This window comes from Cinclus cinclus, chromosome 11 (assembly GCF_963662255.1).
Source record: "Cinclus cinclus chromosome 11, bCinCin1.1, whole genome shotgun sequence".
Lineage (NCBI taxonomy): Eukaryota > Metazoa > Chordata > Aves > Passeriformes > Cinclidae > Cinclus > Cinclus cinclus.
This window is the reverse complement of record NC_085056.1, coordinates 12146813-12435170: the sequence shown is the minus strand read 5'-3', so window position 1 is coordinate 12435170 and position 288358 is coordinate 12146813. Positions and strand designations below refer to the sequence as shown.

General features: G+C 39.2%; 1 protein-coding gene across 1 annotated transcript; it reads left to right on the top strand.

Moving 5' to 3' along the window:
• Positions 1 to 135822: 135822 nt before the first annotated feature.
• Positions 135823 to 240180, top strand: NKD1 (NKD inhibitor of WNT signaling pathway 1). The gene is made up of 10 exons (XM_062499819.1): positions 135823 to 135847; positions 135989 to 136021; positions 136295 to 136452; positions 204859 to 204916; positions 222865 to 222971; positions 225472 to 225567; positions 233718 to 233865; positions 234898 to 234982; positions 238739 to 238869; positions 239606 to 240180. The coding sequence occupies exons 1-10, from the start codon at positions 135823 to 135825 to the stop codon at positions 240178 to 240180; spliced, it is 1416 nt and encodes a 471-aa protein (XP_062355803.1).
• The last annotated feature ends 48178 nt before the right edge of the window (positions 240181 to 288358 follow it).

Genomic DNA, 288358 nt, shown 5'->3' with positions numbered 1-288358 from the left:
TTGCAGCAATGGATAATTGTTACAGAAGCAGCTTCTTACCTGAAATAAATCCACCAAAAATGTGTTTAAATTCAACTGCATGGAAATCCATTTGAACAGATGGTAGGGATTCCCATAAATGCCTGGTTAGTTCTATTTCCAGTAAGGATGGACTTTTTTCCCACTTCAGAAGGGAACAAAAATCCCTGATGCCAAGACGTGCATTACTGGGGTCTTGCATTGGGTCTGCAGGATCCTGCTAAGGCAGCTCTATTGTCTTGGGAATCCAAGCTAACATATTTTTATGTGATAGTGCCATATAGTTACAACAAAGCATTAAGAGAAGCTTTGGGTTCTCTAGCGTGGGCTGTGTTCCTTGTTCAGGGGTTGATCTGCAGTAGGGTAGCCAACCATACTTTTTTGAAAAGCAGGTATAGGTGTCCCAGAAGTCTTTTTTTCTCTCACCTTTTCCTTTGTCCTTTGCTGTTCCAGGTCACCTCTAATAGACATGTGCTTTCCTGTTGAGTGTTGCAAGGAGCACTCTTCTAGCTCAGGGTTCTAATCAGAAACTGTGGACCCACATATGCTTACCTCTCTGGAGTGATGGCATTTAGGATGTTCCAGTGTTGGGATTTAAATGAAAAACATAGGAAAGATCCTACATCTCAAGAGAGGCTGGAGATGAAAATGACATAATAAAAATTTTTGCAGGATGATTTTTGGTCCTGTTTTCTCTAAATGAGAGCACCTGGTCTTGCTGTTTTAGAAGTCCTGGTTTGTGCTCGGGAGCACTCCTGCTGCAGAACAGATGTCAGAATTTGACTTCTGTGAATCACCCCTGACTACAGTGGTGATTTTGAGGCTGTGTTATCTGAGCTCCAAGTTGTGATAATCATGAAGCGAAGCTTGGACAAACTACTGAAATGTCTGTGGTGTACAGTAGAACGCAATGCAGAAATCCCAGCAAGTCTGAGCGAATTAGCCTTACTGAGCAAAGAGGTGTGTTAGTTTAATCATAATCCTGCATCAACAGCTCAGCAGCTTTTGGAATTGGAGCAGGCATCTCCACACAGAGCTGAGTTGTACCATGTGGATGTAGCAAATCCAGGCACTCTTCCCCCAAAAGTATTTTGCTTCACTCTGTTCCAAAGTACACAAAAATCACATAATATGTGAGTACTGAGGTCACTGAAATTAACTTTCATTATGGATAACACCCAAAGAGCTGCTGCTTTTGTCAGACACGTCCATTATAGTTTTTCCCAGCATCTCGATTCAGGCACTGTTAGTATTGTAAATATTGATTATGTGACTGGCTTCAGTAAGAGCTGACCAGCTCATGTGATTTAGTTATTGTCTCAGTTGTGTTTTTATTTGCTCACATTCTTGGCGGAGGTGAAATGAAATCTGCCCAGTCCAGCTGTTGGTCTGTCAGTTAGCTGTGTAAGGATGTACAATTCCCCTCATAGGATGTAAATATTAATTCAAAAACATTTCCAGACTCTGATTCATTCTGTAACATTCTCAGTAGCATTAGATATGTTGAAGATTTAAGAGTTTGACTATATAATATGTGAAAATCTTCTAAATCACATCTGTGGGACAACCGAGGGATTTTTCCTTTGTCAGTAGTACCAGATTTAGTGCAATGGTCTGGATTGTATGGCAGATTCCTAGTTGTTGGCCCACTTTTCCAAAAATTGCTGCTGATGTATTAATGAAGTCACTGTTTTAGGCACTGAAAATGAGACTGATAGAAAGTGCCATCTTAAAAACAAGCATTTGGCTTATCCCGGTATTTCTACTTTGATTTAAATCAGCTGCATCACCATTATTCTTACCCCTTCCTCATTGTCTCTTTTAACTCTGCTGTTCAAAAATTTTTTTGGTCTGCTTTGCTCTTGAGCAGCTTCTTGGGGTTGAATTTCCCCCCCACCCCCCCGGTGTTTTTGCCCATCAGGTGTCTCAAGATTGTTTTCTGATATATCTGCTCTGTGTTATGCTCACACCCTCATCACCAGTACAGTTCCTCTCTTTTCACTTGCTGGAGAAAAGAGAGGAATCAAGTGCAGGAAACTCAGAGGTGATTCTTTCCTGGAACAGCAGAGGTAGGTGCATCTACCTTTCCAACTTCTAGACAGGAAAAGGAGGCCCATGTTGTGCACAGGATACACTTAGGATATACAAACAGGGACACTGACTGAAAGTCAACCATCTTTCCTATTACTGATAAAAGGTTTCCAGTTACTGTTGCTTGCATGTTTTATTTCTATTCAGAGATGGTTCTTCTTCCTCCTAAATGCCGTTGACACCCCATTCCCTTGATCTCTTAGGTATTAATTGATCCTATCTTTTATGATTTTAGACAATTTCGTCAGATTTTGTTTTCACTTTTCTCTCTCTCAATGTATTTTGTGGTCTTACCTCTCTTTCTTGTCATGGAAGACAAACTAATGGGATTTTTGTTTATAAATATGCCTCAGAAACACCACCTTTGTTTAACCAGGGCTGTCTTCAAGACTCTACAATATTCTTGTCGTCTATATACTTCTTTTTTTGGTCAAATCTTTTTATCTGAAACAAAAATCTTTAATGTTTTCTAAGATACTGTTTTTGATGTTTTGCTGTGGAGTTGTAGAATTGCTATATTTAATATTTATAGGTTCATGAATTAATTAGTTGGGAAACGCTGTATAAGGATTAGTACACTTATTAGGAAGAGGAGAGACATGAGGTTCTGCCCTCCCAAGGATGTGCTTTGTTTAAGTGTGTACTTGCCATGGAACATGCTGGTTTGAGTTTGCCATTACGTATCGTGGCACATGGATTCTGGCTTCTCCTACAAAATGAACTTAGATTTTCTTTGAATTCTTATGCAGAAAGAGAAACATTTTCACCCTCAAAGTATGTGATCTTCACTGACAGCTATCGCTAATGATAGCTCTTGTCACACTTTTGGCCTTGACTCCACTATTGCCCACACAGAAAATATGTGACTTGGCTGAATTTGGGGGTAGCATACTCAGTGGGGTTCATGGTTTGGTTCCACATTAACTCAGGCTGTAAGCTGAGTTTCCATTTTAGTGTGAAAACTCCTTATCATTGAATTTGCAGTTCAGTAAATGCAACAAATTTTTAATCTAATACTATCACTTAAATCTCCCTTTACAATGAAGTAAACATATAATAGTTCCACACCTGCTCTGTCCTCTTTTAAAATGTGGGAGGAGAGCTGGACCATTATAGCTATTAGAAGTTTTGCTGAGGTCCAAAGATCTGACATGGGCTGCAAATAAAATGAGACAAGTTAGAAGGCATGTGAGGCACTAAGAACTTGCAGTTCCACTTACTTGGAGTTCAGGTTTTGGGTTTGTTTCTCTTGAATATCAGTGCCATATAATTTTGCATCTATACTGTAAAATGAATGTCTCCCACTGAGATCCAAGCACTCTGTGCATTCTTTTTCCACTTGAAATCAATCACTTTTCTCATCTGTAAGATGGGGCCAGTAAGCTTGTATACTTAAAAAGCGTGTTATGAACATTAATGTTTGTATGTTATGCAAATGTAAACTCCTCAGTTTGTTTTTGAATATGAATTTAACATGCATACTCTTCTGGGCATGATTTGTCTTTGTATCTTTTAAAGGGTTGAGGACAGAGTCGTAATGAATTTTAAATAGTAGAAAACACTCTTTCAAATCACCAAATCTGTCTTTTTGCAGATACTTTATTTTTCCTGTCCCTTTTGACTTTGTCCCTCTAATTGGTGTTATTAGTTGCAATAACCATTGGTTCAAAAGAGACTTTGATTACCATTTGTTCAATCTGCACTGCACAAGAGAAAATTTTGGTGTTTTCTGTGCACCCACTCATGTTCAAGTGCTGATAATACTTATCTCTAACTGCAGGATCTTCTCTGCATTATGTAGTACCTAGGCTTGATTTTGGCCATTAGCTCAGGCTGAGAGCTGGCTGTCTACCATCTATTTTAGGGGCTTAAGTGAATTATCTGCTTTTTTTTTTTTTTTTGTTTAATGGTCCAATTTTCCATGACAACAATGAAATTTCAGTTCATTTTACAATTATTTTTTTCCCAAGTTATAACCTACAAGAAATGAGCATCTCTAAGTTTCCCACAAAAATCCCCAAAGTAAGTCATACCTAATATCTTTTAGTCCCTTACTGACAAAGTTTCAAGCAAAAACAATAACTTGGCTTTGACCCTGCTCTCTTCAAAAAGGAAGTTACTTCTGAACAGAAACATCAAAAAGAATAAATAATTGTTTTTCTTTTTGTTGTTATGATATGGATCATCTGAGCAGTTAGTGGTAAGCAAGCCGTCTTTGATTTGTTTCAGACGCCCTAGTGCTTCGTCCTCTATTTATGTCAGCATGTTCCTGTTCCCACACCAGGAAAGTAGAATCCCTTGATTAAATTCATATTTGTTTTAATCTTTCCCTGTGTCTGATCTCAAGCTCAAAGATTCTAATGAAAAAAGTAGTGTATCCTGCTGGGAAGAGTGCTGATGTCAGACTTTAGTCTGTTTGTTCTGTTCTAACCTGATAATGCTGGAAATGCTCAGAACCCAAAAGCTCAACTCCAGCAGATTCTTAAGACAAAGATATTTTGATATTTCATAGAGGGTTATAAGCAAGACTTTTTATTTGTAGAGTTAAATAAAACCAAAACAAAAAAAAAACCAAACCAAACAAAAACAACCAAAAACAGGCAAGCAAAAAACCCAAAAAGCTTTTCAACAAATATTTATGACAAAGCAATTGGCCACAACAGTGAACTTAATTAATCTGACCTCTATTTTCTTTATGTAAAGCAGGATTTTCCAAGTCTAACACTAAATCAATGAGTAAGGAATACTAATAGGTGCTTAATTATGTTTATCTTTTATAAGCTATATTAAGAAAGATTTACAGTAATTTTCTCACTTATCCATTTTCATAAGCAGAAATAAGCCAAAATGCATTATGCCCCATGCAATGACTGAAGGATTGTTCTTTTTCTAAAACAATAAAACCTAAGGCATGGCCAGATGCTCTCTTCTAGCTGGAGAGATTGGAGACGTTCCTGTCATTTTCCCCTCCCCCCATCCTTCCCCATGCTTTCCCTCCAGCTGTCTCTCTGCTGGAGGTTTCTGCCCTAGAATTCCTGCAGGTGGAACAGAGCGTGTGTGGTCATCATCTGATCTCGTGTAAAGTCGGCAAACTTAGCTAACTTCTCCTCAGTGGTCAAAACTAACCTGACTTATCTAAGCAGCTGAAGAGGACATGCACGTCTCATTCTGCTGGCAGAGACATCCCAACAGTAACTTCTTATGATAATACACATTTGCAAATCGAGTTGGCATTGCAGAAAAACTTACACAGTTGATGGAAGGTGCCATGTGCCTTGGTTTATAAACTGACAGTGCTCAGCACCTTCAAGGAAACATTCAGTGCCTCAGGAGATGAGGCAAATGAATTGTACAAGTATATGTGGCAAAGCAGCCCTTGATTTTACCTATGAGCTGCAACGATAATTCCTTTTCTTCAGCAACTCATCTAGTAAGATCCTGGTATCTTGAAATTGGTGCGTGTAGGGAATGAAAACATGCACAAAGTTGTGGTGAAGTCTAATTCCCTCATCCAGAATGAGTTATTCTTAAGAAGTTAAAAGACATTTTCTGGACCATGAACTGGCATTTCAGTTTTTGTTTTATCCCAGTATGTCTAGCCTATATTGTTGTTTTGTGATGGACTGGGGTAGATGAAGGTGGAAGGGAGTAGTTTCTTTCTTTATAATACAACATCTGAATCAATATGAAATAAATAAATAACAAAAAATAGACAGAAGCACTTTCATGTGCTGACAGAAACATGCCCCAAGATATGAACTGCAGGATACAGCACTGCATGTGTTTCTTCTAATGGTCAAGTGCTTTATTGATGAAAATAGGAACATCTAGGTACTTAACTGTCTGAATTCCTTGTTATGTTTTTGAGCATCTCAGTGTGGGCTACAAAAATCCTGTTATAAACATCTATCTTTCAACTTGTGTCATGTTTTTATTGGCAAACCAAACGTGATGTGATAGTGCAAATCTGTTGAGTTTGTGGCTATTCAGTGTCCAGAGCCACACAACAGCAGTGACTGTAATTATAGATGGGAGGGAGGCCTTTCCCTTTCCTTGCTGTAGGACAGCTGGGGAATGTCCTGAAGGGCTGTGAGGAGCATGTGTGCAATACATTTATACATTTGTACTTGCAACCTCGTCTAGTTGATGACTAACAATTGTGCAGACTCTGGACTAGTCTTTCTGGTTTGGATCTTAGCCAAAATTTTCTTGGGCTAGCTACTTTTGGTTGTTTAGTTGAGTGGTTTTAAGTAGTTTTACCAAAGAGATTTTATATAAATAACCAGAAATATACATTTAGTTGCAAAGCCTACGAAAGCTATAGTGACCCCTCAAGACTAACAGAAATCTGAGTATAGGCCTACAGATGCCATTGTCAAAAGTTTCAAAGTACTGTTCAATGAGGAAATATTTAGAAAGGGTCCTTTACAAAACTATTACAAAAGTGGTTGCACAATTATAATTTTAAGGAAGTTTTTGGTATTGAATAATAATTTTCACAAATCACAGACATAAAATTAATGGTTGAGGACTTTTGAGATTTTGTATAGTGGATTAATTATTTTCTTTCTTTATTTTAGCTCAGTATGGAATGTTTTGTTTTTGTTTTGCTGCAATCTACCCAGATGGTTTTATGTCCTCGCTTGTCCCTGTTTTATTTTGGCAATGCTATAGACACTATATCCTCTGTAGAGAAACACCAACCTTGGCAATGTTCCTGACAGTCTTTTATCGCTCCCTATCCATATGGCACTATATTTATTGCCTAAAGTGTATTGTTTACTTCTAATGATTAAACAATAGAATGAACAAGTTGTAAAATATCTTCACATATTATTTACCTGTTCAGTGCTTATGTGCTGTTTTGCTGCATGCTCTGGGATCATTATAGGATGTATTGTGAGATTTACTTCATTTGAAAGAGACCAGTGATGAAAAACGCAACAGATTTCACCCTAACAAATATCCCAGTTTGATTATTGTTCCTGGACCAGGGTTTTACACGTGAGTGAAACGATAATTTAGTTCTTAACAAAATTGTTTTGAGACTTTACTGTTTAATGCTTTTCAGGACACCCCACCCTTAGTAGTGCTGGATGTTGTCATTGTCTATTTATAGGTGCAGTTTGGATTTTTTGACTGACTGATATATGCAAGAATGGTAAATCTATGCTCTTATTAGTTTTCAAATCTAAGGCCATAGCTATATTGATTTTTTAGCCTTTGTTCTTATAAATATATTTTCTAATAGTCTGCATATCATTCACAGAGCAAGCCTGGAGCTACTTGTGGTGGTATTCTGTCTTGAACAGTCTAGATTATGGATTGAATTCTGAATTTCGTGAGAACCAGATAGGAATCTGTGTATAAATATAGTTTTAATGTTGATAGATCTTCAATTTTTCTGCCACCAGTGAAGGAGACATATTCTTCCCTAAATGGTGGAGCTTACTGGAAAAAGTCTTGACATGAGCCTGTATACAGAATCATGGAATACAGACTTTTGTCAAAAATTCCATCATAGAAATGGGAAATCTCCCTTTAATTTTTTTTTTGTTAAAGTAAAATTATTTCTACAACAGGAGAGTTTTGTAAAACAATCAGTTTGCAATGAAATAAAAATATTTACCACAATTTTTTCAGCTATCTCTAATTTGGATGTTGTCTTGAATATTCAGTTTGCACAGATATTTGTCAAAGCAAAGATATAACAACTGTTACTAAATAATACATCATTACATTTTATTTGTATTTTGGAACATCTATATACGGGTATGGTGGGGTGACCTACGACTTTTTCAAGGCTGTCTCTTGAGGCAGCTGACTCTCACTATGACAGATAAAATTGCATTTGCTACAAGAGAGGAAAAAAAGGTCAAAGTGACACTACAACAGAAACATTACTTTTGCTGGATTCCCAACACAAAAATCTGAAATGCAATCACAAAAGCTGTTCAGCTTCTGCTTCTACTAACCATTATAAAATGAGGAATGATTCCTGCCACAATTTCTCATTGCAGTGCACTGAAAACAGAGAGCCTATTCCTGTAATGTCAGAGCGATTGAATTAATCCAGTTATGTGGCTTTGGTAAGCTTGCTATTTTTGTTTCACCAAGTTTTTAATCTATTTTTGTCTATTTCTTTATATGTGCCTTATGTAGAAAGAGAAGGAAGCTGCTCTCATTTTTAATTCCCAATGCTTCCTTTTGATTGAAAAACTATGTATTTGAGAATAATGAAACATTATATGAAACTGATTTTTTTTTTGTTTGTAAGTAGACATCATCGCACAATAACTTTGGTATGAGTGAAAGATTTGAAAAATTATCTCATTTCCTGTCCTCAGCCCCCTTCTGTGTACATAGTCTTGAAAAACAGAGCATGGAATGTAGATTCTGACAAGCATAAGTGCTATATGGGCCTGAATACAGTCCTCAGTTTAAAAAACATGGGAAAGAAAATGGAAAACTACTTGGAGTAATTGAAGTGATAGGAAGCGATGTTTTACATCCGTCATGTCTACACCTACAGGAGACACATTTCTCCAGTGGAGATTACAGGCTAAATTTCCAAAGGGGATAATGAAAAGTATGTGCAGAAACACTCTTAAGAAATAACAGAATTTATGCATGTACCTCCCACTTGCTGCTTTGAAAATCTGGCCTCACAAGTAGAAATGCTAAATTGTGTTAAAAATGTGTGCCTGGTAGGAATATGAGTGATCTCTGAAAAGGCCCACATTAGAGTCCAGGCATAGTTTATTTTCTTCTTTATTATCAAAATGCAGAAGATTTTGTGCAGTTATGGAAACCTGTAAAGCTTGAACAGTTTTCTGTTCTCAGTGTAGTGTACATTCATAAACCAGAGGATTTTACTGAATGGATTCTCTGAGCTGAAGCTTATCTTGTAGATAAACCTGTACCTTCATTTCTGCATGTGCATATACCTTAAATAATTTAGAGTTAATAGTGGCTTCAGCCACTGCTCGCCCTATAAAAGAATTTGGATTTCAATTCACCTGGCTCTAACCTCCCACCCTTTCCTTTGCAATCTGCTGAAGTAGCTACTATCATTCATTTCCCATTAGCTCATCACAGAATATAACAACCCTTTAACTTCTGTGATCACCCAGGTAGTTTGAATTCCACAATTATTTCCCCATGAGCCACCATTTAATCAATAGCTCTGGGCTGTTTGTGACTTTTCTGTGCTGTAGGTGCTCGTACTAGGCACAGAATTTCTGCAGGGTTCAGCAACATTCAATGTAAAGGTAACAAAATATACTTATTTTTACTCCATCAGTATGTGAATTTAATTTTCTGTGTGTTTTCATAAGTTGGTCAGTATCAGATGACTGTGCAGTCTAAATTCCTCAAAGACTTTTCTAGAAAACCCTTCTACTCTCTTCGGCCTGTAAACAAGGGCTGTTGCATCAGACTATGCAATTTTTCTTCAGACATTACTGGAGGCAATGTTATGGGGATTTTTTTGGTATTAGTATAATAAAAGGCGGAAAAAGTGGTGTGTCTTCATGAATATAAACAGCTTGTGGTTTGATTTAGGATTTATGTCAATGAGCTATAGGTAGTTAATGTAGCTCTGTGTGATAAATCTCTGTTTTAGCAAACCAGGTTCATTCTATGAAAACACTGACACTTTCTGTAATATTCAGACAGCCTACATGGCCTCACACATGTAGTATTCAACCATCGGTGTCAATTTGGATTTTTTTTTGTTATGGCTTTATCTCACTTTAAGTTGTAGTTTCACTTTTTCACTTGCAATTGTAGTTGAAGTTGATTTAGTGTAAACAGAAATACATCAAGGTTGCTCATGTGACCTAAGACTTATGTCTCATTGACAAATAACAGCTTTTTAAAATTTTCTAGTTTCATAATTTCTAGTTGTCTGACTAATATACCAGCACTTTAAAAGTTTTGCCTCTGTCCCTTGGCCCTCAGCTTGTTACGTGACTTGAGCAAGTTGCTGGCCTGCTCTGTGCATCTATTTCTCTTTCTTGGCTCTCTTGCATTCTGTTTAGATGAGAAGTTTTGTAAGGCAGGACTGTTTCACAGAGTGTACCTGTGAAGTGTTAAGGGGTGTCTTAAAAACCGCTCTAATGTAAATAATAATTTTTAGTTTTCAGTCCTGATTTTTGTGTGTTACCATAGCTCTTCAGACATAGGTTTTGTCTGATCAAACTGTCCTCTTCCAGCTGAGTAGGCCCTCTTAAGCTTTCAGGTTGCTGCAACATCCGCTAGCTTGGAGAATCAAAGGACCTCTATACTTGGGGGGCAGTCATGCACACAAATGCAGATACAAAGACACGGAAATATTTCTCTGTGTCTAGTCTAATTCACTTCCTAATTGCTCCAGCAAATTAGTTCCCTAGCTGAATGCAGTGTTTAGCAGAATTTCCCCTGGTACACTGTGTGGAGGTAGCCATCATCATTGCTGGATCAGGTCTTTAGAGTCGTTAGGGTGTCCATTATCTGGGGACAGTATCTGCAAAGAGGAGGAAGTGAAAGAATCTTATCAATTCAGATACCAGGAGGCATCAAACACAGGTGCTTCAGTTCATATATCATTGCAAACCGTAGTCCATTTTGAACTTCCTCTGTATGATTTACTGTCCCCCACCCACCCACCCCCCTCTAACCTTGCCAACATTCCACATTTCTCCTGATAATTCTTTTAAACTTTCTATAGTCCATCATTCTTTAATTTCCATGTGTTCTTTTGCTTTTATTTCTTTTAGCCACTGAAATTCACCTGCATTCCTTGCCCCACAGCAAAAGCCCCCAAACCCTTACTGAAAGGGCTCTGTGCTCAATACCAGGTATATTGTTATTCCCTCCCCATCCATTGATTGCCCTGCCCATTTCACTTGTAAGGTGTTTGAGGCAGCAGCTATTTTAATAGAAGATTTTGGCACAGAACCTGGAAGAACAGGACTTGTACTGGGCAGGTCCCTAGGCACTAAGCAGTGCAACCTTTTTCAACACAAATAAATTGGACACTGTAGTGGATCCTTCATCTTCCTAATCTACTAAATGAAGAGAGTACCCATTGTGTATTTTAAAAGCTTTTGAGGTCTACAGATAAAAAGGCTTTAGAAATACTAAATATTAATTATTGGTAGTCATTTGCATTCCTGTACTCTTATCAGTGATCTCATTTGCACAGTATAGCATACTCTTAATGGCTCCTTTACCTTTTTTATTCAATGGCCCTTCTGACAAACAATATTTAGGAATGGTAAGTGGATTTTTTTGAATTGGACTGAGATATATCTGCTTTTTCAGTTTAGCTCAGACATAATTATTTCCACATCACATGTATTCGGTATTTTGTATGGCTGACATAAAAATGCCCCTTAAAATAGGAGGTAATAATAGCAGACTGTGATTGTGAGAGGTCTTCTCCTGTGTAAGAGGCTCGTGAGCTGGGCTCAGCCCATAAAACTGAGTGAAAAAAGATGCAGGACTTAAGAATGAGCTGTCCAGTGCTATACTGGCAGTGCAATACATTTTGTCCTTCTGAAAAGAAAATTGAAATGTAGACATTTTCCATTATCATACAACAAGTATAGGCTAAATCTTGCACCTGGCCCTAATTTTTCTGTTTTTTGCTGGTGATCTAGCCACAGTATTTCATCAGTATCCATAGAATGCATGTTTCTCCAAAAGGAACTAAAAAACAAACCTTAAATGTATAGGTTTGAATGTATTGGTTTAAAGCCCTTAGCTACAGGAACTTGCTTGTAATTGTAGGCCCAGTAATTTGTTTAGGTAAATGTAGAATTACCACAGAAAAGCAGCTGCAGGCTCTCCTGTCTCTTGTTTCCACCTTCTGTTGTTAAGCTTGAGGTTGTTTCTTGAGATCAGCTGCTGGTGGTAGTGAATGGAAATTGAGGAATTAGGCAGCTGCTTACAGTGGAGACACAATTATTTGGCAAAGTTAATAGTTGCACGATAGTTGGCAGCCTAGATGGAAACTACGCATCTGAAAGATAAATGGACATTTCTAGATGAGTTTTTTCATTAGTATTTACGCACCCAAGCTTGTTACTAGTGCTAGTTCCTGCTGTTGGACCTATTCCTGCTGTTCTTCTGTGCAGGATGGATGGATGTGCACACATAGCTATTGTTGTATGACTCATCCAAGGATCATCTTCCATCAAGGGTTGTAGTGCAGTAGGCAGAAGTGCATTATTTGGTGAATAAACATGAGATAAATACTTTCAGTGTGGCTTCAGAACTTTCATAAACCTTTTCTGAAAGGTCAGTGGTAGATAAATGGTGCTTAGGAACTTCAATCACTTAAGCAATTTTATAGTGTCCTTGTTCATTTGTGTCAGTCTGGATGCATGGCTTTGGTGTGATATATCTCACTCAATATCAAGCATCTTGTGTTGCTAACCAGGAGGCGTTCATGGGGATTTATGTTGCCTGTATCAGTCTCAAATTTGTGCTGGAAAAGGTACCTAGAAAGCATTAGACTGCTTGCTTGGTTTTATACTTTCATATTGCAGTGCACCTCCTTTCCCCTGAAGTATGTGAATCTTCTCTATTATTTGAGATCAGCACAGAAATTTTTAATCTTTTTCAAAGTGTAAACTATCTTTCAAAGAGTCTTGAAAGTTCATTTTATAAAACCAGATCAAATAGTTCTGACATTTTCTAGCTAGACATTTAAAGGCATAGTACAGATGCAAAGCCATATTTCAGTCGGTGATTTGCTGTAGATAAAGGGCTAACCTGCATCTGTCATTATAAACACAAGGAGTCCAGCATGTGTCAGCAATGTCCTGGAGAGAAACATCATTTAAATGTTAATCCATTGCTTTCATGCCTTCTTATTTTTTTCATGGAAGTAGGACTTGACATCAACTGAATTTCTCAGTTACTTTTTAAAAAATTTGCCAAAACCTAAAACTGCTTATGTTAATTGGTGAGTTTAGCCTAAGAAGTCCTTGCAATAATCTTCCAAGTGCTTACTCAGCAAATATGCTGAACTCAAATTGGCAAATTCAAATCCAGGATTGAATCAAATTAAAAGTGAAAGTTTCGTCTACCTTTGTACATGGACTGTTCAAATGGATATATGTGCTGGTTGGGAATGGAAAAAAGAATACAAGAATCAAGGCTCATTGCCATGGTAGAGGTACATCTACTCCCCATCCCTATTTGGTTTCACTACATTTTATCTGAAAAAATTTAATTGATTTATGATCTGATAATATTAACCCAAATTTTTTAAACACATTTACTGAATCAATAGGTAAATCGGAGTTCTCCTTTCAATACTTGTAACAGGATATCTCATGGACTTATCACTGAAGAAAATATTTCAGTGCTTGTTTTTTCTTGCACACCAGTGTGTCAGAAAACTGGGCTGTTTGGACATTTTCAAAGGAGGTGAACTTGGGTGGTACTTCTTGGCTAAAACCAGGTATGCTGTGTTGTCAGGCCTGTAAAATTCTTAAGGCTGTGACTAGCAGGGATGCTATTCTGTAAGAAAGAGCTGTAAAGATTATCTGACAGCTTTTCATGTATAGATAATTGGATGCTAACTAATAATTTTTGCATGCCATCAGAAAAGAGAAGGGTAACTATTGGATGCCCTTATCTGGCTGGGTGCCAGGAGGCTGATGGATGTGTCTGCCAGAGCTGTACTGGATGTATTGTTTTGGGGTGCCACAGCATTGCTGTAACTGTGTTACCTCATGAGCTGTATAACTGAGTGTTCACATCCAGCTTTTGCTATCTACTGAGCCCTTGAACCCAGGCATAAGCTAAGAATTGCTTGACTAGTTAGTATTTTATGGTGTTACTTCCTAAAGATCTGTGAGCTTAATTATCACATTATGTCCTGAGAGATAACGACATATTCATTGCAGTCACACTACTGGTTAATTTGGTTGTGGCTCGCGGTTATCACATTGTTAAATCAGAATCTTTGTAACGTTCATGATCATGTGGCCTGAATATTTCAGTCCCTTAACTAGGCTAGATAAGTTGCTCTTTTATATAGTAGCCCAGATCTGTTTTTTACACACTGTTGTGTTGAAAATAGTTTCCAAACTGCATCATTTCTGCATCACAGTCTTAAATGCTAGAGGGAGATAAATATTATTATCCTGGGTTTACTGACAGGAAAAAGAACAGGGTGGTATTTTCCTAAAGGCTACGTCAGAAATTTGAGATGTATCAAAGGGCCTGTGTGCTGTAGTGACTGCTCTGCATGCAGGGATACCTGTGCTGGCTGTAAATGGGACAGGTCAGGTCCCACAGCCTATTGCAATGGGACTGTTGAATCTGCTCCAGTCCCTCTGTGGATAATGGCACTGCACTGTTCAGTGAGTGCTGCAAATCAGTTGTGTGCTGTTCTGTCAGAGTGTGCTGCACTAACAGGGATTAAATGATTATTTTTATTGCTGGCATCAATTAGCTAGTACAGGTGTTACTGATACCACTATTTCCCCAAGAACATGGAATGTTCTGTGAAGATTTTTTTTTTTTAAAGAAAAAAACTGGACACAGAACACTGGAAAGAAAAACAGCACTTCAGGGATCATACAAGAAATTAGCTTGCTGTCACACATACAGCCACAGTCTAACCTAAGTTTTGATAGGATAATGTCCATTAAATAAGGCAATGTTTTTGTGGAAAAAAGAGTAAATGTGAGCTTGTAATTAAATGCATTCAATTTGAAAATTGATATGCATAAAACAGTTGATTAAATTGAAACTGTGCTGAAATTAGCATTGTTTATATAGCTCTGTATCAGACTTAGAATTACCGTCATATACTTTTCTTTGTAGATAATAGCTGTAATTACATTAATCAATAAACAGATCTCACCACAGTATTTATCTGGTTTGTCCTTGGCAATAAAATGAAAAGAGTTCAGAGGAAGCTCATATCCTTCCATTTAGTAAATAAAAGCTTATGTGTATATTGTTCCTTTAGAAAAGACACACAACTGTGGAGCATTGGATTTCCAGGCATATGTGATGTAGCTAATGGACATTTAGATTTGATAGTATAACATACATGAAAATAGCTTTGTGGTTGCAAAAATATGTTCAATAGAATAGCAGTTGAGACTTTGAAAGCAAATAAAAATGTATTGATAGGATGGGTTAAGGAATGGAAATTAGGTATGTTGCTTTCCCACTTCAGATTATGAATTGAAACTAATGCAGGTTGGCTGCATTAGTGAGAATCTAGCTGTGGAGTAGATGAGCTTTTTTTGCCTGAACTGAAGAATAGACTTTCTAACTGTTGCTATTGTCAAAGAACTTTGGAAAATTTGAAAATGTCTTCCATTAAAAAATAATATAAAGTAGAAATTACCTTGAGGGTTACCCTGAGATTCTTAATTCTGTGATATATTTATAAGAAGAAAGAAAAACAAAATTTTGAACTGAACAGCATTCCTGTTCACAATTAATGTGGTAAAGACATAATTTAAACAGCAGCAAAAACAACTCATATCACCTGAAAACAAGAAAATAAGCTTAAACAAAAAATTCTGTTAAAAGACTTTTTTTTTTTTTTTTTTTTTTTTTTTTTTTTTTTTTTTTTTTTTCTTCTTCTTCTTCTGGTGCAGACCTGACAGATGCTGCTGGAGCAGTTACCATCTGTGTGGTCTGAGTGACAAGTAATGTAGTGAAATAAAGGCAAGGAGAGATGCCCAGACAGTGAGGTCTATTAAGCGTGTTGAATTGCTAAGGCACAAATATTTGATTTGTTTAAGACTGTCAGTGCCAGGCTTTGAGAAACACCCATGTGATATGCCTGGAAAAGTCTGATTGGTACCAGCAATTTATGGAAAAAGTAGAAAAAGGAAAAAGATGCAGAGTGGATTTCTGTCAGTATTTTGGTCTGGCTAGAGCAAACCTCACAGTCTGATTCCAGCCAGACCTGAGTTTGCAGGATTGCCTGATGCCCTGAGTGTGTCTGAGCGAGTGTGCAGCAAGCAGAGCACACTGTGCCATCCATCAGCTGCCTGGGGAAGGACAGAGCTGCTCAAGTGGTTTTCTGTTCTTCCCCACTCCCCTGCTTTTATGGACCTAGATGAATGTTACAAAGAGGAAACCAGATGTGAGACAGGGATAACTTGAAAGGACAGGTAATTAATATCATCTGCCTTAACCTTCTTATCTTGATGGGCTGATGTTTATGATGCTGACCCCAGGGTGGGGGAAAGCACGACCCCCTCAATCTGAAATGAGAACAGTGCAAAGGCTTTTAGGCCTGAGAGAGCTCTGCTCCTCCTGTAAAGTGCAAAGAGTTTGATTTTGTGTGTGTGGATGTGAACACTGTCAGGCAATAGTCTATTCCAACAGCAAACCCTTTTAACTTTCTTTCCACTTAGTAAAAGCATTAATCCTATTTTCATGTTGGATGTGTCTTTCTCTTTTTAGGCTTCTTTTGCTTTTTATTTGTTTTGCAATAAATTCATATTAAGTGACCAAGAATTGGGGGGGGGGGAGGAAGGGAAAGAGAACCCTGAAAAAACCAACAGCATTTCCAGTAGCTGGTATCTCTCAAGAAAAAAACCCACCTTTTGCACTTAATTATTTCTGACATTTTGTCCATCATATTGTAATGAGCTTCTTCAGAGGAAATAAAAACAGCTTGTCTCTTTGAAAGCAGAGATGCAACTATTTTTTATGTGTTTGTTATCAAAACACAAGCTGTTTTTTCTCCTTCCTCAAAGGACGCCTTGCCGTACAATGGAAGAAACATCAAGAATTAAATTAGACAGCATCAAGTTCACATGAAAGAAAATACATTTCTTTAAAAGTATTTTTTTATGGGAAAGAAAAGATGTAAGGGTTTAGCAATCTAACTCTTTTCCAGTTTGTGCTACTTTCTTGGCATAGATGTGATAGTAAGGAACTGAATGGCAGATTTCATGGTAAGAGTCTAATTGTGAACAAGGGGCTTGAATTAACTTAAGTCATTTGGGAGATCTTTGCTAATTCCATATATTAACAGGACCTGGTACATTTTTTGGTTCCCTACACATTTCAGAATGTGTATCTGACTTTGATCATTTTACGATGTTGCGCATAAATCACAGACTAATTTACTATTTGCTTTGAGTGGCTTTTTATGTCTTTGACAGTTTTCCAGAATCAGCAGTAGAGTTTATTTTCTAATCCAATGTACTTGAAAACAATACAATTTCAAGTAGGACCACTAAGAATGTGGGCTGGAGGCCTCTGATTGGCAGGGTATTCAGATTTCAGAATATCAAATCATTAGTCATGGGCCATAGATGTATATATTCAGATGCAATGATTGAGTGTATTTTTATAAATAGGCTGTAATAGTAATTTTTGTTTTATAAGCCACAAGTTTATGGGTGGTCTCCAAAATTTTCTAAGCCATAGGTTTAAAAAAACCCACTGTTATATTTCTTTATATGGTTTGCTTTCATTTTCTTTTTAGTCTAGATTCTAATATATTTTGATATACAAGAATTTTAGTTACAGATTTGTGTTTTGTTCTTCTAGTTTGTCTTAAATAAGTCTACTACATAGATGTGGTAAAACATCTCTGAAGGTGAAATGATGATACCACATCAGAACTGGAGTCCTGCATTGCTTTAATGCAGTGAGCCGTTTCACATCCTCTCAAGTACATTTCCATTTACATTGCCTTCACTCTGAACCACTATTTACTTATAGGTATTTTCATTAAATGATTCATGAATTGTTCAAAGTAAGAAGTAAAAAAAAAAAGAAAAAATGAATCCAAACAAAACTTCCCATACTGCTTTCTTCACCAGCATGTTAGCAAAAGGACCTAGTTATTATTGTATAAAACATTGGGTTGCCAAGAGAAGCTTTGTATTCCAAGCTTCTTTGCCTTATTTACTGTTGTCTTGATCCTTTATAATAATTTTCTTCTTTTTGCAGTTGGTAGATTTGCAGTACTTACCTTTAAGATTTCAGCAAAAGGATGATATAATAATTAAATGTGTCTTAATTAGTGTGATTATATTTCTGGAGTTGGTATGAAACAAGCAGACACAGAAGCATATCAAGATGGGCCCCTGGTGGAGGTGACCATGTTCACTTATTCAATCAGAATACAGTTCCTTCACTTAGGCTATCAGTGAACAGATATTAAAAGAAATGTAGAGGACTTAAGTGCTTAAATCCCAATCAAATTAAGAACTGCCTCAGACAATGTTCAACTCCTTTAGATTTTGAACAGCCCAGCCATGTTTTTCAGCTCTGTGAGTGAATCCTCATAGGCAGCACACTCCTGCACCCATCTGGCATGGAGCAGGTTGCGAGTGTAAAGAAGAGATGGAAAAGCCTGCTTTAGCTATGGAGAAAATGGGTTTTATTTCTGAAAGTTGCTGAAAATCAGTGGCGGTAATATTTTAGGTTTGAGCTTAATGCTGTATTCAATCATCTTGGTCTGAATAGTTACCTGAGCTTTGGATCACTTTTTTCGCTTTTGTGGAAGGCGTGGAAGATGGCAATGAGTAGGCAAAATCTCTATTTATAAAGGCAATGAGGACCCTATTTTCAAAGGTGTTGAGGTGTTTAAGGTTGTGAATGGAACTCCAATGAGCAGACCAGATTGAAGGTGGTTAGCTACCTAATTCATATGGAATTATTTGGGAATTAATGTAAATGGGAAAGAGTTTGATGGGCTACTTAATATCTGATGGAAACCTACTTAGAAATTTAGTGTGCTTTGAAAACAGTATGGACAACATTGACGTCTTCAGCAAGACACATGAGAAGGCAGCTGCCAAATATAGGTTTTGAGATGCATGATTTGTTTTTATTATAGAAGATATCACTATCTACGCATTTTATTTTACTTTCACACTGGTTACAAATTGTGGGAAAAGTAGGACAAAAAATTCATAATGGATAAAACACCTGCTGAGCCCCCATAAAGAAATGTTTAACTTTCAACATCTTTGATAATAATAATAATAATAATAAAATGTTTTCTTTTCCTCAAAAGTTGCTTTTGGGATGGTTTTCAACCCAACTGACATGTATTTGTAAGTACTTAATTGTCACTGATTAAGGGTTTTTCACAATAAAAAAATCTGCTGATAGTAAAAATTCCTATTTTACTTTCTACTTGCATGTTTTTCCACTGTAAATGTAGCTTATTAAGTAGTTTCATATACCTGGCAATTCATGCATATTGCTTACTTTTTCTCTTTGTAAATCATAACATCATAGATTTTGATGTTTCCTTAATGATTTCAGTTAATTAAAACTTCTGTTATTCAGATTATGTTCTTTAATTAAATACTAGGGAAAATACTTTAATGTATTTCTGTGTGAGAGAAATGCAAGTTTATGATGATGGCTTTGGTTAAGGATCTGAAATCTTCAAATATCTCATCTGCATTTTTATATTTATATGTAGTAATATGTAAGTAGTTTAGATTTGTTTCCTTTAGTAATATGAGCTGAGTTAGTGGAAAGTTATCAGATATTGTAAAAAGAAGGGGACAGGAGCTAAAAAGTGAACAGTGCTCCACATCTCTTAATATAATAGAATGGGGTACATGAATAATACCAGTTATGTATCCTGTTAAGTTTCTTGTTATTAATAGCTAACCACTGCATAGATTGTTTGGGGCTAGAGACCTGTACAGAGCACATAAATAATTCTTGCATGGAAGATGATTTTTGTTTGGTGTTGTTTTTGCAAAAACATTCACAGAACATGTATGCTAAAGGTATGCAACTTGAAATTAAAGCTGTCCATCAAAATGTTTTTTTCTGGAAGGTAAAATCAACCAGCATTACATAAACGTTTTCATTAGGAACTGTTTTCAACAAAATCAAGTTTTTACAGCTTCCAGACTTTTTTTCTTTCCTGAATTATACATATTGATACCTTAAACTGAGCCTCTGATTCTTCTCTTTGGAAATCACTGAGGCCTTACAGAGTATTTGACGTCTTTGTTATTTTACCGTAGACCAAGTTTGGCAGTGAGGATATGGTGATTTAGCTGTCCAGAAGTAAGACTTAAATCAGCACAGAATATTCCAAAATTAAACTTTGTTTTGCTGTAAGGCTCTTTTCCATTGATTTGTCAACATTGCAGTCTGTTTTCTGAACACACACATGGAGAAAATGTCTACTTGAATTTTGACTGAACATTACACTTTTTAACACAGATTGTCTCTGGGGTCCCAGAATTGCATGGGAAAAGCAACTTTCATGGCCAAATGTTAAGCAAAATAATCTTTGTTTTCTGTAAAAGCACCCCTGAGATCTGTAGTATGCTAACAGGAATGGAGAAGCTGGTAATAATGTTATCAGCATCTTAATTGCATGAGTGAAGTTTCAAAAAATGTAAATAAATAACACAAGTAATGAATATTATGAGACTGCTGACCTATATCTACAGCTGAACTTCAGAAGCAGAGAAAAATCCTGTAAATGGCAGCAGTTAAATGCTTTCCTAATTGGTCGTTTTAAAACACATGTGCTATCTGAAGTGAATGTTTAAGAGGTGGTATGTTTGCACGGGGACTCCCAGGTGCACAGCTCTTGTGTGCAGCAGTCTGATGCTCAGAAAACACAACTAGCTGTGTATCAGCACCGAATCCTGGTACAAACATTTTCTGACTCAGTTAAGAACGTGTAAGATTTCTTTCTTGGCAAAGAATTACTTTTCTTTTGCTCTTGCCTCCGTATGGCTCTTGATCTCTGTGAAGAGATTTGCCCCAAATTCTGAATACCTGGTTTTGGGGTGGACTTCAGCTCATGAATTTATTCTTCGTATTAGATTTTCCCTTCAAATTTTTGTTTGCCTCTTCGCTTAGGTAGCAGTTGATAAAGCTGGCCTAAAAGCAAAGAACAGTCGCTTCTGAGTTGTGAGTGTTCTCGAATGTTCCTCAGTTTATTTCACTGCTTCAGACACAGAGTGATTTCAGCTGATTTATCTATAGGTTTTAACATATTTACTGCTAAAGTGATTAAGTGATGAGCTGCTATTTGGGGTGTGTTTGTGTGTTCTCCCCTGTATTTCCTTGTAGCTATTTCTATCTAGTAGTTCTCCTCTTTATGTATGCTGATGGCACGTCTGCTGGATTTCAGGTTGTTGATATTAGACTTTCACTTTATCAATTTAAATTCTACCTCTTCTTTCCAAACATAAACTGACCTGGCATTTTCTGTAATTTTTTGCATGCCTTTTTATTTTTCTGTATTGCAAGTAGATTGAAAATAATCAGTAAAACAAAATAGGAAGGAGCTAGGCTTCATGGTAACCTTTAGATTGATAAGGTATTGATGATAACCAGCTTTTGGTCATGGTGTTCCTAGAGCAGCATGGGTCTGCAGCTTCTTCCTTTCTTTTAATGTTTCTTGGTTCAGCAGTGATTCTGTAGCCCTTGAGGTGTTTAGTCCTTGTAGGAATGAAAAAATACAGACGCAGTAGGTGAAATCCAAATCTGGTCATGGGCAGGGTTATGACAGGTAAATTAGGAACCAGCAGAACAGTCCTTCAGTTGAAACACTGTCCCTGAATCATTTGTTTGTCTGACATTTATTCTTCAAACGTGGCTGCTCTAAGAGATTTTTCTGGCAAATTTCTGACAACATCTGAGCTGTCACAGAAAGAACTCCTGTTTTAGTGCCAGCATCTTCTGTAACCCCACTGGTATGCTCCTAATGACTGTTTTCTTATCTTTAACAAGAAATAACAATTGCAGTATTGGGCTGTCCTTGTACTACTTATTACCTTGATACTCTTCTTTGAAGGGTACAAAGCAGATAATGTTGACTCCATTGTCAGTGGTAGTTCTGGTGAATAATTCATTCAGAAAATAGTGCACTTTCAAAGGAAAGGTCTCTTTATGGCCAAAGAGAGAGAGAATTCAAACTGCTCTGCTGCTGAGGCAGAGCATTTCTGTTGGCAGAGAGGGAGGTGAATACACTAAGAGAAAGTAGATTAAATCAGTGAGTGAAGACCTGGTGGGGACCTGGCAAACACCAAGTTCCACAGAGGAAGGGAACAAGCAGGCTCCACCTGCACAAGTGTCCTTTTTGCTGTGGAATTTTATGGGAACTTATTCAAATAACTCAAGTCTCAAGATCCCCTTAGTCTTGCAATCCTTTTATGCTACATTCTAATAACAAGCAATAAAGTGGTCTTGCTCTATTTTCCTTCCTCCGTGTTATTGTTTCCTGTCTTACTTTGTGTGTGTGTGTGAAACTATTCACTAGGGAATGATATTCACAGCCTTTCCTGAAGGAGTTCACACAGGGAGTGTTTATAAGAGTCTTTAGTCTAGTAACATTTTTTCATAATTAAACTAGAACTTTTTAGATTGAAATTCTTGAACTTGAAGATTTTCTGCACATGAAAAATTTTAAAATAAAACCAGACTTTCTTTGAGTTACTCTCACATGTGCAGACTCTCCTGTGCTTTCTCTGATGACTTTTAGCTGTAGTATTTATTCATGATATAGTGGAGTTCTGTAACATATTTTGAGTACGAAAGCCTGTGTTCAGCAAATTGCTTCAGCTAATGCCATATCCAGTTACCTGAGCGTTGGAGGTATATTTTGTTGCATTGCCAAAGAAAGCAACTAATAATACTTCTAAGAACTTTAACTGTAGGATATAAAATGTGCAGTGTGTGTCTGTTCTTGGCAATAACTTTAGAGGGAAAACCAGATATTAAGAAACTGGATATAATTTATTCTGTGTATGTGCCTGCTGGCTTTTTTCAGCACAGGTTTGCAGTTCTTTCATTACAGTAAAATTCTGTAATGGTCGTTATGAAGCATTAGTTGTTGCATAATCATTCAGAAAGTACCAAGGAATACTTGAAAGTTCTTGTGGTGTTTTAGATTGTTGCATATTGATACTGCATGTTTCAGTGTACAGAAATGTTATGTTTGGATTGACAATCAAATAAGTTAGAGGAACTGCAGAAAATACTTATGTAGTAAAACTAAGATTCTGTGTATTTGAGGAACTTTATATATAGCACAATATGACTTAATCTAATATTTATAATTAGTACTGTTTGTACAGGATCAACAGAGTCCCTTTAAGAATAGATAGGTGTTTCCACTTCAGTCACAACTTTTGCTTGTCCATGGATTCATCATGTAACTCTTTAGAATCAGCTTACTGGACTGCAAAATGTAGTACCTACCATGTGGGAATGCATCTATCCCGCAGCTGAGGTCTTAATTGAGGTTTACATGACAAATGCATTTAGAAAGAACTCAACTCAATATAACATGGGAAGTCCATCAACAGAGGGAAATAGAGATCACTTTGCAGAAACCATAATATGACCTTTCTGATTCTAAGGAAAGCTTAATGCCAGAAGTTCTTAATCCGTATCTACAGAATTGCACTTTAATTACAAACCAGCAAAATGTGCCACTTTCTAAGTGCGTCTATTTTCAGTTTTAAGACTCCACACCATAAGTAATAACAGGACTTTATACCACATGTATAACACTGTGGGACCCCAGTGTTTGGTTATAATAATAAACCTCCTAAAGCTTTTAGCCTGAGTCTTCTAGATAACCAATGGTCTTACATATTATTGAAAGGCAAGGTGAAGCAGCAGGCACTGTGATGGAGACAGATGCTCCCTATATCACTTAAGTACCATGAATACTTCCCAGTAACTTTTCCTCACTAGTAATTTTTAATAGCAAAGCTTCAGCAATGTTGCAAATACAGAATGGAATGATAAGACAGATAAGGAGCAGGCCATCCATAGGTCTGCATTTCAAGTTCAGCATTTTCTGCTTATAGAGTACTTGTTTTTTAACATAACAATTTTTAACACATTGATTTAATATGTATTGAATTAAAGAATATCTAAACGTTCCTGTGATAGTAAGTAAAAACTTCTTGAATTTGAGATGCTACAGAAACTAACTGTACCTTTACCCACTGTATTTCTTTTAAACATTAAGAAAGGGAAATGGAGTCTTCTATTGTCCTTTGTTTGGTTAAGGTGCTACCAAATAGTGTGGCTAAAATGAAGCATTTTCTATTTTATTTCTTAGATTGCAAATACCATGGTTTCATAAAGTAATTTTGAGACCAGTTATCCTGAAGATATTTTTACAATACATTGGGTATATCTTCTTGAGCCAAACAAGTTTGGAAGTGTTAACATTTATCTTTGTAATACAATACACTAACATAGTGTTTTATCCCCCCAGTGTCTATTTAATTTATTTTAGTGAAATTGTACATAGATCTATGCTGTAGCCAAAGAATATTGTATTCCTTGGCTGTCGTTTGTTATATTTCCAACAAAAACAAATTATATTCTGTCATTTGAATGAAATGACAAAATCTGTAGCCAACTTGTATTGTTTATTTGTTCTTTGTAATGTTAGCCCTAAATGGATAAAGAATATATGATTTCTGAAAAAATGTATGGTTTAGGAGGTAACCTTTTATCCTCTTGTTTGAGATACTTCTGTAGCTAGGGAAAACATTCTTGGCTTTTTGGTACTCAAACTTACATAGTAGGTCTTGCCTTTCTGTATCCATTGCTAAACTTTCTCATTTTCATTTTCCCCTCTTTTTCTCAGTTTCCTTCTACTTTTTCCCTCCTGTTCTTTTGAGATCCTGAGTAAATAGTGACAGCAAACATGCAGTGCAAAATTATGTTGTATAAACATCAAGTGTAATATGTGCCAAACAAAATCCAGCACAGAAAAAGCAGATCTGACATAGCTGTCTTCAGATCCACAGATTTTGGACCTGCTGGGTCTGGCAGGTTTGTTTTGGAGAAGTTAACCATTTTATAACTGAAGTAAGCAGCAAGGAAAGAAGCGGGGTGGGGGGGGGAGGGAAATGTCTAATTTGCAAAACCGAGCGAGTTTATTCCAACCTCAGTGTCTGAAATCTTACTAGTTGCACCTTTCAATTCAGTCATGTTGCACCGTTCTGATTTCACTTGTCCAGTTAGAGCACAGTGGCCATTCTCAGCTCAGTGACTGATTCAATCCTTATCTGGGCTAAATCTCTATCTTAGTCAGCCACTAACAGCTGTGGTGAGAACCTCTCCCTTAGTTATGAAGATCCATCCAAAGAAGGATCACACACAGAATTCTGACTTTATCTGTTCTTTGCACTTTACATTTCCTCCCTTGGAAAGGCTTTCATTTGCCTCTTTCCCCGACAGGTTTTTAAATGACTTTGATAAATCTCTCCTTAAATTTCTTCTGGCATAAATTTTCTTAATATTGTAAAAACTCTTAGAAGTTCTTGCTATGCTAGTTTTAAAATGGTTCTGTCCTGGTTGCTAAAGTACTATACAATATACTGAACAAAATTATTATATAATAGAAATGCACCAAAATGATAACTGATGCAGAAGCATTGAGGGATAAATAAGACATTGGTGTTCTTCTTCAGCCATTTTAATATTATGAGCAATCCTTAATTGGCAGTTGGAAAATCCCATGAGCTATTATATTAACCAAACACATGGGAGGACAGTTTGTGCAATTCCCATTCAATTATTCTATAGGCAACCATTTGTAGTAACAGAGCTAGAAGTTTGTGGTAAAGCTGCAGTCAAAACATTCATTTCCAATGTGACTAATCAGTACAGAGAAATTAGTAAGGCAAGCTACTGAATTCCTTTTTTAAATGTTGTGCTTTGTAGCTGGAAATTGTATAGCCTAATTGTCATGAATAAACAATTTTACATGTAGAGGGGATGATATTTTTAAAATGAAATTATACATAACTTCTAGTAATTCATAGCTAAATGAGTTCACCTCGGCTTTCAAAAGCATGTGTAATTTAATTTTGATTTATAATGAATATGTACAGTCCTTTAAAATGTGAAACTGTTTCTAAGTCATCCAGGAGTACACCCATCTCCAGCCACGTGCAAAATAACAGCTGGTGAGTGAATAAAATACAGCACCATCTTTGCTATCATAAAGTCACATTTTGGTGTATTGCAATTTGAAATGTTGGGAAGAAGAGAGGCAGCACCGTGCCTATTGGCAGTTGCCTGATGTCAGTGCTGTGTGGAGCAAAGTGTGCCTGAACCACTGACCAGGTTTCCATCTCCACATCCCAGCCATGTGCAGCACCCGAGGTGGAGGTCAGATGTGGGTTAATTTTCAGACCAATGGCAAGATGAGGGAATGAAGCATTAGAAGCACTTTATACATGTAGTACAAGGGCTGCCCTGTGTGCCACAAAAACTCATGAAGAAAATTAAAACGTATCAGTACAGCACCTTGTGTTTGTACTTCGGGTTCCCACTAGTGGGGCATAAGCAGAATAAAAAAAAGTGCAACGTTTAATCTTCTTTTACTTGTTACTTAATTTTGCATGCAAATGTACAATGCAATACAGCAAATATTAAATACATACACTAAACCACATGAATTCAAACCCCCATTTATTTTATCAATTGCTTAAGCTCATTTGATCATAAGGGACAGGGAGACCGAACAGCTATAAAAGAGCTCCATTTTCTATCAACTGAACCAAATCCTCCTTTGATCTGTTAATCCCAAGTTTATAAGGTTAGGAGATAAGCAAGCGTAACTAAATTCCTTTTTCTTTTTGTCCACCTAATAGTCTATGAAGCAAAGCAAACATAATAAGCTTCTTTGCTGCTTTTCAGCCTCCTCTTGCTGAATAATTCAAAAAGTGCATTACAGGTTTTATGAGTACAACTGTACACACAAGCAATGTTCCACGATTTTTTTGCATGCCTCAAATTTGCATAGATTATATTTTTATTTTGCATTTCTGACACAGAAGCTGACTGCCTACTCGTTCTTGGCTTTTTATTAGGTCTTTGATGCTTGCTGGAGGAGAAGGCCTCTTTTGTCTCTGATAGCCTTAAGGCAGATCTAGGTTAGCAAGAAAGCCAGAGGTTTCAGGCTTGTTAAATGTCACAGTAATGGCTGTCTTTACGCATTGAAATACCAGCCTTCTTCTTTATAGGAAAATGAATCACATTACCACCAAGGGAAGGAAAGCCTTTGTTGAAGGAGACTGCTAGTCTGCTGCTTAAGAAGGGGATTTAATTTTCCCCTCCAGGCTTTTTGGCCAGCCCACTACAGTTGCCCTTGTGGAACTCTGATATCATAGCATGTGAAGGATAGCAAACAAGAAAGAGCAATTAGCCATTAATCATACTCATTTTGCATTGGATGGATAGACTATTTTAAATACTGTGTGTATTCAGTACATGAGCAAGAATAGCCTGTGTGGACAAAGCATGAATGCATTGCGTTTTATTCCCGCATTTTGGAAAGCATTTCTTGTTTAATTCTTATTCGGTGTCACTGAGCTGGTGCATATTGGTTTTTATTAAACTCTTCTCATAAGAGTTTGAGTTTCAGTGCACAGAGAACTCAATTTAGGATTTACATTGCCTAAAAAGTGCTTGTTTTTAATTTTTCATAAATTGTGTGGATTACTTTAAATAAAAATGTAAGAACTGCATAATAATTCTGCAAACAGAAAAAAAAATGCTTAATTGTTTATAATGTTTTATATTTATGGGTTTATCTGTTTCATAAAATAAAGAATAATTGATTAAATTACTCTATTTTTGCATATGTAATTAAAAGTTTTTCTAGGTAAGCCCTATGTAATTACATTAGAATGAAGGGAATGGAACTTTATTGTACTAAATGAAAGTGCATGTGTATTGAGTATTATGTCAAACACTATTTTGAATTAAAGGAGGGGTTTATTCATTAAATAACAGCATTAGCATGTGTGCTGGGGATGTGTTAGAAAAGGTAATTCTGTCAAGACCTTTTGCATTCAAGACCAATTTGCTAAAAAAGGAAAATACTATTGGTAGGCTGTCAATTGACCTGATTGCTCCTAGTTCCCAGGGCCTTTGAGTTCCTTGGACTAGTAGGTCCTGTGCTTCTATTCAAAACTGTTATTATGAGAAATAAGGAAAGTAAGTTAGTTATTTTGCTTTTCCAGGCTAATACCTTTGGGTGAATTTGACATTCAAGTGGAGTAGTTACTTTATCTGAAAACAGAAAGAAATAAAGCATCTGTTGTTTATCTAGCAAAACAGCTTTATGTGAATACTGACCCAGGTACTTTGATCCATGCATGATCCTTTGCTTTCTCAGCTGCTGCAGGGGTGTTTGACTTTTTTGATTTGATTTATGAACTTTCCTGAGATTCACCCTGTAGAGCTGAGAAGAATTCTTGTAAGAGACAAAAAGTGTTAATACTTATATGTCCTAATCCTTATTAGTCTGCATGCTGCTGCTTTCCAAAAACTGTCCAGAGCCTCTCTGCCCCTTGGTCACTAAGAAGAAAGTGGTTTTCTCATCTTTGCACCTGTCCAGATGGATGCCTCTGCATGACTTTTGTGTGCACATTTTCTTGGTGAGGAAAGCCAGAGATCACAATAGTATTTTCAATTATTGGCAACACTATTCCATGACCTTTTCATACAAGAGGTGTGCAGTATATGTCTTAATTGTTATAGATTTGGTAGTCATGTTGTTAAGATTTTTGAGAATTAGTTCTTAGCTCTCCTGCTGTGCTCCTGGGTGATCTTTGGCAAGTCAATGTATTGGTTTCCTAATTTTAACAGAAAGGTTAATGACTTCCTAATCTCCTCGGTATCAAGTTTTCTAGATATATTATGAAATAAGTAGACTTAAGAAGAAATTTAAGTGAATTTAAGGGGAAACATTGTTTTCCGCCTGAAAACTTTTATACTCTTAAACCATGTTCTCCAGATACAATGGGTAGGGGTTTGGTAGAAAAGAAAGTATAAGTTTGGTCTATCTTAAAATGATTCCAAAAACCTAGATTTCAAGGAAAAGATCTACACTCACGAAACTCTGAGACACATTTGGCATTATTTTTATTATTTGTGTTCAGATTCCTTGTCCAAGAAAGCAAAAAAAGAGGCGAGTCGTCTCCCTTTAATACCTTGGCCCTGAGAGCCATTTCAGAGGGAATGATAATTCATTTTTATGTGGTGTGGTAATTCTACATTGTCTTGGCTGTCCTGAATGAACAGAATTCAATGTGTGTCTGCTGAGTTTTTGGCACAATATTGCTTGGTTTTCATTCATGTGTATGGCAGCACTTCCTATGGCATTGCAGAATGTCAAACCAAACCTGAACTGGAACAGGCTGGAGCATGTCCCTGGGACAGGGAGAGGTCATGGCAAGTTCTTCCTTTTCAACTTTTTTGTGGCTTTTAAGTACCCACATGTTTTTATAAACAGGGGAACCTGCACTTGGATGATCCTGCTGCTATTGACATGGCTCCTGGCAATCCTACTGCTAGAAATGGCAAGCCAACAGATTGCACACGTTATTGGGAAATGGAGAAATGCCATCTTGGCAGAATTGATTCTGTTAATTCATGGTAGTGCCATTTATTGTAGGTGTAACCCTTCTGTATGGCTAACACAAATTGATAGTTACGCTTTTGTTTCTTGTTAAAAGTTAAAATGGAACACAGGTCTTAAAATGTAGATCATCTGTATGTGGGTTTCCTGACCTTTGACAGCTACAGAATTTAGAACTGAGGAATGTTGCTGCTTCAGTAACTCAGGATTTTGGTTAATTGATGTGAATTTGAATGCCTAAGAGATTGTAATACAATTATCTAATTTTTTGTTAGATATGTTGGGCCTATATTATTGATTTTTTTTTTTTTAAAGACTTTTTAAAAAGTGCAACATTGTGTGTAGATTTAAGTGCCCCCTGATGGCACAGAAACATCTGGTGTCCAGTTATTTGTTGTGCAATGCTCCATTCGGTGGGTGTGTGGATATTTTCTCTTTTTGATGGCTTATTTCTTGTGTGTTAGGGAGAGAGGAAATTCTTAAAAATGTCAATTTGATCAGGAGATGTGCCTGCTAAAGTTCTTGTAGTGTAGGAAATTTTCCCTGCCATACTGTGAGACACTTATGCTATTTTAAATATTGCATGCCATTTATTTTAATTTTCTTACAGAGTTAGAAAGCACTACTTATTTTTCTCTAATTTCTTTTACCTAGTCTTACTCACCACATAGTTATATTTTCTACCTGTGCATAACATAATTCAAAATTAACAAGCATATTTCTTTCTCCCTTTGCCTGGTTATTTTTTAAAATCTATTTGTTTCCAATTCTACATGAGGACAGATTACTGGAGTTTCATTCAATATACTACTGGTGCATATTGTAAATAAAGTCAGTAAAAGCTTTAATTATTAGATTCTGCAGAATTTACTACTGTTACTTTGATTTGACCTTAACAGAATAGTATAAACTCTGGTGCAGATCATATTAGAAAACATGAGTGGTTTTCCAAGAAAGGCGTGCAAGACATATATCAAATATCTGTCTCTATTTCAGCTCGTGACTTTTAGTTCTGTGTAAACCTGGCCAAGGTGTGCGAGCTATCTGTAGCAAGTTACAGCTCTTTTTTTTCAAAAAAGTTGTCCCTCTAAAGATAGAATCTAGGAAATGGAATAGTGGGAAAAGTCAGGGTGAAAAGCTTATTTTAAAACAGTAATAGAGAAGACATGAGAAGATTGTTCTTGCCAGCTGGGCACAGTTACTATCTTAGTGCTAGAAAAAAACAGAGATAAAATATTGCAAAAGTAGAGCCAGAGCAAAAAAATCTCTCAATGATGCCTTTTTTCCCCAAAGAAATAATAGTGTGTTCACAGCAAACAGATGATTTAAAACAGATAAGCTTACAGGATTGCCCCTATGGGAAGGAAGTTTCTTGAAATCACTTGATGGTTTTGTTTGAGGGCTGATTTCTTTTTCCATTCAATGTTTTAAAATGGGATAAAAACTCATTACTCAATTTTAAATACGGAATGCACTGAAAGTGGCTTTATAAGATGGTGCTGATTATTTTTTTTTAGCTTTTAGCTTCATTTTTTGAAGTATTGGTGAAGGGAAAGTGTTGACCCAGATTTACAGACAATTTTGAAGAACACTCCAGCCTACCAAAAACAAATGCATGAAGTCTTTTCATGATTTCTGCTTGATAGTTACAGATCTGTTACAAAGCACTATTTTTGTATGAGGTTTGGAGAGTGAGATGGGAGGTGGATTATTTGAGCAAATGTTTTCCTGTGACTAAAAAGCACAGTACTAAGGGATTGCACATGTAGGAAAAATACTATTAGGTAATTAGGAGTTAATGGTGGTATCAGCCTCTAATCATGCAGCTACAAAAGGTGCAATATCAGCTCCCAAATACTCACATGAGGCAGTTCTTTTTTGGAACACTGAGCTTGTTAAATAAACCTGTCTTTCTTGCAAAAGTAGGCCTGACATAATGATGGTATTAACATGGTTCAAAATCTATTTAAGAAAACAAAGAAATTTCTAGATGTTTCAAAGCCTCCTGGACCCAGGATCATCAATCATAATGTACAAGTGAAACACAGTGAAATAATCTGTCCTTGTATGGAGTTTATTAAATTAAAAAAATCAAAAAAAAAACAAAGGGAAAACCAACATGTCATACTTGATCATTTTGAATATGGTAGAAAATGAAGACTAATGCTAAAAGGAACCACAATTAAAAATAAGTAGTGTTTATTTTATTTGCTTTCAATTCAAATTTAGGCAACAGCTATCTGACAGGGAAGTGAAATAATAAAAAATAATAATGTAAATAGGTATTGTGAATTATTTTTTTTGTAAGAGTTTTTTGCTGAGTATTAGCTGTTTACATGGCAGTGTACTGCCTGTTACCTACTCTGAAAAGTTGCACATCTAGAACAATTTCAGGTAGTTGAAGAATATGGGTGCTGAATAAGCTGCCATGTTATTTATTTTGGTCATTGAAAAAGATCCAAACATTTAGCTTTTAGAGTAGAGAATAAAGTAGCATAGCATAGTTGCTAGGAAACACTGTAGGGTGCATCATGTTTGGGGCTTGCTGCTTTTGACCATGTATTTCTTAATAATATATCCCTACATTCTCACATTGAAGAATAAGGAGTAATATTTGAAGCAGTGTTCAAATGGTTGACACTTGTAATATAGTATAAAATATCTGGTTAAATGAGCTTCAGATCTTGTATGGATCAAAAAAGCAGAAAATTTGATATCTGCAGTATGTCCTGCATACACAGAGACATACATGTCTCTCTAAATATCAGATGACCTATTTTAGGCATGTTTCAGTTCCACAGTTTTGATAAGTCTTGGGCTACTCTTATGTAGTTGGATTGTTGTGCTTAACCTAAGAATGCCAAAAAAGCTCTGTAAAAAATGTAAAGGCTTTGCAAATTGTATATATAGTACTTTCATATTTATTATTTATAATAATTTCAATTTTAAGGCTAAAATTTATATTAATGCCTAGAAAAACTGAATTTGGGGCCTTCAACACAATGAGTATTGTTGTTGTGCCTTTTTTTTTTCCAGTGGGCTGTTCCCTCCCACTTTCTGTGTACCTTTTCCAGCTTCTGCATAATTTGACTGATAAATGTGGACTGACTTTGGCTGTTGTGAATCTAATGTCTCCTTATGTTCCCAGAGAGCTCCCAGTCCCTCACTTTTACATTTATCACATTTACAGCTATATGAGATATGGTGAGTTGTACTTCTTGGAGGGAGTGAAGAAACAGTAAGACCTCAGTGCCAAAGACACACAGGGCATCTGTGACAGAATGGTGAAAGCTCTTCCAAAACACCATGAAAATATCCCTCTTCCCCTCTGTAAGAGGGCTTTCTACTCTTTCTAAATCAAGTAGTGAGGATCAAGTGGATATTACAGGGTATTCACCTGTAAAGAGTCAAGTTCAAGCTCAAGCCATGCCTTGTTCAGAAACTGGAGGAGATCCATCTTTGTCTCCCGGCAGTTCCCTGCAGTGAGGAGCTGTTGGGAGTTCAGTGTTTTGGGGCCCCTGTTGGCTGCCAGTACTGAGGTGAAGAGGGGAGCAGGGGAGGGTATTTTCATTCCTCTTCCTGCTAAAATGCTACAGGTAAAAGCAAGGTAGGAAATTCTCTGTGTCAAGAAAGGGAACCCCAGGAAATTCATTGATGAAACTAGTCAGGACTGTGAAGTATAAATACTGAGCCAAGCCCTTCCGGTGTACTTCCTACTGAATACAATCTGTTCAAATATGAGAAGGGCTTCCTGGAAAGAACTGTCCTTCAGCAGAACTGAAAGATATATTCCAATAGGAACATAACTCCTTTGTGTACCTCTCTGCCCCCCTGTCTTCTCCAGCAGTATGCAAATCTCTTTCTTCCCCTTTTTTCTTGCACAGCTTGATATGTGATTGGTTCTTTCTTTCAACGCAAATGAGTGTAGATAGATTTTTCTATTTATATTCTATATCTATGCCTTGGTTCTCAAACATAGGGGGGAAAACAATATAGTTCTGCCTGTAGGAGGTTGAATTTGTAAATATATATTACTTTGGAAATACAATGAGAGATAATAAAATATTCAAAAAAGCAGCCTGCGCTTGTGGGATATTATTCTGCACAGCCAGGGAGCAGATTAATGACACTACACAGGGAAAAAAAATATATGCACAATAAAATATGGATTGGAGTAGCAATTGGGAAACTAAAATTCCAGTCCTGGTAGTCTGTGAAACATATGTGTTTTTTACAAAGTTTATCAGCTTTAAATAGCAACACTTAAAAGCAGTCATTATTTAATTGGCAGATGTGGAGTTTTCTACCCCAGGCAGCTAACCACAAGTAAAAGAATTGAAAAGGTGTGAACAGGACCATCCTCCTGAATAAGAATTAAGGTTGGTGAGTCTGTCTTGGGTGAGTTTTGAAGGAGTATTTTTGGTTTTTTTCAGGCATGTTCTGCTAAGCATGCTTTCAAGAGGCTGTGCAGGTAGCAAAAATGTTATATTTATATTAATTTCTGTTTCATTTTATAATACAGAACCTAAGCTGTGATCTTTAAGGAAGAAGGAGATAGGAGAAAAGTGTCAGAAGTGGTGCTATTTTGCTGTCCCCGTGTCTGGGACATGGCACTACTCCGTGGTGAGCCTGTGGGTTCTGTTTGCCAGCTGGCCACTGACCCCTCCAGCTGGGGCCACCTGACCTTGGGTTCGTACAGGACAACTTCCAATGTATTTTAAACATGGGAGTGTGTTGTGTATCTTAAGTACTTGCGCAGCTTGGATGGAATTTGTCATAGAACTCTCCCTTCAGAGTCTTCAGCCCAATTTGAATTTTAACTCCACAGGTGACAAGAGGTAACATTTGCAAATGTGTGGGTTCTTTAGGCAGTTCTGCTAGCACTACTTCTTGCTGACATCTTACCCAAAATTCAGTGGCTTGGTTTGAAAACTCTCCTTCAAGACACTTAATTTTAGCTGAATTTTCCTACCTCAAATTTGTGAAAGCGGATGGGCTTTTTTTGGGATAAAAGGAGATATATATATATATATATATATATATATATATATATATATATATATCAGCACATAAAGAAAAAAATCACGATCCTGACATTGAAAAATGGATTGACTCCAGGATGCAAAATTCGTTGGGGAGAATAGCATTGGTGCTTTGTGTCAGTGGTGTGCTGTTTTATCTTGGCTGTGGACAGGCACTGAACTCTCTGGCAAAGTGAGCTGCCCTTGGTGGAACCTGCTTGTTTTGCAAAGCCAGGCAAAGGCTCCCATTTACTATTGCCTGGATCTGCTCTTCCCCGGCAAGTGCAGCTCTGGGCTGCTGGAGTTAGGCTGTCTGAGAACCTCTCAGGGAGCTTTCCTGTTTTCCTCCTGCCGTAAATAACACATCTGTTCAGCCCAGGCTGCAGGGGCAGGAGGCAGCACAACGCAAGGGTAATGGACTGGGATGCAGACTGGAGAGGTACAAAAGGAAAGAAAGATGATGAATATGTTCCAAAACTGTTTGAATTATGGTTGTGCACACAAATCTGTGTTTGATTGTTCCCCCTTAAAGAATGGTAGACCTTTCAGCTTTTTAATGTCAAACTTCCTAATGCTCACTCTCTCTATATATATGGATATACACAGATACACACAGAAATATGCACAAGTACACAAACATAATTGATTTAATAAAAGGGAGTGTTAGGACTAGGTAATAAGTTTTAATAGACTTTTTTCTTTTTCTAATAAATTTTGGTAAGTGAGCAGCTGTCTCTAATCATGAAACATTTAAGTTCACATTTTTCAAGGCATATGTAGATTTTGAAACCACGTATTGTTACTTTTTAACAGTTCCTAAAATGTTTTATTTGGGGAAAACTTTTTAATTATGAATAATTTTAGTCTTATGTTATCCTAGTCTTCTGAGTCTCACAAAGTAGTAACGTTTCAAAGTATAAACCCGAGGATTTCTTTTCTTTAATCCTTTTGAAATAGTTTCTTCTGTTCTCATAGTGACTTGCCTTCCTTCTTGTGAATGTATTTCCTCTGTGCTGCTGTATCAAAGAATTCTTTTTCTTTTTGCTGATTGTTTATATATTTGAAGATAGTGAAAGAGGAAGTAAGAACACCGTACGTATAATTAAAGGCCTTTCCATGGGCTTCTGGTTTTGAACTTCAGTTCCACTTTTTGAGTAGCTGTAAGCTGTTTCCTCCTGCCAAGTAACAACCATAGATCAAAATGAGATTGGCTTGATTACTAATAAGTATGCATGGGTTTAAAGCTTGAATTGTCTAGTGCATGGTTTCTGGGTAATCTCTGGGAGTTTGGAATATACACTTCCTTTAAACCGTGGTACAAGTATATTCCTTTTTTGAAGGAATATACTTTAGTGCAAACACCAATTTAATCAGAGAGTGCTAAATATTCTAGAGCTGCTCAAAAATTCTCTGTAGCATCAGGATGGGATTCTTATAAATGTCAATAGTCATTACATATCTAGCTCCCACTGAATAAGTGTTTTTAAAGGAGTTTGGTGATGGAATGACCCAAATCATTGGTGACTTTCACAGATCTTGAGTGGAGAATAAATTCATGAGCAGAAAAACAATTTACTAAAGGGAGTTGAAACAAAAATTAAACAGATGTTGGCAGAGCAATAAAATATCCCATGAGCTGTATAACTTCATACTGAGTTGCACAGATCTATAGCTGATATGAATTATTTTATCTTCATGGTAGTGTGCTCTAAATGAATAGAACTGTCTTGTATTAGCTGAAGGTTTGAAACAATTGTGATATTTTCAGTTTATTTTTTGTTAGTGTCATGCTTGTGGTTATCTCTGGATTTGGAGAAGACATTACTTGTGAAAATCAATACAGGACATTAAAATAACTAAATTAATAACCTTTATTTATTATACTTCTACAACATAATAAAGAAGAAATGCTGGTGTAATGCAATGGTAAATTTTGATAAGTGTCTTTTTAAACTACCAACAGTTGCACATATCTGTAACTGCTGGAAGTATTTAGAAACCTCTGTATGAAGAGATTTTTCTTGCTTGTAAACTAAATATCCATGTCTTCTTGTGGACAAAAACCTTCCACTACTAGAAGCTGATGTATCCGATTTTACCTTATCTGATGATATGAAGAAAAGTGTTAAAAATTACTATATGTTGTTGATGTTGATATATTCTGATACCTGCAGAGATTTAATATGTCCTCATCATGTACTTTTGCTGACATGTACATAGAATCATAGAAAAACCTGAGTTGGAAAGGACCCACAAAGATCATCGAAGTCCAACCCTCTGGTGCTTACAGTAAACTCATTATATTTGGTACTATTGCAAGGAGAAAAAATATTAGCAGTGCTGTTTGCTGGATGCATAAAAAGAAAGAGTCCTGTGAGCATATTTTTGAAGGCTAAAATGAGTTCTTGGAATTCAAGTAGTTAGAGTTCCAGTGTTCCTTGCAGTCTCTGTGACAGAACAGATTTGTTTGTTTTTTTCTTTTAAGTAATGCCATTTTTTTACATATATACTCTTATTTTCAGACCAGAACTAACTCCTCTTCTAGCAGACTGAAATCACATTTAATTCTGCTTAAACTATTACCTCTTTGTTGACAACAGCAGAACCTAGAGATTAGAATAGCAAGTATATTTTTGTATGAAAAACAGATTCCTGTTTTACTGGGGAGAGCTGATAATTGTTTTGTGAGTATTTCACAGACGTTAAATTGTCACACAAACCTCCTGCCATTTCTGTAACAGTTATGGTAGAAAAAGGAGAGGGGAAAAATGAGGATTCCAAGGGAAAGAACTTTCTTGGGAAATGGGTCTGCATGTTTAGAGCAGAATTCCTAACAGAATAGCAGAACTCATTCTGCAAATATTGATGCAAGAAACTCAAGAATTTAACTGGAGGAAAAGTGAGTAATTGTTTTCAGTTTGACAGACACTTACCTCTTTTGCAACTGTGTCAAAAATAAGAGTCACTGATAAATTGAATAAGTACTTTTTAAAAGCTAGTAGGATGCAAAGGGATGACTAAGTATAGATTAGTTATGTGAACAACCTGCTGAGCTGTTTGCAGAACTGAAGATAAGATCAATGTTAAACTAGTTTGCTCTTCTGTTGTACTGTGCCAGCGCTTACAGGAACCAATGTTTCTAAGATTCGGACAACAGCAAGTGATAATCAGCTGAGCAAAATTATTCCATGGAGCAACCTCTTTTGGAAAAAAAGAGGATAAACTTGGTAAATTAATGGAAAATTAGCTTCAGTTAGTACAGTAATGACATATTGATGGTAATAAAAGTAATAAATTAGAGATAAAATCAGAAAGAGAAGAAGGTGCCTGAGTTTCATTAAGACTATACTAATTTTTAAGCAAATAAGCAACACTATTTCTATATAGTATTTAGAAAATATCCTGCACAGTATTCAAGAGTTGACTGACCAAATTTTTACTATTAGCAAGCCTTAAAAGGTTTTTCTCTGACTATTTCTCTCAACATTTGAAAAATGTTCCAGATTTATCCATGTAGCTCTGACTTTTTGCTGTACAGGTACCAATACAGAGGGATCTGCCTTTGTGGGTTGCTGTTTGACATGGTTCAGCATTCTTTCTTCCCACCTGTTTCTTTATTTTGGACTCTTTGTTTTCCTTTTGTTCATATACCAACAGTGATCTGTGCTAGAAGGAGTACAGCTTGTATGAAATAAATAGAATGGTTTAGCCAGTTTTAGATTGAAAGGTGAGAATCTCAATTCCATAGCTTATAAAACGGGCCAAAATGGAAACCCTGCTGGGCAACATATGCATTTTTATGGCTTATTGTCGACCCCTTTATTCTTTACACAAATGGATAGAAGACGACGACAGGATTAAGAGATTAGTTATGTCAGTTCCTTTTGGTTCCACTATATTACTGCTGTTTTATTTAATCAGGCTACTGACCAAATGTCTAGTTTCCCATTCCTGTGAAGGGTGTTTCTTCATGCCTACAGTTGATTTTCACACTTTAATCAAGGACTATTCAAATTTTTCAACAGAAAACTCAGGTATGTTTCACAGACTTAAAAAAATAGAAAAAATGAAAAACATTTACATTCTAGTCATGCAACACAACTAACTTGTTGTTGAAGATACATGTCTCTGCATTGGAAAGGCCTTTTCCCCCACTGGTGTTTTGGGAGAACACTGCCAGATGTGATCTCTCCCTTCTCTGTGCCTGTGTGTCACATTTCTAGGAGTTGCTGCTTGTCTGTGGACACTTTGCTGTCATGGCATTTTTGGAGGTAAAATCATAGAATATCCTGATCTGGAAGGAACCCACAGGGGTCCTGGAGTCCAACTCAAACTAAACAAATGTGTAAATAAGCCTGTCCCATAGCAGGATACAGCAAAGCAAAATTACTGACAAAGTATAAAATCAAGCTGAGCAGGAACAGTGTATTGGCTGGGTCTTACTCAGCTTCAGTAATGGGAGCTCCCAGTGTCATGGCTACTGTAGAACATTCAGCAAATATGTCCTGAAATACATTTGGAGAGTAAGAAGTCCCTCATTTAAAATGGGATAGATGACATTAGTCCCATAGTATCTATGTTTTACCATCTGGTTTTAGCCTTAGCAACACTGATAACGCAATGGAAGACTCTATATCTATGCATGAGTGGGGGGGGAGTGTTTGTGGATGCAGATGGTACACAGAGGCTTATTTTTGAAATTATGAGATTGCTAAAAATATATCCCATTTCAGTTTTAATATTTTAAAAGTTTAGTAACTCGCATCATCTATTGTAAGGCTTTGATCTTGTAAGTACTGGCACTGTGCACAGCAGGAGCATTTGATTTAGGGTAAGTGCATGTGGTGACTGCCACAAAACTCAAGTGAAATTAAACAAGCAGCTGAGGGCTTTGTGTTACTAGAATTCTGGAGCTTCTTGTCTACCTCTCTTTCTCAGCAACATTAGGTAGGAAATGAATATGGAGTGTGAACAAGGAAAAGGCTAAATAATTATGTAAGCTCAGCTTTGCTGACAAAGGCGATGCCTGCTTATGTACCTCTGTTTGCAGTGCAGCCACCCCACTGTTCTTTTCTAAATGATGGAGTATTTTTTACCTTATCTCCTCTTCTTATCACCATTTAACTTAACTGTACATCCCACTGTCTATTCCTGCATGGTGGAAGAGTGATTTGTAGCTAGTAATTTAACTGCCTCCCTCCTCCCTTTCTGAACATTTGGCTTTCTTACCACTTACTGTGCCCTAGCCTTTACAAAGGCAAAGCAATTAATTCAAAGACCCAAGCCCATGCTAGACACTAGAAAAGCTGCTATTATTTGCAATCACTTCATTTGCTGAAACTAGAAATTCAAATCTCTACAAAGCTTTCCTGCAAATAGTATTCACAGACCTTTATGCTGAGATTATACTGTCATTTTAAATTGTATATCTGCATTCGGTGGACAAACCACCTTTTTGTGAATTCAGCAGCAGCACTTTGTCGTCCTAAAGAAAATTACTAAAGGACTATAGTATGATAGTAATTTATCAGTTGTGCTACTGTATGGGATTGTGGATAGTCTTCTATCTTCTTACCACAGAAGTGTCTGCTTTGCTTTCTCATTATTTTATCCTTTTGCTTATAGACATGGTAGGAAATTAGGATATTTTACTTATAGCTGGTGATTATTGTTATTTTTATTCACAAAAGACAAGGACGGGAAAGTTATTAAACTTATTCTCTTGAGTGAAAAAGATAATCATCGCTTCATTTTTTTGTGACTAAGATTCTCCATTTGCTTCACAGAATTACTGTAAGGGAGGACTGTGTTCTGAGGCTTAGATTAGCATGGCAATTAAGGAGATTCAGATCAACGGCTGCTGATATAGATATGATATGTTTAGTACTATTTTATCCTCATGGAAATGAGTTATTTTTCTGTACAGTACCCACATATAAGATAAACATAATTCCATACTGACATACAAATAGCTGTTCATTACTATAATGTTCTAAGGAAAAGTACTTTGTCTCTTTCTAGTGCCATATGGCTGGAGGTTTAGGATTCAAAAGTACAGCTCTTGAATAGCCTGTACTAAATGAGCTTTCTCAGCTGTTATTTGAAGTATTGTGAATAATTCTGTAGTGTGACTAGAACTGCAACTGTGTCATAGTTATCATTAGCTAATGCTTTTGAGATATTAACATTTACATAACAAAATTACATAAACATCTTTGTCTTAGGCACTCCATTAACTAATTTGTTTCCAGTTGCCATTCTGGGCAATTTGGCTTTCATTCAATCTTTACAAAAGATGAAGGGTCAGTAAATGCCAATCTGGTTTAATATGTCATATGAAGTACCCATTAAAGTACCAATACCAGCTTTATTTAAAACAAGAGTAACGTTGTGCACCAGATCCTCCCAATGGCACAGTGCATTTGACCATACACTACTTGAATTTTTAAACTCTCTTATTAGTAATTTATTTTCTCAGAAGTGGTAACTGCCAGCAAAATATGCACAGCAAAAAGCAACCCCTCGCAACCTTTAGCTGTTCAAAAATCATCCCTAAGTTATGCAACATGTTTGTATTTTGTTAAACTTTACAATAAAATGCTTTTATTTTTGTTCTTCTCTCATTTGATTTTCTTCTAGGTTATTAAATTTTTCAGTCTTAAAGTACTGTTTGTTGCTTCTTCTGTTCTGTTCACACATTTTTGAACTCTCCAGTGTATCATCCGAGAAGAGCAAGTTTTTGTTCTACTTTTCTTGCTGTCTTTTTGCTGTTTTAAAGCTTTCTTTTACTCTGGCACATAAAAAATTTAGAAAAACTAATACCATGTTTGAAATGGAGTCACAATTCAAGTGGAAATTCAGATAATGTCAAGTTATGGCACCTTACTGTAAACTGAAGAAATCTAGATGAAAATATTTAGAAATTTAGGGTCCAGTTAATCAAGGCCATTCAAATAAACCAGGAGGATTACTCCCATGATTAAATCCTTATCAACATGGATGAAGGATCAAAATGAATAAGGCATAACTGGACCACAAATGTGTTATGGCTGAAGTATTTTATGGAATGTACCCTCAACTGATGTTAAAATTAAAAAAAAAATTACCACAATGGCTGTCATCCTGTAAAAGGATATACAGTGGGGTTTTCTGAAGCATCATGAAATTTTAAGGCAGATTTTTGCTTTGGAATCCTGTAAAACTAGAACCACACAGAAATAACAAAACTGTAGGTGCAGCATAGAAGAAGATTTTATAATGACCACATGATTTTATAAGAAAAGGATTTGAAATCCTTGGATAAGTGTGTTTATGAATTAAGGAATGAGGCCAAATTAATTCTGCTCAGGGATGATCAAGAAATAGCCTTGGTTTCTCTGCCATCACAGAGCCTGTGTCTTGGTAAGGTTTTGACTCTATCCATTGCTATAGTAGGTTTTGTCTACATCATGTATTTCAAATGAATGCTCTGAATTTCTAATGATATTTTGCTTGTGTCATGCTTTTGCAAATTAAGAGCTTAATAAAATACCCATGAATCTTTACTTAACAATGACTGGCTTAGAGACCACATCCTTCCTTTGTCACATGAACTATTGGCTAGTAAAAGAATTCTAGGGTTCCAGTGGTCCATGACCATGGTTAGTTGGTAATTACACTTTCTAAGATAAAAGTCATTAGGACTTCAGTTCTGAGACTGTTGCTTATTTGACAAAGGATCAGCACCACTGACAGCCAGAGCTTAACCTTTTGTTTCCTATGCTGTTATGATATTTAAGAACACTGAAAGCCTGCACTAGGTAAATGCAAGTATTTATCTAGGTGGGGATAAATCATCAGACTATTTTGAGTGTTTTATCCAGCAGCATGTGATGGATTGAGGGTTATTGATGCTGCTTTGTAAGTTTGCTAGTGTGCTTTGTGCCTCAGGTGATCAGATAGCACCACTGTACATTGTGGGATGTTTCTCATCCAGAGATGATTTCTCATTGTACCAAGAACACTGTTGGGGGAAAATGTTTTTTTTTCATTCTTGCAAGATACAGTCGATCAAGCTGGAACACTAATCGTTACCTGGTTCTGGAAGAGCAGAATGTAGGAACTCCTAGGCTGTCAGGAGGAAAAGAGAAGATTTTGTTCTGTTATGGCACCTTGTCCCTCTCTTAGAGTCAACTTTCTTGCTGTTTGAAGCCTTTCAGTGGATGTTTGGACAAGAGACAAGAGCTGTTTCATTATACCATAAGTGGTGCAGAATGAAGGTAGAATGTTTATTGACAAGACTGATGGGTACATGGTAGTGCTTTGTGGCAAATCTGAGTGTTTCTCAACAAATGGATTTCCTCTTATTCCAGGAAGAGTTATATACTGTATGTGATAGGTTTCACTTTAAGAGAATATTGTCTATGGAAGCAGGAGGTGCAGGGTGAAAAAACAGCAATTACAATATAATACTTCTAATTACAAAATTCTCAAAATTTTACTGTGACACTTTAATTTGTGACTTTAAAAATTTAGAGGCACAATAACAATTTTATTTACTTGTCATCAATTTCCCTTGTTAGCAATGGAAGCTTCAGTTTTCTCTATTTTTCACTATCTCTTTTTACCTTGCTGAGCTGTTTTTACCATCCTGTTTTACATTCAAAAACTGTTTGAAAAAATTATTCAAATAAATTTTCTATAGCATGTAAATTTCAATATTTGTTTGGTTTGTTCTTCCTTGCATGCAAACTATGTAAACCAGATTCCAACAATGCTTTAAAAAAAAGCTGTTAGTCTAGTGAGGGAAGGTCAGAACCAGGATTTTATACTGCTTGTTGATTTATAGCACTGCATGGTTTGTAAAAAGGCAAAATGATAATTTAGACAAACAAGATACCAATGCATAAATCTGCCCATTCTAGGGCTGGAGTAGTTTATGTTTTTCTGCCTGCTTCATTTTGTCTTAGTGACAAAATAGTATAAACAGTTCTAGCCAGGGTTATAAACTGTGTAGAGTTTAATTGTTGTGCACAGTAGAGCTTTAAGTTCCAAGCCTTAAACAGCAAAGCAGATTTCAATTCCTAAGGGTTGGACCATATTTTTAGTTAGGACTAAAATATAACAGTTGCCTGAGGAAGAAGTTTTAGTCATAAAAATATTTGAAGTAGGCAAAAGCCTTATTTAAAATTTTAGTAGAAAATGAGAATTCTGTGCCGGTTGTCAGAAAATATAACATGCTAAGCCACAGGAAATCTGTCTAAATGGTGTTACTAGGTGGGCCAGTGAGAGTATTTACCAGAGCTTCTGGTACCTGTCAGTCAGAGCGTTTGGGTGGAAAATCTTCTGGCACACAGTGCAGCAGGCTGAATTTTTGCCACTACTTGTCTGTGACTCTAAGAGGAAAGGTGAATAAAACATCTTTAATCTGCTCTAGCAAAGCGCTAATGAAGAAAAAGGGTTTTTTGTGTTTGTCAGCTGTACAGTTCTTGTGGTTGATGCACCTGTCCACCAGGAGGACAGCTGACACAGTTTGGTTTGCACAGGCAGTTAGCTCTGAGACTGATCCTTCTTTCCACATCCATTGCAACTTCTGCTCTAAATCAACAGCCACCACTGAAGCCTGATGACTGTTGGCTGATGGAAGTGGAAAGCTCTGCATTTAGAACAATTTTGCTGATTCTAAATACTGTCACCTTTCCCTTGTCTAAACCATACTTTCTTCTACCAGCAAGAAAGTCTAAAAGTGATGGTCTCTCCAGAGAGACATTACAGCATTGGAGAAATGGTCTTTTGATGTCTCTTCTAGGCTGGGATGTTCTGTGATTCTTAAATGAGGTGCATTAGGGATGTTGAGAGGCCATGGCTTGGTGTCCCATGGAAGCAATCCTGTGCTTATGCTCCTAAATCAGAAGGGTGCAGCCCACTCAGCTGATTCTGTTGCTTCTTTATGGATAAAAAGAGGTTTTATACCATGTGCAGTCTAATTATGTGTTGAATAAGGAGCTCTCAGGTTTTAGTTTTTCTGTGGCTATTGTGAGGGATAGACATAGAATATTTTATAATGGACAAATAACTGCCTGCTTCAAGAAGCAGGGAAAATAGAAGCCAAATGTAAGCATGAGTAAGAGCATTTATACATGATTGTGATTCAAGGGATAGAGCCACAGAACAACTTCAAAGATTCCTGCTAGTCGACAGGACATTTGGAACAGACTGAGATGAGAAAAAAGCATTCCCTCTGCATTGCAAAACTCTGGCATTCTGTTTCAAACTGCTAATTAGGAAAATAGGTAGCAGCCACAGATGAAAGCACTGTATGCATCAATCTTAAAGACATGATCATGGAATTTTTGGTACCAAGCATCTAGACACTGGTCTCCCATAATCTTGTTTGTGCATCTGAGAAATAGAATTTAGAAGTGTAAACTTCTCTAAATCATAGTGCAGAGTGCATTTTTTTTCCCCCCCAGGTTTGAATTGCTTTCTGTTTAAAAGATTGATTTCCCCAAGCATTTTTCTGGGGTATTTCTACCTTATGCCATGAAAGTGAACCTTTCTTTTACAGTCAAATGATTTGCAGATTGGAGAATCACAAGACATTTTTGATAATGGCAAGCATTCTTTAAGGATACATGTTAAAGTTTGCAGACACATCAACTCTTGCTAAACTGAAACAGAGAAAAAGGCATGTGTTTGGTATATACAGAGTTTTCCATAGTCCTAAAACCAACATGAGGATGTTTCAGGCATACCCTGAATTAATTATTTGAAAAGTTTTATGGCTTCCTCCTATGGAGATGCTGTTCTGATTGGAACTGTGTGGGGCTCTAGGATGATGTTTATGGTAAGATGGCAAGACATGTGAGAAGATGTCTCCTAATTCTAGACTTGGTGTTGTTGTAATAAGGAGTTTGCCTCTTCCCAGAAATGGTAACAAATGGTAGATTGACCCTTCATTGCATATATGAATGGCGCATCTGAATTTTGTCATGCCTTTCAGGTCTTGCTGCAGTAATTATATTTGCTTAGTTGTCCTCTTGAAGGTTGTCACCATTTCCCTTCAGAGCTGAACTGAGGTCAATCATCTCAAGCCCATTACTATACAAAAAACCAAATCTTATATTTCATACAAATCAATATTAAGTATTGAACTATATATTAGTCTCCTGTATATTTTTTTTTTTGCTGAAGTTTGATTGTCAGTTTTCAAACAAATATGAAATATTCAGGTAGACATAGGGAAATTTTTCACACTGAGATTTTTATACTGCTTTACCTAATGAGAAAGTATCTTATTCTTCTGTGGGTTAATTATTCTCACATATCTTTTGCCACAGCAGCTGTGAAGGCATCTGATAATCCAAGAAGAGAGGGCCAAGACCCTCCTGAACAGAAGTTTCCTGTGTGATTATATTTGCAGGGAAATATAAGAAAGATGTTGAAATTTGATGGATTCTCCTCACATTTTGTCATCCCTAAGTAGTCAAGTGGGCTTACAGAAAGCCAGCATCCTTCTCTAAACTGGAGTTCTTTCCTGTGAATGGATGCTGACCAAATCCCTGATTGAGGTGGCGTGTAACCACCTGTGAACTTTACAGCTGGATGTAGAGAGGACAAGTTTTTTCTTTTCTAGTTAAGCATTATATATTTTCTCTCCTTCAGTGTGTCTTTGCAGTTTCTTAGTGGTGATGAGACTGAATTGCAAATGGTTGTTTTGTTTGTGAATAAGTAATTGCATTTAGTTTCATTTACTTTTGCTGGAGATAAATATAATTTCAGACTAAGCAGAATTACATTCTTGTAAGGATAGTGATCCTAAGAGGCATCGTATTCCTGCAAGGGCAATGATCCTTAAAATCTGAGCACCCTATCCTGATTTCCAAAGCATTTCTCTGTGGCATGTAAAGGATAGCTGAACCATACCAGATCTCCGTTGGACTGTTTGATTTAGGAAAGAATAACAGAGCTACGTGTGTGGAAAAAATGCCTTCTGATGACCTGTAATAGCCGCAAGAATTTGTTGGCATGTGGAAATGTAATTAGGAACACGTGGATCCCAAGAGCACAGGAGAGTTTGTGGCACAGGGGCTAAGCCCAGAAGTGCAATGTGCTGAAGTTGAGAGTAGAATGACCAGTGACAGTGGTGTTAATTACATGTATCAGTAGCATATAAAAATATGCCTGTCACAGTGCTGCTTTTCATGGTAATTGCTGAAAAAATGTATTGGGTTGAAAGTATGCAGCAAGAGTCATGGCCAGAATTAATTTAGGCTTTGATAACTTCTGCTATCTAAGTATGTACAGCTCATAGATTCTGTTAGAGCTGTTGTATCTTTGCTGCAGACTCCAGTTGGCTAGTAAGACTGAGCTTTTGTTCTTGTATTTTCATCTCGGACTGAAATATGTAATGCATCACTGAGGCCTTTTGGAAAAGTGTAAGGGAAAACAAGGCCGAAAGCAGTTTATTGAGACCCTGTTGAACGGTGTGTGTACACGCAGAGCTAATGGGATCTAATGCAGATGTTACTGCATAACCAGCTGACTTTGGGAGCTCTCCCAAAGATGTGTGGAGTCAGTTTGGTAACATAAGGGCTAGATCAAGCTAATGCAAAAGGACTGCTTTCCTATTGGGAGGTTCTGGAATACCAGTCTGGCAAAGTGAATGCAGTGTGGGAAGAGATCACACAATAGAGGAGTCAGGAGGTCACTTTTTCTGCAGTATTATGCACTCCATGGGGAGTTTACACCTGAACTTTGTTGGAAACACTGACATGCTCTACATGGACTACTGAAAACTTTAATTACACTGCATTTTGTTCCCTTTTCCAGGACCACTGCCCTGTCCACTCGCCATAGTGTGTATCAGTCAGCCACTTTAATTTATATCACAATGATACATGATTATTTATATCAACAAAAGTTGTTTCTGCATCTGTGGGCTGAGTGAATAGTGTAACATTTTTCCTTGAAGCGTTTCCTTGTGATTTAATAATGGAATTATTATGCATGAAATCTCAGGAATAAGAAGGCCACCTTTTATTAAAATTTTCTATTACAAAATTTATTGGGCCTATCAAAGTTACTATCTAAAGCAGATTTTTATGGAGATGATCTCTTTCAATTCCCTGCTCAGCAGTCTCAGGTGAACCACCCGTATAGGAAAGTAGCTGCTTAGAAGATGTTTTGCTCCAGACAGTTTGTGTTACAGGCAGATGAATGGAAGTCTGCATCAAAGAGCTTAATTTTTTTTATGGTTCAGTGTTCAGGTGGAATATAAGTGCGACCAAAGCAAATGCTGACAGCCTTACATTCATCTCGGGAACCTTTCCTTCCTTCCCTTGAGAGAGAGGGAGCCAAGAATAAGGAATCTGTAGAATTGCATCTAAAATTCACTAATTATATCATGTGATGTTTCTGTGGGGAATTAAAAAGTGTAAGGCTAAAACGAGGAAGACGTTTTTATTCTCTTTTTGTTGCTTGTATATGATTGTGCTTGCTATAAGGTATCTTCAAGACAATATGAATACATAATTTTGTAGTGAATAATTAGCCCATTTTTGGGCTACAATAACACTTTCAATGACCAGTATTTCAAAGTGTGAATTCCGTTATAATACTGGATATAGATGTATTTAATTTTTTTAATTGGGCACATCAATTAGATATGTGGACTGACATCTCCTAGCAGCTTAAGTTAGGTGAAGACTTAATTAAACACTACTTTATGCTTGCTCAGTTTTCTACATGGACATTGCTATTTCTGATTTTATGTTGCAAGTTGCATCATCTAAGTTCATCTAGCAGTTGCTGTAGAATACATTTACTTTCTAATGCATCTGCATTTGTGAATGGTGAGGTGCTGAGCCCCCCTCAAAAAATTACCCAGATTCAGGTTTCACACCATTAAGTTAGTAGTGGGGCTTGTAGCTGTAGAAAGTGCAGGTCCTAACTAGAGAGATTTTGCACGTGACTCCCACGTGTAAGTGGCACATGCTTCTGAGATACTTTACGAAAAGAAAATGTATATAGATGGTGCTCTTCACTAATTGTTTTTCTTGCACCATATTTTCTTGCAGACACATGAACTATACTACCATATGTTGTTGAGCTAAAATTCTTACTAATATTTATGTAAATTTTAAATGCTATTAGACTATTTTTTTCCAAAGCAGCTTGCTTAGAGAAAATTGTGATGCTTCTGAGAAGGACATCTTGAAGCCCTCTCTCCTACAGCTGCTGTTGCTGTGATGTGGTTCTTTTGAGGCAGTACTTGATCTGCTATCAAAACTGTGACAACACAAACTGCAAGTTATGAGGAAACACATCTGCAAATATACCTGTTAATGTGATTTATGTTTTAATGGAGATATTACATAGGAGTTGGCTCACTTGTATAGAGGCAGACACCTGGCTGGATTTTCTCTGTAAATGCAGTCTCATACATCACTGTGTCTTTCACTGGGGACAAATCTTAGTGAATAATCCCACAGAGGACCAGACACACCAGACGAGGAAGAACAATTTTTTGGTCCATCCTGGTCTGCTTTCAAGTAATGTATTTTTTATTACTCTAGAAAACAATACCTTTCATGAAGGAGAATTAAATACAGGCATGAGAGAGAATGCAAGGCAAGAAGAGCAGAAACATAATGTCACCACTTGAGCAAGTGGGTCTCTTGAGGGGCTGACAAGTACAGCCAGCATGGAAAGTCTGTGATGCTGGAAGGTAGGGAGAGACAAGGACATAATCTATTGGCAGGAATAGGCATGGCTTCGTGTAACAGGTTAAGAATATTACTAGCAAAGTAATGAGTGCCTTTGATGTTTTCTGGAATGTGTTGCATGCACCATCAAATGTAAACCGAGTTTGCTTTATAATTATGGATAAAGGAGCCATGAAACCATTAGTACCAGTAACTGGAAATTTATCATGCAGCTACTGTTCTGCCAAGTAGCATGAGGTTGGTGAATGGAAGGCAACAAACTGAGGGGGTTTATAAATAACAACCTTCATTGGGTTTTGCAACTGCATTCTTTTTGTATATTTCCAGATATTTCTGAGATAATGTGTATTTAGTTAATTATTCAATCTAATTTGTGTAGCATAGACAAGCATGTTTATCTTAAAGTTGTGATAAGACAAAGGAGGATGCACGTGGTCATACAGTAAATCTATGGCAGATAAATATAAGTTGGGGGAGAGGAGGATTACTTAGGATTTCTGATTTCTGCTCTGACATTGGAGCCCAGAGCAGTTTATAGGAAAGAAAAGTTAACTCTAGATTTTAGTGTCTATAGAGCTACACAGCAGCTGAAGTGTAGGCTTCATGGTCAGAATTTTGGCCATAGGTGTTCATGTTTGCCTCTCCTAGTCTGACATCTGCTTCTTGTTTGTTTGTTTATAAATCTGGCCTTGTATAATTAATTCTATCATCTGTCCTTAGTCTAAAATCCTTGAACATTTCTGCCTGGAAAGTGGTGGCAGAATTTGGCTGATGGTTAATGCTATACAAATATTGCAAACCTCTGCCACTGAATGGACCTTGCACTGTGAGGTTTTTCCAAACTTTAAAGAGAAAATTGGGATGGCGCCTAACATTCCCTTGGATCTCAAAGGACAAGAGAGTTAAAACTCAACTTAATGCTTACAAGTCAAAATCATGTTTTTCATGATACTGCATGCCCATTTTTTTCTAGTTATGGAATGAAGAATTTTTGGTGGTGGGTGGGATTTTTTTATGTGAGGAGAGTAAGTTGCTGGTTGAGACTGTTTCTACTTTGCAGTGTGGCTTATAGTACATTAATGTACCCCTTTAGAATGCTACGTGCTCAATCAAGAAGCTTCATCAGTCTGTGCCTTTTTACATGGGAATTACATTTATAATTTCTTGTATTGATTTTTTAAAAAAATAATTCTCCCTCACATCCTCAAATAAAGAACTTTAATTTAACTGAGTTGTTACCAGCCTAGGATCTGGCCTTTATCCTTATTCCTTAACATTAGCCTGAAGGTTTAATTCAAGTTGTATTTAGTGCAATACTTTTGTAGTCCTTCATTTACATGTATGCCAACAAGCTTAAATGCACTGCAACCTTGGAAGACTTTCAAAGGAAGTAATAATTCCTCTGAAATAGGTCTTTTGAAAGCTTTATCTTGTTCTTTCTCTTTTTGTTAATCTTGGAGCCCCTTAGTATGTCAAAGCAATTTTTCTAATGTCACATCTTCTAGACATTAGCATGAAAGCGCTTTAAAAGATGATTTGAGAAAGAATAAATGTTGAATGAGCATTTATTATAGAGCCGTTTATGCTGCATTTGCATTTTGACTATATTTTTGATGTGAAATGTTTGAAAAGCGGGCTAATTCAAAAGTCAATAGTCTCTAAACAATGTATACTACAAGTCTGTTTACCCTGAACTGTTTCCTTTGTATATTAATGTACAAAAATAAGATTTCATTAGGCTTAAGCTGATTTGTTTGTAGGGATGAGATTTAACTAGTCTCATTAGTCTTAACATTGAAGTCATATTCCCTTTAGAAATTTGGTAGTGATCAAAAGTTCTCTTTGAGTTATATGGAAGAGAATAGGTAAAAACTTATCAGTCAATTGATGTTGATTTTTTTTCTGAGTTCTGATTCCTTCCAATTCAAATGTTATGGAAATTAATTAGTGAAGAATGCCCAGGTCTGGGATAAGAAGAATAGTGTTTATTCATTAGAGTACTACAGAGGAATTTAAATAATTTAATTTCATTTTGAAAACATGGCACACTGAAATCATCTATGCATGTAGTAGTTAATACAGTGAAGTTGTACGTAATTTGGATGATTTATCTTTGAGCAGGGAGACTGGCTAAATAGCATTTGGAATATTGATACCAGTAATCGTATGCTACGAGGTTCATACATCATGTGTCATGCACCCTGATGTGTTATGTGAGATATTATGAAGAAAGTATGTAAAAAATTCAATTTTGAGGCCTCATCTTAGTAATAAGTCTAATTTTACAAGTCCAAACTATTGTGTGGTTTTTGGAAATACTGCTTTGCAAACAGCTTGCTAATCACCAAAATTTAAAGGAAGTAAGAAAAAAAGATTTTTCATTTTTACATTTTCAGTGAAATTTCATCTTTAGTAGAAGGACTGAAATATTAGAAAGAGGAAAAGAATAGGCAAGACAGGTATCTCTAATGGCCAATGCTTTTTAAAAAATATAGAAGGGTTTATCATAATGACAGGATTATTATTATTTCCTGAATGACATTTGTGTTGTGATTTCTGACATATTCCTGTCACTGAGTCCTCAGTACTGGAAAGACTCAGAATCTGTATTGGTACAATTCAACAAAAGAAGGCATACCATGGAGAAGGGAGCAAGCATTTCACCACAGCTTAAATTCCATAAGCAATAGTCTTGATTTAAGCAATACAGAAGTGAACCAACTTCTGCCTGATCTTTGCTATAGACTCAACTCTTTTGGCCATCCAGAGAGGAATTGCAATGTTCCCCGCATAGAAACCTTAAAATATTGCTAAGAACCTATTATTCTGATGTCAGAAAAGCCAAAATTGTTCTAAGTATGGCTAATGTGCAATTACACAAAAGCTGCCCTCCTTAAACAATCCTTTTTATGTTCTCACAGCACACAGAGGGCAAATCTTGTGGTGCCAAGCTGTAGAGATCAAAAGGCCCTTGTAGTAGCAAGGATGCTAAAGTGCCAATATTGTCAGAAAAAGGGGAATCCACAGAAATGAACAACTTCTTCATGGGTATTCTTTTTTTTTTTTTTTTAAGGCTATATTGAAATACTTATTTCCAGAGCAGCAACTCACTGAAGAAGACTCAGGATACAACTGAATAAAAGATAGTATCATATAGGTAGATACACATCTTCAGGGGTAGAAAAGTTGTCTGGAGTATTTGATTAGGTTTTCATATGTATTTACATGGAATATGTATGCATATGCAAGTGTGACATACGTGCACACAAACGTATGTGGTTTTTTTGTTGTATATTTAAAAATACATAGAGTGGTCTGTGCTGAGTATCTGATAACAATTATTCTAATTCTTGAAGCAACAATCTAAGTGAGAGGGGATATCAGGGGATGTTTTAGTCTGAAACATAACAGAGCTTAAATGGACTCCCCTGACTCTTCAGATGGTATTTGTAGTAAGGGAGTATATAAAGAGTAAGTGAAAGATTTACACTCTTGCTGTTATTCTCAGACACATAGAGGGAAAGAAAAAGAAACTATTTGTGAGCCTTCTGAATAAGGTAAGAGTGTTCTCATAAAACTAGGATTTTTTTAAAAGGGAATTGTTGGAAACGGCCTAAGAATAAAACTTTTGAACACTGTCTCCTTTTTTTTCCTTTATATGAGTAAAAGCTCTAAATGCTGTAGCCTTTAACCTTTTCAGGTCTTTCTATTCATTTCTTGAAGTGATTTACATGAGAGGTTCTTTTTTGTTTGAGTTGTTTTATATAGGTGATGATCATGTAAGTGCAAGGGCCTATCTTTCTCAGGATCTTAGACCCCAGCACCAAGGTAAAAGGTTGCTCTCAGCAGTGGCTACCAGATAAAAATGCTTCTGTCCTTCAAATGTTATTCCCCTGGAAGTTTTAGCATTTCAGGGCTAATGCTTTACTACCTGGGTGCTTCCAAACCTTGGCCTTCAGGTAAAACTGTAAGAGGTTGTACAGTACCCTGGGCAATCCTGAGAGGACATCTGCCAGTGTGAAGTAGTTGCCTGGGGGCTGAACTTCATCAGTCATTATATCTGTAGTACTGTCTGTCCCTTCTCTCTTTCTATATATGCCAGTGGCTTTTGCTCATGCACTTAAAGAATGTTTCTGTTCTCATCTCTAACTGGGAGATTTCTAGGGAAAGATGAATTCTGAAGTGAACAGTCCTATTGTCTGAGTAAATTCTTGCCCTGTGCATGCCTTTTGGAAACTCCCTCAGTGCTAAAGCATAGCAATTCAGGAAGCAGAATGCTTGTAGAGGGGCTTTAACATGGAGTCCCTATCACTTCTATATGTTAGAGAATGTGTAGCTTCTTTTATGTGAGTAAATAATAAACTAGGCAAATGCTGGTCTTTCTGAAGTTGGCTTACAAACCCAAACAAAAATCCCAAACAAACAAAACCATTCCATTTACTAGACCTAGGATTTAATTTATTTTTGCCATAATAGGCTTTTTTTCCCCCAGATTCCAGCTAAATTAGTTTTTCTGCTTGCTTCATACTTATCTTGCAGCTTGACTGTTCCCTTCTTTGCTGTCATTCAAGACTTGCTTTCTAAAATTTATTCCATATTATTTCCTTTTCAGCAGGAGGAGTTACTGAACTATTAGAGTAGTTCAGCAATTTCACTGTTTCACAGTGTGTTGCATAATGGCTGCATTACATTATATTACATTATATATTATATTATATTCTCTTTCCTCTCCAGCTCTCACTTAACAGGTCTGTGACTGAGGGCTCCCTTGTGCTGCCTTCTGAGTTAGGAGCAGCACTGACCACTGATCCAGGAGCAGCTACTGCTATGTTTTATCAAGCTTGCTTTGATGCTGTGATAAGAACAACTAATTTCTGAACCTGCTGGTGACAGGTGAGTAAAAATGGCCTTTTTTCCCCCTAGTTATGATAATCTGCTCTAATAAAAATATTTTCTAAGTAAACCTTGCTTCAGTAGAAATGTAGAAGGGACTAGAAGGCATGCAGAACTTATTGTTCAGGAAGACAGGAACTGGAGAGTGCAACAGATTCCTCCTCTGACAACTGCCTTGTGCTCCCTCTTGAGCAACCCCTGGCCATGCAAACAGGGTCAAAGCCCAGTGTTTAGCAGAACCTTGGATTGTTTTCATGTATTTAGACACAAGCCACAATATCCTATTTTATAAAGTAATGTCTGTGCACTTGGGGCACTTCCACCCTTTAAAAATTATTACTTTTTACTTTCTATTCTGAATGAGCTCTAGTGTTGGAGGTTAATTTAATCCAGTTCATCTACACAATAGCTTTATTCTTTGGTAATGTACTCTCTGAATCTTTCTTGACCTTCTCCCCATTATTGTTTTCCTCATGTAATCCTGCTTTCCTGACTTTAATTTTACCAGTTAATTCACTTTCTTTGGAATGATACCTTTGAATACATATTTTTTTTAGTAGCATGGTCCCATTCTATAAATAATTTTCTTTCTTCTATGCACCTCCTTCAGCTGATTATTTGAATAAAGAATCACAGATTTGCTGTACTTAACTATTGTGCTGATTCCTAAAAGTTACCACTGCTAATGAGTTCTTCTGCAAGCAAAAGTTGGTAGTTGAAACTGTAGTTTGTAATCAAAACTTCTGATGAGTTGTGCTTTTGGGAAGTGAGGGAATGTCAAGTTCCATGTAGGAAGGCTGTCTCTAACTGTATTCTTACCTAAAACACATTAAAAAAAACCACCAAGAGTTGCTTTGTCCATTTATCTGAAAAAAGAAAAGAAGGACTGAAAAAGAGAGATGCTCAAGAGAACTTGAAGATATCATTACCCTTTGAGGTACAGGTTAGGAGCTAAAAAAATGACAGAAGCCAGACTTCAGAATCACTGAACCCCCCTGGAAGAAAAGCAACTCACTGGTTTCTCATTGATTCAGGTTCCCTGTAGAGTCCATTAATCTTAGAACCAGAGCTCTAGAACATCCTGTTTTGATGTTCTTGAACATGTTAAGCTATTCAGATGGAGAATAATACCTGATGTTGAGTTGTTGATCAGCAATTGAACAGAATATGTAATTTGACTGAGTATTAATTAAATAAAATGTTCATTTACGATGAAGTTTTAGGGTGACATCAAATGTGATGTGCTACACAAAATTGCACTCTAGTAATCTTCTCTGCTGACTGCTTAGTCTTTTACTAATATCTCATCTCTCTTCACATCCCTGAGTCCTGGTTAGTCAACTGTTACTTTGATACTTTTGCTGGTCTAAAGAAAACTGTTGTGTTGAATGGCAGCTACTGGGCTGCCATGGAGGGAATGTAGATGATGCTGATGTTTATCCAGTCCCAATGGCTCCTACATGAGCTCATAAATAGGCACTAAAGCCCTGTTTATGCCTATTCATCCCTGTTCATTGACATGGAGCATGCTAATCTTGTGCGTGCTAGGAGTGTGCTGGTGCATAAGTGTGCTAGTCCTGCTATTTTTTCATGCTCTAACTACAGTGACCAACTCCAAGTCTGAACAGAGTGTGATGACAAGTTTATATGAGGCAGGGCTCCAGGGAAGCTGTTTTGGTGGCCAGGTGACACTGACCTGCAGACTTCTGAGGCAGGATACAGATGGGTTTCTTTGCAATGAGACTGGTTTACCCCTGCCTTGGGTCTGGCTGCTGCTTTCCTCTGCGTTCATTTTGGTACGCAGTGATTGAGCAAAACTCCAACAGACTTCAATTAAGAGGTTGTTCTGACTCCTCACTAGTATATTAAGTCCTTTTGAGGTGATAACATCACAAGTTTCATATGCATGTGGAGGTAAAAACAGTTTTCATATGGGACACTGGAATGAATCCATGACCTGTTCCCAGGCTATTTGGGTCAAAGGTCCCCCATAGCTCCCTACCACCCAAGATGAACATTGTTTGGGTCCTGGGGGAGCAGAATTCTGAAGTACCAATAACTGGGACTTGTCTGTCCAATTAATAATCAGAAAAAAAATGCAAATATAAAGGAGAACTCATAGTGATCCTACTATTAAAGCATTAAATGTTTTGTAGCATAAGAGCACTAAGTCAGACTTCACTAAAGCATTTGAAATTAGGACCTTTAAAAAAAATACAGCAGTTGGAAGGAAAAAAAGTTCAAAGCTGCTTTTTCTCCCCCTTGGAAACCTGCTGGTGTTAGGATAAAATGAATAGAGAAAAGAGAAAGGTTTGCCTTCTAATAAAGCATCTGTTGCCCACTTTGAACATTTCTTACTTCTTTGTGAGTGTGTCTCTTCAGTTATGGAGACTACTGACAATGAAGAACAGAGGTATAGAAAAAGACAATACCTGTTATATAGCCAATATTTCTGATTTCATGTCACTTTGAACAGAATCTTCATTTGACCACATGCTGTGTGCAAAAGGAATTTCTTTGTTGGTTAACCCAAAGATGCTGTAAGATGCTCAAAAAGGTAAACTGCGGGAATCTGTTCAATAAGAAAGATAAAAACAAACCTTACAATTCATTCAGTGCACTACTATCACTTTTATCTTTACCCTATTTTGGCATGCTGCATAAAAATTGAATTTAAATAACTCGTGCTTCCCCCACTTTTCTTAATTTTATTAATTCTGTGCATGAACTACATCTTTCCTTCATCTTCAAAATAAAAGATAATAAAAGAAACTTCTTCCCATAGATGCAAAATGTGAGAAAGAATAAGATAAGAGGCACACATGCATCCCTGGATTGCTGAAAAGCCTGTGGGCAGTTATTAATGCCACTGAATCTCAGCTGCATTAACCACACTTTGTGAGGGCCACACTCCACTAAAGATTTGTGGCCTTTTGTGGCAAGAGGTTCTCAGATTTGGCTGAGCTGCTCACCTGAGTGATTCAGCAAAATTTTGTCCAGACCTCAGACACTTTACTTTTTTGTCTTCCATGACTGCTTACAATTCAAGGTAAAAATGGGAGTTTTTTTTCTGAGGGTTACCTTCATCTCTTCCCAGTCAGCTCTTGTCCTGCTTGCAGTGCATGAAGTCAGCTTGTGACTGGCCATTGAAGCACTGAGCAAAGCAATGAAATATAATCTTAAAGTTTGACCGAATTCAACTGAGTTTAGTGAAGAAGAAAAAAAGGAACCAGACTTCTTTCATTTTAAATGGATATAGGAAAGAATTAAGTTTTTAACTGACAAATATTTGGAGCTTTGAATTGCTTAAGGTAGATAAGGTTGCAAAGATGACTTTGCTTGCAGTGCTTTGTTTTGGTACTCTTAAGCTCTGCAGACATTCCCCTCACATTCTTTCCTATGTTAGACTCAAGTTGATATTACCATCTGAAGAGCTCTTTGAGGTTGTGGCGGTGGGGGGTTTTGTGCTTGAAAATCTGTATTTTTTCTGGTGAAGCCCACTGCTCATGAACAGAAGGAACGCACCTGTGGGCCTGGGTGTAACTCAGTCAAGAGTTATAAAGCACTCTACTCAACAAGGACATTTTTAGTAACTCAGATTTAGTTAATGGCACTTATTTCCATGTGCCTGAATTGTAAAGATGCTCTGAGATGCTCATATAGTACAATAGTGAGAGTCTTTAGCACATGGGTGTAATTATTACAGTTGAATTTTGCTTTGGCTACAGCCAAGTACAATTAGTTGTGAAGTATTATATTGCATTTTTTAAAATATGGACTAGTTTTAATTTCTTATACAGATTTGTGTGTGGCATACAAGACAGGTGAATGAACCCTGCCCTTGGATAAACTTCTCTGGAAGAGAACCACTTTAGAACTTTAGGAACTTTAGCCTGGTATGGCTGGAGAAATCAGGTTCTGCTGTGAAGCTGAGCAGGCTTGCTCAGGGAAGGGTAAGGTGCCAGGATTTGAAAGACCACATTTCTAACCAGCTTTGAGCAGCAGATCCTTCCTTTCACTGCCATCTCCATTTCAAATGAAGCCAGAGGAGTTACTCCTGTTTGTTAGCAACCTACCTTTAGGCTGGTCACCCTCTGTCTCATTTGAATTCCTTGGGCCACAGCCACTGCCAGCTTTCCCAAGGGTTTTACTCTGAATTATGCATTCCTTCTGTCAAGTCATCAATAACATTACTCAGAGCAGATGTATTTCTGTAATTGATTAGTTATCTCTTCATGGCAAATAGTAGCATTTCTGATCGAGTAACAGGTTCATAGATTCCCTTGACCAAAGCATCAGAATCTGATTATACTTCCTGTAAAGAACAATCTTTGAAGTGGATCAGCACTCAAATAATTCAATTACCTGCTTTCTGGAAAATTCATCTTGAAAGGGAGGTCATTTGCTCAGGTACAAAGAGGTGGAAGATACTGTTTCCATTATGACCCATATGGTGGCTTGCTGTCAGCCTCAGAAAAAAGGAGTGCGTGAAGATTATTTACTCCATTGGAGAGGTAAAGATGTGACTTGTCTTTTTTTATTATTCTATATATTAAACAGATATGATTTTTTAAAATGAATTCCATATTATATTCATCTGCATCTGATCCCTAGTACGGCTCTAGGAAAAATGAACAGTTACCAAGTTTAAGCTCAAACATTCGTTTGCCAAACAATTTATTAGCTTTTATTCTCCTTGTAATTCTTGATGGAAGTCCCTTTTTCAAACCATGCCTCACTCTTCTTTTTTCTCTCCTTTTACATGTGGCTGAAAGCTTCTAAGGGATATCCAGTAATCCAGGAATTATTTTTACACACATTTTCTTTGCCAGGAGTGTGTCAACATTTCTTATTTCATTATTAAAATAGATCAATCATTCTTAATAGGTAACAAAAGTACTTTATTACACAGAAATTAAAAGTACTGTTGAATTTTTATTTAAAGCTGAGAACTCCCAAGAAAAGTAATGGAAAAAAGTGAAAGGCATTTCTAATTCAAGCACTTTTAAACTTATTAATTTCCTTCTTTAACATTAACTTATGGGTATTATTATACTATAGATACACATGAAGCACAGTTTTATAATGCTTCAGACAAGGCTTATACAAGATCCTGTTAGTACTAAAATCTTTCTTTACTTTCCAGTTAAGGAGACATGATGATGCATAAGTGCTCTGTAACATTGCTCTGATAGAATTGATCCTGACACCACCAGGAAGACTCCAAACGGATGGAAGAGATTTTTCCCTTAGATGTGGAGATAATATTAAAATGTGCTAAAACAAAATTTGTTCTTTTGAAAATCTACTCCAGGACAGCCCTGCTATAATCTTTGCTTTCTTCTCAATAGGTAGATTGGATACCAGAAGGACCTTTTTTATTTTTACCATGGGTGTGATAGCTGTAGGAGCTGACAAACAGTGCATGGTTAAAATCTAACATGAAGCTGAATGAGTAAAAAAAATCAGGTTCAGGAAATGGAAAACTCAGCATTTTAAAATAACTGTAAAAGTAACCATGTCCTTCTGTGGCATGTGGAATACTTAAGTGGAGGCAAAAAAAATAGTTAATTCTGTATTCTTTATTGCCTTTACGCTTCTTTGGATCTACTCAGATGAATTCCATGGCTGATACCATGCTCCAGTTCCCATCTCGGTAACAATGGCAAAATTACAGGATGGGATCCAGCAGCAGCTTCCAGTTAAGAGTGGTTATCTTTTCTGTCTTTCTTTAGCCATTGGGAACATGTCTCCCAAGGCAAGGGGAAAAAAAAAGTGTGGAGGTATCATAACATTTGTAAAAGCTCTCTTACACATTCTTTGTTATCACTGGACCTCAGGGACCATGTGACAACAATATTTCCTGCAGGGGAGAAGTGCATGGTAGATCTTTGAGTTAGCTTGAGTTACATGAGAGTTCACTTTAGTTCTCTTATCATCTATCCTCTGCTGTTGAGTTTCCAGTGTCCCTTGGTGAATCTTGTCCTTGATAAACCAGAGTAGAAGACAAGGTGGTTCCAAGACTCTGAGTTAGTAAGAATGGATAAATTGTGCCAAGTACATGTTCCTATCCAGAAGGCAGATAAAAATGGAAACAGCTGGAGGAAAATTAAAAATAGCCAGCCTTTGAGAGTTTTTGAAGGGGCAAACTCCTTAGGACCAGGTGGAATTTCTGAAAGAATTCTTTAAACCTCTCACTGTGAAGATATGCTTTTTTTTTTTGTGAAAAGGAAGGCAGAGCCACAAAAGTATATAAAGGATTTGAGATCTTTTCTTTCTTCTCTCTTCATCTGGTGTCACTTGTGTCTCCTCCTTGCTTTTTAGGCTCTTCCATGTTTGCCCACTTGTCGCCCCTGTGAGACACTTTCAGGTATAAGAAATGTTCTCTTTCTTTGTGATGGGATCTTTGGGCTCTTTAGCTGAGATTTTTTTATCAACTAGTTTTGTCTCTCTTGGATGACCTCTGAGACTAATCAAGTTAATTGAGACTTCCACAACCTTCCATACGATCAGTCTTCTGTGTACACATACCTACATACTTTCTGTGTTAAAAATATTTCTGAAACTGTGAGATCATGACATTGATGTGCAAAATATGGCTCTTCTGTACATCCCCGGGCTCTCTTCAACATCCATCTCACCTGCTCTACGTTTCTGATGTCCTGTGGACATACTTCTAACTATTTCAAAATGGTACATAAACCATTTTTTCTAACTGCTGTGAGGTTTTATTTTTCCTAGTGGAATATGGTTACAGCACTCAGTTTCCACATAGTAAGGTTGATTTAGGTATATTCTCAAGGAAAAAAAAAAGTCCTTTCAGCTCTCCAGGCAGTGATCTGCTCTTATGACTAAGGAATTAACTTGTTTGCTAACTCCTTAGTCTGGATGTTAAAACTCATAATAGTCTCTAAGAAACAATTGCCCTTCATTCTGTTTTGGCATGCCCTTTTTTCTTGGCTGTACCTGTATATGTAACAACAATAGTTTAATGGTAATGTAATCATTCCCTTAAAGTAGTGCAGTCTTTCCTTATTCTGAATCATATTGACCAAAACTACACTTTGTATGAAACATCAGAAAACAGACTTTTCTCCAGAAACACAGTCCTAATGACCTGAAAGATACTTTGGCCCAAAAGAAGAGTTCATGCACCCTTTAACAAAACAAACACAAATTTTTAGTCTACTTTTCCCCTTCCTACTTCAAGGAGTGCTGAAAGATGTCTTTGTTTGTAGCAAAGAAACTAAATTTTGTATTTACCTACTTTAAAGTCTGTGAGCAAGAAATTCACATCATCATTAAAATCCCTGAAGATATTCCTCGGGTTTGAAGCCTGAAGTTACATTTATTCCCAGGAATGGGTAGAAGTATTGACAGGAAATATTTTTTTGTCCTATTCCGTTGTGGTGGTCACTTTCCCTGGCTGAGCTCTGTGTTTCAACTGTGTGAACTTGAGCAGGAGGATCTAATTTCATTTGCCCAAGTCTGTCTAACTTGTAAACCAAGTCACACAAGGAACAGCTGCCTGTTCCAAGATGTTCCTAAAGCACAGCAGTAGGATCCAAGTCTTGGTTAAGCCTCCTAGATGCCAACAACTATTATTAATTACAAAAATGAATATAAGATATTCATAAGTAGTTTGTATTTTACTAACACAATGGAATGGGAAGCTCTGTCCTCGGAAGTGGTTGGATACTGCGAGAACTGCAGGATGAGACTTCATTTTTTTTTTTTGGCTGTATGTAGTACAGGCTAAATGCAGGTCAAGCTCTGTTAGGACTGTTGAGTCAATAACTCATCCTCCATTGCAAACATCCCCTATGAAGTAATAATATGTTGCTTTGACACAGTTGGCTTAAATTAATTATGATGGTTCTACTCAGCTGAATGTCAAAGTATTTTTCTCAAAATGCCCACACTGTGAGAATTCCTTATTCTTTGCTAAAGCAAAGATGCATAAACTGGACTATTTTATTTTTAAGTTCTATATGTGATTTGAACCAAGGTAAACTATTTTGAAGTGGAAAACTCTAATCCAAAATAAAGAAAATTTAACTGCTTCTTTGTTTTTATTGCTGCTGAAGACATAAAGTCCACTTAACATAATGCAGATAGTGTTACAGTACATGAGTGACCGTGGAGTTATTCCACTGAAAGCCACGGAACACTGATAAAATGTAGATGTGAATGCTGGAGTAGTAGCCAAGCAATGAGGAAGTTAAGTGGACGAGTTGGTTGGAATGGAAATGGAAATCATTAAAAGTGGGTGCCAGGGTTTTGACATGTGACTATGACTTTAGGCAGTTTTACAGCTGATATGCAAAAAAAAAAAAAAGACAAAAAAGAAATATCCTATTTAAAAAAAGTTTTCAAACTTTGCAGATGAAAAATATAAGCCATTCAAACAAAGCACTGAAAACCCTACTACATTTCCATATGTTGTACTTTTTTTTGTAGCTGCAGTTTATAGTGTCTTATTGATGGAGTGGTAAGAGAATATCTGCACTGACCAACTGGGGATGCCTGGAGCCCAGCAGGAATAATTCTGCCTCCCACTGCCCCAGCAGGGCTCGAGCCTGGGGGCTTGGGGGGCCTGTCTGATGGGTGAATGAGAAGGATGCTTAATTCTTTCTTCTTCTATTCTCTCTCCCCTTGCTCTGTGTATATACCTCTCTGTATCTTACACAAACTGTGTCATTAGTGGACTGCCTGCTGTAGACATCTCTGGGCTTTACACAACCTGGCAGTCTGTCACTGGAAAGGAGATCTAAATCAAATTGTGGAAGAGAAGAAGAAAAAGTTTTCTTGTGAGAGCTGTCATCTGGCTTTTAAAGATGGCTAGGATTTGAAGGGGGAAAAAGTATTCAGAAATAATGCATTTCCGTAATCCGGAAAACTTTTCCTAGTTTGAAATATTTTATCATTGTACAGGGAGTTTTCATTTGTCTCCTTGGTCTCTGTGACCTCATATGCACATTTGGTCCCTCACATCCCAGTGTGTACAGTAATCTCAATCCAGCCTGTCCATGGGAGACTGGAGCGCCTGACTCTAACTCTTAGGAATAACTTCTGGAACAAAATAATGCTACGTTCACATCAATTATAAATATTACAAATATGCACCTATTTCCAGTCAGTCCTGAGTTTTCTAGAATACATGGATTTGTGGCTCTGATAGCACCAGAGTGGTGGTATGTCTCTGCTCTGTAGGCCATTTAAATATAATTATTAAAAAAGGACTTAAAATTCTCACAAACTCAATACTGCAGCTGAATTGTAGTAAACGTTTGAATTATATCTCTAATGTGGTGAAATGCATTTGATTCTGTGTAAGAAATTTTGCTAATACTATGTCTACACTGGTTCATTGTGAGTGCACGATTCTTCTTGTGACTTTCTTTCACCACATTGAAATGACTGTAATTTCTTTTTTCCTTTGTCTATCTCCATGTGAAGGCAAAAAAGAGGACAAAGAAACCCCCAAGGCTCTGGTTCCAGGCTGTACTGCCAGAAGCCCCACTGGCACCAGAGTGAGCACCTAACTCAATTTCCTGCAGTTTAGGCAAATCAAATTTGATATTAACTGCAGTACATCCTTCTTGATATGAAAATGCTTTTAGCAGCTTGATTAGGACTTTGTCTTCCACAGTGCTGTGTTTACTGTCAAGTGACATCTGAAATAATTCCAGTCATTAATATTTTCTATGTAATAAATGCTCAACTTCCACAAATTTCACTTGTTTTCTAGAACTGCAAACTGAAAGACATTTCCAGTCTGAGATGCTTCATTGCAAAATTGAAATCTTGTCCTCCTTTGAACAAGCTGAGCTTTAAAAGGTGGAGGAAATGAAAACTTCAGTATGACAGCAATTCCACCCAAGCCATGATTAACGTGCTGGGATGGATTCTCAGCTGTGCTGAGTTTGGCCTTGGTGAAGCTGAGCAGAGCCAGGGGGAGCAGTGGCACAGAGCCACCTTTCCAGTCCTTTGATCCTGGGCCAGGCAGGGCAGGACTGGCTGGCTGCGTGCTTTAAAGCAGCCCAAGAGGTGTTTTACACTGTGCAGTCACAGAGGGGGCGTAGGGGCTGCAAAGCCCAGAGCTACCCAGCCCCTCCTCAGTGCTATCCTGGGCACTGCTCCCCTCTGCTCCCCAGCCTTGCTTGTGACCCTAGCACTTGTCCCCAGGAATCCTTTACAGTTGCTGCTTTTAGAAGTAAAAAAGAGTCAAAGTCAGAGAAAAAAATATTGCCTGTTGCATTTACACATAGAAAGAAATATCTCTTTAACCAACAGATTAATGTTATTTTGGAACAAACCCATATTTTATTTTCAGAATTTGTATTTATGATTATATATATTTGAGGAAATTTAAATTTTCATTTTTTAAGCATTTGCATATAGGAAAAACAGTTTCCTGGATTAGGGTGAAACCCTTCAATTTTGGTGCAAAAATGTTTTACTTTTTTCTTAAATCTTAAATTTTCTTTTACTTCCCTGCCATGACTTTATTTTGTGTTAATTTTTTAGTAACCTTAATTCTGAGAAAATAGTCTTCATTAGTCATGTTCATAGATTGCATACTCATTAACTGTTTTAGATTAATGTGTTTATCACAAAAAATATCCTATAGACCTATTCTACTGTTGTGATCCAATTTTCTAGGTTTGAAATTTACAAATTACTCCCTTAAAATTTATATTTCTAAAGGTAAGAGCTATTTAAAATGAAAGGCTTGCTACTGCTGCTACTGGTGTGCTCTTTGAACTCAGTTGTCTAAATTTTTCCCTTTGGATGAGACCTTTATGGAGGAAGGGACAGATGATCCTGTGTATCTGCCAGTGTGTGGTTTCTGAAACATCTGGTGCTGGCTCTGCTGGAGGCAGAGGAGAGGAGGACAGGGAAGAGGGGAGGAAGCATGCTTCTGGAAAAACTGCTTTTTTTCTGGTGTTTATTTTAAAATCTTATCCTGAACGTCTTCAGATTGCTCTAGTTTTGAAAGTTCTGGCTTTCTCTTCAGTTTACAACTGGGTTTTCCTGTCCTCATGAATGTCAAGTGTATAAACAGTAGAAGTGAGAGCTCTATGGTACACTCTTCCTGAAATAATGTTGTTCAGTCATCAAGCCAGCAAGGTCTGCATCTTAGTATTAATCTGTGCTTAACTTTCACTTTTGTGAATTCTAATTGTTTTACCTTTACCTGTGGCTTTGGTGTCCAGTTATTTAGGAGGGCTCATTAAAGGATAAATATATCTCAACTTTTTGAGAGTAAAAAAAAAATATTTTTAAAATATATAGACATTTGATTTAACTCTTCCTAAGTATTTGTTCAGCTTTAATTTTTGCTAATTGTTTTCAAGGTTTTGTAGGTTTTTTTTTTAATTTTAGACTAAGAGTAAGTACATTTTATAAAAAACTTTTATGGTACCAGAGGCCATCAGAACACCTTTGAAAACGTTTGAGAAGAGCCTGCTGTGTGTGCTGCAAGGCTGGTTCTGCCACACATCACAAGGTGTGACTGCCTGGCTGCTGTGGGCTCTGCCCCTGGGTGGGAATGCACAGCCCAATACTCTGCCCTAAGGGGGATATTTCTGTGCTCTCCCACCCCAGGCTGGATCAGAGGAAATAATGGCCTGGAACTGCTTCTCTTGGCTGAAAGCACTAGGGAACAGTGAGCATAGTTCATGTCTTTGAAATCTCTGTATCTTACTTCAGCTAGAAAAAGCTATGTGTTTCCTTAATTCTTTTTAACCTCTAGGTCTGAAAGGAAGAAGTTAATGAAAAAAAAGTTAAACGCCCCCTCCTCCCCCAAAGTCTCCAAATCTATGAAAAGTTGTGTGATACTAATAGTGCTTCAGTGCAGAGACATCAAATGTGTCAGGAACCAAGATCCATTCAGATAAAGCTTTAATATTTACTGGGGGAAAAATGTTTATAAATTAAATTCTCATCTTTCTTCCAAAATGGTCCAGTTTTAGGTGGGACGGTTTACAGCTGGAGGTTTGGAGAGGAAAAGGGTTGTGTGGATAAAAGCTGGACTGGACAGGTAGCTGACTGGGACAGGGAAATTTATAGAAGACTGTCACCCAGCAAGCAGCATTTTGGAGGGACAAGATGAACTTCAAAGGGAGAACAAAGGCTGGGGACAGGCAAGAGACACTTTTAACTGGACTTGAACTCCTCTAACCAATGTCACAAAAGCTCCATGCTAACCAGTCCTGACCCAGCTTTAGCTTGAGCCTTTTCCTGTCCTCTTCCTTAGAGAAAATAGCTTCTGTTCATTGTTAAGAAGAAAACATCAGAGTGTGTTCACAAGGGAGCAACATCCACTGCATGACTGGAAGCCCTTTCATGCTTTTCCTTCTTTATTTCCATCTCTGTTTTAGGAATATTTTCTCCTTTGTGACTCTTCACAATCTCCATTGATGGCGATGGACCAAAATTGCTCCTCTGACTCTTTTCTTTTTTTTTCTTTTTTTTTTTTTTTATCAGCTTCCAGTGGGAAACCATAAAGGGTCTAATTCTGATCTCACAATTTGAGGATACTTGGTACTTATATGTATCAAGACCTTAGAAAAATTACTTCTCATAGCAGTGGTAAGGCTGACCTAGAATATTTCCAAAGGAAAGTATTTTCTCTGAAATATTAAGTTAACAAGATGTGTTAAACTCATGTGTCACACTTTGAAAGCTGGAGAGTTTAGAAGTGGGAAGCTCTCTAAATTCACAAGAAAGATGAAAAAGTTGAGAAACAGAGGAACGAGAGGGGAAGGACAATGTAAGGCAGCTTTTCTTGGCCCTCTGTGACCAAGGCAGGCTCAGAAAGTTACAGCCTGTCAGATTGAAAGGATCAGTTGGCAGTTATTTCACTCAGGTGAGTAAGATTTCAAAAATGGGAAAGACAAGGGCTTCACATTAAAGGTTTCTGAAGCTTTCCGAGAGCTCCTCTTCTATCAGGTATATTCTTGCACATAAATCAAAATGGCCTGTAGTCTCTTAAAAGTTTTCTCTAGTACATCTTCTTGGAAATCTTTAACTCCAAATTGTAAATCTGTAGGTATCTTTAAAATGTAAATTTGATTCACAAACAAATAGTACTACACTACTTGGAATTTTTCATGTGTAATAAAAACAGAATTTATCTCTGAGCAAATTCCAAAGCCATGTGAATCTTGGACAGTAGCATAAATTTTGCTTCTGTGCCACTATTTGATTTGTTAATTATTGCACATGTAAGCATTTGGGTGAGTTCCTCAGAGAATAGGAAGAATAGGTATATTACAGTGGGAAATAAATACAGGTTCAAGTCACACTTGCTCATGAGCAGGGTGGCACTGCTCTTTCCTGCTCCAGCATAGCCACAAGCTGGTCAACAGTGTCCTTGCTCTGAGCATCCTCCCTGGCACAGGAAAATGCTCCTCCCCTGAGCAAACACCCTGTTGTCTGTCCATTATAGGAGTCAGGGCATCAGGGTCACACTGAGATGAGAGGATCAGCCAATGGTATTGTCATGCCTATGTACTGAAATTAATGATACTCTAAATCAATAAAATTACAACTTGATTTTCTGGTTTGTGGGCTTGTAGGGTATGTTTGAGTGACTTCTCAGAAACCACAAAGGCTAGAAACTTTCTTCCTTTTCTGATTCTCATGTTAGTAACTGGCTCCAGATGTTTTAACTGCAAGAAAATAAGTACTGGGAGAATTGTAACTATATCATTCATGTAGCAGCATTGGGAAGAGCAATCTGAAGAGTCTGGTAGTCATTCCTTCTCCAAGAAGCAACATTGAAGGCAATTAGGTGTAGCTGAGCAGTAAATATTTCAGAAGTAAAATGTGGCCATGGAGAATAATAAAAGATAGTTCAGGGTTTCTCTGGGGCCACTAGGTACATCAGGGCCATCAGATTAAACAGGGGCAAAAAGAAAGTAAGAATCTCATTTATTTTTCTGCTTCGGCCTCATATGCAAAGGTGTGTACAGAATGCATCTTTGAGTGGCCGAAGTTTAAAAGGGAGGAAATTGTTTCTGGAATAATTTGCACATATATAAAACAGATTCAAACTTTGCATACTCTTTACATGAGGTCTGAGGTGCTTTCTCTGTACAAAACCGCATGTGGTGGTCTACTACTGACTAATGCAGGCTCTACTAATTCATGTGAATAGACATGTAGCAAAATGTTTAAAACATAAAGGTTAAAAAAGATGTCATTAGAGTGATGGATTCTCCAGTAAATATTCCCTTTGAGAAAATGTGTCATATCAGATATTCTCCTCTATAAATTGTACTAGTTTGTGGTTTAGAAAAACTGTAAGGAAATTGGATGTTGGACTTGGGTTTGCTTCCCTGAGAAATCCTGGCTTAACAGCAAAATTCAAGAGAGTATGTGAAAAGTATGAAGAAATCAACATAGCAGGTCATGGTGGACATACTGTATTTATTCATTTATTGCTTCCTTTTGGACCATCTTATCAATGTCTGGCTTTTATCTGTCTGCCACGCAGATGTTTGAGAACGCGCACAGACTAACACACATTGAACTCTTGCTAAAGCATTAGGAAAAATAACAGGGTATCAATTATTCCATGCAAATGGCTGAAGCAAACTGTACTTCAAATGCAAATGCCTTCCAATGCTCAGGGAGCTGCAGATGTCACTGCACGTGAAGAGGTTGATGAGAAACAACAGAATTGTACTGAATTGAAGCAGTGTTATCAGATTGGGTTGGGCTTTAGATATTTTTTTGTGAGGGGAGCAAGCCTGCATTTCTTGTCAGAGAATTTAGAAATCTCCAAGCAGCCTGGTCAAGATTCCCAAGTGCTGTAACCTTCTTTGTGTGCAGAGGGGTCAAGGCAGCTCTGCAGGGTCTGTGTGGAGCACCAGGAGCTGCCCCCCAACTGGACACACTGGCTGCCACCTTCACTGCCCCAGAATCACTCACTGGGAAAATCAACTTCCACTTGACACTGCACTTACCCCACCGAGCTCACACTCACAGAATCTGGGGCACATTATGCACAGGTCTCTGAGATGAAAGGGCAGCCGTGGACCAGCCGTTCTCCCATGGAATCCTCAGTCAGTCTCTAATGAGAAACACTAAGGAACATGTTTCCAGCTCTTCTCTAGCTTTGGCCAGCCTCTAAAACCTCCCTAATTGTCTGCATGTGTGTTGTTCAGTTGAAACTCTGTCAGAAAACACTCTATCTAGCTTGGTTTAAAAGTCAGTTCTCCTCCTGTCAGCCACGGTACTCTAGTTGAGGCTGGAGGTTAAATATAATTGATAATTTAGGTGCATATTCTACTACAATGCACAAAGAAAAATGAAGCCATTTCATTCAGTTCAAGACCCCACTGGGTTAATGAAATGTTCTTAAAATAAACAGCTCACCTGTGTGTTTGCTAGCTGAAGAATCAATCTTATGATACTGTTTTGAGAATATAGCCTGCAAATAAGTGGGCAGAGTTGACAATTAATAGTTCTGTAGGTTAAATTATATCTGCATATTTGTATACTTTCAAAAAAAGGTAAAATGTTCATCATTGCTTTCAGAAGAGAAGAGGCATGTTTTATTCACATCAGTTTTTAAACTTTTCCCACATTTAGAAAAAAAGAGGCTTATTTATTGTCACAAATTAAAATGATGACTTGTTCTAGTTTTGATCAATGATTTTGCATTTTCCAAAGTGGATAAGTGTAATTGAAATTTATTTAGCTACAATTCAAGTTGGCTGCTAGCTAGTCTGTTTTTATTTGTTTGACAGTTTAAATGAGAAAAGCTAAACAGAAAAAAAGCTTTTGAGCCTTTTTTGTTGCCCATGATTTTCACATGCACTATATCTCTTTTTTGTCTAGTGGGCCTAAGGTTTTGGAGAGGAATAAACCACTCTATTCCTTGCTATTTACTTTAAAGAAGGAAGCTATATGGAGGCTCTGGATATTTTTGGTAGGCACATGTGGAACAAACATATGTAGTTGTATGACTGATCCAGCAGAATGTTTAGCTGTATATCATGGTGTGCTGTTTAGGGGAACAATCTAAAGTATGAAACAAACTCAAGTGTGAAAGCACTGTGGAGCAAAGGAAGTTTCATATATGAGAATGCCCTCCTAACAGAACCCACGTGCAATTATGCAGACTATTTCATGTATCTCTATATGGTGAAAATTTTACTTTTAATCTTATTCAAGCTGTTATGTCTGTAAAAATGTGGATACAGAAGTATATTGGTCATTTGCCAGATGTGTCAGGATGATGAAGTGGCTAATACAGTCCAAGCTGATGGAACATCAGGACTGGGTTGCATACAGCTGTAGCAATGTGGTGTGTTGTCTGTCTAGACACCTGCAGTTGTTCTTTCATTACAAGCTGCAAACTCTTGAGGTAAATTAAATACCCAAAAGCTGTATGGGATTTATGAAACATTTATTTTACTTTCAACTTTCTTAGCTTTTTGAAAAACAGTCCCACAAGGTAAAAGTACTTGTTGAAGATGCTGCAAGAAAGTGCCTTGTAGCTGTGTAACCAGTTCTACATGTTTATTTTTATTCAGACAGTGCATCATTACCTCAGGTGGCTTCTTTGTCTCTCAAAGCATCTCAACCCTCATTGCACCTTGAACCACCCTTGCAGTGACAAAGCATCATGGGCCACTGGGAAGCTGAAGCCTTACAAAATAGTAGCAACCATCCCTTGTGTTTCTGACCCCGGTGAACTGCTACAAGAAAGGGTAAGGGGAAACTAAACTGAGGGATGGAGAGTTTAACCAGCAAGTTCCTGGGCTTGTTTTTGTGCTGTGCAGCAGAGTTACGCTGTGATCTATCAACACAGATATAAAGGAGACATTAATGCTCTGAAGTGCTGTTGTAAGTTAACTCTTCATGTGTGGCATCACTCAAACTCTTACATTAACTTCAGTGGAGGTTACTCAGTGAGATAGCATTGCTGCACAGACTGGCATGGAAAACCAGGTTTGCTTTCTGCAGGGTGCAGCTTTAGCAGGTTTTTAAGGAAGGATGTGCTTGCTGGAGTCATGTGCTCTGAGTTGCTGGTTATATAGATTCTCTGTCAAGTCTCCTTTCTCCTGAAATATTCCATAATAGTGCAGCACTGTGATGCCCATTAATACTGGAATGGACATGTCATTAACAAGACTAGGGAAGGCTCAGTACAGTTTTACAAAGGAGGCAACTGAAGCACAAGCCAAATTTTGCCTGAAGTACTTTACTGGCAATTCTAGGAAGAGGAATGATAAGTCTTGACTGTGTCATCTCGACAAACTGCAAAAGTTGCTACTGTGCACCCCTTTTCCTTATACAGTTTGACTGCAACATAGACGTTGCTATAAAGCCTTGCCTAATCTATGGAGATTTGTAAGAAAAATTTGAAACTCCAACTAGCATGCCAAGGAAATGAATCAATAATGTCTTCTTACAATGATTGAAGAGATTTACTAAGTCAAAAATGGTTACATTTTGAGGACTAACTATGTAGTTCTTAATATTATCTAACACAGAAGAAGGCAAATAAATAGTTCTATATATTTATAGAATGTAATGTATATAAACTTGCTGTTTATATAATTCACATTATAAATTGAAAAAAAACTGCACCTAATATCAGGTAAAAAATACTCAGAAAAAGTCAGCAAGCTAATCCTTATTTTCCTAAGCCTTGAGAGCCTGATTCTGCAAAGCTAAAACCTCCTCAAGAGTACCAAAGAAATCTCAGCTTTTATGGCACTAAGAAAGTTGAATCTGCTCAGCAGCATTTCTCCAGGTTCAAATTCAGGCTACAAAAATAATCTGATAGATTACGAATTCCAACGAATTGAAAAGAAAGAGTAGACACTAGACAAAGTATGTGTACTCTTTGGTGAAATTCTTTATAGTTTTTATTTTGATAACATATTCAGTTTGGTTATTGTTCCATTCTGATCATAATGTGATGAATGGTCTAAAAAATGGCAGAACAGCCAAATGTTTGCATGTTCACATCAGGTGAGTAAAATGTTGAGAAAAATGAATTCTGACTGATATATAGATGGGAATTTAGTCATACTTGTACAGGATTTATAAAAATTTTGAAGTTAGGTCTTAATCTAAAATACTCAGTACATCTACAAATGTCCTAATTGTCTGTTCCTTCCGCTAGGTTTGTGTGTGGGCCCAAGGGATGAGAAATAATTACATCATAAATATACATGCTCTTAAGCACTGTTTTAAGATGCGCCAATTTTGGTGAAAAATGTTCCTTTTTGAGGAAAAAGCAGATTTTTTTTTTTGTGAAAAAGGGTATACAGATAACAGCTTAACTAAACAAAATTAATCTCTCAAAGGAATGCAGGAAATATTTGCAACTAAGTGTCCATTTACAAAATGGTCTAAATTCTTCCCTTTGAAAATTATTCCCAAAGTTCCAAGCAAGCATTCCCCCATTTTTGTGCTGAGTATAAACCACTGTGATTAGCAGTGCTGTTAATGGGGATAAGTGGAAATTAGCACGAACACAAATTTGCTTGCATCATTCAATGTAAAGCCATCTTCTTCTTGCTGTAATGTGCGAGACGTACAACTGGAGCCAATAGAGACCCCACCATCACTGCACCAACACAGCTCTGTGATTTCCAGAGGGTATTGGTTTCTTATTCATACTTCAAAGAAGCCAACCAGCCTGCTCGGTCCAACTTTAGGCTCAAGATATCTAAGCTTTTCTTTTAGGGCCAAGTTATGAACTGCTGAAACATAGGGGTTTATCACAGAACCCCCAGTGCAAGCTGAGCTCTGGCCATAGTGCAATTTAAATTATTTATGCACAGGGCTGTGCTCAGACTATGTGCACATTTGTCCTTGTCAGTCAACAAGTGTTCTATTAATCAAACAGGAACCCTGGCGCGTTCATTACAGAAGTAAGAACATTGAATTTGGGATGGTATTTTTAGTGCTTTTGACGGACAGGGATTATTAAGTTGTCACTCCCTCTTTTCTGCCAACTCCCCTATCTTCCTCCCCTTCTTCAATGCATTGTCATTTTATTAAGAGCACACTAATAGTTAAACGACAGGAACCCTAAACCCCTGACTAGTTCACTGACATGACAGGTTATTTTTTCCCTCTATTCCCTGTCCAAGAACCCCTGCTGATCTTCCCAGCATGCAGTGCTGTGTGACCCTTAACATCTGGCAGTGATTAATTGTCTTAGTGTCATAGTGATCGCCTTCCTCCCTCTGATCCTCACTTACTTTGTTCTCTCTTTTAAAGCCAGTGTGCTGGAACCTTTTCTTCCCACTTTTAAATCTGTCCAGTATCCAGGATACTGTGTGTGTGTCTACTGCGATACAACTTGAAAGAAACCGAAACAGTCAGTTATCTGGCCCTGAAAGTCTGGTCATGGATTCAGAGGGCTTTCTGTTCACTGAAGGGGTGTGCTTGAAAAACAGCACTAACTAGAATGACACAGATCTTGTTGAACTTGATCCGGATCTCGGGTCCCTTCTAAGCAAACAATGCAATTATGGGCAATGCCATTTTCAGTGGACACACGGGGTATTGTGCAGAAGGCTGTTGGCTGCAGCTTACACGTTACATAGATTAAGGAGCTGACACCTCCTGACAGTGGCTGCCCCTTTGTGCTCAGCTCACCCTGCTGTCCCACGCTGCCACAGAGGTCTGAGCCCCAGAGCTCTTCCTGCTCGACTCCCACCGAGTTAGGCAGGTTCCTGCAGCTGCAGTAAGGACTGCAGGGCTGTTGGCTTTGGCACCAGGACTGCCTGGGCTGGGAGCTAACACAGAGATGCTGTTTGCAAAGGGATTTTATTGGCCAAGGAATATTGGAGGGGGGGGGGGGGGGGTGTGCTCAGACCTGCTTTAGATCTCTGTACAAAAAAGAATACTGGTGGAAGAGGAGATGACTGTACCACTAAGATAAATGTCAGGTGTCCACACTCTGCTCTCAAATCCCAAGAGGCTTCCCATGTGATTTTCAAGAATCACTTTAATCTCTGCCTCAGTTTCTCACACTGGAAAATAAGGACAGTAGCTGCTTCAAAGTATGGAGGCTTGGAGCTTTTATAGACCTCTCTTTTTCCTGTATGAAGATTAAATATTGCTAGGCAATTATTTATAACTGTCTATTTAAGACCAGCTGCCAGGCATGGGGGGAGCTATGTAAGAGGGAGGAAGGAAGATAGGTTATGCAGAAGTTTGTTTTTTTAAAGTCTGCTTAGATTCAGGATGCCGGTGATGTAGTTATAGTTTGGCAACTTGTGTGGGTAAAGTACCAACTGCTCTAAACTTCCACTTCCTTGCATGCAAATGGAGGATGAGCTAATAGTATTCTTTGCAAAAAAAGAACCCTCTTAACATTTGAAGATGAAAGGTAAAAATAAACAATTGTTTTAAATCCTGGCTGAATAGCAGAATACATGCACTGAACTTAAACTACCATTACATTTACATTTTAAGGCAAAATATCTGAAAGGCAGTTTCTCCTTCACTTACCTATTGAATGTTGAGTTCAGAGTCTCTCTGTCTCCCATGACACACACTCCTCACAAATAGGTTTCTCCAGAGCAGTATTATGTTCTAGCTCTCCCTGTATTTCAAACAATTATAAGGCCATTTATTTTCTATTTCAAAACCAAAATAGTGAAATGGAGTGCATGGCCTTTTCTAGTTGCTAAGCAACCCTTTGTAACGTGCATCCTGCATTTTGCTGTGCCATTTGGCAATTCACACAAGATCTTGTTTGTTCATTTCCAGTCTAGTAAAATTGGTTGCTATATTTCAAGTGCCAGTATAGATCAAAGTATTTCCTAGAAGGATAAACATGTTAACTGGCAGAGAGCGAATGATTAACATCAAGCACAAGCCTTTTAGCATAAAGGACTTGGCATGTCATCCATTGGCAAAGCTACTCAGATGAATGCCATCTATACCTAACAGATGTGCCACTAAGGAGTTATCCTCTTCTTTCCAAAGTGCTGCTCACTGTGCTGGTGTGACTGAATGAGGATGATAGCCAGTGCTGAGCTTTGCAAGCAACTGAGCCAAATGCAGTTGTCAGCCATGGCATAGTATCTGGAGATCTCTGCTCATTTTACTTGAGCTTCTTCAGCTTTGCATCTGTATAACTAATGGTAGAATTGTGTTAAACTGTTAGTTTTTCCTCTTCTGTCCTTTATGAACGCTTATTAAAAAAACAGAGTCTAATATTTTATTATTTAATCTTACTTGTCTCTTATCAACTTGAAGTATAGGCCTTAAAAAGTTGCCTTTAAGTAGAGAGCATTAATTCCTCATAACAAGGCAGAACATGCTTGGGTTTTTGCTATAATCTCTGCATTTCCAAACTCCTGACTACAAGCTAGAGATGATCTGGATCTATGCAGATTGCAGGGGAGGGTTGAAATAGGGTTGGTCAATGAAAACTTTTAAAAATAGTTAAGTAAAAAAAATTTTGAAAATTTCATATACACGTCTGTTTTGTCATTGGTGTGATTTGTGTGACACATGCATTTGTGCGATGGGTCTGTAACCTGCAGTCTGTGCTAGAGTCTGAGTGGTACAATATACACGGGACCAAATGTCAGATACTGACTAACAGTCATTAAAAGTACTACGAAGTGACAAATGTTGAAGGCAATTTTAAATTTTGACACAGATGGCAACAATTTTGACATAGTTACAATATTCTTAATCCTATGGCAAAGCTGAGGAGAATTTTACAAAAAAACTGTGTTCCTGTTGTATAATGCTAAAGGATAGTTTCAAGAAGTGAAGTGTTCCATTACAGCCACTAAAAGGAGCTGATTATAAAAGGAGCAGTCATTCTTATAAAAACCTATTGGCTAAGTCAGTTGTGTGTCATTGGGAGTATATTTAATAGAGTTTCTCTGGACAAAAATTTACCTGCCAGCAGTATTGGTGAGACTGTATCTGCTAGAAGCGATTTGTTTATCGATAAGTGAGCACAGTACTCTCCTGTTTGTGCAGTGTCTGGTGTCTGACAGTATGGCCAAGGTCAGCCAGGCGATAAATCTGTTTGTACCTTTTTGCCTTGATCATATACCCAATCTCAGTCATGCTTGTGAAAAAGAGGATGAAGAGAGGTAAGGCAGATTTTCCTTGTGTGATCAGAGAGCAAAGGCAAGAGGCAGATTCTTTACACTGCCAGGAGTGTGTACAGCTGGGGTCAATCAGCCCTCTCATTTCACGGCAGATAATCAGTTTCGTATTTTCTGTGGCAACCATTAATAAACTACAGCCTTAGCTGTAGGCCTATAGGTAAAGCAGTTTGCTCTGTCTGCTTTTCTCTTTGTCCCCTGAGGGCTGAGGATTCTCCAGAAATCCATGGGGTGCAGAGAGATGTCCTGTCTTGTGAGACAGCAGTCAGAGCAGGCTTGGGCTCATTATCTTGTAGCTGTATTGGGAGACACTTCTAACTGATCTGGAAATACATGAAAGAGGCTCTTTCTCACGTACACGCAGCAGGAGTGCACATAAGCCACAAGATGGTCTTTCAAAATTGACAGGTACTACCTCTAAATCGTATTCCCTGTTGTTCATTTTTGTTAATATTGGAATCATTATACGGATTCTACTGAACTGACTATATCCTTTTGCCAAGAAATGATGCTGAAGTAGTATGAAATAAAAACAAAACCTCAGTAATACTCTGAATGTTGGTTGTTAAATAAGTTCTAATTTCTAAATTACTTGAATGTTGATTTGGGAGCATACCATATGCTTCCCAGAGTACACTATGTTTTTTTTTTGAGTAAGGCCATAATAATTGTGGTTGAAAATAAAATTAAATGCCGTAGCAGATAATACTCTAGAAGTGTTTGTAATAATGCAAAGAAAACTAATCTGTGTATTCTTGGCCCAGACCTATGAAACCAACACCTTATAAGCTTAAATGCCCATAATGTAATGTCAGCTTTTCAGTCCATCATTTGTTCTTGAAAGTAGCCAGCTCTGCAGTTTAAGCACTGCAGAGGTTGAAAAGAACAGGGCATAGGAAAGCAAACTGTTCCTTTGGTGTGTTGCGCTGCTTCAGGTCTCAAATTTAGGTGCTCTGAACTGCACACGCCCCCCTCTTCTCTGAGTAAGTAGCAAATTTATGCTCCTAATGTTTGCCCCTGTGACCCGTGCCTAGGTTGGATGCCTGAACCTGCCTTGCAGGGATGACGTGATGACAAGATGACATCTTTTTAGTGTCAGATGCTGCTTTCCATGGCAGATGGTCACTAGGGAGGAAGAGCAGGCTGCGCGTGGGAGCACGACAGCACTGCCGGCACCGCGTGTGTCTGGGGCTGGCACTGGGGGGTCCCTGCAGGGCAGGTCCCCAGGTGCTCACACACCTGAGCAGCCCCGGGGGGCTGTGAGTAGCACTGCCTGCACATCCTCTGCAATGTCACTGATGCCTTCTCCTGCTCTTAAAAAATTGAGAGCCAGACACGGTTAAGGGATAAAGGGTTTTTACCTTGATATTTTAATGAGAGTCCTTATCGTGCAGCACTTTGACAAGGTGGGATGCTCTGCTATGCACACCCCTGGTAGATCGTGTATCCAATTTATAGACATTACAAATCAGCATATCTAACAAGTATGCCCCAATGAGAGGCTTGGATGAATGGTGTGATATTCCCCCATCTGAGGAACTCCCTCCTGGATGGCCAAATCTCTGTTTTACAGGCTATGTTCTAGAGAGGACCTTGGTTTCCCAAGATAGCTTAGGGCTTTCTGGCCTCCAGCTGCGAGGCCTTTAGGATGTTTGGTCTCCTGGCTAAGAGAATACTAGGACTAGGCTAAGTTATCAGACTTGAGGAATTGCAAGAGTATGCATGCCAAGAGTACTGAAGATGCATAAAAGCTATATAAAAGAAAATGCAAGGAATCATCCTGGCATCATCAAAAGCTTCCAGAGGCTGCTGCTGCTCTGGTGACACCCGGGCACAGCAATCAGGGCGATTTGCCTGCAGGGAGGCACTGGCTAAGCCCAAGCCCGGCTGGAGGGTGATGTGTCCCTGTCCCAGCCGGGCCCTGCCCCGTGTGGGTGTCCCTTTGGCAGCAGAGGGGACAGGTCTGGGACAGCCCTGTCCCTGTCCCTATCCGGGGTGTGCCTGCACAGGCGCTCGGGCAGGGCTGTTTCGGAGGGCAGCACTCGGGACAGCCTCGGCTGGAGCACGGCAGCACCGACGCTCAGCTCTGCTTGTCATTTGAGCTGAGCATCGTGTAAATAAAATAGAGTGCCTGTTAAATTCAAGCATGAGAAAGTAATGCCTTCAGGTAATGCCCGCTGCAGCCAAGCCGCTGGATTTTAAAGAATTCTAGAATTTGTTTTTTCCTTATTTCTGTCCATGGGAGATAGAAATAAAGGCTCAGGAAAAACAACAACAACAACAAAACCCCAACTAATTATTGACTTCCCTGAGGAGACACCCTGACAGGTCCCCATACAAAGAATTTAACAGTACTGGGGCAGGGCAGCAGTGGTCACAGAGAAGAACAGCTTATCACAAACCCTTTCTCAAGGAAAATTAGACTCATTTTTACATCCTGTGGGAAATAAGTGACTTTTCAATAGGGCTTGCAATAGAGAAGAATTTTCTCAGAATGGAAAATCTGAAAAATCTTCTGTGTTCTGAAATCTCCATAGGCTGTATCTTGGATATTCATTTAAATACCAGTTCTGATATTTTATCTTAAAATCTCATTCAGAAAGAAACATGTAAATTTAAAATTATCTAATTATATTGATTTAGTGTCTATGTTAGCTTTGAATGTCACCTAATAAAATCTCACTCCAGAAAACTAAACCCCTTTGCTAAGATTAATCTATTCATTATATTCTTTTATCTAGAGCAATTACTAAAGTTTCTGATCCAAGGAAAAGGGAAGAAAGTTCTAGATTAGGACTACATCATAGTGGTATTTTCAATTAAAATATTTTAAATTAAAGGACAGATCTAAATTTGCAAAAATTTGTGGAAAAAAATTATTTTGCTTTAAAAAAACCCCACCTTGTTTTCTTTAAAAAGAAACCCTACCCAAACATTCCAACTATTGTTCAAGTACTGAGAAAACCCTTCAGTGTGTGCTGCACTGCTGCTGCTGCAATGCAAGGTGACATTGATGTTCTGAGCAGCTGATCAGCAGTATTGCTGGGCACACTATGATTGCCCTAACTCCAGAGAATTTTCAAGATTTAATATTTTTCCTAGATGAAAAGCTAATTTAAATATTATTCAAATGTAAAATCTCCCAGAAATTTGGACTGAGTCTATTGAGACATTCCAGTTTCATTTGAAGACTTTCAGTGTTATAAAGTCAGTTTAATCTCCCTTTTTGAAAATCTGAATGAAAAAGGGAATTTTCTCATTTGAAGATATATTCTTCTCATTTCCTTACCTGTCTTCTGCTTTTCCTTCCTTGTTTGACCAGATTTGATTTTTGGGCTTTTGAATTTTTAATGTAGGCATTTTCATCTGAAAATATATTGTAAAAATATTCCTGGGCATCTCTATTTAAACTCTAATTGTATCTAAAATAAAATTATCAGTAGTTTGAGGAAGCTTGGAATGACTTATCAAACTTATGCAGAAATGCAAATAGAATTCATATAAACATCCTTTCATCTGTTCCATTTTATAATACATGGTTTACATTTTTTTTTTTAATAAAAGTAGCATGCAGTGAGGATAAAATCACACTGGAAGAGAAATAATTCAGACAAAGGAGGAGATAGTTGTCTTCCCTACAGATTTTTACTGTTGGCTTTTTGTTGCCTTTTATGTGTTTGCATTTATATGTGTCTGAAAAATAGTACTTGGCTGGGTCATTCACAGGTTAGACAGTCACTAAAATAGTTCTAGGAGGCTTGGTGCTTATTGAAGACTTAATCTAGTCTTTTACTGTGCTGCATTGCAAATAGTCAGATTCTGATTTCATTTACATCAAAATAAATACAGTATAACTGCGTTCACTGTAGAGGAACGCCTCCAATATACATTGCTTAATTAAGAACAGAGTCTAATCCTCCCTCAGCCTCATCTACTGTTCTGCTGGCATACACGGACAGGGAAGCAGTTGGTGGTAGTTACATCCACGGTAGCTGAGAGGAGAGTTTGCATTCAAGTTCTTCTGGTCATTTGTGTTTTGATGAGTCCCCCTGGCACTCCCCCAGTTGTGGGGCTCTCCTGGGTGCTGGAAGCAGTGCAGCAGTCCTGCTTCAAGCATGGACACTCCCAGGGAATACCTGTGACTGTGCAGGGGTTCCACACCTGGAACCCCCACACATGAATTCTACGTTGCGGACTTGACCATGACCTCAAAGGGCAGCATATCCCTTAACTGTTTTTAGATATCTGGGCATTCTAGGTGCCTGTGTTGTACTGTCTAGGAAGCTGTGCTGTGCCAGTGTGGTGGGGACTGGTTCACCCTGTGCCCAGCATGTGAGCTGCAGACACTGGCTTAGGGAGGATGTGCAGTCTTGGTAGCCTGAGAGAGCAAAGCTCTGGTGTGGGCCCCCTTGATATCCTGAGCAATCACAATGATTCACACACAAACATGCAGTTTATATTCCCTCCATAACCTTACCAGCAAGGGAAGGAAAACTTCTATTCCTTGGCAAGAGTCCCCAGTGTAGTCAGAGCTTTGGCTGCACTTGTGTGTTTATGAATCCTAACAACTCCATCGCAAATGTTGTCACCAGATGCCAGGGCTCTAGCCACAATAATTTTCCAAATGTTTAAGCAAGGTTTGCTCTTAGGAACATGCTCTCAGCTGTATTATAGTTGCTATAAGCAGTAAGATGTAATGTAAATGTTTTTTTAAAATTTTATTTACTCCTTAGCTTTTCTTGTCAAGGATGAAATATGTGTGGTGCTACTTCCAGACTTCTTGTGTTTTCTGTGTTCTTGTGCTATAGGGATGGCTTTACTGTTTTTTTGTAAGACCTTATATCCTGAGATACAGAGCAGAGAGACACAGTAGAGGGACCACCACCACTGGAGTTAGTGCAAAATATACATGTGGCCTTTCAAAAACAATGTTTGGCCTCCTGGAGAGAGCCAGTGTAATTTTTAATCTGGAATGTATTTGAAGAGTATTTTCTGTGAAGGAAACTTTTATCTGTGTAATGTAGTTATGCAGACAAAGGTTGCAGAAACATTATCTAAACAAAACGGGGTTGTGGTATTAGGGGGGGAAGCAAGATGAGGAAAGGTAGTGCTTCACTGTTTTGTTGCAAAGGAAACAAAGTGTCTCTTCATATTCTCTTGGATTAAAAGCCATGTCCCAAAAGAGAGAACTCTGAGGGAAGAATAACCAGTTCAATAAAGAAAGAAAAAAATACCTTTTTGTGTACCATTGGGACAGAGTTCACCAGTCTGACTGATAAGGCAATTAAAACTCTCATTTTGATTTCCAAATACTTTGGGCTCTAAAAAAATCCACATTCTGTGAGGGTCAAATAATAATATCTTCTCCAAGCTGAAGGAAAGCCACAGAATAATAGGAACAGAACATTCCAAAGTGGCAACAGGGGAAGAAAACTACTTTCTCTAGATCACATTAAAATTTCCAGAACACTGTTGGCAACTAGGATTTTAGTGATGAGACCATATTTTGACCTAAGGGATTCTGTTAATATTGTACATAAGTAACAAAACCAATTTAAATTTTAAGTAGATGTTAAAAAAAAAGTAATTTTGAATAAGTACTGTGGAGCAGATGTATATAGTATTTTATTCCTTATCTATAACACTGCAAATCTCAGAGTCATGTTTCCTTTAATCATGGTAAATTCTCTATTCATCTCAGGGTAAACACCAGATTTCTGTATATCTCTGGAGACTTCCACTCCATAACAGCTCAGTTTCAGTGTGTTTATATCAGGGAGATAATGTGTGCATTGGGAGAATCACCAAACATCCACCCCTAAAGTCATCCAGAGGACCACCCCACTTCAGAGCCATTCATCAGCCCGGGGATGGACTGTCCCAGTACTCACTGCACCTGAAAACTTCCCTGTTCTGCAGACAGCCTTAAGCACTCTGAGTTTTTGTTTGACCTGCCCACTTCAGGTAACAGGTGGTTTTTGCATGCTGCAGGGTGTTTTTTACTTTTCTGTAAGGAATCACTGCTAAGTTTGCTGAATGCAGGAAAGGGACCTCAATTCCATTCCTGTAAGATCAGCTTTTTGGCAGCCATACAGCTTTCAGGAGGAAAAGAAGAGCCAGTTGGGAATGAGATGTCAGGATATTTTAAGTGCAGGAGCTGTTCTAACAGCAGGTCCTTGTTAGAAGTGTGTAATATTTGGACATATCCCTGGCCTAGACTTTGTGAAGCACAGTAGCATTTCTAGAAATGAGCTGTGGGTGGGGCTTTTATCACTAAATCACACAATTTAGGTCAGAATTTGTGTTTTAAAACCTCAACATCTTTGAGTGCATAAAGGGCACTATTTCAATGTGGATAATTTTATTACCCTATTATAAGCTTTAAAACAAAACCCAACAACAAAAAAACAAAGGAAAGGACTACCTCAAAAACCCAGTAGGTGTTTCTTCTTGAGTTTTGGAGGGAAAAAGTTGCTTCCAGCGTGAGATTTAGCATGCCAAGTCTCTGGCCAAAGCAAATTTTTAAAGCTGTATCATAAACCTCTGAAAATAGGAGTTTATAATAGAAATGCAGACATACAGTTAATTATATAATCATGAATGGCGCCACTATAATTAGCTAACTTCTATATTATGCCAAGTTTTAAACTATTTTGCTTTTATGGCACTGGATGTCAAAAGCTATTTATTTTAGTTTCTTTCATTTTTTCTTTTATTGTCTTACTGACCTGGCTCACCAGGTTAGGAAAATGGCTTGCAGATTTTCCTTCAGCCCTGAAGAATCCTTGCAGCCTCTATGGTTAGCAGATTCCTAGAACCTGGGATGTCAAAGGGAGTGGATTCCCTGCAAAGGCAGGCAGCAGGTTATCAGCAGAAGCAGATTTCTGTGGATAACATTTGACTTGTGGTTCTTACTGAAGGGCTTGTTCTGAGATGACTGACAATCTCAGCTGGACAGATATCTGCTAATATTTAGGTATTATATGTATTTTTAAGGTGACAGGTTTTTTTTTTGTTTTTTTTTTTAAGATGAAATACAGAGAATAAAAGGAACATAATCTGATTTAGAAATACAGTATTTCCTACAGGTTCAAAACCAGAGAAAAGTTCTAACAACAGACCCAAGGAGATCGCGAGATGAGAAAGTCTCCTCCCTTAAGTTTCTGTTTTCAAGTGACTGTAACCCTTTGTAGCTCATTGCTTTTTAGGTACTTTATAGTCCACACAGGAATTACTGTTTCACCCATCATTGAAATGCGGGTTCCTCAATAGGTGAATACTAAAAACTTTACAAAATTATGATCATTTACATTGCAGAACAAAGATTAACATGTTGTGCAGTTAAAGGGTAAGAAGAATCTGTGAATTAACTACACATGCTCAAATATTATTGATATTGATAATCAAAGCTTAACAGATCTCATAATTGAAAATAATCATTATAATTTGAATGCCCAGACAGTCTTGCCTGTTTTTTAAAATAGTAAGTAAAATTTTCAGGGTTTTTTTAAAGAGAATTTAAAATTTTATTTTATCAAACAATATCCATATGCATATAATAGTATTCTAAAGTTACTAATTATCCTTAATATTTAACACATCCATGTTTACATATGTTTTACATATGTATAAATTATAACTAATATTGATATGCTTGATACCAGTTTTCTCAATTATATTTGATAAGGATCTGAAGGTAAAACTTTAATTTAAGCATACTTCACCCTAAAGCCTGTTCCTCTTTAGAGATGGTCTAAATCATGCTGCCCTCCTTTTTGTCTGAGTGTGATGTATTAAGACAATCCTGTTTCTGGGGTTATTTTTGTATGACACTATGTCAGCTAGTGCTGTTCCAGGAGAGTTTGGGCAAGTGGATGTTAACAGGCACTACAATCTGATAGCCTGAAAATGGTTTTGTCCTGTTTTCTGCTGATCTGCCTTTCTTCAGATCTGCCATCTAAGTTGATTTCTTCAAATAAAATTTCTGATGGTAATTTTCAAAGTACTTTTCTATTCAGTAAATCAACAGTACAGTAGGAATTAGCATGGATTCTTCTGTCCATGTTTGGCCAATCTTTTTCTTCACTTGGCCACGTGCTTGTCACCTTTCCATGACAACTCTTCTTTTTGTGATCGTTGTTGGCTGGATGCAATTTTCTGGCTACAGGGAGTTCCACACATGCTATTACCCTGTACAGAGCTGACAATGCAAACTAATGACATGAGCTCAGTTACCACGTGCTCCCTTATTTCATGTTGCCTTATTAAAGGATCCTCAGGGGGGTCCTGCCAGCTCTGATGCATATGAGCAATGCTGCTGATTGCAGCAGAACTGCCCAAGTGTGTAAGGAATGAGGGACTGGCCACTGAGAGAAGAACAGCAATTGCTGCTCAGACAGGGCATGTCAAACCAGTGGCCACCAGCCAGTGTGATGGAATTAATGAGGGGAAACAGTAGCCAGCAGTGACGAGTTGGGATAAACTCACAGAGCAGCACATCTAATTACTGTATTTCATTGCTGTTCCCTGGAAGTGGGGAACACTCTGACAACCTCCATGAAAGCTGAACTGGAAATTCTGGGAATAGAAAAAGCCAGTGTGAGGAAAGTTTATGCTCATCCCCTTTAAAAAAGAACAAATGCTAATACAGAAAAAGCCTTGCCTTTACTTTCTGTCCTTGACTTTGCTACAAAGTCTGCACTTTGCTGCCTCACAGGAAGCATTAAAATAAATTGCTTTCAAATGAAAAGAAAAATAAAAGTTAAGAGAACGTTTTTTTGTCTAGGCCTAATTTTGTTCTGTTGGAAGAGATGCTCTTATGTTTTGATGCAAAGCATATTTTGATCTAAAATTCTTGTATAAAGCAAATTGGACTATCAATATTCCTGGGACTGCTTTAAAAAGTAAAACCTAAGGCATCTTTTTCCGTGCCTAATAAGGACATTTACTGGTAAAGGAACCAGAGAATTATTCCAAAGAGTGCAAAACCCATATTGATGCTAGTGATCTTTCACTCCATAGCATACTTCGTTCAACCATAGATTCTGTTACACATGAACAAAATAATAGCCTGGAGGAAGGATTCATGTGGAATTATTTAATTCTGCCCGGCAGAGTGCTACTTTTAGCTGGGAAAAATCTTCTCGCGGGCCGGCAGGCAGCAGAATCTGCAGCACAAAGCCAAATGACATCACTGGCTTCTCTGTGTAACAAAAGGCCAGTGGCATCCCCCCTTGCTGAGTGAAAATTAGCAGCAGGTCTTTGCACTGTGCACGTACTTTGAGAGGAGGGAATTGTGTCATTGTTATTTGCTATTTCCGCAAGCTGACACTTATCTTGTAAGCACATCAACTGTTTGCTTTAGCTCCACAAGTAATTTCCTATACATTATATCAGTTAGTCATGCTGCTCTCATTGTGTGCAAAAGAGGTTAAATTCCACATGTAGAGAAATAAAAGATGAAGGAGAACTATCTAAATAATTGTTTTAGAATGGGAGCAACTCTTCATTTCTTTAAAAAGTAACTGTGTCAGTAAACTGTTTCAGACTTTTGTGTCTACATTTGGAGCCAGATCAGTGAATCAAACCATTAAACTCCTTGAAGATAAAGTAGACCAGATCAACTCAAATTCTACCAGATTACTAAATTGGAATCATAACTTTCCTTGATTTTTACATCCCAAAAACGCATGGAGATCTATCTGGAGAAAAACCAGAGCTGACTAGAGATGCAAACAGAGGAAGATATCAGGGGGATTTTCCATATATTTAGCATATGTAAAGAAATAAATTTTTGTAGTTGTTGTTGTTTTCACAGCTATTGCCCAGTTTTATTTTTTATTGCCCAAACATTGGCAAATGTTTGTCTGCTGTATTGTTGCTGTGGGATTGCTGTATCATTGCTAGAGAATTGGAAGTAGTTTTTTTCCAGCTCTAATATCATTGAAACTTTGGTTTTGGTTCTGCCTTTCTACAGTAATGTTTTCTTACTCTTCACTTTTATTTAATTACTGTCATGTATCGTGCTGCACTGTACATATGAGAATATAACAAATAGAACTGTAACTCCTCAAGCACGAGGGGAAAGTAAGAGGGGGAAAAGAAAGCAGAACTCTGAGGGAATAAAACATTCTTTGGCAAATAATAATGAATATTTTATTTAGCGTGGTTTGAAACATAGCGCTGTAAGATTCTGTTATAGAGCTAGAATACAGACTTCTTTCAGTCTCTTGGCTCTATAGTAAGATCCTGAAAAATGTATTTCCTTAATCCATGATTGAATAAAAACTTATCAGTCAAGATTTTCACAGTCTATAGATTTCCACAATAGAAAGAGTTCAAATACTCAAGCGACAGAGTTCACTTTTTTTCTTGTTCTCACTCTCTCATTCCTGTGCAACTGTATTAACATCACTGTTCTTCATATTTTCTTTACTTTTAAATATCCCAGGATAATATTTTAAAGTCTTTGTGGAGAGAAAAGTAAAAAATTATGGTTTCAATTCTCCAGACACTTAAGCAAGTGCTTAATTTAAAGCATGTGGGTAATCCAAATTTGCTTCAGTCATTGGCTTCTGGGCCAGAGCCAGCACATTTGGAATGCATCCTGCATATTTATTCCACTGTATACATGATTCAATCACATGTGTGCAAAGTTGTTTGTGATTAAATTTGTCAATTAAAGCAACTGAATTGAAATTTAACTTGAGAAAAATTTACATTGAATGACACTCCTACAATAAGGCTAACATCAGAAGATAGAGAAGTCTTCAATTTTTAAAAAAAACCCAAGCATTTGAGGCCAAATATCTGTGTAAATTTGGTGGGTTTTTTTTCCTTTCTTGAAAAATAATTAAAAATATATAAATTGCTTTGATTTTTAAAATGAGAAAAGGTGATCAGTGTGTTGCCCTTCATAGTCTCTGGATATTTCTTTTGATGCTTAAGTGTGCCAGAAATATCTGGAGAAGGTGCAGACAATTTTCTCATCTGATTTCTTCATAACTTTCTGTTTGGTTTTCCAAATATTGTCCAGAAGAGATTCTGTGGAAAAAAACCTTCCACTTCAAAAGTTCATCTGCAAACTTTTTCTTCTTTTGTGGTTTGATTTGGATTGTGTGATGTGTTAAAATGCTGATGCTCCAGAGCCAGTCCTTTGCTCCTGTCTGCCCTGGTGGATGATTTCTGAAAAATATAGGGGATGGTTGGTACCTAAATGCTGATACTGAGATAATTTACATTTATTCAGACTCTCTGTGTTTGTATGTATATTTTTGTTTTCATATTTATATTATATCTGTATGACAGGGAGGAAGGAAGAGAATTCTTACTCCATTGGTAACAACTGGCTGGTAGTAAAGAGCAAATAAGGTGTTCTAAAGAGAAAGAAGTTTGTTTCTAGATGACCTGTCTGGAGTCCTATATTATGTACTTTTATTCTTAAAGAAGCTGTAATATCCAACAGCTGCTGTTCTGCTGTGTCATTTTCTGTTTACAGAACAAATATAACAAATGTGAGAATATATGATTCTTTTGCAGACAAGTTGAGTGGGCCTAACTGATAAACTCCATCTTTTGCCATCAACAGGAAGGAATTATTTTTTTATTGATATTCATATTATTCATTTCAGAAATGTTGTTGAGAGTGAAGGACTTCCAGGATGGCTGGAGTGACCCTACAAAATGTTTGATGTGCTACTCTAGGAAGCAGAAATTTCCTTTGGTGTCTTCTGATGAAAATGTAGACTCTTTGTTCCCTGGTTCTCTGATTCCTGGACTATTCTCTTCAAAAGAAATTGCAGCTTTTTGTGTTATTTTTAAAACAGGAAGAAACTTTTTTTTTTTTTCTCTGTTTTTAACTTTGTCACTGAAGACAAAACTTGAAAGAACTTTTTAACATAAGCATAAAAACACGAGCATCTGTTTTCCTGGCAAAGAGTGAAATGTCTCAAAGGAAGCTCCATGGCAGTGTGACTTGTTTCCATCCCCACCTAAGCCACCAGCATGTGCTGCAGCCAGCACTGGCACTGGGGGGTTGAGGCTGCTCAGACACATGAAGGAGTGGAAACCTCCCTTGCGGAAACTTCCTCATGGGAGTGGTGTACAAAGCTAACTATAAAGTGCTTTTAAAGGAGATGCTTGCACAAAAACCTTTGGTACTTGTACAGGGTCACAGATTATCTTCTACCTTACAAGGGTCAGATGCAAATCAACCAAAGCATGAGCACCAAAGATAATTTTCCTGCAGTGCCCTGACCTTCCTTTCGTTTGCATGGGATCTGGCATGCAGCTTGAAAACTAAGCTGAATTTTATGTCCTCACTATGGCCCCACTGGGGGTTTAATTTCTGAAAGTGAGACCATGAAGCCTGCTTGAAGAGGTTAAAAAAAATGTGTGACTATGCTGAACACTACTGGAGATAGAATGCTTTATCTGTGACACTGCTGGAGGCCACAGGTCTTTCATGAGACTCCAGTGTCTCCCAAATCTTCACTGGGTTCCTAAAAAGACATATTATTATTTTTGAATGTGCAAGTGCCATGAATATCAGAATTGTTGCCAGGACCTCTCTTAGAGATAGAGGAATACATGTGAGTGTTTCAAAAGGAGCAAATAGATAACATATGGAAGAATTAGAATGTCCAGAATCATGCTTCTCTACAGTAATGTCATTATTTGGGATGACTTTGATATGGTGTCCTACATTTTGGCCACCTTGCTTTCCTCCTCCTGTTCACCTTCAGAAGACCTCTAATGGACATAGTAAAAATTACCCTGGGCTGTTAGTTCTGCTTTCATCTTCAGAGCCATTTGGTTTATTGAATCCATGTGTATTGTTTTTTTTTTTTACCTGATGGTGAATAGAGATTATGAAATTACTAATGGTAGAATTTAGGTTCCTAACATCTCTCTGCTATTCTTTTTCTTCTTAATCATCGTTCTTTCCTTTTCCATATGAGTGTTTATGCAAACGTTTTAGGGGCCACGGATGATCTTTTCTTTATTTACCTGCTAATTAATGAATAAGAAAGTTCACTCAGATCCTGCTCAGTAAGTCAATATCTTAAATCTCATCACTAATTCCAACTTTTTATTTGATGATTTTGAGCACTCAGCTGAGGTTTGAGTTTTTCATTCTGAAGTCTGCAAGTCAAGACTCCTGTATTTAAGTGTTTTATGGCAGATACTGCTGTTTTTCACAATGCAGTGACAGATAGTCATTACATACATAGATCAGCTGGATGATAATATCTTCTTTTTTAGATCTGTGCAGTCAGTGCAGAAGTACAGAGTGGAAGGATATAAGACATGAAGTCTTTGGTGAACCTGGTAGTTACCTTTTGCTCTTGTTGTGAGACCCAAAGGTAATGATGACTTTCAATTAGCATGAATCACTGGAATGTTAATGACTGGAAAACAGAGGGAGGTGGGGCAGTGGAATTTTGAAATGGGACACTATAAACCCTGGATGAAGATTTGGGTTTGTGAAAATTAGCTCAACCAAGCTCTTTTTTTTTTTTAGCTTGTGTCACATTCCACTTACGTATTATGCCACCCTTTGTTTCCTTAGGCTAAGTTGCTATCGGGAAGTAAACACTGAATTACCCCCAGTGTAAAGTTTATTCTCCCACTTTCAAGCTGCACTGCTCCTGACATCAGAGGTGCCATAAAGTATACCCACTTGAAAGGATAGCACATGGCTAGTTTATGGGCATGCATTCCTGGTCTAGCTGCTGAAGAATGATGATTCTCCAGGCACACGGTTTTTCTGGGTGAATCTGAAATGGTTTTTGAACTGATTTGAAACATGCCTTTGGCTAAGGAATCACTAGTTCCTCTGAAGTAAACAAAGGGACTGTACTGGTCCCCAGCTATTGCTGTCACACCAGGAAATTTCCTTCTGAAAGGTATTCAGCAGTGGTGCAGGCAGAGGAACCTGCTAAATTCATGTGGCCAAAGGGGAGTTTCCAGAAACCTGGGTGCTGGCAGGCTGAAAGCACAAGGAGGACTGGATAGGCAAAGCAGGTGGTTTATGAGCAGTGTTTCATACACAGAAATGTGAGATCCAACCTTTGTTCTTTTAAGAGACATTGTTTCACTAGAGATAAGACTGCATTTCAAAGAATCCAGTGCTTACAAACCAATGGTGAAACAGAAACCTAACTTGGCTGCTTGAGTACTGAGAGCCTGACTGTGGTGGGAATGAATGTTTTATTAGCCTGGGTTTGGTACTACTGTGTTAGTTGTGTGGCTGTAAAAATTTAATGCATTTTCACTCAAATTCCCTTAAAACACTGTCCTTAAAAGCTTCAAGAAATTACCTTCATGCACGACTTCACTTATAATTGGTAGGAAAAAGTATATTACAGCATTTTTTTGCATTAGATTTTGAGAAGATATTTGTCCCCTAGCAGTTTGCTTGGGGAACAAGAGTCCCTCCAGACATTGGTGGAGGTGTTGATGAAGATACACTAAAATCCCATTATCTATCCACCCATCTACCCACAGTAGGCACCTTAGTAAGCTTTTATATTTAGGCATTATACCATAACAGTGCAATTTCTTTCAGGCAAAGTATTTTGAGTTTTATGGGTTAGAACAAGCACAGTGCTCATCTCTGGGAGTGATGGTGGTGGTGTCTTCTCTTACTTTTCACAGAGAAGCTTCTTTTGCTTTTCACGGAGAAGCAAAGAGGAAGTCTGAGCCACCCCATACATGTAACAGAAAAGTTCAGACATATCCTGTGAAACTGAACAAACTTACATCAAAGACATTGTATACGAAGATGTAAGAGGAATCCAAATATTTTAAATTGTATACTTACAAAGGTACAATTTATTTACTTCTTTTTCACTCAACCAAAAACTTAGCCATATAAAAAGTTCCATAACTTGTTGTGTGTTTTGAAGGCTGTTTACCTTCTAGTGGTGGTTGGTACTGGGTTGAGGGGATGAGGAGGAAAAGAGAAAGAATCAAGCAAACACTTGACTAAATTTAATCAGTGAAGTATAGGTATGAGATAACAGTTTGCCATTGACCCTGCTGACTGACTACATTCTTGAATCCTTTCTATAAAAGCTACTATTTACTGGAGAGGTGCTTTCTAGAGCAGTGCCCCAGCCTGCAGAAAGACCCACAGTACAGCACAGCAGCAGCAATATCAGGATGTTGTCACAAAACTTCTAAGGGTGCCCTGAACCCAGCACCTCAAAACAATTTCAGTGGGTGAATTGAAGGTTTGAATAAGGGGAAATTATGGGATGGAGCAGAAAACAATTATTTGGAGTTACCCAATATGTTAATTAATGGTGGAGAAAATGCAGTGAGGTTTACATGATATTTAAAAATAATTTTCGTGTTAGCTAGTTTAATTCAGTTATGCAAAGAGGGAAAACACTTAAATCCATCAAGCCACTGTGAGTTTTAGCTTGCAGACTTGCTGCATTTTCTCTGCTAAAATCAGACTGGAAGGATGGGTGAGGCCACATTTTGGAGTAAGATGCTAACAGCTGGCCAGATCTGTGATCTTTTACCTCTTGATCTTTCCTTAATCCTCCAAGTGTATGCTTAGAAGCAACAGCTTTCTATGCCAAAGTGTAACTGCTGATATTTTCCAAGCCCTGTTCTCCAGCCCTAATGGTTCTGGTACAGTTAAGCTATATGTTTGACAACATATGACTTTATCATCTGGGAAGGAGAACTGCATTTGGAATCCATGGGGAACAAAGTAGAATTTAATACTTTCTAAAGGAAATCTGAGAGTCTGGTTTTTAGGGCAAATATACCAAGTTACTATTAATTAAAAGGAGAGACTTTTGTAATAAATTCTTCAATTGTCTTGAAAATATTTTAAAATATGTGCTTTATTTCAACAAATTAAAAAGCAACAGTTATGTCACAATGTCACCTCATCAGAGATGCAGCCTATGCTTACAAATCTCATTAATTATTATGGGTAATTTCTGTTTTCTGGAGCATTTTATTTGTGCTGTTTACTTTTTAGGGTCTGTCATCAATTAAAAAAATCCGAGGGGATTTTCTGAAAACTTGCTAGAGTACAACTTCTCCATGCGCCCTTGTTCTGTTTGTCTGAAACTGCACCAAAGTTGGAACTAAAGTATGTGTGTGGGAAGGACATATGGCTAGGTAGAAGACAACATATGTCTTTAGTATGCACTTACCATGCAGTTAGTTTAGACAGCATCTGTTGTTTGTTTAAACAACTTTTTTTTCCTTTTGTAGGGGGAGGGTACAGTCTGTTTAAAGCAGACCTGCAAAAGAAGGGAGGGGAAGGGTTTATGTCTGTTTTCTTCATTTCTTTTCCCCATTCTGTTTAAGGAAGAATTGCTTTGGCTTGTCTTTTGTCTTAGAAACATCAGGACTTTGAAGAACTATCTTTCATGGTTTTGTTGCAGGCATTTTTGGATCACTGAGGCTCTGGGAGTTTTCGTCAGCTTTAAATGAAAGGGAGAGTAGGTGTGGATTGCTAACAAAGAGCATTTTTCCAATCCCTCCTAGTGAAATGCATTTTTATTTCTGTTACTATTGGAGCACTCCTGTATGGTTAGGACCCTGTGAGGCTGTTTGGTGCATAGAGCTTATTTAACATTTGCATTTGGTGTGCACTGTGGTGATCAGTTATTGCAGCCCAGGCTGCTGGTATTTACTTTGGGGGAGCAGATGTTCCTCCTCTTGCCCCTGGGAGCCCCCGTTCTGCAGGCAGCTGCTCCTGCAACCAGGTGCTGAAAAAGCAGGAGAGGTGCAAGGAGAGAGGTCCCTTCTGTATGTTTTATTCTAAGTGCTGGACTGACCCTTCACTGAGTGGGCACTACCTGAATCCATGAGCCTTAGCTGTCTCAAATTTGCCACCAAGGCTTCCCACCCCAAAATCCTGGCATACTCAGCAAGTTTTGAGCAGTTCCATGACCTCCCTCCTTTGCATCATGTTTTAATAGTCATGAGCCTGTAACCAAAATCAGCTATTAAAGAATTTACACAATACCTCACACATGAAGTAGGCCAGAACTTGGCAATTGCAGTGGTGTTTTGCTAAGCAAGTACAAATATAGAGGCAGACTCAATTTTGGCAGGAAAGAATTCCCAACTCAGTTAATAGGCTTTTTATATGTAAGATCTCTTAGATGTCTCAAATCAACTTGTTTGCCACTTGTCTTTTAATTTCCAAGGAAAAGCATAGCAGGCAGACCTGGATTTCTATGGTGCTTATTGTTTAAAGAATTCCCATACAGGAGAGAAAAAGAGGGGACAGAAGGAGAAGGGAGTGTCTTTTGTCATAAGAATTGCAATTACTCTACTGAATGCTTTCAGTATTTTAATTTGGATTTTAATTTGAATTTTTTAGGGCCTGTTGGTATCATGCAAAACGATGTGTTCACTTAGGAACTTCAGTTTTAAGTTGGCTCTAAAGTCTCACAGCTGGATAAAACCCCACAAGTGTGAGTGCAACCGACTCCATGAAGTCTGGCTCACAAGGACACCTCCAGGTTTCATACTGAGTGGGAGCACACCAGTCAATTAGCTAAAGGAAGATCCATTTTCAATATGTTTCACTGTTATCCTCATTTGCTGCTTATCCATGATTATTTTTATGTTAAAGTCCCACCCAGCAAGCAGAGTGAATATGTTTCATAACTAAATATGAGAACAATAAGCCTTGTCTTATTTTTAATAGGAATAAGTATCCCTGAAATTTAGCAATTAATGAGAAGGAGAAATGATTAATAACTTAATGGAGACAGATAGGTTACTCTAGGAAGCAGAAAACGTAAAAAAATTGATTACAAAGAGACGTTTGTTGTTCTTCCAAAACACTTTGTAGCAGTGGTGCAAGAACTATCACAGCTGCATCAAAGATGTCCTTTCCTTACAAGCTGCCTTTGCTACAGAAGTCACAGGAGGGAGCTCTAAGGTGAGTGCAAAATCACCTGGAAAATGATACATGAAGACTAATCACCAATAGTTCCTCTTAAAATGTCTGTTGGGATTCTGCAAATATCTACTAGACATCCACCAGGGTTCAGTGGTGTTATCAATGAGTATAGATGAAAAAACAAATATGTGTTTTGTCTATACAGTGCTGAGTGGCTGCAAGGAGGTGGGAATAGAGTGACAGAATCCAAAATGAGTTTGCAGACTGAAAAAATGTCTACATTTTCCTCTCTCAGAAAAAGTCAGATACTTTCTGACTCACCTTCTACCAGACTCACCCCAAATACTGTGCAAGTAATGGATAGGAACACTCAACTAGATAATACTTATTAGAGCTGTATGTGAAGGCTGCAGTAGCTCACAAAATGCAAAATATTCAGGAATGTGTTAATCTCACATAAGATTATATTGCATAAGAAATTCCTTGTTCTTTCTGCCCTTGTCATCATGCATTTGGCCTTGGCTGGAGGGTAGTACAGGTGTGAACAAATTGGAAAGAATCCAGAGGAAAGGGAGGTGAATAAGGAGAGGTGTTGCAAGCATGACTTTGGAGGAATGATTGAATGAAATAGGATTCTTTATTTAAAGAAAACTGATAGAAGACAAGTATACAAGTGTGCAAAAGCTGTGAAAAGAAGAATAGAATAATCTATCCTCCACATCTGTGAGGCACAGGAAAGGAAATAATGGGCTTATATTGTGTCAAATGACTTCTGGCTTAATGTTTTTTTTAAAAATGTCTGAAATAGTTAAGATTAAAAAAAATGCTAATGTGTGGGGAGGTGCTGAAGCTTCATTTTGGACATCTTTAGATAAACATCTGCCAGAAATAACAAGAGTATAATTGAGGGTGCTCTGGGAGTAAGGTTTAGTGCTCTGCACTAAATACATTTTGAAGTTTTTTCTGGCCTTATTTACCGTGATTCTCTGAGTGCTTCAGGCTCAGTACAAAGCTTGCTTATTCCTGTTTCTCTTCTGTGTCTCCTTCTGCACGGCCAGGGTACCCAGGTGGGGCCCTGGATACCTCCGTTCTGCTGCACCAATAACAGGCAGAGGGGATTTGCTTTGATAAACCCATTATAACTCTTAGACCTACATAACCTGAATTCAGTTTTTGGCAATTTTTCTCCCAGGGAAGACATCTAAATTCCATTACTGGACCAACTGTGCAGTAACCACCCTGCAAACCTGCCTGAGTGCTGATTCGTGTATTTAACTGTAAGAGAGGGATAACCTTTGAAGATGTGTGTGTTTGAACACTGGTTTGGCTGCATTGAAGGAAAAATGAAGACATGGTAATATATTAAGTAATGCTAAATGGTTACTAGAGATTTGGTTGAGGTGCTGTAAGGAACGAAAGCAAAATTTATTTTTGGGCAACACTTAACTATTGTATCTGAGTATTCTAAACTACCGATCCATGGAATATGGCTTATATTTTATTTTTTTTTCTTTGGCAGGAAGAATGCAGAAACAATTTTAATTTAAGCGATTTTATTTATACACACTCAAACCATATTTGTATACACAGGGAGTTTCAATTGCAGTGTAATTAGAGTAACATGAGAGCCTTAAGTTCAGGAGTTCAAATTCATATTTGTAAATATTTCACTAACTTCTAAAGCACTCTTCAAAGATGTTTATTATCTCAATTTTCTGATTGATGAGGTTGTCATACTTCCAAATGCAGAGACAGTTTCCTTCATATACAAGACCTTTATTACTTGAATGTTTGGATGATCATGACTATTAAGGTAGTTGAAGCAAGAAACTAAAAGATGTGGATTTGAGAAGAAAAGAGGTGAGGAGACTGCATGCATCTTTCCATTGCCTCTAGAAATAATCTACATTATTACTACTATTTTTACCAAGCACTAATAGCTGCTTATATATATTTAAAAAAGAGACATATGAGCAGTATGGCTGTGTATTTATTTTACAGGAAAGATTTGGGAACTTTGGAGATGGTGCAAATTTTCAGATCCTTTAAAAAACCCTTCATTTGTTTTATAAAGTATATAACAACATAAGTCCATCCATGCTGCCAAAGAAAATTTTGTTCTATGTGATCAAGTTTCTTATTGGCATGTAAAGCTGGAAGTGATGTGCATCAGATTCATCTATTGATTCCCATATTGCCAATGGGTTATGGCACAGTTTAGTCTGGATATTGTCTGTTCTGTTACTTTCAGGAAAAATCTTTTGGATTAGTTGCTATTTCTGGAAATAACCCTTCAAGAGAATGCTGGCAAATATCTATTGATTCCAGACAAATGTGGAAACACAAGGGGTTTTTGGCAAAAACAGATGAGAAGTAGCATTTCTTGAATGATATGATCTCAAAATCTGTTTGTACAGTCTTTACCTAAGTAAAGCACCATCAGCCTCCATCAGTCAGGGATTTCTGTAGCGATATCTAAGAGGAAGGGTTCCTATTTCTCTTTTTCATTCTTCAGTGGATTGTGGAGAATATTTCTTGATTAGCTGAGTACTGAGAATGGTTCAACTTTATACCAAATCAACCCTTGAAGATTACTCACTCTGGGATAACAGGTTGGGATTAGGGCTTGGAGACTGAAGACCTTCAGAATTCCACTAAATTCTGCTCAGCCCGAGAGCTCCGCCAGCAGTGTGAGTGTTCTGCTCAGGTGGGAGCAGGGGCTGGGGGACTGCCTGGGTTTCCTGTGCAGCCATGCCCAGCCTGGAGACCTGGAATGAGGGCAGGTTTGAAGATGGAGCTGTAGCTCAATGCATGTTTGGGCTCAGACAGACTGAGTTAACAACTTAAAGGGGAAGTTCCCATTTTTAATGAAGAAATACCTTATTCCAGTGTATTTTTAAGGCACTCTATTTGCAATTACTGTAGCAAGTCAGTGTTGTTGAGGTGCCTTGTAGCAGAAAATTCATAACATTGTTCTTCAGTGAATGATGGGCTGTACCTGGTATAATCCTTGGTAATTGCTGTCATTTGAAAAGAGCCTCAGTTGATCAAAGTTAGTTTTAACAGTAAGCAATGAGTGTAGTAAACTTAGCCTTGTTTTTTGGATGCTTTGCAGTTTGCTTCTTCTGATGTTTTAAGTAAAGAATTTTATTTTTGTAATCTACTGGAGAACAGATAAACTGAAATTATTTTATCATTTGGGAGATAGTCAATCCATCTGTTAATTTATTCTCCAATACAGACATATTGTCAATTGGCTAACCCTTTCATTAAGGAAAGAAAGAAGACGTAATAGTCTCTTTTGTTCCACGGAGACTTTCTGAAGCTGAAAAGAAGGTAAACAGTGTGTGTTTCATAACACCACTGATATCACATACATGAGGGATGAATTCTTCACAGAGCTGAGGAGCTGAATGAAACATCCTTGGAATAAATATGTTAGTCCTTGGAATAAATATGTAATCTCGACTGAAATGACTAAAATGGCGTGGGACAGAAATTATTTTACTAACATCTGAGATTAGGCTCGTGGTTTCTAGAAAAGATTAATTTCTTCTGAGGCTGCTTCCCTTCTATGGGAGAAATGAAGTTGAATCTGGGTGTGAAAGCAGCTGCAGTGGCTGCAGAGGCTGAGGGCTCTTCCCTTGTGTGCACAGTGGGAGGCTGGGCACCAGTCCAGCCCTGAGGATGTGAGGGATCACCACTTCCATTTCTCCCTCCACGCACTTCGATTGCTTGGGATCACTGAGGAGACAGAAAGGCTTTGCTGCAATGAGGTCCCAACAGAGACAGGATGAAGCTGCATCTTTAGAGCTGGGTCTTCACTTGCTCTGTGGAGCTGGTTTGTTTCTGTTTTGTTTTGTTTGGGTTTTTTTGTGTTTTTTTTTGTTTTGTTTTTTTTTTTTGGTATGGATTTCGCATTTCTAAAATCCTAGAAAATACTCAGATAGTCATTGGATCCATGATTATTTTTCCTATTCTGAGCCAAAAATATCTCTTTATTCTGAGACAGTAGTCCTTAACCATAAGTGCTTTTCTAGCAGTACTGCATAAAGTTGAATAAATGTTGGCACACCATGTTCCAAGGACAGGGCCATGGCTTCAAAAGGACCTGGGGATGCATTGCTGTAGCTCCTGTGATGTTGGTTTAGCAGTGAGAAACAAGTGACTGAATGTGAAACAGCACAGGCTACGGTTCTTGCAGTGTATAATCTAATGTGAAAATCCAAGGAACTGGGACTCACCCAGCACACAGAAAGGTTTAATGACACTTCAGGGAACAGTGGACTTGAAACAGTGCTGGTTATACTGAAATCTGAGTCTGTGCTGGGGGTGGGGTAGTAGCTGCTATACTACCACCACTAAATTGCTGTTTACTGCTTTATGGAATTCTCTGCAGTTCCTGCTTCTCCCCATGTTTTATTAATCAAAGTGAAGAACTGGGCTGCAAGTCACAGTGTTCCTCCTGTACCACTTGTTTGGGTGCGGAGGAGGGATCTGCTGTGTTCTCCAAAGGGCTGACAGAGTTTCTGTCCCTTTCTTGTTCCCTCCCCCAGCCTCCATTCATTTTATTGTGGGAAAAACCACCTGTGGGTAGATGGACTAGAAAGGGATTTAGTGTTTCATATGTCTTTGAGTCAGAGATGTGAGCACTATGTATTGCTCTTCCTGCTCTTGTCTGTCTGTCTTGTTTAATAAATTTGTCCTTCCTTATAAAGGAGGCTTTGATAAGAGGACATTATGTCCTCTGCTGATCACTTGCCATCAATGTCTATACAGAAGCTTTCTTCAGTTCACTCTGTATTAAATGGTGACTTCTAAGAAATTGTTACCTTGTTTCTTACTAGAAATGCTTCTTGAATCAGTCTATTTTTTTTCTCTCTTAAATGCAAATCTCCTACTGTGTTCTTAGCACTTTGCATTTATATGACACTTTTCATCTGAGGCTTTCAAATTGCAGCATGTTATAATTTTGTTGGAAGTATGAAAATTTTACCTGAGATACATGTCCTGAAAGGAGGTTGTAGTCAGCTGGATGTCAGTTTCTTTTCCCAATAACTAGGAATAGGACAAGGAAATTGTCTCAAATTGCACCAGGGGAAGTTTAGATTGGATACTGGGGAAAATTTATTTCCAAAAAGGGTTGTCAAGCACTGAACAGGCTGCCCAGGGAAGTGGTGGAGTCACCATCCCTAGAAGTATTTAAAAGACAGGTAGATGTGACACTCGGTGTATGGTTTAGAGTTGGACTCAGCAGTGCTGGATTTGCAGTTGGACTCAATGGTCTTAGAAGTTTCTTCCAACCTAAACGATTCTATGTTTTTAATTAGACTAAACAAACAGTAACAAAATCATGGCCCTGAGTCTGCAGGCTGATCCCACTGATTCAACCCAGCTCTCTCACAAATTCTTTGTGAAATAGAGTCTAACTTCAGATGCCTTTCTTCTGGAAATGAAGGAGCTCAGCTGCACCACATGATTAGTTTTCAAGCAAATAACTTTTTGGCTATCAATGGAAGGAGCCTGGGAGGAATGACCTGCAGGTGTGGAGGAAAATTTAACTTCCCAACCATGCACTACAAACTCTTTGTTCTGCTGATGCAGGATTAGAGCTCAATGGGAAAGAAAAAGATCAATGACATTTAAGGCTTTGTCTTTACTGGGGTAGGATTTTTATGTTCTCAGCATCCATAACTGGGACCAGATTTTTAAGTATGACTCCACTCGCACTAGATCCTGAAGTACATACTTGACATTAAAAACAGCTCAACACCAAATGTAGTGAATACCTGAAAATCCGTCCACTTATTTGTATAATTAAGTTCTCTTTCCAGAAATATAGCTTTGTATTTTTATCACAGTCTTAATAACCCAAAATAACACATAAAATGTGTGTGTGGGTGATACTTCTTTGAACCTAAAACAGTGGCAATTAACAGTGTCTGCTCACTGTTGTGGAAATTCCATTAGCAAAAATCCCAAAATAAACTCAACTGAGGTAAGCAAACTGGTTAGGACAGAATTAGGAATTGCTCAAAATGTTTTACAAGATGTTATAGAAACTTAAAGCACAAAAATCATTCTTCAATTATTACTTCATATTTCTGATTTCTGGGGTTTGGATAGATCTGAATATATGACCTTAAACATAAAGATTTTTTTTTCCTTAGTTTTCTATCTCCTAACAAACTTGCTAAACAAAGGCTGGAGTGTTTTTCTCTTTGGCCAAAAGAAAAAAACTGTCTTATGGCTGTCTTAGAAAAGATCTGTTAAAGTGCTTGCATTTGGTGAGTATATATATATAGATAATATTTGAAGGAGATTAATTTAATGGATCATGACTCATAATATGGTTAGCACCCTGAGGTTCCATTAATATAATTTTTATATTAAAAACATAATTATGCAAGCAAATTTGAACCCTTTCATAATAGTACAGTGCTTTCTGGTCCCCAGGGCTTTGAATTCTTCTGGACCCAAGTGAGTGCTGTAGAATTTTTCCCTCCAGCCTCTCTCTGAGTGCTGAAGAAGTGTGACTTCCCTGAAAGCATTGCTGACATAATACTTGATCTCCTGATGAAGCAAACCTCCTGCTTTGCAAATATCACTTGTTCCACCTGAGTAGGAGAGGTTGCAGCACTGTAATTACACCATTTATCTTAGCTCACAGAGCTGAGAGCCCTTGAAGAATACTTTGTCATGTTGATACACAAGCCCAGTGATCACCAATGATGTGGAAAACAGCCTGGTTGGATGCTGCAAATTCTGCAAACATGTCTCCAATGCTCATGTGATTCTTTATGTGATGAAGGACAGTTTATTTTGAGTTTTGTATTGCAATGAAAAAGTCCATTAGTTAATTTTCCATTTTGAGGGACTCAGAAGTTGTGGGGATTTTTGCTTTTTTTGCTTTGCCTTGTTTTGAAGATATAATGAGGTCTTTACACTGGAAGCCTGCAGCAAGCCTGTTATGCTATGATTAATGTCACTGTATAATTCTGACAAGCTGAAGCCTTCCCAGGGTGCTCATTCTTCATGGATCTCTCTCTATAGCTCTTATTTATTTATTGAACAACATGTAAGCACAGTTCCCTTTTTTGTTTAATGTATCAGCATTTCAGTGTATGTGGACTTCAAGGTTTCAGTTTTGTTGACAATAATGAGATCATCCAGACAATTATTGTTTGATTTTCACTTCACTAGTGAGGAAGATTAAAGAAGAGTTAAGGAGCTTTGTCTGTTTCCTGTTACCCATTTACTTAGGGGAAAGAAAAACTAACTGTTTAAAATGTATAAATTACAAGACTCACACTCAAACAGTACACGAGGAGACTGCACACCATTAGTTCATTGGAGTTGTGAATGGGTCAAGCTGGCTTCCTGCTTACCTAAACCATGATTTGGACCCCCACTTAAACAGCACATGTGAGCTTAAGGGCCAACCAGTTCCTACACTTGTACCGTGTTCAGCTCATGCACCATCAAGTTCTTCCAGTGCAGGAATTCCTTGCTTTCAGAAGAAGGATCTGTACCCAAGGGCATCCTGGTTCCTGCAGGCTCCCTGCACTATCTTTCATTTGGAGAGTAAAAGTGGATGAGAAACTGAACGTGAACTTGTAACAGGATGCCACACAAGGGTTCAAAATAAGGGACATGCAGTGTCATAGTCCAGGCTGAAAACAAGGACATCGGTCACGTTCTTTAGCGAGCTGGAAGCTGCTCAGATAGGTGATGTACAAGAGTCTGAAGAGAAGTTGATTCCCAGTACAGAATATTACCCCTCCAAGAGAAAGTACTGGTATGGACACTTTAAGATCAGACAAAAATACAAAGAAGTTGGAGGGAAATCAGAAAAGAGCCACAAACATGATTAAAGAGCATGGAAGCATGATGACAAGGAAAGATGAAAAGGACTAGATGTGTATAGCTATATGGTGATTAAGAAGGCACATAGTCTACAGCTAATTGAAGGGTATAAATGTAAAGGAAGGAGTGTAACTGTCTGGGGTGTTATGAGGGCTCGTAACTGGGAGTAGCTGGATGAAATTAATCAAACAAAAATTTAGGCAGGGAAATTTCCAAACAGCGGACCATATGTTCCCTTCTGGCAGAAAAACGTGTGAAGGGGAACAAAACACTCTGAAAGCCATGTGGCTTTTGAAGTGCAGCTGTTGTTCCACATTCTCTCCCCTGTTCTGTGAAACTAAGGGCCAGGGCCAGGTTTCTGAAGTGCACATACTATCAACACAAGTGTTAGAAAAACCAGGAAATCACTGGTTAAGCTTATCCACCCCTTGAAGTCCCAGTTACAAGTTTTACCCATGCCTTTCAACCTTGCCCATTTTTACTTCCCACAGATCTCCTCCCTCCACCCAAACCTTGACTCCCACTGAGACAGAGTGTTTAAAACTGTTTTTGCTTTCTTGGGAAAGCTGATTAAGGCTTTGAAGTATATGATTAATGTGGGGACAGTCTTTCAGTTCAGGATATGTTCAAGTATGCAATATTGAAGGTACTGAAGGCTGGAAAAGGAAAGGAGTTGGATGGTGTTTAATGGTGTAACAATATTTAATACTAGTCCTGATATGTAAGTTTAGTACCTCCTTGCCCTTCAACAGCTAATGTAAGTGGCTGAAATTACCACATTGTATGGAGGACAAAATTCTTCTTGGCTTTTGGTTAGCAGGTAGGAGTGCTGTAAAGAAAAGAAATGTATTTTTATACCTTTCCTAGGCTAAGAACTCAGGGTTATTCTGTCTTTCTGAATAATACAACTACAGGTTGTAGGTTTGTGGTTTTGTTGTTTCATTTGGGTTTTTTTTCCTGTGTGGTGTCAGCTTGTTGGTTTTATTCGTGGTGATGATGGTGGTGGTGGTGTTGTTTTACAATTTGAGGAAGACCACAAACATTTTGACAAACTTAAGAATAACTCTTGTGTTTTGATGTGATTCTCAACCTTATGTAACTCCCAATGCCCTCCAAATTGCCCCCAAATGCTTCCCAACTTACCCTTGTTCCACACTCCCACAGCTGCAGTCCAGATTGTCCAGTGAAGAATTGCTCTGCCGTGTTTGGGAACTAAATACAGTCACATAATTAAGCAAGACTGAAATCTATTTGTTTAAATGAATGTCTCAGTATTAATTATAAAGTCATTCTTGATTTCTTCTCAATTAAAGCCCACAAAACAGAGTATGTCATGGAGTGTTTTGATCTTTCTGTTTGCATTTTGTGAGGGTAAACTTTGTCCAAAACAGTTCTCCTGTTTCTAGATTTTGAAGAGATTAGTTAAGGGCAAGTGAGTAGGCCAAAGAGTTTGAAGGAGTTGAGTGTATTCCAACTTAGAGTCCTTTAAGAAAGATATGGAATTTACATCTTCCATTAAAAAAATATTTTAGATTAAATCTACTGCTGATATCAAGAGGTAATTTTTTCTTACTTGTAGGACCCATCAGTTTGGTTTACAGCTGTTCTGAGTAGTCTTCATACCTTCCATTAGACTGTGAAAGCTACAGGCTGTCTATGCATTGTTGGTGATAATTCCTGACAATGGTAATCACTCTGTTTTATAAACAGAAACAATCAGTAGCTTTGAGTTTTCTTTTATCAGTATATACATGTAAATAACAGCATATCAATGATAGCATAGCAACAGGTCTGGGGTTTTTTATATTCATTTTAATATTCTCAAACACCAAGCAGTAAAAGAAATAGACCTGCACCCAAACTGAATTAAAATTTCATCAAAAGCACAAAGGCAAGAGAATTCTGAATTAACTGAACCTTTGCCTCCTGCTGTGTATCTAGATGCTGCTGGAGTTGCCTAACCTTGATTAGTGTCGACACCAAAGGCTATATGTTATTGCAGATCAACTTGCACAATTACTGCTGACATCTTTAATCTAGCTTCTTAAGCAGAAAAAAGGTATTACAGTCCTGTGTTTAGAAGCAGGAGCTAGACAAATGCAGGATGAAGTGATGTGACCATTTTTAACAAGAACAGTAAATTAACCACTGTAAAATTTACCTAGTGACAGGGTGGTTTATCCTTCACTTGAAGTCTTTGTATTAAGACTAGGTATCTTTTTTAAAAAGACATGCTGTAGATCAAACAAAAAGAATGGGTTTGATACAGAAATTAATGGTACTTTTGCCTGTGTTACCCAGGAGATCAAATGCAGTAATCATAATAGCCTATTTTGGTTGCAACATCTAGTGATTCAGGGAGGGAATTATGTATTCTGCAAAATACCTACAGACAAATACTGTGATATTTGGCTGTAATTTATTTGCTATTTTTATAAGATATACTGTCTACAGCATTTTCTGTGGAGAGCAGCAGCATATAGATTTAAAAAAAAATAATTTAAGACATGCTGTTTCACCTACTTTATTTCAGTAAATGGAAAGATTTCATGATTATGTTACCATGTGAATTTTTCCAAACAAGAAATGATCTCACAATTGTAATAATTTCTATTACATTGTCAAGATTTTCTATACTTCTAAAAACAGCCTTAAAATGTGCTCACACTCATAGTGAGGTATTTAATTTCCCATTTTATCAGGACAGCTTAACAGAGAGGTTTGATTGCTCTCCAGACAGAGAATTTGCAGAGAGCATGAATACTGCATCTAAGGGCTTTTACTTCTAATTTATTTATTTATTTTTTTAAAGTAATAAATACAATGACTGAAGTCAATTTGCTTAACAAAGCAGGCTGGAACTTGGTGACTGGGACTCACCTTAATATGTTTCTGAGGTGACTTTTTAATTCATTGCAGTTCTTGAGCTATTGGAAAAAAAAAAAGAGACTTAATTATGTCTTTTAAAAACACTAACAAAAAACTCATGTCTAATGACTTCATGGAATGATTTCAAAGTAATATTGCCCCTGGTGGAAAAGTGGGAGCTGCCTGCTTTCCAAATGGGCTGCACCTGTGCAGCTCTCCTAGAGGTTAAAAACATATCAAAGAGTTTCATCTGTGCAGGGCCTTCTGGGACAGACTAAATGGATTCAGGGCTTGGAGGGGGATCAGCACTCTTGGCATCTTATTCTGTGTTACTGTTGGTCCTTGTTTCCTGTTAATTGTGATACTGCCAGGGAAAAACATATTTTTTCCCAGTCTCATATAAATAATTTAAAAAAAAGATTCTGCCTGCAGGCACGGGATCTGATGCCTTTTCTTGCTGCAGAGATGCAGTCATCTGGTTTTAGTGCTCTACATCTAATAGCTGGCACATGGACAGAGCACAGCGTTCTGTGCAGCTCCCCCAGTTCTCATAACCAGCCACTGAGATCCATTACCTCAGCAGGTGTACGAGTGTCTGCTCACCTCACTCTGAGGAACTGAAGATGTATAGCTGTGGCCTCCCACATAAATATTTTCATGAAATTATTATTGCACAAAACAGGTTACATTCCCATTCTACCAAATGGCCAGTGTCCTTGGGAAAACACATGGGCTGAGACTGTTTTGCAGTGCTGTAAAACTAACTGAAAAATGCCAAAATGAATGATAAACCTCAAATTATTTTAATCTTACATATGTGTATACTTTTAAGGATGTTTTTATTCAGGATTTTAGCTGTGTGCTGAATGCATGTGGCTTTTTCCTAGGTTTTTTCTTCCTGTCATTATTCTATGTGCTCAAATTAACTTAACTGGGAGAAACCAGATGCTAGCAAACTTATTATTGGCCAGCTTTGTTTGTATGTTTCTTAAAAAGCGCATTCAACAAAGGGAAGCTGATGTACATCTGCCATCATGTTCCACCTCTACCATTAATAGCAAGGTTTGGATAGGATGTGTCAGTAAGATGCTGACAGCAGCAGGGGGCTGGTAACATCCCCTGACAGAGCTATATGAAGAGCATGTATTTGTAGGTATGTGTTTAAATTTCAGAGTAGTTCCTCCCACTACAAACAAGAAATTCCAGTAGTGCATTTAGCACCATTGTCCTCACCAGTTGCTGTATTTTTAATAACAAAATCAGAAGAAGCATTTGTGTTGGTACATCTGTTTCTATGCCAGGTGATATCTAGGGAGGTGAAGTGAGTAACGCCTCTAGAAACTCTAATGTTTGTAATTGTATTTATTTATTTTTAGACTGGCCTACCCTTGTTGCATTCTTTGTAATCTGCTTCATTTCAGGAGGCAGAGCCTTTTAATTGTCTAGCTACAGGAGAATTACAAGTCTATTTTATGGAAATATTGGCATATAATATTCCTAGCTAGAAGAATGGTCTTGAGATCATTTATCCTCTGGAACTTGAGCACTATGTATATAAATAAGCCTCCACAGGAGAAAGCTCCAATCTTGCAAACTTAATGAGACTGGAGGGTGGAAGAAATGAAGAGCTGCCACCTAGTCAAGACTGTCTTTGAACAGAGATGTTTTCCTGCAGTGTTGCTTAAATCTGTAACATCTGAGTTGCCATGGCTGTGATGCATGGCCCAGAAAGACAAATATTTTGGCTCCAATATAGCTAAGGCTGAAAAATCCAACTGAAATTAAGGACCACTTAACATTCTACTCATTCTAAATGAATAATCTTGAGCTCAGGGTCAACATTGTATGTGTATAAAAAATTAGAGGTAGCAATAAGGTAGAAATCCTAACATTGCAGAAATCACAGTTATTGTCACTTTTTCCTAAGATTAGTGCTGACACACTATGATAGATGTTAGAGAATATCCACGACTTGTTCAGCTGAGCTACTGCCACAACACTGGGTGCTCAGAGATCACTGTGTATAGTTCCAGCTGCCTCTGAGCACGAGCTCTGAAATCACATGGGGTACTTGCAGAAATCATCAGATTTCACTATTACTTCTCCTCTGCCTTCTGTGATTTTTAGCTGTAAAGGAAACCTGTAAATTGACTAAATATCCCCCCCAGGATGCCTCTGGGTAGGGTGATTTCAGCTGGAATGTCCAGCATGGTTGCTGCATAAGGAAAGAGTCCCCAGTGCAATGTAGGTGTTATTGTCTATCTTTATTATGAAGCCTTTCACTGCCCCAGCTGTCTTTACTCACTGTTTGCATGCTCCTCTTTCACACCTATGTTGTAGCTAATTCTCTTCCCCTCTAAAAGTTTCAGTGTGAGAGGAGGCAGGATGAATTTTGTTGAAGCTTACAATACAGAAGTGTGGAGTTAGGTAGAGTGAGAGCAGCTGAGCGTCAAGCTGTTAAAGAAATGGTGAATTCTGTGTCATTATTGGAGGAAGAATATTTTTTGTGTGCAAGTGAAGACTATAAATGTCAAATTTTTGTCCTAAATCTACAGAGTTAAAAATTAGAGATGGCCATATCCTTTGTAAGTGGAAGAAGTGTCAAATTTATATCTGTCTCTATGAATACATTTTGAAGATCATTTTAGGTCATGAAATTTATAACTCAAGTGGTGAAAAGCTATTTGAGCTTTTGCAGTTTCTTTGGACCTCAGTGGATATCATTAAAGCTGGAAAAGACCTCCAAGATGATTGAGTTCAACCTTTAACCAAAGACCACCTTGTCAACTAAAATCACAGCACTAAATGCCATGCCCAGTTGTTTCTTGAGCACTTCCAGGCATAGTGACCCCACCACTTCCCTGGGCAGTCTGTTCCAATGCTCAACCACCCAATCAGTGAAAAAATTCCTCCCAATGTCCGACCGGAACCTGGCACAGCTTTTGATACAGGCCAAGATGTTGTTGACTGTATACACTGGTCATGGTCAGAAAGTATTTTCTTCTCTTTTCTATCTAGTGAGCTCTCCTCTCCCATAGACTGTTACTCAGTTTAAAAAGGGGAAAGTAAAGCAATTGTTCAAAATGTATGAATTTTGAGACTCTGTGTTACATTCAGGCAGTATATGAGGAGTCTGGGTGCCATTAAGAATTCTGAATAAGGTAAACTGGCCTGTGCACTGAGTCACCTTCTTATTTAGGATTTGACTTGATGGTTAAGATGCATCTTAGTATATGTTGGATGTGTTTGTCCAGTCCACACACCATGAAACTCATTACAGCATCAACTTTCTTCCCAAAAAGAATTAGTATAAAGAATCTGTATACAATTCTTCCCTCTTGCTAAGGTCACCATTTAAGTCTTAAACGAGGGGGGAAGATGTTCCGATTAAAAATCAAATGCTTGTGCAAAAAGGGTTGTTTTGTTTTTATTAAAAAAGCAGTATGCTTGCTAAAAAAAAAAATCGGTCAAATCAACCAAAAATACAATAGAAAATCTTTCCTGTTTTGAGTGCAATTCAGATTTTTATGTTTGTAGAAATAACTCTAGACAACACCTGGTTTTCATTTACCAGCACCTGGTCAGCACTACTTTGAAATCTGTTTCTACCTCTGTGTCTCTCTCTGTATTGTCCTAAATATATTTCATAATATTCTGAATACAGGCCTATGTGTTAGCACTTTGTATTAATGCACACAGTTGTCATGCTTTAATGTTCTACTAGTAAGACATTCCATATAGGAGAGATGGAATTTTTAAATCTCCAGGAAATACTTCAAAACAACTGAGCTTTCATGGCCTGTAGCCTCGTCCTCCATTGGAGCAGTATCCTGGATGAAGGAGCTTGAGAGAGGGTGTACTGTGCCTCCTGCAAAGGGAATGTTTGCAGTTTCTGAATCTATTGCGGATCAGACAAACCCCACAGTTAATCTCCAGCCATTGATCTAATCTGCAACACCAGGCACATTAATAAAGTGCCACCCATGATGGATCAGACAAAGTGACTGAGTTAGAAATCCCATTCCTAAACAGCTTACTTCATTTGTTACGCTCATTTTTATTACTGAAGTATGTTGAAAAATTTGCCTTTATAAGGCAAGTTGGTACAGTGTTAAACGCAATCTGCTGGACAAATTCAGAGTTATGTTTGTTAGCATTTAGGGAAGGCTGTATAGTAAACCCCTTCATCTCTCTTTTTTTTGGCTTTTGCCTTTGGTTGTGAGGATATAATATTTCAGGCTCCCCCACAATGCCAAACAGGATAAAAAAAAGAAGAGTTTGCTGCTTGAAGAAATGCAGGAATAAAAGGAATCTTTAAAAGAGCTATATGAAATACTGCATTCCTTTGCTTAATAGTGTTTCTTAACTAACTTTGTCATAACACAATCATGTGTTATCTACTCATCAATAGCCTGTGAAAAAGGTGCATTGTGGTGCCTGCTTTGGGTGCTCATTGCCCATTAAGACCTGTTCCCTTTTATCCATCGCTCTTGCCTTTTACAGTAAGCGTGCCACTAGACGTGCTGAGATATGTAAAGAATATTTGCACTGTATTTGAACTCTGACTTGGGTGTTTAGAGACTAACTTAAGCTTTGTTCTTCTCACTTCTTACAGGGCTTAAACTACAGTATGTGATGTTTTAAATCTGGTCCCTGAGCCAAGTAGTTTCCTCCCTAGAACATGCGTTAGGCATCAGCTCTCACCCGTCATTTGCTGGGATTGATAATGTGCCAAGTCTTGAAGTCTTAACTCAGTTCTTACTCTGACAAGACTCCCATGGAAATCAGTGGAAGTTTTGCCTGATTAAATACTTCTGGATTCCTCTCCGAAACACTTGGCTTATTTATATCAGGCACATTTGGAAAAATCCAACATTTTAGCCCCTGTAAAGTGGGTTTATCAAAATCTTAACTGATGGAGGACACACTGAAGGCAAAATACCTAGGGGCCTGTTTTCTGGCAGTGGAGCGCTGCTTATGTTTGAAAACCAAACGAAAAACTCAATACCTTGTCTAAAAAGCAGTTAAACTTATCTGGAGTTAAACTTAAAAACTTTGTAAGTTAAACTTACAAACTTATTAATATATGAACAATATGAGATGACAGTGGTTTCTTCCTCTGTAAGGTGACTGGTCAATGATTTGTGTCATTCAGAGTTGCTTTAAGATTACTGATGAGGCTCTATAAAGATTTAGTCCTTTCTGTGAAAATTATAAAAACTAACTGGATGATAGATTCATACAGAAAGATGTACTATAGTTTAGTAAACATTTCATTGAAATCAGTTTCAATGAATACCGCAAAAATACTTCAAGATTAACATAAGTACCAAAACCAAACAAATACTAAATTTAATGAGCAACTTTTAATATATGAGTATAATCCAAATGTTATTTTTTAAACATGCTTAATAAATTCATGAAACTTGGCATGCTTTATGTCATCCAATACCTTATGCTTTGAAAACAATATGTATTTTGCATCTGGAGAAATAGGACATTTGGGAGGTATAGGAAAACGTAAGGTCTATACATTCTCCACCAGTCTGCCATGGAGTAAATCTACTTATTTTGATACGCATAGAACTTTCATTTCTTGGTGAAAGCAAAGTGAAATGCAATTTTGAGACATAGTAAGAAGTAACAGCACATGAACCTAAATAAGGTGTAATTAAATTTATGTTACTAAGTCTGTGCCACACTGTGGAGCATGAGAATTCTGATGTGTACCCCTCAGTCCTGGTGGTACGGGCATCCCACAGTCAGGCTTTGCAGTTCTATAGGATGATGTGCCTTTGCTGTGCCTTCATTTGGAGCAGGAGTGCACCCTGGCATGTGCACTCAGGTACGTGTCTGCAGAGTGCCCTTGTCCTGCAGTGCAGACACAGCATGTTCACAACAGCTCTGGCATCGGGAACCAAAACCAGGTCGCGACTCTTTCCATTGCCTGGAGACATGTGTCAAAGGACTAGGGCTGTGGATTTTTTGAAAGAAAGCACAACATGTTTCTCTCCAAAGTCCTTCTCCAGCTGTCCAGGAGCTGCAGAGTGAGATTGTGAGATTGTGTCTGCACTGTGACACGAAGAGTTGCTAAAGCCTACTGAAACCTGTGACTCATGCTTGCTTTCCCAATGACTGTTAGCCCAGCTGCACTTTTAACTTAAAGCATTCACATATTTGTGTAGAGTTGGCTTGTGCTATCTCTTGGCAGATTTTGTAGCATGCATGTCTTGCTTTTGTCTGGTTCATCCAGACTTATGAACAATAGCTTGGGTCCATGTTAAAATACCAGGCACATTTTAGCACCTGTAAGGTGTTTGCTGCTCCAAGTCCTGCCTTTTATTTTCCTCTCTTTTAATATCAGACAAAGCTTATGATCTTAGAACTGATTTACTGTTGCTGTGTAATGTGCACAGATGTTAGGTTTTCTTGTGCCTCTCAGAAGTACAGACTTTGGGCTGAGACAGATTCTTGACATGGGCATGAGGTTTTCACTATGAACTGGTAGCAGGCCAAGCCCCGATAAAAACAAAGCTGCCTTTTCAGCCATGTCCTGTGATAGAACATATGAATGGTAAAAGGAAAACAGAGCTGGACAGGGCAGGAGAGGCATTCTTTAGGATGGGAGCTGCTGAGTTCAGGATGCAAGAGAGCAAGAGCCCAGTGTGCTGTCTGCAGATCATTGCTCCCTGTCCCTAAAAGGACCAGCTAGGAGGGAAACTGCCTCCAGTCACCTTGCAGCTGTGTTTGGAACCAGATTGCACTGCAAGCTATGAATGCTTCTTGCTTTGGTTCCTGAATGGTCAATTAACAAGGGGAAGATATACGTCAGGACAGATGCAAGAGTAATGAACTGCTCTCCAGACTCTTAATGTTTCTTTACAAAGAGGGTAGTCCTGACGTCTCCAAAAATCTGAGTGTGATTGCACCATGCAGTACGAACAAAGCAACCTTTGAAGCAGGGTGACATATTAAAGTTTTAATTCTATTTTTTACCAGTTCATTTTTCTTTTTACTTTCCTCTCTAATACCTCTGTGGATCTCTTTGCTTTCACAAGGCCTATGGATGCTCCACACAGGCTAGCATCACTTCCAGCCAAAACAGAAAAAGTTAAAAAGCTTTTTGCTACTTTCATTCTCTGAATCTCTTGGAGTGAGTCTGTTTTATCTTCTCTGCCTTTCAGTTTGTATGCTCTTTTGGCAGAAACTGTTGGCCTGATTCTGATCTTATCTGAAGTGTGTAAATCAGAACAAAGCCCAGTGCTTTTGAGTGAAATACTGGAGCAAACACCTTGCTATGGAGTATGGCATTGTGCACTGGCAAGAATTCCAGTCAGATTCACAGCAAAAGGGAATTCTTAACTAGGCTCAGTTTATACAAAGGGCAGTTTGCTGCTACAAAGGGAGTTAAATAGAATGACTCAACACTGAAACAAAAGTGGAGGGTAGGGATCACAGTAGTGAGTTTTAAAGGCATTTATTGGAAAGTCTACGGAAGGAAAAATTGAAAAAGCTGCTAAGAGACAGTTTAGCACCAGAATGAACAGTCAGTATGGATTTTTTTTCTGGAACATGCTAAACTGGTAATACACCTGATATTTCAACTAAGGTCTAATTATTATTCTTTCATTTGCTATTATAACTATACTTGAACTCTTGGAAAGCAATGGACAGATGATGGCATCAGACTGGAGGGAGGGGAACCATAGCAATAAAGTCAGCATAAGTAAAAGCATCATTTTAAGAGGAGAATTTTTCAATTTTCAGGTTCAGTGTTCTGACCAGCAGTGCTTTCAACATTAATATAGAAGAAACCATAGAGGATTTTAAAGTGATTAGTGGTTTGGACTGACACAGTAATGTTTTTCTTGATAATATCTTTGCAATTTGCCTCTGATCTTAAAAGTGGGCAAGAGCTAGTCTTTTAGGGAAAAAAGAAATCTCTGTTTTCAAATTTCTTTCTCTGCATTGTTGCAGTCAATCTTTATGTATATATATAGATTTACCAGTCAATCTATAATATATTATGATATCTATATTGCTGCAAATCCTGGGTGAGCTGGCCTATTTTGGAGTGTCTTCACATTAGAACTTACACTACTAGAAGTCTAGAGGAAAGACTTCATTGTGATAGTCCTAATGGTAAACTTTATTATGCAGAGAAATTCTCAGAGGGTGTTAACATTTGCTATCTCAACAGTTTCCCTGAGCTCTAAAGTTTGAAAACATCCTTGAGATCCATTGCCACTGAAATTGCATAAAGCATCAAGAGAAGCTGTGCATCTTAGTCTCACTTGTTTCCAATAAAATATTGCTAAAACTGGGAGAGCTCGATTTGCTTCACTTCAAGTGAAAAAAGCACTTTTTCATAATTTATAAGTCAACTGCAGCACTTTCCACCATGGAATTTTGTGGAAACCAAATAGATTCCAGAAAGGATTAAATCTATACCTAATTAAGCACCACTGCTGGGTTGCAGTCTTGTCCTTCCTAAATTTCCACTTGTTGGAATCAGGAAGGATGATGGAGTTAATCTGTGTATGCCTTGTTCTTCCCTTAGCAACTTGTAGTTCTTAGAAACATGACACTGTACCATTAGCTTGACAAAGCGTTGCAGACCCTAAATACTGGCAGGACTTTTCCAGGAGATGCACCCTGAAAGGCTGAGAAGCCGTGGTCACAGGTTGCACCAAAGGAAATTGTGAACAGATATAAAAGTTACAGAGGTTTGGACTAGAGGTTTGGACCTCAAGAGTTCCTTCCAATCAAGTTTGATAAATAAAGATGTGATTATCAGATAGCAAGGAACTTGGCAGTATGTCCAAATCACTGCTATTGCAGGAACTGTCCCCTTTCTGTCTCTGCAGTTTCTTGCCCAAGTTGATGAAACTCCTTCTTTAAAGTTGTTAGCGTCAATAAAAAAAAAATCCAGGGAGTTACCCAGCTTCAGCCTCTGTACACTGCTCTATTTCTATCTGGGGTTAGATCCAGTCTTCATAATCGTGATGGCAGCTACATCTCCTGGTTTTCTCCTTGCACAGGACTAAGGATCATCAATCCAGACCCTTTGTCCTTTGACCCACACAGCTGGGATCCCCCAGCTGAAGGGACATCTCTCTGCCCTCCAGTAACTTATCAGTAAAAACAGTTTATGACACTGTATAAATCAAGTGATATCTAACTACATGCGAAAATCATATTACTTGCAAAAATAAGACTTCAGTAAGCCTACCAGAAAGAGATTAGGACCTTTTAATTAGTTTCCTTGCTTTGTGTCTGCATAAACATTGAAACTAAATTCCTTTTCCATTCACTATGCCTTCTTTTCCTTGACTATCACACCGAGGATCCTGTCCTGTCTGCCAATCCTCCATTGCAGCACTCAATCTTACCTCATTAGACAGCTGGATGAACTCTGCTTTGCTGAGAGAGAGCCCCTAAACTACTCAAGGTTCTGCAAAAATGTAGGTATCAAAATGTGTTTCTCCATGGGGAAAGACGCCATCAAGTAAATGTGTTTTCTTTGCTTGTTTTTAGTCTTAAAGCTACATTATGGTTTGCAGAACTGAAAATGTACCCTTAATATTGTTCACCTCTGAAATATTTTACTCTCGAATTTTATTTTTCTAAATTGTTTTTATTCAAGCATGTAAAATCTAGGATTATTATAGAGGTGTTTACTTGAATGGAATATTTAATTTCAGTACAGTCTAAATGTTAGATTTTTTTTTTTTAATTTTACCTGGCTCATCACCTTATTGTAATCCACAAAATACAGAAATCGATTTGCAGTACTTTAGTTCATAAACTTTTTATTTTGGAAGTCTTAAATACTGCTATCTGTACTTAAATCACCAGAACAACATCAATCCTAACCTTCTACATCTGCCCCGTCCCCTCCTTGCTGATTTCTGGTTGATTTAATTCTCTTTCCAATGAGCAATTGATCCCTTTGTCCCTGGTTTCCTGTGTGAGAAGAAGTGACCCCAGTAGCACCCACCCCCCCTGCCCAGCCTGGCACAGCTCCCTGCCCGTGGTGTGCAGCACTTCTCTCTCACAGTAATTTGCCTTCACAGGAATTTCTCATAACCAACATTGGTTGCAAGAGAACAGACTGGGCTCTCCCCTGTGGGTATGGAGCCACTAGTTTTGTTCTGATTTGTTGTTTGGGTTTTTTTCTCATGTATCTGTGTTCTACACATTTGGCCTTGTTAACTGTGTTTACTCTAGAGTAGAAAAAGAGGAGCTGGTCAGAAAATGACACAGCTGAGCAGTTGTTAAACTGCTGGTTGCATCATTCCTTAACTTGGTTTTCGGCTCATGTTCAGAAAGCTGAAACTTGATATTCCTACTTTAGAGGCACAAGGAGAACTTCTGATTTGAAGTGTGTGTTCTCCATATCTAACTATTTATTTGTGATATTCATCTTGAGATTTCAAGAGGAAGGTTAAATTGGACTTTTATTTTATAGCTGGCTTTAGGCTTTATGTGTGCTGTGCATATTCACCATAGCACGGACCTTTCTTGTACCAGGGAAGTTCTGAGCCCTTCCACAGCCCAAGGTGCAAACTCCAGCTTTCAGTGCTTATTGTCAGAGTGTACTAGCATTTCTGCCTTCTCTGCCTCTTCCAAGTGTACAAGTTAGTCACTCAGAGAAGGCTGCCAGAGAATGGGGGACATCAGAATAGAAAAATGCCGCTCTGAAAATATCATCTTAATGTTGTGTCCTAGTGTTAAAATTCATGTAAGTAGCTGTCAGTGTGTGCAGAGCTGGAGCTAAAGCTGTTTGTGTGCTGTGTAACATAGCAGGGGAGCCTTTTGATTTACTGAGCAGCTTTGTCTAGATCCATAGCTGCTCCTTTGCATGCTTAATATTATCTTTACAGTTCTAAGAAGAGATAAGCTGTTCTGACCCTCAACAGGATCATCAGATAAATCTTCTTAACAGCTATTATACTGATTATTTTTTAAATAGCAAATGCACTCACAATTCTGCATTAACATTGGGATTATTTTCAAGATACAAACACCCTCAGAAGAACCTTTGGAGTAACTAGAGTTATTTTCCTAATTTGTTAACTTTATATCATCAAATATAATATGGCAATAAGTTTATTTTCTCTTATCATCCTCTCAAGATCAGTTATTATGCCCCCAGAGTTATGGGCTGTCATTGGCTGGGCTCACCAGAGACTCGTCTGAAGTGCTTTGTGAGTATCAGCATTTTGCACCCTTGCTGCATTGCTTCCAAGCTTGGTAAGTGCCAGCAATGACAAATGGGGAATTTGTGATTTTATGAAAGCATTTATATGGTTAACACTTCAGGTAAACATGACTAACTTATTTCCAATCACCCATTTAGTGACCTACATGAGGAGTCTTATAAACCATAGACCTATGTTATGAAATCATCTGCTATCTGATCATGAGCTAATATTTTCCATTTGTTCGATAGCCTGACTTTAGCAGGTGACCCTCATGATAAATACCTGGATTCCAATCAGCATTACTGCTGTGAATCTGTTCATTGCTTCATCCCAAGCATGTTATACGTGAATCCAGTATAGACCCTTCACCCTAACACATTCTAGGCTTTTAATTAGCTTAGGCAACTCCAACAATCCCTTCCACATAACTTCAGAATTTGTTTAGACCTGATTCTGAGCAAGACTGTGGCACAGTCAACTGAGATTATCTTACAGCACAGTCCATTATTACAGATAACTGCTTTTTACTATTTACCTCCAATTGGTTTTCCCTTTCTTTCCATCATGCTCTATGGAAAGATTGAGCTCATGCCCTATATTTTGTTAGCTGAAGCTATTTGGAATAATTATAAGCTATTCTTTAAGATTCATAGATGTTTTTAAGTAATACAGTAAATGAGGCAGGGCTAGATGGCATTGGGGCAGGAGAATGAATGTTGCATGGGTAGCGTGAGCTGTTTTAAAAGGGTGTGTTAGGCTTTAATTAGGCTTAGCATGTGGGTTTTTTCCCTGTAATGAAAACAGGACCTAAAGAATTGTATGTGAATCACTGTTGTCACTTCATATAGCTAAAACTTTTGGGAAGGCTTTGAAAATAAGAAGGAGATGGAGGTTACTTGACTGTAAAGCAAGTGAAGTGTTAGCTCCATGATAGAGGCCCCACACTGTGAGGTGTTAGCCCCTTGATAGAGGCCCCATTTTGTAGCAACTCTTTTATGTCTGAGCTGTGTGAATTCTTGTCTTAAAGATACAAAACTGTTCAAGTGTCCTAGAAATGTTTGTTCTAGATATGGGACTAGCAAATTGGGTGCATTTCCACTCTATGTTTGTTCATAGAGGTTCAAAATTGATATCTGCTGTCCTTTTTGAATGGACACCTTACCTTCTATTTGCTGCAGGTCTGTCTTTGTCTAGTAATAACATAATAGGATGAACAAGCTGCTTTAAAATAAAAGATTGCATGAAATATTAATGGTTGGCCATTTAGAAAAACTCGTGTTCAGGGTTGTCTAAACTAAGACAAAACATGGATATTTGTCAGCTTGCAGCTTAGAGATTCATAATAGCAACAGCTTCAGCCAGAATACTTCTGTCTCTTAAAAGTAGTAACTTGTACATTGTTCCATATCCCACATCTTTATTTCAATTTGAAATACCAGGATTTTCTTCTGTGATGGAAAAAGCATTAAGCATGATTATCTGAAGAAGAACTGCATGCTGGAGTGCAGTGCTTCATTTACCAGATGATTTCACTGTGACATTCTGTTCCAACACAGCATCCCTCTCAGGTAAGTATTTCAGCACCCTGTAGGCTATTACTGAAAGAGCAAATCCATTGTTCCAGGCAATGAAGTGGGAACTTTGTCAGTTTTATATATGTCTGGGTGTACTCATGCTTTTGATGACCTGGTTCTTTCAGGCATATTAATAGGAGTTAACAGAGGCAGAAGGAGTCATCTGGTTTTTGTCTTGCATAGTTTTATTTGGATGTCTTTACCTGGTAGTTGCTGTGGTTGGGAGAGCATTTGCTAATTTTTCAGTACAGTAATAATGGACAAAGCATTATTGCCATCCCTATATGTAAGTCTGTTTGTGTTAAATCTATAAAGCTATGGCAGCAATACATGGTTTCCCCAGACCATAAATTTGTTCTCCTGAAAACTCAGTAGAAATGTCCTACTGAATTAAAATCTATTGCCAGGAGGTACAGTACTATGCTACATGAGCATTACCTGCTCCAAAGCACCACTTGTAGTCCTTTACAGGCTCAGCCTCCATCATTGGACTCTGGGCTCACTCTGTGAAAACTTAACTTGTGGGCAGACTGGAAAAGGAGCAGTCCTTGTGTGTGCACTTGTATATTTTGTGTGTATGGAAGGGATGAATGAACTCCTAAAACTGCCTAATCACAGTTTCCTGACCACCTAAGGGTTCCTCCTTCCATCCAACCTATGCTGAAGTTTTCACCTTCTGGCAAATTCACAAATCTGTTTCCTACACTCTTTGAACTTCTATGTATCTGTGATCATCTGGGGACTTGGCCAATTCTTTTTAGAGGAAAGCTTTCCATGCCAGGTTTAATGACTTCATTTAATGTTTCAGTAATTCCTATTTACTCTTTTTCCATCAACTGAATTGATTGCTGTAGAAATTACACAGAAACATCTCTAAATACTGACTTTTGCTTTCCCAGGATCAGGCTCCCAGTTGTGCTGCCTCAGCTCACAGTAATCAGCTGGCATCTTTTTCAGCTCCAGTCGCCTTCCTGTGAAGTTCACTGCTGAGAGAAAAAGGTCAAGTTCTATTAGCAAATCCACAGCCTCCTGGAATGACTGTTGCTTCTTTTCTCCCCTGATCTTGATCTGCAAGTCCAGATGCATCTGAGTGTGTATAAAGTGGTTCCTTCCCTGTTCATCCTGGAAGACTTTACAAGTACTTAAATATGCCAAAAATATAAATTTCCCCATGTCCTTTGCCAGTTCAAGTGGGGTCTTTTTCTTCCCTCCTGACTTGTACATCTTGGTGATGCTGTGGCCAGATATGCTCCATGGTGGCTGGTTCCACCATATGCTGATCCTAGATTGGAATGATTCCATTTCTTGGTGGGGTAAAAATTTTGGAACATCACTGGTCCTAGATCAGACTAGATGACTGCTAAAACCCTCCTGCCCTTTCTGACTGTCTTGTGAGCCATTCATTTGAGTTTGACATTGAATTGAAAAAATACCAGAGCTTGGCTGAGCTGGAACAGCAACTTGAAATTTCTGTGCTTATTCTTCAGATCTCATTGCTAACACCACTAATCTCTTTTTTGGCTGAAGGGGCTTGCCAATTTTAGCTTGTTTCTGTTAGGAGGAGAAGTTGACTATGGAGTGAATTGTTTCTCTGGGACAAATCTGTTCAGTCACAACGAATTTGCACCGAGCCCTGTTTCCCTGAGCATAGCTGGGATTAGTAACATCACTCACAGGCTCAGGCCTTTGTCCATCCAGCCCTCTACCCTAAAACTCTTATCTCTTCCCAGATCATGTTGCCTCTTTGCCTTGGGTTTGTTTTTGCTGCCATCATTTGTTCTTTCACTGCTTCTTTCACATATTTGAAAATGCAACACAAAAATTCAGTACAGATTCCTCTGTGATTGCATTTTTGATTGAAACCAATTAAATTTCTGCCTGCAAGGATCATCCTATTCCAAAATTTTCCTAGGACTTCTTTTGTTTCACCTGTCACTTAACCAAAGAAAAACTAATGAAAATTATCTTATATGCAGGAGAATGACTTGTTTGTCTGATGCCAACCAGAGAATTTAAGAAAAAGAGTTCACTAGAGAAAACAGACAACTAATGGAGTCACATTTTTGTGGGCATATCCTGGAAGCTGGTGGGTCCCCAGAAATATATCCATTCAGGAATTAGCTGTGATTTTGGTCTTATTGTGACAAAAGTCATAGATGAATGCCTGGAGGTGGAAGTAGGATGAATGCATCACTCTTGTACACTTAGCAGGAGAGAACTCACCTCAGAACTGGATGCTTATGACACTGAGCTGGGAGTACCTCACTCCTGGCTCTGTTTCTGTGCTGATTTCAGCTGGGGTAGAGTTAATTTTCTTTAGAAAGGCTGGTACAGGGCTGTGTTTTGAATGTGCTTAAGAAACTACAGTTTCTTGGCTATCTTTGGGGAAGAAGGTGGAGGAGGATGTTCTTAACAGAGGATGTTGTGTCAAAGATTATGTCCTGGTTTTTTGCATCAGCTGAATTGCAAGTTCAAAGTGAGCATGAGCATTGAATTTTCAGCTGTAGTGGATAACCTCCAAAAAGGGGTAGGAAAGAAAATCCTGTGGCTGTTCAACCTACAACTCTACAATCTTTAACTAACTTGCAAATGAATCAAATGCTTGGTATGTCTTTATAAATAACTTTAAATAATTTTTTATTGTTTCACACCAAAGAAAACAATAGAAAGAAGCACTGGCACCGGGAACACAATACAACAGTACTGTTTTAGTGGTTTTAATCATAGCTCATTTGACTTCTCAGTGTGAACAGTGCTTGTCTTTCTCCCAGTGTAGGGCACTTGCTGATTGCCATGGTCTAGAGCTGGAGCTGGCACCTATCAGGCGACTTCTCTGTAACTGACCAAACATTGTGTCACCTTCAAATATTAAATTTTTATTTTGTCATGCATAACTGGGTCTATTCTAAATGCTCTCTTTGGAGAGCTGATAGGAAAGTCAAGGTTCTGCCCATGGTAATTCAGAAATGTTGGGACCCTTAGTAGTTATTAATATAGAAAAAGAATACTCCAGAAATGAACATGTTTAGTGAGTAAAAGCAACAATGAAGGGTTTAACTGTAGAGACAATCAGGAAATATATTTTTGATCCTCAAATACAGTCAATGGAAGGTGAAAAGAGAAAGAATTCTCAGACAAGACTCCATTTTCTCCAGTTTTGTGCTCATATTTTCAAAGTTCATGACATTTCTCTACTATGAAAATTTTATTTAGGTTGAAATGTTTGTGGGTTTTACTCTCCAAAAGATGGGGGATTTTTCACTAAAAAGGTTGAATAACAAATTTTACCCAGCCTCATTTAATATTTTATATATGTACCTGTTACCAAGGTTGGTCATGTGTTCAGCGTACATGATGTTTCTAATGCAGCCTAGAGTTTTCAAGAATTTAAATCACTCATTTAAAAAAAAAAGAAAAAAGGAAATTCAAACCTATTTTCTCCTGGGTATGTTGTCAGTATTTAAAAATCAAACTGAGAAGCAGCACATACATTGGGAATGAGGGAATCTTTCAAAGTGTTTGGGTTTGGAATAGGTTCAGCAAGATGTACCAAAGAAATCTGTCTGAAAAGTGGTATGAACAAAAGAACAGTTTTTGATGGTCCCTATGATTATTTATTTTAGTACTATTTCTCACTCAGCACTGCTTCCCCTGGACTCTTATGTTCATATTAAACATAAAGCCAGTTCTGTTTTGGATAGCAGTATGCTTTTGGCAATCATTGTTATAAAATGTCTGTCAAATTGGTTGGAGAAAGACCTTATTTAAATAAAAAATTGAATTAATTTAAAACAAAAATTTGCAGGGAACTTTTTAAATATTTGATCTGTCCAGTAAGACCAAGGCACACAGCTTTAACCAAATGCTGCATGGGATGCTTTGAATAAGGATATTCAGATTCTAAATCATAATGGGGCTCATTGTCTTTCACCTTGTCAGTAAAGTGATTTGAATCTACGTGAGTAAATAAAGAAAACAAAAGCCAGATATGTTGGGGAACACAATCCTGTCATCAAGAATTCACATGTCATCCAAACATCACAAGTACCTGTCCCCTCACTCCACCTGAGAGACAATTCAGACTTTAACACTGTTTCAGACCTTTGTGAAAACAACCATAAATACATGCATTTGGGTGACAATCATAAATATGTGAAATGTACTGCCTACTTTGAAGTCTGTAGTTCAGTCTCTGAGAAAAAAAAAAGTTACATATAGTTTATAGAAGTGTAAGAGCAAGGGAAGGAATTTGTGCTGAAGGCAAAATCTCCAACTCCATAAATGTCTGACCATTTAAACTAGGAGAATCACTGTAAGTGCTTCTTGCTCCCTCACACATCCATTCTCATACTGGATGATTTCTGTAGCCCTTTATACCCACTGTGGCAAATTGCCAGAAAAGGCATACTTTAGCTGCTCCTTATTAAGAACAGTATCTGAGGAAATTTTCTGAGAACTAGACTTTCAGCTGTATTTCTTCTACATTTTCATGTTCTTAAAAAAGAATTTTTATTGCCACCAAAGGACCATCAGCACAAATATCTCTGGGTTTGAAAGCAAGAGTGGAAAGCATTGTTTACTGATAACTTGTAAAGTTTTGTGTGAATTTTAGAGCATGTTTTCTGTATAGAGAATGTGCACATCTGCCAGCAGAATAAGGGCTCGTGTCTGAACTGCCAACAGCAATAGACTGCGCATGTATCAGGAAGGGTTTGTCAACTGCTCCCTTCTTTTAATTTGCACGGTTAGTGCTGTGAGGTTTATGCAAGGCAGCTCTCAGGGGAGGGGACTGAAAGTTCTTTGAAGTCCTTTGTGGTGGCTGTCTAATCTGGAGAAGAGGATTACTTTCTTTCTGCCAGAAGCACATGACAGTTTGGTAATTAATGAGCATCATAAAGTTCTCTTTTTCTATTAGATACCCATTAGTAAACCTGGGATGGTTGTCATTTTGGACAAAACCATGCATATCCTCATTTTATCCCAACATCAAAGGGGATCTCCTACTGTCTGATGCTGAATGCTCTAATTGTGTTTGTGTTTGGCGGAGTTGGTGCAGAATGCATCTGAAACAAGCCTTGACATAAACTGTAGGTCCTGTGATTGGACACACAGCCTGAGCCTTCCCAGAGCTAACAGCTTAAATGAGTGGTGGGTTTCTCTATTATTTTAAACATACTGCTCTCTTCCTCTCCTGTCTGTCTGTTTATGCTATTTGTTTTCCTTTGAGAATACGGGAATTAACATACTTTCCACATCCATATCGTGCTGAAAAAAGGAAAGCACTGTGTTGGGCTATTTCCCTTTCCCCTTTTGATATAGTATTACAAAAAGTCTTTCTTTAGGATTTAAGAGCATTTCAGGTATTAAAGCTCTCTTGGGTTGTCTTTTTCACATTATTCTGAAAGTACAGAATGGTTTCCTGCTCTTTATATTTGGCTCTTTTATACTGAAACAGTTGAAAAGTCCTAGTCTGTGGACTTTTTCTTTTTGAGAAAATGTCACCCTTTCTTCCAAAGGGTCCAGTTTCTGAATGCAGTGTAGTTTCTTCAACTGCATTTAATCTCCTTTAGAAATAAGAAGAATGGCTAAGCAGCCTGTTTTATATATTCTGAATTTAAGATTTTTTTAAAGGTCAGATGCTCATCCTATACTCAAAATCTGTGCCGAATGCAGGCTGGAAAGGACTCAAGGATATGCAGCTGCCTTTTCTATGCGCAGGGTTGGACCAGAAAGCTCCACTGTAATGAAATGTGATGGCTTCAGAGGGACTGCTCAGTTGTGAAGCCTAAAGAGGAATACACATACTTAAGATTCCTTTTGCTTTGTTTTCTCTTATATTATTTTATCTTTTTAATAGGATTATGTCTATACTATTTGGAAGACAGGATGGGCCCAGAGTTCTTGTTCAGGGTCAGGCTGGATGCTGTATGTAGTGGCTGTTGATTCAGTATTAGCAAAACAAAGTAATATTAATTTTTGCATCTCATGTGGTGAAAAAGCCCTGGTGTCTTAGCAATGAAAATGTAAAAAATCTGCAGTCTAAAAACACATAAAATAAAGCTGATTGCCTTTAACTGGCCCAAATGTTTAGCATAATCAGAGGCACCCTGCAGTATGGCTGTAAAGGAAACTGACAGAAATAAATGTTCTTCCTTTATAGCAAAACTGAAATAGAGACACTGAATTGCTCCTGAAATGAAAGTGTACCTTCCTTCCTGAAATCTCTGGGAAGAAGAACCTAGGTAAATGAAGAGTCAGGTTAATCAGAATTGGAAACTATGTTTTTCAGATGATATACTAAATCTTTAAAAGAGATAAAATAATAAATATAATTACTATATTTGTTATATCTAGGACCTGATTTTTTGACCATGTTTATCTGAGTCATCCTTGCCCTTAGGAGATGAAAGGGAGAAGTAATACCATTGAAGATACAAAACTACTTGTAACACACAATCTCTGTATTCTCTCACATTTCAAATTGGAACTGGTCGGAAAATTTATTGTGGAACTGCTCTTCACTGCAAAACGGCAATCCATATAAATGTTTCACTTTCAACAATGCTCTGTGTATTAAAATACTGGAGCAGAATATTTGAATAGACTTGAAACAGAAATTCTTTATATTTTTGGAATAGAACATTTTGACCTTGTAAAATAGCTTTTTTAGCCCATTGTTTAAAATTAAGAAGACGAACTCTTTTGTAATAGGAAAAGGCTAAAAAATCAGAACCATCAGTTAAAACCCAAAAAGAACTTTAAAAAATTATGAAAATAAAGAAAGAGTTTTTCCCTCATTTGGAATGAAAAAAGAAATTGTGGATTTTTCTACATAGCAGAAAATCTACTTTCTACAGTGCTCTGATCCCAGCTGTAAGCATGACAAAGGCTTGGACCATTGCAGCAATTTGAAACTCTTTGCTTGCAATATTTACTTTTGTCTAATTTTCTCTAAACAAATGTAGAGAATCACATCTGGATTCTTTTAATTGCTAAAGTGAAAATTATGGATGGCTGGGATAGTTTGTCGTCCTTGCTAAATCAGTCTCCTGCCAGATTGTACACAAAAGACCATTCCATGTTTACTTCTGAGGTTGGTACATTGAATTTGTGATTGGCTCTAGACACAAACTTCAGGCATTTTCCACACTGCAGACTCCAGCAGCCCACGCGAATGTGGGGATGGAGCTGGAAAAGTCAGAGCCCAGCTGGTGTCTAATTAAGCGAGGGGTGGGAAGGGCAACAAAAAGGGCTTCTGCAAGCATATCAGCAGGTAAAATGTGAGTCTGCTGCTGGATGAGTGGGTGGACAAAGGACACAGGGAAGGCTAAGGTGCTTGCTCACTAAACTCTTCAGCTCGTTCTCTCCTGGTAAAACCAGCCTCCAGCAGTCCCAGATTCTTGAGCCCAGTGAGAAAGTCCGAAGCAATGAAGACTCACCCTCAGTGAAAAAATGTCAGGTCAAAGGGTATTTCAAGAAGCTGGATGTACACAGGTCCATGGGAAGGGAGCTGATGGGATGCACTCACGGGGGGAGCTGCCTGATGTCTCCAGGAGGCCACTCTCAGCTACCATTGAAAAGTCACCGCTATTGGGAGAGGCTTCTGAGGACTGAAATAAAGCAAATGTGACACATCTTCAAGGAGGACAAAAAGGAGAATCTGAGAGTTACAGACCGATCAGCTTCACCTGATCCCAGGGAAGGCAATGGAACAAATCCCTGGAACCCATTTCCAAGCACGTTTAGGACAGAAGGTGACTGGGAGAGCTCAGCACTGATTATGAAGGGGGGGAATAATCCCTGGCACACCTGGCTGCCTTCTGTAAGAAAGGTGGATGTTGCAGAGGATATTAATTTTGACTCTGGTAAAACTTTTGACAGTTTAACACAGTAACATCCTTGCTGATGGAGGGATGGAGGATGGTCTGGATGAAGGCACAGACAGGTGGGCTGAACCCTGACTGAACTGCTGGACTCAGAGCCTTGTGATCAGCTGGAGGTGGCACCAGTGCTGTACCCAAGGAACCAATACAACAGCCAAATACTGTTGCACCTCTTCCTTCATGACCAGCGGGAGACTATGTCAGCTTTAAATTCTTAGTCCCGTCTGGCCTGATTTAAGACTGATACATTTGGAATCCTTAACTATTTGCCAGGGTGCCATAATTCTGAATATGATTCCATTGTGTGAAAAATGAGATACTAAAATATTAGACGTTACAGTAAAGAGAATATAGAATTTATAAACAAAAGTTCTATTATCCGCTCATTGGTTTGTGCTACAGAAAAGAATTTGTGGAGAACCATAGGGTATTCAACAATAATCCAACAGCAGGGAAGAGCTGAAGTATATTCTTTTTCCATAGAGATTTATGCTGATTTGTAGAATTTTAAATCCAGTTCTATTAATGCCTTCCCACTCTCAGTAGGAAATACTCAGAACATATGAGAAAACTGTCTTATGAAACAAGATTTTATTTTAATAATGTGGATATTATTGTACAGCTACTCAGACATGAAGAGACTGAATAGTACCCCATGGGTCTCTTGAAATCAGTATGGAGCCTCCAGACCAGCTCAGTGGCTTAGTTGAACTCGGTGCAAGAATTTTCTTCGTCTCTTCCATGGGGACTATACTAATTGAACTTCTTCAATTGGTCTGAAACACTCATGATCCACTTAATTTTTTTTTTTTTTTTTTGTGGTAGGTAGATCAAGAATTGCTGAACAGGGTGCTGGTCTCTAACAGTGACCAAAAGCAGATGCCTGGGGAAGAATATAATAGGGTTAACATATCATGATACTTCTACTCAATTGTCTCTCACAACTTGTTATTCAGGGAATTCTTGAGTCTGATATGACTTCTCTGTATTTAGAAACTGTCACTGGATTTCCCTTATATTGGTTTGCCCAAACTTTCCCTGAGCCTATGTAAGATACAGTACTCCCACTTGGTTGGTTAGGAGCATTAGAGGAGCAGAGATTGCATAGCTGTTCTTGCATGTGTCTGTCTGCTTGAGGTTGATGGGGATGGCTGATCTGATCACAGTATTTTTCTGGACAGTATCTTTCTGCACAAGAGGGCTGATTAGATCAAACCCTAAGACCAGAGCAGTAAGAAACTTTTTGTGGTGACATTCTAACCCCTTGCAGAAACAGAAAACAAAACATTCCACAGATGCACAACTACACATAAAAGAATGGGCTTAACACACCTGTAACTTACACATTGATTGTCTTCTGTACAGTGACAGAGCTGTGATCTCTCACACTTTCGTGCATCCCACTTAAGCCTTGTCCAGCATAGTAGTATTCTGTTCCCTCTGATCTCCCCAATGTTTTACAGTGCATAGCATACAGGAATATTCTTTTTTGTGTTAAAAAAGAAAAGTCACCTCTCCCTTTGAGACTGGGGGAAGAAGAACCTTAAAATCTTGCTTCACATGCACAAAGTGGAATGCATCTCACCTAGCTATCTACAATATCTTCACTTGATCTGGTCACCTGGTCTCCCCTTATAGTCAAGGGAGGGGAATAACCTGTTCATCTGACCTATTTTAAATGTCTATATTAAGATGAGACAAATCACGTCCTAATAGGTACTTTTAGAAGATGATTCATTTCAACTTCATAGAGACATATAAAATAGGTCACATGAATCACCCATTACTCTCCATTGACTATAGAGGAAGATGAATTCTACCTAGTATATGTTCAGGAATTTGTATTTTTTAAAATGTAAATTTGGATGCATAAATAAGACACTGTTCTCTTATTGTGTGAATATGGTATTAGCAGCAGTGACCCAGCCTATACATGCCTCATGGTACTGAAGGAGTCTTATAGGGAAAGAGTCTCTTAAGATATTGCAAGATGCTTTTGCAAGGGAGGCTGTGAGGAAGTACACGGTGTGTGATTTATGTGTCTGAGTTTTTTCATTTGTCTGCCCTTTGGCTGCCAGAACAGAGGCAAAAGGGAAAGCATGCTATGATGCACCCTGCCTTTGCTGGACGCTGGCAGAAATGCTGCCTTGGTTAGATGTAATCTGGCACCAGTTCAAAACCACCATGGCAAAATTATGAATGCCAGGAGAAGAATTGAGGGCTTGTTGGTTTTATGCAAATCCCAGAATTCCTGTAGCTTCTGTCATGTATTTGAAAATGCACAATGTGAAAGGACACAGAAAGTAGAATAGAGCAGCAAAGTGGATCTCTGTGGGTTATCTTCATTTAAACTAATGCAGCCTATCTCTATGCAATAATTATGTCATTAATGCCATAAGAAAATGTTGCAGAGGTACAGTGAAGAGGCCATGTATTGAGCACACAAATCAATGTGCAGCGTGCTTGGTAGAAGCCAAGTCTTGTAACACTGATAGTTAATGGTTAAAAAAAAGCAGAGAAGTATAAATTAAATGTTCAGAGTTTACTTGGTCATTTTGTACCTGTCCATCTGCCAGCCCTTCAGACGTTTCCATGTAGAAGTCAAGAAGAATTTGATTATTTGATTTTAAGCTCATTTAAGATAGTGTCTTATCTACATGAGTCAGTGTCATGGCTCCTTTGGATGCACCTTGTGAAAAAACTAAGTAAATTTTGAAAACAAAGCTGTTTTCCACAGCAAAGTTTAGAGAACATAGGTAAACAGCAAGGACAATTTAGATCAGGCTGTGTGTGCTGTGCTGGTGACCTCAATATAGTTGAACTGCTTTAATGATTTCTGTTTTCCTTGCAAGGAATTCCTTGCACATGGGGTTCTGCCCGTGTCTTGTCACCTGGAGTGTGCATGTGCTGTGCTGGGCAGTGCTGACACGCTCTGTGCTTCTGCTTTGTGCCTGCATCTCCCTGGGTCTGTGCCTGAAACGAATCTGTTCTCATTCAACAACCTTGGTAAGCTGCACAAAGCCTGAGCACTGAGCCAGGACCATGCTCAGCAGTTAGCAGTTTGCATCTTTTCTGTCGTACTCTTGGGTAATTCATCCCCAAGACTGTCTGTGGGTACAGGCAGCTGGGCTCTGCTTGGTACTGCAGAGCAGAAACACACACAGGGAAATTGAGAGGGCAGTTCCTGTGCCTCAGCCCCTCACCTGTGCCAGTCTCTGTATTCCTGCTGCATCACAGGCTTTGTACCACCACCACTCCTTGGTGTGCACAGGGTACCTGTGGGGAAAATCAGCAATAACCAATGACTCAGCGTGTAAACAACTTGGAGATAAATCTGACCGTTTATTCTGCTGTATCTTAATGTTCAAAACAAGGATTATTTTATAGCCAAGTTTATTTTAGAATGACAAAATACTTGTGGCAAGTTACTGGAGCCAGATTTCTATGTACAGTGACATGGTGGTCCAAGCAGAGTTTTTAGAGTAAAGTTTTCTTTCCCTGTACGATATGGTTATGAATGTTTGCCAAAACACTTTGGAATTGTTATCATTCATGCAGAGCTTAAAAGGTAGTTTTACTAACTTTTTTATGTTTTTCAGATATTTATTAAGTTAACACTTCTTACACTTACTTATTTGTAAGCACAGCACCAACCCTGTTTACTATAGAAACAGAACTTCAATAAACTTTATGCTTATTTAAAAAAAAAAAAAAACAGCTGTGCTGAACCACCACACATTGAATTCAAGCCTTTCACGTTTCATGAAAGATTTGCAAATGCTATCATATTGGAAATCAGGCCTGGGTGACTGTCAAAGTCTGTAGTTTCAAATATGCTGAAAATACTCCAGAGATGGAACCTAAATACAAAATATAGGTGCAGATCCTGATTCTTACATTTTCTTTCCAAAGGTCATGGATTTGTCAACGTGTTGACAGTATAAGACTATACCACACCATAGTTGTAAATAATGAGACAGTGATCAAGCAACTTTCTCCTTCCTCCACCCCTTGCTGTGGGTTGCCACTTTGTCAGAAGTGACTTCTACACAAGCAGTGTGCTCTGTGTAAGGTCTGACTGGTCTTACTTTGATCCCATGCCAATTGTTTTTCCAGCAATAATTTTTCCTTTTCCAGAAAGAAAAGCACCAGTGAGTTACAAAATGAAAAATGAAAACAGAAATCCAGCTTCTTGTAGTTTAAAAAACCCCAACAATATTGAGCAAGTAGCAGCAGAGTGGAGAAGCTCAGCTGGGTTATCTGACAGTAGCCATTTGCTTTAATGTAAGACATGTTTCTTTTGTCCATGTGCAGTGAGTACCCTCTAGAATGGATATGAAAAGTAATAGGGAATTGTATGATTTACTGGTGACCCTCAGTGCCATGCTTTGAACAAACCTATGATGTCTATGTTGTCAGCTGTGGAGTGGGGCTCTCTTCAGTCATCAAAGCATTTTAGTAGAGTTTACAGTCTGCTGTTTACATTATTGGCCAGTATTTTACTCTCCTGAATACAGTTTAACTATTCCACCGCCCCTGTGATGAGTATTCTTTTCGGCAGCAGCAGTCCTCACAGCCTTGGAACATTGTTTTTGGACACAAACATACACAAGTTATTAGAACACAAGATCAAAGGAGGTGTCCCACTGTCTTCCTTTCAATGCTCCCATTGTGTTTGTATGCTGAAGCCTGCTAGAGAGTTAGAACCAGAGAAGGGGGAGAGGGGGGGAGGAAACCTTTGTACAAAGGTACTTGTCACTGAGAGAAGCCCATAAAAGATGATGTGAGAAAAGACACCAGGTGGAGTATAAACCACCCTTATTGTTAAGAAATGCAAATAAAAATCCTCTCCTATATTAAAACTTTCTTACTTGTCATTTCTTAGATGCTAAAAGAAAGGTTCTGATTATTGAAGTCATGGCAGTAGTTTCTACTTTGCTTCTTTTCCTTTTATGTATAGTACACTATACATGATGGGGAAAAAAGTTAGTTTTCCTCTTTCTCTGCATATTGTTAGTTACAGTTGTTAGCAAATTTCATCTCAGCAAAATATGCACTGGAAAAAGAAAACTCAGAAAAAATCACACTTTAAAATATCTCAAGGATTCTCTTTTAGGAAGGACATCCATAGCTTTGGATTAATAAATAAATCGCAAGTTCATTTTATTTGGATAGGAACAGTGCTTTCCTTGGGGAAACAATGACAGAAAATTTCCTGCTAATTCTGTATGACAGAAAATTTCCTGCTAATTCTGTAAGATCTTCGAATTTTTTCTGGAGAATCTGCAATCAGATTCCAAGCAAACAGATTCTAGGTCCAACACCCACTAAAATATACTGAAAAAGTCAATTGTTTCTAAATTGCTGGGAAAGGCCTGGCCCGGCTTCCTCAGCTATAGAGAGATAGATAGTAGAAGGAGTCTCACTAATTTTAGGCAGCATCAACCGTTTTTTTCACCTTTCCACTTTTCTGGTGAGCTGAAATCTAGATTACTGAGTTAGCTTTGCAAAGGTCTTTGAGAGAGAAGTTGCAGGACATAACAGGTGACAATTAGGAATTCACAAAACCAAAGCATTTCTAAACTCGGGCCTTCACTGAAGGCAGTTACTGATGAGGACTTTCAGAGTAATAGATGGAGAAAACAAATTAATAAAATTAACCTGGCATGAACCTTTATCCTCCTCATCATGGATTCTTCCATTTTAAGACTTCTAAAACTCATTTCTCTGAATACCATGAAAAGAAGATATGATACTACCTGAAAAGGAGTATTTTAGTGGGGGAAGTATACAAAGGATGACTGGATATCTTCTGGTGCTTGTGGAAAACAGCTCATCTACCAAATCAGCACTTGTCACCCTGAACTATCTATCTCTGTCTGATGGGTTTTCTTGGCTTTGAAGAGAAGTGAAAGAGAAAATACTTTAATCATGGAAACTATATCCACTAGAGTATAAAGATGCAGTGGTCTTACAGTTTGGGACTATGAAGTTGGCCAGAGTTTTCTCCAGACAATCATTAAAGGCTCTCAGAAGGTTTATAGGAATAATCTTGAAGAAGGCCTGGAAAAATTTCTCATGGTACCTGAGCATGTGCAATATCTGGCAAGTGATGTAGTGAATGTGCTCATTTGTGATAGACATCTTTCTGCTGCTCAGACACTGTTTGAACTTGCTGATCAGTCTTTCTTCTCCCTCTAGGGTCAGGGCAGTTGCTGACATCCAAGAAAAACCCAAGGAAAACCTGTGAAGCAAGTATGTTTGGAGTTGAAAGGATGCCACAGTGCAGACTCATGCCAAAGCTTTGAGGCAATAAGCTAAGGCTGCAAAGTTGCTAAAGCCAGGAGGTGCTAACATGTCAGATTGCAAAAATGCCTAAGGCAAAAGCGCTGAAAAAACTGCAAGACCAGAGGTACAAGGACAAAAGCCCAAAAGCTAAAGCAGTATCTTGTGATAGGCATCCCATTTATGTGTTGGGAATGAGTATTCAGAACACTGGTGTGGTCACCAAACCAAAATTTAAATGTTCATAAAAGGGTTTGTGGCCCTAAATATATCAGCAGGATAGTGATTGAGGCAACTGTTGAAGAGGTATCATTGCTGTGGGCAGTTCTTTGTTGATGGAGTAAAAGGGGTTTGGTTGGAACAGTTGTAATGGAGGCTGAGTGTGGTTTGTGACCATCTGTGAGGTTATGGGAGTGATGAGGTTAAAAATTCTGTATTAGCTGGATCCTGGAAATATTATGAGCTTACATATGATCCATATTGTCCCTGGCAGTGTTGCTGAGAACACCAGAAGCATCTTTAGAAACACAAAAAACATATATGTTTTTCCTTCTCAAATGAGCAGCCTTTTCTTAAAAGACTTCTGTTCAATATGGACTTAGATTGTTTCACACAGAGGAGGAACCACACAGTTTGCACTTTACTGCTTCTGTATGCCTTTTTTTTTTCCCCTCAAGAATTACATGGGGCTTTTCAACTTCAGAAAACACGTCAGCCCTCACTTATTCTGAAGGTGGTGTAGCATGACCAGCATGCCACTTCCAGGTGGAAGAGAACAGCACCCACCTGAGACTGTGGGAGGCCAATACCAGAGTTCTTTCATCTCCAGCTGGAGGGAACATGGCAGGAGACTGGAAGAAAAGGAAGGAGATAAAGCAGAAGAACTGGAAAGCAGTACCTTACCACTACTCAGACAAGAAAATCAGTGTGGTTCATCTATCGGGTAACTCTTGCTATTGCAACTATTGTCATTAATTTTACTATGCTACTGAATATTGACAATGAATTCCCAGAATGGTCTTACTCACTTGTTCCTTAGCTAAGATGCATTTCCTATCATCAACTGCTTTATAGTATAGCAAGGTTCAAAAGGGTTTTCCATCTTCTGAAGGAGTAGCATGTAGTCAGCACTAATGAAAGGACAATGAATAATACTCTATGTCATAGCTTTCGAACTTTGAGAATTCCACTGAGGTCACTGGGTTGGAGATCCTTTAATCATTAGTACTGTTTTGTGAATGGCGTACTTTACTCTGATATTTTACTGGACGTCACTACTGAACACATTTCTGGCCCCATGGAAGGAAAAACAAAAGGCTTTGTATGCTTTGTGGTCCCTGTAGTTTGGGGATCATTATATATTGAGTCAAATCTCGAGGTTCCGGTTTAGTTGTTATACCATGCTAAAAATTATCCTGAAATCAACTGGAATTTGATGTCTGAACAAAACCATGCTATGAATTGCAAGATTTGTCATTTTGAGAATAGCTAAAACTTTCTTTCTTCCAGGTGGAGGAAGAATTGGCTGCAGTTGTGATTCATACCCAGAGTAACATAACCAGCTTGTAATTGTGTTACTCCTGTGCCCAAGCAGTGCAGTCATGAATTCCATTGTACATGGAGACAGTTACTGACATTTGGGATTCTTTCGTCAGATTAGCTCTCCTATGAAAACCTTGGTTTTGCAGGGTATGTCATCGACTGTAATTAGAAAGGGCTTGCTTTAAACTCTAACAAATGTTGAGTACATGAAGCAGTTCTGCACAAGAGTGGCTGTGTTATGAACGCAAGTTCCTTGACACAAGTGGACCTCTGTAATCTGCTGTGAAAGCCAGGGCTTCTTCCCCTGGCCACTTGAGCAGACCTGCTGAACTCGAGACATTTCTAAGGCCTTGTTTTATTCCCAAGAGCTGAATGTGAGCACCATCTCACAAGATAGACCCATCCCATTTGGGGTCACTTACACTAAGCTGTTCTCTGTTTCTCATAAACAGTGAAGATAAGTGATATTCCAAATAAAATATTTGCTTGTGAAGTTTTAAAGGGTTTAAGGCATACTTGTGTATATGCTAAACTGAGGTCTTAGGATTTCAAATTTTTTCATACGGATCAGAAAATTTTTACAAGTTTTCACAGTCTAGGTGAGGCTCATGCCCCAACAAACCTATTTCATATGAATCACTTTGTTCTCCTCTTTCACCTCCCTAAAAAAAGAGACAATGTTCAAATGAACAAATATATAACTTTAAAGACACAATATAAAAATGGGCCAAATAAATTATTGCAATACATAAAAAAGAAATTCACAAAATATGCATGTTATTAGCTATTTGACAAGCAATTGATGCTGTTGCAATGGCTGCATTTCACAATGCAAGGGCTTTCTCTGCTAGGCAGATAAATAGTGAGAATAATGTGAGAAATGACTTTGCAATCATCCAAAGAACAATTTGGGTTGAAACGGTCCATTTAATGGCATTGCATTGGCTGTGCTGTATAGTTGTTTCATACCAGACATTCACCACATCCATGTGCTTTGGAATTCCTTCTAAAAATGAGCTCCAAGCCTGACCCTCCTCTCCCAGTCCCAATTCCCTGCAGAAGTGTTACTACATATGCTTTGAATCTTTTTTTCAGATGAGCTCCCAAGTCTAACTCCTTCTTCCCTGTGCTTGAAACATATGGATTTGAAAGCACAGATGTGGCCTTGAAGTTTTTGGATCAGGCCCATCTGGGTCAAACCCTACATAGTTTGACTAGTAGTTTCTTGAGTTAAATTCTCAGAAGTCTTCATTTTTTTCTTGTTCTGAATCTACTACACACTCCCTTTTATCTCTCCTAGTTGAACTACAAGAATCTCAAGGGAGATGTGATTTTCATAAACAGAAATATAATGACCAGCCAGAGGAAGAAAGCAAGTTTTTAATGACTGTGAGAATTATCTTTATGAAACAGCAAATTTCCTTTTAGTTTATGCTATATGTAAAAAATACACCATTCATAATTTGGAGAAGCAGGGCAGATTCCTTGTAAATCTCATCTACTTAACTAATAATGAAAAAAAAGCTGAGAGAGACTTTGTTCTCCTGCTGCCAACATTTTGAATCACTGAGAAAGGGTTCCGGACCTGACCTTGAGAACTGCTTTTTGGCATTAACAGTGACTTCATTAGGATCACTTGTGTGCGAAGGGATGCCCGTGAAAAATAATTTGCACGACTTAAGTCAGCAGAACAACCGCTTCTCTGAAGGCGTGCTGGCTTCCTTCGGCATCCAGAGAGCGCGCAGCGGGACAGGAGGGGCTCAGCAGCGCACCCGGGTGCCGGGAGCAGCGTGCGGGGTGCCCGGACACCCCGGCAGCGCCGAGGGGCGGCGGGTGCGGAGCGGGCGGGGGCGCGGCCCGCGGGATCCGCGCTCGCTGCGGAGGGCGGCGCTGGTGGCGGGGCCGGGCCGGGCCGAGCCGAGCCGAGCCGAGCCGAGCCGGGTGAGCACTGTCCGCTCCCGGGGCTGCGCGGAGCGGAGCCGGCCGCGCCGCCCGTGCCTGGCTGGAAGTGAAACGCGCCCCGGCTGCTCCTTTTTTTTTTTTTTTTTTTTTTTTTTTTTTCCTCCCCCTCCCTTTTTCCTTTTTGAGCCTCCAAAAGGCTCGCTCGCCCCTTTCATCTGCCGCCGCGGCCCAATGGGAAGGCGGAGGCTGCCTGCAAGTGGTCTAATCTCAATGAGGTGTCAATCATGTTCCCCGGTGGGTGAAGTAAGGTCTTTTGTAACCGCCTCTGTCTTTGGGAAAGAGAGGAGAGAGGAGGAAGGCTGGAGCGGAGAGGGGGACGCCGGACCGAGCTGCAGGAGAGGAGCTGAGATTTGAGCTCGCTTGTGTGTTAGCACGGAGAAGCGGAGCACATGGATTGCTAAACACGCTGGGATTTTATATATCTACAAAAAAAAAATAACAACAAGCGAACCTGACCCTACTGAAAACAGTCAAATGAATCGTAATTGCAGATCAATGCAGAGAGATGGGGAAACTTCACTCGAAACATGGTTAGTTCCTTTCACTTGCTACTTCCTTAGCCCCTTCCCTTTATTCGGATTTTACTTGGTTTGTTGCTGTGATTTTTATTCTGGTGTCTAACGATCTTCCTTTATTATTTCCCTCACACACTTTCCTCCGGATCTGCCTAGCTGCCGTTTGTAAACCCAGAGAAAGTCCGGAAGGTAGGGATGGCTCCTCACTCTTAGTAACTTTGAACGCCCTCCCCCGGCTCGGCTGGCTGCCCCCGACCCACTGCCCTCTCCCCTCAACTTTCCGCCGCACTTTGCTCCCCGCTCGGCCGCTCCGGTCCCGGTGCCGTTCTCGGTCCCGGTCCCGGTCCCAGCCCCGGTGCCGGTCCCGGTCTCAGCCCCAGCCCGGCCGGGCGCGGGGATGGCCTCGGGGGTCGGGCGGGCTCTGCGGGCGGCTCAGCGGCGGCATTGTCTCCTCTTTTCTAGGTGATAGTTTTGCGGTGAACGCCTCTCTGGCTCGCAGAGGGCTGGAGGACTGGATGGTGAAGCAGAAATACTCCGGGGGCAGCAGCAGCGGCGGCAGCAGCTCGGGACTCCAGCACAGCTGCCAGCACCGCGCCGTGTGCAGGCTCTCCAGCGCCAGGGTATGTCAGCTCCTCGCTGCCCCCCCGCCCTTTCCCTTTGAAATAGTGAAAAGCAAAAGCTCTTTCTACATCCCTCTTTCCCTCCCAAGGGGCGGTTGTGCAAAGGAAGGTTTTCTTTGCCCTAATGTTGCTCCGAGGCGCTGCCCCGTGGGTGGTTTCCTTCAGTCCTTTGATGAAGTTAGAAGCTGCAGAGCAAACTTGGTAAGGGTACAAAAGCCAGAGGAGTGAGGGAACCTGACTGCTGGTGTCTGGGCAGTACGATTAGAACAAAACCTTTCACAAACAGGAACAAACAATCTCCGGGGAAAGCCCAGCACCCAGCTAGTGTGCGATAGCTTGTGAACCCTGATTAGTGCGCAAGTTTGCCTGTGTCATTTTGGGAGGCAAGGTGAAGTCCCCGAAGAGTTATTGTTATTTTTTTGCTCCTTGCTAAAACCGTGAGACTGACTCTCTCCACGCGAGTAACTGTGCTGGTCACTTGTCCTGGCTGTTTCACCCCTTCTCTTTCCTTCAGTCCTCCATGTAAAGCAGGGCTGGAGGAAATGTTTCAGTTGCCGTTTTCTTTTATTTATTTTTATGTTGTCTCTTTAAACAAAGAGGCATGATGGGAGGTAAACAGACTTAACATTACTTAGATATGGTCCTCATAGTCTTTCAGGGTGTGATCCAGAGCTTATTGATGTTTACCGAAGGACTCCCATTGACTTTGGGTCAAGCCCTGAAAGCTTCATCACTGGGCAGGTAACCTGAGAGATGGGGAGATTGGAATCTGTGCTTCCCAGCAAGCAGTGTGGCTTTGAAAGCACAAGCAGAGCCAGGGCCACCAAACCTCCTGCAGGCTCTTTGCTTTGTTAGCTACCAGTTGTATTGTCAGAAGCCTGGACTTCTTGTGTCTCAGGAAAAATTAACTTGTAAGTTGAGAATACTAAATTTTAGGTGGGATGTGTGAATAGAAGATGTGTAGTATGGGAAAAGCTAATGACGACATTTTCGATTCCACCAGTATCGTATTTTGAGGAGCATAAATTGTGTGAGAGTCACTAGAAGTAAAGACAAAGGGGCAAGAAATTGATTTGTTTGTAACTGATGAGCATAATCACCTTCAACTTGCAGCTATGATTGGTTGAAATGATATTTGTTGTGCTTTACTTGGAAACAATATGTTCAAAGAGACATGTTCTCATTAACAGTCATACATACTATGATACAGATGCAAAGAGTAAAAATACTTGTTTTTAATTGTTTTCTAATTATCCCAGTTTTTGTAAGTCACGGGTTTTACATATGTTCTACCCTACACATGTATATTTTCTAGAAAAGAAGCTCAACTCACCAAGCTAAACATAGATTTAATATACAAGAGTTAAAGGTAAAAACTGACTTTAGTTTGTGAAATGTTTTTTTTTCTTCCACAAAGATGATTTTCTTTCTGAAAAGAAGGAGACAATATCTTTTGTCAAAGATACTTTCTATTCACAACACTCTTCCGTTGGCAGTTTTGTGAGTCTGCTCAGCTGGAATGACAGTAGAACAGTATTTCCCTGCTTACTCTAGAGGAAATCCTCCTCATGATGGCTCAGCAATTAGCAAGCCATTAACTAAATACTAGTCTACAGTTTCAGTACATTATAAAACTGTAAATAGGTTTAAGTGTGTTTAAAAGCACTGTTCCCATGAGGCTTTTTACTGTCATCCTTATAGAGATGTTTCTGAATGTTCAAAAATATTTGCCATTTATTGCCTAATATATTTGGTAGGATCTCTGTGCACACATGGCCTGCCCATTGATTTAATTTAATTGTCATCCTGCCACAGGCACACTGTGACAGCTACATTAAAGTTCCTTTAAAATATGGACTTTTGGAATATGGAAGGATGCATTTCTAATACTACATTGGAACCAGATGTGCCATATGTACAGTCATTTTGACAAGGATTACGGAGTCACAGCTATTGACTCCATAACTGAGATTACATGACTGCTTCTCTTCTGAGATCTCTTTGATCTCTTGTATAATTATACCAAGGTACAAAGGGAATTGTAGCCTAACCTCTTGGTTCCTTGGTCTCCTCAAGATGTAGAAATAGTAGTTTCTTCTGCTAATGGTTAGTCACAGGGTTGTGTGGGACACTGCTGTAGTCCCCAATAGTGTGTACTAGTGTTGCACTTGAATTGACCAAGGACTCTTCTTACTGCTTCAAAATTGATCCTAAAATTTTCAATGAGCTTACAAAGCTCTGTGGAATGGTACAGTTTCATTGTGTCACAGCTGAAACTGACTTCTCAGTAAAACATGCTTTTTTTTTTCCCCCCAAAATAGATGTCAAGTTGTTGCGTTTGTGATAAAAAGAGCTAGATTAAACACTGATGAAAATATCTGCATTCACAGAAACATACAGCTATATTAAAAAAATTAATGGTCCTAGAAATGATTTTCCTGGTAGGATTCCTTAACCACAACTTTGTTGATGGTGGTTTTGTTAGTATGTAGGGCCTATATGATCAAATTCAGTTTACCTCCAAAGACCTGTTGATGGGAGAGAAGAGCACATAGCCTGAAGAGCTTCCAAGACTGAAAATTCAAAATTTGAGTAACTTTTATCAGAACTTGGATGTGATAGTGCAGTTTGATTTATTTTACTGTCTATAAGCCAAAAATTCAGTCTTGATTGTAGTTGGAAGGCTGTTTTTCTCAAGAACAGACAGGGAATTGTTCTGCTGAAGTTAGTCATCCACAGGAGATGACACTGAAGTTCAGGGGCTTCATGCAGTGTTTTACAAGAGGAATGAGTGACTAATAGAGGAAAGCAGTAAAGTTTCATATGTAGTCCTCTCTAGAATGATTGAATTTACAATTGTTGTAGAGGGGAGGTCTTTACATCACTTCAGTCAAGGAGAGTTTAGTTATATGACACCTTTCATTTTCCTGAGCAGAAGTTTTGAGAGTTTCTTGGTTAGAGAACTTCTCTCAGCCAATGCGTTTTCCGTGTCGTGTCCTATCTGTCTCTCCCAATTTACTGAAAGCACAGTAATTCGTGTCCAGGTGTTGCCAAAAGCACCAGTTTTCTGAGAAGGATGTCCTGGCAAATCTCTGGGTGAAGGCATGAGCCAGGGGAAGGGGAGTGTCCCAAACGAGTGCAGCGGTGTGTCTGCAGCTGGCTGTGCTGGGTGAGAGCTCGGGTCTCATTAAACCACTGCCACCCGCCCGGCAGGGGCTGCTCTGCTCTAAGTGTTTTAATGACTCCCAGGGCTGGCCTGTAGCTTCCATGAAGGATTAAAGAGAAAAGGAGTTATGTTGCATCCATGAAAAGTATGAGGTCCAGAGTCATCTTCTGGTTTCAAAGCTAATTGAAACCACTGAGGCTGTAAATCTGCTAGCAACTGAATACACTTCATTTGCTGCTTTATGAATGAGTTAATTTGTATCCAGAAAGGTTTTCTGATACTGTGGATTATCCTGTATAATTCTTAATCTTAAAATTATTCAGTGTGTTTACTTTTACAAACTATTTTTGGAAATCAACATTGTTTGCAAATATTAATGTATTTTTTTTTATTTCACTGAGAAATGGTTCTGTGCTAGAGGGGGGGAATATTAAATATGACATTTGCTTAGTTCCATTTACTTTTATCTTCAAAGCCGTAAGAAATTTTACTAGGTTCTTGTGTGTCTCATTGACATCTGTGCTTGGGAATGGAAAAAATATAATGTTTTTAATTAAATTTCAAACCAACTCTCAGTGAGCTACATTGTAGGTAATCATTTTAGGTAAAATAGAAATGACTTTAGCTTGCTTCTGCTGGGCCCATTGGTGCTAGTGATCCTGATGTCCAACCCTAATTGTTATTAATTAGAGTTGAGTATCTGTTTTGGGACTAACACAGTATGAAATTCTGAGGCGCATCAGTACTTCAGAGGTGGGGCTTGTTCTCCATTTGTTCTGTGCCTGTAACTGCCAGTGACATTAATGGGCATTCCTTGCATGGCTGAGAGGAGACAACACCAGTGTCAACTTCACTGCTCCTCTAGTATGATCAATCTTAAATTAAAAAAGAAGCCCTTCCCAGTCCCCCACTGTTAAATTGTGTGTGTGTGCATATTAAAAATACGTCGCCTTATGGAAGACACAGCTGGGTAGGTCATTCATCCAAAATGAAAATAATAAACAGAAATGAGACTTTTTTAGTGTTATGCACATACTATGGCTTCAAGGCTGTTGAAATGCAAGATTTAATTGTGGCACTACTTTGGGGTCATTTCATGAGTAAGATGACATTTGAAAGACTTACTTGTGTGGTGACAAGAGCAATGAATGTCTCCTTGGATGTTATCTTTAGTGACTGCTTGAAGTGATCTTTTAAACTGAAATATTTTCAAGTTCATCAATGTCAATACTATAAAAATAATTACTTTTATTGATTCGGAAGATTAAAATAAACAGCAGACTCAGCAGTTCTCAATATTGGTATGACTAAAAAGTATTTTAGTACACAAAAATGTAGTGTATGGCATTTAAAATAAAATTACCAAACTTTGTCTTGAGAGAGAGAAAAGCAGGATCTTATTTAGTGTTGAAATTTGGTGCCAACAAGCCAAGATAATTTAATTAGTGATGTACATAGTATATCTTGACAGCTCTGGTTTGGGAAAATTATATTATGAATATTAACAATCAAAGAGTCTCTGAAAGTATTAATGCCATAGTGATGAGATTAGTGAATTGGCCAATACTGTAGCAGAAAGCTGGATTCCAAGGGAATTATCCTTGAATGATACCAGTTGGTGCAATTAAAAGCCACAATTCAGTTGCCATATGGAAAGTGTTAGGCATCCTTATATGGTTTCAAAGCTTTGTGCCAGAGGTTAAATTGACATATGAAGAAAAGCATAAATTAAATATTTTGTGTTATGAAATTAAAAGTTGACTTTGCTTGAGCCATATGGAGGAGGTAGATGGAAGACTTGTCTGTATTTCATCAGGGCTTGTTTTATAGGTGTTTCAGATTTAATGTGGTGCACTTTTAATTTGGCATGTTGATTGGAAAGCCGAATGGCCCATGGAGTTTCGGCAAACAATCTCATTAAAGGAGCTTTTTTTTGATCTCTAACAGCCCTCTTTCTCCCACCCCTGCTAAAGTGGAGTTACTTAGGTTGGTATTTGTGAGAAAAAAACTTATCTCATATGTCTCTTGGGCTCCTGATGGGCCCTGTTGGCTTAGTGAAACCTTAATTCTTCTGAATGAGAAGGCCTTGGTTATAGAGTAGATATTCTTCTGTAATCCAGGATGAATAGTAACGACAGTAGGTTATATTTAATGTCTTTAATGTAAAGAATGCTAACTAAAACTCTGGTTATAACAAAAATGGGACATTTATAGCATATGATTGTTGACACATGGGAATGTTCTTTTCAGCAGCATTCATTAACAGAAGGGTTTTCTGTAGGTTTTGAATGGTTCTGCAGTGGGACCCAGGAGAGGAGCTCAGTAAGTGGCTATTTGTATGCACCCTTCAGAGGAAGATCTTAGTTGACTTTTAGGGTTTCTTTTGCGTTAATTTATGAACAGAGGAAAGAAAAGTCTCTTGAGTACTGAAACTTTGTAGGAGTCAGTTTTTCCAAAGTTGGGGAAATAATTGTTCGGTGATGATATTTAAATCAGAATGGAACATTGCTCCCAGTGCTGCAGATGTTGGCCTTTATAGAAATCCTTGCAGATGGATTTTTCTTCGTGAATGTCAGCATCAAACCCTGGTTGGAAAGCAAATGGTAGATGTTCAGACATACAAAAGGCTGGAGGTTTGGTTTGGTTTTTTTATGGTAATGGAACTACTTTTCTTCTTTATATACCAGTTACTTAGAATACTTGTGAGTTTTCAAGCTATGTGATATTTATAGATATCTTTTCAAGGAAAGTGAGGTAAAGTTTTAGTTAGAAAAATTAATGTGAAAGAATGGTCAAATATACTTTCTCTGTGAATTTATTTAGTCATATCTGCCAACATTGGCAGCAAAACTAAGCCTGTATTTACTCCTACAGAGTAACTACAGCTATGGGGGACTGAGTTGGATTGTATTCCATTCAAGAATTATTAACCAAGTTTCAAATGTAGACTCTTTATTGTGTCTGATTTTTGAGCCAGTAAAGCATGTTTGTATTGCAGTATCTCATGACATTTCTGTTCCAGTGGTGGAAAGCCGGTGGTGAAGGAACTGTGCTGGCTTTTAGTGTAATCTAAGAGAAAGGGGAGATGATTTGTATACTTTCAACCACTGCTCCCCTGGTGTCTCAGCAAGGGTTACTGTTTTACAGGGCATTCACTTTGTAGGCTTCTGGATTTATTGTCATCAGAGCAATATGGTGTGTATTTTGTCTTCTAACTTGAGGAATTACAAGGGCACTTCTGAACATGTGAGTTGGAAAGTCCTGTACAGTTAGTGTATTCCAAACATACTGCTGCCATGTAACCTGATGTCCACTGTTTATTAAGGTGATCCACTGGCTTGCCATGGGACTTGGCTTTCCAACAGGCTTGTGTCTGTAAGCAAGTGCTCAACTGGATTCCCCAGTCACTTTATGTTTGTGTCTCACATCACCTGATAGGTACCCATCATACATCAGGAATACTTGTGGTTTAGTCATACAGAATCTAATTGTTTAAGGAAGGGAGTGCTGCAGTGTCTTTTGGGGAGATCCTGTAGCGCATTCAGAAAAGGTGGCTGAGAGGGGATCTCATCAGTGTATCAGTATCTGGAGGGAGGGTGTCAAGAGACTGGAACCAGGCTCTGTTTGGTAATGCTAAGTAATAGGAGAAGAGACAATTGGAAGAAGCTGATGCAGAGAAATTTCCGCCTGAATATGAGGAAGAATTTCCTTCCTGTGCAGTGACCAAGCATTGGAACAGATTGTCCAAGAGACTGTGGAGTCTGCCTTCACTGGAGAGATTCAAGAACCTTCTGGACACAGTTCTGTGGCCTGTGCTCTGGGATGGCCCTGCTGGAGCAGGGAGCTTGGACCAGATGACCCAGATGATGTGGTCCCTTCCAGCCTGCCATTCTGTGGTTTGGCCTATTGTATATTACAGGGCAATAAATGATCCTGTTGTTTTGGTCTGTAAAACTTCTGGTGGTATAAGCCTTTTTGTTCCTCAGATGACCAGGCAGTGGCCACAGGAGACTTAAATGCCATCAGTGCCTGAGAAGGTATAATACTTGTGGACAAGACTAACCAGGAAAGCAGTTTTTCTGCTTTTTGTCAAAGCTCCAATTGTTTGGTGATTTTGTTCAATAACCCTTCTCAGTCTAAGAATTCAGTGGACTCTGAAACTCATTGAGTTGGCTGTGATGGTGTGTGGGTGTCTCAATTATGCCTTGAAAGGGGACATCTACCATCTTTGCTTTCAGTTTTAGTGGGTTTGGATTTAAATCCAGGCTCAGTGGCTCTCGTTCCTTGTGCCATTTGCAATGAGAATGCCTTGAGAATGTGAGATCCTCCCTTAAATGTTCAGTTTTGAGCCAAATTTAGAGCAGAGAACATTTAAGGTGCCTGGAATTTTCAGCCATGTATCCTTGGACTTCTGACTAACAAATGCAGGCAGTGTATGTTTCTTTAGCTCAGAGGTGGATTGGCATGTGGTCAGAACAGTGTCCATCCAGAGAAATACTTTGTATTTTGCAATTGGGGTGGAATTTAATGCATTTGAGGGCATTACTGTGGCAGCTTTAAAGGGATTAAATATATTGAGGTTCCTATTAAAGTATAACATTGTGATTCAAGATCTGTGAAAGAAAATCATGTATGGGTGTTTGATCTTGGGGTGCAGCCACACATGCTGTGAGGCATAAAATAAGGGGATAGACTCAGTAGGGAAGTGACAGAACAAAGTACCGTCTTGCAGGAGAAATGGGATTTGGGAGCAGCCTCGGATCTTTTGATCCATACTCTGATGCGGATGATGAGTGGTACGGAGGTGACAGATTTGTCTTGGGGGAGGAAGGAGAATGGTGAGTAGTGTGTCACATTGCCCTCGGAGATAGTTTGCTGTCTGATTCCCCAAAGATTTGATAGTGGTAGGTAAGGACTAAGATGCTTCTTGTCCTACCTTAAAAATCTTTCATGCTTCCAGGACAGTTAGTTTCAAGAGAGTTAGGTAAAGAGGGTAGTAGCTGTAAGGCTATGCCTTGTGCGTTAAGTGCATAGAAAGAACAAATGACTGTTTGGGGGAGTGGGGATTTTCTCTGAGCATAGAGTGTTCCAGTCCTGATCTCACAGAATAACAAGCAGTCTCTGTATTGCGTAAGATGCTGCGGTTAAGCCTGTATCAGTGTTTCTGTAATAAACCACTCTTTTTGAAACAATAAATAATAATTTTGCCTGTGAACTTTCCAAGTCTCTCTCTGTTCGTGTAGTGTACGTGTGTATACACTACGGACACTCGTTCCCCTGTAGAGAGAGAACATCACAGTCTAGCAAACAGAATATCTGTCATTCCAGCTGAGCAAAGGTCTAAGGCAATAAACCAAAATATCCTGGAAGAAATTCTAAAAAGCATTGAAGAAATCAATCGTCTGATCCTAGAGGAAGGTCTTTGATGTAATCCTGGTAAGTTTATACTGGGAGCCTGCCTATTTATGGTCAGCCGAAGACTTTTTATGTGAAAAGTGGATCAAATAATTTCATAAGCTCCTGCTGTAAAAAAAGATCGTTGATAATTTTCTAAAGTGTACGCACTGTTTAAATGCAGATTGTGGCTTTTAGCAGAAGGCCAGGTGGGGAGAAAAGGCTTTTCAAAACAAGTACCTACAGGAAAATAAATAATACTTTGATATTTTTTTCCCATGGAAAAACTGTGCCTCATTTAGCCATCCTGAATATTTAATTTTATTTTCAGGATAAACTTCATAGGTTATCTCAGTTAAAGCCACTTTTATTTATGCAAAACTTATGTGCGAGGTCTTGTTCCTGATGATATATATATGTAAAAGGAGTTTTTTCAAATATCATAAATAAATTACATTTAAATGTATATTTTTAACTAACTCATTGCAGTTAGGTTAGACTGTTTCTATAATTTTTTTAAAATTCTGTGTTATTTCTGTTATGCTTTGATGCAAAAGCCCTGCTGTAATAGAGGGGAAACTTCTCATTGGTATTAGTGGTTTTGTATTGGGTTCTCTGCCACATCAGTGGAAGACATGGTAAGGTTCAAGACACTAATATTCTTTTAATCTAGCAGCTACATTGCTGGTGTAATGGCAGTGTATTTTCCCCTGCAGATGCAGTTTATCTGATCATTTTATGACAGGTTCACAAAAGTTCTTCCCAGCTGTACTGCCACTTAAATTCCCATTTGTAATTAGCAATGTAATTTTCCAGATAGGTTTAAAAAGCATGTTTTGAAAGAGGCTATTCCCACAGCACTGCTTAATACCCATTAAAATGCCACATTTTTATTGTATGAAGGTGTTTTTTTCTATCTAATTAGGTTGGTTAGTTAAAGTATTGAACCACAGTCTAATTATTATTTTTTTTCTTTTACTCTAAGGGTGTTTTCAGTCATTTATTTATGTCTAATAGAAAGCACACAAAATCTTTATGCTGTGTATTAGTCCAGAGTTAAAGAGGTAAACGAGATCTCTTCCTGTGTAAGCTATTGTAAAGAGCTTTACTTTGAAAGACGGTTGCTTTCAGACTGCAACATGGTGATGTGTAACAGAAAAGAAAAAAACCCCAGCATTTGGAGAGGAAGTATTGTATTCACTGATGCTATATAGACTTCACTGGAATTTGGTCATCAATCTTACCATGGCACTCTTTTCCAGATGGGTGTTTGATTTCTTTTTTTAAAATGCCATTTAGGAAAAAAAACAAAACAAAAAAATGTTGTGAGAACTCTGTGCTGAAATTCAAAAGTAAGGCACGTTGAAATAGCTCTGTGTCCTTGGACATTTGCTGCTATCCAGGAGGGACTAGCTTGACTGCAGCATGCAGGTGTTGCTTGTGCTTATTCATTAAACATACACGTGCTGTTCAAATACAGAACAAACCTCTGCTAAAACAATCTGTCCTAATCTATGGCCACCTCTGATTTTCCCCATTTTGGAAAGACAGAAACCAAAGGCACTGCAGTGGGAAGCCCCCTAGATTTGTCAGTAATTGAATAACAGACAATGGGTAGTGTCCTGTGGGAGAAGTAGAAAGGCTCTGAGGTCTCTTATTAGCTCTGCAAGAGTAATCTGACCCTCCTCATGTGTTTCTGATGGCAGCACTGGGAGTCGTGTCCCCTCAAAAATGAGGGGAATTTCACCACCACTGGGCAAAGTAGGAAAGCTTGTCAAACACAGAAGAGCAGAATGGTTAGATGAGAAAAATGCTAATGATGTGCCTTTAGGGGTATGTTTTAAGAAAGGAAAGAATCCTGGCCCAGTGTACAGTCTGAGTGTCTTCTAAAATGAGCAGGAACCCTATCCAAAAGCAGGGTGAGGCTTGTTCCTTCCACAGTCTGAACCGACATGGGCTCTAGTCAAGATTGTCTGCTCTTGCACATCTATTCCAGTATCCAGCAGTATGAGGATTGGGTAGCCACTGCTGCCTTCAGACCCTTCTGAGAGGCCTGAGAGCTGCCAGATCTGGGGGTGGTTTTGCTTTACATTGAGCTGGCACAGTGCACTGGTGCTAGCGGGCTGGGTGCTAATAGCTGGTGGAAGAGCTGGGTGGAGGGAGCTGACTTTGCTAGAAAAGTCTTCTGATGTTCAGTTCTCTCTGTGTAAGTGGAAGAGGAAAAAACCCCTTGTGTTACCTGGACTTAGCCATCCACACCCAGGGATCTTCCTTCTCCTGCCTAGGGTGAAGAGCACTATTCTGTTTCATGCCTGGTGCATTCCAGACTCTTGTGCAGCACTGCTTTGCAGTGGCCCTTCTTGCAGGCTGCTGCTTTCCCTCTGTCAGCACTGCTGTGGCCAGAGAGAGTGGCCTTTCTTCTGCTGACCAAGGTCTGCTTGCGCCTGGGTTTCCCCAAACTTCCCATGTCTGCTGGAACTGCCTGCCTGTGTTGTAGAGAGAGTGAAATGGTACGTGCTTTGCCTCGCAGTTTAGTAACTGTGCTGTTGATAGGAGAGGTTTTGGAGTGAGTGATCTTGGTGGAATATAAAGGGTTACATTGCTGAAGTTACCCAGGCGCCAATCCACTGGCACACCGCAGGTGATCTCCAGTGAATGTTGTTTAAAGCGCCTGTCCCACGGTTTCACAAATGTGCTCTGACCAGAGGATGTTTTTCTAACTTCAAAGGGCTTCTCAGGCTGGCTCGGTGCCTCACAGACTGAGTCCACAATTCCTCTCTGCTCATGATGTGTTCTAGCCATGTGTGATTTTTTTGGTATGTGATGTTTTCTTAAAGAGGCATTGACCTGTGTTCAAGTGAAACTTGCTCTTAAGCTTGTAAACAAAAACTTGTCATGTGGGCAGTTTTCATCTTAACTTGATGTGTGTAGTTGGTTTTTTTTAAGAGCAAGAATAGGTATCAAAAGGAGGGATAATTTATAGGAAAAAAAAAACCAAAAAAACTTGTAGCAACCTTTTGAGTTGCACCATCCAGAGTCTTTTCCTTGAAGATCAAAGTGTGTGTCCTTTGCTGGCCATAAGGAGAAGAGCGTGTTCCCACCTCAGCACTGGGAGCACTACAGGGGTGCTTTGTCTGAAATGTGCCTCTGCACAAGGGGAGTGCAAGGGGGCAAAGCAAGGCAAGGAGGAGTAGAAAGCAGAAAGAACCTAAGACACTTGTGAGTGACCTGATTTTTTTCTTTTCTCCTTCTTTAATAATGTTATATTAAATTAAATTTTTAGGAACAAGCTTATATGTTTTTAAATATTTAAAGTTTCTTTTTCTTCTGTAGTACTTTGTAGTGTAGTTTTTTGAGGGGGACTGCATTTGCTTTTTAACAGTGAGAATTAGAAATGGCTGAGATTTTGTAGGCCAAATCCTTTTACTGTTGAAGTTCAGTAACTCTGTTAATTCTGCTGAGAGCAGGATTAGGCAGTGAAATATGTTCTGAGGTACACTCTGCTGCATTAGCTGTGGTTCTGGGAAGGTTTAGTTAGTGTTTACTTAGTTGCACTGGTGGACACTATTTTTTTGCAATGTTTTTAGTAAGGCTAGAAGAAGTAGGCTAATTTGAGGTTTTAAAGAAATAATTCTAAGTTTACTGTTATTGCTATTATGGATGGGTTTGAATTTATTAAAAAAAAAACCAAAAAAACACAGCAGTGAGACAAACTCTTTCTTCGAAGAAACCAATACCTTGTAAGCCAGACCATAATACTTTCTGTTTGGCAAGGGATTAAGAAGTATCATCTGCTGTGGGAGTAAAACATCACACTGTGTACGACATGCCGTGAACAATATATGTCAGCTGTGCAATGAAGTTTTGCTCCTCTTGAGTAACAGTACTGCAAACTAGCACTCAATAATTAATCCACCTTTCAGATGCAGCTTGATCCCAAGGTCCTCATCCAGATGAAATCCTGGAGAAGTTAGTGATATCTAGGACCTAAACCCTAGCAGCAAATAACCTGTGCTACCCTGCCATCCCATGGTTATCAACAGGAACCATCCCACCACGTTTATTTTGGCTGGTTTTAAAGCAGGTGGCCAGAATGAGTTCCTAGTTTCAAAGTCACAGCTGCTGCTTTGAAATTGTGTAAGAAGGGCTTTGGTTTCTTAACACAAAATAACTGAGCTGCTGTTTAGTATTAGAGCATCATTATTCTGGGAAATGCACTCCTAGTTTTAAAAATATCTTCCCTATGGAAGTTGAAAGTTTATATCTCATGTTTCTAAGGTCAAAGAGCTGAAATGGTTCCTTGTTTGACTGATTGTAAATACTTAAAAATTTCTCAGCGACTTGAAATGAGTGGTATCTGGAGTTAGTATTAAAATTGATAGTATTAGAAACACAAAATTACTGGCAGGAATCTCTTGTTTGTTGACATTAAGTAAATTAGGGGAGGACTGTTTTGGGCAACTATAGTTTAATATTTTTCCTTTTTTAACTGGATGTCTTTGTGGGACTTATCCCCAAAATATTATGTTTATCAGTGAATCAGTTAAAAGACAAAATGGACTTTACACCATCACAGTAATGATGCTGTGATTAAGCAGAAGGAAATATTCCATTATAAATCCCCATTTTTGTCTCCTTGTAAAAATTTGTTTTAAAATGAACCATCTTGGGTGACTTTTTCAGTAGCGTCAGCAACAGTGTCAGCAGAATGGTGAATTTGTGTCGCTGGAAGTATAAAGAGAATTCATGAAGGAGTTTGTGTTAAGCATAGTTTTCTTTTTATAAAAAAGGATTCTATTCACTGTGGGTTTTTTTTCTTCTTTTGTATTCCTTGCCACCTTATGATATTATAATGTTTTTTGCCTACTTTCAAAATTTCATAGATATATATATTTATAAAAAATGTGTGTCATGTAAGCCTTTTTCTAGTGTAAGAGAAAGTGCATTTTATGCAAGGTACACAGCATGGGGTTTTCTGGGCCTTCAATCTCATTTGATCCTGTCTCACAAGAAATGCATCAAACAGGAATGCACAAAATGCAATCCCCTGAGACTGGGTGAAAATATTCTCCTAAGAAAGAAGACCAGGAAAGGGCTGGTGAGAGCAAAGGCTTAACCTCTCCTCTGAAAGGAGGCCTGAAAAAAGCAAGTGGACAGAGAAGTGAGTGCATCTTCAACTGATGTAGACAGGCTTAGTGAAGGATAGAAAGGGCAAAATTAGGGTTTTGGGAACACAGTCAAAAAAATTAGTCCAATTTGCATGCATACAGTATAACAAAATCATTGACTTGGTTGTTAAAGGGCAGAGGTGAGAATAGGCACATCAGAAGTACACCCAGTACAGAGGGGATATCTGGGCTGTGCCCTTAATCCTTTTTGCTTCAGTGATAAAATATTTTTTGTTCATATTTACATCTTGTGACTGAAATTTCTAGTAGCTCAGTCTGTTGAGAACTGCGTGTTCTAGTGCAGCAGTTCTTAGATTTATCCATTTGCACGTGGTGCTGGACCATATTTTATACTCAGAGGTACGTGGCAGAAAGATCCCTCCGAGGTTAAAGCTGTCTGTGGTGCAGACACAGGCTCTGATAACAGGGTGTGCCTCTCCTAACTGGGCAGCTGGTGTTGCCCCTTGGGTCTCTGCTTAGTGGTTGGGATTTTCATGGGTAGGATGTCAGCCCTGTTGTACTTAAGGAGATGGGGTAATAGGTTAAACACAGCTTTCTTAAGCACTCTGGATCACATGGTAGGTAGGCTTTGAAGTCATCTGAGATTAGCAGACTGGTCTGGGAGCTGGGATGTGAAGCTGGGAGGTGTTTGTGATGTGGGTGGCCAGGGATGGGTAGCCACTCCAGTGGAGCTACCTGGTGTGTCTGACACTCTGAATTTATGGTTTAAGAGTGAGATCCAGGAGCCATGCATTCTAATCCTAGTTTTGGGTGTATATCTTTTCTAAGGTTGTTCACATCTTCACAAAAACCAAAAATAGCTGAACGCTTGCCATTAATTTAGTATCATTTGTCTTCTCTTAGAACTTACTGGTTTTATCCATTTTTTCCTGCTTCCCCATCAGAGAAATATTTATAGTTCATGAAGAACTTCAATGTCAGCTGTACTCTAAGTTCATTGCTGTGTTTTTATGAACAAGCCAGGTATTTACTGCCTACTTTCCTGAGCAAAGTAAGAATGAAAAAGAATGTTTGAATTCTCCTTGAAGTTTATATAATCTCCCCTTGCAAAATAGCCTGACCTCTTACATTGTTTCTTTTGATCTACAGTAATCTTCCTAAAATGTTCCAGAAAGGGGACTTTCTGAACTGTCCAGCTCTTGTTACAATCCAGTGGCTCAAGAAGTCTAATTCTAAAAAGTTTGTATTAATCAAAGCAGTTCTGACATAGAGAGAGAAAAGACATTTTACTTCTTACTCATCCTGACAAGACTTGGGACAAGGTTGTGGAAGGTGGTGACAGAGACGTGTCTTTCATGTATGAGCTGAATCTCCACTCTCGTGGAGGCCTGTCCAAGGATAGGTGCATTGAAGTGATGTGTACTTCCTGCTTTTTGCTGTACCTTGCTCTTGGTGATTCATATAAAGTCAGGGCAAGATTAATAGGAATGTAGAGCGTATGGCTGGCATGTGTGTAAATCATAATAGGTATGCAATATAGCATGAGGAGAATGCCGGGCTTTCACCACTGTTACTAAATGAAATGGACTGCACAGACATCACAAAATTGGGAAGAAAAAGGGTTGTTCAAACTTGGACTGATTAGAAGCTCTGATACACCCGATAGACTGGAAGCTTTGCAAGGAGATGAAGTTTTTCTGGTGTTTGCTTGAATAATGAAATTACCCTCTTTTGAAGGTTATTCTCTGGAGCAGCGGAGTTTGTACATGAGTGAAATGCATGTCAAAATGTTTACAAAGAGCTGAAGTGGGGTTGTGAGTCAAAGCAGTAGGCTTTTCTTTGCACTGGCTTTGTAATGGAGAGCCTTATAATGAGGGTGAACTATGCCTCAGATTCCGGAGGGCCTTTGTGCTATCTGGAGCACAAAGTGGAGCAGGTTTACAGGTTAATTAACACCTCTTCCCTGCTCCTTTGGTGCTGTCTGTGATGCATCACCCACGGTCACGTTTAGAAAGAGTGACTGATGGTTAGTGATGGATACTCCCAAGCCTTTTATTTGGTGCTGCTAAATTCTCTGCTGCGAATGTAATTTGTTCTTTTAAACAATAGAGAACACAGCTAAAAATATGTGGTGCCCGAAGAGGCACTTATTGTCCTGTCAGCCTGGCAGCAGTGAGCACACCCCCAGAGCTGTGTGTTGCATCCAGGCACATCCCAGTCTGTAGCTTCCCTGCTCCCCACTCCTTCTAAATATGAAGAGAATTCAGGAATTTTCTGCCCGTCTAAAGGGTTTTATGGCATCTCACGCAATCCTTATTATTATGTATTTAAGGATGATTTCTCTGAATATTGAATGGATGGTTTTAATCTAGCTGTGTGGTTTTGGAGAATTTGGTCAGTCTGGCTGGAATCAGAATATTTTATTCTGTGTATTGAATATGAGCATTTATTGTTGGTTTTAGGATTTTTTCCCCCCTCTCCCTTTGGACACTGAAAGCTTTCTTTGCCATCTATTGCCCACAGATCCTACTTTCTGAGTACTTGCCCTGTGCTTCTTCCTTTCCCTCGCAGTTCCTCAGGCCTCAAAATGTGTTCAATATTTCTGTTTTAACAGCTATTGCTTTTCCCTTAGCTTGATTTAAATGCTACATTATTCAGAAACTAAGTCTTGGGGGAGTAACAAAGCCACATGGTGGTCTAACTAGCAGAATGTGCATTTGGTGTGGAACACCTAGAATCCTTTGCAATCATGTGTTGTCTAGCACACCACACTAAGACTTGAGGGAAGTACACACCATATCTACTGAATAACCACACCTTGCTATGCCATAGCCACTGTACAGATGGCTAACAAAAAACATGTGTAGTGTATACTTATTTTTGGGGCTTAAAGAATTTCTCCTCAAATCTCCTACTTCCTTTCTTGCCTGCCCAGCTCATGAGCAGTCATTTTGGGAAGAGGACAGTGCAGAGACAGTGCTTGCTGCCTTACTTGAGGCAGAGTAGAAATTGGAAAGGAAACTGTGATTCAGTGAATCAGTCATCTCTCAGACAGCTCCAGGGCAGTGAGGCTCTCAGCTGCTGCCTTACTTGCAGTGGATTATAGGGTCATAATACAGCCCACTATGCTGAAGCAGAAAAGCAGTAAATTCATCCTCAGGACCTGCTTTATGTTGTCTAGAAATGAGGAATTCCTCTGTAAGAATGTAATACTTTTTATCCAACTTCCCAATTCCCATGCTTCAGCAGTATATTTATCTTCACCGTTTTCATGCTGTGAATAGAGGAAGGCCAAGAAACTTCTATAAAGGACTTCGTTTGCAGCCAGTGATATGTGCACTGCAGCATCCTATAAAGTTAACAGGGATTAAGGTGAATAACCATGTGAGCAAGGGAGGCATCCCATCAGGAAATATGTCTGTTTCTGTGTAGCAACTAAAGCAATACTATCTACAGACTTTGAATCAAAAGCTTGGACAGCTAAACAAAGCTAATCCCCAAAGATGTACTACTGAACTCATTTCCTGTGTATGGAACAAATATTGCAGGAGTTTTGAAAAGCATTTTCCAGCCACTGTTAAGAGAGGAGTTGGGGTGTGAGCCGTAAAATTGAGATCTGTGTTCAGACTTTCACCATATTTGTGGTTTTTTGTTTGAGCCTGTGTCTAGTTAGCAGGGATAAAAATGTTAAAATTCACCCATGTGGCTTGAGAGGTGTTCTCTGCTAGTAGTGTAAGTCTCACTTTTTCAGCATGTCTTTGTTTTAGAAAAGATTTCTTTCTGCTGGAGTCAGATAATTTCTTTTACTAGGCAAATTCTGAATATTCAAGCAAAGAAGGACAGCTTGACTAGGTCTAGTAGAGCTGAAAATGTACCATTAATTGTCTATTAAAAATAATGCTTCTCTCATATGTTCTCTTGAAGTGAGAACTTGTATGTTCTTACAGAGAAGAAAGTAAATGTCCTGTCATGCTATCTTATTAGGAAAGCTTTTCTTCTTTTGTTCCAGTGTGATAGTCTGATACATTTCCTTACTCAAGTTATTGAAATTAATTGTTTGATGGTAAAGGGTTAAACTAAACATATGAAAAAATATGAATATCCCTGGTTTTGGAGAACTTTAGCAGGGAAGAGGAACATTAAGAAACTATCACACTGGGTAAAAGCTGCCTGCTCAGATCTGTTAAGCTAGGTCTGACTCAGCAGTGTGTTTGTAGAGTGTGAGGTTAGGGCTCCAAGTCTGAATTCTCTTCAGAAGACATGATTTATGAATGGCTGTGAGAATCACTTATCCAAAAGTGAACAGGACAAATTAGCTGGGCACAGAACATGCTTTCCCCTGGGCTGTCCCCATTGTATCTGTAGCCCAGCGTGTGACACTTAATGTAATTTCAGACTTGCCTCGCTCTGTGCAGAGACTGATAATGTGTGAACACGTGTAATGGTCCTGGGATGGTGGAAACAGAGTCCATGGGACACTGCAGGGTGTCTGCTTTCAGAGGGGGTTTAGTGCTGACTTCTGTGGAGTCAGACTCTGGCTGTTATAATCGTGTAGCAGAGAATATTACAGAGCCAACAATCTCAAATGGTTGGCACTTGGTTGTAAATTTAAACTATTTACATATTTCCTGTGCCACTGTACAAACAAACCAGTGGGCAGAGTCCTGAAACCATTTTCTCAGGCCAAGTTCCAATTGATACCAAAGAGGTCGGAATTGAAAGGAATAATTCGTTTAGGAGCATTTGAATGTGACCTTTAGAGAAATAATTTTCCTTTTGCTGACTTTTTGCACGCCTCATTAAGGAATTACTGAAAATCAGTAGGAAATTTCAATGAGTGTAGGCTACAACCCTGGCTGAGTTGTTACTTGCTGTTCCTTTTGGGACATCACTTCTCCTGAAACTAGCATGGATCTAAAGTATTGTTACTCTGCTCCTTGTTGAGTTGCAAATGCTCATCTTGGTCCTATTAGATCTGTGGGTACATGTGTGTGGGGAGCTTAGGTGTATTGCAGTGTGGATGCTGAGGCCAGTCCAAACCTGGTAGTGTGCACAGGCAGTGTGCAATCTATGACTGTCTGTCACCATTATAATATCTTTCTGTTCCCAGAAAAAAAACCCCAAACCAGAAAAGATAATGGGCAAGCTTGAAGAAGTTCACAGAAGAGCTAAGGGTGATTGAATCAGAAGACAGAAAGGGCAAATTATTTACTGCTTGTTTATGTAGGAAAGCTGATAAAAGCCTTTGTTATAGACATAGAATGAAAGAATAAAAAGTGATTTTATTTATCAGTAATTCATGTGCTTACTTGTGCAGACTTTTATTGTCATACGGAGTGTTTACAGAGCAGCTGTTCTGGAATAGCTATCACAATCTTTTTCCATATGTAAACGTGCCAGTAAATACTGAAGTAAAGGCTGAATGAGAATTTAGTCTATATTATTTGATGCCTAAAAAAAAGGTTACTCACATCTGTGAAGGAGAATGATGAGGAATAACAGTGGGACTTGGGAAAAATTGTGGGTAAAGACATGGCAGCAGCAGTCTGTTTGAAGGTGTAATAATTATTGGAAAGTGGTGCAGGTTTTAGTTCCACTCAGAGTTGTTAAAGCTGCAGTTTGCATCTCTTAGCTTACTCAAGTATGCAATGGAAAAAGGTCTTCAACGTTGGGTTCATTGAACTCTGTCCATGTCTCTTTCTTGTACTGAAAATATAGAATAATTGTGTGTATCTATGCCAGCAAAATGGAGATGTATGGGGTTTTTCTCCTTTTCAATGTATATCTTTTACGTGATACCATTCGACATAGAAGTGTAGTTACTTTAAGCATGGTTTTAGAAGTTTATGCTGACAGCAGTTATAACTCAGAGTTCTGTCCTTTATAGAGATTAATGATCCTTGAAATAATAAATATATTGGAAATGCCAACCCTGGAAGTTGTTTTCAGTTCATAAATAGAATTGTTTGTGTAAGAGCAGACATCTTCGCCTGCTATTTCCTATAATAGAGCAGTAAGGTTTCAGTATCTCAAAGGAGCTATTGGAGAGAAAAGATCCCTTCATGAGGAATATATGTGTTGGGAAGGGCAGAAAGAGGGTGATGACAAGCCGTTTTGCAGTATCACATTTGCTTATGGCTTATGGGGAGTGCTGCAGAGAGCTTGAAGCTTTTAACACATCTGAGAATTGTTGACTTTTATTCTGGTTGCCATCATTCAGTAGGCAGAAAACAGATCAGCATGCACAGGGACCAACAGCTTGGCTTTTGTGGGTGGGCATTGTTTCGGGGGAGGACCAGTAACTTAAAAATAAGTCTGTTACAATATAGTTCTAACAGTAAATTAATCATGACATTAAGAGGGAGTGTATGCATAGACATTACTTCACAGAGTTGTCATAAATTCTGCTCTTGCAATATTTTAATTTCCAAGGCTTTTGAATCTCAGACAAGGTGCTATAGATGTAGTTATTAAATTCTGCAGAAATATTTTTATTGGGTAAGACGTTGCTTGATGATGTAGCTATGAAAGGCAAATTCAGAGACTAGCAAAAGGTCCTTTATCCATGCATTTAGGAGGAAAAATACCATTTGGTAACACTCACTTATTATTGAAGTACTTGTTTTAAATTTACCTTCTTATTTTTTGTGACTGTATGTATATATATGTAGTCACAGTCTTGACAATGTGGGGCTTATTCTGTTTGTTACTGGGTCATCAATAACATTGTCACCAATAGCACACAGGTGAGAACACAGCTTTGGAAACAGTGATTTCTACTCTTGTGGTGCAGAAGGCAATTTATACTGTAGAGTCACCTGAGAAGATGATGCTCTTATCCAGATTTTTTGAATACTCTTGAGAGAAGACACTGGATAGGATATAAGGGAAAGAAAATGTTAAAAAGTTTACACAGTGTATTTGTTTCAGTGCAGAAGTGAATGTAGGTGGAGGCTGAGTTAGACCTAATATTGCTGAGGAAACAGTATCTAGTTCCCTGCTTTTCCAAGGTTTTTCCTTAGTGTGCCTTGAAAGGGAAAGCCGTGTTTTCTGCACTTTTCTGTACCAAAACACATGTTGCTAATTATTTGGTTTCTCCCAGGGGCTGTTCTTTTGGGTGGTGGTTTGCCATGCCCTTTAAGCCTATAGGGACAGCCATTGTCAGGGGGAGCTTAAAATAGGCTTTGTGCACTGAAGAGTTTGGCAACCAGGCAAAGAATGGAATGCAGTGATGGGAGAGTTGAACCCTGTCTCATTGCCTCCAATCCATGTAGCAAACTGTGCCTGGTTAGGGTGGAGATCTCAGGATCAAGTGCTTTGGAGGCTAATGTGGGAGTTTGGTTATGGTCTTGGGGCAGATGGTCTCTGTATAAGTGAGGTTGTGGATGCACCAATAACTAGCTGCTCCATGGAGCTCTGTCTGCATTCCCCTCTACCCCACAGTAAATTCAAGGTAATCTGAGGCAATTTATGCCTTTATTTACCCCTGAAGAAGTGCTGACACGAGCTCTTACTGTAGAATGCCTGCCATGTAGCCATACTCTCAGATGCCCTAATATTGAGAAACTAGCCCAAAGCACTTTGCTGAGGTTCATCTAGTAAAATTTCACAGCTTAGTAATTTGCTCCATAAACCATGATAGCAGAGTTGTATCAGATGGCAAGGTCCTAAAGCTTCTAGCTTCAAACAAAATTTAAGAGTTACTTCGAGTTTAATTTGATGCAATAATAATTTATATAGTGTAAACACAGTAGACATATCTTCTGTTGCTGGAATTAATCAGGCAAAAGTCTTGTAAGTAAAATTCTCCTCTTCATCTTTCCTTTAAGAACACAAGCTCCCTATTTAGGTTCCTGTTTAACAAGGTTCCTGTTTAACAGCACTGGTTAAAGGAACTCCTTTGCCACAGAACAGGTGTAAGACATTGTCCTGTCCTATCCTGCCCTGCCAGCACACCTCGGTGACAGCTTGGAGAGCCAGGGTTTGGCCTGTCTGCTCAAACTGCCAGTGGTGTGTTGCAGGCATTTAACAGAAACTGGAGGTGAAATCCCTGTTTCATTCAACACTGGCCACCTGTTGGATAATAGCTTTCAGCCACCATTAGACTGGGCTGAATTTGGAATAGCAGCCTGTTATTGAAAGACACAATTTTCCTTTCTGATCTGCTGAGCCAGCTCGTCCTCCAGAAGCATTTGAAAAAATGTGAGGGGCGGGTAAGAACATGAAATTTTCCTCCTGTTTCAAATGCGTTTGCCTGCGACTCGTTCTCACACAAGCTGTTTAAGTCTTCAGTTCACTGCTCAGTCTTATAGCTCTCAGGTGCCATTTGGCTTCAATTTCTGTGTAAAGATTTTGGAAACCAGAGATGATTTGGAAGGGGACAAAACTCTGGAAGACCCTTCCTGAAGCAGGCAAAGAGTTTGCTTTCTTGTAAGGAGCAAGTGCATATTCAGAGAGCCAGCTTTGTTCCTGCTCTTGACACGCACGTCTCGGGACACTTCTGCCAAGAGTTTTACTTGCACTTCTTTAAGTGGAAATATCCCTGATAAGAAGGGATTGTTGTTGAAATCTTGTGGCTTCAACTGTGAAGGATTTTAATTTTTTTATTTTATTTTATTTTTTTGGCATGGAGACCGCTGATCCATTTGTCGTTACATAAAAATGTGAGTGAAGGTTTATCTTTTCCTTTGAGATGTATGGCACTAGCTCTGGAATTGCTTCCAAGTTTACAAAATAAGTCTGTGGTTTAGAACTCTCTGATAAATATTTTTTTTGTTGTTGTTGAAAAGTTGGATCAGATTTTTGTTGTCATAATGGTTGGTGCACTTGGCAGCTTGCATTTTAAATAATTAGGAGATAAAATTGGACTGTGCTGGAAATCCAGCATGTCTGGTATCTTCTTGCTTTACTTAGTGATGTTTTTAATCCCCCTTTTAACTTTGAAGGCTAATGTAAGGCAGTTAAGAACTGAGGGTTGATAATTTTTTTGTCATATTTGAAACCTAGATCCAAGCCAGCTTCTCTTGCAATATTTCAGCCTCAACCTCCCAGGACACTTTGAGATAAATCAGTGTCTTTATCAAAAGAAGTAGGCCTTTTGTGGTGATAGCAGTGTAACATTAAATATTCATTCTAATTTGGAGAGTTGAGACAATTATTCTGAGGTTCCCAATAAAGTTTACTTTGGAATTTGAAGCTTTGGAAATAAGCTACTTGCTTAATTTTAATTATCAGTAGCCAGTGATGGAGTTTAATTCTCAGATGCATCAGAACTGAGATGTTTCGAAAGGCATACTTCGAGGTGTTGAGGTTTTTCTTGGTTTTTTTTTTATTTTTTCTTGGTTTTTTTCTTTTTCTTGTGGGTTTGTTTTTTTTTGTTTTTTTTTCTTGCCCACAGTGTCATGGGAGTGGTGAGGGAGGCAGAAAAAGATAAGACTGATTTGGGAAACAAGGAAACAAGCTTCCATCTTAAATAATCTTTGCTGTGTGAAAAATATACATTGCAAAAATGTCCTATAGAATTTTGAATCCAGTTACATTTAGGAAGAAGATTTCGCTTGCAATATCGGTCTGCACCTTTTAGGAGCTGTTGGTTCTATTGCTTGCCTGCAAGTGGATTCATTTTAGCAGCTGGAGAAGTAATTCTCTGTATCATTAGCATCACATTCTTAAAATAACAAAAAATCCCAACAAACTTGGCCTAACTGACCATAATTTCACAAATACACTCTGCATTCAACAGAGGATTAACAAGACAAAAGTTGTATGATGTGGCTTAGGCCATATCTGCTATATCCAGTCTTGGAAAGGAAGTGCATTTTGGAATTAAGAAATACAGACTGTGAGCATCAGGGTCTAACTCATATACTTTTTATTTATTTATTTATTTTGTTAATGATTGCCTTGATTTTACTGAGTAAACTTCTTTAGCTAAGAATAAATCATGTGAGGAAAGAGTACTAGAAGGTAGTTATAGAGCTGGAAATACTTCCAAGAAAACCTTTTTTGTTAACAGTCTACCAAATATGCCACGGGAGGACAGTTGTGGTACCTGCTCTCATTTCAAATTCCTGTAGTCAACTTCAAACAGAAAGCACAGAAATTGAGGGACTTTGAATTCAACTTGTTTCCTTTGTAGTAATGGTCCCTCAAGTACAGAGTTGAACATGGCACCTTGCTCTTGTCTCAGCTGAGCCTGTTCAGAGGATAAATTGACTACTCAATCTGCTTTCTTTCAAAGGGTCTAAATTCACTTTATTGTTTTTACAGTTGATTTTCTGTAAAGATTAGGCTTCTCAAATTTTTCCTCTGGGCAGTATATGCATGGGCAACTGGCAAAGCAATTTTGTTCTGCTGCTGGTGGCCTTAATTAATTATGTCTAGATTAATTCATTGATCCATTTGTGGATGCAGTGTTTGGAGAAGAAAGTAACTGGGAGCATTGTGAGCCGAGAGTTAGGGCACTTTCTCAAATATGAGTAAGAAAACATATTCTAGCTGGTATTCTCAGAGCAAGTGGGCTCCCTCTTCATGTTTCCTGTGCTTAGAAATACACAATTTTTAAAGGTGAAAATAGAAACCTAAAAAAAAAACCACTGAAGTTTGAATGGTAAAACTATACACATAAAATCAAGCTGTTTCTTTGTGGAATGTGACTTACGGAGTGGAACACCCAAGTTTTAAACTTCCTCCTTCAAAATTTATGGAAGCCTTAGAAACTTCCCTTTTTTCCCCTTCTTTTTGTCTCCTGTTTTTAATATGTTAGAATCTGTTTCAAGATTTAAACTTTTTTTTTTAAACACACATTACAAAGTATGTTTCACAACTTGATTTAATGTAGCTTCCATGTGTCTTGAATACAATAGTTACTTCTGAAACCAATATTTCTTTAGAGAGCAGTAAAGTTGTTTCTTCATGACACCAGTAAGTAGTTTTCTTGCCAAGAAGTATATTGTAAGATTTATTAGACTCTCCATTGCCCTCCCCCAAGTAACCCAGATTTTAGCTTCAAGTAAAGCAAACATGTTCAAAAAGTGCTCTTTAACTTTAGGCTAGGCGGATACAAAATAAAATCCTCCAGGGGTACATTACAACTAAAAGATTCACAAGCCCTCCAGGGGGTTTAACTTTTTAAGCAGGCATTTCACAAGTATTTGTTGCATAAACCATTATGTGCTCCAGGCTGGGGTTCTTGTAGAATTTTATTTTTTAAAAAATATATTTTTTTAAATACAAGACATTCAGTAATAAATGTATTTTTGTGAAAAATTAATATCCAATTTTTGCTTAGAAGTGATGTTATGTTCTGTTCTTCAAAGCATGTGTTTGCTTCATTTAATATTTAATATCAAATTTCTTGGACTGTCATTTTAGTCCACTCAATACCTTGAGGTGCTGCTGAATAGAAATGGGGATCATCCATTCCAGTTTACTCCTTTCAGTCATTTTTCAAAATCAATTGCTTTTGATCTACTGCAACTCCATCCTGTGGCAGTTGGAAAAACAGATTGTAGAGGCTGCAAAAGTCAAATGACAGCCATTTATATGTTGGTCTTGCATAATTGAATAGAGCAGATGAGCACAAGTGCCTTGGGAAAGAGAATATCACAGAGAGGACATAGGGAGCCCTTCAGCTCTAGAAGATCTGGCCTCTCTTTCTGTGTCTTTCAGAGACTTCCTTGTAAGCTTGGGCTAGTCTTATTTCTTTATTTTCCTTGTTCATCCTTCCCACAAAGATAATGATCCTTTCTTTGTTTCTTTCCATTTCTAACTCCTGGGGCAGAGCCCCTCTATTCCACTGCTGTAATGTGCAAACCAATTTTGACAGTTTCGGTGGGACCTCCAAGTGCTACTGAAGTGCAAATGACAAAGAAGTATATGAAGAATGGAAAGAAAGTAATGTAAGACACAAAAAGAGTCCTTTTAAGATTGTAACAGAAAGCAATATAAGAAGTTTAATCCAACCTTGAGTCCTCCAGAAGTGAATGAGGAGCTGTAATTCAAAGAGATTTTGGAATAGAAACCCTTGAGTATTACAGGCTAGCAAGTAAGAAGAAAATGTAGGAAGAGGAGTCTTGATTATCTTTTTCGACAACTTGTTAACTGAACTGTTGCATGTAAATCAGAACGATGATCAGTTCGAAGTTGAAAGACGAATAGAAATACTTGTACGGAGGAAAATGATGTGTCTGTCAGACAGTGATATTCAAATCATCAGACATGAAGGATAGAGACAGAACAGCAAAAGCTTCAGAAAAACAGAAAGGGAATATAAATCCCAGCAAATTTCTTTCTTTCTAGATCAGAGGCCCTTGCAGAAGGAAAAGGAGAGCCCTGATACCTGTAAGAATGTCTTCTTGAAAGAGGAGGTGAGGCCAATGCGTTGTGTGCATCAGAGTTGAGAGTCATGTAGTAGAAAGGCTTAGCTCTTTGATAGACTGGCAGAGTGCTGGGCACACCCTGTCATCTTGTATCCAGAGATACTCTGAAGTCCAAATAGAAGATAATAATTGCTAGACATTACTGAAGTGAAATAGTACTTGTCTTGAGACTTCAGTGTTGGCAAGGCACTTGATAACACAAACTCTCAAGTGGTCAATCACTGTACCTCCATTTCCCAGAAAAGCCAATTCTGCCTGGTTTTTGCAGGGGCATCCTCTTCTCCAACAGGAGCTCATCAAGCTCTGGCAAGAAGATAGATATGTTTGTTTCTGCCAACCATCGCTTTCAAAAATGTAATCCAAGAGCAAGTCTTGCTGCTTGCTGGTAAAATTCAGTGGTGTATTGCCTGATTGCCCAAGGACTCTGCTTATGCTTTGCCTCACACAGGAATTTGAAATCTGCTCATGAGAGAGCAGATTTGCTCAATTATTGATTCATTCCACATGCTGTGTGATTTTTAAGTCATATTTTGCTTAAAAGCACTTGGCTGTCACAACCACAGGGACATCAGTAGTTAAACTAACCAGCGCGATAACCTCCTGGATTTGTGCACAGCGTAAATAAATTACTTCTGGTGGAGGCTGGTTAGGGAGGAAAGAGGTGGCAATAGAAAGTTGCTATTAACTAGATTTTATTTTTTTTTCATAAACAGAAGCATGCTTGTGATAAAATTTTTTTTCCACATCCCAACTTCCATACTCTATTTTACCTTTCCTTCACTGGAGGAAATAATTATATTAACAGGCTTATCCTCAATCATTTATTTTCAAGTGTGTTTCTCTGTAATTTCTGCAAGTATTTTGATGTCTATTGCAGATGCTCTTTGAGGTTTTAGTGTTCTGTCTCTGTCATTTCCATTTGTATTCTTGCAAATTATATCCACTTCTGTCGTGGTTTCAGCTGATGCTGGTTTTCCACTTTATGGGCCAAATAAAGTTCTTGGATTCATATGTGCAGTCCCCATTCACTTCAATCACTTATATATTTTATTTATAGAATTTTTTTTCTCCCAGATGTTCAAGATTTCAGCATGAGAGTAATATCTAAATGTTGCCACCTCCTGGTCTTGTGTGGCCTAAATAAGGTGTAAATGAGCCAAATATTTTTTCATGTTTACACTTTGAGAGTGAATGGGTGAAAAAGAGAGATTTGTTTTAATGTGCCTGAGGCCTTTATGCCTCATCCTTGTTCATACAACTTGTGCAATTTTTGCAAGCTCTAGCTGTATTAATTACGAAGCAAATATAATTATTAGGAAGCAGTGCATATTAGTCAAATAATGTGCAGTTGGCAATAAGAACTGGTAATGCTTGAACTCTTTCTCATTGAAAATAACTAAAGTGAAGTTTGAATTGCATAAATAAAATTGCTACAGGGCCTTTGAGGGCATTATTGTTATAGAGCAGCTCATTCATTGTTCACCTGGGATGGACAGGAATACTTGAATTTAAGAGGACACATGGATTCTATAATTCAACCTGTCTTGCTTCACGAGTAGAAATAAAGCACAGTGACTGTTCTGCATGTTTAGATATGCATTTCTAGAGTCTTAATGATTCTCTAAGAGTTTTGTTGGTTTATTTTTTGTTTGCTTGTTTTATTTTTTTCCTCAGATGCTTACTAGAAATAAAAGCCCCTGATAAACTTATTTTGTGTTTATTTAAGACAGTCTACAGAGCAAACAGTTCTGCAAGCTGGAGATTTAGGGCACAAGATCAGATTTTCTCCATCTGTGGGAAATTCATTGGAAATTTAACATGGAAATAGGAAAACTATTTTAGGTATCTTTCTGGTGAACTTATTCATTTCTGTGAATGATTTTCTGAAACAGAAGGAAGCCAGGATACATTTACAGCCAGAGAGGTGGTTGGATGCTGCCCCAGCTTGGGCTTCTGAGAGCTCAGCAGCTCCTCTGCAGAGTACCCTCTTGGCTAGGACAGTCTGTCTTGAGAGTTGATGGAAAATCTAACGCACTTCTAGATTGCATTATCTCTCCTTTGGGACTGAAGAAGATTTGGAAGGGAGGCAGGATGATGAATCTCGTGAGTTTTCTTTCTCCATGGGTTTCTTTTCCTGGCCACGTGACATGAAGCATTTCCTTACAAGAGCAGAGCAGCACTGCGATGGAAACTCATTTTTGTGTTGCAGATCCAGCTAGACTCCTTTCTACATTTACTTACAGGAGAAAGGTGGAAGATTAACCTCATTTTGCTGCCGACCTATTGCCTATTACAGTCTGGACTGAAATCTGAATGGTGGCTGTGGCTGAATTCTTGCTGGCTGATTTCTATGGAAAGCTTGCATGTCTCATTTTAATTTTTCTTCATTTTAAAAAATATTTTTCCCTTGATTTTTTTTTTAGTCACTTGAAATAGGGAATGTAACTTGAAACTGGAAGTAAAAAATTTGCTTTGAGAGATCAAGAGTCTTTTTAAGCAGCTTACAGGATCAGCAGTTGCAAAGTTATCATGAGGCTTGAACTCTTTCTATGGGTTTAACGGAGGCAGCACAGTGCAGGAGCAAACATCACAACTCTGTATCCTCAAGGGAAGACTTAGTGCTTTACACATACAAGCAGAACTAAATACTGTACTTTGATGTACTCCTCTCTCTTTTTAAAATTTTGTTATTACTTTCAACCTGTTGGGAGTAAGTTTTTCTGCACTCCTGGTTAAGATTTCCCTTGATGTTTTGTGGATCTCATGTACGTTATTTAGAGCTGAAAAGAAGGACACTTCATGTAGATAGTAAGCACCCTAATAGCTATTAGCTATGGATTTGTGTCAGTGTGAGTTTTATACAGTTCCACATGTAAAACAGAAGTCACCACATGACAGGGCTGCCACAATGTGCAATGTTTGATGTTTGCCTGCTACTCCCAGCAGTGTTTGGTGAAAGCAGAATGGATGCCCGGTGTCCACTCCACCGGGGTGGGTGAGATGTTGTTCCGTGTGTTGAGTAGACTCAAAGGGTCTCTGATCAGATTCAGTACCAGGGCCCAGTTTTCAGACATGTTTATGAGGTTCCTACAGTACACTGACTTTGTCTCTAGTCAAAATTTGCTAGCAATATCTATAATAATAATCTGTTACTGTAGTTTGTAAATCTGGGTGCTGGCAGTGGACATCACTCCAGCAGAATTGTATTTGTAAAACTCAGAGTTCTGAGTTGTGTGCTGTCTCAGGGTAGCAGCACAGCAAAGACAAGGTTCTGTACAAGGTGCTTCAGCTGTGCCTGAGGGTTGGCCACACAAGGTCAGCACCAGACAGGGGGTGGCTCTATCTAGTTTGCCATGTACTTAAAAACCTTCTATCTCTGTCTTGAGTGTCACACATGCATCAGAAAGAGTGAGGCAAAGGGCTGGAGTAATCCTCTGGGTTCTCAAAGTTATCCCCTGTGGTTACAGCCAGCCATATAAGCACATTTATAAACTGACCAAGATCCATTAAAATAAAATAAGTCAATAATGCTGCAGGGGTTTTGATTGCTTTGTGAGGCAGGGAAAGATATGATTTCCCAGTTTTCTTATTGGAAAGAGTCCTATTTTCTTAATCATTGGGTAGCAAACTCTGTCTAATTTTAGCCTAAGTTAGTTATCTTGAAAGGTAGAAACATACCTTTTTAGCAGGAAAAAATAAGAAAACTAATGACTGGTTGATAGAAGCATCAGGTTCCAACCACTGAAATGCCCTGGCACAAGAGATCTGAATCCTGGCAGTGTCTCTGTTTCTTCTTCAAAGGTAAATAAATTAAGCACTATGGATTTCACTGGCTGTTAATCTGTCACAGGAGTGTAAAATTTCCTTTTGTTCTTTAAGACTGTAGGATAGTCTCCTTAATAAATACAAATTGCCCTAAATTAAATTTTCTCTTTCCTGTTCTTCACTGTGTAAGGCATGTTGAAAACTTCCATGATAAAATGTTGCAGAAATGGTAACAACTGAAATACAGATGTTTGTGTGAAATGCAACATAACAAAAAGGTACTTTTTCAGGGTTAGTTTCAAAGGGACAATTTTACAATTAAAAAAAAAAATATCTGTATGTAATGCTTGTGAGGTTCTGCAATACCTGCAGTAATTCTTCATATCCCAGAATCTGGACTTAACTGAATTTCCTACTGAAATCAGCAACCTTGCTTAAATGATTTGACTGAAAAGAGTGGGACAACCCAGATCTGATTTGGGATCCTGTGGTGAATTTTATTTCCCAGGCAATATAATCTGTCAAAATAGGCAGCCTGTGTCACCAAACTTATTTTCAAATAATGTGTCATTTTATTCAAAATTACTGAAACCTGAGATTTTTACATACTTGAAATGAATCTTTACTTCTGATATTTTTATCCTTCTTTGAGATGTAATTTTTCTGAAGTTTTGAAAATTCTTGTCCAGCTGTCCAACTTTTTTGGCTGACATTACTATAGGTAAGTTGTAGGATTATCACAGAATGGTTTGGGTTTGAAGGGTCTTAAATGACTGTCCAGTTCCAACCTCTCTGCCAGAGGCAGGGACACCATCTACTAGACCAGGTTGCTCAAAGCCCATGTTTAAAGTCTGCTTTGATCTTTCTTTGTGTATATGACTATATGCAATGAACATTTTATAGTTTGTTTGTTACCCAGAGTAATTGGGACTGGCAATAATTGTATGTGAAGCAGCACTGTAGTGAAATAATGCTCAACTTCCCATGTGCAGCACAAATGTTGCCTCAGATCCAAGGACTCACGTGACAGCTCTTCAAGAAGGTTTAACTATACTTGGCTTTAAAGGGTGTCTTAGCTAATTAGTGTATTAGAACTCATGGGCCACAGCTTGTGAGTTCAGAGCTTCTGCTAATTAAGTTTTGAATGTAATTTTAGTTAAACTATTAAAGCTTTGTCCCAGGGCTGTTCTCATTAAGCAGAACTCCAGCTCTCCTGGATTTTCTTTGTTCAGAGCTCTCTTGCAAGTTCATGGAGGCACATCTGGTATTGGCTATGGCATTCACATGGATCTAAAACTGCCGCAAAAGAAACAATGCAGTGAAATTTATCTGGGAAAACAGTGAGATCACAGCATAACATTTCCCTAGAGAAAAGCCTGAACCTTTTTTATGATCTGTCCCAGTACTTAGTACAGCACTTTTAACCATCAAACTTCAGGGTGTATGAAATCCCAAATGGTGGAAATGGAAATATTTTTTTGTTTAGTGAAGGCTAAGTATACCAAGATAATTATTTCATCTCCACCTCCAGGAAACATTTGGGTGCAGTAAGCTCCAGTGTGTAACATGTACAAAAGAAGTACTGCAGGTAGTTACTGCAAAAGAGTTTCATGGACTGTGAACCACCTGTGACTTGAGTTACATTGGAACCTCACAAAACTGTTGTTGTATTTCTGGTGTCATAGTATCACTTCGTTTACCAGCTTTGGGCTTTAATTAAATTTTACAGGATACTTGCCCACAATATGGATTAGGCCCATTATGCTACTTGGGGAAAAAAATATTATCAAACACAAGGCTTTAAATTTGGCAGTCGCTCAATTTTTTTTTTTCCTAAGCCTTAATAGGCATGTCCAAATGAACATGGCAATTTCTTTAGAATAGAAATGAATACACTGTTTTGTTGTATCTGAGGTCTGTGTAATGGACTGTGACAGTTCCTGCTGTGATACCAGGTGAAAAACCCCTTTGCAAAGGGCCGGCCCCTGGCCATTCCCACTGCTTGGTAGCCGGTCCCTGCAGCCCCCAAGGCTGAGCCCCACATGAGCACTCCTGCCTAGCACAGACAGGCAAAGAGAAAACTGACATAGCAACTTGGAAGCTGGTGTGCTGTGGAGGTAAAGGGAAGTAGCAAATTCTAATTAGAGCCAAACTTTCTGCCTTTTTATCTCCATGGGAAACCCTGGTTAGCAGAAGATACTTGTTGCTGTTTATCTTCCTTTTCAGCTCTTGTGTACTCTAAGGTTTTCATCCCACTCTGAGCCTTCTGAATTTGTTTTCTTTCCTTGCTGTTGTGCAGTATATCTTCTTCCTGATTATTATTTTTTTCCCTCTGTATCTGCCTTTCCTCAGATCATTCTTTTTCCCTCTACCTCTCATTTTTTGTTTGTGTCATCTTTCTGTTTGCTTGTGGAGCAAGAAGCTGCTGGAGTGGCAGCATAGGGATTGGGTGGCTCTGCTAGGGCTGCAGCTGCTGCTCACGCAGTGTTTCACCACGTGGAGGGAGCTGGAGGCAGGCTACCAGATGGGAGGTGGACAGGGAAGACCAGAACCACACTTTGTCTGCCACACATGAACACCTAGCACCTCTGTGTGGTGATCTTAGCCTGGGAGATGCTGCCAGGCCATTGCCCCGCCCTGGATGTTCACTGGGGTGTTCACCTGTGTTTGTGTGTGTGATGAAAGTGAGCTTTCTCTCCATTGTCGAGTTTGCCTTGAGTCCCTGGACTGGGGGGAAATGAACTTTAGAAGCTGCTTTAGGAAACCACAGCCATGACCTTGTTTTATTTAAACAGTAGCAACTCAGACTTCTCAGCTCTTGGAGAGCCTTTTGGTCATGTTCAGTGGTGATATTTGCCCTTACACCTGTAATGGACCTGTACTGTTAATTTCTCTCCATGTAAGTCACAGTCCTACCAGTTCTTCCTGAGGCAGGAGCTCAGCCCAAGCGCCAGCAGCATTTCAGATTCCAGCTCTTTCTTCATGTTATTTCTCTGACAGCACTTGTTGGGCCTGTGGCATGTTTTACTCAAATTTTGGTTTTCTTTTTTACCAAGGAGGAACCACACCGTTCCCTCAGATGGCTTGGCAGACTACCACAGGGAATTAGCAATCTGAAGCTCTTTGAGGCTTCTGTTACTGCCCAGATTTTGAACCCTTTTATTTATTATGTGTCAGGGAAGAACTGTTGCTTCTGAGACTGCAGAAAGGTAGCTCAGCTCTCATCCTGTGAGCTGATTGTCTGGTTTTGCATGTTTGCTTTATCTCAAGTGGCAGTCTTGAGAAACAATATTATATATAAGGTTTATCTGTTTCACCTTGAATTAATTTTACTTTTCACATACCCTGGGTTAAACATCAAAAAGAAGATCATGTCTTGTGGGTTTAGTTTGTTGTGCAGTAAGTCTGATCTTTACTTACGTCTTTCCTATTAATAATGTGTGATACGTTTTTGGGGGGCAAACAAGTTTTAGGGATGAATAGAACCTGGGTAATGTGAGACCAAACACAAGGACAGCACTTTTTCTCCCATAAAGGAGATGTTTGCATAACAGAGGTATTGGTGTATTTATTGGATGTTGCCTTGGGATGAGAATGTAGCTCTTGGAGGCAATAAACCATTCCTCATTTCCTGTCAGAGACTAGCACCTGATGGATAGGAAAAGCAAACGCATCAGCAGATCTATGTTTTGTGTAAAATCTGCTTATTGAACGCTTTGCTTTCTCTAATTGTTGATCATAAGGGGTGTAATGTTCATGTTGAGGCAAAAGCATTAATTTGGTGGTGAGGTTACTATTACTAATAATAATTGTGTCTAAGTGCTATTGGACATGATAGTCTTAACCTGAGTAGTGTGGATGATTAGAATGGTACTGTCTGGCAAAGAGAATATTCTTTGAGTGGTTATAATTGTGCTCAGAACAGGTCAGTGTACACATGTACACCATCCAGACTAGGGGGAAGGCCACTTCCATGGAGAGAGGATGAATTGGAGCTAGGCCTGCTTCCCCAGGCTTTTCATGCTCTAGTTCCTTCCCTCCACTGCAGTAAGACCCTGCCTGCAGCAGTGTGTCAGCAGGTCTCCCCAGCAGCTCAGATTCTGTGAGTCTCCTCATTCCTGACTGTGCTCAATGCAGAGCTGCTTCTTACAGCATGTCACTGGTGAATGTGCCAGAGAAAAGGACAAGCTTCCCTGGAGTTCTCTTGAGAGCCCGGTATTAAGAAGAGCTCTCCTAAAGCCATGGACTAATGCTTTGCTTAGCCATATTAGGTCTTTTAACCAATATTTTCATTTTCTGTTTCTCATCAGTTTTTAATTCTTCTTTTTTTCCAGCTCAGCCTTTAACCTCAGCTTGTCTGGGACATTCCTTTTTCTCTTGCTTCTTCCATGTCTGTTCTTTCTCTCCACATCTTGGTTTCTGAAAAACAGCAAAATTTCTTCTGTGTCCTAGGGCAAACTTATACCATGAGAGAGATTTTTTGCACCAGCACACCAAAGCTGTACCTGAGTCTACCTTTTCTCCCTTTTCCTCAGAGGCATGAAATATCCAATATAGAGATGTGGGAAAGAATAAAAATTTAACTTTTCTTTGAATACTGCTAAAACTGCCTGGCATTGTGTCTGAGTCTATTCAAGAAGGATGACAAAGCAAGTATTACATGGAACATTTTATTATACTTCTGTTATTATGTACAGCCTCAGGGTCATCATTCAGGAGATGGGATGGAGGAACTTCCACACTATTTTCAATTCTCTATTGAATCCTTCTGTAACTGGAAATAAGTAGTTTAATTTCCTTTGGATTTTTTTTCCCCAGTACTATGTTTACTTATGTCCATCACCTCCTAAAACTGTGTATGGCAGAATATATCTTCCACTTGTGTTTAAGAGTGGGAATATTTTGATTTTTAGACACTTCCAAAATGCAGCTGATAATTACAAAGTTTGCCTACTTGTGTAATGAACTACGTTACATGTTGTAGCTATGACAACTCAACTGTATCATAGGTTCCATTTTAGAGGAAGTAGACATCCTTTTGTATATATCAGATTTGTTTAGTGGAATTAACCATCCTCCCTAACAGAATTATTTTGGTGACTTAATCTCTATGGAATTTGTTAGAAAATGTCATCTTGTTCTGGCATGTGGCACTTTAGTTATGATCTGCACAGCTGCGAACTGGGTTTCCCTTATTCCTTTTTTACTTCCCCTGCCTCTGTTAATACTAATTTGGCCAAGTGTGGTTTATAGTTCAATTTCATGCTCATTACAGTGTGACACGAATTGGTAGCTGGCTGAAATGGGCATTCAGAGACTTGAGAGCAGGGAGGCTTGCTAGTGCATTCAAAAAATAAACACTGTGAGGATGTTTCTTCATTAAATGGAGCTGGAAACTATAAACTCTGGGAATTTGAGAATTATCTATGTACATATCTGAGCACTTAGAGCTAGACCAGGGAAGGTGTGAGATTTCAGCTTTAAGTCATACCTGTCAAGGGTTAATGGGAGTTGAAGCTGGGCTACTTCCTTTGCAGCAGTATCCTTTTACACACATGCTTTTAAAAACCTGCTAACCAAATACAAGCTGGCCCTCGCTTGAAAACCCATTCTCACTTTCCTAAGGTTTGACTGGGGCTGACTGTCCAAATCTGCTCATGTACCATTCGATATCACATGAAAGAATCATAACTACTGGTGCAAGAGGCCACGCATTTGTCCAAAGGGCAAAGTTTTGCAAGAGTCCATCTCCTAAATGACACCCGAGCTGAGAGCTCAGGATTGTACCTACTTGGAGACATTGCTTTGCTACTTCAGTTTCCCTTAAATTTGATGCTTGTATACAAAGTGGCCCAACATTTTATAAATACATCAGAAAAATATTTTCTTTGGTGTTTTCCAGAATTTGCCTTTAACATATGTGTTGCTCTCCATATTAATTTTTAAAGAGGACATCTGATGGCTTGAATGATTGACACAAAGAAAGGAAAACTCATAACTTCAAAAGCACACACACAAGTTGATAAAAAATTGCTTTTTCAATGAATTTCAGTTAGGAAGAATTTCTGCCAAATAGAGATGTAGATTTGCCTGTTACAGCCTTCTCCCATGACCAAATTTGTCAGAGGAAACTGTTCTCTCTTAAATCAGATCCATGAATGAGTATCGTGAATGTTAAGTAGAGCTGTCAGCCAGAAGAAAATTGGGGTGAAAGAGTTCTACAGGTTACCAGATGTGTGTGAGTTCACAGTTTGATAATCCTTTCCCTGGGACTGGTGCAAATCAGTTTGAGGGATGGGTGGAAAAGCCTGTTTAGTTTTAGTTTTTATAGGACATGGTAAATGGTGGGGAAGCCTCTGAACTCTATTATCCTACTGCAAGCCCAGCATGTGGCAGAAAACATGCAGTGTCTGAACATATATCTTACCAGAGAGGAGTGAGAGTTATTTTATTTTGCTTCAATTAATTTTTCTTTCTTCCTAAATTATATAATAAATTTTCAATAATCTAATTAGTTCAAAAATTGCTCAGTGTTTGTAAAACAGCGAGGGAATTTGACTCTTGCCTTTAATTTAACCACAGCAGATGCTGCTAACAATACTCTGCTTCCCAATGAAGTAATTTACCTTGAAGATGAGAAGTGGAAGCACATTGTTTAAACAGCTGACTTGATTGCTCAGAAATGAGGCTGACCAAAATGACTTGATGACTTGTATCTGAGGACTAGGTTATTAAACAAAGTAGGCATACAATAACATCAGCAAAAGCTGTCTGGGGGAATCAGCCCTCATTGCAATGGGGATGTTACGAGCATTTTTTTAGCAAAAAAGCGTATTGAATCAAGCAGTAATGAAAGTAAGGCTGAGATTTCCCTGCAAAATTGCCATTATAGGTTAAGAATGAAAATAAGTGGGAAAAACAGCAGAGCACCAAGAAAGAGGGTACTGAAGGCGTGAATGTCTGTAACAACAAATGAGAAAAACAAATGTACTGCATATGACACAATACAGAAAATTATTCTGGATTTGTTAATGACTTGAGCTATGAAGAGTTTTGTGAATTATAACTAGGCTGGAAAACTTTCAAATCTCAGCTCAATGAAGCTGCAGTCAAAATCTGCAGTACCTACTCAGATAATTGCCATAATTTTCTTAATTCTAAAACTTTCAGCTTCTACAAATAGGATCTTTATTTCTAATTTGACAACAGTTCTGTTATTTAAATAAAATGGACACAGGAGAATGTCCAGATTTTATAGTACTCCTGTGCAGAATGTGTGTTTAATTTCTGGTTACCCTTTGTCTTTACCAACACCCCTTGTCACAGCTGCTGAGGCACTATGCAGTGCCCTGTACTCCTTGTCATGTCTGGAGCTCAGCTCAGCTAACTTTAGATGTCTGCAAGGTAAATGTTGACATCTGAGCCAGTCATGCTGTCTCCTTTCATCAGTGGAAAGAAACAGAAGCTTCAGTGAGGTCAGTTTTAACACTGGGACTGTTTCTGGTAAGCCACGTGAGCAGGGATATCTGATGTGGCAGAACCAGACCTCAGCTCTGGCTGACTCCTCTGGGTGCTATTGATATATATAGACCAGGGGTGAGAATTTTCTTAGAGCATGGAGAACGCTGTTATTTTTGAATATATAGCAGGAGGTAGTAAGGTAGGATTAGCTGCTCAGTGTCTAGCTGCTTTGAAATTTTACAGTTAGTTGTGCTATTTTAACCAGAGAAGATATATCAGGTTTCCATGGATAGACTTATGTCCACTCTGTGCACTGCAAGTCACTGTGTCCAAAACTGTTGCTGTCTCTCAGGGGAAAAAGAAAATCTGACCATGTCCAATGGTTGAGAAGGGAGAAACTTAACAAACCAAATGCTGTGGTAAAAATCTGTGAGAGGACATGTATATGTATGAATGGAGAAGAGCAGATGACAGAAAAAGGAGAAAGGAAAGCTGCTGACTGTCCTTTTCTTTATTCATTGCTTTAAGGAAGACCTTTAAGCTGGAGAGCAAATTGGAATGTCAGCAGGCTGACATGAAAACATTAATCTCATCTATCTGAAAAGGAGCAGATTTAGGAACCCTTGCCTGTGAAGCTTGGCCTCTGTTGCACTTTGTTAAGTGTGGGTGTTTAAGGGACTGTGTGTTTTTGAGTACACGTGTCAGAGAGAGAGAGAAAACAGAGGACCAAGGACTTATCTTTGCAGAAGCAGAACATGACACCCACTATCAACAGTGGGTGCATCTCTTCTGCAGATAGAGGGGTTTTGTTCGTTGATCATCATGTTCTCGATGTTTTCAGTGTTTGCCTGTGTGTCAAAGAACTGGATGAGCACTTGCAGTACTTCTCAACCTTGTGCTAAACTATGACTTATCCCATACCTCTCTGTATCTGCCTTTTACACTGAATGGACAGAAAATCCTTGCATTTTCCCCAGCAGTACAGCTCAAATTAACAACTCCACTGTGTTAGAGGTGAGACATGTGTGCTTGTGTAAATAACCTGAATGATGATAAGCTGTGCTTTTTTGTTTTGGTGGGGTTTTTTTTTTTTTTGTGTGTGTTTTTGTTTGTTTTTTTTTTAAATTCTCAGAATGGTTGAAAATATTGGATGTCTTTTTCACCATATGTATGATTAGCATAAGGAAGAAGTAATAACCCTGTCACTTTGCTGTGGAAGGATTACTGGCTGAAGGTTACAAAGTAGGTGAAGTTATAAGAAATCTTGAGTTCTGTGACTGGTTCTCCAATTCTTTAACTTCTGCATGACGTACTTTATGTCTCTTGAAAATACCTTAAAAATTTTTCAACCCCCATTTCATCCTGTACCAATCTATCACTTGCCATCATTGCTCACACCATAGCTAGTTCTCATGCTTGTTTTACAAGGTTCTCTTAATGTCTGCAAAGCAGTTTATAGTTACTTGCAGTCATGGATCTCAATACTTTCTTAGTATCCTCCTGGTGGCATGGTATTTAGGGACAGAATTTTGTCTGTTGAGTAACTTTTCATTTCAGAGTAATACCAGTGCTAGAGGCTTTCTTGAACAAAAAAATTATGTCACCCTCTTGCAGGAAGGAAGAAGCCTTGCCTGTATTTCAGTGGCATAGATAAGGGGAGGGGACAAAAATTCCTTCCCTGAATAGTTGTGCTTGAAGTAGGAGGAGCTCCTGTCGCTCAGATCTTGAGTTGCTTTATTGTAGCCTGCTCTTCCTCTTTGATGCCTTTTTTTCCTTTAGAACCCTGTAGTTAATTAACTCACTTGATTAAAAGCAGAATGCCCAAACTCATGGGTCACCACACTTGGGAAGTTTAGATGTCCTGTTTAAAAATAGGCATCAGCACCTGATATGCCTTTTGAAGACAGCAGGAGCCAGTCCTGTTTGAGCTGGCTAAATATAGTTGGCAGCACCAGCACTTGCCAGAGAGATTAATAAAGGGAAGAAATTCTGCTTGGGCAGGTAGGATGCAGCAGATCCAGATCTCTCAGCTGTGCTGCCTGGTGGTGTGGGCTCTTAGTTAAGAGGAGAATTGCTTTGATTTTTATTTTTTCAGTATAGCAGTGCAGATAAACTTGTTCTGTCAGATGTTGTCAAATTGGAAACAAGAAGGGGTTTATATCCCTTTTACTCAGTTATTACTTGGACAGAGCAGCAATACTTGAAAATTGCTTTTTCACTTCACAGCCACTTGCAGAGATCAGCCCTGTGTGCAACCTTCACTTAGCAAAATAGAAAATTAAATTATCCTAATTGCACAGTGCACCATGACTCCATGTTTCATCTTTCTTTCATTTTGGTTTTATTTTTGCTACCATTTCACACACACCTATTTTTCATTTCACTTGTATTATTGTAAATTATTGGTATCAGCTGAAAGGAAGGATGATGAAGATGAAGTTAGAGCAGCTGGTCTGGTAAATTACTTGAAGTTTAATTCTGCAAATTTATTTCTTGTATTTCTCACTTCAGGCACACATTATAAGTCTGTGATGTTTGGCATGTAGGAATGTTTTGACGTATGTTGACTCTTGTACATAAAAACAAACCTCCAACTGCCCAGAAAAAGAAAAGCTAATGTGATGAAAAAGCTGAGATTGGAAATGAGAGATAGGAAGAGCAGAAATGAGAAAGATTAGCCATAATAAAGATGCAGGAACAAATTCTGAAGGCTGACAAATACTTCTTGGAGTTTTCATTAGGTAACCCATCCTTTGAATTCAAGGTGGAAAAATTTACCTTTCATCAGCCAAAAAAACCCTAAAACAAACAAACAAAAAAAGCCCAAAAATCCCAAAAAAGCACTGAGTGAAGGAATGGGAGAGTCCTACTGAGGAAGTTTTGATTTCTATGATCAGTATCAACTTCCTTTGCCTGACTGTACACTTAACCTAACCTTCCACTTCTGGACAGAGTGCTACTGAGTGGGATATCCTCACACCTGCCTTTGTCTGTAGGCAATGCCAGAGCTTCTGGTGGCTTCTACAGCACTCTTACATTTCAGAAGTGTGAGTAGCTACTGCCCAGAACAGTTTGGAACAGCATCAAACAATCTCCTGCTGCTTAGGAAAAAATTGTAAATCATTCATATGTCACTAAAAGTGTAAAATAAACTCAGTGTTGTCCCAATTTTGACACACAGTGCATTACAATAGTTCACTGTCATAACCTAGATTCATCAAAGATCAATGAAATGCAGCAAATAAATCCAACATAGCAGATTTAAAATAAATAAATAAATTGAACATAGTGAAATCCAACATCCAATAAATAATAAATCCAACACAGAGGAACATAGGAGACCCTGAAAAACTGCCAGAGAGACAGTGCATTTCTGTGAGTATGGCACCTTCAGCAACTGAGAAAGAGAAGGTTGATTATTTACCATAATATTATCTCTGTACAGATATAAAAATAAATTGATATAATGACATTTGGCCCTGTAATTTCATTTGGTGTATAGTGAACAGCATAGGGGTACCATGTACATAAAGCAAGTCCCTTGGGAAAGAGCTTTACATGGAAAGAAAATTTTAACCTTGATTTGTAGGGTTACTATTTGAAGTAAGTGATGTGAATAAATCTTTCACCTTTGCATTTGTAGATTATTTCATTTCCAAAAATCTGATATTTAGAAACACACCTACTTACTGCCTACAGATATTCTGACCTGGGGACCCTGTTCAGGTGATAATTTGGCCTCTTTGAACTTAAAAGCTTTGATTTTTCCCCACAGACAACTTGAAGCTGAAACAGATGCCTGTCTGACCAGGAGGGCATGCTGATGAACACCAGACTGTCTAAATACTAGTGAAAGAAGGAAAGAACAGTGATGTGAAAGGGTGTGGGGAAACATTCTTCAACAAACTTACTACGGCCTCTGGGTACATGGTCAGAATACACTGAGAATTAATTCAAACACCCATAACACAATGGGGACACTCCTCTCAGTGAGCCGTGTCCTCTATTTCCTCCCAAGAGATGTGTGATGCAGGCAGGCAGATCCAACATTTCACGAGGGGCTTGCCTTTAATTTTTGGGCTTAGAATATCAGTTTCTGATAGAGTTTACCAATGCCACTTTCTCATGCCACATGAAGTATGCTGTTAAAATAATCCCTGTCTGGGAATGAAAAAAAATAAAAGGAAAATAGAGATATGGAGATATGGAACTACTAAAGATGGTTGGTTTCAGCAGTTGCAGGAGAGAGAGAGAGAGAGAGAGAGGATCCAGATGAGTACTGCAACTGAATGGAAAAGAGGCTGAAAGAAGTATGTATTCCATGGGGACCCTCAAGTAAATTCTTGCCCCTTCGTAAGCAGGAAAACAAAAGCATGTTCCTCAGCTCTGTTTCCATTTCATTCATTTTCTATTTAATCTCTCGGAAGGGAAAAGACAGAGAAGCTCTTCCCAGCAACTTGTCTGCATTGGGCAGAAAAAAAATGTATTTTTAGTACTTGAGCTGCTCTAGCTGTGGCTTGTTTTCATAGAGCCTCGTGTACTCCTCTCTGTGATAAGGTAGTGCAGTTGAGGCAGGGTGGTGCTGATTCCTGGGGGAATGCTTTTCCTGGGGGATGACAAGGAGACACTTGCACAGGGACAGCCAGGAGCCTGGTCAGCACTCCCAGGCTCAGTTCAGTGGTAGTTCACTGCTCAGTGTCAGAGGGTTCCAGCTCCTGTCAGGGCTATGTAGGCGCGGCTGCAATGCAAATAATTGTGGTTACTGGCCTGTCACATTTCAGGAGTAAACAGATATGGAGGCTACAATGCCATTTTAAGTGAAGTTAGAGGGAGAGAGCAAGGAAGAGCTTTATGGCTTTATGCTTTTATGTTGAAGAGAGCAGCACATCAAGGCTGTCAGGCTCATCTACTTTCAGGGGGTCTTCCTCTGAGCAAAATACTTATACAGACGATAACTTTCTCTATAAAAGTCTCCTAGTGTTGAAACCTCCTGGACTCTCTTCTTAAAAGTTTTACTTTTGGGAAGATTGAATAGAGAAAAACTCTCTTTCTTTTCAGAGTATGTGCTGGTAGCATCTTCTGAATACTCAGCTGCTTAATTTTTTCATTGTAGTTACACCCTTTCCCTTTTGCAGAAGAAGGTTAACTGTTTTAAATGTATTGTATCAATTTGTTCTTAAAAAAAAAAAAGAACAAATAGTTGAAACTATGCAAATTTCAGGTTGACCTGGGTGGTGGTTGTTATTCTCCTGAGATGCTGGCAATATTTCTGATGGCAGCTTCATTTTATACAGATATTATTGAAACATAGAAAACCCAAAAATCTTCTGAGTTTCTTCAAACCCATGTTATCTTTTTGCCTGCATTTCCCCTGAAAGTAGTCAACTCTGATATCTTGTGAAATTGCTGAAAGTAATTTTTTCAAAAGACATTTGTTCTTAAGAAGAAATTTTCTATTGTCTGTGTTCCTAAAACAGTAATTGCTTTTTTGAACTCTTGAGCAGCTTTTGCTTCTGTTGAAAAACTTGGCCAAATGAGATTTAAGGAAAAGAGAAGGAAGATAGAAGGTCAAGAGACATGGAAAATATTTAGTGGTGTGTTTTTACAAAAAGTGTTGTACAAAGATATTGTAAGATCAGTCTGAACTCCTGTGTAGTTTGTGAACGTGTGTGTTTCATGAGTTTTACGGTAAGGAAATTGCATCTTTTACCAGGAGATGTTTCTTTGGAGCCTTTCCCAACTTTTCTTTGGGTCCCAAAGAAGGTGTATAGAACCTTTTTGAAATTTGCAACATGCCCCTATGCTAAATGTGGGACAGATAGGTAAGTCCTGATAAACCAAGACAAATTGCATGCACTTGACTGTCTGTAAGAGACAGTAGTATACTGGAAAAATATTTCTTTGCCAGCACCTTTCCTGCATTGATTCATCTCGTTCCAGCAGCTTAATCATGGTCATTTGAATGTGCTATTGCAGCTATTAATTCAGTTTGACACATCCATTTTCCATACACTTGGGAAGGAAATCTCTTTCACTGGCTCCCTGCTTCAAGACACAAAGCAAAACAAAATACAAAGGAATGTTATGTGATTGGTACCAGCACCGGATGCTCTATTTGTTTGTAAGTTCTTGTTCTTTTTGAAATAAGCTGCAGTGGCAAGGGAGGCCTTCAGACAATCTGGAGGGGATATAAAGAATGTGCTTTGTTTATACTGAGATAAAATAATTGAGCTTTTCTGTTGCTGCCTGAAAGCCATGTCTCCAGTTTCTGGGACCCGTTTACTGTGTACTGTACAGTGCCTGCAGCCTTTCTGCAGCAGATCGGGACTCCCCTGGCCTGTCTGCCATTTCCTTTTTTATGGCTGGGTTTTTGAGCAGCACTGGTATGCCCCAAACACCTGCCAGATTTGCATATCATTCTTGCTTGGCTTGAGCATCCACTGCAAAGTTGGCACATGAACTGTGGAGAAGCAGGGCTAGTGTTTTGATTGTACGCCAGAGCCTGATACTGAAATAGGCAGTGGGAAGGAATCCAGTAATTGTTGGCCTCTGATCAATGAAAACTGTCGTTAGACCAGTAAATCGTCGGTATGTGGGCTTAGTTCTATATATCATCTTTGGGCTGGTGTCACCCTGACTCCAGGACGAGAACATTATCAACATGTCATCAAGTCTGCCGGGAGCTTTTTATTACTTTTTCTCCCTTTGATTTATAACCATTCTCAAATTTCACACGGGTCAGGTTCGACAACACACTGGAGGGACGTTGAAGGGATTGTTTCTTTGGTGCAGAAATAGATTTGCCAGCCCCATCTAGCAGGAAGCCCCTCTCCCTCTTCCCTGTATAGTCCAAACTGGTCTTCCTCTGGACTGAAGAGCCTTCCTCCCTCATTGCTAGCTGCTGTGGCAGGAAGCAGAGGTTGCCATTATCTCTGCTCAGACTGTTTGCTGGGATTGTGATGAGACAACACTTGATTAGCTTTGGCCTTATCCATGCACAACAACTTTAGTTTAAATAAACTGCTACTTTAATCTGGATTGAATGGTGAAGACTCTATTGTGGGCATTAAGGATTCTGGCTATTTTTTTTTATTTGGCTTTAAATGATTCAGAATCAATTAAACCAAATAAAAATAAACCACATGAAATAAATGTCCATATGGCTTTTTGCACTTGAACTCTGTTTAAAACTCAGCCTCCCCTTTAAATCCAGCAGAGCTGTCTTTTGCAGTCAAGCCCATCCACCAGTAGTGCTGTGGGAGTAAGGCCAAGCAGCCTCCCTGCAGTGTGCAGATGTACCTGCTCAGGAAAAGCTGCCCCCTCTTCCCACTGGGAAAATTAAATCCATACTGCCCGTAAAAACTGCAGCTTCTGTGGCTTTGCTAATGTTTTTATAAACAGTTAAATGGATAGTCATTGCTATGTGTGGGTGTGGGTTAATGTAATTTCTTCTTTAGGGTAACTTTCTGTGAGTAAAGATTTTTTTCTGCAGTATCACCTGCCAAGAGGGCACTGCTAAAGCAATAGCAGAATAATAGTAATTGTGAAGAAGACCTAAACCTGCTTTTAAATGAAATCATGACTGTTCACAGTGTAAAACACTGGCCTTATCCTTGAGTAGGAGATGGGGAAGTACATGCTATTTCTTCAGTAAATTTTCCCTTATTTCTAACTATATGCTGTATTTTCAAGGCCAAGTGAGGCTATTTCTCAGCTGCTGCTCTTGAGAATGATTAGTGTTTAAAAGTATGTGGTACATACAATTAGAACCTATTGTAGCATTAAGGTTTGAATTCAATTCGTTTTGCATGCAAGTAACAACTGAAATCTGGAAAAAATCATAACTGAAAAGATCTTGGCCAGAAAATGTGGATGTTGCCTGTTGGATTACCAAAGCAAGACAGCACATTCAGAGTTAAGGCTGAATGCCCAAGTGGCTGTGGTACACCAAGGGATTATGTGCTGCTGCCTTCAACATATAGGCACAGCGAGTCCGGATGCAGTTAAGAGTCCAGGCTCTGATTCTTCCCAGATTTAGCTGAACTTGAAATGTTATGTTTAAAATAACTCTTTGTGGATTCCACCCTTGAATGTAGGATAGCTTTATTTAAAAGCGAAATTAGATAAAAATGTTGCTGGTTAAGGTGAATGGCTGGCTTTTAACAGGCTGAGTGGCTTTTCTGGAGACCTTTTATTCTAATGAGTAAATCCTCATTAAAGGACACTGTTTAAGTCTGATCATGGCCCCATTTCAGCAAAGCACTTAGTGTTTCCTGAAGTATGCAAGAAGTCAGTGAGATTACTTACTTGCTTAAAGTTAAGCAAGTTCAGTACCAAATTGGGATATGCATGAGCACAAGATTAGTTGCTACACAAATATAGACCTTATTACACAAAGTTAAATATTTTGAATTCTTTTTTAATCTTCTTAATGGGAAAGTGAGTAGGCTGCCTTTAAACTCCTTTCTTGCCAAATTCCATTTCTTAAATCAAAGCTGCCATTTGAATTACATGACCGCATAAAGCATTATAAACTAAGAAACTTCCAAATTTGTTTACAGTTGTGTAAATTGAAAAACAGACAAACTGGCTTAAGATTTCTTTGTTCTTATTTTTCTTTGTCCTTTTTTTTTTTTTTTTTTTTAAGCATTTGCTCTCAGGCTCAGGCCTTTGAACCACGTTCTTTCCTTGGCTGTGTTTCACTCTTCCCTAGGTTGAGCAGGCAGGGAGGGCTGTGACAACTGTCTGTGCTGAAATGCAGAGCCAGCCTGGTTACCCAAACTGTTCAAAGGAGCTGCAGTTTGCTGGCAGTACAGTTTCACATGTCCAGAGTGACAGACCTGCCTGTCCTGGGCTGTTAGCAGAAGGTTTAAGTGCAGCCCTGGCTGTAGAGGTAACATGCTCTGAGTACAGTTTGGAAACTTGGCATAACAAGAACAAACACAGTGACAAAAAAAAACAAAACAGCAGAGAAAACAGCAGAGGTCTCTAAGCAAGCTTTTGTGTGTTATCTCCAGCAAACTTGTAAGAGAATTCACAGTGTGAATTCATGTATGTGTGTGATCATTGGCCTGAGCATGTGGGCTTTAAAGCCTGGTACAAATTTGTTAGTATTGTCCTTTTGTATTTGTATTGTCCTTTGTTCTAAATTCTATCCAGAAAGTGAGATTTTGAAGCAATGATAGTTTCCTGTTTCAGTTATTTATTTATTTATTTTTAAACTTTCAAATTTGTTACTCTTAAATGGAAAAGACACTAAACTAAAGCAGAGGGGAAGCAGCTCTGCCTATCAAAACAGGCCTATGGAAATATCCTTAGCTAAAATAAATTGAGCTTTATTGGGTACATTTAGGATTCAGTCAGCATGCAAAGGAGTACCCAACCCATACAAGCTCAGCAGCTGTAAAGTTTTCTTTGCAGGAACTGTGTAAGAGATTCACAAAATTAAGCTGTTAACAGGGATTCTGGTCCCACATTACAATGGATAAATACTGGGTATGTGGAGTTATTTGCCATAAAAGCAGATGAAATGAGCTAAAATGGTCTGGTTTTAGTGTGAGAAAATGGAGAATACCTCAGACTTCAGTGTGAAACCCATATAGTGCCAGTCTATGTGAAACACCTCAGCCCATCCTAAGGCAGAGAATTTTTAAACTGGTGTTTCAAAACTATCCCACACACTGTGTTTTGTGATCTAAGACAGGTTGTGTTCAGCTTTCCCAAACTTAAATGCTTGTCACGTGTTAACAGACAGTCTCTCCCAGGGCTTCCCAGCAGTATTTGAGTCTCCAGTATCCATCAATTCAAATGGACCAGAAAATTGTGTAAAGTTCTGTTCTTATGCACTGCAAACCCTCTATACCTTGTTTGCAGAGCCTGCAACAAGTGAATTTTTAGGGACACTCCTCTAACTCAAGCTGCTGGAGCTTCTCCTTTGGCCCTGGAATGACTGTGGGTTTACAATAAACATTTGAGCAGTTCATTTTTCCATCAACTTGGTATAACTTTCAAGGCTTTTATTTCCATGAAATGTATTTTTCTAGCCTATCTCTCTGTGCTTTTCCCACTTCTTAGGTCTTTATTCTTTTCTAGCATCCCTGTTAAGGATTACTACATTTTAACTATGTCCCTGGAGACAGTGACTGCTTTCTGCCCCATACAGCACATTTGAAGGTGAGCTCTGTACTAGAAACACTGATGTAAGAACAGCTCTTTGAGGATCTTTGGGGACTGCTTTGAAAAGGTTGCTCAGGCACTACTGACAATGCAGGGCAGCACAGGGAGCTGGTGCTGGATGAGGACCTGCACTGTCATCTGCCCATGCTGCTTCAGCAGGGTGACACCATGGGCAGAAATTTGTTTTGGAGAAATTTGACAGAGATTTCATCTGCCATAATAAAAGATTGTAGAAGAGCTGTTCTGAAAGACATCATCCATAGAATTATTTTCTTCATATCCATTTTTTTCTTCTGAATTCTTGCCAATTTGTTTTGGTTTTGTTTAAAGCAGTTCCATGTATGCACTAGGTGTTGATATCTAACCTATATTTTACATATACATGGTCTGAGGAAATATAGTTTACATGCCACAGAAACTTTTCTTACTAGGGCAGTATTCTCAGTGCTTTCTGGTGTCAGCCTGCAGCCCATCTCATTTCTGTCAGATGAGCAGCAGAATCTGTTCATAATTTCTTGGAAATATTAGTCTCCACTGGATATCTGTCTCTGCATTGCACCACATTTTGTCACACTCCCAGCAGTTCATTCTCACTTGGATAAGGCTGTGGCTGTTGGAGCTATATTGTAAGAAATTTGGAGCTCAGAAATGGCTGTGAGCTAATGATCAAACCCTGCAGATGCTCGAGTTTATGCTCATTTAGAAGGGAAGCCCCTACAAATCCAAATCCAGGAATATCTTTAAGAATTAGAACCAGGTCATTGAAATTCACAGTAATGGTCATGGCTTTAGTCTTTTCATCAGGTGACAAATGTTTGCAGGTTGTGGCCCTGAATAAATCAGGAATAAAACAGATGGACATGTTCTTCGTGCACATACATCCCATCTTCCCTCCTGCTGTAGTCCTTGCTGGTTTCCCTTTTTGCTTTAGTCTTTCTGATTACTCCATTTTCACTGCCTGTGCTATTCTATACCTTAGCCTTGAGTGTATCATCACTTTTAAATCTTGCCTATATTACCATTTAGGCTTCTTGTACCACTTTGAAGTTTGTTTTTAATGAGGGATGATTAACATTAGTATTAGTGCAATGCAGTATTTCATGTACTGGTATTCTGATACCTTGTATCTTTCTTTCATTTTTTTTAAGCATTCATTTTAGATGATTGATCCTGCAAATTTAAATTTACTTATTTAAGGAGTCAGGTTGGTTTCAAAAGAACTATTCATTTCAGTAAGCTTGAGTGCCTGTGCAAAGGTTTCCATTACTAGCTGCCTCTGATTTCTTCTCTATATCTGTTTTCCAGTCTTCATGTGTCTTTAAGCCTCCTCTCTTAACTTTTTCCATCCTCGATGTCTTTTCTGTTTTTAAAAATAGCAATAATAATAATAATAAATCTAACTTCTCCTGGATTTCTTACTTTATCTTCCTATGTTGTCATTATCCTGGTTCCGTGTGAAACTGCCTTGCTCCTTCAAAAGAAGTCAGTAACTGTAAGGTGATAGTTGAAGCAAATAAAGGCAGATTGACAACAGTTTGTTTGGGATGAAAGAAAATTGTAGTCTAAAGTGAGATCTGCAAGACACAACATATGGTCTAGGGTATTAATCTGCAGCTGGCCTATGCTAAGCATTGGAAATAAGGTCTCCTTCCATGAAAATCCATGACAAAGTTTGCATTTACTTTAATGGGAGATTTTGCAAATCCACGTGTATTTTGTATAATTGCACACATCAGGGTAGAGTGACTCAAACATTCAAAACCTCTGTTCTAACCTTTTGAGGAATTCTGCATTTTCCAGTGCAATGCCCAGGTGAGTTAATGTGGTGAGATTGTTGGTGTCTCATCTGGGAGTATGTGGAGGTGAAACTGTGAGGCTCCAAGCTGTGCTCCTCCTTTTCCAAAGTCCCCAGATGCCTTCTTGCTTGGTCATTTCTTCTTTCTCTCTCCCATAACTTTTTCTTTTAGAAGCAAAAGAGTAAAGCACACTTTTATGCACAGCAGGTAAATAGAGCAAAGTCTCTAGAATACTTAAGACTGGTTGTAGTGAAGAACACTAGCTTTGATAGACAGTTCAGATATTGTTCTCTGGTTTTGAGGACCTGAAAGTGGAATAGATCTAAGGAATTAAGCAGTTGTTTAGGGACAGTTGTTGACCTGCCTTGCTTCAGTTATGTCTGTGAGCTCCATAATAATTCTTCACACCTCGTGCAACCACATGCCCTCAAACCAAATTGTGCAATAGAAAACTTGGTAGAAATGGATAATGAGGTAAAAAGTCTGTCACACAATCAGAACATCCTCAGACTGTATGGGAAGAATTAACCAGTCCTTGTTCTGGTTTTCCTATAGAATACCGAAGGCTGTACATTTGCAGTACTGAATCTTAAATTCTGTGTCGCTCTGAATCAAATCTGCATTTAGTTGAAGATGGCGGTGCGTCCTAACTGGAGAGCAAGAACCTTTCTATAACCTTTGTTGGGATTTATGGGTGAATTTGTATTTTAAGGCAATACTTTGTTCAGCTGTTGTACATAGTTACAGCTCTGGGCTGGGGCACTGTTAGGAGCAGTGCTTGGGACATCTGAAGTGAATCTTAACAGTATCAGGAGGACAGACTGATCAAAGTTTCAGGTCATTTGCAGCCTTGTGCTTCCTTCTTGTGTATCAGGAGTTTCTTTCTCACTGCCCTCTTTCTTTTCTGTTTGCAGTATTTTTCTTTATGGTCAAAGAGGAGCTGTAGCCTCCCAAGAGGTAAAGAAAAAGTGAGGAAACTCTTCAGTGACTAACATGAGCAGACAACTGATTTGGTAATGAGGTTCATTAAATATGGTGTAAATAGTGGTGCAAATGCCTTCATCAGGCACGTGGCCCTTTAGAAGACTTTGGAGCCAGGATATTTCCTTTCATCATCCAGGCTTTGTCGAGGTGCAGTGTTGATTAGGAGCACAAATGTCAGGCTGTCAGTATGCTGAGTTGGGAAAGCGTGTCTGAACAGATTCCCAGCAGGAAAATCACTGAGCTACATTTAACAGGTGAAGTAAGGGAGGAACTGAGAGAGAAAACCACTGTTAATGGAAAGCAGCTGACTAGGGAAGAGTTGTTGAAAAATCCTCATTATTATTATTTGTTTTATGATAGATGTCATCCTCTCTCACTGTATAGTGTCTTCTGAGGAAAGACAGTGCACAGTAAACTGAAGGTTCCTTTTTGTACCATCACTGAGGCTCTTCACCAGTCACTGTTGCAGACACTTGGGATGCTCTAAGAAAGATCTTTTGCAAGCTGCTTTTCTCCGTTAGATATTTAAAAGGTAGAATGGCAGTCCTTGCAGACAGTAGGGATACTGCTACACTGCCTGGCTACTTACTGAGCTTACAAGTGAGGATAAGTCCAGAGCAGTACAAGGGACTAGGACTTAGAAGTCAAGTTTTAAGGTCAAGTCAGTAATTTAAAACCAAATCCCTGTTGTATGTCTTTTTGATTTCCACTCTATGTCAGAAGAGAGTGACCCACTAGATGTAAATATTTCTTAAAAGTTGAAACAGGTGACTCAACTTTTCTAACACAGGGTTGTCACAACACAAACCTCAGCAGAGAGGCAAGGTGGTGTGCCTGGTGTCAGTGCAACTGCTCCTGGTTCTGTTATGGTGTACTTAAGTATTGTGAGGTTTATCTGCCCATTATTGGCAGGGCAGAGGCTCCCAGTCCAATGCTCACCTGTGCTGTCACATTCATGGGTTACTGTGTTATTTGGAAGTATTGGCTTATGCCTAAAAGCTTTTCTGTTCCCTGCAATGCAGTTAGAACCAAAATTTGTCCCTGCAGTTGAGCTAGAAATATGAGCTGTTGCAGACCAGACCACAGGCAAGTGCTGCTTATACTCAGATTCTGAGACCTTTAATACAGATGTCTTATTCTCTGCTTGTTGCTTCTGACTGCCTTGGTTGTGTTGGCCCCCATGTGCACTTCTGGCCCTGTCAGTTTTTCCCTGTATTTCCAAAGAACAAAATCTCAGGTACAGACTGCAATTGGCACCAGTAGACTCTGTGCCTGGCAAGAGAATGGCGATGATCCACTTGGAGTGGAGGTGACTTTGGGGTCTTTTTAAAGTCCTGAGAACGTGATTCCTGAAAAATCTTCCTTGTTAAATCACCCTCCATGGTCTGTGACATGCATGGCAGCTGAGGTGCTTCCCAATGGCTTCCTTACATCTTCCCAGTGTGTGTTTGTGATTACACAGAGCCAGCAGCCCATGGAACAGAGTATCTGTGTCTGTGACTGTGGTACTGACAGCTGGGGCACTGCTGGGAGGGTGGGCTGCTCCAGGGATGAGGAATTATACAGCAGCTTGGAGTGGGAGCAATATAATGGTGTTGGCTTTGTGCATGGTTAATAGAACAACTTCTTCATATGGCTTCTAGCCCTTATTTTAGTGATTTTTAAATAAAAGCTTTCCTTTTAAGAAAGGATGTTGCTGGTTCTTTTAAATGTACCTATTTGCAGGAATGATTTTCATTCTCATCTGCTTCCCTCTGCCTGTTTTTTTGTTGTATGGTTTCTTTCTTTGTTATTTTTTAATTTTTTAATTTTTATTTTTATTTGTTTGTGCTAAGACCTTTTTTCCTTTGCAATTTGATTGATCCTCCTTCTTCCAATTTCACATTGGCTGGCTGCATATGGAACCCTGCCTGGCTTTAACTGAGACAAAATCGACTGCACACAATTTCCCTCTGACAGCTTGTACAAGAGCAAACATTTCCGAAGAGCTGAAAGTCTAGAAATTCAATCAGCGGAAAACCTACTGTGTGGAACAGCTTTGCTAGTGCTACAGCTCCCTGCTGGGTAGAAAAGCAATCCAGTTACAATAAATCCTTAAGAGTGGAGTCATTTGGGTAAAAGGAAAAACAAAAGCTGGTTTATACAAACTGATTGGAGTCAGACGTTTTGACTTCCCATTGAAAAAGGAGTCAAAGCCCAGGCTTGTTTGGTAATTTAAAGGGGAGATTGGCTCCTTTTATCTTTCTCTAGGCCAGAGTTCTTAATATTTTACTTGTGGAAGAAATATAAAGAGTTTTCAATTTAGGTTAAAATATTTACTTTGATATCAATATTGATGCTATAACTGACTAGAAAATGAATTGATCTTGAATGTCCAGCAAAGGCACAATTTGATTTCCAGCCACTCTGATTTTGTTCTGCTGCAGTTACAGAAATGTGAAACTAGGGCAAAACTGGGATCAAAATCAAGGTTTGCATGTCCTGCCAGGACAGCTTGGGCAACAGTTTGTTCTATGCTGCTGGTGTGTCATGAGCTCATGAAGCTGTTGATGCAATCTGGGCTGCCTGACAGACTTTGCTGACTGAAATTAAGAGTTTTGCCTAATGAGAAAGGTTCTGTTTGTGTTAGTTTTATTTAATTTCATTCTTTAAATACAAGCTATTAAAAATTAGCAGCATTCAACAGCATTTGACATGAAAATAATGTCAACTGAGATGGCAGTAATGACTATGATAGAATATTTCCCCTAATTTATATTAAAAAATTTAAATGAAAGTAACTTGGGGTAATAAAGTCTCCTTGTTGTTTTCCTTTATTTTCGTGATTATTTGCGCCACTCCCATTTTGTGCCTTTATTACTGGAGCACATTAAAAGCAGCACCAGGCTTGAATTGAAACAATCTTTCTAAAGTCAAAGTGAACTGTCTGGAAATGCTGAGACTTTCTTCTTCCTTTAATGCCTTTCTGGTGTTCACATAAGACTTAGTAAAACTTTTCTGGGCAAATGTGAATTCTAAAATGTTGCTGTCTCTTTAATAGGTGCATGGGGCCAGTCAAGCCTGCTGCTTTCCCTATAATCTGCATTGGGTTGTCATCCTTCCTCCTTCCCCTCCCAAATGTGTCTGGTCCTCATGGAAAACATTAAAAATTGTATAAACATTGTAAAGGATTTCCATGGGCCTTTATGTTTGAATAAGATGTTATAAATCATAGCAAATGAGAACAAAACCTTGTGACAAAGATGGAGTTAAATTGGTTTTAAAAGAAAAATGGTGACTTGATGTGACTCTCAAAACTCCAGTTTCTGCCACAATCACATGCTGAGGACTTTGTGGATTGGTGATGAAACTGAAGTACCCTACATTTCTCTTTCAGTTTTCTCTCACCCTCTATGGGAAGAGAAAATGCCTGTTGTGTTCCCAAGTGACTCCACTTTTTCCAAGTGTTTGTGCTAGTCACAGAGCACTGTTTCCTCTGCCACCTATGCAAAGGGGCTGTACCTTTCCAAGAGGAGCACACTGAGGATTTGCTAGCCCTGCTGTTGTGCTCAGAACGTGGAAATGGTGCTCTGATGGCTTTTGACAACATGCCAGATCCTTGGTTTGGTTGGCTTCTCACAGTGCTGGTTTTGGCCTCTCCCATTTTGTGTGGAGTCTGATGCCAAGGCCAGCTTTTGTCAGGTACCCTCACTGTATCTGAAATGATACAGGACATTGTTCCTGGCATCCCCCTGGCATGGGGGTTGATCTTGAAGTACCTGTGCACTGGTGTACCCTGGGCTGAGTGATACAGTTTCACTGCCCAAGACCAGTGCACACACCTTTCTCTAGGCTTGGTCACTGCAGGAAGCTTGGTGGATCAGCTCTACTACAAGCACCTGCAAGTGGCGAAAAAATAAACCCCCATGGACCCTTTTGAGTGTGTTCCCCTGGGCTGGGGAGGCTGTGTGTGTGTCTGTGTGAGGAACAGGTACTGCTCCCTGCCAGGATGTACTGCAGAAGGGTAATGGCTAAGCAGTACAGTACTGCTAAGTTATACAGTAATTCTTGTTAATGGAAATAGGAGAACAAGGCAAAAAAAAAAAAAAAGCCTTTGAAAGAGGTCCTATAAATGTTACCTCCCTCAGTGCTTCAGCAACCCAGGCTTGGCTGGGTCATTGCAAGTTCAGTTCCTTTGTTTGAGGACAAGAACTGTCCATATTTGTGAGGCTCCATTGTGTTTTTCTATCAGTGTTTCGTGAGAGGAAACTCAGTATTTGGCAAAATTAATCTTTTTTCCTTAGCCTTTCTGTTGTTGCAATGTAACAAACAAAACCTACACATTCCAACCCACATGATCAGAAAACCAAATATTTTCCCTGAAATGGTTGAAAACAGCCTCGAATGCCCTTCTTTAAGGCATAAAGGACCTAAAGGTCTTTGGTTGCCTCTGGGCATCATTCTGTTCAGCTCAGGAGACAAAACCATAGCATTGGCCCAAAGATTATGGTTTTGAATATCCAGAGTGTCAGAGTTGCATCAAAATGAGGATCTGCTCTATTCCGGCTGCCTGAAGTAGGATATTTTTCCTCCTGCCTGTAGCACAATTCCTGTTGGAATCACAACCCAACAAATTCCCATGTGTATCACCGGAAATTCTGTTTAAGAAAGATATGCACATCTACATGATTTCTGTTTTCACTTTTATTCAGGGCAATACAGTTGAAAATCTATTGATGGTATCTTTGACAGTTAAAGAAGAATTTGTAAAAATTAATTTTATGTCTGTTTAATTTGTCTGCTTGAGAATGGAAAGGGATTATAAGTTTCAGTATTACTGGTCTTCTGCTACTGAGACAATTTGAAGGAGATGCACTTGACAGGTGCTCTGGATTGTCTGTAAAGTGGGGAGGGGTGGGTTTGACAAAATCTTGCCAAAGGTAACTTAGCCTATTGAACGTAATTTTTCAATGTGTAGAAACAGCTGAGAGAGTCCAGCAAGACTGCTGATAAGCTGGATGTATTGTTTGCTCTGTGGTTAAAGTTTTGAGTATAGAAAGCAGAACCATGGTATGAAGTCAGGATTATTGCTGTAGGTGCAGATTTCTAAGGCAAAGCATCACCAGCTTTAGGAGGAACCCAGACTGGAATTCAGTCTCTTTAATGCAAAACCTCAGTCACTGTGCTGCTCCTGCTGTGCTTCATCTTACATGAGGAAAACTCCAGCTCTTGCTGCTAATAGTCACTAAAAGTTAATAGCTACTAAGTTTTTGGTCTGGGTGAGGTTTTTTTCCTTCTAATTATTATTTGCTACTTTTTTCAGCCTAAAGGTCAAATTATTTTGCTGCCACAAAATAGTCATGATAGGGCTGAGCTCAAACTAAAACCAGGTCTAACCAGGAAAATGAAAACATAATATTTATGTTGTATTGTATATTTTACAATTCTTGTTTTTTTTTTTGTTTTTTTTTTTTGTTTTTCCTCATTGTTTATGGTACATGTAGGACAGAAGGAACATGTAATTAGCCCCCACTGGAATATGCTGTTTGACAGGGTTCTAAAACGTGGGCAATGCACATGGTGGAGTCCAAAGGCAGCTCTTGGCCCAGTGCTGCCCTGGTAGCTCAGAACCCATGGTTCAATGGCAATGGAGCCACTGCCACCAGGCAGCCCCACAGCTGAGAGTGCTCCTGGTGGGGCTGCCCAGCCTCCCCACCTGCTCAACAGTCAGTCCAGAGAGGACGGGGCGTTTTGAACAAACTTAGAACCCAGATCCTAAAGGTCCATTATTTTGAGAGTTTGGTAAGGCTTTGAATTTACGGAATAGAATTCCAAATCTTCTGATTCTGTAAGGGCTCTATAATGTTTGGCTCTTCTGTGCCATCCCCTGGTGTTTTCCACCTTGGCCTCACTCAGCCACAGACTAGATTTGAGTTACCTGAGCAGCTCTGCTCCCTTGCTCTCCTTCTGACGCTTCCTAACGCTCTGAAATGTGGTGGATGACCTCGGTAATGCAGTATTTATCTTACAAAGCCACAAGGCTTGAGGATGCCTTCCTTGTGATTCCCTAGAGGAAATGACCTATCCCCAAACAGTGAGGCAAGAGAGATAATAGGGAGTCATTTTACAAGGAACCACATTTTATGCTCAACATATCTGATAAAGGACTTTAGTTCTGGTTTTACTAAGCTGTTTACCAGTGTGTTTGAGGGATAATTATTTTGCAAAGAAGGTGTGAATGGGAGTAGCAGCAGCTAAACTGGGGAGACTGTTGAGCTGCTACAAGGAAAATTTTCATGCAGATATGAGTGGATGCAAAGTATGATGCTTGCAAGCAAGTAGCAGTGAAAAAGTAATGCTTCACATATTGTGCTAATGTATTATGATTTGTATTTGAATGGTTCGGAAAGAGACCATGGGTTGTTGCTGCTGCAGTAGGGCTGTTTTTGTTTCTTCTCTTCTGACTAAACCCCTGGAAAAAAACAAACAAACAAACAAACAAAACCCCCAGTAGAATACACCTGCTTGTCTAAAACCTTTAAAACTCTTTGCTTTCTAGTTGTTAGATGAGAGATGTCAATGTATTCCTCCCCCTGATATTTTCTTTCTCATTGTTACGTGCTTTGTACGAAATCTGCAGTATAGTGGTGGGAACTTCATACAGACTTTCACACAGTAACATCCACAGTGGTGGATTTTTAGGAGTTTGTATATGAGAAGGGATTTAACATCGGTGCTATATTTTTGTTTGTTGTGATTTGATATCCGTCCTGATGAAGGGCAGAGAACCACTGAGAGAGGTGCTGCCAGGTGTGGCTTCCTACTGCTTTTTAATTCTGTGATCACAGAACACACAATTCTGCAGTCCTCGCACAGACGGGTCTCCCACTGATTTCAATGGGAAATTTGCCTGCATCAGGGATAAAAGAGTGGGCCCCAAGTTGTGTACAATGATGCAATCTGATCTCCCTGCTGTGGAAATTGATGTAATCGCATTCTCGCCCTCCCCCCTTCTCCCTACCAACCCCTGGTGACTCCTGGGGGACTTCTCACCAAATGGAGGGGAGGATGCAGCTGTGTGCTGAAGCAGCAGAGGAGAGGAGGAGACCTGCTAGCAAAATTTATGGAGAGTTGTATCCTAGATGTAATCCTAGAAAACAGCTAAGAACACGGACTTGCCTGCCCTGAAAAATGCAATCACCTGCTTCTGCTAAATGAGGGGTGTTTCTTGTTTTCAGTTGTGACATTCACGACACATCCTCCTCATGTGTTTAAGGCTGATTTACAGTGCTCCATGAACTGAGCAATCTCGTTGCCATCTGCATTCATTCTGTGCAGAGGGACCGGGTTAGCTTTTTCTAGGGCTCTCTGTGTTGTTATTGTTGACAGTCTCTGCTTTTCAGTGGTGCTTTTGTGGCCTCGCACACTGTAGGTTGCTCGGGAATAGTGAACCTTGAGAATACTGCACTTTGTTGCTGGGCGAGCCGGGCAACCTCTCAGATGCTTCCCCCTGCTTTACCATTTGTATGGGGTTTGGGTTTATTTTTTCCTTTGGGAATTCTAGGCTCAGCTGAATTTGTTCTGTGTTTTGCGGAAGAAAGAGCTTGTTAAAGAATTCCCTGATGACTTTGAAGTGAACTATTTATTTTCTCTCAAGGCTTACTCAGTGTAGCCATTTGCCCCCTCTCCTCTGTTTTTTCACCCCAGTGTTTCCTGAGCTACAAGCATTCTTGGAATATATTAGTTGTAATGAGTTATGTGGGCATCAAAAGTTTTCTTTGAAACTATAGGGCATCAACATCTGTTAGCTCTTAGAGAACAGAGACACAGACAAAGGGGCTGATGGGGGGAGGGAGGAAAAAGATATTAAATTCTGGAGTATGAAGTCTCCATCTCAAAGACTCAGGGGGAGGGGAAGGGGAAATCTGCTAAACTCCACGCTTTGATGTGGGCCGCTGGCCCTGTGATTCCATTTATGGGAATGTGCGTGGTAGACGGGCCTGCATGGCTGCCCTGCCCTGCCTTGTGCTGCCCTGCCCTGCCTTGTGCTGCCCTGCCCTGCCTTGTGCTGCCCTGCGCTGCCTTGTGCTGCCCTGCGCTGCCTTGTGCTGCCCTGCCCTGCCTTGTGCTGCCCTGCCCTGCCTTGTGCTGCCCTGCCCTGCCCTGCCCTGCCCTGCCCTGCCCTGCGCTGCCCTGCGCTGCCCTGCCCTGCCCTGCCCTGCCCTGCGCTGCCCTGCGCTGCCCTGCCCTGCCCTGCCCTGCGCTGCGCTGCCCTGCCCTGCCCTGCCCTGCGCTGCCCTGCCCTGCCCTGCCCTGCGCTGCCCTGCGCTGCCCTGCCCTGCCCTGCCCTGCGCTGCCTTGTGCTGCCCTGCCCTGCTCTGCCCTGCCCTGCGCTGCCCTGCCCTGCCCTGCCCTGCCCTGCGCTGCCCTGCCCTGCCCTGCCCTGCCCTGCCCTGCCCTGCCCTGCGCTGCCCTGCCCTGCCCTGCCCTGCCCTGCGCTGCCCTGCCCTGCCCTCCCCTGCGCTGCCCTGCCCTGCCCTGCCCTGCCCTGCCCTGCGCTGCCCTGCCTGGCCTCCCTGTCCTGTGCTGCCTGCCCTGTGCTGCCTGCCTGCCCTGCCTTCTCTTTATGCCTGCTCTTACTCTTCTCTTGCTGCCTGCTTTGCCCTGCCTTTTTTCCCATTCTGCCCTACCTGCTCTGCCTGCTTTTTCTGCCTGCCATGTGCTGCCTTGCCCGCTGCCTTGCCCCACCAGCCCAAGCACTTTCTGTCACCTACCTGCCCAGCCTGCAGCCCAAATCCTGCTCCAGCTTTTGTTGCTACATTATCTTTTACAAGGAAAATTCCATATGCTGTTTTCAGCTGTTGAGATAGGCAATCGGAATTTCTAATAGAGGCACCTCTTCAGTTAGAAAGAAAATGTTTGGAAGGGAACTTTTTATTTGTTTATAATTCTCCTGACATCCTTGTGAATCAGCATGCAATTGTTCATCTAAATCAGTTTTTTAAACTGTGTGCATCTGTGGGATTTTATTGCCTGTAGTTAAAAAATGTGTCTGTTTTCATGTATTCAAGATCAGTCACCAGTCAGGCATGGCCACTGATGCTGGACTGCTTACAGGAATGTGTGGAGATAGGTTCTGCTTTTTATTTTATCTTTTTTTTTTTTTTTTTCCAGAGACTCACAGTGCTTGTCCTACATGCCAGGCTGCAGAGGAGAAAAGAAACCTCCATGTCTGTTTTTTCCTCCTGTTGGCTCTGTTTTTAGCCTTAACTTTGATGGCATTGTGCTTTGCTGGGACTTCCTGGCCCATTAAAACCCCGACCAGTTATAAAATGATTAGTTGACATACCTGGGCTCTGGGGACAAAGAGGTGGTTTAAAAAGGAATGTGAACCATCTGTTTTGCCAGCACCTCCTGTTGACAGATTTATGGCTCAACATTAGCATATATGTCCAGGGTCACACACCTGTGCTTCCTAACAAGGTAATATTATTTAGCAGGAATGTTTTCATCCTGAGGATTCAGAGCTCTTTGCAAAGGTGGGCATCAAGAATTCTGCTTTACAGTTGAAAAATGGAGGCAGAGAGAGATTTAAGTGACTTACCCTACACCACACAGTGAGTCTGTGGTGGAGCAGTTATTGAATCCAGGTTTCCTCCAGCTGCATAAATATACGTCATCCATTAGCAGGAAAAGCCTTAGAGCCATAAACATAATAGAGAAGCATTGATTATCATTCTGGGGGAGCCTTAAACCCTTGTGTTGTGTGAAAACCTGAGCCATATAGGAAGACACAGGCTATTCTCACAAGAAAGGTTCAGAATGCAGTATATGTTAAAGCTGTAATGACCACTGAAGTTGGTGATCACATCTCAAATGAGCAAGTTATTCTCTACTCAAGCTCTGCAGCCATTTTCTTCAAACTTGCTTCCCAGTCTATGCCTGGATACAATCACCTCAGTGCAGTTAAAACTGTCTGTTAAAGAGTTTTGTGGTAACCAAATCTATCATGAAAGGAAGTTGAACAGAAAATCAGATTTATTACATAGCTACGCCCATCTGTCTGCTGTGGTGAAGAAGCCCAAAATAAGCAATTCAGAGAAGTTATTGAGCTTCTCCAGGCTGGGAGGGGGATGAAGTTTTTTCCTTTTTCATTCATGTCCTTAGACATGTTCCTCTGTATAATCTATGTTGAAGGTAAGATCTAGGGGAACATGGGACAATTGATTTTCCAATCAGCAAGGAGATTAGAGGATAGTTAGAACAAAGTAAGGTAAAGAGCTGAATCTGTAAAGTGAGTTCATTTATTCTTCTGAAGTAGCTTCAAAGTGAATTTAAATATAGCAAAAAGCAGCCATTTCTTGTTTCAGCTTTATTTAATCTCAAAGACTGATGATCTTTTTTAGTTGAAGATGGCTGGACCCTTCAGTAAGAAAGTAACTGCTGATTCTGTACATCTGTTCTAACAGTTGCTCTCAATTACATGATCTCTTATCTGGCAGAAGTCCTTGAAAAATGGTGTTTTATCCTATCACCTTAAAAATTAGAAGCCTTAATAATTACAGAATTCCAATAATAGTGTTAATGGAAGATGTCAGTTTTCAAACACCTAGCAAGGGTTTATAAATATCCATGAAATCCAGGCTTAAAACATCATAAAAATAGTAACATTCTGTCTTGAATCTGGAATAATCTAAATAAAAATGTACCCTAAATTGATCTTCTGAGTATCTGCAGGTTTTTACATACATTGAATAAAAATTCCTAGTATTTTAAGCTATTGTTTCTTTTTCTCTATATATTTATGTGTAGTTAAATGAGTTAATGAGTTAAATGAGCAGGCAGGTAGCCTTTGTTGGGTGCAGGTTGCAGTGACTGACCACTGAAAGAAAATGCTCATAGGTCCACTACAGTAGAGGTGACAGAGATACTTGCAAAGAGCATGTCTCATTGTTGTCACTACCTGATTTCCACAGGCTGGTGAAAAGAAATAGGTTAGAAATATGAAGAAAGGATTTGTGTTTCATCCTGTTGGAAAGCCTGGTCCACATGTTTGTTTTGGGCAAAAGAGGTTCAGCTGTATGCTGCTAGCAACCAGGGGAAAAAAGTACCATGTTTCCTTTCTTTTTCTTTTTCTTTTCCTTTCTTATTCTTTTTCTCCTTCATGTCCACCGTGAAGGCTTTTGTGCAAGTGTCCATCTGCTGTCCTCAACAGGCTCATGTTCATATTCCTATGAGTGGGTTATCCTTAAAAGTGTATCATACAGGAACTGCTCCTAGTACCCGTCTGAGGGCTTCTAACAGGGTTATAAAGGTATCTGGGATGTTTTCTGCTTCATAAGCCTTTAATAGTGAATGATCCTTTGTGACTGGAGTTTGAGTGGGTTTTTTTTGTTTGTTTTTTTTTTTTTTGCCATCCTGTCTTTATCATCACAGCATTTTAGCAGCAGCTGATATTGCTCTACAGGTAACTTCTATGGGGTGAAGCTGCTGAAGTGCCAGTTCTGTCAAATTGACGGATACAGATGTGTGATTTCAGTGTTGCCATGTTATTATGGCTGGAAGCTGCTGCTCCCAGAGAACAGAGGCAGCCAAGCTGAAGGCATTTGTGTTTCACTGTTTTATTTTTGGAGCTGGTAGTTTAGTGTGATCTTTATGCTAAGATACCAAGGGATGAATTTTGGTATCTGTGGTATAAAACCCATTGTGTCCTGCAATGTCTTCCTTCTCTGTTAGGAAGATCATAACTTTAGGCACAGAGGCCAGCAAGGCAGATAAAGGCAGTAAAATCTGGAGCCACAGCAGTTAAACCCATCCAAGATCATCTGTCACGGATCTTAGAATAAAAACCTGTTTTCTTAAGAACTCTACCTGCTGTGATTATATGATGAAGAAATTTTATCTAAGAGAAGCTTCAGTGCATGGTGGAGGGAGAAAAACTCTTTTGTAATGACAGAGGATGGGTTCTTATTTCAGAGAAAGAGAACATTATAGAAGTTGAGCTTGTTTCTTCTGAAAAATCTACATTATTGTAGTTGCAGTGTGTATTTCAATGCGGGTCTAAAAATCAGAGTCACCTTGACTTTTTAAGTGTGAGCTGGTTTATGCATTCTCTACAGAATGTTGCATCCTAGTGAATTGTCTTTATTATTAAATTATCCAGAATGGCAGACTTCAAAAAGGTAAGACCTCATAATTGCAGAAGACAAAGGGAAATATGCTGTAGAAGAATAAAATTAGGCTTAAAACAAGGCATAAATGTGTATTGCTCTATAGTGTTTTTCTGTATGGCATATGTTTAATTCTTACATGTACTCACCTGGTTTCAATTTTCATTATAGTGAGGCTTGGGATGTATACCTTTTATCTGTGTAAGGCTATGGGTTTATAGATCACTTATGAGCAGAGAAGGAAAGGAAGCTCTTGTCCTAAATAGAATACTGTAATACCAGGAGTGTATGGTTTATTTGAAAAAGCTTATGAGGGGTATCTTCAAGCATTTTTGAAAGAGAATATTACAATGGAGTCTTCATTTCCAAATGCTGAGAGAGCCAGATGCATGCCCAAAGCACATTCTTCTCTTTTGCCTGTAAGCAGTGATTGCACAAAGCAGTGTGCATAAGTATCTACTTTCATGTTTGTCTGCATGGGTACCTGTGCGTGGAAGCTGCTGGCCTGGCACAATGTCCTCTCCACATATGAACAATGAACAGCTTATTTATTTCTTTCCTTATTTATTTCATTTTGAAGTTTTAAGCCTAGCAGTAAACCTGTATTTAAACAACGCTGACCACCTTAGGATAACTGAGTATCTTCTTCTGCTTACCCTAGCCTTAAAGAAACACTATTATTCGAGGTGTCAGGAGGCTTCCTAGTGCTGGAGCCTAGGCTTGAGCTGATCATTGTTACACGTGGCTGTGTTTCTAGTCCATGGGAAATTTCAGATACCCAAAGGGGATCAAGGTTCCTTCCATCAACTGTTTTTTGAAAGTCTTTTTCCTCTTTCTCTGCAAGTCTGGACAAGACTAAAAAGAAAGTAAAGCAATAATGTCTGCTTTGGGATTTGGATGGGTTTCCTGAAGCATCTTCAATTGATGAAATTTTCACATTTTCACAGTTTTCTAAGGGCTTGCTGTATGAAAATCAGATTATTTTGGAAACTTGCTTCCTGCAAGTGAGACTGAAATATCCAAAATGGACACTTAGCACCTGACAGGCCCTCAGTGGTTTGGTTGAAAGGCCAAAGGGCATCCTCATTCTTTTGAGCCTGTGTTTCTTGGGATTGCTTTTTCTACACCAAGAATAGGTGTATAGGTGACTCAGCATTCTTGTTGGCAATGACTTTAAAACCATTTAAAAATCTACACAAGACTTTAGAATTACCACATATCTTGTGCCTTGCAGTCCTGTTGTGAAATGCATTTCTTCAACTTTGTTCATTCCAAAACTTTATTGCATCAATATGAGAATAAAGAGAGAAAACCCCATGTTTCAGTCAGATGGCTAAAAATAGGGAGGAAAGGTTTTTGGTTGGTGATTTGTCATTCTGCATGTGTTGTTAAAAAAGAAAAAGTATATTTGTTTCCTCGACAAAAACTTATTTAAACAGGAAATATGTGTACATTTTCTGCCAAAAATGTGAAAAATTTAGTATCTTAAGGCTAAATCAAAGTATTTTAACGAGGTGTTTGAAGGAGAGAGGTAAAGCAACTTGTTTCTGCTTGAGAAGAGCAACACCTTTTAGAAAAATGTTAATTAACGCAATATTGACTGGAGATGTAATACAAGGAGTAGGGGGGGCACAGGCTTTGAAAATGTGCTTGTTATCAGGATAACTCACTTAAATCAAAGGCTATCCTTTGAAATATCTAATACATGCATGGATGTATCTGTCTGTACTTATCACTGGAGCAAAACTGTATTGAATACCATGTTAGGTGAGGCACAGGCTGCTGAAATACACATTCTGGATGCAGTCAGGAGCTTTGGCTCTTGTGAGCCTTAAATGTGCTGGGTGTTGTGGGGGTGACATGGAAAGGCAGAGCCAGGACAGAGAGGGGGTAATACAGCAGAGCAAGGGTGGAGCAGCCTGTGGATGTAGGACTAGGAGGCGAGACTAGGGGATGGGACTGCAAATATGCCAGTGCAGAGCCTGGAAGGTGAAGTCAAGGAGCTTAACCTCAAGGCAGAGGCAGAAAGGGAGCCAGCAAAGGTGATGTAGGAAGAATTTGTATTTGGATTGAAGCATTTTCAGATGACCATTAGAAGGAAGTCAGTAGCTGGAAGCCCAAGAGTGAGTGCCTGGCCTTTGTCTCCAGAGATTTGTACCAGGAAGAAGACTGGGCAGAGCAGTTAGGGCTGAAGCTGAGGTTAAAAAAAATTAAATTTCCATAGAGTTGGAATTCATCGATGTCTGATTGCACAGTGAAGGTGGAAAGTGAGTGATGATTGCTGGACTTGTACCCAATTGAATAGAAGCCCTGGGGTGTGGGAGCTTTTAAAGATTGTTCTTCTCTTCATGTATGTATATACTCAGCAATATTTCTGAGGGAGTTGCACTAATTAACTCTTCTCTCCACTCTCGCCCTCTTCAATCTGGGCAGAGTGCAGCAGCACCTATCACAGTGGGGTACATGGGGCACAAGGTCCTTTCCAGCCAGGCCAGGCAGCCAGCTGTTCTGGGTTTTGAAGCACATGTTTAAACCTGCATCTTAGTCATTCACTCTGAGTTGTGTTGGTAGCTAACAGTGGCCAACTTATTTATCTGGGAAACTGCTGATGAGGTAGAGACACTCTAGATAAGTTCATAGCAATGGCATGCTGGAATAATCCTTCTGTGTAAATGTTTCTTTTCTTTATTCTTTCAAGTGCTTGCTGACCTCATTTATGTAGTATTTCACAGGGTACATCTGGTTTTGGTTGTTTCATGACTCAGTGTTCCAGTTTGAAAATGCAGTGCTGTGATTTAAAGCATTGTGTCAGGACAGTGATATACAGCTGCCTATGACCCAAATGTTGTTGCTGTTGCTCTTGGGCACTGGTCCTGCCTGTGGCAGAGCCTGGCTGAATGCAGAGCTGTTCCTGGCTTTTTCATCCCTTCGAGCCCACGTCCTCTACGTGCTTGAACACACTTGTCCCCAGTGTCAAATATTCCTACCTGGCTGTAGTGTCTGCTTCCCACTAGGATTCCTTGAGCTGTGTGTTCTGTTTTACTTATTGACCCTTTTCTTTCACTCTAGCTCACTTTATGAATTTGGGTTGCTGGGGGCAGACGCACTGTTTTATCCTCTCTATGGCAATTTGTGTGGGCTACTGGGAGAATATTATGCAGGATGAGCTGCAGCCAGAATTGTTTTCTCTGATGCTTGCTCAACTTTTATACTTTTCTGTTGTGTGATTTCAAATATACTGCCCAGAAACCTTTTCTCAGGCAGATGCATTCTGGTATTTATCCAGGTTGCAACATCTGTCTTGGTGGTGCTAAAAATATTCAGGTAACTGTCTTGCAGTTTTTTTGTCAGAAAAGTTAATGATTATAAGATGAATGAGACAGGATATATTTTTTCTCCTGCATTTTTTTCCTGTAAAATCTTAAGAGCTGCCCACACCTTGCTCAGATACATGTCTGTCTATCAAAGATAATACATGTCAGAATCTTCTGCAGAGGAATACCTTTGAGTGGGAGATGAGGAAGTCTGTTTAAATGTGTCACTAAATGTTCAAACAATACTCTCATCAGTTGCAGGATTGATTGTCAATTTCTGTGCTGGCTAACAGTTATATTATGGTTCAACAGCATGAAAAACACTTTTAAGAATGTGTTAATTTATAATAATTTGGTTTAAGGCAGAAACACTTACTGGAAATTTTCTTGCATTAAGTTACTATTTTAACTTAAATAACTAGGAGCTAGAGAAGGAGTGAAACTAGACTGGAATATAAAACATATTTGCTTAAGACCCATGTAATGATTAAAAGTGAGGAAATAAGGAAGCTATGTAATGAATATTAATGCTTCACTCTGCTGTTTTACACTCCCTGTTTTCCTTTGAGTTACTTGATAGTGCATTTTTCATCAATATATGTATGCTTATTTTTAAGTGATGTTTTTTGACATAATGAAAAATCACAACAATTAATGACTTGTGAGTTTTGTAGAGCATGAGATAAATGACATAATTTTAACAGGCAATGTTTGATACTCAGATGCAATGCTTGCTTAGCTAAAATTTTAGGAGGTGAAAGCTACCATCCAGATAGTATTCTCAGAGATACACCACAACTACCTACCCATTGCATATTTACTGGTCAGGTTAACAGAAAATATTTTTTTTCCCCAAGGAGAGGGGGAACTCCAACACAAAACCCCAAATGAAACAGTTACTCAATATTTAGCATTGTGGGAGAGCAGAGTTACTTCTATATACAGTTATCTATGGGAGCAGGCAGAGGTATCACAGCTTCATGGAAAGCTCTCACAGCTTCATGGAAAATTGTGACATGGGAGAATTTGATCAAAAAAAGTACACTAACTTTTAAATGGTCCTGAAAAGATAATCTTGCAGCAATATGATGCATGATGCCAACATTTTGTGTCTTCTTTTCATTCTCTGTTTGTTCTTTCCAAATTTTTTAAGGTAATGATTGATATTAATCATCACATGCCCAGAAAAAGAGAGGTTTTTTACTGGAACAAAAGCAGGTTTTTTTATTTTCTACCTGGAAAGATAAATCCAGAATGTCAGCTTTTGTAGCAGCATTGTGCTGTGCTGTATCCCAGTATTCCAGGCCAGTTTGCCAGCATTTCTCAGAGACATTTGTCCTTCAAGGTCTAACTTTACTTCAGGGGATGTGATTGTGAGGAGGCAGTATTTTCAGGATTTCTGGGCTAGGTATCCAGTATTGTTAGTGAACTCTAATTTTTAACATGCTGTTGCAGAAATTGATACTGAAGAATTCCTAAGATAGGCTTTTGTGGCTTAGTTACTCTGTTATAACTACTCTCAAAGAATAACATATGGGCATGTGGAAGGTAAAGAACCTCTGCCAGCTTTTTCAAGAAAAAGAGGTGAACTGCCTTTATCATTATCAAATTCCTTAACAATAAAGCTAATGAATACAACCAGACATTAATTTTCACAGGTTACTCCCTTATCCTTATCTTGTACTAAAAGCTCTCCAAGGTCAACTTCCAGCCCACAGGTTGATGCTGAGAATTCTGGCTCGGTGCTGCTGATCTGTTATTGCAGATGCAGCTGGAATGGCTGTGAGTGCAGCACACTAGTTTTTCAGGCCTATATCCTTCTTTGTCACCATAACTTTGTCAGAGGCAGAGGGTTTTGGGGGAGAATCTAGGGAGCTGGACTCCAGTGTAAGGTCAGTGACACTATGGTGCTGCCAAAGCTTTGGAATGGCTGAGAGCAGTGAGGACATGAGGATAGGTGCCATTGCTTATGGCTTAGCTGGGGTGGGATGATGGAGCTGGAGAGGTTGTTAATAAGAGAGTAAGAATCTCTGAGTCTTTGTAACTGGGTTTAGCTCCAAATCCCACTGATGCCCTTTATAACTACTTCAGCACCACTGGAGAAATGTTTTTTGGGTCTGAGATAAGTTCATGTGTGTATCTATGGCATCTGCTTCTGTATTGTTCTAGACATATTGAGGCTGACAAAATTTCATTAATTTGAGAACTGAAGGTTCAGGCAGCTGGTCAGAATCTGGTATCTGCTTTTCTTGGGTGACCTCTGGCATATGGTAGTTCACTGTTTGTTGGTGGAACCAAGTGATACCATTCCTCTCTGGGTAGTGAAGGGCTTATTTCTCATTTATAATTTACATTTGTAGTTTTTTAATCTTGGCTGAAAGAACATTGAAATACTAAATATTACTTTATATAATTTTTTAAATATAGTGTTTGTTTTTTTTTTTCTTTCCCCTGTATAGTAAATTCATCTTCACTTAATTTTTGTCCAGGACTATGTCCAGGGCACTGCAAAATAGCACCAAATGCATTGACTACCACTAATAAGGTGATTGATTCTTTCCTGGAAAATAGTTTCTGTGTTCTCATTCATGCTATAAATTAATTCTGGCAATCATAAATACATATTGTTAACACCTCAACACTTTATATGTAGTATATTTATAGTTAATTTGTTTTGTTTTGTTTTAAACAGGATTTATCCGGGGAAGGCTACAGAGACACTATTGGTGATGAACACTTTCATCTAGAAGGTATTTAAAAACCAAAATTTTTTGGTCAATATAAAGGGGTATTGGAGTAAGTTAGTGAATAAATAAGTGTGAGAATGCATATATTTAGAGTGCAATTCTTGATCTATTGATGTGTCATTTGCCTGAAACGAACTGTTAAGATGGAAATAGGGTATTATTTCTATGTCTGCTACTACTTGTATTGGAAAAAGTCACCCAGCTGAATCACAGGGACCAAGTGTTTTAATTCATGGTCTCACCATTTTCTCCAGGTACTTCTGCTGACATTGGTAGGAGTGGTGCATGTCACTGTCCCTGGCAGACATGGCAAATGAGTGAAACTCTAAGCACTGGGTTGTGTGGGACACTGCACACCCTTCTGGGTTACACAAACCAGCCTTACAAACTCCCACATTAATTTTGAATGAGGACTAGAGACTCTTACTCAACACGTTTTTCTTTAATATGAATGGAATCATTGTTGCCTCAGACAATTTTTCTTTCCATCTCATCTCCTCCTCTGTGATCAGGCAGATGAGATGGAATTATTGTGGAGGTGGGAAGGACCTTTGGTGCCTGTGACTATGGATGCTGTATTCTGCCAGAGAAACACATCTGAGGTACTTTGAGCTTCAGGGACAAGTGGTTCATGAATAGAGGAGATTCATTTGTTGCTCATTCCTTTCACAGAAGTGAGATTTCAGAAACTCTCTAGTATAAGAAGTGGTTGCATGGGCTGTGTGCTGGGTTTGTATTATACGCTGGTGGAAACAATATGCCCAGTTTATTTAGAGCAATGAACAATGCCAAGCTTAATCTGGAAATTTCTATACTTTTGTAAACCAATCATTTATTTCTGGTATTAGAAGCTTTTGTATAAACAGAACATGAAAGATTCTCCATTAAGAATATCTGCCTTCCAGTTCCTTACCTGTGCAATGTGTTACTATACCACAATTCTTGGATTCAGAGTTTCTCTCATCTCTGTAGTTTACAAAGACTGCATGTCTTGTATATGCCATTACATAGGAGCTCAATTTTGGCCAGTGCTTGTAGGCTACTGTTAATCACAAAGGCAAACTATACTTGCCATGATGGAGTCAGTGTTTGATGAGTGGTTTTGTATTTAACCTCACCACAGTTTTCCAATATCCCCTTAGTAGGACACAGGGTAGTATTTTAATTTCAGAAATATAGGAGAAACTACTTCAGACAGGATATTAAATGTCAACAAGGTGAATAATTTCATTTTCTTTGTCTCATTATATCATTCCTTGCCTCTAATTATTTCTTTCTTTGTTGTGTATCGTTCTCCTGCATAGCAAATATAGTGTTCAATATATAACATTTTTTAACTAGTCAGCAACAATATTCTTTTTATTAGAGTGCAAAGCCTTCTAGGTAACTGTAATTTCAGTCTTTCAGCAGTTTCACATTATTGCTTCTGATGAGTCTCGTGTGTTATGAGCTAGCTGAGTAGTGGAGACCAGATTTAGATACCAGCAGTGGTCGATCCTTCGTGTGCTGTCACCATGGAAGAGCTGTTCTGTGGCATCTTTCCAGCTGGGAGGAAGATGACTGTTCCCACCCCGTGCTCAGGCAAATGCATGCAGGTTGTCAAAGCTTGCTCCTCATCCCTTCTACTCTCAGATCTCCAGGCTGTGCTTTACATGCTGGGGACAGTGTTAACCACTTCCTATTGACATTGAAACCACTTCCTAAGACATTGAAAATCTTGTAATTATCAGGCAATACAACAATCATTGTGTTAAAGCAAGCTTTTTGTGTATCTTTTTACTTGCATCATACTTTAATGATTGAGCTAGTTAGGGCTAGCACAAAATTGCAATATTACATAAAGTGAAGCTGAAACATGATTTATGATCATTGATAGGGCACAGCTTGAATTCTTAGGTGCAAGATGGCAACTGTCATACCTCTTTACGTAGAAATGTTTCTGTGGGAAAATGTAATTAATATTCTAGAATATAGATTGATCTTTCCATCTAAAATAGTTGTTCTATTTTTTGCTGCCTTGTGATCTTTACATATGTACTGGTATAACACAAGTTCTGCATGGTTATATGCTCATGTGTCATAAGATAACATCAAAATCACCAACAGCTTCAGAGACAAGAGCTTCTGTAACCCGGAAAACGGTTGGTTAGACTAAGCTCAGAGAGGACACAGATGGCAAATACCATGCTTTACCAAATACCATGCATCAGTGAACTGTACTCTGTTTTCATATATACATGGTAGGGATAAAAAAAGAAACATTTCTCAGATTTGCAAAAAAAAAAGGACAGCAAGTGCCAAAGTTCTGGTTTAAGGGAATATCAGAGCCTTCTCTCTCAGGAACTCTATTGGAGAATAAATCTGAGTTCTTTAGAAGACTCTCACTGAAAAGACGAAGTGGCAATAAGAGAAATAATTGAATTCCTTGTTTTGTTTTACATAGCCAAGTTCATTACCTTTTTTTCCTTCCCTCTCTTTTTTTCCCTCCTCTTAGCTGTCTGAGCACTACAGATAAAAAGAACTCTCTTTGCTGGATTTAACTTCTGTGTTGTTATGTAAAGCTTGATCAAATCCTTTCGTCTTAACAGACTTAACTGGCCAACAGCAAAAGGCTTGGGATTCTGGGATTAAGATTGTATTTGGTAAGAGGACTGGTGCATTAGTGCTTTCTTTTGAACTATACAAAGAACAAAGTAAACATCAAAAGCATTAAGCCATGAGAGCGGATTGTTGACTCAATGTTGCTGCATGACAAGAGGTTAGAACTCAATAGCGGCAACTCTGTTTATTGAGTGCTATGCAGAAGGAAACGGTTTGACCAGCACTGCCTGTTATATCCACCACCTGCCTTTGATTTTGCTGCTGGGCATGTCACTAAATTGAAATTTTTGGATTTTCTCTTATGTGGTCAGTTGAGAGACTGATTCCTTAGATAAGAGACACCAATGGAAACCTCAGTCTCATGTTACTCTTACTCTGTTTTCCTTTTTCCTCTCTCATTAATAACACAACAATTGGGCATGCTGGCTATAGGGTCTGTATCGGATTTGGTTTTGCATCTTGCATTCCAGGTGATTTCCCAGTGCATTTCAGAGCCTTCCACTTGCCAGACTTGGAGTACTTGTGCAATCTGCTGTGGCTATGTTGGAATGTCTCGTGCTCAAGCTTCCTTGTCCCCCAGTTTGTGCACAGGAAGGATGTGCTCCATTACCCTTCACATGTAGGGTAAAGGAAGTCCCATTTTGTCTTCCTTGTCCCTAGACAGAAAAATGGGTTACCAGAACTGAATGACTGGGGGTGGCTCTGGAAGAAGTCACAGAAACTAGCACAGACATTAGAAGATATTTTCCATTCTGTGTCAGCGGAGAAGCTGAAATGGCAGGCAGGAATTGAGTGCAGGATCCAACAGCAAGTCACTCTTCTTCCATGGAGACAAGCAGGGGATTCAGAAAGATGAATCTGCTATTTGTGTGCTCAATAATGACATCACAGTTCTCCCTCAAGTTTTCTAGGCATAAGTAAGCTTCTAATGAATTGTTAAGCAATCCTGCTCTTGTTTTCCAGAACTTTTTACACCTCCTTTCCCTGGACCCTTTCAGAAATGTTTGCAGCTAAAACCTTTAGACCAGGAGAGCTTTCTTATCTTGTCCACTCCATGTCTTCTGAAATGAACTGGGTTTTCTCCATCTTAGCACTGGAACATTTAAAAACTTTTCAGAAAGTTCAGCTCAGGAAGGCACTCTTGATGCAGTCCTCTGATGCAGACTGATTGTATAAAGGGGTGATTTCTTCCTTGTCCCAGTACAGGCTCTTCGGAGCCCCGTGGGATACAGCTGCCTTTTGGAGTTCACAGTGAAGCCTTGAGCTTCACCTTGATACTTTACCTATTGTCCCAATTATTTATGCAATAATGTGATTTCTCATGTCACCGCTCACTTGAAAAGTATGACCTAAGTATTTCTATTAATCAGAAATCTTGCATCTCTTGAGATCAATCTAGTCCTGTAGCTGTCAGAGGAGCTGCCTCTTACACTGATAGCAATCTGTTCTGTGTTTCATTTGTCAGCTGAGGGTGATGTCTTGATTATTATTCTCTCAACAGAAGACTGGAGAAGATCCAAGCCTTCCTGGTGCCTTATCTGAACATGATATCCAATGCCCTGCTGAAAGTAGTGACAGCACTTGGCCTGATTCAACAAACCCAATTTTTTATATGTTTCCCAAGACAGATGTATCTAAATCCCTAGATGTAAGATGTTCCCTGTTCTGGTACCAGAAAGTACAAGTTATTCAGGTCATCTTCTTGCCCATTAATCTTAGAAACCCACCAGCAGAGTTCAAAGCACATGTTGTTGCTGACGAAAAATCTAGCAGATCTGTAAAAGAGGTACTTGTTGCACTTTTCACATATTTACAAGCCATTATGGAATTTTTAGATCTGCAGTTAAAGCATTCTGTATTCAGCAAAGCAGAAGAGTAATTCATTATATTCTTAACATTGTTACATGTTTTTCAGCTTTTTACTAGTGCAGTCTGTCCTTCACGCCTTCCTCCCCAGCACCCAGGGAATCTGTGGTCAAGTGGGAGCTGAGGTGTGGTTAGCAGTGCTCCAGCATGAAGAGCTGTGGTGTTATTTTTTACTTTAATAAGAATTGATAAGCAACTAAGGAACCAATAACAAAGAATGAACTGGTGCTTTAAGGCTGCTGATCTTATGCCCAGATCAGACAGGCTGCCTGGATCCCCCAGCTGAACGTGCTTCCCCCTCCACTCTGATCCCAGACATCCCAGTGATGGGAGCATGTTGGCTTCCAGGGGGGTGCTTCCCTTTGCTGGGGCTGCAGCAGCAGGGGAGGCACAGGGGAGCATCCTTCCCCAGTGCACCTGGCATTGAGGCTGCTCCTGTGTGAACTTACTCCCTTTCCTCTCTCTCTCCATTCAGGAAAGGTTTTGTGAAGGCTTTAGCTCCTGGACTTTTCTCTAAAAGTAGTAATTGGAAGAATATTTCTCAGGTTGTCAGCTCAGAGGAAGGGCGATAAGGTATGGTACTTGGGCTCAAATTGTTTATAAACTTGTCAGCAAAGGAAAACTTGAACAAGCATTTTAGCTGGTTTTAGCTAACCTTCTACTTGCCTGGGGGACACTTTTTACTATATGTCGTTAATTTTTTAACTCTAATAAATTAATGTTTTGTTCTAAGCTGAGCTGTGAATAGGTAATAAAAGGCAGTAGTTGCAAATTGCATTCATCTCCCTAGTAAATGCTTTCAGTTATAATAGTTATTCATTTTTTAAGGCTTAAATAATATTTGTATTTATACACATGAAATTCCTGTGTATTTATAGAAAAGGCATAGATTGTATCTTACACACAGGCAAAGTTTCTTTATGTTGGTACCACTGTTATTACCTATATGGGTATGCAGGCTTGGTGCTTTGCAGAAAATGATGGTCCCTTCGCTCTCAGGTTCTTAAAAAGAATACCCGTTTATCCCTGACATTGCAAGTAGAGTGTTAGTAATGCTACCTTAAAAGTGCTCTTATGGTCAGCCTTCTGGGATGTTATATGGGAACTCTGCATTTTAATGACTTGTTGCTAATCCTATGCACTTACCATAGATTTGCTATGCATGAGTATATGCTATGTGATCACCTCAGACTGATGATCACTTGCTCACTGGCTGTACTTTTTCAGCTCCCAAGATGTTTCTGCTGTATCCTTCCCCACTACTCAACATGACATGGAAAAACTCTGAAAAATGTCATTGGCCACAGGGTGACCCACTGGCAGCAGCCACCAGTATATGACAAGCAGCAGGTCCCTGCTGGGGCTGGCAGCTGATAAGCTGGTTACTGTAGGTTGGAAGGAGTAGCGAGGGACGTGGGGTGTGGGGAGGAAGGAGCAGGGGAGAGTGCCAAGAGAAAACTGCTTAGTTTGGCAGTTAGAATAAAAGTCACCAAAGAACATGAGACTGGTAGGATTAGCAGAAGTTTTCCTGTGGTTGTGCACAGATCCAGGAAATTATAAGAAGCAGGTAGGCTTCTTGCCATGAGTGGGAGGAAAATCTTACGGCATGAGGCCCTTTTAAAAAAATTTAAAAAATATAGAATTGTACAAGTGTTTCTTGACATTAGCTGTTCCAGTTGAGGGGGGTTGGTGTTTGGATCAGAAGATTTTACTTCTGGAGCTGCTGTTTCAAGTGCAGCCAGGTCAGTAGTGATGAAAGACTGTTGCCATCCAACGGTTGCCCATGGCCTGTGTGTAATGAGTTAGTGGTCTCCAGGTGTTTCCAAATGAACCTTTACAGTGTGTCTAACAGCTCCCACCCATGTTGGCAAGCAGAGCACAGAAAGGCAATGAAAAGTGGGCTGTTAGGACACCTCAGAGGGTGAGCTTTCCTCCTCACACTGTGCTGCTGCTGTGTGGAGAGCATGTGCTCTCCTCCCCGTGTCCTGCGTGTTCCCTGCACGCAGCGTGTCGCTCTCCTTAGCTGACACCCCACCAGCTCCTGCTGGTGTTGCCTAACAGGCTGTGATAGATGATGTACTTTGTCTCTGTGGTTTCAGAGTGTTCTGGGTTATGATCTTCTGCATTAGACTGGGAAGATCATACCTGCTGTAAGCAGTAGTTTCACATTGATCTCTGTGTTCAGATCATTCTACACAGCTGGAAAGTTGTTACACTGAACACAAGCAAGTTGCATGTTTGGTTCAGCATCAGCATAGCAAGACTGAGAATGAAGCTTGGGATTTTCTGCAACCAAGTCTGTCCCTTGGAATATGATAGAGAGAGTTTTAAAGTACAGTAGACAAGAAAGCCTAACAAACTTACTAGTGGTCTATATTCTTTATGATAGCCATAAAAAGCCAAATGTTAATAGGGAAGTGAACAAGCACCTCAAAAAAAAGCAAATAATTGATCCTTAATGATTATCTTAAATATGGAAAGCTTTAAAATAATACCATGTGCATGGTATTTATAATAATATTGGTTTTCCATGTTCTTTCCATCTACCTAAGACTGGCAACTTTTCGTTCTGCTGTGGACAAAGTAATGCTCTTCCTGAGCGGTCATTTGAAAAATAATCAATTAGCAATAAGAATATTCTTTTATTCTCAGCGCTGGGGTAGTTGTGAGCTAGTTTGCTAGGAGGCAAAAAGTCACCTGTTGGAAAATCTATGTCTACAAATCTCTCAAGCTGCTTCTCTCGTAGTGTGTGAGAGCCAGACCGTCAGGGTGCATGTGGGCAGCAGAACAATTGAAGGCCAAAAGGGTGTAGCTCAAGGAGATCTCATCAAAGGCAGGAAGGCTCTTGGATTTGCCTTTGGCATCCCAAAAGTGAGCGAGGCATCGTGGTGGATGTCAGGCAGCAGACTGTCAGCACCCAAGGGGTTGCTCACCCAAGGAGTGAAGCTGAGGGAAGGTACCCTGTAGCAGTGCTGAGATTTGTGCCAGATATATGAGGTTTGTGGTTTGTCCATGCAGCTTGAAAGGGCTGGGCCTCAGTGCTGTGTGCTCACTGACTGGGTGAGCTGCTGGTTCAGGATGGGTCACAGCCACCCTGAGTGCAGAGCAAGCCAGGCTGTGCCAGCTCAGCTCCAGCTGCCCACCCTGTGGGCACACCTGGCAAAGCCTGAGCCCAGCCAGGAGTCGCTCCTGCCCGGGGCTCTCCTGCCTGTGCCTGGGTGCCAGCTCAGCTGTGCCTGGGCAGAGCTGGGCTCAGGTGTACCTGTGAGAGAGGATCCTGGGTCTGTGGTCAGAGATAGAGCTGCATTACTGTACATGGGCAGCAGCATGATAATGTACTTCAACTTTGCCCCAGGACATCCATCACCAAGAACAAAGAATGAAATACAGGAACAAGTCAGGAGTTTGAAAACAATCTCTCTGGAAACATGATGAATACCAGTGGTTTCATTTATTCTACTTGAACAAAGGTCCTTTTCTACTTTTAATTTCCCAGCAACGATTATTACCAGTTATTTTTCTTGTAGCTTTGACCACAGTTCATGGAGGTTTTATTAAACATGTTTTTGAAAAGTGATTCAAAATGCCGTTCTTCTCTGACTCTCTTGTGACTCTCTCTTTAATTTTCTTTTTTTTTCTATTTTTTTTTTCATCCATGTGAAGCTAGTGCATATTTCCAGTCAAAGATTTTGGACTAGATAACACTCTCGTGCTGGTGTTCCTGGAATTATTCCTTTTTTTTGCCCTTATAATTGAAAGAAATTTTAGCCTTTGGTATTTCAGAAGACAATATATATGTTTCAGATCCCTTGCCTTTACATGAAACACTGCATGCATTTTTAGCTCATTTTTTGAAACCTTAAACATTGCTTTTAATAGGCAATATGTCTTGCTGCAGCTCCCAAATATTCCTGATGTTGCAAATTATCGTGTGTTTCACTGACCTGTGACAGAGCCAGGCAGCTGAGCTTGAGTGCTGCCTTTGCTGGGTTTTGGTAGCTTTCTGCAAAAGGTTTTTGTTTAGATGCCATGTGTGTGATTCTGTTAATGCCCTTCTCTCCTGCCCATAGGGATTTCATGTCTTGGAGTGTCTCATGTGTGGGCACACGTTATGACAGGATTGAATACTTCCTACATCTCTGGGACTGAATTTAGGAGCAGTTGTTTTATGCAGATGGCTTGCCTGATAGATGCAAAGTTAGACAGGAGGCTGAGCCTGTGCTGGTTAGTTCAGCCACAGCCACCCTCTGAACCCTGCAAGCGTGGGTGTGCTGATGCAGAGCTGTGGAGGCAATTTCCATGACAAGCATGTTGCTTTGCCAGTTGCTGTTCCAAATTCAAAGTGTGTATCAGTCAGGGTGCTTTTGTGTGTTTCAACTCCACTTCTGCTGCAGTAGCTACAGAAACCCAAAGTTTTACCTCACCAGGCAGAACAAGTGCCCTTTGTTACCTAGACAGATTACAGGTTTTTCTAAAGTCTGCTCTTCATAAAAGCCCAGCTTGAACAGTGGAAATTCTGACTTGCCTCAGATACTGAGGAGACTTTTATAGTTTCAAGTAGCTCCAGGGTTATATTTTAAAAGTTGAATTTCATCACATGTTTCAAGTTTGGTGGAAAAAAAAAAGGCATGATATTTTTAGCAGAAGAAAGTCCCCCCACACCTTTTTTCTTAACAGATGTTTCATCTCAATCATATCCAAACCTCAAAGCACAAGTAGCAGTCAACCTTATTCTCCTGTGGAGAAAGAGATAAAATGTCATTTGTTTGGAAGACAAGCTTTTTTTTGTAACCACAACTAGTTTGTGAGTAAAGGCAAATAATAAATGTAGCACTGTGGGGTTGTGGAAATGAACCTGAAGCAACATTTCTGCTTTTGAAAGAGCTTGGAGTCCAGCCGCTCTTGTTACATGGAAAGTCCCAACCCCCAGTCTCCAAAAAAAAAAAAAATAAAACCAACAAAAACCCCAAAATACTACCAGCAATCAGTTTTTTCTTGCTTTATAAATCTGGTCCAGCAATCCAGGTCCTTTCACCAATAAAATACATCATCCAGAGTTCTCAACTTTGTACCAAGAAGGATTTAAAACTGCAAAGGTAACAGAAAGAGAGGAAAGGAATAGTAGCTGTAAACTGAAATATCCAGAAGTAAAAGTGCTGCTACCCCAGGAATTTTCAGAGGGCTCTGGAGGAGTGGAGAGCATTTCTGTGCCTGGCAGCCAGGGCTGCACTCAGGGCTCGGTGCTGGCACGGCAGCTGCTGAGGGAAGCCAAGGCAGCCCTGGACTCTGTGCATGAAAGATATTTTTAGGAGGGAGTTAGAGTCCATCCTAAGGATGTGGAGGCATAAAGCTGAAGTCTGGTTCTCTGTACTCTTCAGGCTTTGGGTGGTTGGGTCAAGCCTTGATGAAATTTATTTCTCTGCATGTTAAGCAGTATGTGATGTATCATCTCAGTACCATTACTCACCCATGCATAAATATGAAAAGGGAAAGAGACATATGTGCACATGCATGTGCTGGGCTACACATATTAATCACAGGAATGCTTTCTTCTTGTTTTGTGGATCAGCCTCCATTATCCACACACTTCCCCCCCCCCCCCCCCCCCGCAGTGTAATATGTATGGCTGTGAAGATGGGAACACTGAACCTACTACTGAATATTAACTATTAAAGAGTTGTCAGATCTGTAACAATTCGTCACAGCCAAAATATTGTTACACCATAGGTTGACAACATTGCTCTCTATAAAAGTTATTTTTGTGAGGGTCAAAGTGACATTCATTCTCATGGGAAGCAGTTCTGATGAATTGAAAATTACAGTTCAGATACCTTTAGAGGTGCTGTTATCACAGCAAAGGTGGTGGAAGCACTTTTTTCTTATTGAACATTTAAGTCAGATGAGAGTGAGTTAATATCAAAGCCTACATTATTAATAACATTACCTACTCAGTCTTCATTTGAATAAAGGGTAGTGCAGGGGCTGGGTTCTTTTCTTCTTTCTCTTCCCTTGTGAATCTCAGGGGGAAAAGATCCAGGGAGACAAAGGCAAAAGAAATTTAAGACAGAAAATCCTATGTGAACATGCCTGCCCACAACTTACACTGAGAATGGATTTTTAAAAAGCAAAATTGTTACCAGTTACTAACCAAAATCCGTGTAGGACCAGCTTTAGAAAAGAGAGGTCTTTTTCCTTTTAAGTCACAAGTGATCAGTTGGTGTCCCCCATCTGTCCCTGTTCTGTAACAGAATTCAACACTTCACAGGCCCGTTCAAAGCCCCAGGGATGTACAATACTGTAAGAAAGTGGTAAGTGGTCCATATGACACTGACAGTTTTCACTGAAGGAACACATACCCATGATAAATGATACTACAGGTTGCATTCTGTTCGTGTAGATTTTGATATGTCCACTGATCAAACAGAAATCTACAGGTATCATCCTGAACAATTCTGACCAAAGCTGGGAGATGCTTCCCTGTTTTCATCTTCCCATTTTCCCCTCCTTTCTCTTTTTTTTTTTTTTTTTTTTTTTTTAATAGGGGTGGGGAATGAGAAATTATCTTCTTTGATCTCCAATGAGGAAGGAAAAAAAAAAAAAGACTGTTCTGTTCAGGCTTTTGGCTAACACAACAAACAGTGTTTAAAATTTAACTTTGCTTAATTAATTAGTAATTCTGTTTAGTGCTGTCTGATCTTCATCCAAAAGGTATCTTGAAGCTTGAGAACTGAACATCAAAGTGTTTTGGGTGAAGATGGTCAAGTAAGGCATTTAATCTGGCAGTTTCTGTTGATAAAATACAGCCAGTTGAGGAACTAATTGGAAAAGGGAATCATAATCTGGCAAAATTCAGCAAACTCCCCCCCTTTAGCAAACTCACTCCAGAGAGAGTGTGAGAAATCTAGGTTTAGTGTTTATGCATGTATGAGTTACAACCTGGATAGCAGAGAGAGACCATATTGTCTTTTGTATTTGTATCTTTTGTATAAAATATTATTTGTAAGGAAATAGTAAAAACACCCACCCCCCCCTCCCCAGCATAATATTAAAAAAAAACAAAAACCAAACAAAACAAAAACAAAGCCCAAAACCAACAAAGCCAGACCTAGATAGAAACCTGTGTATCTGCATCATAGTTTGGAAATATTTCTACTTAGAAATGTCAAATTATTGGGATTGGCAAAAGGAATTGAACCTTTAAGGGAGGTGGTAGTTGCACAGACCTGTGAGTTTGACTAAATTCCATTCAGGAGAGTAACTGTTGTCTAAATTTTTGAGTGAATTTCAGTTTAGCCATTCCTCACTGTCCTAGTAGTGTCTTGTCTGTTACTGTTAGAACCATACCTGAATAATTAAAATATATTTTGGTTGTCTGGTTGTTTTTTGTTTTTTTTTTTGCAAGCTGTCACAAGGTCTGAGCCACTACTCCTCTGCTCTGTCTCCTCCTGGTCAGGTGCTGGCAGTAGGTCTTGTGGCATTGTGGTTCTTTTTTCCCCTATGGTGTGCAGCTGAGTCTTTAATTTGTGTTGTGACTGTCAACAAGAAACCATGAAATAGAAGAACATGGGTTCTATCCATATTTTCAGGTTGAAATACCCATCCCAGATTGGTAGGAGGCACTGCTAGTACAGCTTTCTCTAACTTGGTTTTGACTTGTCCCACTGGATGTAAAATGGACAATTAATTTCCCTACAGTAAGTTTCAGAGAAGGCAGCTTGATCTTTGTTGTTTTGAAGGGTGTGTCTAATTCATCAGCTTCAGCTTTCAGTCAGGGAAAGCTAAATACATACTTCTGGCTCTGACCCAGGACCAGCCTGTTTTTCTATGTGCTTGTTCTGGTGGCTGTGGAACAGGAATGTTCCTCCCTGATCCCGTTCTCCCTGTGTTCATTTGCCACTGGAGAAGAGGGCCTTAGCTCAAGCAAAGTTATCTCCATCAGGGATATATTTCAATCAAATCAGTGGAATAAAATAGTGTGTGTTTAACAGGGTGATGTTTCTTAATCCATGGCCTCCAGGAGAATTTAAAAGTGAAATCTGAATGTGAATGTAATTGTTAATTAAAGGACTTCTCCTCAATTTAGACTTTCAAACGTGGTTGTTATTGCTCTGGCTGTTGCGCAGTCGGAGAGGAATGTCAGTAATGTTTGTCAAACCTGATTTGCAATGAGAAAAATGTTGGCAGAACCAGATAACTTAGACATCAGAGACCTCAGATAAAACAATGAAATTAATTTTCTTTCTATCCCTTTGGTTCTCATAGTCTCTAAGTCCTGCTGCATCTGCTAGGTCTGTAAATTGGAAAGGAAACCCTGACCCTGGTGATGTCCATAGGAGTTTTACTACTGAGCTTGGCCAGCTCTTTGACACTCAATTCCACCAGCTGAAGTTCAATTTGACCTGTTATAGAAGTGCTTATGACTTCCCCTCCTTGTCTTAATAGGTAATTTTTAAATTTTGCTTTTATCCTACTCCCCCACACATCTCAGATTCTAGTGTGTGGTTTGTTGTTCTTTTCCCCACGTAGAGACAATTCTGTGCCTTTGCTTCTGGTAGTAGTTTTAAAGAATTGTGGACTCCAGTCTATCCAAAATGAGAGGAAATCTAATAATATCTCACTTCAGAGGTTTGGTTTCATGTGTGACAGGTGCTAACATTCATGGGCGGAATTTTTGTCAATTCTCCAATTTTACCTTTACTCTGGTTTCTCCCAGTAATGACCAAAACATCACTGGCAATGTCCAGTCATAATTCACCACTGTGGAATTGCACAGATTCTCCCATAATTCTGCTTTTTGAATTAAGGTGATGCAGCAATCCCATACCTTTTGGAATGGCTGTCCTTCCAAAGAGGTTCTGAAGTTGTTTGTCTATTTAGCCTGAGTTCTCCTAACTGCTGTGCAAAATTTGGAGTTGGTAGCCCAGACTTGGACATTCAGCAGAGTTGAACCCTTTGATTCTGACCTCAAGATCCTGTTAATCCATCTGACTGAAATGCAAAATATGGTTGTAAACCAGAGTGAAGCTGTCCTTACTTTGAGAAGGCAGATAATTTGACAAAGCACATTGTCCTTTGCTGGAATGAGCCTTTGAGAAGTGTGGAATGACACCACTGAGTGAGGGTGAAAGCTTCAACAGTCACTTTTCCACCTGAGTGCAGCTCTCTTTTGCTTTTTTCTCCCTTATTGTCAGATGCAGGATGAAGGGAAAAGAAAAATGTTTTTTCTGCCTGAAGGTTACTATTCTAACCTCATTCAATACACAGAGAACAGCAATCAGTTTACCTCATTTCTGGGACAATTTGGTGATTCCTAAGGAGCATTTTGAATTATTACCCCCTTTCCTTAGGAATGGGAAAAAAAGCCCTGAAAAAAGGCTTAATTCTTCTGGGATGAGTCTTAATATCTTTAAACTGGTGTTCATTCTCTCACTCTTTTCCTCCCCCACTTCAATTATGAGCAATTGGGTGGTAGTAATTAACAATTGTAGAGAGAAACATCTGCTAGTACACTTAAGCCAGTCAGTTTGTTTTTTGTGAAAGAATGGTATTTCACAATTTTTCCAAGTTAATATTTTTCCTTTATTGTCTTTCCAATTTCAAATATTGTCCAGACGCATTTTTATAGTGTCTTAAGGTTATAAAAGTGAATACAAGACCATTAATAATGAACAAGAGAAGAACATAATAAAGAAAACATATGCAATATTTCAATTCATGAAACATTCTGTTAAGGGAACATTGTTTTTGAGAACATATGGTTATTCCCATGAGAAGCAATACATACACTTTTTTCCCCTCCAGTTGTGGATTCCCACAACAAGGGTATGTTTCTCTGTGTATTTGTCTATATAGCATGTTCTTTTTGTCAGGACTTGTTATCTGAGCAGAGAGGTAGGTAAGTATTTTTGCACAGATGATGCATTGTATGCAGACCTATTTCTGATGACCTAGACTTTGGAAACACAAGTCTATTAATTCTCCACACTCCTTTGAGATAGCTATCTTGTCTGGTCTGGTTTAATATTATTGGCAGAGCTGAAAGGAAGTTCACATTCTGAATATATCTGAACCTTGGCATGTGGCTCACTGGTGGATCTCTGTTTACAGGCTGCCAGTTTTAACTGTCCCAAGCAGACATTCTCATTTTATTTATAAGTAGGCTCTGCATGTGTTTGTATCCCTCATGAAATTGAGCACGTCAGTAGTCAAAACTAAGTATAGCAGCAAGATACCAAACACTACTTCTTCTCCTCTCAGACAAAACACTATGTATTTTAAATTGTTCATTTGGTTTGGATAAGGCACATTGGCATATATGCACAGACACATTATTTGATCACTTGTAAATACTATTTTAGTATCTCCATATTGCCTTTTAAAGTTTCCTCAGTTAGATTTCATTTTTCTTTGCTGAATGGAACTTGACATCAGGATGAGATCACCAGATTTCCCCATTTCATTTGAGCTCCAAAATGAGTAACTGATTTCAAAGGATAATTCCCTGGAGCAGCAAGGCCAATAAGTTCTTCAGATCAAAGGTCAGCAAAGCTCAAAGAGGATAATTTCTGGCATACAGTATTTAAAGTCTCCCAAGGAGTGTACTGCAAGATGTATCCCCTCCTTCCCCAGTAGTTGAACCCTTGTTTTTTGAGAAGACTAATTTGTCAGTGCAATTTTTTCCTCTGTTACATAAATTATACATTAAAATGAAAGCTTCCTGTCTGAGCACACAAACTGTACATCCAGAGAAGTTGTTAAGTGTACCAGGGGAAGGGCTGCTCCTGGCAGCAGAAGCTAACTCTGTGCAGCTCCTCTCTGAAGCACCTGGTGGACTGGGGAACTCTGGTGCTCTATGCTTATGCCAGAGGTTTTCAGCACAGTGCAGGAGCATGGTGGTAGAAAGGTGGGAATGCTCAGTAGGACACTTTATTTTGACAGAACACCCAGAAAAGGACACTCTGGCAGGGAATAGTGGCCTCATACAGGATCTGCCTCACATTGCTATGCCTAATGCAGTCTGCCATGCCATTGTCATTGGGATACTGACCCCAACAGATAAAAGACCACTGTGGAAGTATTTTGGCTGTCATGTACTTTTAAACATTTAAAAAATGTGTGATAACAGGAGTAAATATTTTTTTCCCAAATGTCTGTTCACTGTCCCAAAGAAGCTAGCAGTCATACTAGCTCAGCTTTCATTTATTTCACATTCCCTAGAGCAAGACTGGGAGGGATTGCAAAAGCCTCTTTTACAGAAGTTTTTATCAGGTTCTAACTGTGCATGTGGAGTACTAATCACTGGTACAGATGAGGCACTGCAGATCTAGGGGTGTGTCCAATAGCTATGAAGACCCACTATCAGTGTAACTGTCCTTCTTATGAAGGCCCAGGTTACCTTGTCATTCCTTGTTGATTTTAGAATGAAGAAACAAAGCTGGACTGAAGTAGACAAATAAATGTCTTTTGTTGTTTGGGGGTCTTTTTGTGACCTCAGCTTTGAACTTCTAGGAATGTGGAGTTGTATTTGTGGACAAAGTGAGTGTAAAGTAACAGTACTTTGTCATTTATACTTCAAAGTTATTGTTGGAAATAATACTTATTTTAATACCTGTCTTACCTGTGATAAACACTATACAAAAACCTCCTAAGAAACAGTCCCTCCTCGTCCAGTAACACCAGATTAAAAGAATCTGGAAAGAAACTTGTGAAACTGCTTTGTCTTCCTTTGTCTGACCTTCCTAGTTGGTTATGTTTGGTGTAAGGAATTCTAACATGACTTGGAGTAGAAATCAAAGTATGTCAACATGTGTACAATAAACACTACTGCATTGGTATAATGCAAATTACATGGGTGTGTTGGGAAGCTGGTGTTAGTGTAACATCAAAACCTCCAGTGAGTATCAACGACAGGGAATTCCCAAGGTCAGCATTTCTACTTTATTCCTTTTTCTTTACTGTACATCCATCTTATACAGCATACCACAGTTTTGTAAACAAACAAAAGTAATAGAATAATGTTAAATTTAAAGAAATAAATGAGACTGTGGTATGGATTGGAGTGTGACAATGTAAATGTTGGGGCAGAAATCCTCTGGAATTCATACTCTGGAGAGTATGAAGCTGTGGTAATGGGATTTGTAAGAGTTTTTCTTTGGGTTTTTTATTTTGTTTGTTTGGTTTTGTTTTTGGTTTTTGTTGTTGTTGTTGGTTGGTTGGTTTCTTGAAGCTTATTTTCCTATTTTAAGCATAAAAGGAAGTCCTGGAAGCTGGCTAATAGAGTATCTTAGCTTCTAGCATGTCAGTGACTTGCTTTCCTGGAAGAATGGTTGGGAGGCAGCTCAGCAGTGTGGAACAGCGGGAGAACCTGTAAACCCAGCTTGAAATGGGTCACTCTGAACTGGAGGGGACCATCATGCCACCTTTTTTGTAAGGATTCTGACTTGATTCACCTGGCACTTATGAGATGCTACTACCAAAGGCATCCCCAAGAAGCAGTTCCTGACACAGCATTAGGATAAAGGCTTTGGGTAGATGCAAATTCTGCAGTGTGAGAGAAGAAAATGCTGACTTTAGGACCTGTGTTTTTGCAATGTTGCTGGGTTTTGGGGAATTGGAAGGATTGCTGCTATATGTAATGGAATATGGGCATAACACTGGCAGAGGTGTATGGATGTGTGAGAAATTATGTCTTAAAGTCTGAGATTAGGGTTAAAAAGTCTTTGTATATTTTCATAATGCTCATGACAATAGAATTAGTTTTCTTCAGATATAGGGTTTCCTCATGTGCAAGGCTGAATGCTCCTACAGAAGCCAAAGAAGAGCTCTTAAGTTCTAGGCATTTGTCTTTTAATCCACATGAAAAGTGTGCATTTTTCTGTTATATATCTGATATATGTTATGATAGATATTAATATTGATGCTCTTTATGGGTGCTATTGATTTATGCAAGTACCTTATGTTTTAACTTGAAACTGGAGCTAAATATGCTATTTCATGCACTGAAAAAAGGCAGCTTAACCTTTTTGGCAGGTAGTGTTACCTTCTTGGAAGGTATGAAGCTTTGTGTGTATTTGAAGAGTGAAGCTGGAGCAGAATGAGGGCTTTATTTCAGCTTCATTACTTCACTCACTGCTGGTGAATGTGATGGGTTTCTGCAATATGTCAGAAACTTTCAATATTTTGCAAATTATTCAACTTATTTGCAGTAACAGTTCTGCTATTTTATATTCTCATAATACTGTGTTTGAACTTCCTGTGACTCTAGTGATGTTTGTAGGAGAGGCTGTGTACCAAAAGCTGTTGGTAGATTGTCTGCTGAAATTATCCCAGATGTGTAGTGAACACAAAAGCAAATCAAGTATAATGATCCCCTCATACAAGTTTGCTGATACCAATTTCACCCTAAATATAAAGACAGATTTGCAAATATGAGACTGCTTTGACATTTCCTTATAAGCATTTTTCCTTAAATATGCTTTTCGCAGTGGCTTTGCCTCCAGAGAAGACAGATGGAGTTTGCAGTGGAGATGAAAAGAAAGCAGAAAAAGAAAGTGACACACGCACAAGTTCCAAGAAGCAGCTGAAATTTGAAGTAAGTCCTTTGTGTTTTAAAGGTTCACTGTACTGACATAATTATGGTAGAAAAATAACCCGTGGACCAAATAATGTCATCTGATACATGTTTATTGCTCCCAGTGTTTGTAGTGGGTACAGGAGGCATCAGAACTGGCACAAATCAGTGTCTTACTACTGGTGCTCCATATAAGGTGATTAGTGACACTTAATTCCAGGTCTGGAGAGGATCAAATGATGATTATTTCTCTGCAGGATCTGAAATGCATAGTAAGAGGAAGCTTTCAGTTTAACCCTTTATCTATTAAGCCAGCTACCATGATATCAAATCTTTAGATTGACTTTCATGGACTATTGCACTTGGTTAAACCTGCCTCATATAAAAGATGCCTGAGAAAGCTTCTGCAATGATTGGTCTTCTGTGGCCAGGTCTCAAAGTGAAATACCCCTGACCTGCTACATGGGAAATACATTTGATCACCTGGCAGGAGAGGGAGGATGATGAGTCCTATGGGCTATTTCCTTATAGGCTTGCAAGCATCCTGTAACTATCAGACATTGTGTACAGTTGGCAGATTTTGTTTCTGCAGGGAGTGTTTTCATAAATATGATTATGGAAACATGCAGTCACTCAGCCAGTGGATTGTCTGTCTTGATGAGGAGGAAGATATTCTGGCTGGCACCAGCAAAAAACAGCACAAATATTCATCTCTGCACTCCAGCAGATATGGCAAACATCTGCCTTTTGGTGCTGTCAGCCTCTCTAAGTAATGAGCTTTGTGTTCCTTCGATTGATGTTTAAAAGACCATGCAGCCACTTTGCACCGTGGCTGGAGTGTTCTTTTCCTTCTCAATCTGGAACAATTTTATTTGTTTTGTTTTAAAGCAGATTAGGGGGAGGTAGAATTCCGTTGGGTAGTTCAGGTGTTTGTGTACCTTCTTCTTTTTTTTTTTTTTCTTTTTTTTTTTACAGCTGTAACTCTTTTTCTACGCCCATTTTATATTCCATCTCAAGTAGCAGACATTTGCAGACAGGAAAGGCATGATAAATTGCAATTAACAGTGCCTTGACATTTGAATGTTGGAGGACACCTGTCAACATGGTTGGTGCCAGAGTAGCTGGAACTGCACTGTACCAGCAAAGTCTGTGTTTGTTCCCAAGTAGTTCTTGGCATGCCATAAAGGTTAGCACTTGGTTCTAGGCACCGTGACTAATGCAGGGAAGGTTTCCGTGGCTCTTAACTAAGCAGAGCACATCCTCACATAAAGATATTATGTTAGGCAATGTGGGACAGGGAAGTATTAATATATGGCAAGAAACCAAGTATTGATATTTTTTCCCCTTGTTCTACAAATGAAAGTTTTCCAGCAATGTAAGCTGGGAGCTAAGAGACTGGTAAATGCTTCAAAGGTATAAAAGAATCAGAAACGCAAGTGTTGCGACAAGAGGTCTAAATCTGAGGTGAAAGTGATTTGGGTTTTAAAGGTGCCGGGGAATGTTTATGTAATCCGAAGCTGTGTTTCCACAGTGGAGTGTGGGGCACTTGGCAGCTCTCAGCCGGGCTTGTTACAGCCCAGAGGAGGCTCCTTTGAACTCGGCAGGGGACGGGGTGCCCATAACTGCTGTAGGGAGTTGGTTTGGAGTCAGAAGATCAACCAGGTGTTTGGAGGTCTATCATGCTGAAGCTATTTGGGGCTGTTTATTTTACTTGCATACAGTGACTTTCATTTTAATTGCACTGTAACTTCTCTGTTTTGCCTTTTTGTGGCTCTGGATAATTCTGATTGCACAGGGCTTGAGAGACAGCAAACGATTTGCACCCAGGTGACTGGAGTCAGTCAAAGTGCATCCTTTGTTCTCAGTTTTGGTTTGAGGATTTTTTTTCCCCTTTAACAAATTGATTCTTTCAGGCTTTCCACAGATCACACTCTCACTAACAAAGGCATAGTTAAAACAAGGAACAGGCACTACTCCCAGGTTGTTCTTGCCAATTCCAAGGCAGGCTCTATTTCAGGAACTCCAGTGCAGTGATGTTGTACTGCACTAACCCTGACAGCCTTTGCCTGTCAAATGTCTGTGTCAAGGACAAGTCTCTCTGGTGGGGATTTGTGTCCACACTGCATTAATCCTTACTCCTGGCCCTGTGGTGTGCTACCTCCTTCTGTTGAGTCTGCTCCTGCTGTCTTCCTCTTCCTGAGTTAAGCATAGTTTTCCTTCTCGCAGTCCTACTATGTTTCAAGAGCTTCGGGGAATAGTCTTTTTGTACCTTTTCCTGTTTACTACAATGTAGTAGAAAGCAAGTAGTGAATTCCCTGAGGTGTAGCCCAGAGACTTTGGAGTGTTATGTGATTATGGTGGGACCTCTTCATTGTGGTGGACAGAGGCCTCTCCTGGACGTGTCCTGAGAGCTTCCTCCCACAAGAGAAGGGAGGAAGAAAGCAAGCAGCCTCCTACAGAGTCTCCTCTGCAAACAGGCCTTTTGCTTTAGGTAATCAGCTGCTCTTTGCGTGTTTCTTAGGAATTGCAATGTGATGTATCTGTAGAGGAAGATAACAGGCAAGAATGGACCTTCACACTGTATGACTTTGATAACAACGGAAGAGTCACACGTGAGGTAAGCAAAGTATAGCTGCCCCTTTCTGTGCAGCGCTTGCTAACAAGAGAAGTGTTTTATAACAGGAACATTTTTTCTACTATGAAGTAGAGGTGTCCTGCCAACTTAAACAGCAGTTTCCACGGACCCTTCCCTCCTAGAGACAATCTCACCAGTAGTTTACTGTTTTCAGATCTACTGTACTGTTTTTTAAGCTGGTTGTTGTTTTTTAATACCTGAGATTAGCCTTTGAAAAATAGTACTGGCATTTGAGGAGGAAAAATATCTGAAACAAGTGAACAACTAAACACATAAATAAATAAAACCCTGCAAGTGTATATTGTTCTGGCTTCTCTCCTGCTTTTCAGTTAAGCTAACCAAATAGCAAGGTTGCTTGCTGCCATTCTTTCCAACAGTACTAACTATACTCTTCTGTTGTTTTCATGAATATTGGGCTGATTTCTGCTTTCTCCCTTCAAGTATAAATAACACTGACGATGTTCTCTGGAGGACCATAAAGAATGGCTGTCAAAGTATACCTGTGTGTATTTTTTATTATCAGGATGTCTTCAAGCCAAATAAAAGGATGTATAGATTAGGATATAGTCCTTTTTGAGATCTATTTCTGCCCAAATTGAATAATACTTCCTTTAGAAGAATGTCTTTTACTTGGGATTTATGCTACATGCTGTCATTAATTTTTGCAATGTGTGTTTACTGGCTCCCATGCCTTTAGATAATCAACTGAAAATCAAAGGCTTTTTCCCTCTTAGATCTAATGCTGGTGGCTGTGACAATTATTAAAAATTGCTTGAAAGCAAAAGGGCAAATACTGAAAGTGTAGCAACCTTAGACACCAACTGAGGGCAGAATATTTTTCTGTAAGTCTGAAGCAAATTTCTTTTGACATTGCCAAATGTGGTGGTTGTTCAGGGTTTTTAACATGCATTTGAATATCATTACAAGGCTATTTTTATTGTCTCTACTCTGATAGTGCTTTGAATAGTCAAGTGAAATCTGTGCTCGTCATGCATAAGAACAAGCAGATGAAAAGTTGCAGGCTAAGTCCAGAGTTTCAGTTAGGAAGGTGAGATAGAGAGGGCAAGAAGGAGGACTTGAGGTGAGGAGGTAGTATTGTATTTGTTAATGTTTTTAGAGCAGAGACTAGAAAGATGAAATAACTTCCTTGAAGTCTCACAAGAACCTAGTAGCAGATTGAACCCAGGGCTTTCAAGACCCAAGGCTAAGTCTTCATTACAAGATTATTGTGACTCTCAAAAATAGGGGAAAAACACACAAAACCCAAACCCACACACATGGGTGTCTTTTACATTAAGGCATGGAATTCCCATTTAATGTCAGTGGGGGTTCCATGTGCTGAACATAATGGAATATGCTTTCAAGTATGTATACAATAATTGCTTGTGATTATGTGGTACACCAAAGAGCTTAATTTGACTTTACTTTGAGAATATGTTACAGCCAAATTCTACCTCTCCCTGCTACAAGAGCAGACTACAGTTTAACTGAAACCAAATCTGTGGAGGGATTGAATATTATACTGTTCTGAGGTCTGGAGGTTGCTACATTCAGGCTTGAGCCTGTGCCAAAAAAAATTCTTTCAACAAGGGACCAAATAGGTTGATAATTTTCAGCTCTTTACACGTGACCAATGATAGAAACAAGTAGTATGTAACATGCCAAATCTTCCCCTTTATGTCATACACTTATTTTGCAAACTGTTCCAGGTCCATTTGTATAAGCCATCTTCTTGGTTATCTTTTGTTGAATCCAGGTGCAATTTATGAGGGGTTTTTTGAGCAAGAATGACCAACAATAGGAGCTCATAGATAATCCTGGCCACAAAAGAGGAATTTTAGTCTCTTAATATGACATAGGATTTCTTGTTCTCTTGGCCCCTGGGAGGTGGGTAGACACAGTGTACCTGATACTGTCCTTTGCTAAGCAACTCTGCTCCTGTTCCAGCAAATGACTTAACTTGGGGGAACATTAAACATTTGAATAGTTTCAATTAAAATGAATAAGAGACATGTTTTCAGTTAAAAGTATGTGAAGTACGTTGCTGGAGCAGGGACAAAATGGGCAGTCTGAGGAAGAGGCAGATCTGTACCAGTGCCCTTTAGTGAGCTAATGAAAATGCATTCAGAACTAGTCAGCTTTTCTTAAAAAGGTCCAGTGTTCTGGTGAGAAAAGCTTAATATGGACCTTTTCTCATTCTTGGAAAATTTCCCTTAATGTCTCCTGGATTTAACAGAGAGATGAAATATTTTCAGTTAGCTTTTTACCTGTAGACCTGGAGGTGATTTACAAAAAGGAGTAAGTAGCATTATTCTTGCTTTTCACCACGTTGTAAAAGTGAGACAGTGGAAAAGAAGTGGCTTGCCCACCCATAAGCATTTCATTTGATTCCAAATAATTGTGTTTAAAACTCTGTGCCTCATGTCCAGAGAGTTTCCAAAGGAATCCGCTGTGTTAAATTAAGTTTGTAAGACACACATATGTGGGGAGCAATTTTACTGATGGACTGAATGGGCTTTTTTCATCCAAATGTTTAAAAATTGTAAATAAGGTGTGTACTTAGTTGATACAGGTTCCCTGGGTTCTGCAGAATGACAGATCACTGCTAGAGCATTCAAATTCCATTTTAGTGAAATTTCTTCTGGGTTTAACAATGTCTTCAGAACTTAAAGCTGCTTTGATTTCCTCCTAGAGTCTGTATGACTTATTCTGTAGTCCTTATAATTTGAAATTCACATCTAGTCATGCTTTTGAAGGGATACACCCATTATGAAAGCATAATTATTGGAATGGCAAATTATAAATTAACATTACTGTATGTTATTAAACTTCTTCTTTTTCTGTCATAAAGATGACCAATTCCCAATCCTTTTTGGTTTAGTGAGAGAGAACTTTTCCTGCTCTATATTACAAAACTTGGCTAATACCACTTCCCTTCATTCCATAAGCCATAAGAGGACAATTCATTATGTACAGCAGGCCTTTTTAAAACTGACAGCTGTGCTGTAATTATCTTCACACGAATATTTTTAATCGGACTTGAAACTTGGATAATTGAACTAATGTGTTTTGATCCATGAGGTTTTATGTTGAGCTCTGTGAATGTAATTATACTTCATAAACACTAGATTTTAAATTTTTTTTAATCAGTTCTTCCTTGTAAAATTGAGTTTCTTTGGTGAGTGGCTGCACAGGAAATCTCTTCTAGAGCAGCTTTTGAGCAGATAGCAAGTGACATTCTTTTTGCGTTCCAAATAAGAATGATTCAAAAATGTATGTGATCAAACAGAGCTGATGTTGCAATAAAAACATCCTGCTGTATGTAGAAATCAGACTACAAACAAAATACAAATGAGACATTTGTATTTATCTTTTTCCAAGGGAAAGGTAATGAACTGGTATTGATGTTTCTCTTCATGCATTTTTAATGCTAAAATTGTTCTTTGTGTCTTACATTAAATACCCAGTTTTTCCTCTTATGTTTCTTTTGTGTCTTGTTCTTTGGCTTTTTAGATTTTTTTTTGCTCCAATGCTCTGATGAATAAAAAGGTTTGAGGTTATATCTGCATTCAGAACTCAGCACCAGTCATTGACTTGGGAAAGGATATTGGCTTTTTCGGGCAACCATTTATCACACTGATCCTTATCTTGAAATTTGTTGGTTTTCACTATGTTTGTACTAACTCAGGATACAGAAAGAACAATGAAGCCACTGGATAGAGGAGCAGGGCCTGTCTGTATCTGCAGCCATAATTTCAGTCATTAGAAGTTGTGGCTTCATGTCTGATAGAAATATTAAGAGAAAATATAATTTTTTCTCTTGATTTTTAAGGGGAGTCAAAGAATTTTCTCTCAGGCAAGCTACAAAGACTCATATGAAATCTTTCTGTTTTATTACACTCTTTGGTTTTAGGGGTGTTCTGTGATTTTGTTTTGTTTTTTTCTGAGGGGAGGACGGTAGTTTAGGGTTTTTTGGGTGTTGTTTCTTGGCTGGGTTTTTTTGGGTACAAATATTTCATTGATTTAAATTAATTCTAATGGAAAAACCTATTGGTGTCTTCTACAAAAATCTCTAATTGCTAACTAATCTTGTGATGATAATCTATACTAAAATGAGAAAAATAAGGTCTTCCCTCTACCACTAATATTCATTAAAAATAGAAATTAATACCTGGAATAGGGATGTTCTCAGTCTTGCATATGTTCTGTAAGGACTGAGGAATATTTCAGTGCTCTCATTCTTTTTTCAGACTCATTGGTTTCTCTGAATGTTATAAATTACTGTTAATCTCCTACTGGAGATCCATAAAGTATTCTGCAGATAGATGTGTGGGTGCAGCATACATGTGTGGGTTTAACTGTTTGTTTTTTAATATTTTGAATGGAAATATTTTGGGCAATCTATTACATTTTCTCTTCCTAATATACTTTGTTGCATTTGCTGTTTGATAAAAAAGGATGGGGTTTTCACCCTGGAAAAACCAACCCTGGTGTTCAATAAGCACAAGACAAATCTGGTATGGCATGTGCTGGCTGTTTGGATACTACTCAATGGGCATTTGATTCCTCTCAGCGGAGAACCATCATAGTTTCAATTTTGTACTTGATTAACCTAGAGATCCCAGCAGAAATTCTGTGTACCAGAAGCCCCTCAGAAGTCATGCAGCATACTTCCCCTCTAAATATAATCTATTTGCTATAATGGAGAGAAATACTTTTGTTCATTATTGTTTCTCTTTACCCATTTAGTATAGTAGTCTAAAAATCTGCTTTTTGTGGGGGAAGAGGCAAGCAGTCTAAAGCAAAACCATTCCCATGATTTGTAAAACTCATAATTCATTAGGCATAAAAGTTCAGTTCTTTGGTAGGTGGGCTCTGAGTCATGCTGGTTTATGTATCAGACAGGAGGAACATTTAACTAGATTTTATTCTTGATCTTTGATGCTAAATTTCTTGAGGATGGTGAAATGCACAAGCTGGTGTATAGAAGGTAAAGCTGTCTCAATGGATTTGGGAAGTTTTTTAATGAATTTAAATACAGATAATGTTCAGTGGGACAGCTTCTAAGGGAAACAAATCTGCTGGCAGGCTACTGGAAGATGAAAACACTTTTGTGGGTAAATATACGTGTAACTATACAAACACAGAGTGTGTAACGTATATCTTAATGGTCTATTGCTACCAATTTGACAAGAAACCATTACCATATTAGCTGCCAAAACAGGGCTGTGAGAAAGGAATTTTAGTCACAGTTCAAATTTTATTGACGAAGGCCATACCCAGTAGATCAGTGCCTCAGAAATTCGTATGTTATAATTATGAAGCAAAAATTGTGAAGCAGCAGGAGGCTCAAGCTGCTCAGCCAGGACCATGATACAAGAGACAGAACAACCCAAGCAGCCTTGTTTGACCAATTAAGAACTGTCAATTTTCTGAAATTCTCAACCCCAAATTAGGACCACAAGTAAATTAATCCTGTAATAAAAACGTTGTTGTCAGTATTTAAAAGATCAGCATCAGCACTAAGTGGTTGCTCATGGCTATCCCTGACCTCGATCTTGGGACACATCCAGTGTGACAACCACGTTCCTGCAGTGCCAGAATGCAAAGAGTTCAGAGTTCTGTGGAGGAAGCTGCATGTTAAACACACAACAAAATGCAAAGGCAGCAGTGTGTAAGTCCACAAGGGTGCTGAGTCCTCTATGCAATCATTTCACTGCCTGGACATTAATTTGGGTTAATTTGGGCCTGTTTGGTGAGACATGTAACTTGTCCTGATCGGTTATGTGTGTGTACATATTTGTGACTTGCTAAGTGTGTGTCACACAAGTTTGCCCTTCCCTGACAGCCTTTGGCAGTACTTTTTAAACTGCTGAGTCAAACAGCTTTTTGAGAAAGACCCTCACAGAACACAAGGGGCAGATTGCCAGCCACTTAGCAAGTCAGACCTCAACACTGAAAAAAATCATGTAAAAAGACAGTGGGTTTTTTTTTTTTTAATCTTTGATTATTGAAGCTAAAATAGACTAGATGTACAAACATCTGGCTTTACAAATATCTGGCATAGCTGAAAAAGGAAGAAGGGCAGATTATTGTGAATGAAAGAAACCTCTTGATAGCAGCCTTCTGTGGAAAGATGACATGTTGGCTAACCAACATTTGTCCAGGAATGTGTGGGAAAAACCCCACTCACCCACATGCAGAGTGTATGGAGCCCAGTAAAGAATAAATACTGTGCTTAAGTAGTTTGTTGAAGGAGAAGGTTTATCAAAGTGTAGGATTATAGCACAGTGCTCCTAGAACATGACTTATGGAGGATTATAAAACAACAGATATGGCTTGTTTGTCTGTTTGTGTGCTTGCCTGGGTTTTTCCTCTTAGATGAAATAAAAATCCAGCCCTTCAAGCTGGCTGTCAGATGTGGGTCTGTCTGGCCACATTTAGAGGTCTGGCTAGGTTTCAAGTTGGGGAGAAGGGAGATGTGTTAAAGAGCTGTGAGGTGTCCATCAGATTGACATAGAGCCCTGTGTCCCACACTCAAGCTTTAGACAGTGATTATCAAGAGCATGGAAAGCAGCTGCTGCTATGTAGTAGCAGTCCATATAGACTCTTGCAGCAATGAGAGAAAAATATCACTGGAAAAATAAAGGAGGCACTGCAAATTCTGCTCTCTTTTTCTGCATATATTATCTTGAACTTACAAGTCTGGAGAAATTCCCATGAGTGCAAAAAAATTAGAGAAGTTACATGTTAAGACAAAGTCTGAACCCCCTAGGATTTAGTTATTCATTCTTCCTATTGAGCTGGAAAATCATCTACTGTAATATCATTGGTCCTGGCCATAAGGTCGGTATTCCCCTAAATTCTGTGTGAGTAGAAATCAGTATTTCTGTGTCATCTTTAAAGCTGACTCCATAATGAGGACTGTGTGGTATATCGACTGCTGAAGTGGTGGGGCGTACTAAACTTGGAGTGGCCCATGTTACAGGTGTGACTCCTGAGCAAAGGAAAAATTGTGGTGGCTTTGAATTTTTATAGACCTGACTCCTGATCCTCAGAACCAGTTATACTTAGCAAAAGATGATTTAGGTATTTCCTTTGTGCTTGCAGGCATCTGGAAAGGGCTTAGGTAGTAGGAGAGATCAAGGAAAAGGAAGACCAGCATGAAGAAGTTCTCAGATATGTATTCAGTGGGCTCTTTATAGCCTGCAATGATCAGAATGCTTTATCAGAATGCTTTGGCCTTAAGTTGGTGCCCAAGACCAGTTTGGGTAAAAACCCCTTTGAGGAAAAGCAGTGAGCCAAGAGATCCCCTTTTCATCCTGGCAATTCAAGGTAGTACCCCCTGTTTGATTCTGGCTGGATTAAACTAACCTGAGAGACCTCTGAGCATCACCAGCTACTAAACAGTGTTTCTCCTGTTTGAAACCATTGGCTTGTTAAAATTGGCTGGTGTTCTTTCCAATATAGCCAGACATGTAAGCCTCTGTTCACATCCCATTGCCTTCAAAGAGATCTGTGAAGAAGGTTCTGTAATAGGCCTGACTGGATAATATTTGCAGTTCAAAATGTGTGTTTAAAACTGGTTGAGTTTTGCAAAATTAGCTAGACCCCCAAAACACAGATGGTAGGGTGACATTCAGACAGACATAATTTATTTCCAAACCTGAGGTTTACAGTTTTTTCCTCTATATAATCAACTATTAACTATGCCAAGGAAAAAAATAAACAAAACCAAACACATAGACTGTAATATCCAAGATTTTCTTCAATTGATGTATTTGTTTTGGCCAAGTGAGCTCAATTTTTAGTGGAGTATGAATGATTATCCCTGGGTTCTGTGTAAATCAAAGAAAAGAAAAGGCAGAACACCATTTCATGGATTCAGAGCTTGGGAAATCAGCAGATCTTGTGCTGTTGTTATTGTTTTGATCTTCTTTGCCCCAATTCAGAAGAACATTTGGTGAAGATTGTAATGCTCTGTGCAAATTGAATTTTTCTAAATTCAGTGACTTTTGAGGATACTTCAGCATTTAATAGTGACAAATCCAAAACAATTGTCAACGTCAAAGCTGTAGGTTTCATGCCACTTTCACAGTGCTGTGTTCTTTTGTGTTTCAATCCAACTCCAGGACATTACCAGTTTGCTTCATACCATCTATGAGGTAGTTGATGCATCAGTAAACCATTCTCCTAGTTCCAGCAAAACTCTGCGAGTGAAACTTACTGTGGCACCAGATGGCAGCCAGAAGAAAAAGAGTATCTTGTTAAATCATACTGGTAAGGATGTGCAATCAGCCATTGGAAAAAATACAGAAAACTTCTAGAGTCCCTTGAAAATCCATCTCTGTATTTTGTTAATACAAATACAGACATACTTAAAGGCAGATACTTATGTGGGTATTTTAAACCCCATGAACCTGCTTTATGATCTTGACTGGAAAATTACCTGCTCTCCTTCCAGTGTCTTATTAGCAAATGAGGGTTCCCCCTTCTGATGGATTGCTTCTTTTGGAAGCAGGAGTAACCCATATGTAGTGTAATTGTCTTTGTGCACTGCAAGGCACAAAGGCCTTCTCGACTTGCACCACTTTATCCCTGCTGATATTGCAGCACTTGGTTTGTGTGGAAGCAGGTGTAGTGGTATAAAATGTTTCTTGCCAATGCGTAGCTACCAGTGTTGCTGAGTAAAAATAAACAATTAAGCATAAGTCAACTTAAAGATCTGTGCATAATAATTGCACGTTTTCTATGCTGGCAGAGTCTGCCATTATAAAAATGTTTGTACTACGATGGCTCATCCAAGTTATCTTCTCTGTAATAATAATTGTATCAGCATAATTACTTCAGTAGGTAGAGCAGTACTAAACTGAAATACTTAAAAGTAGTCAAAGTAATAATTCAGAAGAAAATGTGGGCATCAGATCTAAAAGGAGAGCCTGGTCTCCTCAATTTTAATAAAACAATCAGTCCCTCAAGAGCAGACACAAGCAAATTCTCCCTGCTGGGGAGCAACGTGGTGCATTAGCACAGCACTGAATTGCCAACACTGAGCCTGTCAGTGTGAATGTGGCTCCACCTGGGCTGCCATATGGAGTGCAGGGTAACCCTAACCCTGACTGATATCCTGCAGTCAAGGTTACATCTGAATAAAATCTGTAGAGTGGGCAAAAGCAAGGCTGAGAAGGTTACATGTAATGATACATCACATCCTGATCTACTGACACCAACAGATGTATTTGCAATGTAGAATGTTAGTTGTGCTGATCTGCAAGGACAGCAGTGTGACAATAATGTACTTTCTCTTGGCAGATCTGCAGAGTGCCAGGCACAGAGCTGAAAACAAAGCTAATGAAGAAGCAAGAAGCTCTGAGAAGAAACAAAAGGCTTCTCTCAGGTAAGGGGAATGAGCTCTGGCTCCTGACAGGCACTGGGTACCTCTGAGGAAACCTCAACCATTGATTTCCTGCTTGCTTGTTCTATTTTTAAAAATTGTTTTAAAATAGAAGAATTGCAGGAGGTTTCATTGTGGACGTAAGAGTAGATTCCATAGCTGGATACTTATATTAAAACAAAACAAATGAAAAAGAAAAAGATCTTTACATTTTCCTTTTCTGTGAGCTCTTTGGAGGATCTGAATTGTCTTTTTAGATGCCATCTGTAAATAAGTGAGGTTAATAGCACAGCTTTTTGGCTAAATGTGTCCTAAAACCTTTTCCTCTCCTTCGAGGCCATCTCCTGCTTTTCTCTGTCCTCCTTCCAGCCCATCTTTTTCACTCATCAACTCAAATACTGCCAAGCTTCACATGGGCTAACTTGGTTACCAGCTCATAACCCAACCAGAGTGGTAACAGGTCATCTTGGTGTACATTAGATATATTTTAGGATTTTATATTTCATAACAGAAACTGCTCATAAGGCAGAGGGAAGTGTTTGCTGAAATATTACAGTAATGACATTGACTCATTAGTTGTTTGTTTCTTCAGCTGCAAATTTAAAAAAGAAAAAAACACACTTTTGGCTTTCCTTATATTTAGGGATATTTGTCTGGATACATAACAAATTTATCAGAAGAAGGAGCATTCAGTCTTATTAAATCTGACAAGACAACAGTACCTCCCTTTTTTGGATGAAGAAAAAATGCTAGTGAGTTATCCCAGTCAGCAAGTCCCAGTACAATCAAATTTCAGATTAAAAGAAGAATAAAATTACTATTAATCTTGTGTCAGCAACTCTGCACAAAATCTTCTGTGAACTGAAGAATACTCCCTGGTTTTACTTGCTGGCCTAGATGTGGTGTGCAGATTCCCTCTGCCCATTAGCAAAGTTTTGCCCTGTGTGAATTCAATAGACTGGTTTTATTTAATAATCTAGTGCAAAAATCCCTTTCAGTTTGAAACCCCGCTCTTATCCAACTTAAACTCCTGTCTCTGCAAATGTAGTGTTTTTATGAATACTGAGCACTTCCAATTAAATCCACAGTCATGGAAGCATCAGATGTTTGGACAAAATGTTTGTCCTTCTCATTCCTTTGGTGAGAGGCTTTGTCAACAGAACAAATCTGTCTTGACCTGAGTAGATCAGAATCAGACTGTGGTCCGCATCGGTCAGTTTTTGTTGCATCCCACTGAATGTAGACAGGATGAAGAGTGTGCTGTTCACACTGGGTGTGTTTCAGGGATGTTTGTGCACTCTGGCCAGGTTGACAGCCCTCAGAATAGCTGCCGAGGCTCAGATCAGAATCTCACAATATTAGCGCAGTTGCTTCCCCTTTGAAAGCAGCAATGAGAACTTGTAAGAAGTGCATGTATTTCACATGTTCAGTCACTTAGGAATTCTAGGCAAGATGTGATTAATATTCGAGATAAAATGGATAGAAATGTTTTTATCCTGAAGGTTGGGAGATGGATGGCTTGGATTTTTCATTTACTGGAAGCTTCAGGCAGGAGTTTTCACCTGTGGGGCTAATATGAGTATCAAGATAAGTAGCTAGATTCATGGCTAGATAGCCTGGTTCTTCCTAGCTGACTTAAATTCTGTTCTCAGTGAGTGAGGCTTTCAGGGGATGTCCCTGCATTTTCTGCCCTGTGCTCTGTCACTGCTTTAATCCCCTTTCCTGCTATATTGCTGTATGCTTTGTGCCATCAGGATGACACATCGGTGTGGGAATTTTAGAAAGGACTTCCACACACTCCACAAACACTTCAGCAGATGCCATTTTTTTTATTAAAACCAAAAATCAAACCAAGCCCGAACCCAGTAACAACCCTGTATTTTTACACAGTCCTCGATGTATGGTTGATGCCTGCCCAAGTCTTCCCATGTGTTTGCAGCATTGTGGGCCTGGATGCCAGACACTTCAGTTCTCAGAAGTACTTGAAGTTCCCTTTGTCAATGGAGCACATCTCTCATCAGTGTGTAATTGCTTCGCTGTGTATATTTGCATGAATATTGTTGAGCGTCATCTTGCATGTAGGAAAGTTATTAGATTATAGGGCTGTGGCAGTACTGCTATCATTTTACCTCTCTATCATGATGAGAGATTGAATTTATTACAGTGACAAAATAACAGGTTCCCTGTTAGCTCCTTTTCCAGCAGACAGTGCTGTATACAGTGTTGCTTAATTGTGTTGGATCAAACTCAGTGATGTTTTTTCTGGGTTAATTGTGCATTGTCTTCAGCACATGTGTGCAAGTCCCAGTGGTTTCTATAGGTGATTCATGCCTGGCAACTGCAGTTAGGCAAATTCTAGCCCCAGAGATCTTATATGTTGACATGCTAAAGTGTAACAACCTGTAAAGTTGTGTCTGAGATAGGAAAGGTACTGAGTTAGTTAGGTGTCCAAAAAGTAGAAAATATCTGGACATTCCCTTTTTTATTTTGAGAGTGCCCCATGTCACTTCCGGAGTTCAAAGCTGACTCAGAATCTTTAAACCTTACCTGCTTTCCAGGCAGACTCTCCTCCATTCAGGAGACTTTACCTCTATCAAAGTAGAGCAAAAATGATCTTCCAGTTAGGTCAAGTCTTATGACTTTTATCAAAGAAACTGCAGACCTGTGTCTGACAGAGACACAAGGGCCTCAGCTCTGTAATGTCCCTGAACAGTACAAGCTAGACCAGGAAAGCCATTTGTGCCAAAGCTCAGGGGGATTAGGAGCCTCTGGAAACTTGGAAATGTGTTAATAGACTAAAAGCAGAGTACTGGGCACCATACAGTACAGAGCCCATATTTAGCAACTGGTGTAGGATACAAGGCCAAATTCTGGTGCTAGGTTGACATCAGTGCACTTGCACAAAGAAATAACAAAGCCAGTCTCGTGGTCTTGGAGACTGAACTGTCTGAATGACGAGCAGCAACTTAATCAAGAGTTTTCTGCTTATCCTGTTTGTTATATTGAAAATATTGTTCATATTTGCAGGCTTCCCATTTAAATTGCTGAATTAAATTGTTTGGCATTATGGGCTACAATACTGTAAACTTCTGCCTGATTTTTTTCTGCCTCATAAATGAATGGTATTTCAGATATTCATTCTCAGGAAATAGTTCTGCTATAAATAAAATTGCAAAGCTGAGCAGGAAAAGAAGCTGAGATTCTAAAGCCTGTGTCTGATCTGACCTTATTAATTATATTTTGGAAAGCAGCAGTTACCTCTGAGTGTCCTACCAACACCTTCTCTTCCCAGGCTCTCTCTAGTTACTACACCTGTGCTGTTGCCCGTCTCTGAAGCAGGAACACATGAACATTTATCTGGATTACCCCAGCACTTCCTCACTGTGGTGGGAATCCACCATGAATCAAAGAGCAGATTTTCTTTGGCATGTCCACACTGGAGAATGAGTTGAATGATTTGGCCCTAAGACAGAAAGTAATAAATGCTAGGAGTGGTTTTATTTGCTTTTGCACATGTGATGCAATCTAAAAGCCTCCTTTGCTTTGCAACATCAGGATTGATTTATATGAGGGGAAGGAACAGTCAGTTTAGGCCTATCATCATAGCAAATCTGGTCATCCAGAATTTCAAGCGTTTTTTGTTTCTTTGTGAGCAGCTCCTGTCACTTCAAAGGGTGCATTAGTTGTTGGTTTGCAGATAATGATGATAAGAACTTTAGAGAAGTTCTGCTGAACTGTAATTTTGCTTCCTGCTGACAGATACCACCAGAGTGAGAACAATCCAGAGCAAAGTGGGTGTTATCGTCATTGTGTTGATGAGAACATTGAAAGGAGAAACCACTATTTGGATCTTGCAGGAATAGAAAACTACACATCAAAGTTTGGGCCAGGTAAGTTATGTTGTAACCTCAACCTTTTCTTTCTTCAGTTGCATGTTCCATGTCAGGGACAGTGAATTGTGAAGCTGTGTGTTTTGTCTGTAGTGACTCAGGAACTGGGCTTTGAATACTGCAATAAGATAATTACTGGTGAAGGTGGTGTCACAGCAGAGTGGCTAATGTGCTGCAAGGCTGCTTTGATGTACTTGTTTGTGTAGCTAAACTTGGAGCTGAGCCTAGGAGAACAATCTTTACATCTAAATTATTAAGTTTAGTCTACGGGTGAGGCAAGGATTGACTTTTGGATGTTGGAGCTTGTTTCCAAGATGAGACCAGCACATATTTTATACTCGCTACTGACCCAAAAATAGGAGAATGTGTGTTCATACCTGGAATTTTGGCTTCAGTCCCTAAATCAAAGAGATTTGGATTTCCTTCATTTCCCTGCCCTCTGCCAGGGTTTTACTATTCCCCTCATGTTTAATTTGATAACCAAGAGTTGGTAACATAAAGACTTTTATACACATACACAGACACACATATATGTTCAGTCTTCTCTAGATAGGTATTCATATTTGTGTATTATTTACTGGCCAGAATTATTAAATGTAATTAAACTAGACAACTATAATTGCATTCACTTCCTTAGGAAAAATTTGTTCTGCCGATAATGCTATCCCTGCCAACTGCATGCTACTAATTAAAACCTTGAAATACTAGATGACTAACTCAGTTTGTTATTTCCTAGGATCTCCTCCAGCAGCTCAAAAACATGACCCACCAGGCAGAATTGTGAATCAAACTAGATCCCGTTCTCATGAGCCTGAGACCTTCCATGCTCACCATAGGAAATCCCAAGTGGTGGATCCAAACCACATCAATCTGGCTGAAAGTTCGTATGCCAAGATTGCAGAGATCCAACAGAGGCTCCGGAACCAGGACTCAAACAAGCACTTTGTGAGGTCTCCCAAAGCCCAGGGCAAAAATGTTGCCCCTGTGCATCCTGGAAGGGCAGTTAGAAATAAACCTTTTCAAGGGGTGCCCTTGCCCATGGCTTCCCCAAGTGCACGGGTGGGCCAGAACCTCCCGTACCTTCCCTTGCAATCCCAACAGATCCACAAGAAGCATAAGCAGAGGGCAAAGGAGAATCACCAAATGTGCAAAACCTTCCAGTCTCCGGGGACAGTTGTGGAAAAGGAACATGTGAGAGACCTGCCCACAGTCATTTTATATGAAGGCCAAGTGGGGCAAATGATACAAAGACATGAGCACCACCACCATCATGAGCACCACCACCACTACCACCACTTCTACCAGACATAGAAGAGATCCCACCAACATCCTCCAAGAATCATCCCAAATGAAGGAAATGCATTCTTGTGATACCAGAACTATGATTAATATTATCATTACTCCATTAATATTCAGCTATCTTATATTTTAGAGGTTATATGGAACTCTTGAATCTCACCGTATTTATATGTTGTGGAACTGCATAGCTTACTCAAACACCTTGTGGATTTTTTGTTTTTATTTTTTTAAGTGGCTTGTAAAACAGCAAACAGCCATAGCTTTTTGAGCTGTGATTTAATACAGGTCGTCAACGCACTTCTGTACAAGTACTACTTCCATTGTACTCGGGAAGATACTTCAAACACTCTTGCAGACATCTAGCTTTCCACTCTGCTGTACGTCGGCTGATCGCACACAAGCCTTTCATCAGGGGAGCAATGTTCGAAGGGTTGGACTCCAGAGATACTCAGATAATGGAAAATACAAACAGCTGCTACCTCTAGTGTTGTTCAGATTTTATTTTCTTTTTATTGATTGTAATGTGCTACAGGGGGGAATTTTAATATACTGTGTTCATGTAGCCTGTTTGTGTTCACATCCTTTCAAATCAACTTAATTACAAGGAAATATTAGCTAAACTTGTCAACAGAGCTACATTTCTATGACTTACACTTTATTTTCTTGGAGATTCTTCATTGACACAAGTACAGTCGGTTATATACTGGGTAATATTTAAATATATTTCTTTTATTTTTGGTTTTTCTCTTGCTTATTTTCCACTCTTTTTGGGGTACCATTTGAAAGGAGGAGGATGTGAAATGGGGTTTTCCAAAGCATCACTAGACTTTAGTGCTTGGGCCATAAGTATCATTCATGGGGTCTTGACAAGGAGAGGGGTTGATTGGGGGGGGTTGTTTTGTTTAAATCCACAGTTCTTTGTTTTGAGAAAGAATTGAGGAAAATATACTTTCTCACTTTAAATGTTGGCAAATATATATAAAATATAAATATAAATATATATATATATATAAATATGCACACTCTCAGGTACATTTTGTTGTGTTTTAGAAATCTGTGGTTTGAATATTAACATGATATTTGTTTTTTTTCCACAACAGTGACTTTTTAGAAACATATGTAATGGCATTTTCTTGGTGCCTCCAATTTGAATTTCCCAAGCACCTATCAATTCATGCTTCTCCCATTTCAGAGACATGTATAAAAAATTTCATTCGCAATCTTTCTGGATTCTTCTACTTTTTCCATTTCAAAGGGCTTCCATTCCATGAAGGAGAACCAGACCACACTCACAAGACCTTAATGGCTGCTGAGAAATTTGAAGGTCAAAACAAAATTGGAAAAGTGAAAAAAAAAAAAAAAAAGGGAAGGGGTCAGTACATTGAAGTTTTGCTTTCTGTGGAGCCCAGATTTAAAATAGATTCAGTTACGTTTTGTACAGATCACCATTTTGCAGGTACAAAGTGACTGGAAAATATCTACATTTCTTTCGGAACATTAAAGTAGAGAACTCCTACGTAAAGACATAATTGTTCTATAAATGTATTTGCTTTTGGTTTTAATTATTTTTAATGTTGTGGTATTTTGTCAATAGTATATATTGTAAAATGTAACTATCCAACATTGTTATAAGCCCTTTATGATTAGGGTATTTTTTGTTTTCTGACTAGAGTTTCGATCGGTCCAAAATGGGGTGTTACCTTAACTGCTGACCAGTTTTAGAGGGATGTTGTCCTTTCTAAGAACACAGAGACATCACCTTGTAAAGAACAGTGGGAAGCCTTGCCTTCTTGTGGAATTGGAGTAGAATCTCTGCTTCATAGTAATTAGGTCCATCTCTTGTCTCCCTGGATCAGCAGATGTTTAGACTTATTGTCCCCTTTAAAAAATCTGCTTTATTTTATGTCAACAGTGTGTTCTGTAAAATCTAACAAAATGTTTTTAAAATGTGTTTGATCTGTGTGACAACTATACTGTTCTGTTTATTTTAAAATTCCTAAAGTCCAAAAATATTTATATGCAGAATTTTCTGTGTTGAAAATACGAAAAGGCCACGAATTTGGTTAGTTACCACTGAGTTGTTCTAGTCTAAGCCTTTTTTGCTGCTTGTGTATCATTCTTTTTCAATGTATATATAATTATGGACTGCAAAAAAAAAGGCATTTATATGTCTAGTAGAAGGAATAAGCTTATTTATATTATAGTGTTAAAAAGTCTGATGTATTCAAGTGACTTACATTATACCGCATGCAAACACACAGTGTACATTCCATCTAAGAAGGGATGCCATGCTATTTGTTTTGAAGAACTAATTAAAGCTGCTCTCTTTTCAGAAGAGTGTATGCCAGAAAGACTGAGAGGTGGGAATTGTTCATAGCCTTTTTTTTTTTAATGCAGATTGCTGCTGAAAACCAGAAAATATTATGGAAAACTTGAGTGCTTTCAGAATTGTGGGGTTTTCTAAGAAAGGGAAGCAAAGGGGTAAAACTGCTTCTTCACCCAAAGATATTTTTCTGCAAAAGAAAACAGCACTGCTACCAAAATCCCATCTGACTGAGAAGTGTGCAGTATTGGCTGTGCCAAGTGAACTCTGACATGGAACACGACTGACCATTTGTTCCAGCCTGGCATTGATTTGTTTAGTTTATTATATTTGGGCATTCAAAAGACAAATTCTGCCTTGCTCAGAGTCTGTGAAACACAAATACATTATAATAACATGGCATCCCCTTACAAAATCTTTACACCAGCCATGTATGAATATACAGTATCTAAATACTGTGTTGCAGTTGTTATGTGCATTATGAGTGTGAATAACATGTAGCACACTTTCTTTTCACAGAACCTTAAATTTCCGTATCTTTTAAATATGTTTGCTTTTCAGTATTTTGTATAGTAAATATAGATGGTTTTGACTAAATGCTTTATTTATTTAACAGCAAAAACTGTGCCAAGAGAACCCCCTGTTAATTAAAGTTTTACTAGTTCAGAAAGTATATTTCTTTCTTGTTGTGGATTTCAGGGGCCTATTGCAATTGCTGTCAGTGCTTGCAGATCCCGCTGATGAAAGAGCTTGCATTAACGTATTTGGGAACAAGATCAGGAAATTACGTATAGACTGGGTATGCTTTGGTCTATTATTTAAAATATCAAGTTTCAAAGTCAAATTTCTTGTCCCCTGCTGTTGGGACCTGTGTTGAGTAACTGGTATTTCATCTTGCTATTAATTCTGAAAACTTTTCCTTAAAAAAAAAAATATTGTTTTAAGTTGTTCAAAACCATAGCTGAATCAAAATTTGAAAGACCTTAGTTTCTGGTTCAACAAAACATTAAGTTCCGAAGAAAAAATATCAGAGTTGAGTATATTGCTAATATTGAAAAGTAAAATGGAGTGGCATTAAGTAATTTCAAATGAAAACTCCAGACTATTCACTTTCTTCTTCTGTTTTTACACAAGGCAGGTCAGCAAAATCAGGTCAGTCCTGAAGTTTGCACTATTTGCTGAAAAAATTCAATTGAAAAATTTTGCTTATCTCTACCAGATGCAGTTTTGGGGAGGACAGTGTTTTGAAAAGGATTGTGAAGATCTTCTCACAGCTTCATGACCACAATACAAATTTACCTAAGCTTAGGCTGTGAACTAGAATTTCTGTCCCAGTGAAATCTCTGGCAAGACACCAAGGTTGACACTGACTGCAGGGTGCCTATAATTTCAATCCAGGAAGGAGGGTTGGAATAATGTGCAGCAACTCCAGTATTTTTTTTTTTTCTACAACTTAGTGCTGATGGGTTTGCTAACAGTAAGTGGAAGTTTTGCTGTAAGAGATCAAGCTGGTAGTTTAATTAAGATTAGCAGCAAATACTCTTTACACCCATGTCATTGGAGGACCTCAAGGCACTTCCAAATGTCTTTGAAGCAGCCATATGTCACTTAGTCATTTTTAGAAATGGACACCCAGTTCTGCCCTTGGATGACGAGATACAAATTCTCCTGGCATATTGGCAGACCAGCCTCAAATATATGGCCAAATATATGACCTCTATTATGGTCTCTCTGCTCTAGTCATTGTGAGCATAGAACAGCAGTATTTAGTTGGAAAAGTACTTTAAAGGTATTATGTGTATGTATGTATATATGTGTGTGTGTGTGTCCTCTGTGAGAGTTACTGAGTGGAACAAAATGGATTCTGACAGAGGTGATTTTTTGTAAAGGGATGAGCACTCTGTGTACTCAACAGTCCACAAGTTGCCACATAAACACACAGCTCTGATGAATGCATACTGTTCTCCATATGTCATCGTGTACCTCAATTACTGAATGACAGATTTCATTTGTATTCCAATTAACAGGAAAGTTGGGCCCCTTTGGGCCTAGATTATACTTGAGAAAAATTCATCATGCTAGAAAATTTGCAAAAACATTCACCATAATTTTTGCCTGAAGTTCAGGCAAGAATGTTCATGTTTGGAAACATGTCAGCTAATCAAGTCTCACGTTTAATTACCTTGATGCAATTCATCAAGATCTGAAAATACGTTTTCAAACATGACTTATTCATGGCTTTGCTGGGAACCAAGTCTTATTCAGCATCCTATTAATTGTCAGACTTCTTTGGTTTGTTGGATTTTTTTTTAATATACCAGCAGAAACATGTTTGAAAATCCTTGAACTAAAAATGGAACTTAATGTGTTTTCAAAATAGCTTCTGGAAGAAGATTTCTTTCCTAACGCACTTATCAGCAAAACCAGCCCTCTATTTATGACATAATAATGTATTTTGTTTGCATATTTGAACAGTTGAGTTGATTTGGTTTGGAAGGTTCTGTTTTAGAATTGTTTTTGTTGTTCTGTGCACATTTAAAATGTGCTTAAAATGGTCTAAAAGGAACAGATAGAAAAAAAAAAAGGCAGATTATAATGAAATTATTCAATAAACATTGAAATGCATCTTATTTGAAGCTTGGATTATAGTTATTAAATAATGAGGTTTTCAATGATGCTTTAATTTACTTTTGTATTTCTATATATTTCAAGACAATTCAATCCTAAATGAGCTAAAATGATAGGAGTCACATGGATGAAGTCTTAATTTCTTTGTTTTACACCAGCAGGATTTAAGGACTATATGGGCAGATTACTGTGAGGGTTAGAGCTGTGAAGAAAGACTGGAAAGAGAAGGATGGAAAGATTTGAGGAGTGTGGGGATAGCAAAAAACTCCAAAAGAGGGGCTGGGCAAGACACACCAGAGGCAGAAAAAGGCTGTTTGGAGTAGCTTTTATTCATTCTACTTTTATTAATCTCTTATGGTACAGTTTTTGCTCGTAAAATAGCAACAGTAGTTTGTAGAATGCTTGTCACTGGGAAAACTTGAAAGACTTTCTATAAGAGGTGAATCTCCAGCGTGTAGGGGGAGGCACAAGGCAGGGAAGTTGCAGATAATCACTGGGGCTATGGCAGAATGAGGAATGATCCCTGTTTTCCTGAGTCCCTGTCCAAGCTGAAGGAAGCAGAGGTGTTTCTACAGGTGTTTTGAATATTACTTAGAGCACATTTTGAATAATGACATCGGTTCTTTTTCTCTTTGATTACAAGCACACAAAAGTTGGTCAAATGTTACCCAGTTTCAGTATCTGTCCTGATGTTTCTAAACACGAAGCACTGACTCTGCCTGTGAAATCTACTGACACAACAGATAATCTTTATACAACAAGGAATGACAGACTGGCCTGTTGGTTGTCTCAACAGGCTGGTGTTCTGAGGTCTGAGAAGTTCCAGAAAGTTCTAGAAGTTTTTTTAAGAATGTTGGAGACATAATGTTAAGAGGCTTCATAAATTTGGCGATGGGCAAACATTAACAAGAGCAGGCATACTGGTAATGATGTGCATTGTGCTTTCTGGTTTTTAGGACATGTCTGTGAAGGGGGTGTGTGTGTCTTCCTTTGAGTGCCTAGAGAAAAAGCTGCCTCTAATAACTACCAGCTAAGGGATGTATGTGCTCCTTTGGTGTTGTATTTTGTGGATGAAGATATGGGGGTTCAGATCCTTCTGGTGCTGAGTGCTTATTCTTGCATTTATTCCTTCCCATTCTGTTCTATTCACAAAGCACAGCATGCTGAGCCTTTGTGAATTTTCTAATAAAGCACCTAACAAACTGGGCCAAATTTGTTTCCGGCTTCATAAACGGAAGCAGAAGAGCCCATGCTTGTCTTGGAATTTGGACCTTACAAATGCAGTTTGCTATGATTCATCATCTTTTCTTGTACTAATTTCAGATATTTGATAAGCTCTTTTTATGGTTTACAAGTTTAAAAAGACAAATAAAACTTTGTAGATTAAAACGTTGGTTTGGAGGTTGTATTTTGTCTGCTCTCTGATGATCTGTGAATAGCCTTTTTTCTGTGGGCTTCAGCTTAAACCTACAGAGTGACTTTGGAGTGGGTGTTTATAGTTCTTTGCTTGCTTGTTCACAGGGTAAGGCTGTTGATAGATGAATAAAGTGCCACTTGAGGTTGTTAACAACCATGACTGCTAATGCTTGTTGGACTAAGATAAACAGTGAAATGCTACAGCAATTAGCGTTAAGGTCTCACTTGGCCAGTGCTGATTTTCAAAGCCACAGATACTGTGCTCTATAGATATCCATGGCTGGGAGGTCTGGAGCTGTTCTCATCCATGTTTGGGAGGTCTGGAGCTGTTCTCATCCCTGCTCCAGTGCTGGGGGACTCCTGCATGGTGTGTGCACACTGCATCTCTGCATACTCAATGTGCCAATAGGAAGCAGGAGTACCAAAACTGTAATGTTTCAGTCCAAAGCAATTAACCCTCTCACCCTGCGAGGAGTGGAGGAGAGGAAAAGCTCAATTAAAGAGACTCAGAGTTTCCAGTAAGTGCAAAATTATGAAGGGAAGCAATAAGGCAGCACTGTGGGCCTCACATTCCTCTGGTCTCTGTACAGCTTTTTCATGGAATATTTTTTACTTTTGATGTCTGTAATCACAACTTGCTGTTTGAGTGTGCCATCTGCTAGGGCCACAGCTTTCATTGGTGCAAGCATATGACTTCCATAGGTTTCACTGGAAATTTTGTGCAGCTTCCCTGGATCAACAGAAGTACTTCAATTTATACCCTCGTGGAATCAGGGCCCTGGGACACTCAGAGCTTGCTCTGGTTAGGGACTGGTTTTAATTAGAACTTTCCTGGTCTAATAAATGGATGCTAAAATAAATTAATTTAAACGTTACAATCTTGGTATCTTACAAGCCTGAAACATGGAGTCATTTTAGCTGGTAACTATGAATTAAATGAGCAAGTCATTATGTTTTCAGGAGTAGGGCAAGGCTTTCCTTTCTCTGCTGAACACATCATCACTACAACCCCTTTTGCTGTAACTGAATCAAGAATTTGGCATTCACAGGGTATTATGTGTCTGCTGATCTTTCTAACAATAGGTGATGAAGTTTGTTTTACTTGGAGCCTGTGTTCCTTTGCATATCGCTTCTGTAGCCCGCAACAGCAAAGGAAATCCCCTGAACAGCAGATCTCACCATGAGCATGTCCTCTTGCTCATCTCCCCAAGGATGTGAAGGATGGAGCCACTCCAAAGGAATGGTCCAGAATTTCTCCTCCGTGGCACACGAGAGGTATGTTCACTACGACTGTGACGCCAACAGAGAAAACCGGGGAGCCAAAGTCATTGAGACAAGTAAGTGTGCCTTGTCCTCAAGAGGGGTGTCAGTGTCTCAGTGTCTAATCATCCCCTTCAGCCCCAGCACTGGGCTTTTGTGGAGGCTCTGGCACATGTGACAAGCAGGTGCAGTAAGATTCCAGAATACTCTTCCATCCCTTTAGTCACTTTAGAAAGATGTCGCCATAAAAAGAACAAGACAATTTTTTTGCTGTTGACTTTCTGTTGTGCCCTTTCATGGGTTTAAAATCCACTTATCTGAAAGTGTGCAGTTTCATTTTGTCCTTTTTCATCATTTAAATGCATCTTCTTGATCTGAAGAAATAAAAGCAATTTAAAAAATTAGAGATTTTGTTTTCATATGTGCTGCCAAGTCTGATACTGCAAAGTAACTGCTGAATTGGCACAAGCAGTTTGAGAGAGCCAGCAGATTTAGGAAGGGAGAAGATAAACCTTATTATGTTTCTTTGCCAAAGGAGAAAAGAAACGATATTGACTTAAATGTGGGAAATTTAAAAGGGGCCATATGTTCTCACTTTGTGCTTTGTTTCTAATAGATAGACAGAAATCTTTGAAGTGTGGATTGGCACAGTAGGGTGCATGCTTCTGTAGAGAAAAGATGCTAAATGGGGAGGATGTGAGGGGGCACATGAAACTCTATTAGCCATGCAACAGCAAAGAGAGAAAGGCAAATCCAATGATAATGTACATCTGTTTCAGGGAATTTATAAGCTTTGAACATTTTTTATGTGCAGATAAGTGGATCCTTTTCTTACCATAACTTAGAACTTCAAAGCAGATTGTGTGGATAATGCAAATTGCTGAAATATGAGATTTTCCTACAAAGAGGTTTCCAAAAAAGAAAAAAAAAGAATTAAGGCTAATTGATGCCACAGTCTTTTATGTACAGTGTAAAAACTCTACAAAAAATTGATTTTTATGAACTAAGAAATTGATGAAAAAATATTGAAGTCTGCTGTTTGCATTCAGGGACTGTAGTTAGAAACTGAGTTTCTGTGAATTAAACATTTGTCTCTGATATCACTGCAGCAATATTGTAACATAAATTAAGATATGTAGCCAAGCTGTAATTGTATCAAAGTCTGGCATGTCATAGGAATGTAAAACTCATGAGTGTGGCATGATGTAGAGCACCTGATGATAACATCACTGTCAAGGTAGCAAAGCAGGGATTTCTAGAATATGAGAAAAAAATTATTACAAGAGACAAAACCTAGTGGGGGAGGCAGGAGGTGGACGATGCTGATATGGTTAAACCTTGAGAGTAGAGGAATGTGTAACTTCTTAACTGCTCAGAAAAATTAGTTGCTCTCTGAGCTGGGAGGTTACAGCCAGGCTTGGGGATGCCAGCTGCATTCCAGCTGGGAGATATGAATGTCCCAGCTGAAAGGCCAAGGCTGTGACACCCTGTGCAAGAAATGACATTAGCCAAGGGATTTTGAAGACCTTCATTTATCAGATGTAGTGCATAGGGGCATTCCCTTGCTCCCTGGGCAGACTTGGGCTATAAAGCCAGCTTTGTCCTCCTTCCTGTGCTGTAAATAGGGGTGCTGAGACTTAACCTGATGCTGAACACAGAGGCAACCAGGAGTGGGAGCTCACGCCTCATTCCTGAGTCTTTCCCCAGTTTTGGCTTCATCGGCCAGCTGGACATCTCCAGTAGATTTTTTTTTTTCCCTGCATTTTAGTCTGGATGGACCACCACAACTTCAGTCCTGGAGCAATTTCTTTTATTCCTAAATCCTTGCACAATCTTGGTCACTGTCTGCCATGGCAGGATGTTGGAAAAGTGCCAGGTCTCAATATCCTGAAATTATCAATGTCCCTTCATACTTCATGTTCTTCTGCCACAAGTCCACCTCAGCTGAGGTGGGAAGCAGAACCTGCTCTGTTCCCTCACCTCATGCTGAAAGTGACTCAAAAATGCTTCTCCTTCAGCCCAGTAGGTAACATGCGCTTAAATGGGTTAATTTTTCTTTTCTTTTTAGCATTTTGGCTCTGAAGAGTGGTCCTGTGATGGGATCAGTACTCTGAGACTGTGGGATTTCTCCCCATCCCTGGCCATGTGAAAAAACTCCCATGAGGCAATTAAACAATTTCCCTCATGATTTGGGCTGAAATGTTTCGGTTTAGGCAATCAGCAAGGGCTGGCAGAGGGTTAACCTCGAGGGAATCCTGCCTCTTCTATTTCCCAGTATACCCCAACAGCAGGGACAGGGCAGTAGGCAGCGATGCTGAAAAGAACAGCTGTATGCCATCAGACTAAAGATAGAAACATGAAGCATGTGGACTAATTAAGTTCCCAAGTGGCAGTGTACAGAGTGTACAGACCAAACAGAACAGTGCCTTCTGCTTGTTTCTATCACTTTGATGAAAATCACTGCGTGATTTGTCGCTGGCTGTGGCTGTCCTGGGATCCCTCACAGGATCCAGGGTTCTGCTGCTGCTGCCCTCATCCCTTCACCCAGCAGTGCCTGTGCCTGTCCCTGCCTGCAAGGGGGCCCTCAGCAGCACTGAGTGTCGGGGAAAAGCGTGAAAAATGCTCAGAACTTTTGAATTAAGTTTCTTGCCTTTTTTTTTTTTTTCCCAGTCAGATATAATATTAGACATTTTCACCCTAAATAGGATGAAGTGGGCATGCTCTGACCAGCTTAGCACAACAGGATGGACTTTAATTTTTTATTTTTCCACCTCTGATGTCTTTCAGTCATTTCTCTTTTCCTTCAGGGGGCCCAGCAGACTCTTGGTTAAGTCTGCCAGCTTGGCTTCCTAACTGGTTTGTAGCCCTGGTAACTTTTGATGTAGACTACATATGAGCCAGAATTCACCACACCCCTCACACCCTCCTGCCCCCCTTTTTTTCCCTCAGAGCTCTGAGTGGAAAGCTATCTTAAGGATAAACATGAAGAGAAAATTAATCTGAAAATCATTTTCCATGTGGAAAATGAATTTGTGACATTTCAAAGTCTCTTCCACCCCAACAGGAGGCAGAAGTCACACTTTGGGGCAGTAATCCCATGAGCTGCTCCAGCAAATTCCAAGAAAGGCTTGGCTCAAGTGTGGTTTTGCAGGAGGTTATAAGTTGTAAAGCTGGAGAGGCTAGGACAGGTTTGAATTGTTTGCTTGTAATGAGGCTCAGCTAGAGACTGAAGGATGAAAATGCTTAATGTGGAGAGATACTCTTTTTTTCCAAGTGTAATAGCTCTAAGTCAGCCTTGCTAAACTGCTTCAATTCAAAGCATAGGACAGACTTTCTTTTACTCCAGTACAGCATCCAGTGAACTCTGGAATTTAAATTTAACTCTATTTTAATTCCAGACTTAATCTCTCAGTTGAAACCTTGAGTTTTCAGAAGGATGTATCATTGCTGGCTACTCCATGCTTGATCACCAGCAATCCAGTTAAGGTGAGATATTGCAAACTTTCTTTATTGTGACCTTTTTTCCAAGGTGTTCCTGATTTAATCTTTTAACAGTCCCATTTTTCAGTCTTTTACATCTAAGTGCTCAACCCAAACTTTTTTAATTTCAACCCACAAGTAACTGACTCCTTGAGGAAACTATGGATGAACAAAGCTACATCTTCAGGCACAGGACACCTGATGTCCTGTAAGCTGTCAGGCCTGGAACACACAAACACATTGCTAAGGCTGCTGTGCTGGGGATGAATCAAATAAAATATTTCTGGTTTTTTACAGTAAGAGCCTAAATTGCTCATGTATTTTGTTAGACCCAGCTAAGTCCTTAATAATTTTGTTTGATGTTGTAGCCCCTCAATTAGCAATAATTATCAGCTCTTATTTGCTGTATTGGCCATTTGCAATAGATTAACTTTTTTTTCCCCTCTTTCATGTTTGCTTATTGCTGATGGAGTTCACATATCTAAGTTCCACTTCTGAGCTTCCCAGGTAAGGAGACAAGTACATAGATGATATTTTTAGATGGATGTGTGTAATAATTCAAAGTCCAGTAGCATTTCTTAGGTCTTTAGGACAGGTGAAGTGGTTTTCTCCCAAAATTACAGAAGTGCAATTGGGGAAAGATAAATGAGAATCTGACATTACAGAGGTACTATGTCCTAGAGCTGTAGTGCCGAGCAAAAAATAGAACACAGCCCTTGTTTTCTGGAAGATTTCACAGAAGGGTTTGGGTCACTGCTGTGTAATGCTTGTTACCTGCCAGCATGGAGGAAACAGACCAGTTTCCTTAACCAGAGTTTGCAGCTACATGAGATTGGTTCACTATGCTAGTAATGAGCAAGTTTATTTATGAAATATTCAGAGATCATGATGCAGCATAGAGGTCCCAAATCTGCACTACCAAATATTGCCAAAATAGGCAATGCTAGCAGGTATTTCTGGATAGCAGCACAGCTCTGACAGCAGCCAGTGCTGCACGTGTTTAAGGGATGGGATAAACTCCTGGGTGTTGAGAAGTTGCTTCCCAAGGCTTCTCAGCAGCCAGAGACTGCCTTGAGGCATGCAGCAAACAGGTCCTGTCCTCTCCAAAGCTCTCAGGCCTTTGTGCTGCATGGTGGAATTGCACTTGTGATTATGCCCATTCTTTGTGATGATTTCTTATTGACTGCAGAGTATTTAGGCCTTTACTTTTGTTTGTGGCTGGTTTAGTCTTCTAATACGGGGTGGGATTTCAGAGAGGGTGGAGGGCATTTTTTTTTCTCTTGGGGAGCTACTTGGAGTGTTCAAGCAAGGGTGTGAGAGGGTCAGAGGGTCCTGGCAGTGCTGCAAGGAGGCTGCAGGAGTGTAGGAGCAGTGGAGGCTGCAGGAGTGCAGCAGCAGTGGAGGCTGCAGGAGTGCAGCAGCTCACTAAGTCCTGGGGCTGGCTGAAACCATGCCTAGAAATAAGGCCCTTGAAACCATGAAATAAGGCCCTTGCAGGCTGGGGGATTTCCTTGATGACTGAACACATCAAAACCGGCAGAGAAGTGACTGCTGCTGTTATGGAGGAGGGTGTAGTTTGTGACAGGATGTGGGCATCTCAAACTGGCACAGCACTGCATGAGAACTCAATCTGCTCCCTTTACCTTCCCATCTCTAGTCTGCTGCTACAAAGCTTTTACAAAACTAAAAAGGGTTTCTTGCAGTTGATACTGACAACTATATCCTTAAGAATAATGCTTAATGAGAATATTTATGGTGATTTGACCAGACCTTATTTTGGGCTCAAAAAAAAGCTACGTAAGTGTAGATGGTGTGCTTTTCAGTGTTTGGCCTGTGAAACAAAGATCACACAGATTCACCTTGCTAATCCTTATGTCTCTAAACAGTTCTTTTCAATATCTGATAGGCAGCCTGAAACTGGGGGCATAGAGTGGGAATTGGGCAGTAGCACCAAAGCAGTTTGGAAGTGAATGTGATGCTCACAAACAGTTCTTTAAAATGTTCAACCTTCAAGCACAAGAAGACACTAAAATGTGAACTTTCTTTTGCTGGGAGCGATATAAATAACATTGAGAACATTTTTTTTTTTCTGTTAAACATTCTGATCCTGGTATTTTGGCCAGTTAATAATGATAGTGAAACTAGAAATATTCACTTGTCTCTTAGAGATCAACAGACCCTGAGAGTTTTCTAAGGTAGACTGAGTCACTGCTTTGACAGGGAGGGAATCTCACTGGAATATTGTTGAAAGCAGAGAACAGAATTACAATGAGTGTCAGGAGCACTGGGGGTTCAGAGGAGTTGAATGCAGAGGGCAACAGTGACAGAGACTAAACTCCAAAAGGCAGAAATAAAAAGATTAAGTCACACACACAATTTCATATAGTCAGAAGGTGCTATAGAAACCTGCCAAATCTGTCAAAAAAGCCTGTACTAATAATGGTATTTTTTAGGCAATATCATTCTCCTCAAAATCCACATTAATTCATGAGGTTTTTTTTCCCCCCCGACACTCAAAATATTTGCTGGTAAACTTCTTCTGTTCTTTTGGAAAAGCCTGTCAGCCAAGGGGAAAGGACTGATGCTCTGAGGCTTCCATTCTCAAACCTGGCATATTTCAGGAGCTGTCTCTGAAAACTCAGTGTTCTTTGGTCAGAGGCATCCTTTTCATTTGTTTGGCTCTAGCAGCCTAGGTAGGGTTTTTTCATCTCATGTATATTTGGATTGTATAGGCACAAAAGACAAAATATAACCTTATACTGAACCATCTTTCACCCTTGGTACCTATAATCTTGTTCATTCTGCTGCTCAATAATGGCATCAGAGACAGAACCTTTATAACAAAATGGGCTCAGCTGTTTGTTTTGTTTAAACTGCTTGAGAGGCATAAACAACCTTTCTGATTTCTTCAGTATTTCAAGTTGCATTGACAGTTTATAGGTTTGGATCTTTGCAAGAAACCAGAAGGGGTCATTTGGATTGATCCACTGTGTGAGTGATTTGCTCTTTAATCTTGGTCTACTTTTAGCTTGGTTTCTGCATCTTTCAAAGTAAGCTTCAAACCATGCCATTGGTAGAGAAGGGCTTCCTCAAAATATAGTCTTAATAAAAGGTTTATTTGGCACAAGCTTGGCTGGATAGATTGCTGGCAGTTTAATGAAGATAGGCTAACAAGGATTGTCTCTTGGCTCCCTGCACACCTTGGGCCACAGGAGAAGGTACATTGTGAGTGGAGCTACTTGGGTTTCATCCACACACAATCTCATCTGTGAGTTTTTGCAGAGCCATCTTCAAAACTCCATTATTCATTTCTTTCTGAGACAGGCATTGACATGGTTTATGCCAAACTCAAATTTTTTTTTTAGGTCAGTCAGAACTTCACAAGCTTGAATAAATAAAAGCAAGGTAGACAAGGTTTAGCTATTAAATCTCTCTGTGGCAATGCTTAGCTGCCTGGCAGAATTAGGATCACCTGGGCTCCACTGAGTAATAAGAGCAGCCCAGCAGCTGTAGAGGTGCCACATGGGCAGCAGAGTAATTGAGAGCTCTGGAGAAGCTTCTGTGGTAGTGGAGGGCAGTCACAGGATTAGATACACAAAACCCCATCCAAACTCGCAGTAAAATCAAATGGCATCTTTCCTTCCACTGACAGAAGCTGGATCAGGCCTCCCATGAATTGTAATGAATAGTTATATTAATCCACTGCTATGTAGCTGTGAAAATCCTGCATCCCCTTCTCTGGGATGACGGTGCAAGGCTAAATCACCATGGATATTCGATTGCATTCTGGCTCATGTAGCTGTAAGAGTATTACCAGGCAGCATTTTATCTAAGACGAGTGCTCTCTACAGCACTCACAACAAATCTCAACTTATTGAAACTCCAGTGATTAAATGTTTTACAGACCCCTGCAACATCAGAAGATTCTGTGCAATAAGCATGGCTGCTTTCAATATGATCTCATAGGGATATGATTACTATTTTGGCTCTCTTCTTGAAGCCATTCAACTGGACCTTCAAGGAATTGTAACCCTTTCACTTTCAGGTTTTTTAGTATGTGAAACACTTGCTTGAGGGTAAGAGCCTTGGGTACAAAACCTACAACACCAGAGCCAAATAGCCAAACTGGTCGTATCTGTGCTGGTCTTGAGCACAATACAACAATAAATGAAGTTAAAGCAGCTATTTGTGTTGTTTTGGAAAAATTCATGGCCTAAACTGAAAATGAAAAGTCTTTCTATAGCAGAAGGTCTGGACTGAACACATTCCTCCTGAGTTAGTTGTGGTTAAATGTTTGACAAATGTTCTTGTGTTGGCACTAATTATTGATAAAATTCTGTTTGAAAAGAGTAGCCAACATTGCAGTTTGTGCATAGTCCATTCACATCCAGTTGCTTAAAATGTAGTTCCTGCAGATTAACAGTGTGACCAAAGTTTTCATTCCCCCCCTTTTGGAGCAGGCACATTACAAATGCACATCAAAGAAAATGAGCTCTGTTCTGACTTACAGTCTGGGCATGTTCCTGACAAACCACATCTGATGAAGAGTCTTGAAGAAATAGCACAAGCAACACTGCCGGCAGCAAAACAACAAAAGGGCTGGCCCCTTCCACCAGTGAAGGGAGGCTGGTTAATCAAAGGGTTTTGTGCCAGGGAGAGGGACTGTGCACTTTATGTTGAAGCAGTGCAGTCGAATGATACATATGCAATGACCTAGCTTGGCAGCATTCAAACAAATCACATTTAATTACATATCTTTTCCTCTCAAGATATTCTTCTCAGTTCCACTGCAGTCTGGGAAATCAATAACAAATGTTCATTTTGAATGTCTCTGTTCTCCAGCCTTGGACTAATTATGCACATTCCTCCAGTCCTTATAGGGACAGGGCAGCTCTTCACTTCAGACAATGAAAGAAAACACGCAAAGCAAACCTCCCTTCCCACTACTCGAAACAATAGGGACGTCAGTTCTGAACCAAACCTGGTCTTTCCTCCTGTGCTGTGTGGCACCTTCTGACAAGCTATGCCCGGCCTCCTCCCAGGCTTATTGGCACTTTCTGCATCTGTTATGGTGCTGAGGAAATCACCTTTGATTTCATGATCAGAGTGAGCCGCTGAGCCAACGGTCTGCAAGGAATTGGGACAGCTCTGTTTTATTGCTGGCTATTTGCTCTCATGGCCAAACCAAATAGCATCTCTCATCGCACAATTCCTTTATCTAGAGCATAGGAATGACCATGTTTTTCTAAATCCCTCTCAGTGACCTGTGAATGAAAAACACAGCACCTGAACTATCATTGTCATTATTAGTGAGGTGATGCTAGGGGTCCTGACACTCTAGTGTGCAAAGTCACAGGTGAGAAACAAAAAAGCTCTTTAAATAAAAGGTGTGTTCAAGCCACTGTAGTTTAGGCCCTGGGGCCCATTTTTAACAGATCTGGCTTGTTTTTTTACTGGGAACAAAATGTTTACACAGGTTTGGTGAAAATGGCAAAGATTTCCACATATTCATGGGGAAAGCAGTAGTATTCCTTTAAGGGGAAAAAAAAGAGAGCAAACTACAAGTTCCCCTGGTCTTGGCAAATCATGAGGCGTTTTTCATTTTGTAACATCAAAGTCGGCTCCTCTTCTTTGATGTCTTCGCATGCTGTTTAAGGTAAAGCATGAATGAAGAAATGTCAATCTGCAAGGTGTCCATGTAGTTTATGCTGAACACTGAAGAGGACTTGTAGATAAAAGGCAAACACAAGGTTTGATAATGAATGTCCAACAAGGAGGTGTGCATATCTAAAAGGAAGCACTCAGCTGGAGAACAGCTCTGCAAACCTCAAAACTCTGCTTAGCCCAAGTTTAAGAGATTAAGAAAAAGTGGATTTTTTCAAAAGTGTGGAACCAAGGCAGGAATTCTGTAAAAATCCTTGTTTTTCTATAAGAAATGAATGTTCTTTCAATGGCTTTACTTAACAATAATGAATGTGCCACCAACTGTGCTTAATTTGACAATGTGTAATTTTGAGAAGATACAGAGTTAATACTGGGAAAAGCATCAGAGAGGAAAGTCTAAACCAGCACAGTGCACTTTGGAAATTTATAGTGGCTGCTTTGTGGTCTCTAGTGTCTGAACACTGGCAAAAGCTGTATGCTGAATCAAACAAAGGAAAGTGTTGATTATTTAACTTGGTTTGTTCCGAGGATCTAGAAACTCTAACAGAGTGATAGTCACCTGGGGAGGCTGAGCTGTGCTGGGATGAAGGGGAAGGCACTTGCTGAACCCAAACCCCATAATTTTCAGGACCACAACATCCAGTGATGTTACTAGCAACTTAGCTGCAGAAGAGGGTGTTTCAACTCTATCTTTCAGCTGCTAACATTAAATTTATGCCTCCTTTTCATTATTTCTGAAGCTGTAAAAAGTTGGTTTGATGAACTGCGTGTGCTTTGCTTGATTTACTCCCGGAGCAAGTGCACTGGGCACAGTGCCCTGGAAAAGGGAGCACCCACGGGGGCTGTGAGGGGAGCCAGGGCTCAGTGCCAGCCAGGCTTTTGCTTTGCTGAGACAGCTCTGCAGGGGTCCAGAAATACAGCAATGTCCTCATATTACCATTTGTCTGCTGCAAACAGGACTGAGACAGCAAAATAGTTTAGGTTGATGAGCAGGACACAGAAACCTTGGAGTGGTGCTTGTTGCAGTGGATGTATATGAATAAGGAATGTATGTAGGTGAGTTTCCAGGTACAGCCAGGCTGCTTTTGTGTGTATTGACCTGTATGACACTGAGTCTTGCCCATTAAGATCAGAAATACCTGTAAGAACGTAGAAATGACTAGATGTTTCATGCACTATAGTTAAGGAATGGGTATCCACAGAATTCAGGGAAATAAGAGGTAAAACTGCATAGCTTCAGTCAAGGCACTTATATTCTCATCAGGCTTTTCTTCAGTTCGTTGGGTGTAACCACAAGAAAACAGTATTTACTAGCACTTTGAATATTGGGAAGAGACAATTAAACACTGAGTGACTTTTTCTGTTTGAGAACACATATTTGGCGCTGCCCAAAACTCCCTGGAAAATCTGTAGCCTTGGGATAATAACTTATAAAAGAGAAAGAAGGGTATAATGCATGGGAACATTGACACCTTATCTGTTTTCTTTCTTACATGAGGGACATCTTGTGAGAAGATAACAATATTATTAGAGAGAATGCCTACGTTTTCTCTGGAAAGCTATCTATTACTCTAAACAATCATCTCTTTTATTTCTTGAATTTTTCTTCCTCTCTATTCTGCTCTAACAAAAGAATGTGCAGAGACGAAAAAGAAAATCTGGATAAAAGGAGACCTTTACTTCCTTCCAGATCTCCTTGCCAGATTCAGACTATTTTGACTGAAGAGGATTAGGTGTAGAAGAGGCTTGGGGAAAGTCCAAAGCCAATATTGAGATATGTTTTTTTCTCACTTAAGGTGGGACAAAAGTGAAAAGAGATCATCTGATTGTGAGTTCTATGAGCTGGCTATAGCTGCTGACCTACAGATCATAGATATAAACAAGGGAGATCTGGCTCAATTTGAAGACTCAGCTGTTAAATAATTCCTCTAAACTTGGATTTTTTAATAGTTTATCATCAACCTGTGGATTTCAGGTCCAATAAAGAAATGCCTTGGAAAGTTCAAGAATGGGAAAGCCTTCCTACAGATGGTGTGAAAATGTACTACCCTTTGGAGAGCTCTTGGAAAAATCCTTACTGAATGTCATTGCACAGGTAGAGACTCACTGAGCCAAAGCTTCATGACCATTTTGGGGTTTGAATAGAATACGGGAGCAAGAAAGAAGATCCTTGAGCAGCAGTGGTTACAGGAGCAGTAAAACAGAGGGTGAGTTCTTCATTCTTGCATCAAGCTCTCACAAAGGTCTGTAATCACATCGCATGCTCTCAGGCATAGGGGCACAGCTACAGGAAATGTTTCTGCAATAATCTGACTGACTAGGCCAAAGGGGTGACCCACAGCAAGAGGAAATAATGTGTCTGACCATAAAGTGCTGTGCAACATCTGAGACTTTCCAACTTAAGGTCTAAAAGAAATGCCTGAGGTCTCTCCCTGCCATGGAAAACTTAGGCTTAATTAGAAGTGCAATTGTATTGGATAGTTCTGAAAGATAGAAAAGAGATGGCAAAAATATTCCTGAGACACTGTCAAGGACTTCAGAGGTTCCTAGTGCAGTGAGGGGTTTCAATTTACCCTCTAATTCTCCTTAGCTGCCTCTGGAGCAGGTGCCAGGGAAGCTGTCAGAGAGTGAAATTCAGCCCAGCCTGTAGAACTCCTCTGGGCTGCTGAGCACACTCAAGTCTATCCTGTCACACAGGCACTGAGCTGTAGCCAGTGAATGCAACCATCACACCTCTCATGGCATTGTGGATATTTTCTGCACTGAGAGCCATGCTACTATGCTGAAGGATTTGATCCACTATTCATAGAAACTCTGAGTTCAGCAGACAATGGCATCAACTTTAGTATTGCATTTGCTCAAGAAAATTTTAATTCGGGTTATTATTGTTGTTTTCCTAAAGAATTGCAGTTACATAGAACTGCAGCCTGAAAGTGACCCTACTTCATCAAATTAAGTCTCATTTTTATACAGTCTTCATCTTTTTGGTTGAACAGTTACAAGGAGCACCTGCATTCACTTTATTTGTCTAGTATATATCCAAATAATTGCTGGGAAATATAACTTTTGAGAAGAGAGATTAACTTTCAAGCTCTGAGTCTTTTAAATGTCATCTCTGTGAAAACTACTGACAGTCAGTAGGTGGAGAGTTACCATTGTCTGACAATGATATTCATGGGGAGCAGTTTCAAAATGCAATGCCAAAGAAAAGAATTTCAGGACTCTCAAAAGACTTTGGAAATAAGAAAGTTTTCCCCCTCAACACTTGTGCAGAAGGAACTGTATTTGTTCTAGGAGGCTTAATCACCTGATTTTGTTATGATTCTCAGTTCAATTTCTTCAGACACAGGGACTTGAAATAGGACTGCAGGTACGGGGTGATGCTGGCATTTGAATCTTTAAAAGACAGAAGAACCAGTGGATTAATTAATTCAAATCATACTCCCTCTCTCGGATTTCAGGATGCTTCAACAGAGTGCACACTGCTTCAGCCTACAGTGGGGGCAATGATGATGAATTTTTTTTTTATCATGCATCTGTTCTAAAAGCCCTGTGCAGGTTCATTTGTGTGAGGCATTTCATACAAATCTTATGCAAAGATAATCCTGGCTTAGGACAGCAGATCTGTTACCGAATCTGAGTTCTGTCATACCCGAGCTCTGCAGTTCAGGGCCATTGTCACAGGAAGGCAGATGTCATTGCAAGAGCAAAAAAAGTGGGGATCTTCTTATATTTTCTGACACTAGAAAATATGTGACAATGGAATCCTTCCCAATTTTGAAACTTTCCCTTTAATCCCTTTTATATAATTTTTAAATTTTTTAGCTTGAAGAGCTTTGATCTGTTTTGTCCCTAGAGAACAGCCATGGTTTTGTTCTGTCCCTCCTCTTGTTCCTTTTGTCTGTTTCACACACTCTTTTGTCTTTATATCTGCTTTCTTGGTCAGCACAGTGTCATGTGTTGTGCTTCCTGAACCTGCAACTTTTCTCCATGCTCAAAAACATGGCTGTTACCAGAATGTCCAATCTGTCCCTTTCCCAGCTCCCTGAAACCCACAGCAGCCCCAGTGCAGTCCCCTCCTGGGGACCCTGAACAGGACCCAGCTCCTGGCTCTCCCACTGCAGGTCAGTTTGCTGCTCCATTGGGCTGGAGGGCTCCTTGGATCCACCTCTCTCTCCTGTAGGGCAGCAAACTCTGACATCACTTAACAAGCGGTGACTGCTCACAATAAGAAGAGTCTTCAAAGAGTTATATTTACATGTAAAAAGGCACAGGGACTTTTATGTATGCCAGATGGCCCAAAGCAGGTGGATGTTATAATGTAGCTGTGGATTACTGCAATGCCAGAGGAGGAGAGTGATGTTGTTACTAAAACAGCACCTCAGGGCCCTAACCTGGGCTGTGTTGTGACTCCTGTTTTACTGGCACTGTACAAATGTATCATGTCAATCACTGACACCAGGAGATCGCAATCTAAACAGACAAGATAATTACAGACTGAAGTGGATACAGAAAGACTTTCAAAGGTCCTGCAGTCTGCCAGAGCTGGAACTCCAGCTCAAGGCATCTTAATACAAACTGAGCCTCTTGGTCAGCAGTCCTTGCTGCTGTTGTCAAAATTGACTGGTTTGTTTATTTGCCCTGGATCCTGTAGATCCCTTAGGCTGCAACCCCCAGCTCTTTTTGTAAACAAAGGGATCACTAGGACCCAAGCACCTTAATCTCTGGAAGGTTCTGTGTGTTCATTCTAAAGAATTTTACCATTGAAAAATATTTTAAAAGAAGGTCTCCAGAAGGAGCTGATTTGTGGCAGCAGTGAAGGTACAAAATGTTGTGTTTATAACATATCTAGGTGCAGCTGCAAGCTTTTTGTCACCCACTGCACCACCATGGGACTGAACCCATGGGATGCTGCAGGTAGTACTAATGCTCAGAGACCACTCACTGTAGCTGTGGCATTTGTGGAGTGAGCTATGCCTGAAGAACATAAGAAATTTCAGACTCCACCTGAGTGCTTCTGTCTGAAGTTACTCAAAATGTGACTAAATGAAATATTGAAAGAGCTTTAGAGGGGATCCTGGGATAAACAGAACAGTGAGGGCAGAGGGGACAAGAGTTTCTGGAAAAGGAAGTCCTGCCACTGACCTTCTAGAGTTCAATGAGGTGTCAATAAGTATGTGCGCATCAATATTTTTATTTTCAAAATTTCTTTTTGAACATTGCACACAAAAGGCTATTGAAGAAACTGCATTACAAAAATGTTAGTGGATGAATTATTTTACTGATAACTCGCTAAGATACAGGAAGTAAAGGGCTGAGCTTAAAGGTCCTTCCTGCATTGCTGGAGACAGAATACTGGTCTAGGATCCAGGAGGACACTACCACTGTCCTAGTCCAGTGTTTCTTATATTCTGGAATCAGTCACAACGTCTTTTCCAGAATCAGTTTGAAAAGTGGCCATGTGAATGTCTTCTGCATAACCCGGAAGAAACTGAGAGTATTCTTCACTCTGTGTTTAGTCAGGAGGGATTTGCAAAGGAGTGGTATGCACATTATGCAGAACTACAAAGAGTCAACTTTGGGCCATCCCTGTTAGCCTAACTTCAAAACTTCTGAAGTAAATCCTAAATTCCTGCAGGATATGGATGTCACTGTCTTGATCTCAGAGCACCTGGCAGCTAACTTACTTGTGGAGAGACAATTCATTTTTACTGTTTCTGAATTTTGGTTTAAAACTGCATTAGACTGAGTAGCTTTTTACCACCATATTCATTGAAAGCCTTACTGAAGAAATAAAGGGCAAATGAGCTGTTGGAGACCCAAAAGGGATGATAGTAATTTTCAGTTTATTACGAGGAGAAAATGCATCTGGAGTGATCAAAGCTAAAAGCTTTGCCCTCTGGAGCCAAAGCAGCCCCTATGATGAGCAGGCATATTGTGGAACACCTGGAGGAGAGCCGTGGGTCGGATGCCTGAGTCTTATATTTTAAATTTTCTGTTTAGAGGAGGGGAGTAAAGCCAAAGGAGGGGCAGGAGCTGAAAGGAAATAGAGCAGTGATTAAAACAGACCAAAGGATCCCATCCCCAGCCAGCACAACTTTGCTGCTGGGTCTCACATGCTGCCACAAGTTTTCAAAACCAGCAACAACCTTTTCTCACTACAAAAGGAATAAAACAAACTTTAGCTCCTGCTCAGTATCTCTCCTGGAACAAAAATTTTCAGTGTCAGTCAAACGGGTTCCTTTTTTGTTTTGACAGAAGAAAGATTTTTCCAACATGTTATGGAAGAGGGGGAGCAATGTAGAATCTGCTTCTTTGTAATCTAAAGTGTTGGGAACTGTTGTTTAAATATGTTAGCCTCCTAAAATGGGAGCCTGGTAGACAAGCAGAGCAGGAGCACATGGTTTTGTGACTTCAGGACAGCTGGAACTGTAAATTAAATGTATTCCTTCAAAGAACCTCGAGCTCCAAATTATCATGATATCACATCATACCCTGAGTAAAGAGAATATCCGAAATGACCTGACTAGAAGAATGGGACATCCAAAGCTGTGACAAGAGTTCTCTGAAATTATAGGAGACATTTGAATTGAAGATTTGAAATTGGAGAAAGTATCTGCTACCACAAAATGCCAGTGAAAGCAAAGACAAGAAGACAGCTTTATTTGTGAGAATTAGAGGTCTTTGTGCTCTTAATGTATTTAACAGTTCTTATGTAAATTGAGGCAGATGAGGCATTCTGTGAGCCCTCAGTACAAAACCAGGATAATACTACATTCCTTGTAAAAGATGAATATAAGTGTCATTTAAGCTCCTTCAGGTCCAGCAGAGAAAAATCTACGATAGTGGAGAAGAGTGATGGGATTAGAAAACAGCTGCTCAGGATGATGAACCTCTAAGGGAACTCTCTTTTTCAACAGCTTCATTCCTTGAGGTGTGTCAAACCAGGCACCTGAGGTATGTCCTGGGCTATGGTGAGATAAGAGTCCAGAAGGTGGACATCTTTTTATGGGTCTCAGATCAAATGAAAACGGTGCTGTCAGGGAGGTTAGGGCTGGCAGGATGGACTGCCGTGCCGCACAGCCTGTGTGCGACTCCTCGTGGCTGTGCTCTGTGGTGCTGTGCTCAATGGCTGTGGATGGACAGAGCCCCAGAGAGCTCGGGGCTCCACTCTGGGCTGCAGTGAAAGCCATGGGCTGTTCTCAGCCTGACCACTCCAGGTGCTCCTGCAGGAAGGATTTTCCATACAGGACATGCCACATGCCACAGAGCTGATACTTGTGTCTCATCAGTGCTAACAGCAGTTCTGTTTGCTGCACTCCTTCTGCCTCAGTGCCTGAAAAGAGACTGATGAGAGCCAAGCAGGTCTGTTCTGGTGCTTTTAATCCTTTGATTCTTCTTTTCATTCTGCAAATGCCATATGAGAGAAAAGGGAACATCCGTCCAACTTGAGGCTCCAAAACTAGGGGTGGCATTTGACTAATGTGTCATAATATAAGTTCCAGTTTAAGCCACAGAAGAAGCCTAAAATGAGGCCAGAGTGTTCAAAAAAAGCTTTGGAGCCTTTTTTTCTTTAGATGTGTTGTAACTTGACATTAAAGATGCTACTAATTCTTCAAGTACAGTCAATGTAGACTTCCAAATGATTTGGCTCTTTTCATGCTGAATTATTGCCACATGAAGTGGAAACCAGTGAATAACTCTTCCTTTACTCTGCTCTTATTAAGCTTCCCTCATGCCCCTTGCCTTGGTGTAAGGAACACAGAACTAAAGATTCACCAGGTCTAATGAAGTCTTGCCCTTTACAGGTCCAAATTCACCTCTTTTTTCCCCTTCTCTCTGAAGCACTTCTTGGTAAAACAACTAAGCTGAATTAGGTTCTATTTTAAAATGGTCTGCCGCTGACAGCCTCAGTTCTACAAGCAGTTGAAAATGGCTGGCAAACCTTTATACAAACAGCATGCAAAACATCACACAAAGCCCAGGGAAGAAATGGCTTTAGATGTAGGGATTATAAAAGAGTGAATACAATTTTAAGATAAAATACAAGTGATTAAGTTAATGATGGATAATTTCACCAGTCTGAAAACTATAATTAATATGAATTAATTGTATATTTAGACATTTAGCATAACTCCACTAAAAACACTACATCAAACATAATGATATTGGAAGCCTATATAATGAAGAAATGATCCAGATGTTCATAAAAGCTTATAAAGCTTTAGAAAAAAAGGGGCTGCATGAAGAAGCTCTAATGATAAAAAGATGCCACTTGCTGTTCTGCTCTTCTTTTAAATACATCCTTTCTGAAATAATGATTATCATTTGCACTTTCATCTTAAGTGAAATAGCATATGGCTTTGGCTGATTAAAGCCCCCTCCTGGTATTAATCAGCATCTTAGTATCATGTTTCTAATGGAGGCAGCAGTTGCCCTGCTGATATTGTAAGCTTTTTAACAACATCTAAAGTCTGCAGATCACTGCTGCTGGCAAGACATAGCTTTGAGCCTCCTATGTACAAGAGCATTGCAAAGATGTCACTTACAGGTGCAGTTTATATGAGCTGCTACAACACACTGTATTTTAAGCATTTGCTGAAACTTGAAGTTTAATTATTACCTTTAATAAGTAGTCACCAGTTTTTAAAAGAAATTCAGAGAAGTTTTGGGCCTGGTAACATTTGGTGCATAGAGACATCTTAAAACCAGGGATCACATGCTGCAAGGAAGGTTTTGTCTGTTTTTGAGTGTCTGTAAACTATAAAGTCTGCGTGCATGGCTGCTGCTCTGGGCTGAGCCCTTCCCAGCAGTGATGCTCACAAGATGACCTGACAGCTCTGGCACAGCCTATGCAGAAGTGGCCACCTCCAAGGACTAAGCTGGGCTGTAGATTTGTCACCTCATCAGGGGAATCCCGAGGGAGAGCTGCAGGCAGAGCTGGGGGGAGCAAAGTAGCTCACCCGACCACCCTGGTGTGGTTCCTCCTTGGAGGGAGCCCCTGCTCCTACAACAGCAGACTGGAGGCAGCAGAGACAGTCCTGTCAGTGGGATTTAAGGGACATGGCACTGTTCTCTGACACAGAAATATGTGGAGATGCAGATGGGGTTTGTTCTGGTTTGGCATCTCCCACGGGGACTGTGCCAGTCCCATCTGGGCTGTAAGGCAGGAGTGGAGCCCTGGGCAGGTCCTGAGTGGTCTCTACCACGCTTGCTGTGCCTGCTGGGGCTTGTTTTGTTTCTCTGGAGAGTTGTTCTCACTGTACCACTGGGATTCAAAGACACCCTCCAATGTAGGTACCAAACTTGTTGTTTCTGCTGGATGGCAAAACAAGCAAAAAGCAGCAAGAAAACTGGTGTTAAAAAAAGAAAAGGTTTAATAACTGTTATTGTACAGAGACTGTCGAGGGCGGAATGTCCTGGTGAGGCTGACAGGCCAGACAGGTCTCCAGCATCACTTCTGCTAAGCATGAGGCCGTTCTCAAGAGTTACTACCTTGTGTGTTTTAGTGATAATAGCCAACACGTATGGACACTTTCCCAGATCTGGTATTTCTGCTTTAGCACCTGGGAATGCTGTTGGACACTGCTTCCATTTGCTCTTTGATGTAGCTACCCTTGGGCATTGTGGATGCACAAAATCCTCCAGCCCTCCACCCCTTTTCTCTCTGGATTTCTATATTAGAAAAGTTTAGCATGCGATGCTTAATTCTCTCTTACAAATAAATTTTAGCAAGGCAGTATTATCATAACTCCATTGTTGTCACTTTCTCCTTCATAAGCTCCCATCTTTCTTTCCTCATCATGGTAAGATATTCATCTAACAACTTCTTATATGCCTGGACAAATAGTCCCTGCTTTTTGGTATATAGCTGTTAGTAAACTAATGTTTTGTCCTTGTCATTTGAAGCTCTCTGGCTATCACCATCCACCACGTTCCTGACAATTATCTATCATGACTCACAGGAGACTTGGATGTTTTGACACTTATGTTTCATTTATCTCACATATTTTTCTGGTAGCACATTCCAGAGGCCATGATTGTCTGCTGCTTCTGACCCACAGGTTAATTTGAATTTTGGATCTTTGGCAGGTGTGTTTGAAGATGAATATTTTCAATTCCTAAAAAAAATAAAATAAAATAATATTTTTTGTTTGTTTGTTTACTTGCATACTGGATTTTTGAAGTAATCTGATTCTCTGGTTTTTAATCTATCGTTTTCCTACTCTACATTTTGTTTTACAATCAACTTATATTAAAAACTGGTCTCTAGCATCTATTTCTTTTTCTATGTCCCTGACTGTGTTTTCTTGAATGGCAATATTTTTACATCTTTATAAATATTACTTGTTTTCTTGATAACCCTTGACCATCTAAATGCTTCAAAAAATTTAGAATGCTAGGGCATATGAATCATATCTTGAACATATAAAGCAAATTAGGCAAAAAATTTAATCTATTTTTCTCAGTCAAAATTGGTGGTATAAGGGCCAGTTTACTCCCCAGAAGAGCTCCTTTCTTTGCAGTTTTATGAGTTTTTATTTAGTTATTTGCCGCCTGTAACTTGTTTCTGTTCTGATTCTTTATTGGCTATTGATGAGGTCAAGATGGAGATTTGGCAGTGGCTGCTGACCACCTTCTCCTCAGCCCTTTTGCCTACGTGGTTGCCACCCCCTCCCTCAGAGGGTGCAGAGCCTGCCCCTGTCCAGGGGCTCAGCTGTAATTGAGTTCCTTACAAGCCACAGGGAAGCCCCTTCTGCCCCAGCCCAATCTCACTGCCAGCACCTGGCCTGAGATACCTCCACGAGGATGCTCCAAAACAACCACTCTCAAAGGCTGCACAAATTCCCATCAGCCTCCCCAGAAGTGACAGGAGAATTGACTTCCTGCGTTAAAAGAACCACTGACATTGTGTTTCAGTTAGCAACCAACCACACATGCCTCTTTGTAAAATTTCCCCTTTGATCACTGCAGTTGCCTTCATTTTTCTTTCCCACTAATTTAGCATTAGTGGGTTAAAAGAGGAGAACAAGGAGTTGCTACTGGCTGTGCATCTCAGGATGTGAGCAGCAGCTACTGCCCCAGGGAGTGGGATCTCCATCTGAGAAATGGAAAACCAGGACCACATTTCTCCCAGCTTTCTGCAAGAGAACCTTGGTAGTGGCATCACCACTGAGTTTCTAGCAGCTGTGTGCATTTTGTACTGGTGGAAATTATAGTTTGGGGACAGAAAATATAATTGTCTTGTAATTTCCTCTCCCTCCCCCTCTTATGAAGAAAGTACTATTCTTAGTGATTTTATGGTGACTTCTACAACCTTACGTACAAAGCATTACCACACTGTGCTAAGTACTGTCAAATGAGCAGAGTGGGTTTCCTACAGTGCCATATATTTGCTTACAAGTCTGCAATTCAGCTGCTGAGTTCCACACAGAGCTGCTTCTACAGAGGAAGCAGAACTGAAACTCAAGCTTCATGCATATTGTAGTCCAGGTACTTAGTAGTTCCTTTCTGAATACTTCACACTCCAATCCTAATATTTGTCTGATGTCAGGAATAAACCTGAGAGAGTAAACATGCCTAATAGTAGAAGAATATGTGGTTGCAGAGAGTTTTAGCTTTGGCCAGTCATGGTTTACTTGGGGGCTGTTAACTGCCTGAACCTCTGAAGGTGTCAGCTGAAGCCTCCAGGATCAAAAAGGGCAGAAAAACTGCACATTTCAATAGTGAAATGGAAGAGCTTTACTTTAAACTGCATTTGCCTATGATTATGTCTGCTCTTCACATCTCTTTTGGATTCCTCATAATTTCTTCAGATTCACAAATGTTTGACTAATAATATACACAATGGTGCTGTCAGTCTTAGTGCAGAGTCTGCATAGCTATAAATTGCATGACATGACAATTATCATGCAATTTGGGGGTTGTGGGAGCTGTAAACATTATAATAATCTGATTTAAATACTCCATGCTCCAACAAATTAGGCATGATTACAGTGAGTTGAGTTCTCCCTTGAATGCAAATGCAGCTTCATCCAACTCCAACAGCAATTCCATAAAAGTACACAGAGAGAGCATGTGGCTCATAAAGTGTTTTTAAGAAGGAAAATGTTGTATATATTAATGAACACAAAATAAAACCTAGGGGGAAATATAAATATACTTTGTGATGCTTATCTCAGGGATAATTGTTTAGATTTTTACATCTGGAACAGCTAGCATTTCAAAAGCTAAATATTTGATTTATGTAGTTTATTTTATTTATATTAGGCATTCTCCAAGTGTCTGAGATTTATCCCTTTGCTCTGGACCTGCATCACTTGTACCCTTCTCTTGGACACTGAAGCTGCATGGCCACACAGGTCTCTCGTGGCTATGACAGTATTGATCTGTGCAACCGTGCACACCACAGCGTGTTGTGTTTAGCTGTCTGCTTCCCAGTGTGTGAGGGCTGGGGAGGGGTATCTTTACACAGCCTGGCTTCATTTTGCACTGGGATAGTTGGCTCAAAAGTGAAGGCATATGAAGGATAAAATTCTCACTTGGGTTATGGAGATAAAAGTTCCTGTGGGTGACTAGGAGTGCCAGTATAGAGATGAGGGAGAAGCACAGATGGAGTGTTTTCAACATCCGAGTGCTACCCTCTCAGCATTTTTAATTGTTGTGTATTGGAATCCTGCAGATGAATGCAGAGCACATCCCAAAGCAGTGATGCAGCACAGCTTGCTCATGGGATGCCAGGAAGAGCTCTGTGCTGTGGCTGACAGCTGAACCCCTGGAGCACAAGAATACCAAGGAATACCTTGTCTGGCAGAGAAGGGACCTCACCATGAGCACTATAAAACTAAAACTGAGAGGGGAAAGCCCAGGGTACTGCTGTAGATGCTAGAGAGCTGCCGTGAGAAAATCAGAATAGTTCCAAAGATACCCATTCCCTTCCCACTGCACACACAGCCTTGTGACTTTCCTCCCTTTCCCTGCCTCCTTTAAAATCCACTGACTGTGATGGACAGGCCTCGGAGTGGGGCTGCACCTTTCCTTCTGCAGCTGAAACAGCCTCCTGTGCAGATCTCTGTGCACTTCTGAGGGTTCAGGAGTGGCACCTGGTGGGCTCCAGAGCATCACAGGCACCCCTGCACCCCGAGACCTGGCCCACCCCTCGTGCTGTGCCTGGGCTGGGGCTGCACTGCCTTCCAGCTCTCATGCCAATGGACCAGCAGCAACAGGAGCTAAAATGAACTAAGTATCAGCCCCTTGCATATCTGCTATAAGCAGAAACATTTGCAGTGATCAGTCAGCAGTTTATTGGCTAAGATCAACAACTGAGATAACTACAAATAAGTGGCTTTGCAGCCTTTTCTTCTAGCATGTCTTTTGCAATCAGTATGAATTATTACAGTGGGTTTCAAGACGTACAAAGAAAGTTCAGCTAACAAGCAAATAGATATAAAAGGAAAGGATACAGGGAAAGCCAATGTTAATGGCTTTTCCTTACCAAAGACAGCTGGAGTTCATAACTGTATTACTATTAGTCTGCACAGTGTCATTGTCAGTCTGAAGACAAAAAAACAAATAAATGTGCTGTTTTCTTTTTTCTTTGAGAAGAGAAGAGAAGAATGCAAGAACTAGATTAGGATAGATGAGTTCAAATATCTGGTCTGATGGCAAATTACATTGGGATCAGAGAAATGAAAATGCTGTATGGACTCTGATCAGAAATTCCACATTTACTAGAACTCCTGTAGTGCTGTTGCTCTCTTCTGGGATGCTCTTGTCCTTAGTGCTGTCCTGACTGTTCATTTCTCTTAGGATATGGTTTCAAAAGTGAAATCTTGTGGGGGGATTTGCCCCATTTTAGCCAGGGTATTTTGTGCCATGACTGGAACTGCTTTCATTATTTAGAGTCAGTGCTCAAACGCTCTTTAAAAAAAGCCCCAGTTCCAAACTAGTTCTTGCTCATGATCAGCATCCCAACATAACCCATGGGGGAACTCAGCTGGTGATGTCCAGTGTGTGTCAGAGTATGATGGAAAAAAACCCAAATTCCCAATGATGACCTATTAAGAACATTATTTTCTACAAGTAGGGACTTTTTGACCAGATTAGAGCATGGACAATGTCATTGTTAACCCCCCTCACTGTCCCAGATATTTCTTGCTTCTCTTGCTGCCCAAAAGAACTACAGAGGGTTATGTCCCACTGAAGAGTTGGTGTACATGGTCTCTAAAAGAACTATGACAATAGCTCCTGAAATGCAGCATTGACAACTCTTGCATGTCAAATGAAAGCCTAAAAACATTTCTTTTTTAAAGCTTTGATTCCTCAACTGAATTGTTAGGTGAAAATCTTAGCTTTCATAAAGCTTTTATTATTTTATGTAGATGGATACAAAGAAAAAAATTGACTATATATAATTTTATATTATCAGGAAATACCAGGCTCAGAAGAAACTGAAATCTATTATATCTTTTAGAACACTCCTGAGTCTTTAGATTGACCTAATTGTATTTAATTCTTGGTTTTGCATACTGAAAGTGCAGAAACTGAAAATTATTACTTTGTACACTGGTACCTGACATAGTGCTGCTTGAATCCACTTTAATTAAAGAATTTGATGAACCAGATTTGCAAAAAGATAAATTGTTGTTTTATTAAATTATGAGATGGGAATATAACATATTCCTTCCCTGAGAGTTAGTTAAGAAATACCTGTATGCATGCAATATAGGAAGTGGATAATTTAGTTTTTTATTAATGCACATACTTCTTGTCCTAAGATAACTTGTGTCCAAAGGAGGAGAGGGGGGAAGAAACTGTGAATTTTCAGTATTTTTCCCATATTTAAGAAAAGAGCCCAGAATCTCTTGACAATGTAGTGACTGGCCCTAGAAGGGAAAGAAATGGCACGTTCTGGGAAGGCCTTGGAAGAAACCTCTCCACGACAGACTGAGACGTTTTGGGTTTCTCTGGCCCTTCCCAGAGGGTGCTCAGCAGGATCATGGGGCTGGCCATCACTTTTGGGTGCATCTTTTGTCTTGGTTCTCAAGCTGTGCTGTGCTGCTCTCTGGTACTGAGACTCTGAATTTCCCATCATTGTCAACTGGCAGTGGAATCAGCCCTGATTTTGTTATATGTGCTTGTCCACTTCTATTTGTGGAAAGAAAGAGAGAGAGAGAGAAAGAGAGAAAGACAGAAAAGGAAAGAAGGAAAGAAGGAAAGAAGGAAAGAAAGAAGGAAAGAAAGAAAGAAAGAAAGAAAGAAAGAAAGAAAGAAAGAAAGAAAGAAAGAAAGAAAGAAGGAAAGAAAAAAAGAAAGAAAGAAAGAAAGAAAGAGAGAAAGAAAGAAAGAGAGAAAGAAAGAAAGAAGAGAAAGAAAGGAAGGAGAGAAAGAGAGGAAAGAGAGAAAGAAAGAAAGAGAGAAAGAAAGAAAGAAAGAGAGAAAGAAAGAAAGAGAGAAAGAAAGAAAGAGAAAGAAAGAAAGAAAGAAAGAAAGAAAGAAAGAAAGAAAGAAAGAAAGAAGAGAGAAAGAAAGAAAGAAAGAAAGAAAGAAAGAAAGAAAGAGAAAGAAAGGAAGGAGAGAAAGAGAGGAAGGAGAGAAAGAGAGGAAGGAAAGAGAGAAAGAGAGAAAGAAAGAAAGAAAAGAAAGAAAGAAAGAAAGAAAGAAAGAAAGAAAGAAAGAAAGAAAGAAAGAAAGAAAGAAAGAAAGAAAGAAAGAAAGAAAGAAAGAAAGAAAGAAAGAAAGAAAGAAAGGAAAGAAAGAAAGAAACCAGGCTTCTAAAACAACTACTGCCACCTAGTGTAACACTGAACCCGGAAAATCCCATACGGCAGCTCGGACTCTTCCCACTGGAAAAATCATCCACAGTAAATCCAATTTCCATTGATTTCAATTGGCACTGATTTCCTCAGACATTAAAGTTACAGCTTGCATAGCAAAACTTATGTATCTTCCACCACTATAGCCAGGGAAATCGCTATACACAGGAGACTGGAGAGTTTGTGTGTGTGCATTGATGTGATGACAGGATTTAATTCCATCCTGCAGCTCTGCACTCATGCAGAGGTGGACACGACCTGGCAGCCTGTAGCAGTGGTGCTGCAGGTGAAGAAAGGTGTCCACCTGCTTCTTCACCCGTTTCAGAAAGCTGCCTCTCAGCAACAGAAAACCTTTTAAAATGTGTTTGCCATGCTGAGTTAATTACCGCCGTTCATTTGAACATATTTTAAAGCACTGTAATAAGTATTTTACACCTGATTTTCTTATGGTGGAAAATCCTTAAAGGAAAGCTTAGCATGAGGAATTTGTGATGCAGCATTCTGTTCAGAATGATACAACTCCTAAGGATCCTTCACGTTGAATAAAAATTGTTATGAGACAAGGCACACCAGAAAATATTAATTACACTTCTTGGTGCTTGTGGCAATAATTCCAATTGAAATGAATTGCATCATTTATTAATGTTAGGCTGGATACACTGTGTGGTGTTAAATATCCTTTCTACGAGACAGACGCTCAGTCAGAACAGTATTATCACCACTCAAGCCTCCAACCTCTTAAGGCTGGATGCTGAAAGCCAAGTAAGATTATCTCTGTCTGGTCTGAGGTTTTATTAGCAATGGAATCCACAGAGATTCCTGCAAATACTTTGGGCTCAACTAGTGCCTGTTCTCTGAGGTCCTTGGTGGTCTTAGAAATTAGTAATCCCCCTAATATTTCTCTATTAACTTGGTGTATATTGTAGAAGATATTTTGTAGACTCCTAAAGTGAGGTGTAAAAGTGGACACTGGCAGCACGTGCACGTGTGATCACAGGAACAGCTCTTTGAAGCAGGTACTTCAGTGCTGTGCTACCTGTAGAGTGAGGCCCAGAGTCCAAAAGTTTTCTCTGTGTTTCCTATTCTTGGATCAGCACTCTTTTCCAATTACTGTAGGATTTAGAAAATGAAAGGAAATGGGGTACTAAGGGTCATGACTGTGAAAATAGTAGGAGTTGTCAAGAGCAGTGAGTGAACACTCCATTTGCTCCTCAGAGGACTGCAAAGTAATGGCCAACATTCTAGAGCAGGTTATGACCTCTCCATTTATGAAAAGGTCAAGTGACTAAGGTAGATGAAGTTAAGGCATGTTTGAATATCATCTTCTTGCACAGCTTAGTGATCAGCAGATCTGGGAAAGTTTAGAACTGCAAACTGAGATTGCTTTCTTGCAAAGGGCATGAAAAAAGCTGTGGACCCATTGAATTTTCAGCACATGAATTTTAGTGCATACTCAGTCTTTACTGGATTGGCACAATGGCACTGAGAGGTTAAAGGACAATTCACAAACCCTTCCTTCTCAGTGCTTTGAAAAAGTGAGATGTATATTCTCTTACACAACTTTTTGATTGATGCACCACATAATGTCCTGCAAAGTATTTCTGGTATTGCTCACCAGAATGTCATAATCTGGCCTTCTGTATTAGTCTTACACAGACTTTAACAAGACTTTTGCAGTTGAAAGAGACAGGTGCATTTGAGGTTAATGCGGAATTTACTGCCTCATTGTCCTTCCAAGACAACCAATAGGGAAAGACCAGTAAAGACATATCTATTCTGTTTTTCTTCACTAAAAATAACTCTCAGTTTTAAACAACTTTTTTTCCATCCTGAGGGTACAGTGTGAGACAGTCTTGAAATATTTCAGAACTCACTGAACAAATATGTCCTTACCCTGCCCTTCAAAACATCCACAAATGTTTTAACCCCGTGTTTTTCTTTACATATCTTGACCTACTCACATACAGAAGCAGGAGGTTTAACAAATGATCTTTATTTCTCTGAGCTCCATTGTAAATAAGGAAATCACAATGTTGGTGATTCAGATTATCCTGATTTATGGATACAGTCTAGCACCACATTACACTCAAAAAGAGAATGTTTGCAAATCTGTATGGATAGGTTCAAGTCTTTCAGCTACAGGTGATACTAAGCTTTTTAAATAATATAAAAACCTGTGTGCACAGGTACAGCTAATCGTAGTTATCTGTAAGAATTTCCTGGCAGCCTGACAAACAAAAATACAATTATGGGATGAGTGTTTTCTGCTAAAATGAAAAGTTAATACCAGCCTGAAAACTTGCTTATAAAATTGAATTATAAAATAAAATCTCTCTTGCCTATTGTGTGAAATAAAGTGCATTAATATTAGTTTTATTTTGCATCACTATTAGTATATTGCACATGATGCTTGAACAGATGTCATAGAGTCAGCTGCCAATCATAATACTGTGCATCTTGTATGTGTTACTGAAAATCTCGGAGTGAATTTAAATTTTCAGTAAGCTTGGGGAATCAAACTGGGTAGGCCACAAAAATCATGAGGTTTTGTATCAGGAGATCTAGAAGAGTATTGCTGGGCTCCCCATGAGTTTTTCTGGAGTTTATGTTCTGCCTTGCAAGCAGGAGGAATCTAAATGAACCCTTTCCTTTTTTTTTTTTCTTTTTATTGAAAACTGAGACAAATAAGCAAAAACTGAAGCTTTAAATTACTAAAATGTCATAGGATGAGTACTGAACTATTTGGACATGACAACACTAAGTCAAACAAGCTTGCTATTGTTTTGTACAGACATCTCCCTATTTTTTTTTTTTTTTAAATCAGGGCCAGATTGTGTTTTTCACATCCAAACCCATATTGAATAGTGGGGGAAGATCAATTAAATCATTTCCATTCTTTCCTGTAGTCAGTGACACAAAGGGAAACTAAATGATGTTATAGGAGTGTCAAGTGGTTTTGCTTGTTTTGCAGTGTTGTGGTTATTGACAGTCCACAGTCAAAGAGAGATACAGAGGAACCCTTAGGGTACCTGTTGTAGTTCAGTCTCTTTCTCTGATTTCAGACACTTCAAAACAAGAATTTAAAAGCCTCAAAACAGATGAGAGATTTTTTTTTTTTTTGAGAACAGTCCTAACTGTCTAACTCCTAGCTTGTACAGGGCTATGTCCAGTGCAGGCTGTGCCTGGTGAACATGTGCTGTGCGAGGAAGGAGGAATCATTCAGGCACTTGGGAGAGTCCTATTTTGACCATGTTGGGGATAGCAATTTCCCATTTTGATTTTGCTTCAGTACTGTGAGTTTTGAATTAATCAGTATTAGTTATGATTTGGACAATTCAACTCTGCACAGAAGCAGTCTTTGAAAGTGTCCTCGTTTTAAAGTCTATCGCCTCATATTTTGACATGGCAAAAAGAAAAGGCAGAATGGGCAACATTTCTACTTTTTTAGCATGTGTGCTCAGATTTTCAGCTTAAATCACACTTGCAACATTCAGTTGCAGTATATCTATTTGCTCAGTGGGAGCAGAAGCATCAGAGAGCTCTGGCTTTATAAACCATGGACAGACCATTAAAAATAAGCAGTGTCTCCTTGAAAAAATTTATATAGACTAACACAGAGCAGAAGAATAATGTCTTACATACAACTGTTTTAATCTTTACTTTTAATTTTAAAAATTGCCTTTATGATACCTACAGAGAGGCAGGAGCAGAAGTTGTAAATGATGCCATCTCAGTCTTCCATGTAGTGTGGCAATGGAGACAGGTAATATTCTCTGGTTGGGTGTTTCAAAAAGATACTTTAGAGACATATGTCTCAAAAGGCTGGTGAAAAAAATGTGATGGTGATGGATTTTGGTATAAAAAGGAAGTGATGTCCTGAAAGTCCATGACACCTTTTGTAATCTTGAGTTGGACATGTATGTGACCATTGCAAGTTGGTGGGGGTCTTCTGGCAAATTCCCTCTCTGAGTGGTTTCCTGTGTTTATGCTGCCTCCCTCCTCCTTGTACCTGCCTTCATGTTGGTTTATTTGTCAAGTGCCTGTTCAGGCCTATTCACTCTTCTTTTCTTTTAAAGTTCCTTAAAAAATTTTTTTCTTGTAGCAGTTGAGTGATAAATTATCTCACAAAGGTTGCTCCTCATTATTTTTATTGATTTCTGTCGATCCATAGCAGAAGTTATTCATGGCAACAGCATTCTAGATTGATTCAACAGAAGGCTATCAAATACACTCTAATGAAAAAGCTAACTTGACATTTCATCACTTAAACTTGCATTTAACTCTTAGGCATGAGTAGTCCCCCAGGCTGTCCACTGGAGGAACTTGTGTTATCTGAGCTGAAAGCACTGGAGGTTAAAATACTGTACAAATTAACCAATATATTACAGACAAAAATAGGAACAGAAGGCTACAGAAGCCTAGTTCCAGATATGTGTTTGTTAATTTGCAGAGAATTATTGTGTTCCATGCATTTTTAAGCCTGGAATAAAATTAAAGGATTGTCAGGGAGATTTGGAACTAGATGACCTTTGAGGTCCCTTCCAACACAAACCATTCTGTGATTCTATGATTCAAACATTATTAGGGAGAAATCCTGCCCCTGTTAAAGTCAATGGGAACTTTTGCATTTATCAAGAGGGCGAGGACTGCACACAATCTAAATGCAGATGCCTGGAAGAACATGGGAAGCAGACACAAATACAGCAATGACACTAAGACCACGCACAATGATCCCCCATGATGATGCCTTCCAGTGAGCTGTCTACCAGCAGTGAAACCCTAATGAAAAACATCTTTCAGAAAGTTCTTTCTGCAACATTTTTCTGTCCTTGTGTATAAGTCAATATGCTGTTTAGAAAGGAAGGGTAGAGAAAAGTGCCTTTGTCTTGCTATTTCAGTAATAGTGCTTCATGACAATGCTGTAGAACTTAAAGCTGAAATACTTGAGCTTAGCTGAAGGATAATGGGCTCTGTGGAGGCTGTCGTGCAGCTCATAATCAGTGCTGACAAACTATGGAAACAGACATTTTGGCTAAATCACTATCTGTATGAAAATTGTGCACTAGTATTAGCTACTTCTACCTTTCTGAATTAGATAAACTAAGAACAGGCAGCTTAACATAATGACCAAGGGGGAGGAAAAAATAGTTTTATATTATCTTGTAGTTCTTCTCCAAGTTGCAGACATCTGGGAGAAAATTGCTGTCTCTAAAGGCAGGATTTTTAGAGCTCAAAAGCTGGCATCATGTTTCTGTTCATAGATAAATGAAACAAAAATAAGAATTTCAGTGTGAAACACAAAGATCAGAAATATATCTTCTATGATTTTGATATGCACAGATTTCTTCTAACATCTCATAGGGAATAATAATATTGATGAAAGTAGATGTCTGATTCAGAAGGATTAACAAAAAAAAAAATCTGTTCTTGCAGGTTTTAGATTTTATAGGCATGTATTGATCTTCCCTTCTCTCAGATATAGAATATCCTGCTTTTTAAATTAAACTAATTGATATTTTGGGCTAGAAACTGTTGTTCTAGTGCCTCACCTGCACCTGATCAAATGTTTTTTTCATTCAGTGAGAGAAGAGCTGAAAACAATTTAATCAGTGGCCCTGTCAATGTGCACCAGCTGAAAAGAGGTAACATCCTTATTTTCCCATTTGTTGTATCTGTCCTTAGAAAGGACTGCTTTTTGGGAAGTCTCTTTGAGAGTCTTTGTCACCAGGGAAATGGGTGAGTGCTCTTTCTGATTTAAAGAGTATTTTAATTTTATTGTACAAAGCAAGCTGCTAAAATATATTAGCTGGGGACCTGGGTCAAGAATAGGTCAATGAAGAAATCATGCAAGTGCATTTCAGATCTTCTCTCTTTCTGCTTTTCAAAAACAAGCCTATTGTACAAGTTTTCTATATAAACCTTGTTTCTCTTCTTTTCAATATTTTACTAGCATGTTTTGTTCCTTGAATGCTTTTCCACACTACCATGAGGTGCCAAGTGATGGTAGGGCTGAGAATTGCCACACATAATTTCTGGTACACAGCTATGACAATGAATAGGTTTACCAGGTCAACTCCAACCTCCAATGCTTCTGGAAACATGAGAGTTCTGCTTCTCTGTGGAATGCAGAAGGCTTGCTTACAAGAGCACATTTTTAAGCCCACAAATCTGAGTGGGTTTGAAATGCGTGCAGCCGACCTCTCTCGGTCCTAATGAAAACACGCGTCTGGCAGCGCTGGAATTCCTGCTCTAAAATAACCCTGCTCTTTGAGGGTTGTTGACTTAATGGTACTCTGGACCCCTTTTTTCTTTTCTAGCATGCCTGATTTTTGTTCCTCTTTTGTCATCACGACAGCCAGCGACAGACATATGTTCCACCTCTATTTTACTTCTTGCTTCCTTTTTTAGACCATTTTGAATGCTTAGTTTAAGGCATCCCATAGAGCTCAGCAAATAACCTATATTTAATAACTCCTTTTAGTTTTAGCATCGTCCTCTTTACTAGCAGACCATCCAATCCCTCAGAATTGCCTATGTCATAAGCTTTGCCTTCTGCACTTATTTAGTGTAAAGTAAATGAAAATTATTTTTACAAAAAGAGTGGTATCATTGAAGATGTCCTTCTACCACCTAGAAAAATATTCAGCTTCACCTGTAACTTACTAACTTTCTCACTCAGCTTCTGGTGTGTTCATTTTTCATGGTTCAAAAGACCTGTCGTTCTTCCCGCAAGCTTGAAGCGTTACCTCATTATCACTAGAGATCAATATGTAATTTTACCTCCCCAAATACTTTTCAGAGATCTGTTTTTCCCATGGTTACTCCTGTGTACGCTCTTAATTATAGTCATGACTAATTCTAACAGTTTGGACAATATTAATTCTGTATTGCTATGAAATATCTTTCCCAGATGATTTAGAAAATTGGATCTCTTTAACTATAGCTGTTTAGGTGAATTGTTTAAAGTGCTGGCACACAGCTGTAGGTGTAAGAAATTACAGAGTCTCAGGTTTAAGATGTCACTACACACTAGCAGAGACAGCTTGGGATAGCTATGTAAAAAACCTGCTGGTTCTCTACTTTATCTTTAAAATATCAAATTTGTATGATTCCTTCTCTAGTTCTTTTTAGTTCTTTACTTGAACTTCTAGCAAAAGATTAAGAACTCATTTGAATCTGCCTGCTATTTGGCACGCCTGAAGCTGCATGTCTGAATTGAAATTTAGAAATTTCTGGCCAGAAATTCAGATCTTAAAACTGCAGATGTCAAGGTTGGACCTAGGTCCTAAATATAGGGAAATCTATGCATTGTTAGATTTGAAATCCTGGGTTACCTCGGGCTACTCCTTGGAATCATGCATTTAAAGAAAAACTGTCCTGTAAATAATCACATTTCTGATGGTATTTGTGAGGGAGGCAAACAATATATTTTCGTACTCAGCAAGTTGAAATCAAACAACCCTTAGCTCTTTTCCAGTCAGGAAGAGGCAGCTGTGACTGAACCATGCAATGCCATTTCATGGTCCTTGTTGAAAGGCTGCTCCTTGAGAAAGAGCAGCAGGGCCTTTTCTTGTCTCTTCCAAGGACCTGCTCCCCTCCACAGGCATGAGTGAAGGGGAGTAGTTTCTGTCCTCTTTTCTGTCTCTCTGAAACAGAATTATCTCAACCACACTGCCAGCCTGAGCTAACAGTCCACCCAAGGGTACTGCAGCCACAGAGCCCCCACCACCAGCTGCTGGTGAGAGATGCTTCATCTCCCCAAAATAGGCTTTAACTGAATTTCTGGGGACCTTACAGCTAGCATTGTAAAATGGCAAACATTTTACAGACCTGCAGTCTGAAATAACTGGAAAAAAATAAAGTTGTTACTTAGCTTTTTATCTCTGTATGTATTTTTTATTATTTAATTTACTCTGCTCATCTTCTGCTTATATTGTACAGTGGCATAATAAAACTAATTTTTCTATCTTTAAACCTTTCAAGAAGCATGAAGATATGATTGTTACAATAGATTTTTCAGGCTTCTTTTTTGCCAGTGTGAGAAGAACTCTTTGTGACAGCAGATTTAGGGAAGAGGAAATAGGCAGGAAAAGGGATAAGTGCTGAAGAGATTGATTGTTGCTGTTGAACAGTAAAAACCTGGGCTTGGGAAAGAGAAGCCGTGTTCTGGACAAACCTCTAATATTGCTCCGTAAAGCAGAAAAACCTAAATTAATCCTGTGTTTGGCTTTAGATTTGTGGCTTGCAAAGACTAAATGTACAATTTTATGTTTTTTCCTTTCCATATATGACAAGCTGAAACTTAAGTATTCCCTCTTATGCCTTTAAATAATTCAGGCTCGTCTCTGTGGGGAATACAGCAGATGTGCAAATGGTCCCTGTGCTCACCATAGAAATGCTCTCCAGAGCATTGTGAGCTGACAGGATTGCAGTGCAGAGGACTCTGCTGTCCTGCCAAAACCACGAGCCATTTATCTGCGAGGATGGGATGGGCAGTGGGAGCAGGGGCTGCTGTGGCTCAGGCTCTGCTCCTGCTCTGAGACCGTGGGGACCACAGCCAGGACACCCAGGCAGGTGCTTTGTGTGCAGCTGTGATGCACGGAGACACATCTGTGTGTGCCATCCAATCCCTCACCAGGGGATATTTAATATCTTCCACTGGCTACATCAACTGCACTCTGAGGTTTTTATGACATTTTCATGTCTCTCTTCTCTTCTGCCTTCTTTGCTCTGTGCCCCATTTTTCACGAGAGCAAATTTCTCCCCTCTCTCTCCTGATCCTTGGGAAAAAAAAAAATTATATAATTTGCTTCTTATATTTTCTCTTCAGTACCTGAGGCAGCTGCTTTGCAGGTCCCCTGCTGTGCAAATCGCCCTTCACAGAGGAAGATCTTCCTGTCAGTGCCTGACAAGAGGTGCCAGGAGCAGGCTAGGAGACTTTTGAAACCTGTGAGTTGGCAAATCAGCAGGTACCTGTGTGCAGTTCTGGATACGCCCCTAGCATTAGTTCCTAACTTGTATCAAAGAGTTTTTAGGATGATATGGCCCACAGGCAGAGATTCAGGTTAAAAGGAACACAGTGACTGGCTGCATGTATCATCTAGGTTTTTTTTGTTTTGTTTTGTTTTAAATATAATGACACCAGCAATTTGTTCTTGAGGAGGATTTTGACTTGTGTTTTGTTGTTGGGGGTTTTTTGGGGGGTTGTTTTGTTTTTAGTGTTTTTTTGTTGTTGTTTTTATTTTGTAGGAACTGTGTTTACAACAGCCTAAACAAGGAGAAAATATTCCTAGCACTAAACAGACCCTGTTTTTCTTCTCCAAAGAAATAAAGATGCCTTTCATATTTTCTGAGACTGACAATGTTAAAAAGGTTAAGATACAGGATAAACTGAAGGAAAGTAGGAAAAGACCTGCTATACCTACCATTTTCTTTAGGGAAAGATAGGGATTTTCAGGTGGGACTGGGAATGCCCTGGACAGTCCTCTCACCTTGATGTACTGCTGAAGGCAAAGGGTCTGGAGGGGTTTGGAGACTTGGTTTAGCTACTGAACCATCTTAAAAAGGTTTAAAATCAGTCCTAAGTGAAAGCACTTTGCAGAAGAAGGTGTAGCTTTCAGGCAAAACAACACTTGAATCAAATGCAGAATAAATAGCCTGAGTAAAGGACACAGAATTTGGTCCACTGTGATCATTTGATCTGCGTGGCTTAAGGCTTTGAATGCTTCATACTTGCAAACCAGCTGTGAAATGCAGGAAATACAAGTAGCCTTTACCCATCTGTTCCTAATATTTAATAATTTGCTCTGTTCTCTGAGCATATTAAGTTTGTTTATAAATTTTAAAAATATGTTTTATTTTATATAATGAGCTTAAAGCTATAATGGCCTTTTTGCTCCAAAATGCTCAAAGCACCCTCCTTTGCCAGGTGGAGGGTATTAATTTTTCTGGAGGAATTTGTGTATAAGGTACAGATGGACAAGACATGGTTTTAGCACACCAGGCTTTTGCCTTGCTGTTCTGTGTGTGTTTCTATTGTCTAGAGTTTCTGTGCAGTGAGTGTTTCGAAAGGCCTAAATTCTTTTTTGCTTTGCTCTGAGGATGATGGAGAGTGAGAAGTAAACGCTGGTTCTCAGAGCTGAGATCAGTGCTTTATCAGCCATAAAAAAGCTTTTCCCTTTGAAAAACTTCCTTAGAATTATCCTCCCCATCAGTATGAATTTTGCTGTTGAGCTGAACAGCACTAAACACAACTAAACTGAACTTCAGCTAAGAACAGCTTTTAAAACATTTTATGAAAGTCTTGCTCTCACATGTGAGATTATAAACTATAATGAGAAGAAAAAGACAGTGGATTGAAATGCCTGTGTACACAAAAAGTGACAGAGCACAAGCTCCAGATTTATGCTGGTAGTTCCCCATTTTAGCAAATGCTGGGTCTGTGCTCATTCTGGTACTTCCAGACTGTATGCCCCAGAACGTTACACTAAATGCTGACCTAAATAACTCTTTGGTCTCTGTGCTGTGTAATATTGGTTTCTACAGCAGTCTCAAATGTTTTCTTTCTGTAGCAACTATTGTTTTGAGGATGTTTCAAACTGAAATCTAAGTATCTGAAGTCAGAATATACCACAAGCTGCTCCTGCACCCACTGCTTTTTATGTATCAGTCCAGTGAAGTGAATGAAAATGTTTGCTTATACAAAGATTGAATCTGTTTAGGCTTCTCTAAATTTTGTGACTATTACATAAAGAATGTTCTAGTAAATCTATAGAAAACATGAAATAACTAGAAAATTATGGATTTATCTTGCAATAGTTGCCAAAAGACGTTTTGATGAAGTAGCAGTTGCCAGGAATGGCATGCATCAGTGTGAAGACTGTTGTTAGGCTGTACTTTTCACTGCAGCATCGCTGCTGTGACACTGCTGATGGCAGGATTCTGACCAAAGGCACCTGTCCTTCCAGGTGACTTGGGGGGCAAAGTAGGGCTGGGACCAGAAAAATAAAATCTTGTTATTTAACCAGAAGCCAAGTAAAAAAATCAAGTAGCAGGGGTTACGATGTGGGCCTGGTGCTCGGGTGGTACTGTGAGAGCAGATCCTGTGAAATGTGAGTGGTGGGGAAGTCACTGAATGCACGGAGTGAGCAGAACGTGGCACTGGAGAGGGCATTCACCTCTGTGCCCAGCACTTCAGAGGGGGCACAGGACTGCAGCGTGCAGTTCCACCTTTAGATTTGTAAAATGATGCTAAGAATTGATAAAATGTAGGCACTGAATAGCAAGGAAGGCCATACGTAGGCTCCGTGGAGCTCTGGCCACAGGATCTGTACCTGACCCTGAGCCCTCCCCAAGCCTTTATCCATGGGAGTTCCTGTGTCTGTCCAGGCAGCTCCAAAACAAAGGAATGCTCGCTGCTCTTCATTCTGGGGAGAGACTCAAGGGACAAGGATTCCATCTTCCAGGTTTTGCATTGTTGATTTTTATGGCAATGGAGTATTTTTCCTCGTTTCCATGCAGTACTAGGAAAAACCATTTCCCCACTTTATTACCTTGGATCTCTCAAGGATGAAAACAAGTAAAACTTAAGTGAAGTTGAAGCATTGAAGATACTAAAAGCGGTATGAGTCTTCCAATTTGAATAAAGTTGTTAAAAAATAATTAGTGCTGAGGTTGTGGTATCTCCCAGCTATATCAGACACATCCCCAAACCCTACTGCACTGTGGTCTGTAAAACCCTTAAGTGCATGTCTCTGTAAAGGCGCTTGGGAACATTAATTCACAGCTACAGTTGGTTCAAATGAATTTTTCTGAGGTTTCCTGTTTAGGAAAGCCTAAATGTATTACAAGAGGTCTGGCTAACAGCCCTGAAATGGAACTGATCACAAGAATAAGCATTTCTAGGACATTGTTGTTACAACCCCTCACCACCAATACTTTTCCTTGAACTACCCCTCTATATCCTGAAAATAACACAGCTAAATCCCCAGTCCTTTACACATATTGCAAAACCTACCAAGTGAAAGGAATACCATAATAAATGATCAAGTATAAAAAGTTGCTTTGGCTAAGATGTTCCCCAGAAGTGATACAACAAAATTTAAATCGATTGATTTCCCTGGAAAAACTCTAGTACTTGTCTCTGCAGCAATTCTTCAACATGTTTCTTTAGGTTTAATGTCATTTCAGAAATGGCTTTTTGGAATAGTCTTCATGAAACCACTGAAGGAAGGAGACATTACCTGAATGAATAATAAGCAAAATATGCTGAACAGATGGTGGAGACATCTAGGATCTAATTTCTACTAGACTTGAAATGTGATCATTCAGCTGCCTTTACGTTTTCTGTGTGAGGATAACAAAAATATCTTTGGCAAGCTGCCAGCTTTCCCATAACTTTTAAGCATTTTCTATACAAACCTTTAAGATTTCTTGTTTTCTTTTGCCAAAGGAAAGTTGGTGGTGTTCTTAGAGCTGTCTATAATATTTTGATGTGGAGCTGCAATACAATCTGCATATGTAAAATTTCATTTTCAAGTTGAAAATTCTTGCCGTCTGTAGAATACTTGGAAGTTTCCAGTCAGATTTTTTTTTTTTTTGAGGAAGAGTAACACAAGAAGAGTAATGATTTTCTTGCTGAAAATAAATAGAGATTCAGATCCAGTTTTTGATTCACAGTGCAGCTTAAAGAAAACCATTCTGGATTTCTACCTATAATGTGACAGTAACTGAGACATGTGTAGCTTATGTTAGTCTTCTTTATTTTCTTTCATTTTATCACTTTGGTTCTTTTTTTACTTCAATAACTGCCACCTTCTTTTTTTCCCCCCATGCATTTTATTTGTTATTTTTTTCTCTGTGTCAGTATTTCATTATTCTTTTAAATCCCTTCCTTCTTCCCTTGTAATTTTAAACCTTGCTAGATTTATTTAACTGCTTTCCATTGGTTTTTTCTCCCCTTGTCTTTATCCTCTTCCTTTCTTTCATTTCCTCTTCCATAATATTTTTTTCGTAAGTTCCATTTTTAAAAATTCTGCACTCCATACACATTTCTTCCCCAGTGGAAGAGAACCAGTGAAGTGACTGCTGCTGTCTGAGTAGGTTACACAGGTATTTTGGGGGTGTGGGGCAGGTTTTGGTGGGGGTCTCCAGGGGTGACTTCTGTGAGAAGCTGCCAGAAGCTTCCCCCACGTCCAGTGAAGGTCCAAGAGAGATCCACCACTGGCCAAGGCTCTGGGGAAACAGGTAGAGAATTTGTGAGTAAAGTGAAGCCTGGGAAGAGGGGAGGGTGGGGGAAAGGTGATTTAAGGTTTAGTCTTTATTTTACACTCTTGAGCCACAAGCCTTTTGGTGTATTTCCTCATTCCCGCCGGGCACCTGCTCCCTTGGGGAAGAGAGTGCTGAGGGGTGGGAGCTGTGGGGTCAAAATGCAGCCTGCACTTCAGCCTGTGCCAAACTAAGCAGCCAGCTCAGCTAACAGATACTGAGCTTGGATTCTTTCTTTTTTTCCAAATGATTTAGTTTAATTGTGCATTTCAGACCACTGCAGCCTGTAGCTAGGAGAATAGGAGAGATGTGGAGGGGCTGGAATTCAGGGGCAAACCAACCTGTGGACAGCAGAAGGACCTGGCAGGCTGAGTGCTGGACAGGGTTAATGTGCACAGCTGGGTGTCTCAGTAACCTCCTCTCTTCCTTCTCTGAAGGACGCTCTTCATATTGCCATTGCCTTCCCCAATATGTACATTTCCTTTCCTCCCTGATTCCTCCCTTTGGCAATGAGCTTTGCTGCGTAAGTGTAGAAATTATCCGTGTATCAAATAGTATCTCTTGAAATACTCTGGAAAGTTTTGACAAATAGACAATTCTTCACCTGGTATTTAGCTCTTTCTGAGGTGGCCCTAAAACAGAATCATCAGTACTGTTCCCATTGTCATAAAGATTGAAGAGCAGGCTTTTTTTGTATCCCAACAGTGTAGAGTTCCCAGATCAGTCTTTTGAGGCTACAAACCTTAAAGTCCTCACTGCCTCCAGCACAGGCAGACACCTGTGGAATCTCTGAGACATGGCTCTGTTTTGTTGCAGGACTGGATGTTATAATCACCTTGTGTTGCTGGAATTCTTTGTGAGTTTCAATCTCTACCAGCAAGTTGTTGCTAAACGGCCTTTTCAATACTTAACTTTGAAATTTGTAAAACTAGGCCAAAAATGTGTCCTGTTTTTTAGTAAAATGCATGAAATGGACAGTTCACGTGACAAAAAGCCATAAAACAGCTTTTGTTTGGAATACAAGAGGCACTGTTTCTCTGCAGGTGTTTGCATGAGGGAAAGCTGCAAAGGTAGCATTTGTCAGCTTAAATAATAAGCACAGAACTGTCTATCTTCCCCCACCAATGATTCTTCCAGTGAACATGGTCATGAAGGAAATTGAATTTGAACATCAGCTCGTTCCCATGTTGATTAGGGCACTCCCTGGCTCTCTCACAAGATAACAGTAATCCAAACAGAAGCAAAAGCAACTTCTGCTGGGTTCGGTGGTTAACACTGTACTTGTACGGTTTTAGGAGAATGCAGCCCTAAGAGTTGTGAGATTGTGGCTTTGGAGTTAATTGGTGTTCAGCCCAGTGAAGATAATGGTGATAGAAGCTGCCTCAGGGTGTCTGTTTATGGAGCTCCGCTCTCCCCTAGGCTACTTCCCTGACTTAATCCCTCCCCTATCCAGCTTAGAAATGCACTTCTTTTCCTCATTTAGGATTCTGTAGACTCTTCATATTTAGTATTAGTATAAAGAGGAAACAGAGCCCCAGGAGAAAGATCAGAGTTTCTGTTCTGTTGAGGCATCAGAGCCATTCTTCCCTTAATGAAGAGAAACAGCAGGATGGATAAAAAAAATCAATGACTTAAAAATAAATTGGGGTTTAATTTCAGTTTTAAAAAGTCTTTCTTGAGTGAAACTTTAAAATTAAGTTTTAAACCACATTGAGTCCAATTTATTCTGATGCATTAAATAATTCAGAGTTTTTTTTTAAAAAAGCAAAACCTAAAATGTGTTTCTGGCAAGGTGCTCGCATCAGGTCAGTGAATCACTATTCGTTGCCAGTGAAAAGAATTCAGTTCTCCTATGTTCTATTTACTCAATTTCATTCAGTGATTAAAGTTAATATGTAGAACATCAAGAGATGTTTTCATTGTGTACTCTTCAGTTATCTTCCTAAAAAAGATAATTACATTAAAATTTTGTCTCAAAATTAAATATATCCATTTTACCATGTCTGTCACTGAGTCTCTGAAAAAGCAGGGTGCTTGTTTACTATAAGCATAATGGTTGGAAACAACCATTGCAAGTCAAGCCTTCCTTTGTTGATTAAAACAATTAATCTGAAAAGGAAAATGTAGTTGGATAACCGTATATTTTCCCCTTGGATTAATTTTAATTTATAAATATGAAATTATAATCCACATTATTACCTTCTATAGTTGCTTTAATAGATGTGTATAGTTAGAAAGCCCTATCTGCAGACAAAATGAGTTTGCTATACTTAGAAATTAGCATTAATCAGCTTTAAAAATGAGCAGCTTGTGATAACCAGCTGCACTTTAGGAAAAT

What these genes read in the sequence shown, in the direction of transcription:
- NKD1 (XM_062499819.1), top strand. Translation starts at nt 135,823, where the DNA reads ATGGGGAAACTTCACTCGAAACATG. An exon ending in ACCCAGAGAAAGTCCGGAAG is followed by an intron (nt 136,022 to 136,294) that starts GTAGGGATGGCT and finishes CCTCTTTTCTAG; the next exon opens with GTGATAGTTTTGCGGTGAAC. An exon ending in GCAGGCTCTCCAGCGCCAGG is followed by an intron (nt 136,453 to 204,858) that starts GTATGTCAGCTC and finishes TGTTTTAAACAG; the next exon opens with GATTTATCCGGGGAAGGCTA.